Source organism: Bactrocera neohumeralis, chromosome 2 (assembly GCF_024586455.1).
Source record: "Bactrocera neohumeralis isolate Rockhampton chromosome 2, APGP_CSIRO_Bneo_wtdbg2-racon-allhic-juicebox.fasta_v2, whole genome shotgun sequence".
NCBI classification, from domain to species: domain Eukaryota; kingdom Metazoa; phylum Arthropoda; class Insecta; order Diptera; family Tephritidae; genus Bactrocera; species Bactrocera neohumeralis.
The window spans coordinates 8,307,549-8,545,628 of NC_065919.1; the positions used below are offsets into that span (position 1 = coordinate 8,307,549).

General features: G+C 35.1%; 3 protein-coding genes and 2 long non-coding RNA genes across 10 annotated transcripts; 1 reads left to right on the forward strand and 4 right to left on the reverse strand.

The window, feature by feature from the left end:
• Positions 1-17,860: 17,860 nt before the first annotated feature.
• LOC126765460 (uncharacterized) lies at positions 17,861-19,464 on the reverse strand. Of its 2 annotated transcripts, XR_007668436.1 has the most exons (3): positions 18,844-18,858; positions 18,344-18,764; positions 17,861-18,265 (listed from the first exon to the last, which is right to left on the reverse strand). It is a non-coding gene; the product is annotated as an uncharacterized LOC126765460 (long non-coding RNA). The 2 variants fall into 2 exon arrangements; XR_007668430.1 differs by having other exon boundaries at positions 18,344-19,464.
• Positions 19,465-41,030: 21,566 nt separating this feature from the next.
• Positions 41,031-149,057, reverse strand: LOC126753902 (heparan-sulfate 6-O-sulfotransferase 1). Of its 4 annotated transcripts, none has more exons than XM_050465686.1 (6): positions 148,680-149,057; positions 144,929-146,135; positions 48,702-49,097; positions 43,871-44,419; positions 43,630-43,814; positions 41,031-42,561 (listed from the first exon to the last, which is right to left on the reverse strand). In XM_050465686.1, exons 2-6 carry the CDS (start codon positions 145,112-145,114, stop codon positions 42,426-42,428), a joined length of 1,452 nt encoding a protein of 483 aa, XP_050321643.1. In that variant the 5' UTR covers positions 145,115-146,135; positions 148,680-149,057; the 3' UTR covers positions 41,031-42,425. The 4 variants fall into 4 exon arrangements, with proteins under 4 accessions (XP_050321643.1, XP_050321623.1, XP_050321634.1 ...); XM_050465666.1 differs by having other exon boundaries at positions 43,615-43,814; XM_050465677.1 differs by having other exon boundaries at positions 43,615-43,814; positions 148,609-149,057.
• A 42,519-nt stretch (positions 149,058-191,576) lies between these two features.
• On the forward strand, positions 191,577-219,947 carry LOC126755441 (uncharacterized). Of its 2 annotated transcripts, none has more exons than XM_050468055.1 (3): positions 191,577-191,712; positions 217,257-219,149; positions 219,530-219,947. In XM_050468055.1, the coding sequence occupies exons 2-3, from the start codon at positions 217,379-217,381 to the stop codon at positions 219,541-219,543; spliced, it is 1,785 nt and encodes a 594-aa protein (XP_050324012.1). In that variant the 5' UTR covers positions 191,577-191,712; positions 217,257-217,378; the 3' UTR covers positions 219,544-219,947. The 2 variants fall into 2 exon arrangements, with proteins under 2 accessions (XP_050324012.1, XP_050324100.1); XM_050468143.1 differs by having other exon boundaries at positions 191,579-191,712; positions 217,257-219,140.
• A 902-nt stretch (positions 219,948-220,849) lies between these two features.
• On the reverse strand, positions 220,850-221,615 carry LOC126758042 (uncharacterized). The gene is made up of 2 exons (XR_007666817.1): positions 221,528-221,615; positions 220,850-221,162 (listed from the first exon to the last, which is right to left on the reverse strand). It is a non-coding gene; the product is annotated as an uncharacterized LOC126758042 (long non-coding RNA).
• A 1,128-nt stretch (positions 221,616-222,743) lies between these two features.
• On the reverse strand, positions 222,744-226,880 carry LOC126754780 (uncharacterized). The gene is made up of 4 exons (XM_050466936.1): positions 225,488-226,880; positions 224,796-225,428; positions 223,073-224,731; positions 222,744-223,014 (listed from the first exon to the last, which is right to left on the reverse strand). The coding sequence occupies exons 1-4, from the start codon at positions 226,596-226,598 to the stop codon at positions 222,845-222,847; spliced, it is 3,573 nt and encodes a 1,190-aa protein (XP_050322893.1). The 5' UTR covers positions 226,599-226,880; the 3' UTR covers positions 222,744-222,844.
• Between the last annotated feature and the right edge of the window lie 11,200 nt (positions 226,881-238,080).

Sequence of the window (238,080 nt, forward strand, 5' to 3'; positions counted from 1 at the left end):
GAAAATTGGATTTTTGGCAGACATTTTAACAAAAAAAAATGAAAATTTCTTTTCATTTTTTTCAAGTAGCTGTAATCGAAAAGAAATCCTTCGTCCAAGTCTTTAAGCACTGTATCTTAAAATGTCATGAAGATTGATGGAGTAGTTCTCTAGACTACCTTGCCTCTTGTTTCGAGAAAAACGCGTTTAAAGGCAACGCACTTAGCCTAGCTAGCCTCAAACGCACAAGGGTGTATCACCGAAACTATTACTCAGAACAACTTGAAAATTAAGGACAATATTCTAGAGGTGTTGTAGAATTTAATAAGGTAATAAATTTATTTGAAACCCGTAAACCATGTTATGCTTTCAGTACAGTATGACAAAAACACCACTGTCCTTATTAAATTAAAAAGTGCACATATGTAATAATAAAAATCTTCTTCAAAGCCAATTCAACTGCGGCTTCGCTATAAGAAGTAAAATGAGACAAATTTCTTATCCACTATTAGTTATAAGATTTCGGAACGAAAAACTCTATCGGCATTAACATCATTAATTTAGCTGAAACAAAAAATTAGTAAAATAATCGTCCTTTCTTAGATTAGTTTTCATATCCGAAAATTACCTACATTTACCAACACCTTTTTGCCACACTGTATAATGCTAACAGTTTCTTCTACGATATATTAGCGATTTTTAGGAGTAAAACAAAATATTTCGGCTTACTTCATATATTTCCATTACGCAACGTTAATTGTTTACGAGTTACTTTTCTTTTGTTCAAACATTATCAGCAGCAGTTTTTTTTTCAATTTTACTGGTGATCCAACTCCAGCCATTGACTAAGTGAAGGTTTGGTAAAAAAAAAAACAAAACATTTAATCGAAAAAGTTCCGTTAGGTTCACAAATTTTCCTGGTATGTGATTATAAATTATAAACATGAAACTATTCAATTGAAATTCTCAAAGAAATTTGCTGATGCCTGATCAAATATTATACAAAATAATAGAAAATTTGTCTCATCACAGCTTCGACTGTAGTATTAGCTTTTCTGCCGAATTTCCATAACTTAATTTTTGAACAAACACCTTACTGTAAGCATACATCTACAGCTTATGCTTTCTCCTACAAATATACACACACATGCATACATAAAACTACACAAATAATATATATCAATGTATATACTAAATGCATATAAGAAATGTTAGCAAAAATTTTGTAATCACACAAAAATTAAATAGCTTTTTTTAATAATACTTATAATAAAGAGTATTTAACAGAAGAGAAAACAATAAAAATACATTTAATAAAAATCAAAGTACCTTCTAATAGAATGAGCTGTAAAAACGATACCTGCTTGCAACTAAAAATCGAAAAGAAAACAAAAAAATGCATCGCACATATACATACATACATGCATATACATATATTCATAATTATTTAAATTTTTGAACTTTTCATCATGCAAACCAAAATGCTGCTATGAAAGCTGGAATCCAATTGCAATTTAGTGGAAATTATAGTTACAGGCTAACATACTTATACATCATATGTATGAAATATTGTTTTCATTGGCTTTTAGTTCTGTTATTTCAGGCTTTCATTCATAAATATTAAAAACAAAATTTTATAAACACATTTGCAAACAAATAGCATTATCTCGATCCTTACATAAAAGTACATAAAAGCACATAAAAGAACTCCCTCAAAGCATGCTTAGAGTATTTGCAAAAGAGCGAGATGGCTTAGAAACCGTATGCAAAGCTTTGTAAAATATCAGAAAATTTTGATTTAAGCTGCTCATTCACTATAACATAACATTTTTTATTTTTTATTGCGGCCAAGTACTCCTAGATCCATAGATTAACAGACACCGAAAACACATAACACTTTCTACTTTCTCTCAAATATATTTGGAAATACACTTTTGCCCATTGAAATATAGCGAATGAACTTAACCACTTGACAAAACAAAAGTTCGATTCTTGTTTCTAGAGAATTTCTTCTTTCTTTCTTAAACGTCATACTCGACAGGCAATGGCAAACTCCAAGCATATTTCTCTCATTAAAATTCTCCACATATAATCTATCAACAGTTTGAAGACGCTTAAACGAATAAAATCAAGCCATATTCAAAATATGCTTTAAGCTTGGTCAAGCATAAGAGAATAGATAAATATGTAGCATAGAAGAGTTCTTCAGTAAAGGCGTTATTACATAGCAAACAGTGTATGAATCTCTCACCAGACCTTATGCTTCTTAAAAACTTTTACTTTTTAGTACAAAAATATATAAGTATTGGCATGTTCTCTTCCACCAAAATTAAAACAAATATCTAAAAGCAGTATTTATTTCTCAACTAAAATCAAACAACTTTATTTGGTGTAAGCCAACTGCAACAAAAAGGTTTTCTGACAAAAAACGAACGCACAAATGGAAAGTGAAATGAGTTTTGGAAATTTTGTAAGTCCACCGTGTAGACGTTTAGTAGCGTAGTAAACTTAAATATGGATATAAGAGGTAAAACAATTCACAACAACTATCACACACATGCATTATTTACGCACACACACACATGCACATTTTGCTTTTCAACATTTCTCCGTCCATTCATTGCATACTCAAAGGAGAAATTGTAAACTCGACAAAATTTTTCATAAGCACAAAACATGAGCCATCCATTGAAAGCATCCTACTTACAGACAGTGTGTGCAAAAAGTATGTCGGCATAAGCTGCATACAAATATGTGGGTATGTTTGTACGAGCATTCAAGAATTATTATATATATACAAACACATACAAACTTACTTGCATAAGCCCCAAACGAGCACACATACATACATATATTTATACTGCATAGGCAATGTGAAATATTTATCGTTGCTACGCATACAAATACATAACATACAAAGCATGTTAGCAATATTTATGGCCAATGAAAATTAAAATAAATAATTATAGATATAGCGCGCTTTAATTTACATACATACAAACATGTTGACATCCTCTGCAGCATTAAGTAATTTTTCATAAAAATATTAAAATTTATAAAATCATCAAATGATATATTTATCCAACTACATAGTACATAGGAATGTTTCACAAGTTTATACAACCGTTAACTTTTTTCTAGTTCTTCATACTCAAATACCCACGTACGTACATACATATTTGTGTGTCAGGTAATTTTTCTAATAGAATTTCGATATGAAAATTAATTAAAAACATATATCGGCAGATATAAAAAATGCATAAAAAACAGCTTATCATTTTTTTTTTTCACAAAAATACATAAGTACATACTTGTTTGTATATTGAATGGGTTCTATGTGCCTAATTTTATAAAAAAAAATTTTAATTAGCAAAATCCATTTTTCAAGCGAAAATATTTTTTTAGTTAGCTAAATTCGTTTACAGCATTTGTCAAATGAAAATACTTATCACAACTATTTTTCTTCAAAATCCACAACACCATTTAAATATTTAAGTGCAAAAAATTACATTAAATGCAAAAACAATGCAAGACAACATACAAACTACATATTTTCATTGTCAAAAAAAAAAAAAAAAACAGAAACAAAAACAAAAACAAAAAACATTTCAATTCCTTCAACCATCCTTCTTTTCATAGTAAAATAAAAATAACTAAAACTGCATTCACACTTTTTCCAAAAAAAAAAAAATACATAAATATAATTCATTACTGAAAACCAAAACGATACTTGATACTTACAACCTTAAAGACAAACAAATACACACACTAAGAGAATGGTACTAATATAATAAAATCAAGAGCAAGAAAAAAACCGAATATTTAAATAATATTAATTATAACTACACTATTATTATTAACTATATCTATCCTTTTCTCTCTCGACGCTAGAACGAATGTCGAGAAACGACAATAAAACTGTGAAAATGTATTAAAACCAAAAAAAAACTTAAAAACCGTAACACAACAAACTGAAAACTTATAAAAAATTATGATACAAAGCAAAACTTCAAAAACAAAAAAAAAACACAAAAAAAATGAATGCAAAAAATTAAAACAAATCTATGTATACAAGAAAATATATATATATATATTTAAATTTAAAACAGCTGATACAGACGAATATTATGATAATGATTATGAATACGATTATTATGCGGATGCAGTTGACGATGAAATTTTCTTGCAACAAATGCGAAAAAGTGAAAAACCAAATATTATTAAATATATAAATGCATAAAAGAGAGAAATTTAACAATAAAAAAGAAGAAATTATTATTACATATTAAATAAATGAAAAACCAAATTGTTTTCTAATAAAGAAAAAATCCATACAAAATATGTAGTTGTAATTTTTTTTATTTTTTAAAGTGTATTCAACGAGTTTATAAAGATTATTTTTTTCGACCTGTGGTTTTCACGAAAAAATGAAACGCAGCGAGTTTGTTGCTATGGGCAAGAATGTAGCTTTATAACAAAGATAAGGGTTAGTCATTATATTTCAAAACTCATTTCGGACAAGTCATCGCCGCGGCTAGTTCGAATAAATACCAGCCGAGATACCCATTTATCGACCACTTTTTGCAGCAATTGGGGCCGGATGTAAGCGCTAAGGCACCGAATACTCCCTTCCAAAGCGTCAATTATCGCGGATTCATTTGCGTAGACGACCGACTTCTGCGACGTGTTGAGTCGCATGTTCTTGGAGGCAACACTACAGGCTCGCGATGCGAGATATTGCGCGCACCAAAAGTTTCATGCAATAAATTGCTTGTTTCGTCGGCTGCATGGCATGTATCGCCGTCTTGTTGGAATCAAAAGTCGTCCACATCAACATCATACAATACAACCACGAAAAAGTCATTACTCATGGCGTACACCAAAACAATGACTTTTTGAGGATGTAGCGGTATCTCAGAAACGGCTTTTGGATTATCATGCCTCCAAATGCGACAATATTATTTATTAGCGTACCCATTCAACCAAAAGTGAGCTTCAACACGGAACAAACCGAACATGCGCTTGATAGTCTTCGATTTCAATACTAAAATCCTTCCGTAAAATTTCATCAAGTAAATGGTTACAGCTCCAATTGTGGCGCAATATGGCGGATGGACGATTGCGGGTCTTCTTCGTCTCTGCTACAAAGCAGCAATAGCGTCTTCGATGCGCATTGCCTGCCGTCGCTGAGAATGCGCATTAAACACTAGAGTAAACATGGTGGGAAACCGATTCATGGTTGTTCTAATTACCCATTCTGCTAGGGAGCTTATGTCGCTGTTTTGAAGTAAATCTATTCATTATAAAATGGCAGACCAAACTAAACATAGCGCAAGCAACAGCTGGCAAAATGGCTAACTCCAACATACAGTTGGCAATGAGTAAAACTTTCTTTTCGTTAGTCAAACCCTAATAATTCGAAAGTTTGGCCTTGGGTCTTGTTTGTAGTTAGAGCGAAAGATGTTTTCAATGGAAATTTAAGCCGTTTAAATGGGATTTGCAGATTACTTGGGATCATCGGAATCCTCGGTATATAAGCTAGTTGACCAGCAGCTGGGCCGGTGATAATAGTTGCTACAATTAAATTGTCCTTCAGTTCCATAATAAGCAGCCTCGTCCCCGTTGCACATGCTTGGAGTACTTAAATTCCTCAAAAGCATAAATGGAATTCCATTTTTTAAAGCCAATTCATGTGGTGGCAGTCCAGAAGGACTTAATGAATTTAAAAATTCCTGGTGATAATGGACTGCGTTTCCGATATTAGTTACAGTGTCTAACGATTTGTATTTTTTTATTTTTCCTAGGACTTTTTCAATAATTAAATCGTTTATTTCGTTGACACTATCACTCCTGGAATACATTATTGCCCTAGAACACAACCAATGAAATTCCTTTTCGTGCAAATTCTCGATGTCAGGGTATACTGCATCTATTAAAATTTCTAAACTATGGACTATTTGGCCTAGAGACTCATCCAAACGAATATTACAATTACTCTTTAAATTTGGAGTGGGAAAAATTCCTTCCCAAGTTTAAGCAGTTGCTGTGGAAAATCACCATCAGTGATTCCATGAAGATGAGATCTCATATTGATGTGTACATTTATATTTTCAATCGAAGTCCATAAGGGCGACGATATTAAGCATGCTTTGATGATATCTGCTCGCGTAAATCATTTAATGACAGGAAGAGCCTGTCGGAAGTCTCCAGCAAATACAAAAGTTATCCAGCCTATGTGAGCAAAGGAGTTTCTAAGGTCTTTTAATGTTCGGTTCACGGCCTCTATATTTGCTTTATAGCTCATGGTGCATTCATCCCACATAATAAATGAGGCGTCTTGCAATAGTTAACCAAGAGACCCATTTTTGCGGATAGAACATATTGATTGCTGCTCAAGAATTATGAATAACGGTTGTTTAAAAGATGATTGAGCAGTTTTCTCATTCTTTAGAAAGTTTGCAGCAATTTCTGACGAAGCAACTGCTATCGCTATTTTCCCTGATTGTCTTATTTTAGCAAGTATTAGTTTGCAAGAAAGGTTCGCGCTTTTCAGTGTGTTGCAGCGTAGCTAAATGTTAAATAACATTTTCTGTCTAAATTTAACTTTCTCTGTTATAAATAAGTAATGATCTTTTTTTTTACTTTATCGGTTAAAAATTAACATTTTCTGAATTTACAAACCATGTTCATTGAATTGCCTTCAATGTGGTTCAGGTCATTTTTCGTTACACCGAAAACACAAAAACCCAACGTATTTTTATATACATATGTATGTATGTAACCTGGTCTACGAAAAGGGAGCTAACGTGCGAAAACTAGTTTTCTGGGAAAAACTGTTAAAAATAATCGTCAGTTTCTCGTTATCTCATTAATTGTTCTCCTTTTTTTTGACACCTAAGCTCCCTTTCCGTAGACCAGGTCACATATAAGATATGCCATCAGCTACAGTTGGGTTCAGTCAAGATCCAGAGGAATCGGTAGAAGGAAGTATAAATGTGTTGAAAGGTAGGTAAAGAACTTAAAGTACAACCAATCCAACAGAGACTCTCTTTAGTAGCTAGTTTGTGCGCCAAACACAATATTAATTCCTAAGTTATTTAAAACTGAAGATAGAATCAACATCAACGAAAAGCGCTGCAGCAATTGATTCGCGGCCTTTTGACTCCCGAAAAAATCGGTTTCAATACGACAGCGAACAAGCCTTATAAATCAGCAAAAAACATTATTTTCATGGAATCGACATTGTGATATTTGAATAATATTAATTTGATACCCTAGTCACACAATTTGACACCTCTTGGTGTGGTTATATCAAGCTGGTACGTACTGGTATGTGCTGATAGACTACCTACAACTGTCCATACTGTCATACTACAATCATTTCAAAATATCGACATAAATAAGTAGCAGTTCAACAAAATATTATTACAATTAAATATTAAAGAAAAGAATTTGCTTAGTGTGTGTTGAGATAAGTAGCTATAGAAAGCGATAACTACTGTTTACATACCTACATATGTATGTTGTAGAGTATATTCGCTCATGCACTTGGAACAAATACAACCCATCCTTACATTTATTGTACATAAGTACATACATACAAACATCTAAGCAACAGTTTTCTAAAAATGCAAATATCAATGCATCAGCAAATAATACGGCAGGGGGTAGTGCAGCAAGCGCCGAGTCGACAACGATGCATTGCAGTTTATGAGCAAAACGAACGGTAATTGCAAAAGCAACCGTCTGCTATCGCCTGCACGCCTGTTCGCTCTCAGTACATGTTGTTACTCGGTGTGCCCGATGGTTAAATTTTTTCTGCGCTCAAGTACAATGCACATTCTCACCTCTCAGCGTCAATATAGACAATGTAGACTTTCACGAGACTTTTCAAAAATAACAAAAACAAACTGTGAGGAACAATAATACTCCTGTAGGTTAGTCTTTCAGATTTGTGGGAAAATGTTGAAAATCGGTTTAAAACCACGCCCACTGCCCTTATTCCCTATTGTTAGATATGCAAATTGTGCAATTTGTCGTTTCAAAAAAAAAAAAAATATTTTAATTTAGCGGCTACGTAAGTATACAAAAACACATCCACTACAACAAAAGCGACCAGCTAAATAATAAAAATACTGTTACTTTTAAGGTTAATTTTGCACTAAAAAGTTCTCGCCTATCGCACACACTTTAATCGCACATATCGCTGTGTACAATGAACATGGCCATGCACACCCCGTAAACAATATCATCCGGTCAGTTTGAATATAGGGCGAGTACTTAAAGGTTAATGGTAATGACGATAATTATGCCATGACAACGTAAAAAATTGTACAATAGATAAGGCCACGTAGAGAGGAAGCAAAAAATGTGAGTGTCATTAGACAGTGACGAGAATGTCAGGCACGCAAGCACATGTGTTGTTATTGTAACCGTCGTAAATTGCTTAAATCGACACGCTTATACCCTGAACATATAGAAAAATATACTCAATATAAGAAAGTTCAAAAGTAAATATACATAAACAAGAGATAAAAGAGATTAGTGACAAAAATCACTTTTGGAAGTGGGTGTCTGAATACCCTGGTGTAACTTATACAGTCCTTTAATATATTCGCACAGCTTATATGCATGTAGGGTATAGCGCGCTTTCTAAACGCTCTGAGTTGTGTCATTTTATCGCGTCGCAATGGCAACGTCTATTCCGCGCACAATGAACTAAAAAAAAACGCCGCGACACGTTACAGAGGGGCGGGCAATTGCGATACGAATAGAACTGGCAAAAAAATTCAACTATTCAACGAAGCTACAACCTGCACTTGTTGCTGCTAGCCTGTTCAGCTTGTTGCTCAGTGACGCCGCAAAAGCGCTTTCGAGCGCTGAAAAAGCGAATTCGAAGGCACCGAAAGACGCCTCGACAGCACAGCACCAAGCAGTGGGTTGGCGCGTTTCTCCACTGGGGCATATTCGTTGGAAAGGCGTTAGGCGCTTGCAAACTTAAAATAGAGGAGCGAATGGCTATGAAATGAATTGAAAAGCAAGCAATGAGAACTTCGAATATTTGAGTTTGAGCTGCCATTACATTCTCCTATCTGGTTCCCACTAGAAGCAAAGGGAAACAACAGGCAACCTGCAGCCGGCAGTTCTAGAGCATATTGATCCCTTTATGGTAGATGTGTGGACTGTCATTTTGTAACCAGAAAAGGTTTTTAGATAAGACAAATGTAAGAGACGAATGGTATATCATGACGGAATCATTTGATATGAAAACACGTTCTGTGTGTCAAGGTCGAACATGGATTGATTACATGTACATACGTGTTTTTAAAGGTATGGCTTGAGCTCTCTTTCGGAAACAGGTGGAGTCAGCAAATTGAAGGTCGGTTTAATATTATATACATATGCATGTAAGTATGTATATTGCTCCTGGAATAGAGATATTTTTATTTTTTATTCTTGATTAGAATACTCTAACCTAATAATATTGATTTATAGTATAGCATCAGTTTTTTCGTCTACTCGTTAATTCTTCTCTGGATTGCCCACTCGATTACCCGATTAAAGTAACTATTTGGCAGTAGAGTTTCAACTTAGGATGTTTCGCTGAAAAATTAAATTGTCTTCAATTACATACATACATACATAAGTATGTATAAAGACATAGTATGTATCTGACAAAAGATTAATGAGAGGACAAGTCTTTATTATTATTGTCTTTTAAGTATTCCGCGTTAAAGAAACCACAATTTCGGAAACGGCTTCCCGAACAAATTTGGCGAGCAAGAGTCGACAGTCGGTGGATTTTTTTGAAAAGAAAATATCTGATCAACATTACACTAGTTTATAGGATCGGTAAGTCACATCAGTGCGTGTGGTATTTACTAGACCAGAGACAGCTCGCGAGCTCCTTGGCTATTACTATGGAACCTGAACAATGTATAGCTTAAATGAAACTTTTGATTTCTTCCAAAATACATCTCAACATACGTACTTACACATATGTATATGTATTTATGTACATATGTATATAGCAACAACCATATGTACATATAGTATATACGTATGTATGTAAGTATGTGCCAAGCGAGGTGTAAAGGTGCTTGCTACACAATCGATCAATTACCGTTAAACATTACAAATGCCGACATCCAATGAAGCTAAACACCAATAAAGTTAAATAGCTAACTATTTAAGGAAATGGAACAACAACAATAGCAAAGCATACAAAAACTTCAAAGGTTAATGAGATCACAAATAAACAGAAAACCGAAAAATTGATGGAATACAAGCGGGACATTGATGAATGAAAACATATACATACATACATATGTATGTGTTTCCATACATATGAACATATGCTGGAGCTATTTGTAGAGGGTGGAGTGGGGAATGCACGTCGGCACTTAGAAGCGTACCGCGCTGCAGCGCGCTGCCAACAAAAGAAACGTGCTGTGTTTGCAAACGCTTGGCAGTCAAGCCGCGAGTCGAGCTCATTGTTAAGTGGTTTGAGTGAATTTTTTTTTTTTTTAATTTTTTATTTACTTTTTTCTTGTGTGTTTTTTTGTGCTTTATCTGAAGGCGCGTCTATACATATCTATGTTTGTTTTTGTTTACAAATATGTTTGTATGTGGTAGTAAATGAACATGAGCAGAATAGACGATCTAAGGCTGTGCGCTGCGTTGAAAAAGAGGTGCGCTATTCGAAAACGCGAAATTCACGCGAAGTAATGAAATTTCTTCCTACACCAACTGGCTGCCAGCCTGTTCCCACTCGGTACAACGCATTACCCGGTAATGCCATTACACATACCCAATGTAAGGAAGGCACTCATTACTCGTGTGGCCGCCTTCAAACCCAAAATAAGCGCACAATCATCGCGGCATTTGAAAACAAGCCATGACTATGAAAAGGTAAGTAGGTGAGGTAGGCCTTAGATTTGTATACATACATGTATGTAGTGTATATATTTATGTTTATAAGTATATATGTAAGTATTGTTTGTGAATTTTAAAGTCTTGTTAATTTGCTTTATATTTTTCTTTTTATTTACTGTAGAGTTTATATATGTACATATTTATAGATACATACTTACTTATATTTGTTTGTTATATACGTATGATTGATACAAATTTTAGAAAATATACCATAGATCGTTTACTTAAAGTTGTTTTAGAAAAATTATTTTATAAACTATTATACAGCTCATTTCATGAATGTTTCTTCAGACTTTTTATAAAAAAATTTTGTATAAAATATAGACTTGACTTAAAGTGCTAAATGGTTGCTATAATCGAAGTAGCACCTTTATCCAATACATTTACAACTACAAACATATTATGTTATTCCAAAATATCGTCTCATTTATGGTGACATAAAAATATTTTGATTTTTTTACTCGAAACACGAAGTGTTCAAACCCCACACCATTTTTTCCTATACTATGTACAGCAATATGTAAAATATGTTCCAAACTAAGTTTGTTTGTCTGAAAAGGGTATACAAATAGCGCAGAACATTCGATACAAAATCAGCGAAGAAGTAAAGCGGCTGTCAGCTGTCAGTCACAGCATCACTTAAGCCGACAGGCAGCATTATTAGAAAAATGGCTGTCAACAGATGACGAAGAAAAGTAAAAAACAACAGCAACAAGCCATTGAAATATTTTCAATAAACTTTTGAAACTGCAAAAGATGCTGATGAAGTGGAGGGCATTAGAAAATCTACGTTGTTTTCTGAGTACATACATATGCACATACAGATACAGAGATATTTGTTTACGCAGATTAGCACACTTGTTGCGGGTGGAGCGCGTTAAACATGTTTACATATACAGAAACTGAATATATATACGTATATTAGGGTGGGTTAAAAAGAAATAAGACTTTTTTTCTCTTCGTACTCCGAAAAATTGATTTGTAGATTCTCGCTTTTGTTTTTCTTTTATTTTTTGTGTTTACCTTTGATAGGCATTGATATTTGACGACGAATATCTCGTAAACGCCTAACTTTATCGAAAACTTATATGGATCATTTTTGTGGAGCAAAAAATTTCCTATGATATTAGGAGCTTCGCAATCTACAATTATGTTTTTTCATTGAGTTATACAATTAAAACAAAAAAAAACAACAAAATTGTCTTAAAATAGTCCAGTTTAACAATGAATATATTTTTAATGGATAGGTTTACAGAAACATCGTTTTAGACCTTTTTTGAAGAACATTCAATTTTCTACAAAATCCAGAAAACGAAATATGTTGAAAGAACGCGATATATGAATTTCATTATCTCATAATAAGAAAAGAATGGAAAACCGTTAGGCGTAGGACCTTTCCGTTATAATTAAGCGCTCATACTTAGTGAGCCTTTCTTGAAGGTGTCTATGAACCAATTTTTAGAATACAAAGCAAACAAATCATTCGTTTTTTTTACCCGCCCTAATATTTAAATATGTACATATGTATATATGTATGCGCTTACAAGTACCTAGGTATGTCTACTATATATTACAAACATAGAGCCGAATCTTTTTTGTTTACTTCACTTTTGTGTCCACGCCTAAAAGGAGATCTGCTGAACGCGCCCAACAACAGCAATATGGTTATGTATAGCTATGTTTGCTGTTGTTGCTTGTGTAAATTAGGGCAATTGTACCTGTGTACTGATGGCAGTCGAAAACCGCGAAAAATATTCATAGCGAGTACTTACTTAAAAATACGCTTGTTGGACGTGCTGCTACCCTAGTCCCTCTCGGTACATCTCATTATTCGGTACCGACACTACCAAAGCCAATTTGCATCGACAAAGCAACACTGCCATGGAGATACTGGGTAAGAGTGTTCGAAAGTCGCAAGTACACTCACTCAGTGCATTATTTGCACAGATATTGCCAATGCTATTGTTGTTCTTTCGCTACGCTATGCAATTGTAGTCATACTCGTTTCTCCGCTTGCATGCATGTGCGTGTGTGCACTTTCTATTTGCAGTTCTCGCCGACTTCGCACAATTGCATTATTGTCATAGAAGATATTAGTTTGTAGGTTTGTGTGTGCTTGAAATGAAAGGTGAGATGAAGAGCAACTCAAATGCTTGGATTTGTAATGTAAAATCGTTGTGTCTTCATTGGCTGCGAGCCTGTTTACTCTCATTACGTCTTTGTACTCAGCGCTAGCATTAGAAACGCTAAACACACACACACACACACGCTCACAAATAAAATGTAAAAATTGCACCGCATTTCATACCATTTCTACACACACTCAAATTATCTGTAAACGGTAAAGAGCGTCGTGGGAACCGTTTGCTTTTTGATCGATGATTACCTTTAATGAGTTGGTTAAGTGTTTGAAAATTAGATAACAGAGATATTCCCACGAGATGAGCAAATGAGAGTAAGTTTCTTTATGAGCTTTGCGACAGAGGAAGACATGGGGGTAAGAAGTTTTGTTCGAACGAAGAAACGTAAAAACTTAAATAACGCTTTTTTACTGAAAAGAATTTCGGCAGCTAAATTTGCTCATATGACTTAGATTGTACTTTGATTATACTGTATAGAGAAGTGATAATTGTTTGTCGCGAGCAAGTGTTTTTTATTGGTACAAATTATTCAAAGAGTGTCAAGAACGCGTTGACGGCGAACCACTTCCATGAACATAAACTGTTGATAAACACGTTAATAAAATAAAGAAGTTGGTGCTTGAGAATCGAATGGAATTTCGGGGGGATCAGTGAAAACCACTTTGAAAGATAATTTGGTCATAAGAAAAGTAAAAGCACAACTGGTTCCAAAATCACTCAATTTAGTGAAAAACCAGTGTCGTGTTAAGGTCTGTGAAACGATGCTTTCCTACTACCACGAATTCACGAAAAGTATTATTACTGGCGATTAGTCTTGAATCAATGCTTACGACCCGGAAATAGACGATCGATCGGCCGAATATCGTAGAAAAGTTGTGCCGAAGCCGAAAACACACGTTAAAGCAGGTCAAAAATGAAGGTTATGTCGACAATTTTCTTCGATTATCGAGTTGTGGTGCACTCCATACTCCTTCGCGACCGGCGAATCTGTCAACAAGGAATAATAATTATTTGAGTGTTGTGCGTCGGTTACACGAAGCTATTCTTAAAAAGAAGCAGTAATTATGTGTCGATAACTCGGTTTTTGTTATTGTGTAGATTCTTCGTGACTTTTCGTCAAATTTTCAACCACCTATTCGCCCGATTTAGCTTCGTTTGACTTTTAGCTATTCGGCAAACTCAAACGACAACTCAAACGGTTTGGGGAAACCCATTTTGAGTCAATTGAAGCCTTTTATCATGAATCGCTATGGGCATTGAAGGCTCCTCCGGAAATTGACTTTAACAACTGTTTCGAGGATTCGAGAAAACGTTGGCACAAGTGTATTTTAGCCAAGGGCATTACTTTAAGGGGGCACAACTTCGAAACGTTTTTGTGAAAGAATAGCAGAGAATCCTGGCAAGAGTTCTAAAATGTTTCTTCATAACGTCATGAACTCAAGTATACTCAGTAAACGGACGTAACCGAAGTAATATCTTTCTCTGTCTGTCTTATATACAATGTATATTAATATTAGAGATTTTAATTTGATAAAAAAAACTCTCATTTCTGAGATTGCCATCTCGATAATTCCACCAAGTCAACTTAGCAAAATCTGGTATGGGCAAAAACATGAATGAAACCATGGAAAGAAAAGTTTCACAAATCTACAAATAACGCTTATACAATATATTCCTTTGTAAGAATACATGGAAGAGGCAAAGACGTTACAAAATATATATGTACATATGTATGTACATAATAATACATAAGAACTTAGATATAGATACAAGTATGTATATAAAGAAAGTATAAATATATAAAAGAATGACAGCTCTCCAAGCCAAACAGCGAAATTTCGCAACACTTTATATACATACATATGTACATAGCTATAGAGAACTTCTGAAGCGCCGCTGTTATAATACAAAAACATTTTTTTTTGTTCAAATAAAACGCCAAACGCAGACTCATTAACAAATCATCCCACCGCCTTATTTCAGAGCATTTGCATACTCAGCACCACCTCATGTTCGCAAACATACAGACACCTTTATATACAGACACATATACGCGTATATAATGCCCAACTGTGCACTGTGCATTTTGAACTCGAGTTGCTGCTTTTAAAGCTGCCGTCGCTGTTTCTGGTTCACCCGTAGGCGATGCTTTTTTTTGCTTTCGTACTTTTATCACAATTACTCGTGGGGGTCGCTTGGTGTTGTGCCTATTATGCGGTATACATATAACCGAGTTTATACACAAGTATATAGAGGATATTGAGAGTAGCTGTCGCGACACGCAGAGGTGTACGATTCTAACGCGAATTTTAACAAATTTCAGCCGTGCACTTTATGAAAAATCAACCTACTCCGAGTGCTGTCAGCCTGTTGACTCTTCGTACATCTCATTACATGATGTCACTGACGGTGATGTTGGCTGGCACACAGTTTGGGATATTTGTAATTGAAATCTACTGTTGTGGTTGTTATTATTAGATGTTGTTTTAATTTTTGTCTTCTTGTCTGCGGATTGTGGTTTACGGATATATCAATCAAGCCATCTTAACAAGATATTTGAAGGCGGAGTTGAGTTTACAAACATTTAAAATAATTAATAAGAAAGTATTTTTATTACAATTATACATAAGTTTCAAGCGCTTTTCATCGTATCTTATCACAAGTCTTAACAGAACTCATAAGCTCCAGTAAGATATCTTTACTCCAAGCGAGTAGTAATAGATCATATGATGGCATTTCAAGTGATATAACAGTTAGATGAAAACCGTTTACTTTTATTCGAAATTTTACAAAGTGAATTCTGAATTCTTTCAGTTTCAATACTAACAATAGACTAACATTTTTTTCTGTTATCGAAACCTGCTTAGTCCGTTCTAGGTAATATTTCACAGACACAATCAGTAGAGTGATGAATAGCACTCTAAAAGTCATACACCATGTACATTATCAGCTAACCTAGAGAAAAAATGTCGATAGAACGGATACGGTACTCTTTACAAGGAGGTATAAGATCCTGTCCTAGAAACTCCCAAAGAGGTAGATTTAACTACGAAGGATCATACCATACTTGGAGTAATTTTGGACAGCAAGCTGACGTGGAATCTCGATGTGGAGGAGAGGGTGAAAAAGGCCAGTGGGGCTCTCTACGGATATAGATATTGCATAGGTGTTACACAGCGGTAGTCAAGCCCATTACTTTACGGTGCTTTGGTGTGGTGCACCGCTGCCAGTAAAATATCATACAAGAACCACTGCAATGGCTGCGCTTGAAACCTGCCAACTACTGGTTTTGCAGTCGATAGCTCGGCTGCAAGATTGGCGGCGCTAGGTAAATTTTCCACAAGAACCTTCGGACATAGTTCGATAGGCAGGAAGTCGGTGGATAAGATAGACACGGCTTATCCGGGATGCAGGGTTTTAAGTCATCGCCGCCGGGATTTATTGCGCGGAACTTCAAGCTACAGGAATACTGCAGTATTTTCCAGCCAGAAGTCTTTGCGGTCAAGAAAACAGCTGAGATAGATATCAGCGTTGGAAATTACATAAGAAAAGAGAATGTGCTTAGAAGCAGGGGCAGTAAATATATTGGCTGCCGGAAAGCGGTTTCATATATACTGGCTTCCTGGCCGCAAGGGCGTTCCAGGAAACGAAATAGCTAATGAAATTGCCAAAGGTGTCATTCGCTTGACTACCGAAGTTCAAGAAATACGCAAATCGTTAAAAACGATACACAAGAAAATTTTAAAAAGCGCTTACAGACGGATCAGGGTGAGGTGGAATGTATTAGCGATATGCAGGATCGTCAAGATCATGCGCAAGGGAGCAGAAGGATAACACGCAAGCTTTATACATACACGGCCTCGAAAAGACTATAGGACGGTTGTTGGTTGGTCATAGGGCACTGGCATCATATGAGACCCGTATGGACATTATTAACGTTGACGCTTATAAAAAGTGCAGGGAAGTAGACATGGCAGAGGCAAAGGAATACCTCATCCGCTTATGTCCGGTCTTATCTAGAACTCGGCTTAGTTATCTAAAAGCTTCGCAGTTCTTGGAAGTATCGGAATTAGATATCAAGTCACTTTTAAATTTCGCTTTAACGTTCCTCACGACGTAAACTTCAGTTGGAATAATTCTCCATCAGGTAATACAAAATACTTATTGGTCTATGTAAGGCGTGTAACCATGTTCGAAAGGCCTAGATATTTTAATTGCAATTTATACTTATCTTTCATGAGAGAAAGGTGTTTGTAGATTTAACAATGTTAGTCGAGCAATACAGCTAGAAAAAAATATCCACATGTACTACATGAGTCATCATTACATCCCGAAAAAATTACGGTTTGGTGCGGTTTATGAGCCGGCCGCGCTGCCGGTCAATGATAACATAATATTTTTGGCCCCAATTGGATGACCTGGACTTGGACAATATGTGGTTCCAAGAGTACGGCGCCACAAGCCACAAAGCAAATGTCACAATCGATTTTTTGAAAACCAAGTTTGGTGAACTTTTGACGCCATTAAACTATTTCCAGTGGGGCTACGTTAAGTCTGTGGCCTATGCCAACGATGATCGATGAACTTCGTACGAATATCGAACGCGTAATTGCAGCAGTATCGGCCGATTTATGCTTCAAAACAGTGCATCCCTGGTGGCCATGTAAAAGAAAGTTTCACATAATGACATCGTACTTTCACAGGAATAAAGAATTTCATTGATATCCTAAACCGTTTTTGTTTTATTTTAAAAAAAATTTGTAGCGCTCTTCTTGAAAACCCCTATACATAACTCTGAAGAAAAATGCGTTGTTTAATAAAGATTCCATTGATTTATTTTTAAAAATAAGCCTGAGTGAAAAAATAAATTGAACATCATTTTTTTTTTTTTTTTTTTTTTGAAAAATAAAAAAATATTTTATATCAACTTATAATTTTTAAATCGAAATAAGTTATAGATTTGATTCCAAGACGAAGTCTTTCGCTATTTGCTCTAAGCTTACAACTTGCTATAACCTTCCAAAATGACTAATGATTATATTCTTCCCGACTGTAGTATTGCATAACTGTATAACAAGCATTTCAAAGACACTAAAAACACATATTCGTATAATAAAATAATATTCCATTCATAAAAACGTTAAGCTCGAACTTTTTGAAACCAAATGCATATTTCACTGTTTCATTTTGCTCTGCAGTGCTCTGGTGTTCTGAAAAAAAAAAAATAAATAAATAAATATAAAATATATGTATGCCATAATAAATAAAATTTCAGTTTTGTATTTCACCTTGGCTATAAACCATCAGAAGCGTTTGTTACACATAGCACGAAAACCATATTATGCCGACGGCAAAACTGGAACCAGCATTGACTCCTCCAAAAAGCAATTCCTCAAAACGTTCACATTTTTGATAACTAAGTAAGATTTACATATATTATACTACGTTGTGGCTCAGCAAATTTGAACATGGATCCGCAAGCCCCCACTATGAATGCCCAATCAAGACCAAATGTTTCCAGAAGCATGTTCAATATTTATTTTCTCTGCAAACTGCTGACGCTGGAGTTCTTACCGCTTCGACCGTAAAAATGCGACTGGCAATGCATTGCTGCCTATGTCGACCGACGAGCGCACAAAGTCGCATCCCATTGCTATGCTTTTGAACGGGCGGCCTGGGGGTTGCTTGACTTTCGTTGTGCAACAAGCTCTGTGTGTGAAGAGCAGCAACAACAAAAACACAAGATAGGCAGATGTAAAGTGAAATGTGTTAACAGCGCAATACTAACGGGATGCACGACGGAAGAGGAAGATGGGCAAATGCACTTGTTCCCAACGCACAGTGTTCAAGTTACGTAAAAATTTTAGATAAAAAGGAAATAAGTAAAAAAATAATAAGATTATTTTTAGAGAGAATAAAAATATAAAAAAAAATTTGATATCTTTTTTTACTTTAACAAATTTTTAAAATATTTTTTAAACCAGATTTGCAGTTTGTTAATTAAAATTCAATTCCATTAAATAAATAAAAATATGTTTACAAATTTTTTTGCTATAACTAAATTAAATACATAGCCTTGAATTTGAGCTCGGCGCTATAAATTTCTTATATGCGGGCTTTAAAACTTAAATTCTAGGTCACTTGGACTCCGAAACTAAACATTTTTAGTTCCTTGGCAGCCAAATGTTGACATAATTTTATATACATATGATATTTCAATTTTTTTTTTAATAATTATTTTAATGCCCTTTGAAAAGTCACACCGTGCGCGAAAATTCAATTCCACCTATGGGCGTATTTTTATGCACCAATTTACAAATATACAGAGAAAACAATTTTAGACATACATACATATGTTTGTTTATACATACTTCTGTATATATTAGAACCAATATGGCAAATAAGTGTGTATATATGTATGTAATAGCTCTGTAGATTTTTTCGCCGAGCTGCATTTGCGCTTGGACTGCAGTGCTCAGCATACGCTGGCATACATACATACATATAGATATGTTGGCCGCATTGGGCGGAGGCAGACGTCGCTCAAGTGCATTGCAAAAATAACAACAGAAAGCAAATCGAGTGGACGGTGTAAAATCGGCCTACTGCAATCGTTGTGCGCCTGTTACCACTCCGTACATGTTGTTACTCGATGCCGACGTTGGTCCGACGAACACTTTCAGTTGTGTAACACAACAAACATCATCATCATCATCAACCAAACCATCCATGCAACCAACCGCTCAACCAACAACGTTCAGTGAACCTTGCGAATCGGAAAAACTGGTTTATGCCGGCCGTTCGACGTTAAGAAAATCGTTGCTGCGCTTGGTCTTTTGCTGGACTACAGGCGGACAGCAGGCGGCATTAGGCTTTGTGTGCAAATCTAATTTGATACGGAATATAAAGCGTGTTGTTGCACTTTTTTGCATTCCGCTTTATAGTATACTTAGTTGTATGTGCACCTGTTGTTTTTCTTGTTATTGTGCATTATAAGCAATTTGTGTTGTGTAGCTGTTTGCATTTTATTTATATTGCATTGGAGGCAGTGTGTAGACCAACTACACAAATCTGCAAGGAGAAGATTACTCCAAAAACAATGAGACTTGTTCCACTTGTATTTTTGTTTTAAGAAATTAGTTCACACACATACATATGTGTGTATGTAAAAGTATTTTAGGTTATATGCGCCTGACAATGGCAGGACTTTTTACACTGCTCATATTTACAGGCTTGGTAAAATGTTTGCGCAAATTTATGTGACCGGCTTTGTATAATTTGTGAATTCTGAAGACTATAATAACAACCAATCGCTACAAACTCGAATTTATTGACAATTTTGGTCTTTAACACCAAACATTACCCATGAAGCTTTGGTTAAAACCGTTATCACATTCCGGTACCACGAGTTTTTTGCTCTTGGTATTTAGCATTAAACTCTACACGTAAACTTTGGGTTTAACATCAGATAATTTGTCAGCTGTTCATAAAAACAAAACCTTTGACAAGAGTTAACAGTTAATCGTTTACAATGCTTGTGTTTGGTCTGGCGATTTTATTATAACAATATTAAGTTCATTTACTTGAAAATTTCTAAAGGTACTAATTTTGGAAAAAAATTGGAAAACCTACTTCATTAAGAACAAAATTATTTGAGTGACATAAGATTCTTACTCATACGTGAAGTAACTAGAAGAAAAAGAAGAAGTGAGGCATGTTTTTTAAAATGCAATTTAAAATATTTGTGAAATGAAAGGCAGCAGACGGACAAAGGTCACAAAATGTATCCAATTGAAATCAAGAAACAACTCAGCAACTTCAACAACTTTTTGTATCATAGTTTAGTGTTCCGAATACGTTCCAGAGCTCAAATATCCGTACCGACATATTTCCAGTCTATTGAGGACTACTTACTCAGTGAACTCTCGACTGAACGCCATAGCATTAAGCACCCAGTCTAACACGAGCTCATGCACAATTGCATTTATATATTCATATATACATACATACATACATATTCCTATACAATATATGTATATATATATAAATATATACATACAACTACACATAAGCTCTAAATAGCGCAATAGCATTTTCCAAAAACAAATATATTAAGTTATATGGAGACGTACAGCGGCGCCAGAGCGGTGGGCAATTGCAATTTCTGTCAGCTTTTGAAATCAATAGTAAAATCGCGCTATTCGCAAGTCTGATAGCCTATTAGCACTCAGTACATCTCATTACTCGCTGTGACTATTTGAGCACGCCATAATTATTGTAAAAAGTAGTAGGTAAACAACAAAGCGCCGAATAATGACAATTGAATCAAAGCTGAATTTTTGGGGTTACTATATAAGTACATATACTACATATACTCATTTAAATACATACAGGGTGCACCAAATTTTCTTTTTGATTTTCAATGTCAGCTATTGTTTGACCATGACATGGATATTTTCGTTCCAGCGCTTTCAAAATTAGCATCGATCTGATATTCCTGAACTCACACGTCTTTTTCTCCCAAAGAAGCTGCTCATTTGTTGAAAACGCCGATATTAGATCACTGTGGAATATAGCTGAATATAAACTGATCGATCAAAATCAAGGTCTTGGAAAACTGCTTTATTTCACAAGATATCTACACGAGTCTTGGCATAGATTACCTTCCAAGGCAACATTACAATCTTCGAACAAGATTTTCTGACAGTGTGTTTTATACACTATAGTTTAAAAAATACAAAAACCCAAATTTTCTGTGAAATTTTAATACATTCATGTTTTATAACCTAAAATGAAAGTATTTTGACAAAAATATCTCAAATGAATTTTGGTTACAAATCCAATCTCCTTTTGTTCACACAGTAATGAGTATTTATTAATTGCAACCCAATATCTCGAAAATCTTGACAACTGTAACAAAAAATCAGTAAATCTCAGCTTTTTTAATAAAATAATAAAATTTCTTAACGGAAGATATATGTATATAGTATATAATAACTTAACTAATATTAGGTCGCGATTAGTCTTGTCAAATTTGTCAAAAATATGGTGTTCTACAAACTATAACCAGAATTTGGAGAGTTACGAATCACAACGAAAACAAACAATTGGTATATATCTTCTATATTTTTATTTTAAAGATTTGGAGACTGGCTGGTTTGTTATCAACTTGCATTGCTCCGCTAAGATCTTCGGACATTGCAGCTTACTAAAATCTCTAGATTTTTCGAACTGATCCAGAATACATCAACAATAATCATTCGTTAAGAAACTCTTCCTGCTCACACTTTCACGATCTTATCTAATATCTACTTAAGAATGAATCTCATAAGGGTATATAGCAGATAGGGTATAATGAACAGATTTAAACTGAAAGCAACCAAATCCAAATCACACACACACAGCACAACAACAATAATACTTATGCCAAAAATGTCAACGGCATGCAAAAAAACAACAATAATAGACACTATATCGCTGAAAAAGAAATATTCTGTTTCTTTATGGAGAACACTGTATAAGTAGGCCGCTACTAGCGCCGCTGCAGGAGAAGGGGTAAAGAGTATGTAAATGAGTTGCCAGCGAACGGAGGTGATGGCGACATACACGAACCGCTCAGGAGTGGGCCACAGTTGTGCTGTCAGTCATGCGAACGCGCTGTCATTTCAAATTTTGCACAGTGGTTGGACATGCAACAAATCACCAACAATATTGACGGCAAAAGCCTCAATGATCTATTCAAATGCTTCAAATTTATGCGCACGAAAATAGACTTCTGTGCGATGTTCTGGCCGCTTTATCAGCGGCGAATGTCAACGAACTTTCGCAATGGCAGCGCTACAATCACACAAACACATACATAAGTTCCACGACTAAGGGGCTGCGGTGCGGGCAGTGTGAGGAGATGGTGGTGCGCAATTGAAACGCGACTGTTTGAGCAAAAATCATTCATGAAAAATCAACGTTCGCCAAAAGTCTGTCAGCCTGTTCCCGCTCGGTACATCGCTTTACTCTGTGCCGCATCAAAGCGCTGCCGCCGACGACATAAAAGTCAAACGCGATAAGCCACAAACGCTTTACGCGGCTGTGAGATCGTTGATATCACTGAATGAATTCGGCGGGAAAAGCAATTGAAAATCTACAATTCAGCCGAAATACTTATCAACGAGCGCTGAAAAAACTCAATACAATTGGAGTATTACTATGTGGTTGCCGGCAAGGTCGCCAGCAGTGTAAATATTGCATTTTTTGTTCATAAGACTGCTGGTGCACTACACAAACAACAGTTCGCTGAGCGTTTTATTTTTATTGTACATTAGCAGGTGCAGGGCAACCACACCGTAAATTGGAGAGTTCCCCCAGCAGACTGTTTCGCATTACATGTGTATGTATAGTGCCCTGGATGGTGGTTCAGGGATTAGATAAGACTTCCAGAGATTTTCAACCACATTTGATATAATAACTTAGCTTTGTGATGATTTACATACTATACACAGTTAACTAAGAATGTACTTATATTACAAGCAACACACTTCAGCTTCATAATGGACCAATGCTGTCTTTAGTAGCGATTCCTTATTATCTATGCTTTTATATTTATTTATAAGTTTGTACATACATATGTATAGGTTTTATATTTTCTAATTTCTCGTCGCAGTGCACGACCACCTAACCACTTGCAATATACTCATGCCCACGCATGCCACACCACTGCAATTACGCGATTACGCGCGTAACGAACGGTGGTGAGACGGGGGAATTGCTATTGCAATGCGAAATTCAGTATATTGTCGTGTACTTGCTGTAAAATCAACCTACAACAGCTTGCTGTTGGCCTATACCCATTCAATACAACTTGTTACTCGATGCCGACGTCAAAGGAAGCCGCATTGAATTAAATGCATCATCATAATATTGCAGGGTTGATTCGAATAATTTTTCATACAATAGCAATTACAACAATTTCGTTCAAATTGGCGCTATTTACGAGCGTTTTTTGCTATTATTTATTCGTTACCACAGGGTGATCTTAAATTTCTCCGTGATCTCCGTGATAAAGCGTTTTCTTTAATTAGCTGCAAGTATACCCTATACGTGTAATAGGTACAATATATTTTTGTTTATGGCCAAAGATTTTAGAAAAGAGTTTGGTGGATGAATCGGTCATAATGCATTAAATCATCTCCCAAGATTTGTGGATCATAAGTCGACCTTTTGGTAAACTATTTTTTGTTTGACTTTTGATGACGGTATTCGCTTACATTTTATATTTATTATTCAAGAAATTATCATTTTAAGGTTATATCGTAACTTTGTAAAATCGAGTATCGGTTAGTAAGCAGTTTTAGGTTTCCGAAATCATCCGACTAAACTTATTGACATAAACAAATCAGTTAATTAGACCATGATCTCCCGCTGAGGTGCATAGCTAAACGACTAAGTTGGAGGTGTGAGAGATTATTTTATTTTTAGCTTCAGCTCGAATTTAAGTTAAATTGAAATAGTTATAAGATACATACATACATATGTATGCTATGCATTTTAGGTAACGATATGCTTAACGATATATAATATGAATAATTTAGGGTTAAATTTCTTCTGAATGTATGTACATATGTACTATATATCTAAACATGTACAGTATATACGCTTGTTGTATTCATTTTATCCAAATTGGACATAACAAACTGTTGTCTTGGCAATGTCGGTTCTAACCCCAATAAAGACGCAAATTTATGATATTTTGACAAATTTCGTGGATACTACATACATATGTATGTACATAAGTATACTTATCTTAGTATATAAAGAGTTGACGATGTGCTCGAAGATACATATACTACATATGTATGTAATTAAATAAATACATAGCAACAAACTTTCACATATCTACATACATACATACATATGAATGTACACTCGTCTAAAGGAAAAAGACGTAGGTAAGTCGAAAAAAACGCAACTCACCTATATTCTATTTCCCTTGCAGGGTATAGAATTATATGGCAACAGAAGCAACAAGCATAAAAAGACAGTAACCGCAATGAATTCTACGCATGTGTATGTGTTAGTATTTGTGTGAAGGCAGACAAAATTGAGATTGAAAGCAACAGCCGTCAGTCGTCAGCCATCAAGCGACAATTTTTATGAACATTTCCAACAACAACACAAAAAGCAAATAGCACAGAAGCCGTATAACGGTTATGGAAAAAAATACGACTTTAGTATGTTGAAATTAGTGGTTGGGGGCAGAGAGGGCGGAGTAGCTTTGACTGTATATTCAAAGCGCACTTTTGTGTGTGTATGTATGTGTATATCACTATGTGCGGTTGTAAGCATGAATTCGTTCGTGGGGTTGGGGTAAATTATGAGTTTCGTTGGAGAGTAAAGAAAACGCAAAACGGCAGTAATTGCTGAGATCAAACAGTGGTGTGCCACAGAGCAAGCGCAGCGCAAAAATTTTTAAATTGAAATACTTTATAATAAACGAATTTTATAAATAATTATATGCCTAAAGATTTTTTCAAAATCCGACCACCTAATAAGTAGTTAAAAAAGCTACGGCTTTTTTTATTTATCGTCTCGATTTCAGAAATTGTCAAATAACGGGTTTTTATTGAAGCGAAAAATTGGCCCACAAAGATGGTCAACATTTTAGAAAATATTCGAACTAGTATTTAAAAATAATTTTGTCATATAGTATTTTTTATGTACATATGTATGTATGTATATACATATGTATATATTTTTGTTTTGCTTAAAATTACTAGTTTTCGAGTTATGTATTCATACAAATTTGTTAAAAACTATTTTGTTATTAAAAAATTTATATTTACGCTACATATGTATGTACATACTTATATCTAATTAAAAGAAATTTTTCGAAAAAATTTTGAAAATTATTGAAAATTTCAAACAATTTTGTGATTATTTATACATAAAATTCTATTTACGCCGTTTATAATTGAAATAAAGTTTTCGAAAAAATTTTGAAAGTTTTTGAACTTTTCGAAAAATTCGAAATTGTGTGCTTGATTTTTTCGTATCTTAAGTCCATTGCAGTGTAATTATTGATATAGAACGTTTAGAAGAACTTTACTCTACGAGTTCTACTTGAAGGAAGTCAAGTTAATATTAGACCAAATATAAGATCAGATATTAATCGGACCATTATTTTCTGCGACAGTTGAAATTCTTTGTTACAATAAAAACCTAAAAATTCGGTTGAGACCTTAGGTAGGTTAGGTTAGGTATGTAAATATGCTGATTACTCGAGAGATCATGAATAATCCTACTTGAACTGCTATAGATGCTTGTGCGTTGTAATGCTCAGAACTCCTAGGTAGGGATCAAAAAAAACGTCGAACATCTAGAGCGTGTTACAAATTTATTTAGGCGGCTAATATCTATTACTGCCGGTTCGCCGGGTTTGTAAAATGTATTGGAACCTCAGTCCGGCGAAAACTGCAACATCATCTTTCTCATAGCAACTTTGTCAAACTCAAATCTTTAACCTCAACGCATGAGTGCTAATGGGACAGTGTCCAGTTATTGCGTTGAGGCCTAGAAATAACACAAACCCTGAGATACCAGTCATTACCAGCCTTTAAACTTTACGAGATGAAGAAATTTCAAAAAAAAATCGGCAGCTCAGATATTTAGTGTAAAATTCGAATTTGGAAACACAACCAGTTCATTAACGATTTCAGAAATCCTATTTGTTTATTGGACCTCGGTCTACCTCGTTATTGAAACTGATATTTGTGCACTTTTGTGTTTGTATAGCTCATAAAAACCATCTAAGAAATGTATATATAATATATACAATATATTCTCAACTTTTTTTTTCTTTAAAGAAAATAAAAAAATATTCAAATGCCAATAATATACATATACCATATGTTCAAGCGTATGTGTGCCTGCCCGAAATTGCATTGCCATTTTGATAAAAATTAGCGCGCAAACTTGTTTTGGATTTGGGTCAATGACAGTCTCAAGGCAACGAAATTATTCCCGTTGGTTTTTAATTTATAATCAGCATTTGTTTTTGAGACCATATAGAGTATACAAGACTTTTCGAGCCACTGTCTATGTATGTATGTATGTATATGTATAAATATATTTGCACCGCTTTGAAAATTCAAGTCTGCTTGTTTGTAAGACTGTCTGGTTTTTTATGACTGAGACTCGACATACACACTAACGGTATATAGTTATGTATGTATTTGTTTGTTTGTTAGTATTTATGCATTTTATATGGGGGATCTCCGAGCGCTTGCCTTGCTAGTGTAATAAAAGGAGGCGGAGGGCGTGTGGCGCGTTATGGGGTGGTGCGGTTCCCGGTAAGTATGTGGGTATGTATGTGTGTGTATTTGTTTGTATTTTGTGCCAACGCGAATTTCAACCAAGTCAAGCAGTTCATGAAGAATCAACCTACAATATAAGGCTGTACGCCTGTTACCATTCAGTACATCTCGTTACTCGGTGTTGTCGTTGTCATCACCGTGCGGTGTCTCTAAGTGATATCTGCCATCACGGAAACGAAAAAGCTGCTTACTATGTGAGGGAATGTGGGTTTCTCAACTTACGTACTTTTCATACAATAATAACTGTGCATAGTAGTGCAATTACTTACATATGTACATAAATGAATATACATACATATGTATGTATACTCGTTTCTGTTGCAGGCTGGCTTTTGCAATGTTTGGTGCCGTTGTTATGTAGTTTCCATTGTTGTGGCCTTTTATTTCCTCCGTCCATAACATATTTTCACCATAGTGATATTGCAAATGATATTTTATACCTACATACATACATATACTACTTGCATATATATATGTATAAATTCATACATACATATGTATGTACTTATGTATGTATATTTGAGTGTTGAAGTTTCAATCTCAACCCCGAAGTTTCTGTTTGAGCAGCGGGATAGGAACGCAATATTGCTTTACAAATATTTTGCTCTAAAACCAGATACTTTTGAAAGCAAAAACCCTAGAACGAAGCTTCCACAACTGGTGCTCTCTTCATAAACTAACAGAAGTAAGAAATTTGCATAAAAAGTAGAGAAAATGCTACCCGAAACAGTTTTGGAAGTAGAGACAATATTCTACTCAAATAAGTACCTCTTAGTTTATACCGCAGATTCGCTTATCTGCATGTCAATTGATATGAGATTCCTCAATTAAGACAGATTGATCTATTAGTAGTAGTATTGTACGGAATCGGCATCACATTTATACATCTTAGATGATACATTTCAGAACTTCACAAGCATAAGCAGCGTTCTTTAATAGTCAAAAGATCATAAATATGACTCCAACCAAAGTAAATATATTTTTTGATAAGAAGCGCTACAAGCCCAAGGGTGCCCGCAGGGTGGACGCTTGAAACCGGACCGAGTGCATTTTCCCATTTACGCAACACGCGAATTTACGCTCGCTTGGGTTTTTAGCGTAGTATGACACAATGTGATTGGTAGCACTGGAGATATACGACTGCAACAATAGCTACTGACAAAATAAGAAAATACTTTTTCGACTACCCCATATGTGTACATACATATGTATGTATGAATTTGAGGAAGAGCTAATCAGCCACAGTTCCTAAAATGAGGAAAACTTAGATTAGTAGATTCTAAGATGGTAGTGAGGAATCAGTGTTTCTCTTTGGCTGTTTTACTGTCAAAAGATTTCGAACATTATTTTTATCTGGGTTTTCATAAAATTATCATGTGGCCCCGTTAACAGTAAATTGTTTCTAATTTCACATCGTCTTCTAAAATCTAATGGATTTTTTTAAGAAGCCAAAAAATGTGCGAAACGTTTTGAACAAAATTTAAAATTATCGGAGAGAAGAAAGTTTTTAATTATATTTTCTAAATTTTTTGTTCGGAATCCATAATATGCAAGGAACACGCAGTAGGCTACAGTAGTAATCACTTCTGCCCGACCCTTGGCACCTTTTAACTGAATAATTTAGCGCTCCGAATCCCGTGCTCACATACTGAAAACCTAGATACACGTCGATGGTATTTGTAATACATCTTGAGTGCCTACATACATATGTATATCCAATCAACTATATACATATGTATGTATGTATATCCATTCATATAGATTCACTCATGTTAATTTATAAATGTATGTATGTTTGTATGTAAGTATATGTACATATGTTTATGTTCCTACCGATTTTGTTTTTCAAATGCACTTTGACTTTCCATTGTATTTTGCAGTATTTTCTGAGTTTCCATTACCATTGTATAAGATCCAACAACAACAGAGCGAATGACTCGTATGTTAATATACATTCTTATGTTTACATATAAGAACAACTTGTGTATGTATGTATGTACATATGAGCCTTTGTGTTTCTTTTTTTATATTTTTTCGTAATGGGATCAACAGAGGCCACAGCGATAAAAAGCCTTGCAACATCAATGAAAAAGTGGCGCGCATAAAAACCACCAGCCTGCAACGGTGCAACGTATCAGATATGGGCATGTATGATATACCATACATATGTACATACATACATACATATACATATATGTATTTTGATGAACGAGACACCGCGTTGACAATGGGGAAATGTGCACGATTGCAGATAACAGAGCAAAGATTATGGGTGCGGGATAAGAGCGAGCTGCTTGGCAGCAAAAACATGCAACAAACAACATACACACATACAAACATACATATGTATGTGCATGATTGCCTATAGAAAACATGATACGACAGAGCGCTTACGTTTGCTTGCAACCACGTTGCACAATGCGGCCGTCACGTGCTGAAACCGCCTATGCCTACATGATTATATGTTGCTGGAACGAAATTGTGTGGTTTGTGGTCGTCTCGGTGTTGCAAGCAACATGCCTGCACGCCGTAGCAATTACGTGTAGACATACATATGTACATACGTATGTACAAGCTTGCGTACGTCTACAGACACACATACATAAGTACAATCGACGACACCAGTGCCATAAGTGGCTTACGGTGGTAGGCTTCGGTTGCAATTTGACTGGCTGGTTGGCTGGCGATGCATGTGTATGTGTGTGTGTGTGTATGCACACTCGTTTGTATGTTTGTTAACTGCTGTTACGTGTTTACTGTTATGCGACAATTTTCCTGTGCTGAAAACGTATGTGGCGACGTCGGACGGATGGGCAATTGCTTGTCGAGTTTAAAAACTTGCCAGCGTTGCATGAAAAATCAGCCTTCGTCATTTGCTGCTCGCCTGTTCACATTCAGTACACTCGTTACTCTGTGATGCAGACAACAACGGCTACGCGAATCACTCACCACCATTCGCGTTCACCATAGCAACAACACAGCGCAGAAACCATAACAATCCGTGTAGCCAACAAATGAATGGAGATTGCATTTATACATACATACATACATAAGTATTTAACCAGGGGTGGTTTCGGGTACAGTCGAAAATTGCGATACGGCTTGTATGTACATACGTAAGTAGTGACAACCGCAAAGCAAGTGCTAAGTGAATGAGGCTTGTAGATCCCAGTACTTATTAAATAAGAAAAAAATGTTCATCACTAATAGACGGGAAGATACTTGTTAAATAAGAACAAAATGTTCATCACTAATAGACGGGAAGATAGTTAGATCAAATTTCCAACTGAGGTTCGCTAATGAAGTTGAGATACCTTATAATGCGATATTCAAAGTGACAGGTTTTCAAATTGTACGGAATAGCAATAGAAGGAGGTGGAAAGATTTAGACATTTTCTTCTCCACAGAACAGCTTTCGCTAAACTTTAGCGTCTAGCTTCATTAGCTAATTAAGGGTCAATAAAAAGGAAAACGAATACCTTGAATTCTTACAATTTGTCTGCCTATGGACCGAATTTCCACGACAATTGGAACTCATAATCGGAGTGCGCCACGACTTTTACGAACAAAAAAGGGCACAACATAATTTATGAACTCAATAACCGAACTACAGATAAAGACTCTGCTATATATTGTATTGTGTTTTCAATAATAGTGCTAAAAAAGTGTTTTTTTTTTTTAAATAACACATAAACGGTTTGGGATATCAATGAAATTCTTTATTCCTGTGAAATCGATGCCATTATGTATGGAACTCGATGTCTTTTGCATGGCCACCAAGGGCACACTTGCAGAAGTCCATTCGCTGAACCCAGTTTTTCACTGTTTTAAAGCATATGTAAATCGGCCGATACTGCTGCAATTTCCGTTCGATATTCATACGAAGTTCATCAATCGTCGCTGGCTTATTGGCATAGGCCACAGACTTAACGTAGCCCCACTGGAAATAGTTTAACGGCGTGAAATCGCACGACCGTATTGGGCAATTGACTGGGCCATTTCGTGAGGTAACACGTTCACCAAATCTGGTTTCAATAAATCGATTGCGACATTTGCTGACTGGCTTGAGGCGTTGTTCTCTTGAAACCTCATTTTGTCCAAATACATATTCAGTTATCATTGATCGGTAGCCATTCCCATTTACAGTAATGTGTCGGTCTTGATCATAACGGAAGTAGTACGGCCCAATGACGCCGCCGGCTCTTAAACCCAACCAAAGCAAAATTTTTTCGGGATGCAATGGTGATTCATGGAGTACGTGTGGATAGCTGCCTGACCAATAACGCATATTTTGCTTATTGATGAAGCCACTCAGCCAGAAATGAGCCTCATCGCTGAAGATGATTTTTCGATGAAAATTCGGATAATTTTCAAGTTGTTGCTCAGCCAAATTTAAGAACATACGACGATTCTGGTGGTTATGCGACTTCAGTTCTTGCGCCAGTTTGATTTTGTATGGATCTTTTCGCTAAATTTGCTTAACGACATCACAGAAATGTCCAACGCTTGAGAACGACGTGTGAGAGACTGATTTGGGTCTCCCTCAATTGATACGCTAGCGGCAGCAATATTCTCGACATTACGGGCACTTCTTTGACTACTGTGCCCATGGATTCAAATTAAAAAAAAAAAATATGGCGTCGTTTGCTGCCTCTAACGAGTTTCCTTTGGAACGTTCCTATTGAAAACCCCTTACAAACTTTGAGGTTATTTCATTCGTAGTCGAAAGATTTCACATTTTACAGGTATATGGTACGAGGATTCACTGATTTTCATACTTTTCGCTCGAGAATACTGGACCGGGTATTTGGATAAGTTGCATATATTATGTTTATTTGAATTTACCGTGCATCCGTTATAGTTTGAATACCAAAGATCTTTCTTTAGACCAATGAAAATATGAATATTTGGGAATTTAACAATCACACTGTTATTTTAAACATGACCTCAGTTACTGACGCCCTTCCTTCTTACTTCTCTTTTTTCTTATTCTTCAACCACATTTATGATTTTTTTATGCTGATTTGTCGTATATTTTTTTTTCTTTCCGTGTTTCTGCGGTTTCCACTTTGCTTTTTGTGGTAAGTCTAAACAAATAGAGAATTACTTGTAATTTCAAGTGAAGTCAGTGTGCTATTACCGCAAGTAAAATGGGAAATTGAAAAAATAAATGAATTCAAACCGTAAACCGGTACACCTGTTTTGAAGTTCTGTTCGCCGGTTCCCACTCAGTACATCTCACTATTTGGTAACTACCTCGAAAAGCAACAAAACCGAATGTAATGACGGAACCGCTGAAATTCAGCGAATCTATTAAACGCTAGACGCTTGGAAAATGCTTTGAAAGCAAAAACACAAAATTCAAAAGTCATTTCACATAGAAGAAACTGTGCGAGTACACACATTATTTACATTCGACGGAGAGTTACGAGGACGACAGACTTCAAATGTGCGCTAGAAAGGTACAACTTTCTGTGTCACATGCGGGTAAAGAAGAGTAGAAGAGTTTGAGAGAGTAAAATATCTATAAGATGTTTTTTAATTATTAAACATAAGATCCACATATTCGACTTTTCTTGAAACATACCTAAGTTACTCAAAAATAAAATATTTTTTTTAAAGAACACAGTCATACGTAGTTCATTAGCTTTACCGATAATCATGTCATCGAAATGGTCCAACGTAGAAGGTAACTCCAGTCGCAAAAAAAGATGTACCAATAAAAGCTGAGAAAAATAAGTTCTATATAAACATCGATCTTTTCCTCTTTCTTAGCAGATCGCGACACATTTGTTAGGATCCCGTTCAAATGCCTCTACCTCAGATAATGATTGCTGCATACACACGAGTACAGTGTGATAAGGTAGTGACTATTAGAGGATAATACATAGTATGTATTGCTGAGACAATAAGATTAAATGTCTTATGATTTCATTTTAGACCGATATACAAGTATTTTCATATTGTTATGATTTCGAAGAATGGATGTGGCCTCAGTCGTAAATTATTCATATATTACCCTCCTTGAAGTTAAAGTTTCGGCTCGGATGCTTGAAAGTCAAGTCGGTAATCGCTTAAACTCAAGCGGTGATCTTAGTCTGTACAGCCTAAAAACGAACCTCAACCTTATTCCGGGTTTCATTTTGCAACATTTAATAATTTGAAAAATTTTACTATTCTTTTAATAGCTGCATCTTCACGAAGTTCTGAATTATAAGTAAGAATTATGTATTATACAATTTTTGTTTTTTTCCTTCAGTATTAAATGAGTTACTTATCAGTACTCCCTCGTACATAGACACTCATGTATACATACATATATACATGTGCGTTGTTTTCCCGCAAGTGCAACTGAATTGCAGTGACGGCACTTGAGCTCTTTGGGGGTGGCGGGAGAATTGCAATTACACAAATTGTACGTATGTAAGCATGCGAAACGGGTACTTGTTGTAAAATTTGCTTGCCTTCGTTGCTGTTGGCCTGTACCCACTCAGTACAACTTGTTACTTGATGCCGACATGCCACGGCACGGCGGCCAATGGAAATTGTGAATAGCGAAGAATTGTGAACAGAGTTGATTGGCATTACACTGTGGTCGACTTGCCATAGATGAGTATATGTATATGTACATATATATGTGTATATATAGAGGTATATATATGTATATAGAGGTAAAGGTAGATCCACGCAATGAATGATATACTTATTGTATGTGTATGATGTTTTCTTCTCAAAGTGGATTTCGTGTATTTTTCTTAACAAAAATTTGCCTTCAAATGCCAGAGCAACAAGTTTACATATACATACATACATACATACATAACTGAATGTGGCATAGACTCCACCATCCTATTACATATGTATGTATGTATGTTACTAAAGCGTTGAATTCTGCAACCTCATGTTGTGCCATAAAAAATGGTTTTGTTGTTGGACGTTGGAGGCGCGAAAATGCCAAGTGAAAATGCGTTAAGCTATCACACAACGCAGCCGGTTGGAAGCACGCACGAATGGTTTGGGAGTGTCCACTGGCCATAGCTGGGTCCGTAGATTCAAACATGAGATATCATGCGCGCTGTCGGTCGCTTCAGCTCAGCTTGTTTATTTGTAAAATTCTTTCCGAGGCATAAGCAACAGTTGTGGCCACTTAGATAGTGTAAGCATATACATATGTATGAATAAAGCAGGCGCTCCATATAACGCTCATGTGATCACATACATACAAACATACATACATACATATGTTCCAACATACTTCCATACGTAGTCTTCCGCTTTGTTTTTACAGCTGTGCCGCATTTTCTGCAGCGCTGTCAGTTTTTAGTTTGTGCTAGCGGGGAAACAGGAGCGACGGCGGTTGGCTGATCGCAATTGCAACGACTGCTTGGAAAAGTGTGCAATTATATTTCGAGCTGCAGCCGGCGCTGCTAGCCTGGCCCTATTCAATACATGGCGTTACTCTGTGGCGATTCGAAAGCAAGCGCGCAAGTTGTGAGGTTTTAAGTGCGGCAGCAGCTGGCGGTAGGCGAGCAGACGACCAACGAAGTCATGCCAATGCGAACTGTGTGAATCATGTGGGTAACCGTATACATATATGTATGTATGTATGTATGTATAGTGTGTGCGGAATAAGAAGTTTTTATGGAAGTTGGTTTAAATAGACGGTTTTGAGGGTCAGTGTATGGGAGAGGAAAAAATGCGATGATGAAAATGGCAGAGTATATAGTAAAGTGGTAATATTTGTTATGAGAGAAAGTAGACATTTTGAAAAAAATTCAAAAGATTCAAATCATAAGTACATTCAAAATTTCTTCGAGAGTTTAAGTAATATCACTGTACAAACATGTGAGGAGAAATGTTCATATTCATTCCGCATAGTTTGACATGATTTTATATCAAAAACATCAATCATCCGGACTCGTGTAGTAAACTGAGGTCTCCACACATCCTCTTATGTACCAGAAATAGTTTTTCAAAGATTTGGGCTTTATTTATCCCATTTTATCGTTCGCCTAACCCCAGCGGGCACGGGGTGGAATTTTCCCGCGGTAAGATATGCCTGTCTTAAGATGCAACTAAACTACAAAACGCACTATGACTGTTATTTGGCTTGCCGCGAAATTTCAAGATAATCTTGTTAGCAATATATGGTTTTAGTACTCAGCTTGAACTGATATTATAATCTTTGAATGAGACTCTTTCTAATGAAAAGACATTTGAAGATCAAGCTAAAAGTGTCACCAGTCATTAAGTTTGATAGGTGCTGGTAGTAGTAAAAGCTACAAGGTCCGATCGGAGACTTAAATCTGGCACCACGGGTAGCAGTTGTCCCTTGGAGTTCGCTACAATCTGTTCATTGGGTTTGGCTCTTTGGGGAGATCCATGGCTGCTGTGGTTTAAACCTAAGTGCAGGTGGAATTGAAAATTCAGCTCGCCGCAAATGTGTACTTAAATGGTCCACTTAGTCTTAGTCTTCTATAACGAAATCTATCTGTTTATTTAAGTCTTATATTTCATATTTCGGTCACACTAGAATAGTCCCCTTCGACACTAGTCAGTTTTGCACAACATTTCTTGAAATTTTTGTAACAAACCGGTCTCACTGTACAACAGTTCTCATATCAGTTTGTATACTAGGGGGAATAGCCTGGCTCAATGTCACCCAGTCTGCAGCAAAATCAAATACACAAGTGGGAATTGCAAAAGCTGATGTGACAATTATTAGAAGAAATAGCAGCAAAGGCAGCAACAACGAAGCGATAAGACACACTACGATCAGCTAAATTTAAGCGCTGTAAGAGCTTTTAATGTTTTTGAAATTCAGTGAGATATGATATTTGTATGTCTACTATTACTGTGTTTGCATTACATAATTCAATATTCTTCAATAGCAATGCCCTCTCTCTCTGCTCCCGCTCTCACTCTGAATGTATTTATCTGTTGTAGTAGCTGAGCACACCGTGTGTAGGGTGAAAGCCTACGAAAACTCTAATGAAGCTGCAAAATAGGCAGTGACTGTAGAAAAGTGGATTAAAGGCGCGACAAAGCAATGACGGTAAACAAATATACACACAGGCATACACATTTGAGTTTTGTTTGGCTTGTTTATACACAAATAGGTATAGGGGGACTGACGCTCGCCGTGGGGGTGCACTCGCTATGAAAACGTGCTGATTTTGCCCACTCCAAGGCATGCTACAGACAAAGCTGGAGATTGTTCTCTATTAGTCTGTTAGACTTGGCATATTTTAAATATGCCTGTGTGAATGTGTATATTATTTGCAAGCAATCAGCCGGCGTCGGACCAGACTCAATGCATGTGACTTTAGATTAGCGACTGAAACGCGAAAATAAACAAATTAACTTTCTCGCTAGCAACTGCTGAGTAGAAGCTTGCGCTCGTCGCTGTGTGCCTGTTCCCACTCGGTACGTTGTGTTACTTTTGGTGGCACCACAGTCTGCATCAAAACACATAAATGACACCACTACACCACATAACGGACGCCAGCAGTGACAGTGACAGGGTGGCTAATGAAACGAAGCAGTCAAGCAGCACATTCAGGTGTCACTCGGGGTGGTGGTAGGAGGTTTGGAATTTAGCAAACTCAGGAAATAAATTGCTAAATAAGTAAATGCAACATCATCTGGCTCTTTGATCTGTTAGAAAAGTAACAACGCAGCAGAAAAGGTTTGCAACGGCGCAAAACCAAAGCGCACACATACATGAGTACCTCTACATACTTATACTTAGGTATACCTGTATAGAGACTTTGCTAGCGAATGGCAAACGTTTATTAGAATACAACAAAAACAATGCAATCTAACGCGCTGTGCAGTTTACTCATTTATAGCACATGCATATGTAAGTATGTATGTATGTACATATATATACGCTTATATAGCACTACATGTCGGTAAGCACGTGTTTGTATGTATGCCAAACCAGCGCCATAGGCAGCTATGTCTTTGAAAGCGAGCAATAATTTCGCCTTTAAATAAACGTCATGCAAAAGTAGAATTTGAATTCGCACAAAGTTAAAAAACTGGTTAATGCATACACTCAATATGCTAATGAATTCGGACTATTGCATTCGCTTCTCATCTAATGCAAAGAAGTCATCGAAATTTAATAGCTTTGGTCTTGCTCGGAATGAATATTGTTGTGTTTACTGTTTGGTTCACAAATAAAATGTTTTTATAATTCTGAAAGAGTGTAAAACCTAATACGCACCCAACAAAATTCTTCAGAAATCTTTTGATAGCAGACTTTATTTGCCACGAATCGAACAAGAAACTGGTATAAATCACGTCGATTGGCATAATTCAAAAGAGAGTGACTAGCCTTCTTTAAAGCGACATTCACATACTCTCTTCCATTTTATAACTGTACTGGATAGCTTTGCTCTTGTTTTCACATCTATTTTTTTTACCAAGAGCGTAAAAGAATTTGAAGAACAGATAAGTATATACTATACATACATACAAGGTCTGTCGCAAAAGAAACCGGACTGTTAAAAAAAAAAAAAAAAAAAAATTAATATTTTTCAAAAGTTATATTTTTTTATTCAAAGTAGTTGCCTTGTGCTTCGATATAGCGTTTAGCACGGTCAATTAGCATTTCAAATGAGTGTTTAAGGTAATTTTTCGGAATGCTCTTGAGAATATCGGTCGTCGCCTTTTGGATAGCTGAAATGTCCTGAAACCAGTGTCCTTTTATGGGCAAATGAAGTTTTCCAAATAGGTAAAAATCACAGGGTGCCAGATCAGGTGAGTAGGGTGAGTGATTAATGGTTAATATGGAGTTTTTTGTCAAAAAATCAGTGACAAGCGTCGACCGATGACACGGCGCATTATCGTGCAACAGGCGCCAGGACACTGCCTCACGTTATTGTGGTCGAGCACGACGAATGCGTGACAAAAGACGCTTCATAACACCAAGGTAAAACACAGCATTAATCGTTTGACCAGGTAGGACGAACTCTCGGTGTACAATACCCTCGGGATCGTAAAAACAAATCAGCATTGTCTTTGTTTTTGACTTCTGAAGACGACCAACTTCTGATCGTCACAGAGGTCCTCATGACCTTCTTGGAATCGCTTAAGCCGCTCATGCACATTACTACGCGATAGGCACTGATCACTATAAACTTTTCTCATCATTTGAAATGTTTCAGTAAACGTTTTCCTAAGTTTAAAACAAAATTTAATATTTGCTCTTTGCATTTTACGACCGATGACCAAAAGCTGCTGTCACTTTTTGATCGATAACATCGATTGTAGTTATCAATTGTCTTAAAATTTTTACGAAATGTCAACAAGAGATCAAACTTTTTATTTCATATACCCACCAATAGGTGGCGCCACTAGAAACAGTTATATTTAAGAAGTTATGTTTCTTTTGCGACAGACCTTGTATGTATATACATACATACATATATGCTGGTATATTCGACTAATTCGACAAAGCTTTACATTATACATATATATTCATATGTATATACAGCCAGTAAAGAATAGAACAATGAATTTGTATAACGGAAGCACTGGAAATGTTACTCAGCATACCTCCAATCTGCAATGCAGTGGAGAGCTATGCGGCAAATAAATTCGGGCGTAGCTCAATAAATTGTCCGCGATTTATTTGCGAGAGAATGTTCCAAGTCACGGAGTTAGAACTCAAGCGACCCTTCAAGCTTCCGGAATACTTCAGTATCTTCCAGGCGGCAGTCTTTGCAGATGGAATAGCGGCCGACATAGCTAAAAATGCAGGAAATAACATAAGCCAGACAGCGATTGAGACAATAATCTCACATCGTTTTACGTCAGCGAATGTCCTTTGAAGCTGGAAAGCAGTAGATGTAGCGGGGGCGTATATACTGGGTTCCTGTAGGGAGTTCCACGAAACGAAACTGCTGATGAGATTTGCACTGAAAACGATATACAACAAAGTTTCCAAAAGGGCTGCCAGGCGGATGAGGGCGAGATGGAATGCCTCAAGTACATGCAGGATCGCCAAGAGCATGTGCAAAAGCCCCTTCGGAAAACTTGTTTGCTTGTTACTCACACGATATGTAAAGGACTGCCGAAAAGCTGTTGCCCCTCTTGATAGGACACAATCTATTGGCATCACATACGAGCTGGATGGGCATAAGTGTCCATGTGACATGAGAGAGACACTGAAACACCCACTTTGCCTGTATCGAGCACTATTTAGAACTCGTCCTAAGTATCTATGAGCTTCGGAGTTCAAATTCTCAAAGTTCGTAAAAAACGTTGACGTCCCGTATGACTAGTAGTACTTCACCTCATACTACATAAACTGAACCTAAATCTGGCTTTACTAAAGACCGGAAGGTTTATGTACATATGTCGTGGTAACCAACCTAACCTAATAGATTTCATCCTATGATGATCGAGGCGTAGACGACTAAGATCCCTCGGGCTGCCGGACCACTGCGGTAAATTTCAAACAAAGCGAAGCTAGCCCCTAATGCATCAGCAAACAACTCAAGAGTCAATCAAAGTTTCAATCTTGTTTAGCATATCGACCTGAAGTGTCTTGGAAAGCAGGACATCAGGGGAGAGTGCCAGAACCAAGCGCCACTTCTACTGGGTGCCACGTCACAAAAACATCAATGACAAAGAGATAGTGGACGAAGTTGCCAAGCGTGAAGTAAGGCTGTCAGCCGAAAACATAATCAACATTGGCAAACCCAGACATTGTCTAAACGACGATCAGGACAGGAGAAAAGCAGAACGCGAGGAAAAGATCTAACTGAGTGCACAACCACAAAAGTCTTGTGCAAAGTGGTAGATCGAAAATATGCATAGATTTTTACTGGCACTTGATAGACGGGATTTTGAGAACATGATTTTACGACGATTTACGACGTAACTTCTAGCAGTATAACGAATTCTAAATAAATTTAACGAAAGAGGTTAGTTTTCTGTTACTAATTTATTCTGTACTAATAGAATATGTACACCCAACAAGGTCATTATTATTCCCAGAACAATATCAGGGCATTAACAGATTGAATTGATCGATTGTGTAAAGTCGAAAATTTAAATATTACATACAGAGGAGTACTTTCAGGCAAACTGGTTATAAAATATTGAATTTTGTAAAGCATCTATTAGACACTATTTTAGGAAATCTTATAAATATACTTAGAAGCACAATATGACCAAGTAATTTTCCAGTTCACGACGCGCTGTAAGGACAGCATATACGGCAAGTCAACTACCAAGTCTACCTGGAGAAAGTGCACATTTACGACGGAACTTTTTTTAAGCACATGAAGTATAAATTGAACTAAACTGCTATGTAACTGTTTTTCATACTAGCGCAATACCGAAAAATAACAGTTGCTTGCGTGGAAAGGGATAAACGAACCACCTAGTTGTAGCAGCAGAAAACATTACTGTAGTAATTTCGAGCCTTTGGTTGGCTGGCCTTGGCCGAATAAAAATACGGGTACGTTCCGGTTACTTAAACTCGACTGTCGTCGGAAAGGGCGGCCTAGTAATTAAGATTGGTACATAATTGGCGTAAAATATTTACTCAATAACACATGTGATGCATAAAAGAAAAAGATACCGTTACAAATATTTTTTGTTGAACTTATTCGTTTTATTTTCGATATTAATTTATAATTATGTTTTTTTAGTGCGTTTTAATGCGTAAAATTATTTGAATTGCACTCTTTTTGGTAAATACTTGATCAATAATCAATAGTTTTTAATGCGCAATGATATCGATGATGTATAAAATTGAATGATTTCTATATAATGGCACAATATACATACATACATGTACAGTAAATGATATAAATGCATTAATTAAAGTAAAATGATTAACACATAGTGTATTTTGATATTCTTGTGAACATTTTTGTTTCTTCTTTTTTTGTTAATTTTAACTCTATTTCATGTGAGTGTTGTTTTTTTTTTGTTTGTTTTATTGCTTATGTTTGCATACAAGTATTTGCAACGTTGCAATGTGACTTATTGCTTTAAGATGCTATGCCATTATTTATTCAAATTTATGGATTTCTGTTAATTTAGGCTTGTTTACGCTGTCAGTATTTTATTGTTGTAAAAGTGTTTGGTTTGTGTTTTCACAAGCAATCATAATTAGATAAACATTATTACAATTTCAATTATAATTTGTTATTGTCTTATATAAATATTTTGACTAATAAAACAACAAAAAACATAATCAATATCAGTATACAATTTGGCCACAAATCAAATAAAATGATGAAAAATGCATGGTATGGTATTTACAAAAATAATGTAAGCTGCACAGTTTAAAAAAAAAAGAAGATTTAAGTCAGATTTTTATGGTAAATGCTTCTTCTGGGTTGGTGAATGCGTACGGAAACCGTTTATAATAACGTTTGCGTTTGATATTCTAGTTTTAAATTAGTTCCTCCCCTACTAATAGGTAAATACTTTGTATTATATAAAATAAAAGTAGGAATCCATATAGAAACTGTTTTTTTATATTAATAAAATAAACAAAAATACTCTTCGTTCGTTTGATGTTTACATACTAAGCTTATAATTAATGTCTAAACTAATTTTGGCTTAGCGTATTTTCTTAAAGTTAACAGTAAAACCATATGACTATCAATAAACATACCGAACGTTAATTTCGATTAATAATAAGAACTTGCAACTAATTGTGACACTCAATCCGAAACTAAAATGCGCAAAAAAAAAACTCTAGAAATATATTTACAATAGCAACATATAAATAGTAGAACCGATTACAAACAAATCAGCGGGTTTAAACTAGCAAATAATACCAGCTACCATAAATATATAGAGTTGTAGACTTTCCTATGAATTACCACTAATATTTACGTTTAAATGTACGCTTAAATCTAAGTAAAGTCCTTTTTGCAATTATGCAACAAATGTAGCCAGACATATACATAAGTATATAGCTTGCATAACGATTTCCTTAACACGTTGTTGTGTCTGCCAGTGTTTGGGTTCAATGATCGGTGCTTAGTGTGTCATCGATGTTGCTGTCCCAATTGAATTCGGTAACACCCTGTTTGTAGTAGATGTTGCCCAAATTGGCGAACCGCTTTTCGAAATCGTTGTCTTTTGCTTTAAGTCGCTCGAATCTGAAACGCAAGAGGGTTGTAAAATTAATATTTTTAAGTCACTTTAAATTCAATGCTTTGGCATTTTTAAATCACAAAGCTTTGGATGGAAAATCTGTTATATAAGACCATTGTAGCATATACATACATATGTAGCTGCTATGAATGTCAAGTTACTATTTTATTTTACAAGTTATTTTCACGAGATTTGGTACAAGACAGCGCAACAATCTTCAAACATATTGCTCAGATCGGACCACTTTGGCATACAGCAGCATACCAATCAATCGTGCAAAATCAAAATGAAGATACTTATTTTTATATTATTTTATGCTATAAGAAATGGCCTCGTAAAGGTTGTTATAACTTTGTTGCAGTTGAAGTTTACGTTTTTCTTGTATAACCTCACTTTTTGCTAGTTCGGCACATTAATGTGCTGTTAACCCACGACAATTTCCTTAGTGTTCTAATGTACGATAGCTAAACATTCAATTCTAATTTTTTGCCATTGACTAATTGTTGAAAAGTATACATACATATATTCCTATGTGCCATAACCTCAAAATCTTTGTCGCATCATGTTGCCAATACTTTGATTAGTTATTTTCCTTATTTTCATTCTGTTGGCAATATTTCATGCTAAATTTTACTTCAGAAATTTCTTTTTGTAAAGCATTTTTAAAATCTCAAAAGATTTGACATCTCAATTTGGGAAGACACTACCTTAAACTTCAATGAAATAAAATTCTTTGAAGTCTTAAATCTCTCCTTCCAATGAACACCCAACTATAAAGTTGGACCTTAGCTAGATACTTTCCAACTACGAGAACCGAGACACGAACTGTTTCCAGTCCGTTCCTGTCACCGCCGTAATATTGTGGTATCTATTACAAACCGGCACCCACGGGGAGGGTTCAGCAAAATTATACAAAAATATATAATTTCTCTCGATTATCACACGATTCTAACACTGTTATATAAATGGCTTCAACAACTATTTCTAAGTCGAAAAAAAATCAAGATTTCCAACGAAAGCTAGGTGAATAGTCGATTTGAAATAATGTATTAGCTTACTTCGACGAACCGTACCTTTGGAATAGTAAATTCTTTGCAAAGGCATATAGCTCGATATCCAAGCTGTTTAACTCCTCGATGCGTTTCTTCTGATCCGGTCGCAGATTGTTAACCGCCGACGCAGATATTGTTGTATTGTGTTGTTCGAATGGTATCGCAAAACGAAGATTGAATGTCTCTTCGAATATATACTGCGAAATCTGCAAAAAGAAATTTTGTTTAGAGAATACACTTGTATATGGTATTTAAGTGGTACCTTTTGATACTCGGTGAGTCCGAAGTATGCCATTGCGGCTAAATTGCGTTTGGCGCTCGCCAACATCACGCGGTCGCGCTCGTGCGCCGGCATAGCAGTCTTATTGTAACAGCCCACCAACGCCAGATCGGCCAGCATGCGGGTCTGTCGATTGGCCGCCAAATTCGATTCGCATGCGGCGAACTCATCCAAATCCACATCCAACCAATCCTTGCCCTTGTAACAGGGTGGCAATTCCGCCGCCGTGGCTTGACGACCCAGACACCAATGCCGTGAACCCTTCCACGTCGCACCGCGTCGCACATGCCGATATTCGGACATATACCGTGAGATGGGCTCACGTAGCAGCGTGATGTAGAAGTATCGACGTTTGGCCGTCTCGCCTTCGTTCTTGTCCAACTCGATATCCACACAGCTGGTCAGCTCCGTCCAGTCGGCGTGTAGGCCACACTTCCAGCCGGTCGAGTAGCGTGAGAACAGCCAATTCTCGTTGCGGTGTGGACGGAAGCAGTAGCAACGTTTGCGCTGACGCTGGCATTCGCAGGGTCGCTATAAGGCGCAATCGAAAACGAAATTAGCATCAGTATGTTGTTTATTTGAATAACTTATGTATGTATATGTATATTTCAAATAATTATAAATATGCAAATTGTTTATGCAACGTTCGTAAATGTCCAGTAATTTAAGTATTTACATGCGTATAGCATGTGTAAACAATTCAGTGGTTTTATCTCGGTTTAGCTCTTCCCAGAGTTCAATTTGCTGAATCTAAACTTTGGAATTTATTACGGATATTGTTGTCAACTTCGTACGTGCAATGTTCGTGAATTATGGAAATTATTTATAATTCACTGCATCCTGTCAACAGTTCATAACAACGAGGCGATGAATTGCATACAAATGACCGCAATGCCTGGTTGTCATGTCAAAAGACATCATTTCAACTTCAAATAAAGACACACACTTTATTTACATGTGTATGACAACCATGCATAAGCATTTAAGTAGCCTTTCTGGAAAGTCAAATCAAAGTCAAGGTTATTTTAGGACAGTTAAGCGGGGAGACCGAGAGTCTGCCGTTTATGCTGTTGAGCTATGTTAGAAGGAAGCGCTGATAAGGCTTATGAAATCCACTCAAATACTGATACAGCTCACTGATTTATAGTTGAATCTTAAGAGATTTTCAAAGTTTTTTTTACTTACACTTGGTAAAAATTAACGGGGGGTCCTCAAAAACTAACGTACTTTCAAACAACTAGCTCTTATAGCAAACAAAACAGACAAATTGGGGTTGGATTTCACTTTCTCTCTCTCACTGAACGACCGATCGTTTTGAAACTTTAAAAACTATTTGACGAGGTATCGTTGGAGAGGTTCTTTCACTTTTTGCAATAACAAATGAACCGATCTTTTCGTGCGTTTTTAGGGCTTCCCCTAATTCCTTCTGCCTACTGATTAATGCCTTCACGATGACACATCTTCTGAAACTCAATTCTTCTTACGCTTCATAAGGAATTCAAAACTCTTTTAGGCCCATCAGGACATTCAGGATCAACCTTTATTTTTGTCTCTCTGTTTTCACTAATTTTATTCAACAAAAAGTGAAAATTTTAAATTTCGAAACCCTTCTTGAAAAACGTAGAAATTCTCTTATTTGCGCTATGAGAACTATGTGTAAGATCTTGTTTTGAGATGATTGTGAATTCTATTAACTACAATTTTTAGTCTTCACATGATTTCTGGGAGAAGTTATCTAAGAATTTGCAGTAGATTACACTTAAGCTGTAACCAGTCTTAAGAAAAGTGTATTAATGTATAAACACATTTAATTCAATATTACGTAGGTTGTCTTTTATATTTCGGCGTTTGGTAGCCCTAGAGCTGCAATCTGGCAACTCACAACTTTATCGTAAAGTTATCGATTAACTCAGTGGATTTGATTCAATTTTTGACGATGAAGCTCTATCAAGAACCAGTGTTCATCGATGTTAAGGTGAATTTAATCAAGGTCACTCCATAACGAATTTCGTGAAGGTCGTCCAAAATCAGTTATTGTTGCGGAAACTGTATGAAATCGCTACAGATTATGAAGCGTGGATTTACGCGAATGCGCTTGAAGGTAAAGATCAGTCGACTGTATGGGTGTTTCAAGACGAGCCGAATCCAGCAAAAGATGTTCGCGCACAAAGCACTTACAAGCAAATAGTTGCCGATTTTTGGAACAACTGGGCATATCGCAACCATACCACTTGAACAACGCAGAACAGTAAATTCTGAATTGGTACACAATCATTTACTTGCCAGTTATTTTTCAAGAAATTAGGAAAACGAACCGCCGAAGACGGATCACTCTTCATGAGCTCTCGAACATCGATTGAAACAAATGGCATTTTTCAGCACTCAAACCGACAATTCAATGAATCTTCCACCGTATAATCCAGACGTGGGACCGAATGACTTCTTTTTATTCCGTACGTAAAATAGAAACTAATAGGTCAACGTTTTTCGACACCTGAAAAGGAGGTTGATGTATTCAAAAGGCATGTTTTGGAGATACCTCAATTAAAGTGGCAAAAAAGCTCCGGAAATTGCTTCAAACGCATACAAAAGTTCTAAAGTAAACAGGACTTAAAAAAAACAGAACAAATGGTTTTTTCGGCAAAATCAATTTATTTTATTCAAAATAGTCTCGTTCTGCTTCAATACAGCTTTTTGCACGGTCCAAAAGCATGTGGAACGAGTGTTTTAGCTCGTCGGCCGGTATGGCCGCCAGTATGTCGGTGCAAACCTTTCGAATGGCCTCTACGTCTGCATAACGCTTTCCTTTCACGGAAAAAGGCATTTTTCCGAAAAGGTAGAAGTCGCACGGTGCCATATTAGGTGAATACGGGGAGTGGTTAATGGTTAAAATGTGATTTTTGGTCAAATAATTGTCCTTCGAATGTTGGTTTCTGAGCAATTTTTGGACGTCAGTCAATTTGTGCGGAACAAACCGCGCACACACCTCTCGTAACCCCAAATGTTTGGTCAAAATGCGATAAATCGATGTTTTGGAGATCTTTAATTCCATTTTCACGAATTTCAATGATGATTTCGGCTGATTTTTGATGAATTCACGCACAGTTTCGATTGATTTTCAGGTGATCACGGATTTTGATTGGCCCACATGTTGATCGTCATTTATGTCCTCACGACCACTTTGAAAACGTTGAAACCGCTCGTGCACTTTGGTACGGGATAGGCATTCATAGCCATAAACTTGTTTCATCAAATGAAACGTTTCGGTAAAAGTTTTACTAATTTTAAAACAAAATTTAATGTTGGCTCTTTGTTCGAAGCTAATTTTCGCACCGATAACACAAACATACTGACACTTAAAACGCCAATAACTTCACTTCCAATCAATGAAATGTCATGAAATTCTCACTGGACAACGCACCAGTCACAGTCAGGTGCCACCAGGGGGTGCTAGATTCAAAAAGTCCTGTTTACTTTGGAAAGCATCTTGTAGATCTTAATATTTGTAATATTTGTTTTTGTTCTGCAACCTCGAGATACATAAGGCAACCTATGTAAGAAACAAATTTAATTTAGTTCTTGTTATTTTATTTTACTACATTTCAAGAGTACATCCTGCACGCTTCTCCCAGCTTACGACCAAGCTCTTCCCCAGCTACACAGGTGCCTTGAACCATTCTTTATACAAAAAACAGTAAACGATTTGTTAGTGCTTGCGAAATTATATCTCAGTTATGTATGCGTAAACACGTTTCGTTTATTTGTAATGGAATTGTAAACAATGTTAAGCAATTTCAAACATGTGGCATGGCTTATAAGCTGAAATTGCAATAAGAACCCAATTTTGATTGCAGCAATTCTGAAATATCCATGGCACAGACACAATGTGAATGGGTACAGAAGTATGGCGCACAACTTAACACTTATGTACATACAATACATAAGTATTCCTTCAATGTAGAGTACATGTAGCCCGGCTATATTGGCATATTGTCATAAATCCTTGATTTGATTTCACGCGAATATGGTTATAGGAATCAATAAATATATAACAATAAACTCATTACATTGATTGTTGTAGCTATACGTACATATAAACATGATAGGGTGGTTCTTAAGAGGAGATAGAAAGTTTTGACAACTCAAGGCATCAGTTGCCTTGAGATAATACAGGAGATAGTACAGAAAAGATGTACTATACATTTCTGATCAGAATTATATTAAATATATATGTAAATCCGAATGCAAGAGGTCAAAATACAAGCGAAAAACTTCAATTCAAGAAAAAATGCCTTTCGCACTGCCATATTAATTTAGTACATTAAGATTATAATTGAGAAACCAGTTGTTTCCTTTCGCACAGCCGGCTAGTCGATTAAGGATAAGCTCGATTAAGGTTCAGCTCTTCAACTTGCTTCAGTTTTTTTTATGTTTTCTATATATTTTTCTGTTTTTTCTGTGTTCTAATGATTAAAATTCATCAGTTGATTGCTATTTTATCAATGCATACAGCCGCATTTACAGTCTGGACAACAATCGGCAGTGTTAAACACAGCCAAATTTGCAGTTTGGACAAGAACCCGCACTTTGATTTTAATTCGATTAAGAATTAATGTAATCACATAGTATTTATATTTTGTACAAACAAACTTTGTGACATAACCAACTAAAGGAACTGAGTCTAAAACATAAAACTCATTTCATCGAACTTTACGTACCACCCTTATGTACAAACATGTAAGCACATCCATATCAGTATGGAGATGCCAACATGTGCGCGTAATAATGCATTGTGTCTGCTCATTTGACTTACCTTTAGATCCAAGTCACGCACCAAATGTCGTCCAAACGATGTGCCTCCGGTCTTTTGTATATGCAGGAACACCATCACATCATGCCCGTCCATATCGAATTGAAAATCATCGTTGAGCACATCCTCATAGCTGAGACCGGCATTGGTGATAATTACGTTTTGCTGTATTGATTTCGCGCTAATCGCCGATGTGGATGCCAGCGCCATGGCCGACCCGGCTCCGCCACCACCACCCGGCTGATGTGACTGATGCTGATAGTGGTGCACACCGTACGCATTGTTCGCCACACCCGACGCGGCGGCAGCGCCCACGGCACCCGGTGGTGGCATTATCGCCTCATTGTAGGCCAGTATATCCGGTTGTAGCATCATGCCGCGCTTGGACAGCGCACAGACCTGTTGATATGAAGCAATCAGAGAAAGAAAAAACATTAAAATAAGAGACAAATTAAAATATTCGATATGCTGATATTTACGCGTGTTTATGAAAATTTATGACAAATATGGCCATAAAGCATTCGAAAATTCGCAATTACGCCGAAACAAATGCGTGCGTAATGCGAAATGCGAAGCGCCTGAAATTCAATTAACTCACTCAATGAAAGCAGCGCTCGCTATAGTTCAAATTTTAGCTGCATGCTGCCGAAGGCATGTGTATGTGTGAAAAACAGGATTTTCGGATTTTCGGTGTTTTCATCGGAAAGGGATTAAGGCATTGGCTGGATTTTTCAGGCTGATCCATGCAAACGAAATCAAATGAAATCTCAAGCGCTTGAACAGCGCAAAATGTATCAACTGGCGTACAAATGTATCGCCATTGCATTTAATTAACTCCTTTCATTTTCCGCTTAACGAAACGTAAAAAGGATTTCGGCGATATGCTGGTGCAGTGTATGTGTTTGTGTATGCGTGCATCAATCTGATGATGCGAAAGAGTATGAATTTTTAATTAACAAGCTTAATGTGAATTGCCTGCGAGCGTTTATATACTTACATATGTATATAATGAAGTATATACATATGTATGTACATATGTATGTTGCTGCGTATGCAAGTATGCATATTTAGCATACTCGCCTATCTTTATGGGCGCAATTGGGTCGGCAAAAAGCCACCATTCATAAAATTTTGGCTCTTATAGCGAGATATCAGCATCAAATGCTTTCATTTATCTAATTTTTTGGAATACGAAAACTTGGCAACGCTTACACTTAATGCAGAGAAATGCATACATACATATGTACATCCAAACATACATACGCAAATGCAAAACAAAAGCACGTTGAGCTGATCATTGAAGCGTAAACTGGTAGATTATCGCATTTAACAAAGTTGAAAGCCTGCCTCCAAATCACATTAAGAATTCGTCGGAGAAGAAACACAAAAGAATGAAATAAAAAAATAGTAAGCTCAAATGCTTTATTACTCGCTTATCACATACACTACACTGGTCAACAGTGATTTTGGTGCCAAGAAGCCACAATTCCCATAACTTTAAGCAGATTACTACACATACAGGGTGCGCCATATTTTAAGCCGCTATGCTTTGTCAATATTCAACAGCTTTTTACATTTGAGATATTTATACCCAGAACAGGGTATATTAAGTTAACCACGAAGTTTGTAACACACAGAAAGAAGGATCGGAGACCCTATAAAGTATATATATAAATGATCAGTATGTCGAGCTGAGTCGATTTAGCCATGACCGCCTATCTGTCTGTATATATACGAACTAGTCCTTCAGTTTTAAGATATCCTTTTAAAATTTTGCAAACGTCATCTTCTCTTCAAGAAGCTGCTCATTTGTCGGAACGGCCGATATCAGAGCACTATAACATACAGCTTCCATATAAACTCAAGTTCTTCAAGAATCAAGTTCTTGTATGGAAAACTTTCACATTTGACAATGTATCTTCACCAAATTTGGTACAGATTATTTTCTAATGCAACAATGTAATATCAGAAGAAATTGTTTAGATCAGTTAACTATAGCATATAGCTGCCATACAAACCGAACGATCGGAATTAAGGGCATGTATGGAAAATTTTCGCATTTGACGTGGTATCTTTACGAAATTTGGCATGGATTACTACTTAAGGTAACAATATAATCTCCAAAAAAAATTGTTCAGAACGAATTACTATAGTATATAGCTTACATACAAACTGAACACATAGTTACTAAAAGAAATGCATCTGTGAAGGGTATATTAGCTTCCGTGCAGTCGAAGTTAACGTTTTTTCTTGTTTTGTCTATCAACCAATTTTCAGAATACGAAGCGAACAAAAATAACATTAGTTGTTTTGACTCACTCTAATGTATATATTTTGATATTCCTTTGAATATTTTTAGCAAACAGCCGATTTTAGCCAATATGGTTCCAAACATTCCGGGTGGTAGAACACTTGAAATTTCAAATAACCTCCCAGAGGAAATCAGAGCATTCAGATCTGGAAATAAAGATGGCTAATCAATGCCACCTCTTTTTGATATCAGGACTGATATGAGGACTAGAAAGTTTGACTCGCAGTGTGCCGTTGAAACCAGTAACCACCAAAATCTTTTTCATGAACCTACGAGCAGAAATAGTGAGCCAACATCCATCGACTGTTTCAATATAGCTAAGACAACTGAACGATTATTTAGGAATGTTGCTTTAATGTGAAACGATTCATGTTTAGAAAAGTTGAGACATTCAGAAATTATATATGTATATACTAATCTGTTTACATATATAATCTGTTTACACCGTAAAGATACATATGAAGAATTTGATTAATTAAAATTTATGTTGCGAAAGGGAACCGGAACTGATCAATAACTGTAGGCTTATTTTATATTTATTCTAATTTATAAAATTTTTTGAGCAATCAATTAATGATTCATAATTTATATTAAGCTAGCAACATTTACAATTTGATTTTAAGCTCATTTATGTGAAACCAACAAAAACATAAGTAAGAAGAAAAAAGTTTACCTCACCAAAGCTCTAAGCTTGAATAATACGTTGACAAATCTTATGACAGGTGTAAAGTTATCTTAAAAGTCACAACACGATTGGCACATATAAAATGTACAAATATGTTAGCTCTCCACGAAAAATTTTCGAGCAGACAAACGACAGGATATGCAATAAATGTGTCCGATGCAACGGAACCAGAACCGCATCTAAGCGTGCTTTGAAATGCCAACAGACATGGTACACACACTCGCACACACATCGCTCAACTAAAAGCATTATAGACATAAATATATACTCACATACGATACATAAAGTATGAAATATATGAACAGGGTGCTTGCAGGAAATACTGATAAACTTTTCACTTACAAAAATTTCAACGCCAATCAGTCAGAATGAGCAGTATGTACAAATTAAATTCTTCTTTTAAATTAAAATAATAAAAAAATATATTTTTTATAGCTTTTTGGCTATCAGCGCAAGATATAATTAAATATTAGAATATTAAAATGCGCTTATTCGCAACTTAAATAAACATTATAGCCGATTAAGACGCGGACAGAGCGCGTTATGTGCAGACCAGATGCAGATGCAGTAAATTGTTTATATTTGCCGTTAGGCGACTGTATCAGGGATCAAGTTAACTTGCATGGAGATTATTTGATAATATTGGCGATGTCTTAGCATAAAGTTATGAAGACATTAAGGGGTTACATGGGTTTCCTCGGTTAAAAAACAGCCTTTTTTCAACAATTTTTCTTCACACATAAAAAATTAAATATTTTAATAGAATTTTTATTTGTACAAATATTCACTATTAACAAAGAAATTCTGAAATTTTTGGAGAAAATATTTCAAACTCGGCCATTCCGACACCATTTCCGGTGACCCCTCCGAAAAAAATGAGCTCGCGTTGGCAGGATAACTCCTTACAGGATCATCTAAATTGAAAAAATACGTGTTTTAAATAACCTTAACATATAACTTGGACGAATGAAAAAAAACTGAAAATTGGATTTTTGGCAGACATTTTTACATAAAGGAAAAATTTCGCGACCTTTTTTTCAAATAGTTGTAATCGAATGTTTTTCCATATGGATTTATGGAAGTGCTACAAACGGAGCTAAAGCCGCTTTCCTTGTGGGTAAGCCAAAATAATATTAATATGTGTGTAGTATAGCTTGAGTGCAATATTGCAACATTGTATGTAGAACCTTAGCAATTCCTGTCACATGCTAAGAAGCAACCAGCGAAACAGCGAACACATGAGAATGTCACTTGTCAACTCTGACAGTTATTGAGTGATGCGCAATTCTACACTTCGTATGTTTCTGACTTAAACTTTTTTCGTAAACCACTCAAGATTACTCTAAGGCAAATGCTAAAAAGCACTTGGAAGTAAAAAAAGCGGGTAGGTTAGCGCGGAGGTGAATAAAGTTTGTAGTATGGATCGATAAATATGTGGCAATAAAATTGGTTATAAAAAAACATATTTTTTGAATGCGAAATGTCAGTAAAGAAATTCTTGGTATTCCATTTTTTACAGTTATTTTTGAAGTGCTCGATAGATAGACTATATGCTGTAATATAAAACGGCGTTTCTGCATAATTCTGCAGTGAATGATTTTAATGCTTGATTTTTTTCCGAAATAGTTTTTTTATAAAAAAAGGTTTCTTTGTTTTATATTTTCTTAAATAATTTATTGTCTGAATTTGGTATCCCCGCAAAACTAATACGGCTGTGTAAACTGACGTTGAGCAACACCAAAATCTCCGTCAGGATCGGGAAGGACCTCTCCGAGCCGTTCGATACCAAACGAGGTTTCAGACAAAGCGACTCCCTCCCTATCGTGCGACTTTTTCAACCTGCTGCTGGAGAAAATAATTCGAGCTGCAGCACTTAATCGAGCAGGTACAATATTTTATAAGATATTTTTTTATAAGATATTGATATCATCGGCCTCAACACCTGCGCAGTTAGTTCTGCTTTCTCCAGACTGGAGAAGGAAGCAAAGCAAGTGGGTCTGGCAGTGAACGAGGGCAAGACGAAATATCTCCTGTCATCAAACAAACAGTCGTCGCACTCGCGACTTGGCTCCCACGTCACTGTTGACAGTCATAACTTTGAAGTTGTAGATAATTTCGTCTATCTTGGAACCATTGTAAACACCACCAACAATGTCAGCCAGGAAATCCAACGCGGGATTGCCAACAGGTGCTACTTCGGACTGAGTAGGCAATTGAGAAGCAAAGTCCTCTATCGACGAACAAAAACTAAACTCTATAAGTCACTCCCGTATGGTGTAGAGGCATGGACGATCTGATGAGTCGACGTTGCGAGTTTTCGAGAAAAAGTGCTGCGAAAGAGTTATGGTCCTTTGCGCATTTGCCACGGCTAATATCGCATTCGATGGAACGATGAGCTGTACGAGATATACGACGACATTGTCATAGTTCAGCGAATTAAAAGACAGCGGCTACGCTGGCTAGGTCATGTTGTCCGGATGGATGAAAACACTCCAGCTCTGAAAGTATTCGACGCAGTACCCGCCGGGGAAGCAGAGGAGGAGGAAGACCTCCACTCCTTTAGAAGGACTAGATGATGAAGGACCTGGCTTCGCTTGGAATATCCAATTGGCGCCACGCGAAGAAACGACTGGTGCGCTGTCGCTAACTCGGGTATAATCGCGTAAGCGGTGTCTACGCCAATTAAGGAGAAGTAGAAAATAATTTATTACAAAAAAAATTTCAACGCCTTATTTTTCTAAAATATTTTTAATTTATTTTCTTTTATAATGAACATTTTTTTATAATTTTTTTTTTATTTTTTTATAATTTCTAAAATAATTTTTTTACAAAAAAAAGGTTTCAAGGCTTTATTTTTTCTAATATAATTTTTACAAAAAAAAATTTCAAGAAATTATTTTTTCTAAAATATTTTTAATTTATTTTCTTTTATAATGTTCATTTTTTTATAATTTTTTTTATTTTTTTATAATTTCTAAAATAATTTTTTACAAAAAAAAGGTTTTAAGGCTGTATTTTTTCTAAAATAATTTAATTTTTTTTATAATGATCCTTTTTTATAATTTTTTTAATGCATTTTTCTATAACCTTTTTATTTTTATTTTTAAAATTTTTTATAGTTTTTTTATAAACAAACAGCATCATAATTTGTCCACATAGCTGAGCATTAAAGGGTTAAAATGTTAACATGTTGCTAGGCGAATATCAACACACAATTGGAACCACAAAACCTAAATAGGTGGCTAACCGCAGGAAAGTGCGCCGCAATATGTTGCACAGTGTAACTTCAAACCAACGCATTAAACTATTTAAGAATTTCTCTACAGATAAAATGTGAAGAATATGCGATAAATGTACACTTCCAACGCGACTTACTGTACTTGCCATCAATTGTGATATGTCAAATAATAAAACAACATCACGAGTACATTTTCCTCGCCAGTTGACGTCTGTGCCGTTAAACCAGCTCAAAGCGTACGCAATGGGAGATTGCTTTGTCTTTCGCCACACACAAGCATCATGCCTCCCGTGGGTTGCGCACAAAACCAACAATGCTGTGCGAAAGCGCAAGTAATCAGAAAGATAATGGTTAAGTTTAGTTGAAAGAAACAAAAGGAGGCAAACGATAGCAGTAAAGTGGAGGGGGTAATTTGATAGCTATATGTCTTCAGATTGTCACTTTTTTGTTTGCTTTGGTTTGCCCGGCACAAACTACTGAGTAGTGAGCAGATAACACAAAAGATGTGAACTAAATAAAATATAATGTTTAAGTAAAGACATTGTTGCTACTTAGCATTTGTTTTTATTGCACACGAAAAGTGTAATCGTCAGTGACATGTACTTTACGTGCATACATTTGTCTTCTGATTTATGTGTGTGAACGTGTGCGTGTTGGTGTACCCAATCGAAATAAACTGTCTCGACATTTTGTGGTTTATTCTCGCTGTAAATACGAGAAAGATCAGAAATTGAAAGCCTTTTTGTGCATTTGAATGTTTAATAAATTTCAACTCGAGGTGTGTCGTGGCGGCTCATATTCACCAAAGAGTTTAATAAATATCTTCAAATTATGAATTATACACAAGCAAGAAAGGCTAAATTCGGGTGTAACCGAACGTTTCATACTACTGCAACACGAGGTTTGTAGGTTATATGGGTTCGAGAGCAAATTTTCACGCGATTTTATCCATTTTAGGCACAAAGATGCACCGTTATTAGAAAAACACGTTCCATCAGTTTTATTGAAATAACTCACACATTTACCGATATATGCGATATAAAGTCTAATGGAAGTTCAAACATCTCTCTATTAGGTATATCGCGCCATTTTCTGAGGTATCAAAAATCCAAAATAAAACCCAAACACACACTAAACTCTTTAAAACTGGAAAAAACTATATCCAGGTAGGTAGGTAGGTAGGTAGGTAGGAGTGCAGCCCTGTTATCTATCGGGCTCAATTAGCACTTAATTTGCCATTTTGATACACTATTCGTAGAACCTCCTGTATCTGCTATTACGTTTCACCTTCTCTCTCAAACCATTTTGAGGTTTCGATGAAACTACTTATGTCTGATATGCTTTTAGTGGAAATCCATTCAAGGTTTGGTGCTTGATGGATTCCAAGTGTTTTATGTCGGATCTGTGCTAGAGCTGGGCATTCGCAGAGAAAGTGGAAAATTGTTTTCTTGTTCCCTGCTACTCCGCTGCCTCGGCAGATGTCGTTGCAGGACATACCCATTTGGAGCGCATGTTCCCCATTGGCCAGTGCCCTGTTGTGGAGCTGTTACTCTGTAGATACTTTTTCTTGACCTATTTAATAAGTCGTTGGTTCTTTTCCTGTCATATATTGGCCATAATTGTTTAGTTATGACGCATTTTGTAATGTTTTTCCACCTGTTATTTGCAACTTGTTGAAATTGTCTATTGATCTCTCCTTTGATCGATCCTAGCGGGCTTGGTATTAGCTCCGCCTCGGATTCGTTGAGGAAAAGCTCCTGCCTTTGCCAACTCGTCTGCTTTTTCGTTACCGAAAATGTTCCTGTGGCCGGAAACCCAGATCAAGTCTAGTTGGAGCTTGTCTTTTATTGAGCTTAGTGCTCTCTTGCAGTTGTGAACTATGCTGGAATTTGTCATGGGTGAAGACAAGGCCAGGAGCGCTGCCTGGCTATCCATAAATATAGTTGCATAATGCATATTCCCATGGTTTTCTAATAGAACTTCGCAGGTTTTTTCTATGCCTAGTACTTCTGCTTGGAAGATGCTAGCCGAGTTCGGTAGACGTATAGAGAGAGATATGCCTAGATCAGCGGAGAATACCCTCGTGCCTACTCCGCAGTCCATTTTGGACCCGTCGGTATAGACTGAGATGGTATCCTCCTCTCCTATTGAACCTCTTCTCCATTCTCGTCTAGATGGTATCCTCACCTGGAAGTGTCTATTGAAATCTAAAAAAAAAAAAAAACTAAACTAAAAACTATATCCAAATTAGACAATAAAATCCAGTTTCTTCAATATATCCCGTTTAGCCATAACTTTGACATTTTATGACATTTCTTTAATTTAAGGTTAGAATGTACTCCCAAGCTTGCTTGCACTACAAGTTCAAACTGCGGTCAAAGTTACCAAATTAAGGATAGCAACACTGTTATATACTGTTATACAAGTTTAATACACTTGGATATACACTAGGGTGATTCAAAAAAAAAATTTTTTTTTTTTTTCAATTGGTACTCGCAAAAATAGGTTCCTAGACACCTCTAAGAAAGCCTCTCCATAAATTTTTTCTTATTATAAGATAGAAAAATGTATTGATTCCAACTACTTGAAAAAATATTTTGTTAATTAGGTTTTGTAGGAAATTGAATGACAATATGGTTTCTTATGATTTTTTTAAACCCAACCGTTTAAAAGATATTAACGGTTGAAATTTGACTATTTTTGGAAAAATTCTTTTTTTCTTATTAATTTTATAACTCAATGAAAAAAAATTATTATGAATAGATTTTTGGAGAGGCTTTCTTAGAGGTGTCTAGGAACCCATTTTTCAGGGTACCAAACGAAAAAAAAAAAAATTTTTTTGAATCACCTTAATATGCATTGATGTTTGACGATGAATATCTCGTAAACGCTTAACTTTATCGAAATATCGTAGTAGACCATTTTTATAGAGCAGTAAATTTCCTACAAAACTATGTGTATCATCATTCATAATAATTTTTTTTTCATTGAGTTATAAAATTTTCAAACGTTAATATCTTTTAAACGGTTGGGTTTACGAAAAAATCATAAGAGACCATATTTTAGAGCATTATTTTCTATCTGACAATAAGAAAAAATAGAAAACCGTTAGGCGGAGGACTTTCCCGTTACAATTAAAAACTCATATTTGGAGAATAGGAACCTACACCAATTGAGTTTGAATCACCCTAATATACACGCTTGGAATGTTGGAAATTTAATACCTATGTTAAAGTTTTCCTCGCTCGAAATTTATTCATTTTTCTCAATTTTTGTTTGTTTTTATGCCGTTATTTCGCACACTGCAACATTCGTTGAGAGAATAACGCACTCGGAATCGTAAACAAGTGCAAAACAACTCGACGAGAACGCAACATTTGGCGGCAGAACACTGCAAGCACATAAATATTAATTTAATTGCTAAAGTTATATTATTTCAGTCCAAGAGTTATGAGTACGCATCACTGCCTAAATTCAACCAATTCGGTATCTGTGTTTTTATTGTGTGTTTCCACTGTTTAGTTCTCCTTACGTTTACGTTCTACGGAACAAACACATTTATCGCACAATTTATGGCGCATAATACGATAAGAAATTAGTTTGCTTCTCTGGGTGCACACATTTTAATGGGCCAAGCAATTTGAGCAACGAGATAATTGTAGGAAAAACCGAGTAACTGTTTTTGTTAAAATTATAATGCTACGAAATATACTATATATGCGGATGTACATATGTATGTAGTCGAAACTATTAAAGCTCGAAAAGTAGTGGTAAGTTTAGAAGAGTTACGCAAAGTTTCTTTAATTTTGTTCTTCAGAAAGATTTGAATTTGTCAATAAAGTAGCACTTAATAAATTTTTAAAATTTCAATCAATTAAAATTCGTAAGCATCACAATGCTCCTTCTATGTATGTATATTTGCGTTATATACAGAGTCGACATAGGTGTCTTCTGACATGGATTAGAGGGATCTACAGATTACTTCCTACTTATCAAGAAAGTTTTTGGTAGCACAAAGTGTACTTTGCTTCAAAATAGACATCAGTCTGGATCATTTGCTGCTAAATTTATTTCCCGTTAGTATTCTCTCGAGGTCTGGAAGTAATTATGGGTCACCGGAAGCCCAATCATACAATTTCTTTCTTCTATTTTTAATATAAACAACACTAATTCCGAATGAACGCAGCATCTTTCGTCGAAACCAAAAAAAGGAAAAGCGTTATTAGATAAAAAAAAAAAGTCTAGTAATAATCTCTAAAAACTCTTGGATCAATAAATTTGTAGCTAATACAAGGAAATAAGTCATTCGTCATTGATAATGAATACTCTGACAAACATATAGGAAAGCAAGTAAAGATGAACTAAACTCGGGTATAACCGAACATTTCATACTATTACAACTTGAAAGGATTTAAGTCAGTGAAGTAGCCTAAAGTACATAAGGCTTGTCAGTTACATACAGGGTTTGTGGAGAAAGTAATAGGACTGAGTCGATTTAAAAAAATGTATTGAACCAATCGTTACGATTCTTTAAAAACTTTTAAAATAGGCGATTTCCAAGCATTGGAGGCGCCCCGGAAGGCATTCTCCGGAATAGCCTTGAGAGTCGAGGTGCATGGATGCTTGGATCGCCTCTCATCGGCCTTTTCAGGCAAGGAAACAAAAAAGCCCGGGGGGGCCAGATCTGGGCTGTAGGACGGCTGCGAAAGCTTTTGGATGCCGGCCTTTGTTAGGTAGCTGTTCACAAAAAAGGCGCTGTGAGCCGGGGCGTTGTCGTGGTGCAACTTTCAATCAGCTGCGATGTCTTGTCGGACCCGATTGACCCTTCGTTTGAGTCTCTTGAGGACTTTCACTTAAAACTTGACTTTGACGGTTTGTCCAGGAGGAACAAATCCATGGTGGACGTTGCCTTTAATGTCAAAAAAGAGAAAGAATCACTTTGGATTTATTCATTCTTCATTCTTCCTTTTTTTCGGCGAGGAGACAACGGCATGTGCCACTCGGAAGATTGTCTCTTTGTCTCGGGAAAAAAGGCCCGGTTGCACCGAAACACCACTTCTAAAGTAACCTCTGGGTAAGTCCGATTGATCATATCAAACGTCTCTGTCGCAGATTTATCGAGTTTCGCACAGAATTTACTCGCGTACTTCTGCGCTAACGCGTACGCTCCGAAGTACAGTCGCGGCGGTAGAAAATCAGTACTATTACTTTCCGGACAAACCCTGTATATGGAATCTATGACGATTTTTCACCCGTTAGGTGAACAAAACCATTATCTGTAGCAACATTTTGTAAGAGTATAAACATTTGAGTATGAATTTCACAGTAAAATTAAAAATTCCGAAACCAAAATAAAATATGTATATATTTTTAAATCTTTTGTGTTGCTGTTTGCAGCTTTCGTGCGCTTTTGTTCAAATAATTCCACTTTATTGCATTCCGTAAAACAGCGCAGTCTACAATGACTTTATTGTCATTCAAATTGAGCGGATATATTTATTACTTTGTGACGGTTGACGAACTTTTTGACAAAACATATGCCACAAGTTCGAAAACAATTGTTATGGTTACAGCAAGGTACAAGAAACCTGTAAAAAAATATATATATATAAATCAAACCCAGAGAGGACTTCCAGTTATAAACAAATTTTATTTATTTGTAGCCCTCTGCTGCAACGAAAAACTTAAAATCTGCCTACCCCATCAACAGCATCATAATCGTGAGGCTTTTGGCACTATTCACTAGTGAAGAAGACGTAACAGCTTTAAAAAAGCTTGCTCATGTGGGTGTGTATGCAAATCAAACCTTTCCGAATGGTGCAAAAGCAATCGTTCGTAATCAAGCGATTTATATGCGCATATCATAAATGATCTATGCTAGAAGTGTCGAAACAAATATGCGAACTAAAACTTAACGAAGGAGCAAAAAAACAAAAGCTTATAAAATGTACGATATATAAATGGGGCAAATATATGAATATATTGATTAGAGAATTGTTTGATAATTCAGTGATTGCCGAACACAAAAAAATAAGGCAATATACTTCTTAACGTTTTTTATAACATACTCGTATTTCCTTTCAAGTCCTCCAAATAATTACCCTTTCTTATACACAATCGCACGAAAGCTTTTTGATCATCATATACACACATCTACAGCTCATTGGTACTCACAAACGGTTTCGATTTGTCTATTAATACTCGTACTAGTAATATAGTATCGAAAAACTTTGTAACTAGAAGTCGCATAGACTATTTTGCCCATTTTTGCTCGACATTGTCTTCGTTACTTTTCTCAAAAATCCTCTTTTTCAGCATATTTACCGAAGTGTTAAATCCTCTGTTATAGTGATCCAACTAATCTATAATTTTACAGTGATGTTAGTAAAAATGCCAGTGTTCTTCTCCTTCTTTACTGGCGTACACACCGCTTAAGCGTTTATAGCTGAGGTAACAATAGCGCCTCAGTCGTTTCTTCTTTGTCGCTCTTGTGCAGCCAGTTCCTTCTCCACCTGATCTCTCCAAAGGGAGTGAAGGTCTTTCCCTTCCTCTGCTTCCACCGGCAGATACTAAATCGAAAATCTTCATCGTCTTTAGCTGGTGTTTTCTCTTCCATCCGAAAAACATGACCTAGCCAGCGCAGCCGCTGCTTTTTGATTCGCAGAACTACTTATGTCAATTTCGCCGCATATCTCGTACAGTTCATCGTTCCACCGACTGCTGTACTCACCGTTGCCTTTGCGTAAAGGACCATAAGTCTTCCGAAAAACTTTTATCTAGAACACTCCTAAGGCCGACTAAACAGATTATGTCATTGTCCATGTCTCCGCACCATATAGCGGGACGGGAATAATGAGGAACTTATAGAGTTTGCTCTTTGTTCGTCCGGAGAGGACTTCACTTTTCAGTTGCTTATTAAGTCCAAAGTAGCTCCTGTAAATAGTGATTTAGCGTTGGGTTTCAAGGCTGATTTTGTTGTTGGTGTTAATGATGGTTCCAAAATAGACAAAATTATTTACGACTTTAAAGTTTCGACTGTCAACAGTAACGTGCGAGCCAAGTCGCGAGTGCGACGACTGTTTGTTTGATGACAAGAGATATTTCGTCTTGCCCTCGTTCGCCACCATACCTATTTGTTTCGCTTCCTTATCCATTCCGGAGAAAGCAGAACTAACGGCGAGATTGCTGAAGCCAATGATATCAATATAATCGGCGTACGCCAACAGCTGTACACTCTTATAGATCTTCTCTATATAGCTCTGCAGCTCGAATTATTTTCTACAGCAATATATTGAAGAAATCACTCGGTAGGGAGTATCGAACGGCTCCGAGAGGTCTTTCCAGAACCTGACGGAGCCTTTGGTGTTGCACAACGTCCGCTAACACAGCCGTCCGCTTACACAGCCGTATTAGCTTGGGGTACAAGTTCAGCCATAGAGGCATTTCATTTTAAGCTGTTGAAGGCAGTTTTAAAATCGACGGAGAGGTCGACGGATATTTTGCAAGATTTGGCGCATAGTGAAAATCTGGTCGATAATATATTTTTCAGGTCCAAATCTACACTGAAAAGGTCCAATCAGTTTGTTGACGTTGCGCTTCAGTCTTACACAAACTACGCTCGATAAGACCTTATATGCGATATTAAGGAGGCTTAATCCACGCTAATTGGCAAAGATTGTGGGTCCCCCTTTTTTGTGGATTGGGTAGAGCACACTTAAATTCCAATCGAGGGCGTGCTTTCATCCAACCATATTTTCACAAGAAGCTGAAGCATGTAACTTATCAGTGCCTCACCGCCGTTTTTGAATAGCTCGGTCCGTAGTCCATCGGCCGCTGCCAATGTTATAACCAAAAATTCGTAAAGCTATTGCATTTGAAATCACTTTCACTTCTATAAGTATAAACAAATATTTAATAATGGAAACGATAAATTGTTCTGATTGCATATTTAGAAAACAAATAAAGTGCTTTTGGCAATTTCAAAGACCGCGCTGACGCGTATACTGAGCGCCCATTCGCCCCCCATAACTGCTTTCATCCTCCATTTATTGATGCTTTTTCAATAATATTGCACATTCAAAGCAAAATCATTTTTTGTGTTTTACTTTTTACCGAGCATCAATAAGAGAGACCAAAAATAAAATGCAACTTAGACGAATTTATTACATTTATATGTAAATGAAGTTGTTTTTGTTATGAATATATAAACTCACTTTATGAATTTATGCGTTAAGCTTGAACCGTTTGCTGGCGCATTTAAAATGTAAATGATTTTATTCATGCAAATGTGCGCCCGATGCAAACGGGTTTGAATGTGAGCAATGATTGCCCATTTGAGGTGTAAAATGTAGCAGCGGAATTGATTAGATATCAAATTGAATTTATATTATGTGCGGCTATGTGTTATGCAAAGCCACAATGCCTCAATCAAATGATGAAAAATGCACAAAGAAATGCAAATGCAATATTATGGTTTCGGTGATAAAGATAATGGATGCCTAAATAATTTAAAAACCTTATTTTATTAGATTAGTATATACGAAAAGTGGCTAAAAGGCAGCATTGTCAGAGAAAACAAAAATAAGCGTTCAATATTTCAAGTAAATAAATAATAAATGCAGGTAGCATAATAAATTTAAAAAAACACACACACACACACAGGTGAGCATAGTATATTTGTATATGTCGGTGAGAGAGTGAGAAACATTTTCATGGCAAGTTAACTGAAAATATTTGGACATACTGCATGCAGCAATATGTGGCAGACGTGTGGGTGCTCGGCTAACTTGGACTGAAGCCAGTGGAAAATAAATAGAAAATGGCAAACGTTGACCACAAAAGGCCATAAGCATATTACTTTGTTATAAATATATGTGTGTGTATGCATTTTTAGCAACACAAATAAATAATTCACAGCACATTTTGGCATTTGGGCGCTACGAAAAACCGATATGTGGGCGAAGAAGCTGCGCTAGCGGTTGAGCAGCAGGTTATGCCGGGTCATTGGACGATATATGGTCAAGAATTACGTATTTTCGAAAAGAGGATTGAGAAATATAAGCCAAAATGTTTAACCACAATTGGGCCAAGTCAAAATAAAGTGCACACACACACACTCACACAAAGACACATAGAAACTTGGCAGAAATAGCCATTTTCTAAAAATCTGTGTGTAGTAGAGATCTGCCAGCGCGCATTTTCATAAAAATCAAGCTGGTGTAAGGCTGCAGCATTAAATACATATTTATTTCTTTGAAAATATTTTAAAAGCAACCAAAGCAACCGTTGAATTCAACAAGCTCAGGCGCGCAACATAAACTTTGGCATTCAAGCGAAATGGGTGAGAGTTGGCAGACAAAGCGGTTTTGAAACGGCGTTAGGGGGCTGCGCACATTTGTGGGTGTTGAAGCGCATGAATTCCAAGGATGCCGAAAAATGCCACAACAACGACTGAGGAATTTAGCGGAAAGATCTCAGGATAACTGAAGCGCGGCGTTACGCTTACAAGAAGTTAACGGAATGCTTGTGGTATTTAAAGAGGCCATTGTGGCTTAAAAGTTGCTATTTCATTACTTTTGACTGGTTACCGAAATGTATGCGTTTGTTGTGGAAGCGTGCGGTTTCGAACCAATTTTGGTTGTTGTCAACAAACAACTGAAATGTTCGGTTGTAAATTGTTTGTATTTATTAGAGAATAGCACATAAATTACTTATAATTGTCGGTAAACAAGAAACGAAATACGCGAGAGTAGATATTTAATAGGTCCGTTGAAAAGTCCCCGGTCTGACACTTAAGTGGTGCTACTAAAATTAAATCCATATGATTTTTAGTTAGCCGTAACCTTCACAAGGCGTGTGTATAAATTTGTCGGATCATTAATTTGTGACTTATATCATTTGGAATGAAGCAGCTTTTATTAATTTGAAAAAAAAAAATGGATAAAAAGGAATTTCGCGTCTTCATAAATTTTCTTTTTCGCGGGAAAAAATACTGGTTTGGATAGATCAACATTATTTGGACTCTGCATCCGGAGTTGTTGAGTTGGAACGAGGCGAAATTGGCACCGAAGGCGGTGAACGCAGTGGACGCGGAAAAGAGATTTTTACCGACGAAAACATCAAGAAAGTCCACAAAATCATTTTGGGTGACCGTAAAGTGAAGTTGTAAGATGCTATCAACTGAACGTGTATGTCTCTCATTCACGAATGTTTAGGGATGAGAAAGCTCTGTCCATGGTGGTTGCCGCGCGATTTCACTTTCGACCAAAACCAACGACAACTTGATGACAATGGGTGAAACATGGCTCCATTATTTGACTCCCAAGTCCAATCGACCATCATCCGAGTGGACTGACCGCTCCAAAGCCTGGAAAAACGCAACAGCCGGCTGACAAGTTTATGGCGTCTGCGTTTTGAGATGCGCAAGAAATAATTTTTATTGAATATGTTAAAAAAGAAATTACATAACGGCAGCGTTTCAAGAAACTGAAAGTTCTGTTTTAGCAAAACAATGCACCGTGACACAAGTGAATTAAAACGATGCCAAAAATACATGAATAGGGCTTCGAATTGCTTCCACATCCACCGTATTCTCCAGATCTGGCACCCAACGACAATTTTCTATTTTTAGACCACAAAAGAATGGTGGCAGCAAAGAAATTTTCGTCGAATGAACAGGTGTTTTTGCACCAAAGCACAAATTGTACCACAAAAATGGTATCGAATCGTTGGAGGGTTGCTGTAATCAGTGTATTACCCTAAAAGAGAACTATATTCAATAAAAAATAATAATTTTTGCAACAACAACTTTTTTATTATAGTAGACCGGTGACTTTGCAATTACCTCTTATTTAGTATACTTCGAGTAGAGTTTAGCGGTTATTTTGCGTTTTGAAATAATTTTCATGTAAAGAAATATAAAACTGTCTTCCGTAAGGTATAAAAAATTAAGTAGGTATAAAGCCTCTTGATTTAAAATAATATAAAAGCATAAAATTTAAAATTATCAGATCATAAAGACAGACTTTATAAATAACTCGAACTCACCTGATTTTTAATAAAAAGGATTCCAAACTTTTCAACTTTTTAATCAACCTACTAATCGCTTTTAAATAAACCAGCTCGTAACCACCAAAGTTATCAATACACCCAATTATTTATTTAAACGGCGTATTAGCAAATTGAACTTTACGCTTTGCAGCCGAGCAAAAATAATTAAATTAACATAATTTATTCACCTCTGATTCTGAGCGCCGCAAAATGTTTATACTGCGACGAACAATCTCACCTCAATCGGTAATTCCACCCCCTTAACGGAAAGTGTTAGAATAGCAAACAAAGTCGGGCCCGACATTTTTAAATGCGAGGCCGTGTAATATAAAATTTAAATATTTAAAATAGAGAGAGAATTAGAAGTGCACGTAAACTGGTAGGTATTTCGTTATTATCTCGTTAGTTTTATAAACAATTTTACTTGTACGGCCTAAGCATTTTATCTCATGATGACTTAGCAATTTTATCCTCCATTTACTATTAGTACTTTTTAATATTCCAAAATGCTGAAATACAAGTATACCGTAAAGTCGAAAATTTATCTAAACATTAACTTATTTACGATATAAAATATTCAATCAACCTCCTGGCATACTATACTTTCACGTACAGAACACTTTCATAGATGTTGGATAAAATGGTGACTTTTTCTTTATTAAATTATACCTCACCCCAAGCTAAAAGCAAATCGACTTAAGTGGGCGTTTGCATGTACTCTCACATGTTTTCAAAAAATGAGATGTCAGCTTGGTGACCTAAGTGTGGCCGTACTGCTAACGAAACTGTGTGTATTGGGGAGAAAAAATATATATCTGAGCAAAAAATAAAAAAACCAATTATAATAAAAAAGCGGAAATGAAGTTAGGGAAACACTTCAATTTTCAATGTATGCGTATGTGCCACATATAATGAGTATACGTATCGCAAAAGCAAAGCAAGTCACAACGCAAAAGAGTATGACAACTGTGTTGAGGGAGAATAATTTGTACACCCAGGCACAACATCTTGCAAGAAGCATATTATAGAGTTACTTATTACTTAATGTTACTTATCTTAATGAAAATATTACGAATAAATTTAGGTAGTTATAGGTAAAGCCTGGAGGTACGCTTGCAAGTAGAAGGAAATTGCTCATGGACGCAACACAGTCAGTGCTTTTATATGGCAGCGAAAATGAATAAATTTTAAACATTGACAAAAAATATTTGCTAAGGTGCAGCGCTAAAAGTCGCCTCGGCAGACCACACATCCGAACCCGAATCCGCAGTGTTGGTGATAAGTGGGTTATTCAAAAAAAAACTACTCACAAAAGAGAAGATAACTCTGGTTATGAAAGAAAAACAGAATAGAAATAGACATGTCCACAAGACAACAGGCGAGGAAGCAAACGCTTGAACTGTGGCAAGATCGGTAACTAAAGGAACGCAAAGGAAGATGAACCGCCAAACTAAGTAAACACATATAGATGTGGCAGTTAACAGATGCTCGCTGGTCAAAGATATTCCCAAAAGTACCTACATATTTAAATGGGAAAAGCAAAAAGTCCAACAAAAGTCCAAAAGTCCAGGCAAGCAACTAGACGACGCAAACCACAACTTTTTTTAAGTGCCGTCGATGAAAACGACGAATATTATAAATCAAGCTTGGATAACTCAATACAGAAAATCTAGTGGAAAAAATGATAGCCAGCAATGAAACAAAGCAAATTGCCTCGTATATGGAATATGTACTATGCACTAAGAAAACGGACATAGACGTAGGCTCTTCGGTCCAGGAGAATTAGAGCCAATAGAAGGTGCACCAAATAGCTGTTTGAATAAAAAACCTTCTCCGGTGAGTGTATAAATTTTAATCGTCCTCAGCTAAGTTGACAAACATCTCCAGGGACAATTGACATACGGAGATCACATTTCATCAATTCGGTATGCACGCAGTTTACATGGACCAGTCTTGGTCAAATTTGATATTACATTGATTTGCAGCCAAAGTTGCTCGACATAATACAAGTATATATTATACAATGAAATTTTCATAAAATCATTACGACCGCTTGAAATTATCCATTTGTGAATTTCCAAACAGACAAACATTATGGTGACTTGACCGAACTTAGCGTTTCCTTACTCAAATTCCATTTATGCTTCCTTAGCAGCAAAATGTCGCAGCGTAAGTATACTTTATTGCCGCTTAAATAGAACTGTGTATGTATGTGGGTGTGTATGCACACACTGCTAACGAAATGCAAGTGGTCAGCGCTGACACGTTGTGATAAGAAAATAAATAAATACTATTTAGTATAGAGCAATTTGAGCGGCCCGTTTGCATGGTGTAAGAGTAATCCTAGCAGCACTCCAGCGCATAAGCTGCAATTTCAATAATAATAACAACAAACAAACATAAATGCCCTTGCAAAATTTCATACCATAGGAACAAGCATACATACTGCTACATTGCCACATTGTATCAATATTACAAATATCCTGGCGATTTTCATTTATTTCTTGAGCTTATCCCGTAATCGATAGGTGGCAGCTTGTAGATGCGAACCTTTATAACTGTATGCAGCAGTTTAAGCGGCAGATTTGCCAACCAATTCTATATTTGTTTTTTTTTTTTACGGTATTGAAAAGGTGTTCATTGTGCGATTTACATTTTTTCTTATTTTATAGAAAATTTCATTAAGAAAATGTTTGCTTTTCAATGCTACGCACATTCTCGTGAGCTTTTCTCTTCGATATCCATATTTTTATTGTATTACAAAATGAAATAAAATGAAAAATACTCAAATATATTTAACCAAATGCGCTTCAACAGAGACTGCAAGTCGCAGCACTTTGCTTTGAACTGACTTGCGCCCAATTTATGAGCATTCATTTCAATTGCTAATCATTGTCAGCTCACAATTCCAAACACGAATGCACCAATGCAATGGCCTGTGTATGGCGCTCTAATTCCCAACAATAGCAAAATAAATTATTTAATTAAGCCGAATACCAGCAGACACCCGTTGGCCACAGTGCAGCTGGACTGCCAGCCACTAGGAAGAGGGGGGCGCCAGTGAAAATGCGGAAAATCAGGGCGAAAATAAACAAAGTGATATAATTAGTTAGTGTACACAATTCGTTTGTATACATTTGTTGTGTTGGTTTGACTTTTTGGCCTATTTAAAATCAAATGGATACGCAATCAACGCAAATGTAAACTACTTTTGCTGCGGCGCTGCTTTGCTGCAATGTTTACGCGTCGATCGAAGAGGAAATAAACAGTTACAACGAATAAAATCAAATCACGATGAAGTAGCCATTAATCTAGTTGGACCACCAAGATCACCTGCCATTAAAATGCTTTATAAAAAATAATTGAAAGCATTTAAGAGAAAGTAAACTGTATAATTGACAATTGGTGATTTAGATCTTAAATACCCAAAAGTTAAGAATTACGAAATACTTTTTATGTAAGAAGCTTCATCATAAGCGATAGTAAAATCGATCGATTACAGCAAAATTTCGTCGCACAATGCACGGAACGTCACAATATTGAAGGCAAAAATGATTGTTCGCAATCAGACCTTGATGACTTGAAGCAAAAACGAGTCATCGAAAATTAAACTCAACGAATGGACCACCTAAGACGTAGCCGCGGCCGACATTTGAAAGACATAATCTTCAAAAAATAAATGCCAAAGAATGTTCTTTCGAATTATAATAAAAATTCTTCAATAAATTTGAAGTTTGTGTATTTCTTCTTTTAAAGTAGGGAACCTCGAAATGGATCATGCTATACAAGTGAAGGTTTCAATTAAGCTGAGACTAAGATTTTTTTTTAAGTTTTTTTATTTCTTTCCATTCCAGTTCATAACTTGTCTGCTACTGAGCGTTCATCTAAGAGTTAATGGGTTACGTGGGTTTTGACGGCCGAAAAAAATGCATGTTTTCCCCTTTTTTCATAAGACAAATAAATTAACATTTTAGAAAATAACTTTCGAGAATATCAAAGAACAACATTTGAATAATATTTTGGGAATTTTTCATAAAAAATTTTTGGAAATCCCGCCTTTGGCACGTGGTTTCACCGCCCAAAAACGTCTTCTTGATCAGAGTAATAGACGAAGGATTCAAACATAATTAAATTCCATCGTTTAAGTAGTAGATGAGTATTGGCCGTTATTTTTTAAATTTTCAAGACTGACAGATTTTGTATTACAATTTTCATCAAACGTTTTTTTTTTATAAGAAGTGCGCTCCTGATTTTAGTTAGCCCACAACTATTTTTTAGTTTCTTACTCTTACTGCATATAAAACTAAATAAACGGATATTGCCTGCGAAAGGTCGCAAAATTAATAGGCTTAACCCATAAATAAATGATTAGACGAACTTGAGAGTTTTCTTCAAAATCTCCAGCTTACCTCCTTTAGGCTTATAATTCTAACGGCCACTATCCGCACAAGATGTAATCTCAGGCTTGGCAGTAATTTTAATAAAGTGATAAAATGTTTGCACTTATTATTGCTGTCGTTAAGAAGTCCTATTATTTTAAGTTATTTGACAACATAAATAAAACTTCAACGTCAACATTACCAAATAATGTACATATGAGTTGTGTGGAAGGCATGCCATAACCAAATATCGTATGTGTAAAATCGCAAATTTACATATGTAAGCAGCTTCTATGTTTGCAGATTGAGATGGAATATGTGTTACATGCCCAAAGTGCTGTACAGCCGGTATGGGGGAGCATCAGTTATTTTGCCTTTTTTCAGTTGCCATCTGATTTCAAAGGATTATATTCCAAAGCTGACATGACAACCACAAATTACACCCGGATCAAGAGTAGACCCTAGATGTACTATATATGTACAACACTTACTTGTGTGCATATAAGCAAATTGCTTCACACTCACTATACGTTTATGCAACACCATTATTCTGGGTAAGAATACACAACTCAAAGCAAGGATATCGAAATATGTTTGTATGTGTGAACTTTCACAAACGGGTCATATTACAAACTCAACGGTATACTCGCATCAAGATAAACGAGTGGTCCACATAATAAAAAGAATATAAGAATAAGCATATGCCAATTTTATTTTCTGCACAGGATACTCGTGTCAGTGAGAGTTATGATAGAGAATTTATGAGCCGCTGTAGGATTGGAGAATGACACGGAAATCGTCAATATATGTATGTACTATGTATGTCGATATCCATGAGTATATGTTAAACATTTTTGCCGTTAATACTTGTAAGCGTACAGTATATACACTCGTGTCATATGTAACAGTGGTAAGTGGTCTGCATTATCCTGATGATCTTCGATATTCATAATAATTTTGCTTTCAAAGTGAAAGTGAAAATTTATCTGTTAAAGGTTATGTAGCGCACAATGCCATGGATACGAGAAAAGCATGACATGCAAACCTAAAAAAAAATACATATTAACATAAGCTGCGTACATGCAGGTCCAGTAGAAAAGTGGATACTGCGGTGAAAATGGCACTAGTTCAGAGCTAGGCATGTCTATTCCAAGCTATTTTTAACCTTAGATTTGGCACGCATTTTGAGAAAGTTTTATTACTTTTACATCATACTTTCTCAAAACATCATTTTCTATTCAAGCCCTCCCAAAGAACGCGTTTTGTAACCCTAGAAAGCCTATTAAAATTCCAAAAATACGATAAACATGCATTTCCTACAGGGAAATTTTTTATAAGTATAACTATGTGTACCCTTAAGCTTTTGGGTAATCCTTGGGTCGATTGTCTATTGAATTTTTTCGATTTTCATATTCCGTTTTTTCGTGGTTATTCGCTTGGTTTGCTTTTCTTTACTGCATCATATTATTTCTCCGCCGCTGTTGCATATTTTCCAGCTGACTACACTCTCTCAGCAATGTAACTTATTACATTGGCACTGCAGAAGGTCAATTGGCCTTTGTGCTCGCATCTTGGTCATTGTTTCGCTTGCTTTCACCAGCCTTTGTGTTTCTTGGCCAAAGAAAAGAGGGTCACGGTGTAAGTTGTGTGTTAGGGTGGGGTGTGTGAGGCTGGCAAAATTAGCGTTTATGTTGCTAAAATTAAAACGCGTGCAATCTTGTGTTGCAGCTTTTGGTACGATAAAATTGGAGGACGTGTCGTTGTTGTTGGAAATATTTGCAAATTTTTTATGTCATCCAATGTCAAGGCGAAAATTAAATTGAAATTGTCGCTGGGAGACCTGCGACTTCGACAAACACCAACAATGTGACTCGTGTGCTCAAAACTTTAAGCTCAGACCGTCGACTAAGTACTCGTATAATTGCCCAGATGTTAAATTTATCAAAATCTGTTACTCATGACATTGTGACGGAGCACTTAACCAACCCTACAGCCCAGATGTGGTCCCCCCAAAATTTTTTTGTTTCCTTGCCTGAAAAGGCCGATGAAAAGCAAGTATTTTGAGATGACAGAGGGGATTCAAGCAGCATGCACCTCGGCTCTCAAAGCTATTCCGGAGAATGCCTTCCGTGACGCCTTCAATGCTTGGAAATCGCCTTGGCAGCGCTGCATTTTGAAAGCTTTTAAAGAATTGTAGCGATGCGTTCAATAAATTTTTTTAATCGACTCTGTCCTATTACTTTCCGGACAAACCTTGTAAAATATATATAAATTGATCAGCGTGACGAGCTGAGTTGATTTAGTCATATCCGTTTGTCTCCATGTAATCGAAGCAGTCCTTCAGTTTTTGAGATACCGTTGAAACTTTGCACACATCGTTTTCTCCACAAGAACCTGCTCATCGGACCATTATAACATATAGCTGTCATACAAACTGAACAAGCGGAATCAAGTTCTTATAGGGAAAACTTTTTTAGTCAACGGGATATATTCACGAAATTTGGAAGAATTATTACCTAAAGCAATAATGCAATATCCGAGGAAATTGTTCAGATCGGATAACTACAGCATATAGCTGCCATAAATACTGATCGACTAAAACCAAATTCTTGCATGCAAAACTTTTTTAGTTGACAAGATGTCTTCACGAAATTCGACATAGATTATTGTGAAACGTGAAACTTTGGAGCAACCAAAGTTAACGTTTTTTTCTTTTAATAATTTATATTGATTCATAGTAGAGTTGAAGAATGTACTACGGTTTCAAGGTCCGTTTATGCTGTAACTTGAGTTAAATTGAGATTTTTGTTGTTCCAAGAACAAGAAAATCGGCCCACTCTACAAAATGGCGAAAACCGAAATTTGTCATTAAGCCAAAAAAAACTATTTGAAATTTTATCACTATAGTCCTTGTTCGGATAGAATTCTGATTGTGTTCGGACCCTTCGGTACGGTTTTAGAAACAACACTACCTACCTCTCAACGATTTTTTTTTTCAGATACCAAAATAGCATTTTCTACCGATTTGAACATAAAAACTAAAATTGCGACTTTATTTGAATGTTAACACCATGTTATATAAAAATTCCTCCATACTCAAGCGATACTTGACATAAAACAAGTCCCTAGAAAAATATAATTTAACTTCCTTTTAAACCTAAAACATACAAACACAACTGCCTTGAGTCCTATTATAAGTGCACAAAAGCGAAAGTCAAAAGAGTCAGCCAAAAAGGCAGCAGCAGGAATAAAACTGGGGTACAGCACAGCAGAAGTGAGGTAGAAGTCAGAAAAGATTTCATAGCTGCGTTTGTGCTTCTTCTTTTCGAACGAAGTGAACCTTAATTTTTATACATTTTATGTGTTTATGTATGAGTGTGAGTATGTGTGACTGTGGATGAGTGTAGCGCGCCTGCAGGGCGCTAATGCAAAATGTAGGCATACAAAATAGGCGCGTAGTTAATTTCCTAAGCGCCGGCGACACCTACGACACAAAGGATCATAGCCGCCTTCTGTGAAAGCTTGTGTAACACAAGCGCCAGAGTGCATAGACATACATACACATATATATAGGTATGTACACATGTACTCAGTCAAACATAGCTTAAATACAAACACAAACTCCAAATCAAAAGAACATTAAAGCCCGAGGCAAGCGAGGCAAAGGCAAGCACACGCGCGCATTTTCAGGCAAACACAAACACACACAAACAATAACACGGTTAATGCGCACACACCCACACAAACAACTGCACAAACATAAAGCAAAATATACGTGTGTTTGTGTATGTTGGCGCGCAAGAGACGCAGCTACTTAAAATTCGCCTAATTTAAGTAGAAATAAAATTTACGCCCAATTTCTGTAGCACAACCAATATTAGCATGCCTCCGGTTGACTTGCGAAACAATCGCGCGCAGATCTCTTTTCCTTGGCTTCCTACGACTACTCTCTTTAAATGTGGGCGTTATAAATTCTCATTCTCATTTGACTGTGTAAATTAGGAAGTTAGCATTGCACTTTATTGGAGGTCGCGCTGAGTTGCTTGCTTTTTCGCTTTTCACACCCAATTTAATCTTGGATTGCTTTCGCACAGAAATTACCGTAGCTTCTGTTTGTTTTTGCTTTTGACAAACGAGCCAATTTAATGAGAAGAGATAAATTGAAATGCGAAATGGTGTCACTAATAAATATGAGAGCTGAAGATAATATAATGATTGGCTTTCATTTTTAAAGCTCAGATATAAACAATATATATATATTTTCCGGAAAAACTTGAATAATATTACAAAATAAGAGCAAATTTATTTAAACTCACGAAGTCCACATTTTCAAAAATTGGATTCTCTAACACCGAGTAAAAATTAAATTAAAAAAAAATATTTTTTATATTTATAATATAATATTTTAAGATAAATTTGTATACAAATAAGTACTATTGAAATAAAGGAAAACGTGAAAATTGGCAACATAGCTAATGTTAAAATCTGAATATTCTTTAAAAAGCTTGAGCTATACAAGGTGCTTTCCAAAGTAAACAGGACTTTTTGAATCTAGCGCCCCCTGGAGGCGCCATCTATATGTCGACTGGTGCGTTGGAATTTGCTACCTTTGTCGATTGTCCAGTGAGTGAATTAAACGAACAGATATCAGATAAATACACGCCAATTATTTTTAATAATTTCGCCTGGAGCACTACTTCAAAAATATGACATTGCAGTGTTGCCAAATCAGTTGAAAAATAAAAAAATAAAAAGTACTTATTTGGAACTAGGAAGAAAACCGATCAACATTAATAGAAATAAGATTTGAAAATATATGCGTACATACATATATAAAGGGTTGCCACCTAATTCGAAAAATAAAAACTATATATTACATTTTTATTTTTAATAACTGTTTTTGAAAAAACTTATTTGAAAAGTCAAGCTAAATTAAGATCATCAATACTGGAAGTTGAGTACAGTTTCAATGTCACATGCAATTTTCCATCTTTTAAAAATTGTTTTTCAATAAAAAATTGAGTTTTCGAAAACAAGCAGGAATGAAATTCTTTGAAATTATATATAATTCTTTGGAATTATATAATTTTATACGCCACATTTGCTTGCATTAAAATCATTTAACGAATTCTAGCTCAACATGCGGTTTAGCAAACTTTGAACGAATTCAGGAATTTTATTTTAAACAAAACAGCGTACTTTGTAAAAATAAATTTTTACGATTAGTACAGTTGGCAACACTACTCATAAAAATTATTCAACTCTTTAAAACATTTGTATACCCACATTGTAATAATTCATTTATCTTAGCACTTTTGATGTGCAAACAGTACTGAACAAGTGGCAACACTTTCTTAATAGTAGTTCAAAATATAAGCTTTTTTAAACTTCTTTAGTTTCGTAACCCTATTTTCTAAGGGCATATTTGTATCAACAATTTAATAAAAAAAAAAACAGAAATTAAAAACAGGTGGCATCTCCAATAATTTAAAACTTCATTTTCGAAGCCTTTGATATTCATATTTTACTGACTTTATATTTGTATTATCAATTTTAGTAAACAAAGTTTTCAAATAGGTGGCAACATTGTTTTTCTATTTTATCATTCGAATTATTGGTGCAAGCAAGCTCCACTTCAATCTAATACATAAAACCAAAAACAACAGAATTTGTTACATGTATCCTTTCAATAATTCTCAAAGCATATGTACATACATATGTATGTGTACGCAAGTGTAAGCCTTTGATTAATTGTCGCGTGTGCTTTTATTTGAGCACACTTATGCAAGTAAATTTCCAAGGGCATCAATCTTTAAGCACACCAGCATGAACCAATCACCTTTGACAACTGAGCCAATAGCACACAATTCATTTTAGCATAAAGTGTCTTTGTGAACGCATATAAACGTATTTACATAACTACGTGTGTATGTGTATATGCATGTATGTATGTGTGAGAAAGTCCAGAGCATCAGAGCATTCTATCGGCTTAAACGGATTATTTGCGGCCCATATAATACAGCATGCAATACAGTTGCAATAAGCTCAAAATCCAAATAAAACACTTACTGGAGCACAGGGCGTATGAGCAACGTGTTTGAGCAAATAAATGATTGCAACACATTAAACAATGAAGTAAGTACATATATAAATAAACAAGCTGATAATATAAACATATAAACATGTATATTTATGTGTGTATATTCACATACATGTATATGTATATGTGTATGTATTTTAAACTCATATGTATATGCAGAGATATGTATATACACAACGGAAGCGGTCACTAGAACGGAAGTTTTAATATTTTTTAACATTTCCGAATATATTACAAAATTTTGTTGACATTTTGCAGACATCATCGGACAGACAGACAGACAGACACGCTTGAATTAACAAAAATTATTTATGTAGAAAAAAATTATAACCAAAAAATATAGTCATAACTCAACAATGAGCCGTCGCTAAAAAACCGCCACAACAAATGTAAAATAAACTCAAACTTAAGCCAAAAACAATCAAAATTGCTAGTTTTCCGAATTTGCCTTAACTACAGCTATTCGTGGGTATTGCTTAGCACTTATTGTAGTTGTATTTTAATATATAGGAATCAACTTCAGAACATAAACAAGTATATAAAAAGTTATTTATCCTACTCAAATGTCAAAATGTACGAAAAATATGACGAATTTTCAACACTCTCCCTAATACATACATACGCACTACTATCAAAGCTACTTTATCCGACAACAACTACAGGAACTTTGCACAACAACACACATTTATGAAAGTTAGAGCCAACGTGGAACTGTTTTCCAGCGTAAGTATGTACGGATGTGTGCAAAACTTTTTTCACTCGGTGTAAATATCAACAATGAGTTTGCGTTCTGCTTCCGCCGCATGAAGTGAAGTGTAAAATATGTTGCCAGCAATACCAAAACAAAAATAGTGAAAAAACGCCACATCACAAAGTGGAGTTTGAAAGTCTATTACATGTTTTCTAAACAAGCAGAATATCGCGCATAACAAGCTTCATAGCCAAGTTAAGTGCTGTAAGCCTGGTCTTGGCTTAGAAAAAATAAATAAATAAATTACGTGTGTAACAAGCAAAGTTTGACGTGAGCAACTCAATCCTGCATTTCAATGGGTTTATATTGAGTTGCTAAATTTTTGAAAAAGTTTGGAAACATAAGTTGTACGAGAGGCAATGTAGTTTCTCACATATAGCTCTACATAGCTATGGTTTAGAGTGATTGGCGTTTTACTGTTAAAGTGTCTAGTTAAGAGGAACTTGTCCATAAAATGCAAAATACTGAAATTTATAGCATAACTACAGGCGCTTAAAGTTAACTAATACTTAAGGTAAAAGCAAAAAAGCAACTCAATAACGAAGCCTGAGCGATTTGGTTAATGCTGTTTTATTATACGGAGCACTACAAGGAGCGTTAAAGAGAATAAACTAAAGGAGGTTGTCACTTGCCTCAAATTTTGCATTTCTAATCAAATTGTGTGCGGAATCGTTGCCAACGTTGGAAATGTCTAACGGTGATTCAGTTTTATCAAAACCACAAGCCGACGAGTGGTACAAAGTCTTCAAAGACGGTCGAGAGATCGTTAAAGATCTCATTCTAAAGAGCTCATTCTGGACGACCGTCGACCTCTTCAACTGATGAAAATATTTTTAAAAAAAATTTAAAAATATGGTGCTGGAAAATCGTCAGGCAAGTGTTAGAGAGATGACAAGACAGTTCAGCAGCTCTCGCAAGTCCGTTCGTACGATTTTTGTGGATATTTTGCGTATGAAACGCGTTTTAGCTCGACTTGTCCCAATAAAGCTGAATTTTTTTCAGAAAGAGTACCGTAAACATGTTTCTCTGGATATGCTTGCTCATGCGAATTCCGAGCCCGAGGGCATTATAACTGCCGATGAGACATGGGTTTATGAGTTTGACATGCAAACAAGTCAACAATCATAGAGATGGAGGGAAAAAAACGAACCGAAATCAGAAACAGCACGCCTAAGCCGCTCAAAAATAAAGGTGATGCTCACTCTTTTTTCGATATTCCAGGTTTTGATGCTTCACGAATTTATTCCGGAGAAAGAGACGGTCAATAAGGAGTTTTATTCGGCCGCATTGAGGCGTTTCCGTGAAAACATCCGTCGAAAACGACCAGAAGTGTGGAAAAACATTTAATGGATTTTACACGGTGATAATGTGACCGAATTTAAAGGCCAAAAACACTATGAATACCATCGATCAACCATCGTATTCACCAGATTTAGCTCCATATAATTTTTTCTTGTTCCCCAAACTGAAATTCCCGCTCCGTGGAACCCGTTTTCTGTCGATCGAAAAGATAAAACAAAATTCGCTGAAGCAGCTGAAGGTTGGCCCAAACACTGCTTATGAAGAGTATTTCGAGGACTGGAAAAATCGCTGGCATAAGTGCATTACTTCTGGTAGCGATTACCTTAAGGCGACAAAATAAATATTGATGAATATTTAAATATTTTGCGTTTTATTTACAATTTCCAGGCACTTTTTTGTCATACTGTATGGCAACTATATGCTATACTGTTCTCATATCGGCGACCTTGACCAGTGAGCAGCTTTTCGAGGAGAAACGAACGTGTGCAAAATTTCAGTTCGATATCTCAAAAACTGACGTTTCCTTCTGGGTGTTATGAACTTCGCGGCAAATTTAATATACCCTGTTGAAAGTACAAATATTTTGAGTAATGCGGCTTGTGAAAAGACCACAAAATATAAAGATTTAACAAGATTACTGCTAAATTTAATTTTTTGCAAGTTGCCAACTAATTTGAAAACCCAAAAAATAAAAAAAATATTTTAACAATACCAAACTAATAAGGTTTAAGAGCGCTTAAAGATGAAAAAGGGTTGCCATCTGTTTTGTGTGTTTTTTTTAAGAACAAGAATTTCTGAGGTATTCCACACGTAACTTCAAAGCTGAAATATACACATATTTTATTGCATAGAATTTTTTTATTCACTATTACTTGCCTAATCATCACTGCAAATACAATGTTATATAAACCGTATTCAACACATACCTGTAAAGAGAGAGGAAATCAGAAAACATTAAATCAACAATAAAACAGAAAGCATAGTTGAAAATAAAATAGTATGTATATATTAAAATTTATTAATATAACTTAAGGGGGTATTCTTGTCTAGGATTTTGAAAAAATCGATTTTTTTTGCATATCTTGAAAGTTTAGACATTAAAAAATATGACATTGGAAGGATTTTTCAAAATTCGTCTTATTTTCGGAGATACAGCCGATTTTGTGACGTGGCGTCCGTGTTCACTAGAATTGTCTCCTAAACTTTAAACGCGTTTTTTTCTCAAAACTGACTTTTTCGGAACGATACCCACGATTTCTCAGGTTCTACTGGACCGATTTACTTGAAATTTTTATAGAGTCTTCTTTATAGGCTTGTCTATGGTTGGAACTAGCCTCATCCCCTAATTTTTATTTTTATTATTTTTAAAAAATTCGAAATAGTCAGAAAAAGTGATCCAAAAAAACTTTTTTTTCAGGCAGTCGCCATTTTGTGAAAAAAAAAATTTCCCACTTTTCCGTAGTTGCGGCCATTGCGACATTATTATAAATTAATAATCTTTTTTTTTTGGTTTCAGATAACTGCAGGGTTGAAATCATGGGTATGGTCACGTGGAAATTTTTAGAGACCCCCACTTCGTCAGCTCATAATTTTTGAAATTTTTTACTTTTTTTAGTTTTTAATTTTTTTCTGTACTCTTCTAAAATAAACAAATAACTAATAAAAAATGGATAGTAAAAATATTAATTGCCTTTTTTTACGACACTTTAAAAATTACCTGAAATTCATGCTTCTAGACCAGAATACCCCCTTAAGCCAAAATAGATACATATGTATAGTATATTGATTTTTAAATAAGAAAGAGAAACTTTTTCTTATCACAATTTCAACCTATTTTGAAGCTTTAAGTTACAACATATCTCTAAAATTTAGTCAGAATAACACAAATCACTCACACCAAATTAAGTATTTAACAGTTATAATGCTATTTTAGCATTTGTTCGTCAACCACCTTACACAAAATCGAAAAGGAGAAATTCTTTAAGCCAAGCAACGAATTTGTATTCAGAGATCCCTTTTGAAAACTGTTGAAACTGAAATTTCAATGATAAATAAACGCAAAAGTTCACACAAAACTCAAAATAAAAAAATAGAAAATGGAAATAATGTTACTTGCAAATAACCGTCGGTTAAAGGATGTAACTGTATCCATTCAAATGTTTGTATATATATATTAGGGCGTCCGTTTTTTCCCAAGCTTACTTTTATGGGTTCTGCAAATGCCGATTCAGTTTTTGTCCTTCTAAAAAATATTTGACGTAAACACAATCTTTATTTTTAATTTAAACCATGCCTAAATCATTTTACTCTTCCCATATATTTAACACTGAATTTTTTGCAAAAAATCAACTTGGTATATAATGGACACCCTAATATGTATGTCTGTGTTTGTCACAAACCACCCTTGTTATTAATTAACATGCACAAATTCCTTTCAACACTTTCAGCTTGATAGTATTATCTATTTAAATACGCAAATTAATAACTGTAATGTTCAGCTGCGTTGAGTTGTAATATTTCGTGAGCATTAATTACAGCACAAAACGTCACATTTAATTAACGACTCAAATTAATTATATTTTTGCATAGCGCATGCCGTCTCTTGTAGAATTTATTAATCACTTACAACGTGACTAAATATACATACAACTTTATATTATATGGATGATTCAGTGCAAATAAATAAAATTTGGAGGTTAACTCCGTTTGATCCCAACGTTATAGATATGAGCTGACCGAAGTAACGGTTGGCGGATGAGTTGTCATTAGTTATGTCAGATGAATCTATGAAAGTTGAAAAATGTCTTCTTTTTTCAAATTTTTTGCATCATGTAGACCTAAAACTGTGGTAAACTGATCTTAATCTCCATTTTATGTTTTTTTCTTTCGTTTATGCAACTCTGGGTATTTTCCGTTGTATCACTTTCCCTGCACAGATTTTTTAACAATACGCCAAAATGTAGGTTACAGTTTACACAATTAATTTCTTAAATCATCAAAAAGAAATATAGAAATGGAGAACAGTTCTGGTATTAAAAAAAAATTTAATCAATTCATATGGCACCTTTTCCAAGAATTTTCTTCGAAAAATTTAGTGAAAGAACGGCAATTTACAACGACTTCTCTCATCAGAGAGGCATTAAGCGCTCGAATAAATACAACCAAAACATGTTATTCTCCATGTTCGACAAATAACGAATAGGACTGATGTTTTTACGGGATTCCATGGGTTTCCTAGGGTAAAAAACAGCCTTTTTACAACAACTTTTTCCTCATATAAAAAAAAATTAAAAATTTTATTAGAATTTTTTATTGTTACAAGCAATTCTGAAAATTTTGGAAAAAAGTATTTTAAACTCGGTCATTGCGACGCCATTTCTGGTGACCCCTTGGAAAAAATATATGCCCGAGTTGGCAGAATAACTCCTTACGGAATCATCTAAAGTGATAAAAATACGTGTTTTAGTTAAAACATTAACTTAGAACTTGGACGGCGGAGAAAAAAATTAAAAATTGAATTTTTGAAAATTTCGCGACATTTTTTTTTTTTTCGAATAGTGGTAATCAAAAAAAATCCTTCGTCCAAGCCTTTAAGAATTATGTCTTCTGTGTCAAATTTCATGAAGATCAGATGAATAGTACTCGAGAAGCTTTGTCAACCGACTTCAAAAACTTTTTTTCGTGAAAAACGCGTTCAAGGCGCAAGGCCGTATCTCAGAAACTATTACTTGGATTAACTTGAAAATTTAGGACAATATTCTAGAGATGTTGTAGAATTTAATTTAAGATAACAAAGAATTCGATTTTTTAAAACGCGTAAACTCATGTAACCCTTTAAAAACTTCCGGCCAATCAACTCCAAATAACTCGGTTTTATATCGTATATTGAGAAGTTCAGACGGATTTAAAGTATTCGGACATTCATTTCAAATTGGCTATTTTGCCTGAAACGTTAAAGTCTATATTTCAGAAATTCATAATCATGAGTGTTGGCACCGAAAAAATTAGTGAAATTGTGTTTAAAAATCATCTTGTGTGAAATTATCGGAATTAGACTATAATAGATATACAATATATCGAAAAAAGATCGACCCAACAAATTCTGGGTAATAGTTTTCTAGGAAAGCGCGTCTTAACATAAATATTTCATGTTTCATAAATTTTCATATTTATCATAAATATTTCATATTTCAGTATGAGTTTGTAAAAGAAACATCGCGTAGAGTGAAGTAACACATCTACCTTATTCTTCGATTAAAAACTCAAATGACAAGTGCGAGAAAAGCATCACGAGTCGAGTGAGGTTATAAAAATGTATCCACCGTAAGCCATATTACAAATTTGCAGTAACCAATGTGCGTTGAATTCAGTGGCAACGAAGCTATAATACCTTTGTCAAATACAAACGATTACTTACGAGCACTTCGTTTCGAACGTTCAGTTTGTACAGCTTCTTGGAAAGAGAAGAACGTGTGCGAAATTTCAAATCGATATCTAAGCTGAGTTTGTACTTTACGTATATACCGAGGGACATGGCTAAATCGACTCAGCTCGTCATGCTTGCTCAAAGTATAAAAATACAAATATTTTTGTTCTTGCTCGCAATATAAGTAGTTAAAATTTTATGAGATTAAACATGAAAAACACATTTAACTTCAAAATTAATGTTATTCTAATGTAACTTTTGACATTTCCTGTTTAAGCGATGTTTGTGAAATATTTTTCTGCGCACTAAACTTCCGATCGTCAAACTTTTATAAGGGTCACTTCCGTACATCAAAACAATTTTAGTTTTTATTTGGTTGACATTCTATTTACACACTGACGCTTTGTTACAAAAATAAAAATAAGCGACGAAAAGCGTCAACTTCCATAATTACTCACACTGAAAAGTGGCCAGAAGACTCAAAAAAGCGGTAACAAGAAAACTTGTGTGCAACAGGAAATGAAATTATATATAAATACGATATGAAGTAACAGTTTTATATACAAAAAGTACTTGCAGTGTTACCAGCGTTAAAGCATTGCACAAACCAAACACCATTTCACTCAATAAAAATGTGACGCCATTTGACGTTTACTCAACGCCGAACTGTCACTTAAGCTTTCAGCTTCGTCATCAGATACTAGCGCTGGTACTTCATAAATGTGCAGAGATGTCTTCTTTGTATGTGCATATGTATGCATGTATGTACAGTAGCGAGCGTGCTCGTATTTATTATTTACTGCAGTCCAACACGGTGTGTTCCTTTTTTGCACTTGTCAGCACCTCTTTTTCACGACTGTCAACAGCGAAAAAATGCCTGTCACGCCGAGTGGTAAATGCAAGCAATAACAATGTCCGTCCCTACAATAATAGTGCACTCTACACTTCAGCGATTCTTCCTTTGTTTACTTTTCCAAGTGACACTATTTTGCAACTTCACACTAAATTGCCTGCAGCTACTTCATAATTACGGTGACTCGCTTTGAATGCTCTTACCTATTTTATTTCTGACAAATTTTTGGTGCAAATGAGTGGAATTTTTAGTTTTTTTTTTGAAGACTTCACGAAAATAAATATTCATATACTATGTACATATGTAACTGTACTTTGTGGAACTTCCAATGCACAGGAAAAACTCAATAAACTTGAATTGTGGTTTGGCAATTTCAGTAATTTCAGAAAATAATTAAAAATTACAAAAAAAAACAAGTCATATTCATCCACTTACCGAAGTTTTAAACCAAAAAACATAAATTAGTTGCCTACATTCAGGCGCATTTTCATTAGAAATTTTGTTTATCAAAGTCGCACACCGAATAGTGGTTTAGGTTACCTTAAACATTACTGTATATATAATATTTGATTATTTTAGACTTAGAAGAAAATAATATTTACCTAAATGCACCATTTTTTTATTCAAGCTTAAGTCCAACCCAATCACAGATTAACTTTAGTAGAACATTAACTTCCTACTCATGGGCTCACTCTGCCAAAAATCTCATCATATTCATTAGCTTGGGCTGGACGAAGAGAGCGTACCTTGGCTTAAGCTTACTATGGCTAGAAAGTAAGGTTATCCGCATCAAACAATTACAGTAGAGAGCCTCGCTATAGCCTTAGTAACATAATTGTTATATTTTTATAGTCACTAGACTTTCATCTCAGAGCATAAGTACACTCGAAGTCATCTCCTCTCAGAAAGCAAACACATCTCTGAGAGTGTGGCTAGTATGCTAACTGCGTCCTCGGCACTGTTGATGTACAAGTACAGTCATTTAAATTTATTGAAACAACTTTCTAATAGGACTCAAACACTCTCTGATCATGTGATGAATTCTCTTGCCCTAGAAGAACATACAAGCTCATCTAAGTTCAAGCAAGTATGTATCAATTTTAATTGAGAAGAATAGAACTTTAGAAAAGCGGTGAAGTTTCTGCGAGATATTTCAACAATGTTGAACCCAAATTTAAAAAAAAAAAAACAACAACAAAAACCAAAGCTTTCAAACAGGCGATGAACTTTTGAGAAAATTTCTAATTTTAAATTAAACTCTCGTACTCAAATAAATCTTTGTGCGCGAAGCTCCAGTTATTTTGCGAAGCACTTGCCGCGTTAGCACTGCTGTGCGACCCAGGTATTTATTGTGAATTCAGCCGTGAGGCTTACAAGTACTTAGCTGTGCCGTAGGTAAACAAAGACTAAAAAGGTGGACGACAATCAGTCAATTAATCAGCGGAAAAACACATAAAAAGGATATTTGAGGGTAAAAATACATACAAACAAGTGGTAATATAATTAAAATGTGTGTAAATAATTTAAAATTGCAATCTCCTTTCGTCTCTGCTTTTAACGCTTTCCACGCTAAGTGCTCGGTGTTATTTTAAGAGACCCTAATTAAGCTAACGGACGCCTATTGTTAATAAAACTTTTCCAAACAATAGCAAAAACTCGTCAACATCGAGGTAAACATTTAACGAGAGCAAGCATTTAAAGAATTAAAATGATGACTACACTCGGCGAAAGCGCGCTAATTATTCCATTCACATATACATGTACACCTACACACACACAACCGGAGCAGGCTAGTAAGCACGAGAAGACACTAGAGATACTAGTAGATCACACAGCCGAGCGATACACAACGAAGCAAACAATCTATGTATGTAGGTGTGTGGGTGTGTAGTGAGCTAATGCCATTAACTGGGATTTTTCCATGTCGTTGGCGACTGAAAAATGTGTCCTTTTCAATCCGCTGAGCAAAGCAAATCCCCAACAAATCCATTGCTCAGTCCACATTTGCGTGCGTATGTGTGCGGGCATCTATGTAGCTGAGTATACAGCATTGCTTCCCCGCTCACACTTTTCTCATTCGCAAGCCACTTTAGTTGACTCTACCCGCAGGTTGCCGCTGTGGTCCTCGTTTTGTTGGGCTCGTGCGCTCATTGTCATTGCTGTTGACTTTACGACTTATGCTTTACACACTGCTATGTAATTTAATTTGTGGTCAACCATGACGAAATGTACATTCGCCATGCACGATGTGTACACACAGCGTACCATTTAACATACATATCCTCAGCAGTATTAACATACATACATATGTACACATTATAGGATTGCGAAACTTGTTCACAGAATTTTAGTATCACTTTGAAGGATAGAGGATTTATAGCGTGTCGGAGTGCAGTATATCTCAAGTAGCTTCACGCTATTTAAGTTAAGACTCAACTGAAATATAATATATATGGTAATATTAATAAAGTAATCGATGATACTCTTGTAGAACCCCCAGAGATGATCTCGTAACCGATGCCCAGAGCATTCTAAAATTATAGAAAAAAAACTTCTCCTGCCTGCTAAATTGCAGTGAAGTCATAACATCAGGAGATGGCGAACCCGATTCCCCACTCGATGACAATGGAGCAGACGCTCCAATGCCTCTCCATGAAGAAGTCCAAATAGCAATTACCCATCTGAAGAACAACAAAGTAGCGAGGGCTGATGGATTGCTGGCCGAGCTATTCAAACACGGCGGCGAAGAACTGATAAGGAGCATGCATCAGCTTCTTTGTAGAATATGGTCGGACGAAAGCGTTCCCGACGATTGGAATTTAAGTATGCTTTGCCCAATCCACCTAACGGGAGACGCCACAATCTGTGCCAACTATCGTGAGATAAGCCTCAACAACAATGTAAGTCTCGATAATCAACGCAGAATAACTATTCCCAACAAGTGGTACTTCGGACTGAATAGGCAATTGAGAAGTAAAGTCCTCCCTCTATAAACAAAAACCAAACTCTATAAGTCAGTCATTACTCCCGCCATGCTCTTTGGTGCAGAGGCATGGACGATGACAACATCTGATGAGTCGACGTTACGAGTTTTCGAGAGAAAGATTCTTGTGCTTTGGCAACGGTGAATATCGCATACGGTGGAACGAGTACGAGTTATGGGACGTCATTGACATAGTTAATCGAATTAACAGACAGCGGCTACGCTGGCTAGGTCATGTTGTCCGAATGGACGAAAACACTCCAGCTCTCAAAGTATTTGACGCAGTACCCGGCGGGGGAAGCAGAGGAAGAAGAAGGCCTCCACTACGTTGGAAGGGCCATGCTAAAAGAAGAAATGACTGGCGCGCCGTTGTTAATTCTCCTATAACCGCGTAAGCGGTTTCTACGCCAGTAAAGAAGAAGAAGAATACCCCAAATGAGCTCCCATACCAATTTCGTTAAGGCGTTTGATTTTATCCTTCATACAGTTACTCGTATTGACGTCTATGTGAGATGTAATAATTATAAACTATCAGATCTAACCTAGGGACACTGGTTTATCTTTACCAATTAATTCTCGACATGGTGTACTATTTAGTTCCTGGTCACTTAGGTTAAGTTTGGTTATACTGACCGGTTGTCAAGCTATACATAGCCCGCCTGATCTTTAGTAATGTCAGGGCGTAAACTTTTTGCGAACTTAAAGGTCGACTTGATATCTAATTTTGATACTACATCTAGTCCCTTGAACTGCGAAGTTAATAGACGTGTTATAGATAACGCTGGACAAAAGCATAAGAGGTGTACCAGTGTTACTCTCATGCACACCTCCCTGCACTGTCTGCATGCATCGTCGTTGCTAATGCATATCCGGCTCGAATGCGATGGCAGAAAGGTGTGACCTGTCATTATGCCAAAAAACATACTGCAGTTTCCACGACCGTGTGTGTAAAACGCATGCGCCTTTTCTTCGAGGATCTATCTCATGATCTTGACGATCCTGCATCTTCTTAAGGCATTATATCTCAGTCTGATCCGACCTTTCGGAAATTTCATTTTCATTATGTATCGTTTTTAAATGCTTACGTATTTTCTGTAGTGGTACGGTAGCCAGAGAGATGGCACTTTTGGCAATAGCATCAGCTATTTCTTTCTTATCTCCAAATTCCTTTGTGACTTGAAAGCCAGTATTCTAAGGACATAAGGAATGCATATATTATTTACCAAGGATTTGGTGGATTCGATATTTATGATAAAAAGTTAGAGCCGCTCTGAAACTAATTTTAACTGACAAGTAACGATTATGGTAGGAATTGTCTAGACAACTACTTATATTTAAAAATTTTTCCTCCCACGTTTAGTTTGTTCTTAACTTATATAAAAGAACAATTTTTCTATAACTTTTACTGACGTTTCTCAATTGCTATTGTTTTCATAAAATTATTGTTGATTCGCCAACTTCATGTCGCGACACATGTCAAGCGCATTTAAAGTGTTTGTCAATACATAATTGGCTTTTAGCATTTCACCGCGCACAACTTCAAGTGTCAAAGCTTGCGCGCCAAATGCCAACAGCAATTTCAACAGCCAACAGCGAACAACGAACTACTTGAGCAACAGCGCCGACAGTATCTCGATTTGCACGCCTTTGGCCCCGTCACAGCGCATCAATACACTTCACTACGCCGCACTTCAACGCACAAATACTAGAAGCCAAATGTCAAGTCTAATGCCTCTCAAAAGTAATTCAATGCATGTTGGAAATGGTACTAAGCGCTGGGGCATTGACGGCTTGTCAAATGAGCCTGACAAACGCTGCGTGCAAAAGTTTAGCGCTTTCACACGTTGTGTGGCATAAATTATGCGAGCGCATACGACACTGCCACAGTCTTATGTCGCACCAAACGGGGCCGCAGTGCGCACAATGATTGTCAGTTGTTGTTGCAGCAACGTATACCATTGCAGCAAACGGGAAGTGCTCATGGATTGTGGGCAAATAAATGCAATGTGTTAAATTGCATAAATTTATTGTGTTTGCAACAATTATTGCATTTAAATTGCAACAACACAGACACACGCCGTTAAGGCTGCTTTCATTGTACATAAATAATAGAAAATGCACCGTAAAAACACCATTGTCGCCATTAAGCAATAGCTGTTGCGCATTTGTCCACATTTAAGGAGGGCATTGCCCTGCGAACATTAAATCTAATTCTAGCGACGGACGTTGTGACAGCAAGAACTCCTTGCTATTTATTTACTTTGTTGTGGTGGCATGTAAACATATGGGTTCTTACGATGGGGGGAATATCCTATAAGCGAGTGCCAAAAGACGACTCACTTATGTAACTCAGCTATTTTGTCGGAAGTACAACGAGGAAAGTACAAAAGAAGCGACTTCACACCTGGACTGCACTGTGAGGGAAGAGACCCTAAGGAAGTAGAAGTTTGTACAATTTCCAGTACTACTTAGTAGGTTCAGTACTCTAAAATTTAGTATTCCCAGAAAATCTGCTTGCAAAACCGTTTCAGAGTTCTTGGAAGTATAAGGCTAAACTTTAAGCGCGTTTTTCTCAAAATAGTGTTTTCAAAGTCGGTGACCAATATAACTCGAAAACGGCTAAACCGATTAGTCTTTAATATATTTTTTAGTAATTAATCGAAATTTTTTTCTTACCGATAAATATTTTTTTTTATAAACCGCCGAAATTTTGGTCAAAAATCGATTTTTTTGAGTTAACGCCACAGTTCGGGTTTTTAATTTCAGAGTCACTGCAACAAGTCTTTTTTGAGATGAGCTCCCGGAGATCAGCTGTAGTTCCTTTACAAATAAATATTTTTACTAATACTAAGTCTTAAAATACAGTTAAAATATACCATTATATGTGTAGGGATTTTTGGACCAACAAATTTAACAATTCAAAAAAATTCTCATTTTCAAAAAAAATTCGGGAAACTCAATTCGTTTTTTTGTCACTCGCTAACAAACCTAACCTATAGAAGACATAAATTGTATTAACTACGTATGAGCGGATTTATGATATTTTTATACTCTCGCAACAAAGTTGCTAACGAGAGTATTATAGTTTTGTTCACATAACGGTTGTTTGTAAGTCCTAAAACTAAAAGAATCAGATATAGGGTTATATATACCAAAGTGATCAGGGTGACGAGTAGAGTTGAAATCCGAATGTCTGTCCGTCAGTCCGTCCGTCCGTGCAAGCTGTAACTTGAGTAAAAATTGAGATATCATGATGAAACTTGGTACACGTATTTCTTGGCTTCATAAGAGGATTAAGATCGAAGATGGGCAAAATCGGCCCACTGCCACGCCCACAAAATGGCGAAAAGCGAAAACCTATAAAGTGTCATAACTAAGCCATAAATAAAGATATTCAAGTGAAATTTGGCACAAAGGATCGCATTAGGGAGGGGCATATTTGGACGTAATTTTTTTGGAAAAGTGGGCGTGGCGCCGCCCCCTACTAAGCTTTTTGTACATATCTTAGAAACTACTATAGTTATGTTCATGCTATGTTCACCAACTCTGTAGAGTCGTTTCCTTCAGGCATTTCTATATACAGTTCAAAAATGGAAGAAATCGGATAATAACCACGCCCACCTCTCATACAAAGGTTATGTTGAAAATCACTAAAAGTGCGTCAACCGACTAACAAAAAACGTCAGAAACACTATATTTTACCGGAGAAACGGCAGAAGGAAGCTGCACCCAAGGTTTTTTTAAAAATAGAAAATGGGCGGGGCGTCGCCCACTTATGGACCAAAAACCATATCTCAGGAACTACTAATCTAATTAATTTTACAGCAAATTAAAAAAATATGTAAATGACGGATAATGAAATCTCGATTATCACTTTATCATGCGAGAGTATAAAATGTTCGGTGACACCCGAACTTAGCCCTTCCTTACTTGTTTAATAATTGATATAATAGTTTAAGACACATTCTGAGTTCCATCATTTCCAGCAAGCTATTTTATATATCAAATTTATATTTAATTTATAGTATACACTTTGTACAAACCGCCCCGAAGCAAACAGAAATCAATCACAAAATAGCAATTTTGATTTATTTAATTGCTAGTAGCAAACAGCTGCGTTGCAAATATGTTAAATAATTATTTTCATACAAGATAATTTCGCAATTTGCATGCATTTCAATTGCACATTGACCTACTCACCAGCAATCACTGCACTTTTGCATTCAAGACCCATCAGTAGAATGATTAAATAAAGTACTGAGTAATGCCAAATAGAATCAAGTCAATCAATCGTCTTTACATGTAATAATTTTGCAAATTAATTGACAATTTGATTTAGGTTTCGAAGAGCCAAACAAACTTGCCATAGTTGCAATCGATAAAGTGCTTATTTGAATGGCGCGGCTAAGTGGGCCAGGTGATGGACACTCCAGCTTACCTTGGAGGAAATTGCTTGATTGCTTGCTTAATCTTAGCTCTAAGCCAAAAATTGTAGAGAGAAAACTAGAACTAACTGGTTAACTTTGTAATGCAAGAGTGTAGAATTTTTCTATGGCAATTTTATGTGTTAGTAAATGTATTTTATACCAGTTGTTTGTTCGATTCGCTACTTTCCAAGTTGGTAAATAAGTCGCTTTTATAAGAAAAAGCGAAATATACCTTTTTATACCAAGAAACCAAACTTGGTATTCATTGACTTTTTATGAGACTTATCCTATAACAAATCTATACTCATTAAAATTATTATCTACAAGTGTTACCTTTTACATTTCGGGATTCGAGAACTAAAACAAATTCTAGTCAACGAAAATCGATTCATTGTTTTTCAAAATATTCTCCATTAAGATCTATATACTTTTGCATTCATTTGAACAAATTTTCAAAGTACTTTTGACACTCTGATATCTGCAAAACATGTGTTCTGTCCGTCCCTTCCGGTGTCGAAAAACGTTGAACTCTTAGTTTATTTATTATTCGTAAGGGGAAAAAAGTCATTTAGTGCTAAGTCATTACTAAACGGTGGTTAACTCATCAACTCGATATTTTGAATGCTCAACAGTTTTTCCAAAAATAAAGGCAATCACATGTTCGCGATTTAATTTCATTTTATAATCGAGATGAATATTTTAAGTTACTGTAAACAACACAAATAGCGTCGTTTCTAAGTTTATATAATACCAAATGTCAAACTTTACTGTAAAGGTGTTAGTGGCGAGATTGAAAAATCCAAATCCCAAAATATGTACTCCAATGCAATCTATAGTCTTCTGTCTGTCACAAGATTTAGTATAATAAAGCAACTACGGTTTTAGGAGCTTAAAGTGTTAGACATTTCTTAAAATTTTGGATAGAACAGCTACAAATATCTCTTTATGATTTTATAGATGGATAATTACCGAGTTACCTCTAAGAAAAGGCTTTTTTAAATGAAAATATTTTCGTATTAAGGTCATCAAAGCTTTGATAAAAATCTTCTGAATCTCTTCAAACGCCTCTGTGAATTGTTACTCAATAAGAAACCGAGTACGCTTAGCGAGTTTCACAGCATTTCCATAAATTGATCCCAAAATTATGAGATTAGGCATACGGTTCTCCGTACTCTGCGCTTAATGACCGCAGTCCAAAACAAAAAAAAAAAAACAAATTTGTAGAAACATTGCAAAACATTAGCGATTGCGATTACCAACAAATGATCAAATTTCAAAAAATAATTATATTTAATGCAGCGTAATAGGATTCGTTCAAGCTTGGCTAAATAGCCAGAACTAATATGATAAATTAAGACACATACATATATGCGCATCTAATCCGCTGAACTGTTGAAATTTATGCAGACAAAATATAAAATTCACTTTGACTAAAAAATGTGCGCATTCGCGTGAGCCTATATGAGAAACAGAAATACAATGCTGCTCATAATCCTAAAGCTTTAGACACGGCCATAAGTACCATAAATCTGGCATTTTTATGCGCGGCATTAAAAAGTGGAAAATATAAATACCCGTGTATGCACACGTGTAAAATCATACTAAACGGCTGCATATATGTATGTATGTATGTACATATATTAGCATTGTTGACTTCATGAGTACAAATAAAATTCATATGAATTTATGCATTGTGCCATATAAGTATGGATATGTGTGAGCTTTTTGTTCACTAAGCTTTGAGTGCTTTATCGTCATAATGAGAATTCACACACAAATAGAAAAACTCGTTCAATAAAGCGATTAGCAATGCGTATTTAATTGAATAAATTAAACTCGATATTTATTATCTCGCTTATATGTAAATTTGTAAAATGACGTAGAAACTGACAGTTGTTGAGATTTTCTATTTAAAATTTATTAGCATGCAATAAAATGGGCTATAAGTGGTTGAACGAATGTTTGAATGAGTTTGATTTTGTAGATATATGTATAAGCTTTCTTTGTTGTTGTTTTTGTTAGTGTTATTGCATAGATTTCATACCAACTTGGGTCTGCTGAACTTAAGTGGTCAGTAGGGGAATCTTTTTTCAAAAAATATTCTTTTTTTTTCCTTTCTGTTCCCTTATACCTTTAGAATTAATGTAGAAACCCACTTTACCATTGGAAGGTTTCGAAAAAGGCCCAAAAATAATAATGCCGCTCGACGTTCGCAGCGCACGGAGTGCACACCTCAAACTTTAAACGCGTTTTTCTCAAAACACACAAATTGGCGGACATGATTCCGGTCGAACTACTCAACCGAATTGCTTAATTTTTTTTAATGTTCACAAAACGCCTGGCTATTGTCCCTATTTCATAATTCATAATTTTTTATAATTTATTGACAATGTTATGACAAACTTTATGTAAAAAAACATGGGGAAAAATTAAAAAAAAAAACGTGAATTACTTTTTTATTTATCAACATTTTTTCATGATTCTAGTAGGGACGATAACCATTCACGTACTTTTTAAGAATAAATTTGGGTCTTTGTGTTTCAGATGATCCAAACATGAGAAATCGTGTCCGCCATTGAAAAAACGCGTCTCATTCACCCAGCCATTTCTCCGAGAGATGTCATCAAAAAATTCCGAAAAAATTTGTTTATACACTCCACGATATACAAGTACCTCATGATATGTGAAAAAAGTTCTATTGTAGAATAAAAATTTCTATGAAAACAAAAATGTAAAAAAACAGGCCAGATTACCCTACTGGCCCCTTAACTAACCAACAGCTTAGCTGGAGAGCAAAAATATTAAAATAATGTTTTTAATAAAAGAAATTTTTTTTTGTTTGAAATAATATCAAAGTTTCAGAAGATTTGCAAAGTTTAAAATATAGATCTAATATTCGACTTACAAAAACGCTTATAAAATACTAAATTTTTACAAAACAATCGCAAATTAGATACCACCAGAACACGCATGGTGTGTGTCTTCGCTAAGAAATATTGCCTATATTCAGGACTTATGTTGCGTAAGTTTATTATGGAAAATTTGTGGATCAAATTAATCGAATCTTTGTAATTAGTATTAAGACTCAGCGGATATTGCTTTAAAAAAGTTACATAATTTAACATAACTATATAACTCTAATAATGATGAGAGAGGTGCTATATATTTATCAAAACATAATATCAAAGCTTTACAGTTAAAAACTTGAAATATTTAAAATATAGAAAGATCATACACACACATTACATGTCATACATAAAACACTCAATTTTTATAAAAAATGCATTAACTTACTATAACTAATATTGGTGTGTGTCTTTGCTAAGAAATATTGCCTACATTCAGGATGATGTTGCATAAATTTTTCAAGTATATGGATCGAGAGAAGTTCTATATATTTGACAAAAATTATTTAAATTTTTTAAAATATAGTTTTTATATATAGTCGACTCGAAATCAATAAATCATAATCATAGCCCGGCATTACGACTCAGGAGATATTGTTTTAAAATAAGTACATAATTAAATACAGTTTTCCTATATCACGTGCCGAAGAATTTAGCTTGGTAAGTTCAAAATCGATCCGGCAATATTATCGTTGAAAAGGCGAAACCTTTTTATACATAATACTCAAAAATAAATATTTTAGTAGACCTAGCAAACAATTACGACGAATTACCGTCAGCTATTGCTACTAAAGATGTTTCTGAATACAAATGAGCTCTTCAGATGAAGAGAGATGAAGAGAGAATTATTAAAGTGGAGACGACGTTCAAGGGTCATATAGATTTTAAAGTAATTGGCAATATTCAAGTCAAACAATAATATTATGCAATATGCAATAGCTTTGGCTTAAAATCACTCAACAAAGTGTGTGGCATTCTTTAAAAAATCAAATTCGAATTCAAAATATTGAAAGACATTGCAAATGCCTAAACCCTTTACAAACGGCTCCAACTACAGCACAATGCGAGAGCATTAATTGCTTTGAAGAACTCTAAAACATATCGAAGACATGTTTGCTTGCGACAATAAACTATTTGAAATACAAAAGATTGCGAAAAATAAAAGAGAAAAAATTTAAGTGTTGCACTTTAGCAGAAAAATAAGAAAAGAAAGGCATCTGGGTACTCAGTACACTCGGGAAGTATATACTACTTCTACACGCTCACTAAGTACATGTAGATACACATGTGTATGTCCCTGGGTGACAGCAGTCGCCAACGCAATAAAAATCACTAAGCTATTTTGACAATAAAAATATTTTCTTCTCCCTTAATACTATATTTCTTTGTTTGCAATATAAAAACAACAACATGAACAAAAGCATTCTAAAGTCAAGACACTGTGGAGCACATACGGAAAAGGCAAAGCCACCTTTGACAAATATAACGTCTGGCCTGACGGCCTTTGTGCCGCCGCTGCAAGAAGGGCAAATCAGATGAAGTGCTTTGCGAAAGCACCGAAGACAAAGTAGCAGCAGCCGAGCAGTTGACAGTTGGCAGTTAGACAATATGTCGACGCAGCGCATGTGCGAATGTGTTGTGGGTTGATGGAACAAATGCGCTGAATACCTTCCGTTCGGTATTGTATTTGCTTCAAGTTCGACAATGCTGAGGGATGGCAAGCGAGCGGCGGCAATATCTTGTAAAATACTGCATACTTTTCAAACTTACAAAAGCTCGTGAACACGACGATGTGACATAGAGCACGAACACAAACTCAAACTTACATAGTCTGATATGAATATATATATATATATATATATATATATATGCACACATATATTTACAAGCAGACCTTGCAATATTTCAACTGCAGCAGACTTCGAGTCCCATGCTGATCACACACATAACTCAAAGACACTTTCTCGCACCGTTTAAAAGTATCACAAACGTACACTTCGTCACACATACTTTGAAATGCTCACCTTTCTTTGACAGGCTGCTCGTTCGCCACACATGAACACATGTACAAGTATATAGCACATGCGCATATTCGCACACATGGCTCTGCATTTATTTGCTGACGCACGGAAGTTGAGTGTAAACTTTTCGGCTTGTCTGCCACAATTTGTGTTGCAAGCAAGTGTGCGTGCAGCAATTCAATATGTCACACATCCGCTAAACCGTTCAACTTTGCAAGTTAGTCGAGACAACCGGGCGGTTATGAAGCTTTATTCTTTAAAATAAAATTTTAAAACTCAAAACAAAAACAACAATTTATCGACACTGCATTCGGGTGTTCATATTGCGGTTGAAACGTTTGTGTGTGTAGTCATGTGCGTGTGAGCCAGACGTTCTTACCATTGTAAGAGGGTATGTATTGAATATTATTGGAATAAAGTGTGCTTATGAATGGAGCATGCTTGATTTTATCACTTAAGGCTGCGAGTAGATTGGCTGGATATTGTTGAGCTCAAGAACAAAGATGAATGTATGTATAAAAAAAATGTTAAGAACATATATTCCAGCAGATGTTCATAATAGACAACCTAAACTAACCAAAAAAAACCTTTGTTCTAATAAAATAAATAAATACACTTTACTGCTAATAATTTATATTTTTAAGCAAGTACTTATAATAACAAAGCGTCAACTTCAATAGAAAATTATTGGAAATGTGTAAAATAGCTTGCATTCTTCTCACCCACTTCATTCTCTTCAAAATTTTAATCACAATTTCTTTAAAATACTCGAAAGTACTATTGTACATGGTGCATGTCTTCGCTATAAAATGTTACCTACATTAAGGATGATGTCATATTAACTTATAAGGGATTATATAAAAATTTTATTTACACAACTTTACTAAAATTTATGTTAGAAAACTCGACATGTTTCTTAAAAAAAAAAAATAATATTGCGCATGGTGCATGTCTTGGCTATAAAATGTTGCCTACATGTAGGATGATGCCTCACAAACTCATCCTAGATTTTGTGCAAAAAATTTATTCTATAACATATAGAATATATGTTGCGGACCAATTTTATGATAACTTTATAAAACGATTTTAGAAATTGTTTTCACTGAAATTATTTATAACCTAATATAACAAAACGGTATTTTTTAAATTAAATTATAGCATAAGTTTTATCTCAAAGATAACTGGAAAAAATTTATGAAATCATTAATATTTTGTTCTTTTTCCCACTAAATTATACAGTTATAATTTTATAAATTTTTATACCCTGAAGAGGGTATATTAAGTTTGCCACGAAGTTTGTAACAAGCGTCGGAGACCCTGAGCTGAGCTGAGTGGATTTAGCCGTGTCCGTCTGCCTGTTTGTCCTTCTGTCTGTCCGTCGGTATATTTACGAACTAGTCTCCCAGTTTTTAAGACATCGTTTTGAAATTTTGCAAACGTCATTTTCTTTTCAAGAAGCTGCTTATTTGTCGGAACTGCCAATATCGGACCACTATAACGTATAGCTGCCATACAAACTGAACGATCGGAATCTAGTGCTGGTATGGAAAACTTTTGCGTTTGACGTGGTATCTTCACGAAATTTTACATGGTTTACCGCTTAAGATATTAATATAATCTCCGAAAAAATGTTCAGATCGGTTACTAAAAGAAATGCACCTGTGAAGGGTATATTAGCTTGGGTGCAGCCGAAGTTAACGTTTTTTCTTGTTTCAAGAGAAGATGGTCCAATGATGGACACCCCGTAGGTTCAAACGCAGAATTTTGCTTCCTTTTTGTCGTTTAAAATACCCTCACAAAAATTTTAATCAAACGAAATCATGTCATATGACCTAGGCATCCAATTAAGAGACTTACTTTCTCGATATAAGGTAGAACAGTATAGTTAGAGCTATAAAGTTTCTAGGTGACTGATTTTGATGTGGAGAACCAAAACATAAGCCCGAATCATTTAGTTTTCGCCAATGAAGATAACCTAAGCTTAATTTTTAGTAAAGTTTGGACTTATAGCATTCTACATGGTAACCATTTCGAATGCAAGGAAGCCGAGAAAGTCTTTTCAATATTTTGAACACACCAAATACGGAAATTATAAACCTAAAGGTCGTCATGCCGTCTGACGGTTTCAAAAAATACACTTTTTTTTATAAATCCAAACTATAGCATTCATAGAATGTGCTGGTAAAGTAGTTTCCCGAAATTAAATGCAGTTGGAAAGTTACAAGCGTGAGAAAGTAAGGTCTTCTAGCGCCTACATACTAGAATTTTCAACCATGTTCTTCTGGAAACTACATTTTCACAGTGTTTCAAAAGCGGTTCCATTAGTTGCAAACGAGGCTAACGTCCGAACTAGGAATGTTAAAAAAAAATATTCAACACTTTTTTTTGTTTTTTGTAAAAACGTAGGCGCAAAAATCATAAAATTTTGTTTTTTTTTATGTTTAAAAGCATTCAAAACATTTAAATTTCAAGATATATAAGAGATACCAGTTTCGGCGATAGGCGTTCACCTTCAATTTAACAAGCAATTTGTTTTTTTTCCTTGTTTCTTTGATTTTAGATTAGCAAGTCTGCTGGAAGCATGGATGCCTTTTGTCTGCCTTTTTTCCTCATTTGTGCCATTGGAGCGAAATATTTCGCAATTAACAAAATATTTTTACCAAAAAAAAATCTTAAATACAGCTAAAGGCTTAATGGGTTAGGGGTGGTCAGAATTTTCAAAAAAATTTATTTGCATTTTCGTTAAGTGTAATATCTTAAAAATATTCTCTGAAAATTTCACGTTGATCCGATAATTAGTTTTTGAGTTATTCGATAAATAACGAAGAGAGCTCGGGCACTTCAAAGCGCTAGTGTGAAACTTTAAACGCGTTTTTCTCAAAACTATGTTTTTTGAACTGGTGACAACTGTAACTTGAAAACCGCTCAGTAGATTTTAATGAAATTTATACAGCTTTTAGAATACATAATAAACTCGGGCCTGATAGAAGGATTTTTTTCGAAAATTTCGATTTTTTAAGACCAATGATTTTTTCCCAAAAATTTAGACAAAAATTTCCTTAGGTCGCCATTTTTTTAATTTTTGAAAAAAAAAATATGCTTCGATCAGGCCCAGGATTATCTATTTATAAAACTTATTTTTTTGTCCGAGTGATTCTAGATGAATCAACAAAGACTTATGGTTGTCACCGCAAGTACATTTTTTTGGAACTGGGTCAACACAAACAACTTAACTTTGGAAATAAATTTTTTTTTTTTGAAATTTTCGTGACTTCAAGTCAACACATTCTATAATAATGTCATATTACTACTTTTGTAAAATAACTGAAAATTCTCATTTTTTCATGCCTCTGACTACCCCTAACCCCTTAATTACTATATATAAAACATTTGAAAACTCTCTTCTGTTTTATTTCATTATAAAAAATTCCGAAAAAACCTTCAAAATTTGTGACGCACCGGAAAAAATCCAATTATATTCCTTTCAGCGACCTGTCACCGTTTACCACTCTTCAAAAATTTCTGGACACACCCGAAGTTAAAATACAACTTCATCTAATACTTCTATACTAAGAGTTTCATTTTTATATGAATATGATTCGATGTATGAAGATTTTGTGGATAAGTTATTTGATTTTAGTAAGAAAGCGCATATCCTCCACCCATAATACGTTTTTGCTCTTCATGTTTTTCAGCTCAACAATATTAAGAGCGAAGAAATAATGCTTTTTATTAAAAGAAAATAAGGTTCCATGTTAAGAATTATGTATAAATAATGAAGTGTCATCAAAATGTTATCACTTGTCACAGATAAATAACATAAAATCACACTACTTTGTATTCACTCCGACAGCACGAGTCTACTTCACCTCACTTGTTTAACCATAAATCACAGTTTGAACCTTTTTCGATTTTTTGTCCTTGTTTTTTCCGGTGGGCGATTTATCTTTTGCTAAACGCAGTAACTGAATTTATGTATTTGCGAGTAAAGCTGAGCAACCTGCCATTCAACAAACACCAAAGAGATTTTCTATTTGCTGTAAACAATTGTATTCAAATACACGCTACTGTCATGCCATTTCAATAGACAAAAGCGCAAATAAATCACACAGCTGTTTATGCTACTGCAAAAACATCACTGAGTTCAATACTGATGACGAAGCCAAATAATTTTCATGTGTGCGTTGAAAGGTAGGCGGTTTTTTTGTATTTATCAATATATATGCTCGCATTTGTGTTTTCTGCATAGAAATTTAATAGAATTCGTGTTGCCGCACACTTTACTAAACAGAAAAGTGTGTGAACGGTGGTCAAGAGGGAAGCCGCGATGGCGTATAAGCAACCTTGTTAAGTGCAACGCAGCAATCACTACAAGTGCTAACCTATCAAATAATAATGAACGCTATTTTTTGATCGTTACACTTTACATTATAATGCAATTATTTATTAAAATGTGAAATATCGCAAATATATAAGCGTACATGGGTCACATACGGGCGCAAATGGAGCGACAGGCAAAAACTTTCAACAAAATGAATTACACTAATGGACGGCAAGGCAATAATGTAATGCTAAAGCTGCACGAAAATGCATATGTGCATGTGTGTAGATACGCTATATAGGCATGCCTGCGAGTATGAGCGTGTGTGTGTGTGTGTACCTGCCAGTATGTCAGCTCTGGCAAACTAACAAAATAGCATTAGCGCTATGTTGTACGCGCTTGCTTATTCCCGTTTTGTTGCGCGCTCTGCTGACTTAGTATGTACTAGCGCTAGTATCGACCCAAGCTACTGGTTGGCTGGCATACAGCGCACTAAGCACTTCCCATAAAGTGTTTGTTTGCCACAAATATTACCACAACTCTTTGCTGCCAACACCAGTGGCACCGTTAGCAGTAGCAGCACGCTGGTTGGAAGCATTCGAGCAGCAAGCATTATTGCAGTTTGGCCCCAGCGTTAGACTGGTGTTATGCTCAACGCAAATGTGGCCATTTGCTCGACTGCAAGCGTCGTCGTTTGTGCATAGTACATATATGCAGCAAAACCAACTATAACAACGCATAAATCATGTTTCAGTGCTCGTGTGCGTGTGCGTATATGTGAAGAAGCGACACATAATGAGCGACAGCCATTTTTACTATTCCCATTTTAACGAAAAATGTGCAATTTCTTAAATGAATGCCTTGGCGCGTATGCATGTGTGTATGTGTGCTCATGTTGCCATTTGAAATTACTGTTATTTTCGGTTTCAATTTTTTTTTTACTCTTTGTAGCGCTTCCAGCAACATGTCAAGCTCAACGCTTCCTAATTAATTATAATTCCATTTCATAAAATTTTTGCTATTTGCTTTTTGTGATATCTGAATTAAAACACACACACACATACGCATACACAATTGCAAAATTGAAACCATTTTCGGCAACCACATATGACACTGTTGCTGCAGCCTTGTGCTACCTCATTACTTCGTTTGCAGTGCTAAGGATATCGCATATGCCATCGACTAACGGTACGTGGTAGGTCTAACACGTATTGCGGTAATAATACCGACGATTTCATTTTCTGTAAGCGTTCTGTGAAAGCGTTGCCCATGATAGCTGCCATGTGGGCGAAGTGACAGCCTGTTCAATGGAATTCATAGAAGCTGTAAGAATGGCCGATTAATTTCCTGGAAGCGAGACAGTTGATCGAGAAATGTACTGCTCACATGAATTGTGCATTTTGATGCATCAAAGTGCTAAACTCGAAGCCTTATGAGGTTTGTAATTCTTTGGCGAATGTATGGAACTGTGTTTGTATGGAAAACTTTCACATTTGACGAGATGTTTTCAAGAAATTCGGCACACATTATTGCCTAACGCAATGTTGCTATCTCCGAAGAAGAGCTGTTATACAAACTGAACTAGGGCTCTTATATGGAAATATTTTTCATTTGTGGAGATATCCTCACAAAATTTGGCATGGATTATTACCCAAGGCGTCGCTACAATTTCTGCAGAAATTGTTCAGATTGGACTAATATAGCTTATAGCTGTCATACAAACTGAACAATCAAACTAGAGATCTTGTATGGAAACATTTTTCATTAGTGGGGATATCCTCACAAAATTTGGCATGGATTATTACCCAAGGCGTCGCTACAATTTCCGCAGAAATTGTTCAGATTGGACTAATATAGCTTATAGCTGTCATACAAACTGAACGATCAAACGAGAGATCTTGTATGGAAATATTTTTCATTTGTGGAGATATCCTCACAAAATTTGGCATGGATTATTACCCAAGGCGTCGCTACAATTTCTGCAGAAATTGTTCAGATTGGACTAATATAGCTTATAGCTGTCATACAAACTGAACGATCAAACGAGAGATCTTGTATGGAAATATTTTTCATTTGTGGAGATATCCTCACAAAATTTGGCATGGATTATTACCCAAGGCGTCGCTACAATTTCCGCAGAAATTGTTCAGATTGGACTAATATAGCTTATAGCTGTCATACAAACTGAACGATCAAACGAGAGATCTTGTATGGAAATATTTTTCATTTGTGGAGATATCCTCACAAAATTTGGCATGGATTATTACCCAAAGCGTCGCTACAATTTCTGTAGAAATTGTTCAGATTGGACTAATATAGCTTATAGCTGTCATACAAACTGAACGATCAAACGAGAGATCTTGTATGTAAAGATTTTTCATTTGTGGAGATATCCTCACAAAATTCGACATGGATTATTATCCAAGGCGTCGCTACAATTTCTGCAGAAATTGTTCAGATTGGACTAATATAGCTTATAGCTGTCATACAAACTGAACGATCAAACTCAAGGCCTTGTATGGAAAACTTTTTTAATTGCCACGACATCCTCACAAAAGTTGGCATAAATTATTATTCAAGGCGTCGCTACAATTTCCGCAGAAATTGTTCAGATCGGACTACTGTAGCATATAGCTGCCCTACAAACTAAACGATCAAAATCAGATTAAATATCTCCTTCTACCTTTTTATGCTATATAGATGCACCTGTGTAGGGTATTATAGTTTCGGTGCAGTCGAAGTCAACGTTTTTTCTTGTTTTATTTAATAAAAACATGCATATCGAAGTGCTGATCTGTAGCCGTTAGTTCATTCATGTAAACAAAATGGGATACAAACCTGTAAGCAAAAGAAAATAATTAATAATTATTACTTCTTCGTTACAAAATATATTTTATACATATATGTATATTCTTTGTTATAAATATCAAGCATTCTTTTATGATTTAAATTTAATTCCACACCACACTTCGTTAAACAATCTAAAAACTTAAGTTGAATTTCATGCACACAAAATGTTTCTTCAGCCGAGTTTCAGCAAAGATACGCGGTAACTTATCTCAAATTTCACTGCATACAACACAAACTTTCGCAATACGAAAATGTACATGACAAGACAGGAAAGAACTTAATTGCAAGAGAAAAATATGCAAAATATACTTTGGCAAGACAAGGCATAAAGAGAATTTATGAAACCTTGAAACTAGAGAGCAACAAAATTTAAAAGTATCATGAGTCAGCGCTTTCATGAAATTACAATGCAGATAATTACGGAAAAATTTATTGGAAATCTGAAAGAAAATCTTACATAAAAAGCTGTACTGATTGAATTACAAGAAATAGATAAATATAGCCTGACGGTGATACGTGTGGTATACGTAACATTATGGTATATAAGAGATTTGCCTTAGTTATGAGAGTTTGCATACTTGATGCGTTGGAGTACGTTTTTTATTTGTACGAGACTTTTAATTATTCAGTAGACTTTCTCAATATCCTTCATTATAAACTCCTGCTTGAAAAAGTATGTATTTTTATTGCAATAATGCTAAACAATTCAACAAGCGCTCTTTGTCTCTGAGAAATTTGGGCAAACACCTTATCGACTATATTAATTCAACTACTTTTTTACAAATTTCTTCAACCGATAACCGTAACCGATATTAACAAACTTCACAAGCCCGGGAATTGGTCATCCTTAAAAGAGAAGGCTCAATAACGCAGTCGAATAAACTTGATTAAGACATTAAGCGAATTCCCTGATTTAATGTCTGACCAAATTATGCTGCGCTACGCTCTCCATCACTAAATATTGTCAATGCAAATGCAAATACAAATATTGTATGCAATGGCTGTGTCCCAATGCGAAGAATTGCTGCATTTCCGTGACAAAAGCGCAAATGCGCTCAATCGCACACACACACACACACAAAGCTAAATACAGTTGCGTGCTATGTGCAAAAGTTCAAATATTTGTATGTGACTGTGACACACACACTTACAAAGTGACTGCAGTGCCACTGGCGCTTTCGTTGCGAGAATCATGGCAGCATTACAGCGCTGCAGCCATGAAGCACCAATATCCTTTCACGTTTGCAGCAGCATTGTTTACAGTTAACAAAATGTCGTTTCCGTCGTTTTTGTTGTTGACGTTTCCCGTTGCTACATTTAACAACTGGAACACGAAATTCAACTTTGGGAATTGCTCGGGAAAATGCTGCAATGAAACCGGAAAATGCGCCCGCACACTCACACACAGCAACACGTTAGGCTCTAAAGTTCCCCTCTCGTTGTTGAGGAATTCATGCACGTACATATGTAAGTAAGCCCTAGTAGTGTAGGGAGCAAATCCGTCAAAAGCGCAAATGTTGTTAGGTTGAGAAAATGCCGAGACGCGGTGTGAAATGAGATTAGAAAGGCACTTATTCTAGAAACTGAAACTAATTTGCGGAAAATAATGAGTACTTCCGAAGCTGCAAAGTAATTGAAAGCAGTTTTATATTACTTAACGTACGCAATTAATTACTATAAAACCGAAATATATTTAAATGTGTTGCGAATTCCTAGTTTCTGCGATAAACCAAGCCAAGTTTTTAGTTTTATTCATTTTATATAACAGTAGTTCTCTTCTATTTTCACTAAGTTCAAAGGAACACGTGTTTGCGATGAATATTAAATATTATAGTAAAGAACGATACTAGAAACAGAAATGTTAAATAAGATCAATAAACTGGAAACTAAAATCCCTTTCCTCTAGGAAAGCTCAACAATTTCCATTTCGATTCCATTTCTCTAACAACATCCGAAGAACATTTCATTCAGAGAATAACAAGAGTAAATCATTCGGCGTCAAAAAACGAACATCTACAAGGTGTTTACAAAGTAAACAGGACTTTAAAAAAGAAAAGAGATTAAATGGTTTTTTCGGCAAAATCAATTTATTACAGCTTTTTGCACGCCTTTTGAATGACCTCTACGTCTGCATAACGCTTTCCTTTCATGGGCAAATGCATTTTTCCGAAAAGGAAGAAGTCGCACGGTGCCATATCAGGTAAATACGGGGAGTGGTTAATGATTAAAATGTGATTTTTGGCCAAATAATCGTCCTTCGAATGTTGGATTCTGAGCAATTTTTAGTCGTCAGTGAATTTGTGCGGAACAAACCGTGCACACACCTTTCGTAAGTCCAAATGTTTGGTCAAAAAGCGATAAATCGATGTTTTGGAGATGTTCAATTCCATTTCCATGAATTTCAATGATGATTTCGACTGATTTTTGATGAATTCACGCACAGTTTCGATGGAATTTCCGGTGATCACGGATTTTGATTGGCCCACATGTTGATCGTCATTTATGTCCTCACGACCACTTTCAAAACGTTGAAACCACTAGTGCACTCTGCCACGGGATAGGCAGTCATCGCCATAAACTTGTTTCATTAATTGAAACCTTTCGGTAAAAGTTTTACCAATTTTAAAACAAAATTTAATATTGGCTCTTTGTTCGAAGCTCATTTTCGCACCGATAACACAAAGACTCTGACACTTAAAACGCAATAACTTCACTTCCAAGCAATTAAATGTCACGAAATTCTCACTGGACAATCGATAAACATAGTAGATTCTAACGCACCTGTCTACATATAGATGGCGCCACCAGGGGTGCTAGATTCCTGTTTACTTTGGAAAGCACCTTGTATATGCACTGAGTTCCACATAATATTCGGTATCTGAAGACTTGAAAATTATTTGTCCGGTTTCGACTAGTTTGGTCAATAGACGGCATTGTAAAAAATTATGCGGTCGAAGGGTTGATCCGCAATCGGTAGATTTCAGTTAGATATACATTCGTCCTTTGTGTTACCCATAAACTCCTAAAAAGTGCATCACGTCATAAATCGACGAAGCGTTTTCAGCTCATCACAAATTTATTAAGTCGATTTGGCAAAGAGAGTCTGGCAGAATATTTATATTGCAATAACTTCGATAGTGCTGGATTTATATACAGTGAATGATTCATATGGAATTTACATTTTTTTATATATGAGAAGTAGGCGTGGTTGTTGTCCGATTCCACGCATATTCGAAAGGTTATATAATTCGAAGCAATATCATGCACCAAGCTAGGTTGAAATTAGTCAAGTAGACTATTGAGATATAAGATTTCACCTCAAGTGAGCGGTGCCACGCCCATCGTTCATTTTTAATATTGGTTTCCATGAAGCTCTTCCGTACCACTTCGTGTGTGAAATTTATTGTCTCTGAAACATTTATATATTGACTTATAGGCCTTTAAGTAACTTTCAACATCACCGTTATGTGGAAAGTGGGCGTAGTTATCATCTTATTTAACGCATTTTCACAGCAATTGTTAGAAGTTGCTTTAGTTGTTTTTAAGATATGCTCATTAAACCTATTAGAAGGTGGGCCACACCCAATTTTTAAAAATTCTCAGCCCACAGATGCTCCTCTTTTATGCGATTCCTTGAACCAAATAACGTTTGTGTATATTATTTTTGGGCTAAGATATAGCACTTTATAGATTTTCGCTTAACGGTATTTTGTGGGCGTGACAATAGTCCACTTCAACTCATCTGCAATACTAACCTACCTTGGATTCCAAAGAAATCGTGTACCAAGTTTCATCAAGATATCCAATGTTTTAATTGTGTTATCACTTAACCGGAGGGACGGGCAGACTGCCAGACGAAAAATCAGAAATTCGCTCCGATTGCAACTTGTCTCGTCCTTCCGATCATTTATATATTTATAACTGTATTAGTTTTAGGTGTTACAAACAACCGTTAGGTTAAAACTATTATTATAGAAACATGTTGCGAGAGTATAAAAACGTTAGGCGAAGACCTCTCATATAATAAAAAAATATATATAAAGACGAAAATATCTGTAAGAACTTGCACGACCATTCGGAGGAAGAAAACATCAGAACATAAGGAGCCACATTAGCTCCTAATTATGCGGCTGAACGGCCTGAAACTGTTATTCACACAATAATCACTCAGAACTCTCTTATCACTAAAGTCATAGTAATGTTTTCTCAGAAATGCATGGTGAACTTTAGAATATATTAATGTTGCAGATATGGCTTCTAGGTGCTCGAAAAATGAAAAATTTTATCGGTGGTCAGAAATGTGCTACTCACGAATAGATGTCAACGAAAGAAGCTTATTGCGAAAACTTATGAAAGCCTAATAACTGGTAAAAATTATTTGTAAAAATTATCATCAAATCTGCTCGAAATTCACCCTTTAATCTTCTTTCACGGTTATCAAAATGGCGTCAATTGAGCCCAAAAAAGAGCAGTCTTGCCTTCTTTGAGGCATTTGCCGACTGATTTTGTACATTTATTCAAAATATCGCTCACTACGAAAATATTAATTATATTATAGTATATGTGAATATAAATATTATAAATAGAAACGTCAAGGAAATATCAATGATGCTCACAGTCCCTTTACTCTACTCCATTCGAAGTCCCTTTCAGCAACCATTCAGCACAACATCGGCTGCCAGCAGATTGCGACATATTACCAACTCATCATTGAAATGCAATAAATGCAACGCAAAGCCAAATCCCTCTTGAATGCAAATCAATTGAAATGCATATACCTAGTATCTAACAAAGGTATATACAAGTTATCAGTATGATAGTGAAGGAGCGACGGACTGACACTGCTCGACTGTACCAAGCGCGGTCATGCGTTGTGCGGCATAAATTATGGCGCGATGAATGGCTCACAACTGTTGCCACCACCCCAAAGCAAACAAAGTGCAACAATTGTACTGCCATTGGCAGCGCTGCGCTGCCAGCAGAATGGATGTGAGCCGGCGAGCGAGTGATTACACTAACACTAACTAATAATGCAAACGGGAAGTATTTGCGAATGCTGTGTCAACTAATTAGATGCGTTTAGTTATATCTGCTTACATATTGCATTGACACAGCAAATATAAGTAAATATGTACGTATGTGTAAGCATACAAACAGGGCAATATTGCACGCACGAGGCCACAAATGCAAACAACAACAGCAACAACACGCAATGGTTGCTCATTTGGCAAGCTTGCGAATCGTTCAATGGCCTCATGACCATTAGTTCTAATTTTAATAGCACCGAGTTCGCGCTCAAAGGCGCGACAAAAAGCGAGGTGCACACATATTATTGTCACCCGACAGCGAGCGTCGTGAGTGATCATTCGTCATTTATTCAGTTTTTGCAGCAAGTTGCAAATGCCGTTGCAATTTACTACATTAAGCATTTGTTACGCATTTATTAGTTGCTTGTCATTGTTGTTTTTGCATTGTTTCGCCTTTGCTGCTGCTCAATTGTCAGCCACAGCGGCGTGTGGGCATTCTAGGGGGGCATTGCGTCAAACGCTGAGTCAGTGAACTGCGCGACCAATTAGTTTACTAATTTAGCTATCAATTCACGCACACACACGCACATGCGCACACAGCACACACTTGCTTACATGTACTTGCCTTTATTACGACATTAATGTAGCTTAGCGCAGTTATTGCCGCGATGTTTCATTGCGAATTCTTAGCGCCGCAGCATCAAACTCCAACTGGCAGGCAGCTTCGACACTCGTAAATCAATTAATGCCTGCTAGATACATCACTTAGACGATTTAAGCAATAGTTATGCCGTCGAGCATAAAAACTCATTTATTTGCAGCAATAAAGTCGAGCATCTTTGTCTATGCTTTTCAAATTAACGGCATACAATTTCCAAATTCCCGACTTTTGTGATGTGTAGTGGATTTTTTATTTGTTTTTGTTGTAACATTTCTATTACTTTCTTACTTAAGCTCCACTAAATTCTTGGTTCTGGTAAAATGTTTTTTTCTTTGACGAAAATCAAAAAATTCGGCAAAAATTTTTACCCAAACCAAGCTCCGAAAAAATTGTTCGAATCGGAACTTTAAAGCATATACGTAGGTGGCCCTTCATATTTCGGGATTAGTGAACAAAAAGAAATTTTAATCAGCGAAAATTGCAATATATGTTTCTTCAAAATATTCACCATTAAGAACTATAAACTTTTGCATGCGTTTGAACCGATTGCCGAAGCCCTTTTGCCAGACTGATTGCGGTATCTCCAAAACATTCCTTTTAATTGTCTTTTCAAGTGTGGAAAAACGTTGATCTATTAGTTTTTTAAATACGTACGTGGCTAAAAAGAAGTCATTCTGTCCCACGTCACAGGACTATATGATGGATGACCCATCAAAGCGATGTTTTGAATGCTCAAAAATGCAGTTGTTGCAGTCGAAATGTGAGAGCTCGCATTGCCGAGGTATAGAGTGTTCCGTCTTCGGCGGTCGATTTTCTTGATTTCTTGAACCACAACTGACAAACATATGGGTCTTTACCACTCGGAAAGAATTTGTTCTAATGGTATGGTTGTGACATGCCCAGCTTTTCTGAAGAAACAGGCAACCCTTTGCTTGGAAGTGCTTCGTGCACAAACAACATTTGTTGGATTCGGCTCATGCAATGCAGTCTACTGATCTTAGCTTTGGGCCTCATACGCGTAAATCCACGCTTCATCACCTGTCACGATGTTCTAGAAGTGTTTCGAATCAACACTATCGTATTTTGTTAACATTTCTCTCGACCAATCGACACGAGTCTTTTTTGGACCGATTGAGAAATTGTGTAGAATCCATCGTGAACAAGTTATTTTACATTCAAATGTTCATGCATTATTGAGCGTGTGCTAGTTCCACTAACGCCTGTAGTTGCCTTTATATCACTATAAGTCGCATGACGATCTTGCAATATCAGTTTGCGCACAGCTTCAATAGTTTCCGGAACAACAAAAACTGATTCTGTACGTCCTTCACGAAATTCATCTTGGAGTGTTCTACAACCTCGCTTGATTTAATCATGCCATCGATAACCACTGGTCCTTGATGGAGCTTCATTGTCAAAAATTTAATTAAGTTCATTTGCGTTCTTGAAGAGTTAATCCACGTAGAAAGTTGTGAAAAATAATAGCGCGAAAATATTCACGATTTAATTCCATTTTTGCCGAGACGAATATTTCAAGTTACTGTAAACAACACAAATAGCGCTCGTATGTCAAAACGTTCTGAGTATGCACACCAACAAAAATGTCAAACTTTACGACAAAATGGTGAGTTTTCACTTTGTAATACTACTGTTGCCAAATCCCAAAATATAAAAGGCAACCTACGTAGCGCAAATCTTAAAAACAATTACCGTTAATTTTATATATAAAAATAAACATTTAGATGCTTAGAGGGTATTACTTTGAAGGAGATGAAATGGAATAAAATTTACCTTTCAATTTGATCATAGTATTATACTTATTTCCTAAAATTAATATAATGATTTGTCAAAAAAGTCTTGCGGTATTTTTATTGAATTTTTTTTTTTATTGAAATTGAAATTAATTTTTGATGACTCATGCCCAGCTCTTGACCGATGCTACGGCTGCTACTATGCCGGTCTCTTTCGACCAATTCAGCGATTTTATCACAATTTCCGACGACAGGCCTTCCGGAGCGTGGCGCATCTTCGACCACCTCTACACCAGAACGAAAACGTTGAAACCATCATTGTGCGGTGGAAATGGAAACTGTATCGGGTCCATAAACTGCACAAATTTTATTGGCGGCTTGAGATGCATTTTTGCCTTTATCGTAGTAGTACTGTAAATATGCCGTATTTTCTCTTTATTTTGCTCCATGTTTGCGACGCTATAACTCACGAACGCCTTAAAAGAAACGACAATCAATCAAACACGTGTTAGCGCGTGAAATGAGCTTTCCAAAAAGGTATAGCATGACCCGATGCGACGAATAAAACTAGAACTACGCGCTTTCAGCGCCAACTAGCGAAAATACCGCAAGACTTTTTTGACAACCTATTATATTAAAAATAATAGAATTTCAATCATTTTCGTCGCCTTAAGGGATCTTTATTCTACAGAATTCAAAGATAATTTATTCAGAAGCAGTCAACATCCGCATAAGAACATTTATTTAGATCACATTTTAATGAAAGTCACACAAAGGGAAGCATATTTTCTCTGGCCACAAAAAGACGTGAAATAACTAACTAAATTAAGATGAACTTAATTAACTCTCTAACCGAACAATTTGGTGCGTTTATGTACGAACTTCATTTTTATTGCTTAAATATTCTTCGTATACCTAACTACAGACACATATACATATACATATGTATGTACATTCGTCAGTGTGCGTAGTTGAGCTTACGCTGACTGGAGCTTTCAGTGGAGTATGCAAAAGTGTTGGACTACAATTTAATTAACTGCAGCAACAATAAGCGAACAACTTAGCAAGGCAAATATAAATGAGTCCATTAGAAACTTCCAGCTGATGCACGCAGTTTCGGTCACTTGTATGGATGGCTGTCGACCAGAAAATGCTGGCAAGCCACATTCGCATCAAATTCACCAGATGGGCCCACGATACGCACACGCACACATATGTACATGCTTACATATGTATATAGTTATGCATGTGCCTGTGCAAAATATGCGGCAATGAGCATGTGCTTCAATAAAGCAACAATAAATTTCCTTTACTACTGCAGTGGTAGAAGTATATACGTTTCCGGTTGCAGATGCGTATTTTGTGCGAATTTTTTTCATAATTTTTTACCTGGGTTAATGCTAGAAGTGCGTGAGATTTGATAGGTACCGTGTGAAGGGAGGGTTTTTGAGATAAATGTAGCAGTTGCTAGCTAAAAGCTGGAATAATCTTGTGCTAGAGCTTTTATTATGGTAATGAAATAATATCACAAACTAGTTAGATTAAGGAAATAGTCATATACGCTAAAGACTTGTCGATACTCCTGTCAAAATTTCCCACGCCATTCATGGTACGCGTCCTGATTTTTTATGAGCCGTTTTTTTTTTTTCATTTCAGAAGAGGAGATAATCAGTCAAATTAAGATACAAATCAATATATTTAAGAAGAAGCTGTTCGAACGTTTAAGAAAATGCTAAAAACTGAAAGTTAAAACTAATTCCATGGGCACAGCTTTTATCAATATCATCACCGATGGATTATGCAAGCTCAATATGATCAATTATGAAGCAAGTCTGTAAGTATGTTACTTTTTCAATTAAAAAAATGTGAAACAATTCTTTAGAAGTTTTCATTTACGATCTCAACTTTCAAATAGCGACACGAGTAAAATATACATCTAAATGATCAACATGAAGTGCTGAGTCGATTTAGCCAGGTCCGTTGGTCTGTCTGTATATACGCGAACTAGTCCCTCAGTTTTTGAGATATCGATCTGACATTGTGCACACATTCTTGTCTCATACACCCAAGAAGCTTCCCATTTATCGAAATCTCCGATATCGCCCCACTATAGCATATAGCTGCCATCAATGAATGAACGATCGCAATCAATTTGAATATATAATATATTATTTTCTAAGACAGCGTTACAATATTTGAAGAAAGTTTTTAGATCAGACTACTATGACATATAGCTGTTATACAAACTGAACGATCAAAATCCTGTTCTTGTACGGAAGCTCCATCATTTTTTAAGGGTATTAAGTTAATGCTTTACTTATTTGGTTTAGAAGACGCGAGTTTTGCTTCTTTATTCCATTATAGTTTTTCTTTCGTGAAAGTGCATTCATTTGCCCTATTTAGACTACAGGTATACGCTGCGGAAAACGACGAGTACAGCGACCCTACACAAGCTCATTAGCATAATGAAGCTTGTAAAGCAAAGAATGTGCTCAAACTTTCAGTTGCAGGTCACAGGAGTATGAAATACGTCACTCGTGAGACAGTAAAAAGGGTTAACAAGTACGAGGATGCGCTTACATACACACACACAGCGGTGTATATTAAAGTAATGAACACTTTGCTGGATTATTATGTAGTATATATACATATGGCGCATACAGTAATATTCCAGCTTACCGCTCACAAAAATTTTAATAAAATTTGAAGTAAACAAATTCCAATACTTATTAATATTGCAAGAATAATTTATTCGCTTTTGGACTAGCGTCAGTCATTAACATTTTTTCGGAAATTTCGCCAATAATAATTAAGCGTTGCTTCAGCTCTTCTTTTATTTTGGCTAACAACTTTTTACTTTTTAAGTAACAAACAAAAAATTTAACACACTCATTTTATATGTACATACATATCTACATACATATATGCTACATTCTTATGCAAATTAATGGCGTCAAAATATTTGCCATGCTTTGCTTACATACAATACACCAACATTTCTCGAGAATTATGGGAGAGACAAGTTTGAAAAAGAAGCAAAAGAAAAGAAAGAAAACCGGCAACAAAATGAATGCGAAGTCGTTTAGCTAACAACAATATTCTGTAATCACAAAAATCAATTTTTCACTGTCACCGAAATCGAGTTAATAAGTTATTGGGGCTTAAAAACCGGATTTCAAAGCATCATTTGTTTGTCTGAAAACGATTTATTCGCTATACTGCGCAACTCAATTCAGCTTTCGCATGTAAACTATTAAAAGAGTTCAAAAATTGTATATTTTTATATTTTAAACCAAGCTACACTTTTCAGTTTCTTGGATAAGCTTTTATAATAGACACTCAAAAATAGGCTTAGTCTGTATGGGTAGCAATTGTCAAAAAATTGAGAATTTTCTTTATCAGGTTTCAAAATAAATAATGAATTCTGAGACCCACGTTAATGCTTTGGATCCTTTAGATTGCTAGATATTTAACGTCTTCTAACATAACTATCTATGTAACTCTTAATCTTCTACTCTTAGCATGATCGCTTAACAATACGTATATTGCCAATAGATCGTACTATCATGCTCCAAATTTTGCAGTAAAAACATGCCAATTTTAATTTCTTCATGATCGATTGCCGTTATTTGCATCTATATTTCAAACAGTATAAAAAGTGGACTTCCACCCAGCTGTTCTTCCGTTAACTCGAAAGAATATTTTAAGAGTGATGATGAAGGAAAAATTCGCAACTGATGTGCCAAGAGGTCTGTGGGGTATTTGAGAAGTGCTAATTACGAATTGGAGTTGAAAAATACTCCATCACGTACAGCTATTTTTGTCATTTTAGTAATTGGTAGTGGTTTGCCCCCTACATCCCTTGACTACATGTTAGGAAATTTGTACTATCATTTTCGGTTTTAGCAACCCAAAACTAGCAAGTATCAGCTTCTATGTAACATCACAGTTGCAAAATTGCTTTAAATTAGGGTAATGATCCAAGAAGAGGAAGAGTTTGATCCTTCAACTTTACTACGAAAATTCACGCTCTACAAAGAATGTGTTTCGCGCGCCTCGCTCAACTTATGGTCGACATAATCGGCCATCTTGAAACCCAGCATTTATTATTAGATAATATTCGATCGAATAGACTACGTCCAACACGATCGCAGCAAATCGGTCTAAGGTATGGAACGGCTTGGCGCATTTCACGCCAAGATCTTAAATTGAAAGCGTACAAAATAAGCATGCAAGAACTGAGGCCTCTCGACCTTCCTAAGCGACGTCACTTCGGCCTATGGGCTGTTGAAAAGTTCCAGAAGATCGACATTTTCGAAACAAATTTTGTTCAGCGATGCAGCACTATTCTGACTCAATGGGTATATAAACAAGCAAAACTGTCACATTTGGAACGAAGAGCAACGCGAAGGGATTCAAGAGCTGGTATTTCATGCATAAAAAAACGGTTTGATGTGCTTTGTGTGCCGCTGGAACCATCGGTCCATATTTCTTCAAAAATGATGCCGGTAAGAACGTAATTTTCAATGGCGACCGTTATCTCGCCATGATAACCGAGCATTTGATGTCCGAAATTGAAGCTCATGATCTTAGCGACCTTTGGTTTCAACAAGACGACGCCACTTCCCACACGTCGCGTCAATCAATGGATTTATTGAGAGCACACTTGGATGAACAGATAATTTCACGATTTGGGCTGGTCGATTGGCCATCAAGATAGTGTGATAGAGTTAGACTTTTCCTGTGAGGATATGTAAAGTCTAAAGTCTATGCGAGCAATCCCACTTCGATTCAGGCCTTGAAGCAAAACATCACGTGTGTCAATCGCCAGTTACCAACATCGAAACAGTCATCGAAAATTGGACTCAATGGATGGACCAGCTGAGACGTAGCCGCGGCCAACATTTGAATGAGATAATCTTCAAAAAATAAATGCCGTTTCGAAAAGTGTTCTCTCGAATGAATATAAACATTCCCCATTAAATTTCAGGTTTTACTATTCAGTTTATCCGTTTGGATCTAGACTTACTTATTACATTATTATTAGTATTACTTTATTCACTTAATAAATTAAATATATTTTTAATAAATCAACTACCTGATTTCAAGAATGTAATAATCTTAACTTTCACTTGAAAATGCAAAATATTAAGAGTAAATAAATGTAAATACTTTCAAACAAAATTTAATAAATAACTTACACATTACACATTCCATAACTGATTTTTAGCACATACCTGAAAGGAGAGAAAATTAAATAGCTTTAAAACATATTTTCAATAACTGGCAATATTGATAATAAGTCATATTATATCACAAGCATACCAATATGTGAGAAATATGAATAAAGAATTTATTTTGAAGAGAAAATTCCAGTTCACAAATACAAAAAATACCGAGCACTGCGCAATATAAATACGTAAGTTAACATATGTATATACTTATATGCACTTGGAGGTATATATGTATATATAAATCAACACGTTTATTTTACTCCGCATTGGGGAGAGCCTTAATTGCATACTTGTGCAATTACAGCATCCCTCATAAAATTAATGCCGCAAATTAATTAATTGTATTGTAGCCACAGAGCAAACCCGTGCAAAAAAATATTGAAGTGAGACGATGAAATCAACGTCTCCATACTCATTTACTTGGCAGCGAGATTAATCGTATAGGCATTTAAGAGTCGAAATGGGCTGTGGGAACAAATATACTATAGGTGTAAAGATAAATGCCTTAAGACTAGCATTGAATATATGTATGTGCACCAGTGTACGCCGAGTTTATATTGCTAATGAAGGTGTGTATATGCAAAACGCATATTTTATTATATGAGCATTAAATTAAAAAGCATTAATTATTCTGAATTAAGATCTCAACGTTCTCAGCTTAGTCTGCGCGAGTTCAGTCAAAGTTTGTTATTTTACCTAGCCGAACAATTTTTTTATAAAGATGGTATGATAAATTTTTGCTCACTGGTACAGATCTCTAATATGAGCACATATTTAAATGCATTTTTAATTTTCGAGTCATTGAATTAACATGCGACAACATATAAAATGAATCTATAAGTGAACGAAGAAGAACGATCGATTCGTTGACAAAAAGAAATTTAATTTTAGGTTAAATAATTGTACATTTTTCTAAGTTAAGTAAACCAATGAAACGAAAATAATCTAAATTAAATATAAATTGAAAATTCAATCAAGTACTGGTATAATAAAAACTGGTATAAATAACGTACGCCGATTTAAATAATCCAAATGAAACAAAATGATCCAGATTAAATATATCGTCACTCAAAATTTAACCAAGTATTGGTATAATAAAAACTAAAAACTGGTATAAATCATTTAAACTGAATTAATAAAACTGTCATAGCAACTGGTATAAACTCAGTTTGAAATTATAAAACTGGTATAAAGTATATTAAATGTTTAACAAGAACTAGTATAAACCAAAACTGGTGCAAACAAGCACAGATATAATAAATATGCTAAACTGGTATAAATTTCACACACTGATTTAAGTAATGCAATAAAAAAATTATCCAAATTAAATATATCGTCACTCAAAACTCAACGAAGTACTGGTAGAATATGCACTATAAACTAGTATAATAAAAAATATAAACTGGTATAAAAAGTGGAATAAGGCATGTAAGCTGAATTAATAAAACTGTCACGCATAACTGGTATAATGAAAACTGGTATAAATCATAGTTTGAAATTTGAAAACTGGTATAAATTAGATTAAACGTATAACAAAAAATTGTATAAACAAAAACTGCTTAAATACAAAACCAGTATGAACATGGACTCACATATTCGAATACATATATGTAATATTAAAATACTAAACCTCTTCAATTAATTTGAAAACATTTAGACGATACACTCCTGTGTTATCTTAAATTTATTGCTTTTATATGGACATTTTCGACAAGAGTTAATAATTTCATACAGAATCCAATTTCATATTATTCAAAGAACACACTAGTACTGACGTGCAAGCATATTTTCCTCTAGCGCGCTTCGGCATAAGCAGACAATGCCCGTCAATTGTTATCGACCCTTGGGATGAACGGGAAGTGAACGCTGCCATTCAGTAAATAAATTAAGTGCGTACTTGCATATGTTGAATGCATTTGCAAGCAATTATTGCTCGAACGACACAACGCGTTTCAGACAATTACAATATAAAATAAATAGATGCGAGAGTGCAATAACAACAATAATAGTTGTGGCGAGCACTGACAACATTAGAATGCGTAATTATTACTGTACACAACAACTAAAGGTACGTGTTGATTCGCATACAAAATATTCTGTGAATTTGTTCTCGTTCACAACCATTTATAATTAGAGTATGTAGAATTAGCATGCTATGCGGCACTTCCTTCTCATTAAACTACATGGAGCTAAATGATTGTAAACCGCTTGCAAATTATTGTGTGTGAATATATGGGAGAATATATAATTTTTAAACCTGGAATGCTAAGCATTTTTAGCTGGGCTACATACCGATAAAGAACTCTAGTTTTGCCTTACTAAAAATTTAGTTTTTTGAAAATATAATCAATAGTACAATGGCAGTCTGAATCTATCGCAAATACCAAGCTAATTTTTGCATTAAAACTATAATACTAGGTCAATTAATTTTGCAAACACAAGTCTTCAAATAAAAGTCGCCACAGAACATAAGCTCACAATACAGTCAACACTAAATACAACAATTAATTTTTTCTCTGCGCAATGCGCTTGAACAAATACAAAAGAAACCTAATGAATTCAGCAAACTCAACGATTTCGCCTTCCGAAAATAGAAAAAAAATGACACGAAAAACTGCTGTCAATCTTAATTTAATGTTTACAAACTCGCAACTTAAAGTTTTAAACCGCACAAATGCAAATAAATGTTTTCCGGCGTCGCCTAAGAATTATTTGCGGAATGCGAAGGCAAACAAGCGAAAGCAAAACCAAAAACAAAAAAAGCATCCAATTACACGCGTAAATGGGAAGGTTAAAAGTTCCCGCACTCCATTATGCTAATGAGACTATCAACCGCCACTCGTTTCCGCTAAAGTGCGTCTGTTCTGCCAGCAGTAGCAGTAAAATGTCAATGCGAGAAAATGAGGTAAAAGCGCAAGAATGCAAAGAGAAGGAAGGAAAAATGGTTGTAACCAAATTAGAAACGCATCCTTCGCAACAGAATTCCAATCTCGTGAAACGCTAAAAGGCGGGAGAGCAGCACGAATTCATGTAGTGGCGCACAGCAGAAGTACAGACATCATACATATATCATTGCCACCCAGGGTGCCATTCAAAGCTTACCATGAACAACTTTTGTTGCGTGCTCGGAAAAGTCTCAATGATGCGTTGTTACTAACGGTACGATGCCGAGCATAAGTTTAAAGGAATTTTTTGCATTATTTTAGATAGCGTCAGAGGAAATTTCAAGTCTCATGACAACTTGTTTTATACCTCGACATTTGCATATGTATATGTATTATTTGAGGTGTTTCTTTTCTTCATAAAACCTTTTTTTATTCCTAGTGAGATGGCGAAAATCCAAATTGATAGCATGTGTACACTCATTTTAACATCGGGAAAGCCTTATGTGTTGGTTCGTACGTTTCAACATTGTCAAGTGTTTAAGAGCTCAAACCAATATGGTCCGAGTGAGCAGACACACAATTCCACGACCATAGCACCGTACGGTATTCTTAAATTCCCTTAAGTCGAAGAAATGGATAGACGCTTTAGGTTTGGTACCAAAAGTCTAGTAGCCAACATATTGAAAATGTATATTGGGTAGTCGAAAAAGTTTTTTCGTATTTTGTCAATAGATGTCGTTGCAGTCGTATATCTCCAGTGCTACCAATCACATTGTGTCATACCATATAGTTTTGGAGAGCTGAGATTTTAAGCTTCATTTAACTAAAAAAAAATTAGGGGAAGTTGAAAAAAAGTTACAGCTGTTCAAAAATGAGTGAAAATAATTAAGAAATTCGTTATATTTTGAAATTTTTATTTAATAAAGGGAAGAATGCCATGCAAGCCACCAATGAAATTTGTAAAGTTTAGGAGACAAAGCTGTATCAGTTCGTGCAGCACAACAATGGTTCGCTCGCTTCTGTTCAGGAAATTTTAAAATTTCGATTTACACTGATGGAATAATGTCTCTAGCGGAAAAATAGCAAAAAGTGGTCGACCAAAATGGTACATATTTGTTTATTTATTTATTAGTATAAATATAAAAAAATATGTTGAAGTTTGATTAGAAATACGAAAAGACTTTTTCGACTATCCAATATATTCGGCGAATCATGGCATATAACTGAGTTTTGGTCGATATTTTTTCTTATATGAACCTCATAAGGCACATTACTTGTTATTGTGAACCTAGTATTTCGGCATATGCCCTTTCTTAACCGTTTGCTAATTTCTTGTACCACTTGTACCCCAATTTTGCTATTTTAATCCTGTAGCTTAAGTTGCTAATGAAAACCTGACTAATGATATCAAAAATAATTAGGAACTATACTTCTTCGAATTTATTGATTGAATTATAATTCCATCGTTTTTCAGTGTCTAAAAGATACAAGTTTAGTTAAAACATCCAAAGTGTGAATTAAATTAATAAAATACTATTTAAATTCGAAACTTTCGTGGACTGAGTATTTACATATAAAACCCTAATTCTACACACCCTTCCACTAACTCAGAAGTAAAACATTGCCTACATTTAGGATGCTGTTGAAAAAAATGGAACCAAAAGTTGAATAAATTTCGAGAAATCTACTAATTTGAAGAAAATAAGTATTTTCCGCTGTTAAAATAATTACAGTTGGGAAAATATGCAGGCGAATACAATTTATTTTAGTAGTGAGTACTTCTAAAGAAAGCGCTATTGAGTAAACACGATGAGCGGGAGCCCTTGCTTGATCACTCTTCTTGGCACAGAACGCACAGAATATTGATATTTTTGAATTTCCTCCCACTCTACCGCCCATAACTCAAATTTGTTACGCCCATGCTAAAGGTTTACAACTTAGTGTTTATTTAAAAGAAATACTTATAACATAAATGCAAAGTTTCTATATTTATTTTTGCCTAAATAAAACTAAATAATTTATTATTATCGAACTCTGAACATAAAATGTTTGAAAATTTGAATAAAATAAAAAATAAAACTTTTTCTAGTAGAAAAAAGAAAAAAGCAGAAGATAATGAATAGGCTTCCACTTTAGCGATCAAAGCGATCACTTCAATATGCCGATTCTTATACATGCATACATACGGACACAGATTTTTGAATGTAGCCACGACGTAAACGCCTCACAATTTTATGTGAGTTTATATTCCATGCTTTATTGTGGGATTTCTTATGCTTAGCCGGTCGTTTTAACTTTTTGATCTCATTTTTCATGATTATTGCGCCGGCCTCTTTCTTGTCGGGGTAGCCTGAAATTTTTTGTGCGATCAGTGAATAGCCACAAGTATATAGGGTATGTATGTATGTAGATATGAAGGCTGCAGCAGATGTTCAAACGAGACGGTGTGTATGTATGTACGCAGCTGAAATAACATTCAGTGCTACAATGTGGTAAAGATTTGAGGCAAACGTAGACAAATGCGGAACAACTGGCTCTGGAATAATTATGCTTGATACTTACATATGCTTGATATGTACATATGTATATGTATGTAGTGTCTGTCGATTTGTGCTTCAACTTGCTGCTCTTAGCAGGTAACAGACGTTTAAGGTTTCTATTGAAGGCACGCGCCTGAAACCTGTCTCAAATTAATTTGTTCTCTCTACTTTCATATGTGTACCTATATTAGGGTGGTGCTTAAAAATCCAATTGCCCTGTTTTTGCCACAACAAATATACCACAATGCATGGTTAAAAGTATATAATATACATTTTAGAAGAATACAATTAAGACAAGTTGGAAAGCAGTCAAAGTTCAACTTGAGAATTCAACAGATTCAAAAAAACTTAAAACTTTATATTTTCAACAAATCTAATAATAAAACTATTTTAGTCAACGAGTTTGCAGAGCATGTTCTGAACTTTGACAAATGTACATTTGTCACTACTTACATATATCACATTCAAACAGTAAAATAGGTCATAGCTTAAATAATTATCTCAATAATAATTAAGACCAAAATTTCGTTTTGCATTTTAACAGTTTTTTTCTTCTCTGCATGTATTTGTACTTAGACATTAAATATTGTATTCGCACGCTTAAGAACCGCCCTAATATGCATGCAAATTACATAATACCTAAGATCATTATCTATATCAGTACATTTGACTACTTTAAACAAATAAAAATATGTCTACATATATATTTGGGAATAAAAGGATCAGTATTACTTCAAAAATATAGAGTTCAAGTAACGAAACTCAGCAAATGAAAATTTATCATGAATCTCACTTATAAACACATCATCATGGTTTAAAATAATTCGACTCGCTTTCATGCGTTTTGACTGCCCAAGAAAACAACGGACAATATGCGCCTTCCACTCACCACCTGCTATTAAGAATGTTTGTCACGCTCGAATTTCCCATCAACGTGCTTGCCTAACAAATTTTCGGGGAATACATACCCATGGCCATAGACCATTCATTAGGTAACCTTCATACTCTATGCACACAATGATCCTACACACTCAACTTCATAAAACTAGCATTGTCTACAGGTAATTTTATGGCATAAATTCCATTGTTCTGACTTGATTGCTCAATTTCATTTTATTATCATGACATTAAAATATATGAACCCATGCACAAATAGTATGTTTGGTTAGCTGTATTATTTGATTCCTAATAATTATCTGATTCGATTTGATTTTCTTGACACGTACGACCAAAGGAAAAGAAAGAAAGAAAGTTCTTGTTGTGCCGGAAATAAGTTTTTCTTTAAAAATTAGCTATTAAAATTATGTCGTAATACGGTACTGGTTTTATTGATTTTCTCTGGAATTTTAAGATGACCGCAAAATATTAAGTAGGTTTTCCATGCATTGTTTGGATTAAAAATGCTTGTCTTTTTAACTTGAATAGGCCATACGTGAATTTAAAACAAAGAAAAAGTTAACTACGGTTGTACCGAAGCTATAATAGCCATCACAGATACAAAGGATTCCATACAAGAATTTGATACCGATGGTTCAATTTGTATGGGTGGTATATGCTATAGTGGTCCGATCTCAAAAATTTCTTCGGAGATTGCATTGTCGCTTTAGTTAATAATGCCTGCCAAATTTCGTGAATATCTCTTCAAATGAAAAAGTTTTCCATGCAATCACTTGATTTCGATTGATCACTTTGAACAACTAAATGCTATAGTGATCCGATATCGGCGGTTCTGACAAATGAGAAAGACGTGTGCAAAATTTCAGACACACAGACGGACAAATGGACAGACAGACGGATATGGCTAAATCGACTTATCGACTCAGCTCGTCACGCTAATTATTTGGAAATATATCCTATAAGACTTTAAAAGCATTCCGGAAAATATTCCCAAAGTCATCGAACTAGGCATATTTTGAAATAGAAGTGCCATCTTTCAAAAAAAGGAAGCTCGGAACATAAAGCTTCTGTCTGACAATCGCAAGATATTTCAGTTATGGGCTAATCACATCAGAAAAACTCTTAATTTAAGTCCCAGCCAGAGCAAATGTGTGTAAACATGTGTGTGTGAAACGGTCTTTAGTCTACTTTAGTAGTGTAGTATATGATTTGTTGGGTTTAGGTATATTAGGAGGTATATCTTAAACTCCAAACCACTCTATGTTCACTTTGCTCTAGCATCATCGCTTCTAGGATGTATTGGAAAAATACAAAGTATATTCCAGAATTATTATTTTTTTATTACATCCTTTTATTTTTAATCTAATGTCTCTATTCGGCTACATAAAAGATCAATAAGTCACTCAACTGTGCCGTAAGATTACTTCAAGTTTCATGGATGTTCAGTAAATTTCTCAGAAGACCAGTTTCTTTTGCTCTTGCTCACATGCTAGCCTCTTTAATTACAAATCAAATAGAAAATATCTTCTTTCAATAATATGTGCGTTAAATTTAAACTATGATTTAGTCCAAAAATCTAACTGTTAGCACAACGAGTATTTAAACTCACAAACGCAACTTCACACCGTGTCGCCTATAAAACCACCCAACGCCGACAGGTTGCCCAAATTAACTATTTCTCATAAAGCGTTCACAAAAGTGATTACCACAATTCGTTGCTACCGCAAATGTTGCGCCGAGTACATCGCCGGAAAGCTCCACGGGTCATTACAGGCACCACAACTAACAATGCAGTTAGTGTTTTAACACGACAAGTGCAGAAATTTTGCCACTAGGGAACAACGCTGCATGTTAGTTGGTCAACTGCCGCTAGTACTCGCTAGCCATATATCAAATAAAATTGCACACACGCTATGTACGCACAATCTCACCTAAATAAATATATATAAGGTTGTATTAGCGAGGGGAAAGGATATGCTCGTTTGTATAGTGGCGCGTTAAGGTATAGATTACCAAGTATGACTATTATTGAACGACACCGTTTTGATCGCAATTATAAACTACAACAATGCATTTTCATATGATATAGAAAAATAATACATTTAGAACGTTCCATAAATTTATAAACTTTGATTACTGACAAGCCTAGGTATAAATTTTCCACTTGGAACACGTAGCGAAATAAAAAGTGCTTCCTGTAGTGAATCGAACAAGCAACTGGTATAAATTTCATATACTGGCATAATCAATTAGCGAGAGAAAGGCAAAGGTTATGCATTTTTACAGTATATGCTTTCGAGTTGAAATAAGTTCTATATTGCTTGCACGTATCAATTTTTTGAGTGAGCAGAACAAATATAACGAGTAGAAAAGTGGTGAATAGATGACGACTATCGCTAATATCAGCAGACTTTCTGTGGAAAAGTGGTGAATAGATGACGACCACTGTTTATATTAGCAGCATCACCTTGGTTTTGCATACAAATTTGTTACCCCGTTAAATTTCAACTTAAATCAAAACACGATTTGTGCTGGATTTACAAAATTCCACGATTTCATGCTCAAATTAAGAGAGTGTAAAAAATATGAAAAAATGTACCAGCAAACACTTGAGTGAGACGTTAGTTGGAATAAAGTTTCGTAATTTTCGTTTAATACATATGTATATGGTACATGCAGTTAGAAACCCAGCCCCACATCATGAACAAGTGCACGCACACATAAACATACAAATCAACACTTACTAGGTACATATATTCATCGCTAACCAACACTGCCTAGTTGGGCCAACAACTAATTTGCATGCGTCGTCGATTTCGCAAATATCAGCTCAAGCAGCATATGAATTGTGTTAGTTCATGCATATGCACGACCACCAACACTTAGCCGCATATCTAGTTAAATATGTACATATGGATGTACAGTGTTGAGCAAAATGAAAGCAATTTGGAATAGTAAGACAAAGTTTGATATGGAGTTAGGTATTTTTAATAGAGCTGGAGCACATTCTGACAGCAAAAGTGGTATTTTGGAACCAGAAGAGAGATTGGCTGGAGCCAGTTTTAAAAATTATGCTAAAGGACTAAAAAACAGAATTATCATATAAGCCTTTCTTTGCGTGAATACACGATATATTGTAAAAAATTTAAAAATTGGATAATACAGACAAAACAATGCTATCAACTAAAAACCGCAGGTCACAAGAATTTTTATAATGATTTAAGGGCATTATTATTATCTAACGTTATAACATATTTCTTTTTTTTGCTCCATCTTTTCAAACCTTTTTTTTTACACTCATAAAGCAATATTTACTTTCATATTAGTATTTACTTTTTATGTTTCAAATAAAAGTGGCCACAATGTACGAACTTATAAGTAAACTTAAGCCTTAAAAAGTATACAGATGATTTACTGATAGTAAAAAAACTCGACTAAACATATTTTTTTCAAAAAAATAAATATTTTCAAATAAGGTTGCAACTCGACTACGCATATTTCTTCAAAAACTATATATTTTTAAATAAGGTGGCAACTCGACAAGGCATATTTTTTCAAAACATTTATATTTTAAAATAAGGTGGCAACTCGACTAAGCATATTTTTCAAAAAATTTATATTTTCAACTAAGATGGCAACTCGACTAAGCAAATTTTTCAAAAACTATATACTTTTAAATAAGGTGGCAACTCGACTAAGCATATTTTTCAAAAAATTTATATTTTTAAAAAGGTGGCAACTCGACTAAGCATATTTTTTTTTCAAAAAATTTATATTTTCAAATAAGATGGCAACTCGACCAAGCACATTTTTTCAGAAAAATGTATATTTTCAAAAAAGATGGCAACTTCATGAAATAATATTCTACTAATAATGCTTGTTAAAGTGTCCTCCTTAATTCGTTCGCCATGGTCGTCATCAAAAGGGTTATCTCTCATCCGAAGCTGGTCGCTATTTTTTATTGGGTGCGTTACACACGACTCCTCCTGTCAACATCCGTAGCCCACATATTAAAAATTTCGCAATTAAATTAAGGTTGCAACCTTGCCTCTTTATTAAAAATATTTTAACATACAAATAAACTTAAAAAAAGTAAAAAAAAGAATATAAATTTTTCTTTCATTTTCATCAACAGTACAATCCACACAGTTTTTGCTCATATTCGGCACAACACTGTTCATTAATACCAGTATTATAGCCATAACTGCCGGCGCTTGTGTAGCAGCATACACGCGCATACATCCATCAGCATATTGCGTTGCATATTTGCAGGCGTTTATACGAAAATTTATGCAATTCTGAGTGCACATTTTTTTCTACGTGACGCATGCGAACTAGATTTTTAACTGCGCTCATTTTTTTTATTTTTTTTTATTCTTTCAACGTTTTTTCTAATACCAAGGACGCATTTTAAATGAGAGAAAAGGCGGCATAGAATATGTTTCTCTACGTTGTCATGGAATTTCTACTGCACTGAGCATGTTTATATTGTTTTGTGAAACTTTTCTAAAAAAAAATGCTCAAATAAATAAAAATAACCAACAGTGGCGGCGACGACATTCATGCTATAAATTACGCAACCGTTAATGAAATATTAAGCTTCCAAGTAACAGCTGCATGACACGCAAACTTGAAAATACATAATGAAAAATTTCGAAAGTAACAAATGTTTGTTTGTATGCTTGTACAAGCTTTCTTGCAGCACAATGGCACTATAAACATAACCGGCTCATGAAAAGGAGCTTTGGTGAGGAGCTTAAATTGTCATGCCAAATTTATGAAAAAAATTACAAAAAGGATGAAATGAAAGACAATTGAAATTGGAACGCGGACGCTGCTGGCAAACTGCTGCTACTTTTTCGCTTTTTTGTTATGAATTAATTTTTGCCTCCCTCACAAATGAAGTGGAAAATTTTAGCACAAGACTCAAGGCCACTGCACAAATTAAAATCACATTTATGACCCTCAAAATGAGATGTCACGAAGCGCGGCACCAACTAAACCTTATTTGCATACAGCAGGGTTCACAAAACAAATTTACAAGTATATATACATTTTTGGGGCATGTTTTTACCCAAACAGACTGCGCTACGCTCAAGCTTATTAATATACGTATTTTCACATTTTATACTTTTTTTAATAATTTTTTTTTTTTAATTTATTGCAGAATATAATAATAAAAACCGCCTTGTTTTTTAAAGCACAAAAATCAGTAATTACAGCTTTATAATTACTTTTCATAAGACTATTACGTTTAACAAATAGGTTGAACGTGGCGTATAAGCAACCAATTGCAGCCGCACTTCGGCACGCATTGCAGGCGAATTTGTATTGCTTATATGCGCTTGAATAATTGACCAGCTTGTCTGGCTTTTGTTGCCCGGCGTCTGCGGTTTCACACCGCCACACCTTACTAACTGTCTGCTTTGGAGATTAAAGGGCGGCAATCGCACTGAATGTGGTTTAACGCACTTTCCCATTGGAGCTTTGTTGCTAAGCGCTGTCAATTCCAAGCAAATATATAGATGTGTTTGTACAAATGCATTTTATGGCATTAAACAATTTTTGAAGTTTGTTTTTCTTACGAACTTCACCTCGACGATGTGCGGATCATGGTCTCAAAAGTTAACGCAGCACCATTTATTTTCATTTTTTTCTGTACTTACAGCTATATTTAAAGCATTTCTTCGAAAAGAAATCGAATAATCTGGAGTTGACGCCAATAAATTTTTGGTTAAGAATTGTTGTGCATTTTTTATAGCCAAATTCGATGTAAAAATCTGTTTATTCTGATTTTGATCGGTCAATTTGTAGGGCAGCTATATGCTATAGTGTTCCGATCTGAACAATATTTTCAAAAATCGTAGCAATGCCTTCGACAATAATCTCTGCAAAATTTCATGAATATATCTTGACAAGGACTTTAGTTTGATCAGTCAGTGGCAGCTATGCTATAGTAGCCCAATCAGAACCCTTTCTTCGGAAATTATAGCGATGCTCTGGATAATACCTGCCTAATTTTTTTAAGGATACCTCTTTATATGAAAAAAAGGTGGTTGAGTTAATATACTTACAACATTCTTTTGAATGCTATTGCTAAAGAGCAAAATGTATAACTAAATCGTAAGATGCTTTCAAATTCAGAACATGCTTACCACATTCAAAAAGTTGTCGTTTCAAATGGTCAAATGAAGAAGTGCATAGAATTTTTAGTGCTCTAAAACTAAAATCTAACTTGTTTCGCGGTTTTATCTAGTTATGAGCGAAAATATGACTATCTCGAGATTTGTGTAAGGTTTATACGAGGGCTGTCTGATAAACAACCTCCCTAACCATGATGCACGCGACTTTTTCAATTTTTTTTTTTATTTTTCTACATAGTCTCCTTGTAACTCCACACACTTCTCCCAGCGATGCTCCCATCTCTGCAACCCTTCCAAATAGAGCGCTGGAAATGTTCATGCGCGCACGTTTGTGGTCTAGCGTAAGCAAACGCGGCACCCAACGCGCGGACAGCTTTCTCATGCCCAAATCTTGGTTTAATATGTGACAAACACGTTCTTTTGACATCTTCATAATCTCAGCTATTTCCCTAACTTTAATCCGGCGGTCGTCTAGTACCAATTAATGAACTTTAGCGATGTTATCGTTAGTGGTTACAGTTTTTGGACGCCCTGGACGTTCATCATCTTCCAAGCTCCTGCGACCACGTTTAAATTCAGCTGCCCAAAATTTTACATACACAGAGTCCAACTTATCTTTGATTTGTGAAGGCGTATTGCCTTTCAAAAATATAAATTTAATTACAGCTCGATATTCAATTTTTTCCATTTTGGGGAAATCACCGAAATAGACTCACAAATACGACTATCAACAGATAATTGCGTAAGATAAATTTCTGAAATTTTGGCGAGTAGCTATTATACTATGCACAATTTGAAGTAGAAACTTTTTTTTCCAGATGTGCCGCTAGCTTCACGTTGAGGTCGGTTATTTATCAGACAGCCCTCGTATGTAGTAAAGAAAGTAATGCCTGCCTATCTAGTTGTCTATTTTTTAATGTTATCGAGGAAATATTTGCCTGAAAATCTTCTCAACAGCAATGAAAAAGCAACGGTTTATCGTCTCACTCTCTGACTCTTTCTTTCACTCTCTATCTATCTATCTATCTCTCTCTTTCTCGCTCACTCACTCTCTTTATGCGCTCAACCAACTTAATGTTAAATGGGCGTGCTTTGTAACAAGCTTTCGGAATTTTTGAAACATTTACCATAATTTACCATATTTGTGAGGGACTCCTTTTTGAAATTCGATAAGAATAAAAACTTGGTATGTGCATGTATATATATTTTTATGAATTTTTTATTTTGTCAGCCATTTATATCAGGGCATGTAAATTACAAAAATGCAATGCAAGGCAAACCATATAAATTTCAAAAATTAAGCTTCATCGTATTAAAATTTTGTAAAAACTTTTATATGTTTTGTATTATTGCTATAGATTTTCAATTTTGTTTTAATTTTTAAAAATTTTGTGAAGCAATTCATTAATTTAATTTTCTAGCACAGAAATAGCTGTAATTATTTGAAAACATTTGCTTGTATATTTTCATTGTTTTCCACTGACAACACTGCAAAATTTCAAAAATGTAAATAGAAATAGATCAACAAAAGACTCCGCTTTGTATGCAATGAAAGTATTTGTTTTCTAAATAAATTGAAATAATATTCAACAGGCTGCATAGCACTTTTAAGGTTTGCGGCTTGCAAGGCAGAAAAATATTTAATTTGCGAAATTAAAGCAAAAATGCAGATAATTTGAATTTACAGCAGCGCAAGAGTGTGGAAACAAAACGAAGAACTTTTGATTAGAGCAAATGAATTTAATCATTTGAATTTATGTGGCGTATAATTCATATAATTTTTCTTTTTAAACAACAAAGCAATTATTTACAATGCACCATATATGTATGTATACTACTAATACCGTTATTATTGCACATATGCAAAATGCAAATTGATAACAAAACGTCGGAAACGCAAAACACTTTTACAACTCGTTGCTCGTCTGTAAACGAGCCAAATTACAAATCGACGGCAATGATTTCCAATGAAAATAGTTCTCCCTATTATGCATTTGGAATTATTTACCTAAATTAGCAAACCATTTATTGGCATTATTTCATGGAAATGGAAAGCAAATCAGTGAATTCGTGTGGAAATGATTTTGACTGCGCACAAAAAACGCTCGACATCCACAGGCGTTACGAACGAGCGCGCCATTGCAAGCCATAAATATTCGTACGCCGGCTAATGAAAGCCGAAATGGTTTCATATTTTTAATGGCCAATTAAAATTCTTTATCACATTACAGTTCGGGTGCTGGCGGAACTGACCGCCATGTTGATAGCACTGGCAAATGGGTGATTGCACAATACAGCAACAACAATAATGTGCTGCTAACGGAATTTACGAAAGGATTCTCATTTGGTTGCTCGTAATACGAGCAGATAGTAGACTGTCAAAACTGACCGCATAAAATATTAAATTTTAGAACAACTTGAATAATTAGAGACGAAAATGAAATTTTTATTTGAATTTTGTATGGTTACAAACATACACTATTAGCAAAGAAATTCTGAAATTTTCGGAAAAAAATTATTTAAACTCGGCCATTGCAACACGATTTCCGGTGACCACTCGGAAAAAGGATCATCTAAAGTGAAAATATACGTGTTTTAGTTAAAATCTTAACTTAGAACTTGGACGAAGGAATAAATAACTAAAAATTGTATTTTTGGCAGACATTTTTACAAAAAAAATTAAAATTTCGGGATTTTTTTTTTTTATCGAAAAGAAATTCTTCGGCCAAATCTTTAAGAATTGTATCTCAAGAACTGTGTAAATTTCATGAATATCGGTTGAATACTTCTCGAGAAACCTTGCCAAACGACTTCAAAAACACAATTTCGAGAAGAACGCGGCGGCGGCGCACTTAGCTTAGCTAGCCCCGAGCGCACAAGTTCTCAAAGCTGTAACTCCGAAAGAGTTACTCGGATAAACTTTTAGGACAATACATATTCTATGGGAACACATCTGGGCTGTAGAGCGGCTGCGGAAGCGTGTGGATGCCGACCTTGGTCGCGTACAGCTGTTCACAAGAAAGGCGACCGATGCCTTTGATGGCAATAAAGACAATGGTCATCGTTTTCACTTTGGATTTGCTCATTCATCCGATCTTCATCAGCGACCACTTCCCGGCCCTTCAAAAAAGCCTGGTGCCACCGAAACACACCAGTTCTTGCTAACGCAACATTGTCCTGGTGTGCAGGATATAATTCCTTTCCGTGGCCTAAAATGAAAATTTATGCGAAATCCGTGAAGAGTAAAAGTGTAGTTATCGCACAAAAAATTTTTAAATGGTGGAAGTTTGAAAAAAAGTTTCGTATTTTCCCTCTTTTTTTTGTGGTTCGGAATTTTTTAAAAATAAAAGAAAAGAAATTCTTTCGAAAGCTCTTCGTAGTGTGTGTAAAATTTCATGTGAATCGGTTGAGTAGAACTTGAGATATCATGCACGCCGTTTTTAGAAAAGTAGTTATGAGAAAAACGAGTTTAAAGTTTGAGAACTAGTCGCGCGCAGTCGGAGTCGGAGTCACAAAATGAGCTGTAACTCGGAAAATAATTTGAATTTCGAAAAATCCTCTTAGTGACAATTTCTTGAAGGGTTATACTATAAAAATATGCAAAAAAAATAGATTTTTTCGAATTTCTAAACCAGAATACCGCCTTAATCGCGTACCTCTGCACCAACGAACGATTTTCGGCTTGCACCACTCACAAAAACACGTCACTCGAAAATGTTTGTCCAGGTGCTCGGAAACAACTGACCAGCCGTTTGCTCGTTAGCTGGGAACGCCCTCTACCGAATCCAGTCGGTGCACGCACGCTCTGAAGTACAGTCGCGGCGGAAGAAAATCAGTCCTATTACTTTCCGGACAAACTTTGTATATTATATTTTTAAAACAAAGGAACTGCGGGCAAGGTTAGGTTTTAGTCTTACTAAAATAAAGGCATTCAGTGAATTGTTATGCATAGAAAAGTCATTATAATAGGATTAGGTTGTCCACCGGTAAACCAAGTCTGATCCAAGTGCACTTCTGACACAAGGAAACATTCTAAGTAAATTGATACCAACTCAGACTCTTGTCATCAAACGAAATCAAAAAAATTTAATAGACAGATTATACAATCAAGTGACGCGCGTGACTTTCTTTTCCCCGCTTGGTTTTCCTTTATTTTTATACCCTGAACAGGGTATATTAAGTTTGTCACGAAGTTTGTAACACCCAGAAGGAATCGTCGGAGACCCTATAAAGTATATATATAAATGATCAGTATGTCGAGCTGAGTCGATTAGCCATGTATATATACGAACTAGTCTCTCAGCTTTTTAAGATATCGTTTTGAAATTTTGCAAACGTCATTTTCTCCTCAAGAAGCTGCTCATTTGTCGGAACGGCCGATATCGGACCACTATAACATATAGCTGACATACAAACTGAAAACATAGTTACTAACAGAAATGCACCTGTGAAGGGTATTTATTTCGGTCCGAAGTTAACGTTTTTTCTTGTTTTATTATTATTTCCCTTTGTTTATTTACTAGCCACCTTCCAATTTTTCGCAATTTTCCAAACGGTTAGTTTTTCGAAAACACACACACGTGCGACATACGACCACGCAGTGCATAATGTCCCACCATGCCGCGTGGGAGTGAGGCGCAAGCAATTGCGGTCGCATCCTTAACTGTTGCCAAAATCCACACAAAAACGCTGCCAAGCGAGCCAGTTGGAAGTTGAAATTTTTCTAAAATGTTGTTTTCTTACTACTGCGGTGTGACGTTGATGACGGCGAGCACTAATACAAATGCATGTATGTACATATATAACTAAGCATATGTATGTATACGTGTAAATAGCTGGGTAAATAACGGCTGACACACAGCAAATCGATGTAAAGTTTACATTTAGTGGGGTAGGGGATTGTACATGCAAAAAATTTCGGTTGCGATATTTTCATATGCATATATGCATTTGCAACATGGCTGCAAGTGGTGAGTATGTGCATATGTATGTATCTATATATATAAATGTGTGTGTGTGTGTGGCGAAATGTTAGGCATTAAAACGGAATCATGCGCCAAGCAAATGTGCGGGTGGAATGCAATTTTTGTTGGCATGTCTGCTCTTTGTTTTGCAGTCCGCCTGAGTTGCCACATTATTATTCAAAAAATAAAAACAGCAAAAAAGGAAGGAAGAAAAATAAACGCTCAGATAAATTATTTAGCAATATTGCTGGTATTTACATGGTACATTAGGTTGGGTACAAAGGAGGGAAACTGGGGATATTTAAAGCAGACTTCTCCAAACTCAGTCCTGTACTAATATCACCAAAGTCCTACATTACACTATACATATGTTAGACCTAACTGAAGATGCTTAAGACCTGTCGCATTGCGGTCGAACTTTTGATTGCTCTATGACAACTATAAATTGTCATTGTCATTGTAATTGAAATTAACGTATTTTTCGCCTTCAATCGTTACATTAATTAAAGCTATCAGATGCTCCCAAAGAACGTCGCTTAAGCCAGAAACAATTGACGTCTAATAAAAAGAACGAATGTATAGTACTTTTATGCGATTGACTGGATATCACCTCAAAATGACAATTTGAATGCAACACAGTAAAAAGTTTAAGCGCAAGAGATTTTTTCAAAAATCTTCTAAAACCATTTTTTTCTAATGTGGACTCCATCATGCTGTGTAAATATAAAAAGAAAAACCCAGTGGTTTTCAATACAGATTATTTTTCATTAGCGTTAATCTTCCCTCCACAGCTTTCAACTGTTCAACGACGTATTTAGCTTTTTGTTATTGTTGAATCCTTTGTAGTTACAATTTTCATTAAGGGGGTAAGGTTTTAAAATTTTTTTTTTGCATTTTTTTTCTAAACGATTAATATGTCGAGAATATTGTGTACAAATTTTCAGTCAATTATAGTCAGACTAACGGAGTTACAGCGTTTTAAACGACCTGACTTTTAAACTTCAAATCGATTTTTCCGAAACCGTTATTTTTGAAGTTCGTGAACATTAGAACTCAAAATCTATTGAACCGATCCCTTTTGAAAATTTGAACATTACTTCTTCACATAAATCAACAGGTAATCAGATGGATTTTTTTTCATTTTTTTCTATTTTTGAGCTAAAATCGCGCTTTTTACTTCCAGGTGCTGCAAAAACTAAAAAAAACCAACTCTTACCTGATTACCTCGAGAAATACATCACCTTTAAAACGCATATCAATTTTTTTGTTTCAGATGATCCGGTAACGAGTTATAATGTTCACCGCTAAACCACTTTTTTTCAAGGCGCTTCTGGAGATTCACCGTCACAGGCTTATTTATTAATATTTTTCATTGAAAATTTTTGTTAATATAATTCAAAAGTTGTACAATAATATGTCATTAAATTTAATAAAATTATATTACTCATGTCGCCGCAAAAAAAAACACAAATATATCCTTTTTTTGCCTTTAGAACCTTACCCCAAACCCCCATTCCCCCTTAATAAGAATAATTTCAACAAAAATTCGATTTTTTTATACTCTCGCAACAATGTTGCTAAGGAGAGTATTATAGTTTTGTTCACATAACGGTTGTTTGTAAGTCCTAAAACTAAAAGAGTCAGATATAGGGTTATATATACCAAAGTGATCAGGGTGACGAGTAGAGTCGAAATCCGGATGTCTGTCTGTCCGTCCGTCCGTCCGTCTGTCCGTCCGTCCGTGCAAGCTGTAACTTGAGTAAAAATTGAGATATCTTGATGAAACTTGGTACACGTATTTCTTGGCTCCATAAGAAGGTTAAGTTCGAAGATGGGCAAAATCGGCCAACTGCCACGCCCACAAAATGGCGGAAACCGAAAACCTATAAAGTGTCATAACTAAGCCATAAACAAAGATATTAAAGCGAAATTTGAAACAAAGGATCGCATTAGGGAGGGGCATGTTTGGACGCAATTTTTTTTTGGAAAAGTGGGCGTGGCCCCGCCCCCTACTAAGTTTTTTGTACATATCTCGGAAACTACTATAGCTATGTCAACTAAACTCTACACAGTCGTTTTCTTCAGGCATTTCCATATACAGTTCAAAAATGGAAGAAATCGGATAATAACCACGCCCACCTCCCATACAAAGGTTATGTTGAAAATCACTAAAAGTGCGTTAACCGACTAACAAAAAACGTCAGAAACACTAAATTTTACGGAAGAAATTGCAGCAGGAAGCTGCATCCAGGCTTTTTTTAAAAATTGAAAATGGGCGTGGCCTCGCCCACTTATGGACCAAAAACCATATCTCAGGAACTACTAGACCGATTTCAATGAAATTCGGTATATAATATTTTCTTAACACCCTGATGACATGTACGAAATATAGGTGAAATCGGTTCACAACCACGCCTTCTTCCAATATAACGCTATTTTGAATTCCATCTGATGCCTTCTCTGTATAATATATACATACATTAGGAACCAATGATGATAGCGGAATAAAACTTTACAAAAATACGGTATTTGAAAAACATGTAAATGACGTATAATGAAATCTCGATTATCACTTTATCATGCGAGAGTATAAAATGTTCGGTGACACCCGAACTTAGCCCTTCCTTACTTGTTTATAATGACGATTGGACATTTGGGACTTCGTTTGCCATTTTCACTGTTATTTTCTGATTGCCGACAATACTTGTGAAGTAACAATGTCTCGTTTCGAATAATTATTTTTCACTTTTGGCTAGTTTATTTTGTTTTTTACAGTTATATGCTATATGCAAACATATGTACGTAATTATGAAAGGAAAACATTTGAAAACATTTTGCAATGCGAGTTCAATGCCATTACCATTCTCGCCATTCATACAGTTATTTTCCTGTTCACCATAAATGGCACTCTTTGGCAATTAACACACAAATTAACATGTTGGCCAACTGCTCATTGCCAAATGCATATACATACATACATATGTATATGAGTGTATGAGTATGTGTGTTTTCACAAAATGCTTACAGTTATTGAACATTTTCATTTTACATTGGCACTCGCATTTCTATCTACATAAACATTTTTTTGTTTTGCTTTAGACCAATGCTTCGGGTAGGCCACTCGAGTCGAGTTGTCGGATTTTCCAGCTGAATTCGTGTGATTTAAGAATTTTTGTCACGCATTGGTTTCCTGCCGTTTGCTGTATTAGCATTTTATCAATGCACGCACGTGCTGACAGCCGCACACACATGTGCATATACAAATACATACGTACTATGTGTGTATATATGTAAGTAATATGCGTGGCTGTAAGTGGACTCATGTGATAATGTTCACCTAACACATGTATGGCATTACGAGTTTTCGCAAATTTACATATTTACACGCACACATATATATTTGTCTTTTTTTATATGTATGTATGTATGTGTGTATGTACGTATGTAGGCGCATAGGTAGAATAATTTGTATTTGCAGTGGCATTGCTCTCTCCGGCGCACGATAAGATCTGTCGCATTGCCGTGTGTGAAAGGTAATTCGAGGGAATGGATGTGTTCTATTGTTAAATTCTGTGATGTGTTTTGTTTCACGCCACTTTCGGCAGTTGGCAACGACAAGCACACACACACACACAGGCAAATGTAGAGGCAAAACAGAGCAGAGAGACAGCCTAGTGTTGGCAGGATTAGCCAGGTTATCGACACACTTTCATTTTTTTCTTGTTCCTCCCTCGCTCTTTTTGCTGTTGCACACGTCGTGTTGTTATTGTTGCTGTTTTTTCTTTCATTATTTGTAGAATTTAGTCTTCGTGTTTATTTACATGGCCATTAAATAACATCTCTTTGCTGTTCTGTTGATTGCGCGAGGGATTTGGTTTGCAGCTCACGCGTGCAGCGGCAATTGTTTGACGGCACAGCGGCAAGACTTTGTCCAGGAATTGTGTTGTGTGTTTGGAAAGCGTAATGTTGTTAAGTGCAGTTGTAAGTATGTACATATGTACTATGTAATGCTCGTGTGGGGAAGGACAATTAGAAATTCTCTGGTTTCGCCACATAAAATTTCTGCAGGAAATGTGTGGCAATAAAAATTTTAATCAAATTTATTATTTTTACGTTGCAGGTAAGCATGCTGATAATATTTCTTTAGCATACTGGAAATATTGCTTGAGAATAATAACAAAAAAGTATATTTTCTTTGAAATGTTGCTTTCTTCAGAACAATTAAAATGATTTTAAAAGCGTTTTAAGTGTGAAATTTAAAGAAATGCCTCAATCAACATGACTTCTTTCCAAAAACTATTCTGTTAAAGTCTGAAATACATTTTATTTATTGCAGTGAAGCTTCTGCGATTACATGAGGCTTGCGATTCTCTTTTCTGTCGCCCATTACCTTCACACGAGCAACTTGTGTTGCGCAAAGTTTTTTTCTCATTCTCTTTCACTTTATCTGATATATCACCCTTTTTACTATCGTCTGAATCAATAAGTATAGCTTCCTCCATACATTTCACAATATCTTTAATTAATTCGATTTTTTCTTCATACTCCATTTTCGAAAATATATATATATATTTGCAAATTACTTAACAAAAGATGAAATTAAATTTTTTAAATATATTCAAAATATTAACTTCAAAAAATATATCCGCAAATGCAACTATGTACTAAAATGCCGAAAAATCAGATGCTACTAAGAACACAAAATGCTGAACATTACTCTTCGCCCCCTCGCCTATAAACCAAATTGCCGCAACAAAAGGTCTGCTCAAAAATATCAGATGGTAATTACAGAAGCCATGTAGAAATAGTTGGTACGCCACGCGCTTCGTCAATAGAGTTTCATTATGACACGAATTTTCCCTCTATTTTCTCTAAATACCACACATTCCTCATTCAAAGTGCTACATCTCAAATAACAATTATTCGACAGCTACGAACTTTCGGCCACGTGTCTTTTGAAGGTTCTTTTCAAGGTTAGACGACGGTATTTGATGCCAACTTATTCATAAAAACAATTTGTATGGACAAATTGAAATTCAAGTGTTTCAAATACAATGCATGTTAAGCCTTGCCCATAATTATGCTATAAAAATCTACTCCAAACAAGGCTTCTTCATCACCATATGTACACATATGTATGTATGTTCTATGAATCCTTTCCAGCTTAGCGATTTGCCAACACATGTTGAACACGCTGTCTTATAAGAGATTCGTCATGATGTTTGAAATGTTTGTTTTGGGTTTCCTCAAGGCAATGCTACTCTGTAAAGGGTTTCAATAAAATCCTTAATATTTGCATACATATGTAAAACATGGTGAGCATATGTTCTCACATAGCTGTCGAATAAGCAGCTTGATTTATTTTGTAGATGGATTTGCAAACAAAAGTCGAAGAAAGGATTCCAGCGCTTTAAATCCTTATTTCAATGCGAAGAACAATCGTAACCTGAACTTGCAGGCGAGTGATGAACGAATACGCGCTAAACTGATTAAAATAATCAACTTAAATTTTTATGGCACTTTGCTTACTTGCTTAATTTGATTGTTTCTCAAACTTCTGACAGCTAATTTAAATCTATTACATTAATTAAGTGAAGCAGCTCGACAACCAGGTAAGTATGTCTGAGCACATTTACATTTTAATGACTATCTTCTGTGTTGTGAGTACTCATTGAGTGGGTAGCGAATTAAAAACCGGATTGAAAACAAAATTGATAATTTATTACCAACGAATAAGCGGTCAGAAACGAGTTTAAAAATACAAAATTTATAACTGAAAACGTAATAAAAAATAAAGTAAAATATAGTAATTAAACAAGAAATACAATTCATTTTATTTAACTATAAAAAAATACAATAAATTTTATTTAATTATAAAAAATATAATGAAATTTATTTAATTATAGAAAATACTATGAATTTTATTTAATTATAAAAAATAAAATTAATTTTAATTAATTATATTTTAATAAAAAGATAGTGACTTTGTAAATTTTATTATACAAATGTGGCTTTTTTAAGATGTGATTTAATTTTTATTTACCAAAAAATTACAAACCGGTTTAAGAACAAAGCTTATAGCTTACCACGGCAGTATAAGCCTTCAAAAACTCACCATTGTTAAAAGAGAAATAAACAATTTATACAAAAAAAAACAAAAAAGAAAAATAAAAAAAAAATGTTTTTTAATACACAATAATTTAAGTATTTTTAAGCAAATAGCAAAAGATCTTTTTTTATATTATTGAATAATAATTTTATAATTTTTTAGGTTAAAAAATAATTTTATTATTTTTTATAGGTTCATACAAATTTTATTTTATTTTTTATTACACTTTTGTCATATTAATTTATTATAATTTATTGATTTTTAATTTTTTGTAAGTAAATATGTTAATTAATATTTTTTAACAATTACTTTATAACTATAAATTCATTAAAATAATGAAAAATAAATAATTTAAGTATTAATTAATAAACTTAACTTAATTAACTAATCTTACTACTTACATTAATTATTTTTCATTACTTAATTAATAATTATGTTACTAAACATTTTTGAACAATTCATTAATAATTAAAATTAATTAAAAATAATTAATTTAAGTAATAATTAATAAACTTTATTTAAATAACTCATCTTACTGCTTAAATTAATCATTTTTCATTAATTGATTGAATTTATGGTATAATTATAAATAAATCGTTAAAAAATGTAAAGTAACATAATTATTAGTAAAATTCCATTAGTTTATTGCTTAATTGACTTATTAATTATTTTTTTATTAATTTATAATTATAATTAAATCATAAACGAATTTTAAATTTAACAATAACAAAAAAAAATAGTTAATATATTTACTTTTAATAATTTTTTAATGATTTAAGTTGCTTAGATTTTCAATAGTTTTATATCAAAAAATTTAAGGTAGTAGTCTGGTAACTTATGCCTATTTTCATGATTTTTTTGGAGGGTGGTTTTTTATAAGAAAATAAAAATGAATTATCTTGAAAATTTAGAGTGTTTTTATTTACATATGGAAAATATAAAAAAAATTTATTTGGAAAAATTTAATACTTTATTACTATTGTTATTGTCACTCGAAGTTGGAACCTCGAAAAAAAAGCACTTGGGTGGCCCGGGTGATTTTGGCTCTTGATGTTAGCCGACATCAAATATTCTTAATTATTCTTAATCTATAGTCACGTCATTCTGGTCGAAACTACTGAAGTTAAATTTTAAGGGTAAAAAACAAAATGGCGGACTTTGAAAAAATAAGTCCTTTTATTTTAGCAAAGAAAGGATTGTAAAATAAAAAGTTAGGGGTGAAAAAATTCTCGTTAGTACCGACGAGAACTGTTAAAACAATGTTAAAATTTGAAAGCAATCGGTTGAGAAGAAAAAAAGTTAGGACCCGGGCCGATCAGAAAAACAATGTTTTGAAAAAAAACGAGAAAGAGGATTCCGAGGCGCTCTAGGAAACTCGTTATAACTCCCGCAATACTTCGAATTTCTGTCTGAAATTTTCACAGTATATTCTCAAGACATTGTACTTTCAAATTCAGCAAAAAAAATCTTCGATTTTTTGAACCCAAGTTACCAGACTACTACCTTAAACTCGACTTCGCTCTATTTATCGCTAAAAAAACTAGAAAATAATAATACCTCTATTTATTTTCAATTTTTTACAACTGTCAACAGATAGGAAATACGAATATATGTACATATGTATGTATGTATGTATGAAGTTTAGCTATTATTGAATTTATGCTCAGCTAAATCTGTATTGCAGTTGACGAACATAAATAAAATACTTGATACATACATACATATGTACAATAGACACACATACATATGTATGTATACCTGCAAGGTTACTCGTGATGACCAGCACATCAACAATAGCATTTAAAACGAACATAAAATATACAAAAATAAATGAATTAAAAATAGACGATACAAATATGATTTTATGTTTTCGCCTCGCTTCCGCTCCCGCTCCCGCTCTCACAGTCTCTCGTCTTCTACATGCTGTTCAAATCGAAAAACACCGACTCGCTTTACACAGACCACACCAAGTGCAGTGCGAACGGTGTGGCGCGACTAGCCGCGATGACATAATTCGACCAGCGTTTTCACGACAGCGACGACAGCAGCTTGAGGGCGTTCACGTTGCAGGGAAAAGATGAAATGGAACAGCGCGCGCGTCAATTGTCACCGAACAACTCAATTAAAATTTATAAAGCGGTACAAGCGCACACACACATACACATGTATGCATACAAGTAGGTATATTCAACGGTCATATATGGGAGGATGATGACGGTGCGCTTTGCGGCACACACACAAACATACAGCATGTTTTGCGCGCGCCGACTATAATTCAAATTGGATTATGTTATTTAATTGTAACATTTCATTTGCCATAAATCAAATCGCAAATTAGCCAGAAGAATCAGCAGCGACGTCCGCATATGTATGTACATGGCTACCTAAACACAAACGTATACACGCACGTGTTGGCATGCGCGCCTACGAACGCACTAGGAAAAAACAGAAAATATTCAATTAACGGCAGCAAATCTGTGTGCACATTCATTCGCACATACATACATAAAAACATATGTATATACGCGGTTCAAAATAGATGTCCGTTTGTCTTTTTATGCAAATCGGTACGACGCGCTGCGCTGCGTGACGCACATTTTAATTTGACGACTTCACATATTCCTGCTCACTCGCTACATTGCAACTTGTCCACTGACTTGGCAATTAATTTTATGATCTACGCGGCAATCAAATTTACAAATTTAGCAAAACCATTAGCAATTGCCCGCACCAAAGCCAAAGGCAGTAAGCGCGCGAAGACTGGGAGCCGAACGCGGCATGAAAAGCCATGCGAAAAGCTTACAGAGCGTAGCATTGTTTCTGCGTAGAGACCTTGAAAAGGCAACGAAGAATTTCAAATAGAAATTCCACTGATCTTTGAGGGGAATTTTTTATTTGTTGACTACTGTGCGCTGATTGAAAACTGCAGAACGCCAAAGAGTCTGAGCAATTTGGCTAAAAATGTCTATTGGCGGCGCAGAGGACGGAAAAAGAAAATACAATTATAAAATTAGCTACAACAAAAGTACTTAGAATTGCACATATGAATGTAGCAGGCGGGCACAGAGTATTGTGCGCGAGGAACGTTGCACGATACAGAAAGCGTTTTCAAATTTTTTTGAGATTTTTTGTTTGTTATACGAGGGGTGCTAATGCGAATTGTGAATACAAATTAGATTGTCAAGTGCGCAAAGTAATGAAGAATAGCTGTGAGTGATATTTACTGGCACATGAGATACAAATGTATATTTGTAGATAAGAAAAAATTCAAAGAATGCCGAGAAAAGTTGATTTAATAATATACGTATCTCGCTCTCTCGTAAACTTGATAATACTCGTACGAGTTAATGGGATTAACACAAAGGCTTCCTTCTGTGCAAGGCTGCTTTGTTATATAAATATGATCAATATCGGTCTACAAACCGGCTGGTGGTAGTTTCATAAAAAGTTTTTTTATGTGGAAATACACTTAGAGAAATAATAGTGATCACAATGATTCTTTAGTGGTTTTAAATAATTTTCCGGAGGGGATATAAACCCCTGAAGTGTCAACATCACGAAGTTTTAATTTGAATTCGGTTTGGCTGGAGATTTTCAAAGCTCTCCGAGGTTGAAATTGTTTAGAAGCATACATTCTTCATAACTTACCCTACTGGTATTTAAGGGGTTACATGGGCATACGCTTCAAACAATGGTTTTTTTCTTATTTAATTCTATAACATCTTTAATTCTCAAGTTGATGCGAGTAATAGTTTTGGACACCCATGTACTTATATGGTCACTCAAAAATTTAAACGCGTTTTTCTCGAAACTCTGTTTTCGAAGTCGTTTGGCAAGATTTCTCGCGAACTACTCAAAGGATTTTATTGAAATTACACACACATTTTCGAGATATAATTTATAAGTTCTTGAAGGAAGAGTTTTTTTTCTTGTTGTAATACAATTATTTTAAAAAAAACCAAAACGTCGAAAATTTTTCACCAAAATAAGCATTTTTTTCTAAAAACGTCTGTCAAGAATGCAAGTTACACTTTTTTGTTTTTCCTTCATGCAATACCTAGTTTATGGTCTAAATTAAAACAATGTGTTTTTTATACTTTTAATAAACATGTAAGAAGTTCTGCTCTCAAAGCGAAGCAACTTATTTACGAGGAACTGCCGGAAAAGACGTTGTAATGGCCGAGATTGGGAAATTTTCCTTTGAAAATTCCACAAAATCTTTGTAAAATATGAAGCTTTGGCAGTATAAAATTTTGAAAAAAATATTTTCAATTTTATACATCTAAAAAGAACATTTTAAATGGCTCATTTTTTTTGGAGGAAACTCATGTAATCCTTTAATCCACTTAGGCTGGCGATATTTTGAGATATTCCACAAAGAAAAGATGATATTGAGAATGGTATTACCGGATCTGAAGCATTTAGGAAAAGTTTGATGAAGTGGTTATCCACATCTTGTCTAGGGATAGGGTGTGTTATCGGCGATGTCAGCTGAAGGGGTATACAGCTATATATATAATTTAGACTTGGGAATAATTAAGTATGTTGGCAGAATAGGATGTTTATGGTAATCAGGGACTCATTGCATAGGAGACAGCTAAGTCGGAAAAGGTAGAACCTAAAGAGATATAAAAAAAAAAAAATACTACGAAAGGATTTATTACGAGTATGGCGAATACCGTTGGTAATTTTATGACTGCCACGAGCTATTTCAAGACCAAAGGTTTGAGGAATATGCTGTATGAGATATACGATGTTCTAGCCAATATTCAGCTCAGAATTTTCTTAATATTACAAGAATTAACTCGTTTTCGCCAAAAGATATAGAATAAGTATCAATAAGCCTACTCTAAAAATAATTGTATTATTATTACTAATTTTTTTGAACATTTTATATCTTTTATTGAATTTTTCACATCTAAATTTTCTTTAAGACATTTTATTTGTATTTTGTGTTTTAGTTGCGTTCAAAATGCTTAATATGTTTTACAAACGTATTTTCTGTTTAATATAAAATCGTATGTTTAAAAACCAAAAAAAATCGAAAAACAAAAAAATGAATTCTATAAAAAAGATAAACGAGCAGCTGATAAATTTTGAAACTTTTAAACACTAAAGCTTTTATTATAAATAAAACTTAATTCTCAGAAGAATTTTAAAAATTTAGAAGTCATACATAGCACATGTGGACAGAGTGTAAACAAAGTGCACAAAAAGTAAATTATTTCGATATAATTTTTTATAAAAAAAGAAAATAAATATATTTATGAAGCAGTTTTATTATGCAAGCGACTCGCAAAAGCAGCACACGTAAATCACTTCAAGTCAACACTTCCACACACATCCACACAATAAAAGCAGTCGTAAAATGCACTTTACGGTAAAAAAAGACTTGGCCCTGCACAATTATCACTTACCTGATCTTGGCAGAAGTAACCGAATCCAATAATACCAGCAATTGCCAAAAAGAGGCAAAATAGGATAATTGTTCGTATTTTGGAGCGTGGTTCCATTTTCTTAATCTCGTAAACACCGCTAGGCAGAAGTAAAGCAAAATCACTATCAACTTGTACGGAGACGTTCTTTTGCATATCCACTGGCATGTTCCGACATAGGCAACACGAACTACACGTACGATTTTTATTACCACACCAACGGAATATGCCGACTGCCAGCTGCTGTCTGCATCACCATCAACGCCTCACTTCACTCTTTCATCGCACGAACGAAGCAGCGACGAACGAACGAACCAACAACACTTTAGTTTCAACAATGCGGTTGTAACGTTCTAGTGGCTGACTGATTTAAAGTGAATGCTTTGGCTATGGCTGCTGCTTTAACAAATCCCCTTAAGAAAAACTGTAAATGCGAATGCGAATGACGGCGCTTAAGTCGAGACGAACGGTACAGTAAATTCTAATAAAAAAGAGGTTAAATGGGTATAATGGAAAACTGAATTGTGCTTATAGCGGCAATAACAGTGGGGCGGATTTGGATGTTTTCCTTTCGTCGAATGAATGGAAACAATGCGGGCGTGCAGGTTGGTTTTGCGTTGTTTGTTGGGGTAAAGGGATTAAGTCCTCAGCACGCTTTCCGAAATACGTTGCTAACGAAGCATTCACGCTGTCACGTCGCCACTTGTATCGCGAAAATTCCACTCTTTCAAATGCGATTTAAGCTTATTCCAGCCGCACAACCACTGACGCTGGCGAGGCCGCCGTCGTCGGCGCCGCCGTCGTTGTAATCGATGTTGGCACCGTTGATGGCGATGTTAAATTCTGTATGCGAAATGCTCAGCATGATAAACGCTCTGGGCGCTTACCTATGCGTCGATATTTGCGTGGATATGCGAAATTTGCTGAATGGCTGTGATTGTGGATGTTTGTGTGTTTATTGATGTTTTGGTATTTTCAGCCATCAACCGGGCACAGTTCAAGCGTTGCTAATTTGTGCCATCGGACGTGTTGCACCTATTTGTTCGTTTGCTTTTACTATTCACGGCAATTTCTCGGTTCACCTCAACAATGCATCACAACTACAATGCCGTGCAGAACGAAAAAAAATATTTCGGAAAAACCATTTAATCGCGACTGATAGCGGTGTTTCACTGCAAGAGAACAAATTCTGCAAAAAGACACAAAAAAGTTTGGTGAAAGTTAGTTACTGAACACTTGCTTTTAAAAATGAAGATAAGTAAGAGAATATTTATGTAAATTCAAATTATTTAGCAATATTCAGCGGGGATGTCCCTTGCATTGAGCTATTATTGTGCTTGTTAAATATTTTATAGATTTTAGAATAAATTAGTTGACTGTCGAACCTTCTTAATTTGTTGTTGACCTGGATTAATATCAGCTCAATAACTGTTAAGTGAGGTTAAAAGGATAAGTCGACGTTGCGAGTTTTCGAGAGAAAGGTTCTGCGAAAGATTTATGGTCCTTTGCGCATTGGCCACGGCGAATATCGCATTCGATGGAACGATGTGCTGTATGACATATAAGACGACATTGACATAGTTCAGCGGCTACGCTGGCTAGATCATGTTGTCCGAATGGACGAAAACATTCCAGCTCTGAAAGTATTCGACGCAGTACCCGCCGGGAGAAGCAGAGGAAGAGAAAGACCTCGACTCCGTTGAAAGGACCAGGTGGAGAAGGACCTGGCTTCACTTGGAATATCCAATTGACGCCACCTAGCGAAAAGAAGAAACGACTGGCGCGCTGTTGTTATCTTGGCTATAATCGCGTAAGCGGCGCCAGTACAGAAGAAGAAGGTTAAAAGGACGATACTGTTACAAGCGCCAACAGGGATCTCACTTGGACAACTCAAAACACCAGCCTCCTTTATTACCTAAATATTTTTTATATTCTTAACAAAGACCCTCAAAAATCGACAAAGCGCTTTGTGCCTGTCTGAAATTTGTTGAGGTGACTCACATAATTTTCGGCCATCTCTCCGCTTCACCGAAAGTATGACTTTCAAAAGCTGGACAATGGAGGAGAAAGTTTCTACCTCGGCATCTTCCATACAACTTTGACGATTTGCATTCGCTAATATTTTTAGCTTTACCTCATGTACATATGTCTATTAGACAATGTTCAATAAGAATTCCTACGACTGCGGCAATACGAACCTTGAAAAATGCCAAATATTTCTGTCAATCTCCTGTATTCTATCTCGTAGTTGAACAGAAGCTGGTCGTGAAATAACGCCTATTGTGGCTGTGATTTAAAACTGCGTTCACACAGGGTCTCTTTTGTCGCCCAAAACTAATTTTTTTATAAGCGAGTGGACGAAGAAAAGACCTTTCTGCTTGTGCGTGGGTGGCACGCATAAAATGAAAATTTGTGTACAAATATGAATAATTTAATAGATATATTTTAATAAGTGTGAAGGATAAAAATGAGCTAATCAAAAATACGTTCATGCACCACATCCATGAAGCGTAAAAAAATGTGATAATGTGGTATGACCCGACTGTCGTGAGAAGAGAATCTAAGCTAATTTAACAAAGCCAGCCGACTTAACGGTAGCCATGAACACCACTACTCGAAACTCCAATAGATTGAAAGTCATTTTACATTTAAGGAACTTAATTTTAACAGAAATCTTTGATAGTACTTTTAAGCAAATTAACAGTTAATTGGCTTGCGGGATACTCATTTAGCTATGGTCATGTAAATGTCAAAAGAATACATTTAAATTTTCTTAGATGGGCGAGTGAATTAAATGTGTCGGACCCTTTTAAAAAGGAATTCACTCTAGACAATTTAAAGAGGTTTATCAAAGAATAATTAAAAGGAAGCCTTGACTATTTGTGGCATGAGAAGACTTCCAATCATAGAAAAAAATATATGAAGAATTATCTTAGAATGTTTATGTCTACCAAATTTGTGAAGATACCGCGACAAATAGGAGCTTGATTAGATCATTCAGTTTGTATGGCAGATATGTTTTAGAGTGGTCCGTTATGGCGATTCCGATAAATGAGCACTTTATTGGAGAGAGATAGATGTGTGCAAAATTTCAGTGCGTTTTCCCAAAAATATACATACATATATGTATGTATGTGCATAATTATATATTTTTAATTTACCCACCAATATATTTTCTACACATACTATTTTCCATTTAAATTGTATTTTTATTTTTTATACTATTATACACAAATAAAATGCAAATAAACATTCTACATCATTAGCATTTTATAAATTATACAACATTTTGTTAAATACTACATACATATATACATACATAAGTATGTCTACTTTGCCGGCAAGTAATAATGGCACCCATATAGTTTTCTAACAGATGCCCAATAAGCAGACATGGAGGAAAATACAATGGAATGGGACAGACAGGAGTCATATTGAAGTAAAAAGTTTTTATTTGCATGTTCTCTATTGAATATCCGCCATTCCAAGCAGATCAGCTAAGCCCACACATCACACCTATTCTTGAAATATAAAACAGAAAACACAATGTTGTATCGAAGTCACAGCATCCCGACCGATAACCTATGCATTTTCATCCTCCACTTTTTCCCATTATTTACCAATACATATGCAACTTTGTTGCCTACACTTTTTGTACGTACCAGCTGATTCGAGTGGAGCGCATAATAATCGTACTTTGTATTTGTTTTGCTAAATATATCATATTATTTACCTAATCATTAAACAAAATAGCGCCGCAGTCACTATCTATGTACACATTTCTGTTTTCATTTTTATTTACATTTCTCGTTATTGCACAATACACTTTTAAGCTTTTTATCAGCTACTTTTCGACTTCCACTTTACTAGAAAATTTGTAAACATACGATTTAGCGATTACTTGTAACATTTTATTTAGCACTGATTGATTTTAAAGCACTAGCTCTTCTTTGTTTTAGTAACCTAAAATCATTTATATTAGCACTATTTTTCATTTCAGCAGCAAGCCGTTTTTAATTATTTATATATTTCAATGATTTATACACAACGCGTAAATTATCCGCTAAAGAAATATTTTGTAGTTTATTCCACACCATGTTTTCAGCAACTGTCAAATGCGAATAGCCTCGTCTGAAGTAAACGTCAACTTGCTGTGTTGCTTTGTGCCTATTCGTCCGATCCAACGAGTACGAATTCACCAGCTATGTTGGTGAAACTGCGCATGCAGTGTTGCCACATTTTGAATTGTTTGTGTTTATGAAATACGGATATAACATTCAACTTTACTATGGCGCAAAGGCGAACGCACATATGTGCATACACATAAATACTGCGATAAATAAGGAAGAGGGTAAAAATGCTATTGGAAAATATGTGCCATTCCTAATTAGAAATCTGTCAAATTATATTTTTTAAATACAAATAAATAGCTTGAAAAAATAAATTAAAATTAATTTCCAGTTATTTTTATAAAAGAAAAAACAAAACATCTCAATTTTGTGAAAATATCTAGTCAAATATAACGCGATTCCTTACAAGAGCTTAACTTTGATCATTCAGTTTGTATTGCAGCTATATGCTATAGAGATCCGATGTCGGCGCTTCAGATTGACATGTCTAAATAGAGTCACCTCATCACACTAATCATTTAGTATACATTATATGTACTTATGTTTGTACATACTGTACAATATACTATAAAGGGTCTCCGCTGTTTACTTCTGGGTTTTACAAACAGGGTATATTATCCTGTTCAGGTTATAAAACTTAAATAGTGATAAAATAATCAATAAAAATAATAAATAGCAAATATACAATAACTAATAATAATCAACTAAGGAGTTGCCGCCACGAATTTCCGTACTAATGTCAAACAATAAAAGAACAACGTACTAAGTAAGCGAATCTGTGGTATAATGAGTCAAATGTAAAATCATATTAAGTTCAAATTTGAAATTTAGTTTACAAAACTTTTTCGCATTTTATTATTGTAAGCAACAACTAACGTTAAGCTCATTAAAATCACGAAATTTCTGAACTAATAACTTTTGGCAAGCACCTGAGGTATTGAAATGCCCTAAATTCCGCCGAATGCAAAACAATGCAAACTTTCCATTTGCTTTTGTATTCACGGATTATAAGCATACGACAAAAAAGTCATAAATCCGAATTGAAATCAAAATTGTTTTACGCACTCAACTGCAACCTGATTGCACTGGCTTGGAAAATTCATTTTCATAATTTCCTTTATCCGCTACAATTCGCAACATTCCTTCTGCCGCACACACACACACACATTTACTACTGTCTCTTAGGAGTATGGGTAAATTTTAATGACGAAATATTTTTCATTTTCATCTGGTCATAAAAGAAAACCTCTGATTATTCGAAAACCGCTGAGAATGAGAGGAGTTTAATAATTAAATACATACATATATACATATGTACATATTTTCAATGCGCTTTTTACAACACATTCGAATGAAATCGTTTAAATGCGCTTGCTTTTTTTCGTTTCCATTTTTTTTATACAAATGGACGTGTTATTGTAATGAGAAATAAGAAATTTGTTTGGTGATCTCAAAGTTTTCCATTATTTTAGTGAATAAAATAACTATAAATAAAATGGGAAGACATTGAAAGTAGTAACCGTTAACTTTGCTTCTAAATATTCTGAGATTTGTGATGCCAAATCGTTAAAATGAATTTTGGCCGTTCGATAGGCATACACACTAAAAATATTGAGTCAATTTACCAATATTACTTTACAAAAGTCGAAATCGGCGTCATGCTTTGGTTAGTCCAACTTAGCCTGGTTTACAAATGCTGGAGCAGTTTCGAAATGCATAAATGACTGCGGCCAACAACTGTAATTGAAGAAATAAGGACTTTCGACGAACAGAAACAAAACTGTGCTAAATTTAGAAAATTGAAATAATTTGAGATGCAATTTAGTCTCTTTGAGAAAAATTGTATTTTTATCGTAGCTATTGATAAACTCAACAAATATACAACTATAGTACTTTTAACCAATATTACTGTGCAATTCATATAAGTATAATACTATTTTTTTTTTTGCAAAGTAGCTGAATAAACTACAAATAAACGAAAGTAATTCACTTTCGGTTGTCCTCGTAGAGAGAATGTTGAAGAGAAATGTTCGAGTTAATCAAAAGTTATCTGAATACACAAAAGCATTGTCGAATCAGAGCATTGAATGGTTATTTGGTATTAAGATAAAGCTTTGGTCTGCATTTTTCCTAATCAAAACATAAGCGTATGTGCAGGCACATATGTACATATGTATGTATTTAGATATGTTAGTAAACTCTTGTATATTTGTATTTAGCATCAATAGAGTGAAACTGGTTCTGGAACATTATGCCGGCCGAGCTATTCGAATACGAAGGCAGAGAAGTGATATGAAGCATCTATCATTAAAGCTCACCGTCAACAAACTCATTAAATCTTATCAGTGTACCAGTGTGGAAAAGACCCTTAAAAAAAGAATCGACACACACCACCTCTTTGTCGATTTCAAAGCTGCTTTTGGCAGCACAAAAAGAAGCTGCTAGTACCAAAAGCTCCGTCAGGATCGAAAAGGACCTCTCCGAGCCGTTCGATACCAAACGAGGTTTCAGACAAGGCGACTCCCTATCGTGCGACCTCTTCACTCTACTGTTGGAGAAAATTATTCGAGCTTCAGAGCATAAACGAGCAGGTAAAATTCTCTATAAGAGTGTACAGCTGTTGATGTACGACGATGATATTGATATCATTAGCCTCAACAACCTCGCCGTTAGTTCTGCTTTCTCCAGACTGGATAAGTAAGCGAAGCAAATGGGTCTGGTAGTGAACGAAGGCAGGACGAAATATTTCCTGTCATCAAACAAACAGCCGTCGCACTCGTGACTTGCCTCCCACGTCACTGTTGACAGTCATAACTTCGAAGTCGTAGATAATTTCGTCTAAATAGGAACCTGTATTAACACCATAACTCCTGCGAACGGGTGCTACTTCGGACTAGGCGTAGCACAATTGAAAAGTAAAGTCCTCTCTCGTTGAACAAAGACCAAACTCTAGAAGTCACTCATTATTCCCGTCCTGATATATAGTGCAGAGACATGGACGATGACAACATCTGGTGAGTCGACGTTGCGAGTTTTCGAGAGAAAGGTTCTGCGAAAGATGTATGGTTCTTTGCGCATTGGCAACGCCGAATATCGCATTCGATGGATTCGATTTATTGGATTAAAATTGATACAGGTCTAGTCTTTTTCGTAGCTGTTAAATTTCAATGCGGAAGACCTGATTGTAAAGTAGTTTTCTTTTGACTAGTTCGTTCTCAGTCAAGCACACAAGGCGGCAAACGATTACCGTTCCGTCTAGCTTAATGTCCTTGCTTGGATGGCATTGCTGTTTTACATGCTAATGTTATCTAAAAACGCTACACACGTATCCACTTACGTATGGCGCCTGTCTTACAAAATTATAAAACCCAAATGTTGTGTGTTCCATTTAACGTAAAATCTTACCAGCACGATAACAAAGTTCGAATCAAATAACTTAAACTTACATCAAAACATCAAATTCTTTTTTGTTTTCAGTGCGAATGCGTAATTCTGTATATTTTACCGTTATATGCACTGTTTTACAAGTTGCAAACTGTTGCAAAAAAAAAATGATTTCACACAAAATTCTTAACGAGGGCCAACTCAGCAGTCATGATTCGAACACATCGATTTTCCGTTTGTGTCAGGTAAACCCTCAGGAACACATACTAGCATACGAGCGTCTAACATGTTTTCCGTGATTTATGGTCTTGCCGAAATCCTCTTGTTTGCATAAATTATTCAAATTCAATCGTTTAATGGGTGCAATCTCTCACTTGGTTCCATATGTAAGCTTACGTCCTTACATATACATACATATATAGTTTCCGTTGCATATACATATGTATATATGTCTGTATGTATGAAGGTGAGTGGGGAAGCCGAATCAGATCTTGTATAAATTTAGTTGGCAAAATAGAGTGCCCAAAAATTGAACTTAATACGTGTAGCAGGTGGCTAATGTATGGATTTGGAATTATTTCGGGAAAAGGATATGCAGAGCACTACCTGCAATTCGATTAGACATGCACACATTTAAATAGTTATATAGAAGACACCCGCCTATGCGTATCAGCACTTTGCAATTTTGCTTCTGATAATATGTGCTGTTCGTATATTGGAGTGATGCATCACTTTGTCAGTTCCAAAAAGGGTTTAAATATTTTTGCTTTTGACATGTGTTACGAGCCACTTTTTTATCTGGAAAAATAACCTGAAGAATTAGGGGGGTATTCTCATGTAATCACTTCGAAAAATAGATTTTTTTTTTATATTTTGACAGTAAAACCTATTGAAAACATGCAGTGAAAAATTCCGACCGAAATTCATAGTATTTGATAAGTTACAACTCATAGTCGCCGACGTGTCGTAAGCAACTGTCTACCAGGCGCCATGACTTTAAACGCATTTTTCTCGAATCATCATTTTCTGAAACTATCATGGTCCAAAAAAAAAAGTATTCAACCAAGTATTCAATTTTAAACGAAAAAAAACAAGATTTTCGTGACTTTTTTTGAAGTTCGACATTTTTGTTTTTGTTGAAATTGATTATATTTGGTAGGGACGATAGCCGCAGAACTACTGAAAAATATTCCATTAAATTTTTTTATTTCAGACAACATGAACAGCCGCTATCACCATGACCAGTGAACTACTTTTTTTTGTTGGGGACTACTTTGATTTAAAAAAAATATATATTAAAAATATAAAAAACAAAAAAAAAATTTTTTTTGTACATTTCAAAATGCAAATAAAAATATATTAAAAAATTAAAATGATTGAATTTTGTTGTCGCAAAAAAAAATTTCCTAAAAAGTGGTAAAATGTATGCATTCACATGAGAGTACCCCCTTAAGAAAGAAGTTCAACTTGATTCTTGTAAATTTATCACGTTGGCTGGTTTCCGTTTCTGACTGACTTTACTAAATAATACAGGATAATAATAACAATTATATTTAAATTCTTATGGCAACGGTACTTTTTTTTATAAATGTTTATTCAATTACAAAAATTTATAGTTTAGTGTTAAATTCTACTTTTTAGTGTTCCTTCTTTACTGCGCTCAAAAAATAATGTAACACAAACTTTTAAGTTTATGACATAAGGTATTTACAGCAATATAAAAAAATATCCTTTTACAACATTGCGCTAAAAATACGCATATAAGGGCGGTGCGATAAGTATTTAGGCAACACAAAATGATTTGCTAGTCTCAGTTAGTTCGATAAAGCGATGCTCCAACTTCTTTAATTCATATAAAAAACAAGTTTATAGAGGTCAGCAAGTTTAGAAATAGACACAGGGTTTGTCCGGCAAGTAATAGCGCCGTGACTGTACTTCGGAGCGTGCGCGCACCGACTGGATTCGGTAAAGGGCGTTCCTAGCTAACGAACGAGCGGCTGATCAGTTGTTTCTGAGCACCTAGGGAGTCAGGACAAACATTTTCGCGCAACGTGTTTCTGTGAGTGGTGCAAGCCGAAAAGGCAGCGTTCGTTAGAGCAGAGGTACGCGATTAAATTCTGTGTGAAACTCGGTAAATCGGCGACACAGACTTTTGATATGAACAAGCAGGCTTACCCAGATGTTGCTTTAGCAAGAAGTGGTGTGTTTCCGTGGCAACAGGCCTTTTTGGAGGGCCGGGAAGAGGTCGCTGATGATCTTCGCCCAAAAAAGAGAAGAATCAGTAAATCCAAAGTGAAAACGATGCTCATTGTCTTTTTTGACATCAAAGGCATCATCCACCATGAATTTGTTCCTCCTAGACAAACCGTCAACGCCATGTTTTACGTGGAAGTCCTCAAGAGACTCAAACGAAGGGTCAATCGGGTCCGACAAAATATTGCAGCCGATTGGAAGTTGCACCACGACAACGCCCTGGCTCACACCGCCTTTCTTGTGAACAGCTACCTAACCAAGGTCGGCATCACAATGCTTCCGCAGCCGCCCTATAGCCCAGATGTGGTCCCCATGGGACTTTTTTTGTTTCCTTGCCTGAAAAGACCGATTAAAGGCAAGCATTTTGCGGCGACAGAGGATGAAGTCCACGGTTTTGACTATCACTAACGCTCACGTAATTACACCGAACGCTCTTCGGCTTGCACTTAGCAAAAGGCGAGGACTGCTGTGAAGTGGTTTCAAGGTTGCGCTAGCGTTTAGAGTAAGCAAGCATGCCGACATCTCTCTCATGCTCAATATTGCATGCAGTAGATGAATCATTATGTTTTCTGAGATACATATAGCTTTAGCTATCCTCCGCACCTTCAGCTGGCCAATACGAGATCGTAGACTTTTGCCACGTCATCCTGCGTAGTAGCTGTTTTCGATTTTAGCCACGCACTTATCGAACCCCTCTCGTATGCTCCACCATTACAGGTGAGTATAGTTTCCGCTTTCTTGTGACTTGCACTTGCACACAGCCCTACTAGCAAAGCTCAGAAAACGTTTCAAGATGCAACGGAGCAAATATCTGTACTTACACTTAGATATGAAATGCATATGTATATACTTAGTATATGCACATATACATATGTATGTAATATCACATGATGCTATTACGGTACACTGACACGTAGGAAGTTATTTACTCACATATTTGCAGGTTGTTTCCCCAATAACCTCATATTAAGGGATTTTATAAGTTTTGCAGCATATTACTATAATAATAACCTTAAGCGGAATAATGCTTTAGTATGACTTTTATTACACATTTCTTTCATTACTCAATTTGCTTCAAAGAGTTTAATGTTTATATTCAAATTCAAAGAGACACTTTAGTATAGAGGCTTATCATTTTGGTTTGCTGCTTTTCATGTTGACTTAAAACAAGCCGATTTACTCAATCTTTAACATATTATAGGATAATATCTCAGTCTACATACACACAAAAACTCGAGATGAAACATCGCGGATCTCAAAGCTTCAAGTATCAATTAATTTGGTTAATTTTATCATACAATCGCAGAACTTAGCCTCAATACCTTACCTAACCTGATTTATTTGCCTGATTCCCTTTATTTTTTCACGTTCTCCCTCAAGCGTTCAGAATTTGTGCCACTTTATCCAATACTTACCGCAAAAAGAGTTGAAGTGGTGAGCAAGTTTAGTATTGCTCAACTTTTTTTTCAATTTGCAAAGTACTCCACATTAATTAAAGTCAACTTTTTTAGAACATTATAGGCATAAAGTACATACAAACATGCCGTTATTTACGCACATGCATGCATACGCACTTTTCAACCTGCCTAATGCAAGAACACACGCATTTATGTACACTCACATACATACATATGTTGCACACACACACACTTAGCCGTTACACGTGACGATGTGTTGGCAGATTTTATAGCAAACAACTTCAGTTTATAGCTCATTTTGTAAATAATCGTAAAAATAAAGCGTTTCTGCAGTGGCTGGGCCACATATTTTGAATTTATTGAAATTTATGCATTTCAGCTAGAGCACACATATACAGGGTGCGTCATCTTTTATGTCCGGCAAGTCGGGCAAGTAAACTTGTGCATTTACACTTGCTTAGACATGGTTGGCAAACCTAAAGCCAGTACAATTCTATCTGTGTGTCGATTTATGTCCATAGAGTGGCCTGGAAGATTTATATCGAAAAATCTAATATTCGCTGGAAAAATATTTATTTTTCGTAAAACAGCCACTATTGCACAAATGAATATATTTGGGTTTTACATTAGGTGAGCCGCTGTTAGAAATTCAAATTTTATATTCTGCACGACGGGTCCTCTTCAAAATTGCAGGCCTTGTGTCAAATAGAATAAAATGTTAAAATTAAAATTATTATTATAGATAAATACTTAGTTCAAATATGCTAACCACAGATTGCTGAATGAACAGCATTCCTATGAGTCCAAGTAATAAAAGCACAGTTGTTACAATAGTATATACCATGTTGTTGATAGTTTGAATGAGACTATTCGCCAAGTAAAATAGGTCTTGAAGCCTGTGCGCATATTTATATAAAATCAAAAATAATTTCCCTAATAATTTTTTTTTGCCACAAGTTATTTCTAAGTGGCGTGACAAACCGAAACTAATGTTGCAATAAGTGTATGTAAGGGAAATTTGATGCGGCCATATCGCAGCTTAGTTACTTTTCACGCAGTATTAAGTGATATTTTTTTTACAATAAAATATAAAAAAAACAAGTAAGAAAGCGCTAAGTTCGTTTGTCACCGAACATTTTATACTTTCGCATGATAAAGTGATAATCGAGATTTAATTATCTGTCATTTACATATTTTTCAAATACGTATTTTGTAAAAAATTTATTCCGCTATCATCATTGGTTCCTAATGTATATATTATACAAAGAAGGTACCAGATGGAATTCAAAATAGCGTTATATTGGAAGAAGGCGTGGTTGTTAACCGATTTCACCCATATTTCGTACATGTCATCAGGCTGTTAAGAAAATATTATATACCGAATTTCATTGAAATCGGTGGAGTAGTTCCTGAGATATGGTTTTTGGTCCATAAGTGGGCGACGCCACGCCCATTTTCAATTTTTGAAAAAAGCCTGGATGCAGCTTCCTTCTGCCATTTCTTCCGTAAAATTTAGTGTTTCTGACGTTTTTTGTTGGTCGGTTAACGCACTTTTAGTGATTTTCAAAATCACCTTTGTATGGGAGTTGGGCGTGGTTATTATCCGATTTCTTCCATTTTTGAACTGTATATGGAAATGCCTGAAGGAAACGACTCTATAGAGTTTGGTTGACATAGCTATAGTAGTTTCCGAGATATGTACAAAAAACTTAGTAGGGGGCGGGGCCACGCCCACTTTTCCAAAAAAATTACGTCCAACTATGCCCCTCCCTAATGCAATCCTTTGTGCCAAATTTCACTTTAATATCTTTATTTATGGATTAGTTATGACACTTTATAGGTTTTCGGTTTTCGCCATTTTGTGGGCGTGGCAGTGAGCCGATTTTGCCCATCTTCGAACTTAACCTTCTTATGAAGCCAAGAAATACGTGTATCATCATGATATCTCATGATATCTCAATTTTTACTCAAGCTATAACTTGCACGGACGGACGGACAGACAGACATCCGATTTCAACTCTACTCGTCACCCTGATCACTTTGGTATATATAACCCTATATCTGACTCTTTTAGTTTTAGGACTTACAAACAACCGTTATGTGAACAAAACTATAATACTCTCCTTAGCAACTTTGTTGCGAGAGTATAAAAAATTACATAAAAATGCAGTTCTTCCAGTCGTTGTTCGCGAGCTCGATTTATCATTGCGAAGAGTGATCCGTCTTCGGCGGTTGGTTTGCCTGATTTCCTGAAGGACAACTGGCAAACAAATGCTTGTATACCACTCAAAATTTACTGTTCTGCGTTGCTCCAACGGTATGATGCGACATGTCCAGCTTTTTCAAAAAATAAGCAACCATTTGCTTGGTAGTGCAACGTACACTAACTACTTTTATTGAATTCGGCTCTTCTTGAAGCACCCATACAGTCGATTGCTCTTTACTTTCATGCTCAAACGCGTAAATCCACGATTCATCACCTTTAACGATATCATGGACGGTTTCTAAGCACCGCTATCGTATTTTGTTAACATTTCTCCTATTACTGCGAATAATCTTAAATAGGGCAAACTGTTATCAAAGGTCATATATACAGAATGACCAAAAATTTACGAAAGATTTAAATTTGCCTCGATTTCAATTAATCTTTATAGTTGACAAAGTTTTTTAACTAACACTCTTCCGTCCATATATTGTGTGAAATTTTCGAAATTTTCGGCCGCCTAGTTTTCATTATTTTTGAAATATTGTTTAATAATGAAGACACAACAAAGTGGATTCACAACTTCGATCAACTGAGCAAATTCGCTGGAAACAAAATTAGCGCCTCAACAAGTTTGTCGATGCATGAGTGTCACTTAATCTATACCTATATTATGGCATCACAAAGGACCGGTGTTTCAAATCTCCAAGTGCTAACACCCGAAAATATTAACTCGACTTTGATTCGACGATGTTGAATGTTCATGCTATATCCTGCCTTACTTGTTTTGTGTTGATTTTGAAACTTCAAAATTCAAGTACAATGTACAAAGTGTAGAAATAGGTAGCATATATCTAGGCTTTTAAAAGTGATAATTGTATTTTCTACTCCGTCCAGCCCTCTTTGCTCAATTTTAAGTGAATAATTTGATGTGTGCATGACACCTTTAGTAATTACACAATTAATTAATCGCAAATGTCAATTACCTAATTAGGGAAAAACATGTTTTTTCCTGTGGACAAATATTGTTCCGTACACACATATTTATAAGTAAATTTTTGCTTTTAATTAAGCACTTGATCCGAAGCAACGTGTCAAAATAAATCGTCATTGCAATATTAACAAAATTGTTAAAATAAGTTTGGCAAAAAGAAAAATTTTGCAGTGGGTTCGAATGACGGTAAAAGCCAGCCGGCGGAAGACCTGTGACGACGAATACCGATCAAATCATGGAAAACATCGAATTAGACCGGCATGTGGCATCTCGTGACATCGCCCAGACGATGGGAGTTAGTCACCAAACCATTTTAAATCATCTGCTGAAACGGAACGAACTCGACCCATTTTTGAAGCGGATGGTGACTGGCGACGAAAAATGGATCACATACGACAAAATCAAGCGAAAACGATCGTTGGTGAATCGTCCCAAACAGTGGCCAAGCCGGGATTGACGGCCAAGAAGGTTTTGCTGTGTGTTTGGTGGAATTGGAATGGAATCATTCACTATGAGCTGCGCCCATATGGCCAGACGCTTAATTCTACCATCTACTGCGAACAACTGGATCGCTTAAAGCAGGCGATCGACCAGAAGAATTGGCCAACAGAAAGAGTGCAGTGTTCCACCAGGACAACGCCAGACTACACACTTCATTGATGACTCGTCAGAAGCTAGGGGGCTTCTACGAGGGTGTTATTATGAAGTTGCCGTTTCGATGGAAACAGATTATCGAACGAAACGGCGCATATTTGAACTAAATCCGATCGCTGTAACACTTTTTATAAAGCATTGAATAAAAAACAAAAAAGCGGAAGAGAGAATCTGATATTTCCTCTCTTACGTATACACAAATGTGTCTGTAGATATTTCACTTAATGAGACTATATATGGTATTAACAGATCTTAATCTTAGCTCAAGATATGTAAATATCTACTAAAAAATTAACAAAAAGTCAATAACGAAAAGAAATAAAAAATATAATAAACCAATCAAGACCAAATATCATCAGGAAGTTTGGTAATCTAAAATCAATGAGGTTAAAACAATAGGTAGAGAAAAATGTGAACAAATATTATTTTTTTTAATTAACTAACATCATAAGTATTTTGGCATTAATAGTTTCATTTTTAAATCATAATAACCAGTACTTTTATTTTAGTAAAAAGTTGGTTTTGGCACAAAATATTTTGCTTAAAAATTCTTTATGTGAGCAGCTGTTCCCAATTTATATCTTGCACGACGGGTCCCAATCTCGCCCTCGGCAGTTTCCAGCCTACCAGTCAAAAAGAATAAAATATTATAAAAACATAATACAAGTACTTCAACAATATCATTTTACCATAGATTGCTGAATTAACAGCATTCCTATGAGTCCAAGTAATAAAAGCAAAGGTGTTGCAATAGTAAGCGTCATATTGTTGTTAGATTGAATGAAACTATTTGCCAAGTAGTATTGATTTTAAAACCTGTGCATATATTTATATGAGGTCAATAGCAATTTTATTGTTTATTTTTATTGGTGCAACGAATTTCTGAATGTCGTGGCAAACCGAAACTAATATTGCATTAAATATATCTGCGTAAGGGGGCCTTCGAGGAATTTAATGCAAATAATATAGCTTTTTTTGTAATTCTGTGAGCAAAAATAGTAAGACCTTTTAATATATTTTTCTAGGTTGGCTTGAATTTCAGTGCCATCTGTGTCAAATGTCACATTATAATAATCATTAGTGTTTAGTATACGCTCGTCTTTCTGAAGTACGTGAAGTGCATTCGATGATTTTTACGTTGGGTGAAATTATTCAACAAAGAAGTTCCATTAAATTTTGTTTGCGGAATCAAATTTCTGGTGCCGAAACGTAATGTTGGAAAAGGACTTTGGTAATAATTGTTTATTGCAAGCAAGTGTTTTTCGTTGGTACAAATGATTCAAATAGGGTGGAGAATGCGATCACGACGAAACACGTTCCGGGCATCAACTTATGATGAACACGTCAATAAAATAAACGAATTGGTGCTAGAGAATCGTAAAGGATCGTTTTTTGTAAATATCTTGTATTTTCTGTTGACAATTTAAAAAATTAAAAATAAAAAAATCAGTTCTCTTAAGTGCGAAAAAACATAATAATGTACAGTTTATATATACCTAATAGGTATATAATGGACAATTATCTCTAATAGGTTTATAAACATAAACACTAATGGTGAAGCAACCAAAATGGTTCATCGTCGGCGAAGTCAGATAACCAAAGCATTAAATTTTACGCTAAAGATCATACGGCACTTTCATATCTCAGCAATTATTCGACGAATTATACAAAAAATTTTGTGCCGAAGATTATCTCGTTATCATTTTATCACTGTTTGGGAAGCAGACAATTACAATGCTTACTTTATTACTATTTTTTTATCATACCCCTAACATACCCATTTCCGACTCTCTGCTTTAACCTTGGCCTCATATTACCAAAATATTGAATTTCATTATGGTACATTGATTGAGTTTGTATCATAAATACCGGTACTAGCTCGAGATATCTCAAGAATATTCCCAACTTAAACCTTCCTTGCTTGTTTACTACAAAATTTGCCAACATCTCAAAGTATTTACTCGACTTTGTGCCAAACGTGTTGACTGCTTCAAAGTCTAAAGTGTCTTAGTCCTTCCTTACTTGTTTGGTATTTATTTGGAAATTTCAACTGATAAAAAGTTGTTAGCTTTATTCAAGACTTTCAGACAAATTATAATACAAAAAACTAATAACAAAACTTTACATCAAAAGGCAGATCTGAACTAGTTTTCTTTCAATAGATGTCTAAAAAAATTTGACGTAAATGAATATACTTTTGATGTTGTAAAATTCTTGTTAAATTGTGGTTTCACTGCAATACAACATGAAATAAAAAACAATCCAATTGAAAAATCCCCACTCTGACACATAGATGGCGCTACTATAATTGGATCCACATGAGTTTTAGTTAACCCTAATCTTGACGAGGCACGAATATAAATTTGACGCCTGTCAGATCATTAGCTTGTGAATTATTTCCTTTTGTGCGAAGTAACTTTTGTTATTGTGAAAAAATGCATAAGAGCAATTCCGCGTGTTGATAAAATATTGCTTTTTGAAAGGAAAAAATGAAGAGGTGATTGCCGAAACCAAGACCGAATTTTGAAACAAAGGGCAAATCGTACTACAAAAATTATATCGAAAAGTTGCATAGCCGCTATGATCAGTGAAGCACTCTTGAGAGGAACAAAAAACGAAACAATTTTTGTCAAAAAATGTATTTTTCTATGGTAAACCGAGGACTTTTCAATTGACCTATTATGTAAACGTATTCGAAACCTTACACACATACAAGTTGGCTGGAGACAAAGTGTAGAAATGCATAGCATATATTTAGGCGATTTAATGTGATAACTGCATTGACTACTCTCGACGGTGTTTTTTGCTCAATTTTAATTGAATTATGTGATGTGTGCATGACACCTTTAATAATTGTGTAATTAATTAACACATGTTCGGGGAATTTAAATCGCAAACTTCAGTGGTCTAGTTAAAATGACATGTCAAGTTGAGCGAACAACTTTTTTGCAGCAGTGAAATATTATTGCGGAGATAAATATTTATGAGCATATACATATGTATGTATTTTTCAAAAGTGAATTGTATATTAAAGTACTTCATTGAAAAAAATGTATTATTCAAGTACATTTAGCAATTGTGACAGTCATGTATCTATGGTGATTGGTGGTAGTTATTAAGCTGTAAAGTTTTCAGATATATATATTTATTTACATAGAGTTATTGACATATCAAGAGAGATGAAAAGTTGAAAAAAACGAGAAGTTTCATTATTATTAATAAATCTAAGGTTTAAAAAACATTACCTGAATACCCTATATCTACCCTATACATAGTTATATATTATACTTGTATATATATATTTGCGCTTTTAGTTTAATCTTTTAACTTTTAATAACTTATTTGAAAGATATTAAAAAACGAAAATTTAGCTTTCACTGGTGAAAGATGTATTTTAGTTAATCTTTTACACCAATCCATATTAATTTATTTCCAAGCTTTTAATTCAAATATTACTGAAATGTATCCCTACATGTAGGTTCACAAGGGAAATCACAGCTCGTACGCTTATTGAAATAAAATAAAATAATATTAAAAACATATATCTAATTACTTGATGCGCAACCTCACAACAGATTGCTCAATTACCAGCATTTCTATGAATCTAAGTTTTCCAAATGCTTTTTGTTTGTTTTGCTAACAAGAAAAACCGCAATGTTAATGAAATACCCAGAAAATGAAATTTTTTGGTAAGTAAGTAAATTTTAGCATACACATCTTTTCGAAAAAAAATAAAATGGACAAAACCGGCCTAACCTCAAAAAGTACAATGAGTTGGCACAGGCTTCTCTCCGTTTAACACTGTGCAAATAAAATAAAAAAAATCGTGCATCTGAGCCCAACCAGTTAAATTTCAAATAGTCTAAAATTGTCAAATCTCTCAAACAAAGTCCGAGCTAATTATTGTTGCGTAATTTGGAAAATTACAATGTGGGTCACAATGTCACAGTACCATTTGGCATCAAGTGACATTTTCATGTCATTAACAGCCTCAGTTCGACACAGCTGTGTGCTGAACATAAATATATGCAGTTATATATAATATACAATTGTATATGCATACATACATATATACATTTACATATATTAAGATCTTTGGAGCAACCTTTTGTTTGGTTTACTCCAAAACCACCGCTGTGCAATTAAATTAGTTGTAAACACATTTGGTCATTACCTACAAATTCTGGTACACCCAGCAGTGAAATGAATAGTCGACTTTCTTTTCCTTATACTTGTATGGAATGAGTATTTCCAGGCCAGAGTATTTCTAGAGCAGAGATTATCCAATAGACATGCGGTGAGAGTAAACATGTTAACCAACACCAATAGTCAAAGAAACTGAAAGAGGACAGGAAAGATATATCTCCACACTTTCTCCTCATTTGTCCGGGCTTCTGTAGACTGTGGTTAAAACAACTTGGTTTTCAAGCTTTCACCGGGTTTCTCTAGACTGTGGTTAAAACATCATGATTGTCAAGCTTTTAATCAAACGGGCGAATTAACTGTAATCAAATTTGCTTGCTTCAACAGATTTGTGAGAGGCTCAAAGCGCTTCATCGATACATGAGGTTCACTTACTCCTTATCTAGTGGTTATCGTAATCACAAAGGACCGGTTTTTCCGCTCTTCAAGTTCAAATGGCATCTTCGGTCAAAATCTGACCTAATTGATATTTTTTTGTTTATGAAGTTCTAGAGTTCAAAATTGGGTTTCGATATGAAATATGCCGAACTCATACTATTTTTATATAGAACAGGAAATACTATTAAAATATAGACCATTATTGGAAATGGATATATGTATATAAAATATGTAATATATTTTTCTTGATACTATACTGTATTAAGTTAGCTGTTAAATCAGTAGAATTAATAAATTGTTCCATAATATGTGTAGTCTATACAGATTTCCTGTCCATAAATTAAAGTTCTTAGCTTGTATTTTTCGGAGCAGCCTCTCTTCTTAGCGGCTGCCAAGGATTAAACCCTAAAATCTAAAAAAAAATTAAATGTTAATTCTTTAAAACGTTTCCTAGAACAAAAGCGTAACTAGCACACGCTCTTTCAATTTTATTTTGATAACTCACATATTGGCCCATATATGCGGTATAAAGTCACCCGGAAGTTCCAAAATATTTGTATTAAGTATGTATACGGAAAGGAAAAGGGTAGTATTTACCCAACTCAACTCATTTGTTACACACAGAGATACTATTATCAGGAATGGAATTTAAAATTTTTTTAAATGGGAAGTAAGCATGGATGTAGTCCGATTTCACTTAATTTCACATTCTAACATAGAAATATCAGTAGAATGTCACGTACAAGATTTGGTTGAAATTTTTCGGGCGGGTCTTGACATATGTGATTTCACCTAGAAGTGGGCTCAGCCACGCTCATTGCCTCATTTTTACCCCTCTCATACCATCACGGGTGTAAATTTAATTAATTTAATTTTTTTTTTTAATTTTCACGTTTTACCCTTTCAAAGGCCTCTGCACTGGTCTTAATATTCCTAATAAATGTGAGTATGATGTTGCACTTTTCTGGTAAAAAATTGTTTCACAAAACTAGTGCATGAAATTAATATAAGGTTGTCAAAAAAGTCTTGCGGTATTTTCGCTTGTTGGCGCTGAAAGCGCGTAGTTTTAGTTTTATTCGTCGCATCGAGTCATGCTATACCTTTTTGGAAAGCTCATTTCACGCGCTAACACCTGTTTGATTGATTGTCGTTTCTTTTAATATTTTCGCCAATAATTGTGCGATTTTAAAAAATATATTAAAAATGTAAAAAACGAAAAAATAATAATTTTTTTGTACATTTCAAAATACAAAGTTTATGGACCCGATACAGTTTCCATTTCCACCGCACAATGATGGTTTCAACGTTTTCGTTCTGGTGTAGAGGTGGTCGAAGATGCGCCACGCTCCGGAAGGCCTGTCGTCGGAAATTGTGATAAAATCGCTGAATTGGTCGAAAGAGACCGGCATAGTAGCAGCCGTAGCATCGGTCAAGAGCTGGGCATGAGTCATCAAAAATTCATTTCAATTTCAATAAAAAAAAATTAATAAAAATACCGCAAGACTTTTTTGACAACCCATTATATACTTTATAGAGTTTCCGACGCTTTCTTCTGGGTGTTACAAACATCGTGACAAACTTAATATACCCTGTTCAGGGTATAATTAATTATACTTTATATATTCATATGTATGTAAATATTAAGAAATATTAAGATATGTGCATGATGGTAACTCATTGAGATTTAACAGGTACTGAGCCTCAATGTAGTAATTAAAATAATAAAACTTCTGTTTATCTAGATTTATCTATCTAAAAAACCACGCAGTTTGCCAATGTTTTTAGCATAAATGAGTATGTATATGGATATAAGTACATATTGCTTAGAATTCGACCTTTTCTAAGTAAGTGTATTTAACACTCACCAATGAGCACTTATCACTTCACAGTCGCCTGACTTTTAGGAAATTTGCCGTACGGTCTTTTCAAATGGCTAGAAATGCTTGAAAACTGATAGCATTCACACCATTTTTGGGCGCAATAAGCCAAAACCGAAACCGAATAATAAATTTTATGAGACAGACGTGATTTGGCTACTTGCCTGCTGCTGCGCCAACAACAGATAAAAGTAAAAACATACATAAAACACAATTAGATTACTCCATGCCGCATTTGTTCCAGTTCAATGCGAATTTAATGTGCATAAAGAATAACGGTAAATTCCGAATGCATTGAACAGATGAATGTAAACTTGTGGAGCTTATATTAATATCGAGCAAAACTATTATATTATTATTATTATATTAAATAAACCAACAACATCGGCCTCTGTTGGAGATTTTTGACAAAACGTGTCATGATAAAGAAATAAAAAAATGGGTCGCTTAAGTAATTAAGAGTTTGAGAACCCTCGAAAATATAATTTGTTAGAGAAAATGAAAAATACTAACTTAATTTAAGAAACCAATGCCCGTACTAAAAAACTATTTTCTCAATTAAATCAAGAATCCATATTAAGTATTTCTCAGATAAGCTCAGCATAAATGTGATGCTGTCATACAAGAAGTATGCAATTGCAAGCACTTCTACTCCACGGCTGGCGTATAATTTTGGACTGCCTGGATACATATGTACATACACACGGGTATGTTAATAATGCCAGACGACATAAAATTGAATACGTAAGTAATGCAAGTCATTAAAATGGCGTCAACATTCCGTCTGCAATCATATATTTTTTTCCAAACCATAGACCTAAATGCATGCATATGTATGTATATACATATATATAGTACATGTGTATAAGAACATCTCATTTTTAGCAACCACAGTGCCCAGCCTCGCGACACCACTTGTGGACTGTGGAGAAGTCGCACATCTGCGTGCAAGTTTTAATGAGTCTTGAACGTGACATTGTCTGTTCCGGTGGGTGACGTCTCTAATGAAATTAAACGTGCTACAGCAATAAAACCCCACACACAAACACGCGTGAAAACTTTCTGCACCAAAAAAATGTCGGAACCAAAAGAATTCAAGTGCATGTACTCTTCATCACTTCGACTGGTGCGCAAAAGCCAGCCAGAAAATTGCTGAATTGAGTTGAGTTGAGTTAAATGGTTGAGACGATAAACGAATTTGCGAAGTGTCAGAAAGTCGTTGTATCGAAAAGTTTGCGTGTACATATATATATAATTATATATGTATATACATATATACATATATAGGTGTATACATGCATATGTATGTATGATTAATAGCATTCAGATGTTTATGCAAATATAATCAAGCGCTGTTGAAAAGTTATGGACAATAACTTAGAGTACATGTGTGTCTACTGCGCTGCCTCAATTGAGATGCTATGTATGTGGCGAGGTCAGCATACCATACCTTTAGTATATACATACTTATACATATAAGCACGAGTATATACATATATGTATATTTATATAACATTATAATCGGAATATTTGACTTCCTTTAAATTGCTTCAAGACTTTTAAAATGTAGAATCGAACACACAGTTGGTATAAATCGCTTATATTGGTATAATCAAAAAGAGAGTGCATAAAGTTATGTCATAGCACTTTAATGAGGTGATCACATACTTTATTACAAGTGGATGCTGGAACAACACACAAAACTGGTATAAATGGCACACACAACTGGTATAAATGGCACACACCACTGGTATAAATGGCATTTAGTGTCAAAATCAAATGGAGAGTGAATAACAAGCGGTCATTCCAATTTGATGACGTCTCAACAACTCTTTCTTCCACTATATTGAGCTAGACAACTTTTGTTTTCAGAGCTCAAAATAGCAAATAAAACAATCGAGAACCGAAGTGGTTTATACCGCATTCCTGGTATAATAAAATATTGTTGGAATGGCAGGCGATTACACGTTTAATGACGGCTCAACATTCTATATTACGCTTTACTTAACTGTACAACTTTATTGTTGTTTTCAAAATACAAAACGAATCGAACAAACAACCGGCTTTAATGACAGATACTAGTATAATAAAAATAAAAGTTTTACTACTTTAATGAGGTAACCAAATACTCCCTAACGTATCTTTGTTGTTGCTTTCCAAAGTCATTTCTTTGACAAGAGAGTAGAGCCTTAAATTGCGATGCAAGAAGTGTGATGCCTTGTTGTACATTTATGTAATACCTCTTTCCATGATTCAATAACTTTCTATATGCATAAGTTAAACAGGATGTCGAAATGGGTTTATTATTCAATTAGAACTTAGAAACAAATCTATTACACTTATGCAATTGTTTGCACTCTATCACGACGGCCCAATCGCCGCTCATTTAATTAGCAGCTGTCAATGGCAAAACTTTTAATCGATTACGATTACTTAAGTAACTTCATTGCATTATTGAATGATACACCATTATATTGTATAATTACGCTGAACAGAAAGGAAAACATTGTGAGTTCTTTAATGCGAATGAGAAAAGGTGAGTCATTATGATGTTTGCTAATGATTCACAAAATTTCATCGATTTATCTCTAGTAGTTTATGAGAAAATAATTTTACAATTTTATCATGCTCTAAATTTCAACCATCAATAACTTTAACAAAAAAAAAAGAGTTTTGACGAAATATTTATATCACGGGGTATGCGTCTGGTCCCCTTCCTAATGAACTGCTAATTTTCAAAATCGGAGATTTTTCGAAATTTTCATGGACCACTTGACGTGGTTTTAACCTGCTGCCAACGCTGACGCATCCTTTTTCCGAGGGGTCACCGGAAATGGCGTCGCAGTGGATTAAAATATTTATTTACAGAAATTTCAGAAATTCCTTGTTAAAAGTGTATGTTTGTAACAACAAAAAATTATAATAAGATATTTCATTTTTTATATAAAAAAAATATTGTTAAAAAAACTGTTTTTTACCCGAGGAAACCCATGTAACCCCATAAATTATTCCATAATTTTATATTCACTTCCTTTTCTTAGAATAGAAAAAGTACGACTTTAGTCAAACGTAAAGGTAGAATGCTTTGATTGAGTTATTTAAAAACGCTTTATAGAAACATTGCACCATTTAACGGAAATTTCCACTTAACCAACTTCATTGCATCGGGTTGATGGCGTTGGCATTCATGCCATCGAAGTACAATTCCTAGAAATATTTTTGAAAAGTTTTTGAAGCTAACATAGCAACAAAAAAAAACAAATTAGACTTCAAATTTTTGCTTTTTAAAGACTTTTTTTTGCCTTTCGGAATGCAACAACGGTTCTTGTGTTAAATTATTGAAAAACAATTTACTTTACGCATTCAGTACAAGATTAAAAGCATTTCAATGCAGCTTATCACATTTCATACTTATTGTCTGACACTTTGGTATGAAACAGAAATTTCACTTCCATACTTGAACATTGCGAACAGGCGCAAAGAGCATATGACAATGAAAGTCAAGATTCAAATATTTGCTTCGCCAGCTCCTTGGTAAATAAGGAAGTTCTTCGCAGCGCTTGTTTTGTAGTATAGAAATACAGTTTCAAAATGTATTTATTTTTAACAGTAACTGTACAGATATTGTAAATATTTAGACGGATTTTCAATATCGTAGGCGGCATTTCAATATTTACCCTTGCAACACACTTGTGCGAAATCTAGACTTGCTCAAATTTTGTCAAGTATTGCATTTACTTTGTCGGTATACAACAATGTTTTAACTTTTTATCCTTTAGCTGGCTTCGCGTGCAATCTTCTTGATCACTGTGTGCATACACCTCAGTGTCTGTAGTGTTGCATTGTGGCATATCAACTTTTGCTGCATTCACTGCCGAGTTGAGTTGTGTGCTCGTAACCACTTTAAACTTACGAAATTGTGTTTTTCTTCGAGCGGCTGCAGCTCGACTGTCTTGTTTGCACAATAATGAAATCTGAGGTATTGCAACGACAAAGATAAACAATCGTAACAAGAAAGCATTCAGTTTTTAGATATGCTGCAATTTAAAGGAGAGCGCCCACGTTAAAAACTGGTGTATTAAATTTGAGTGTTGGAATTTTTGTAATGCTAATGAAATGATGCTAAAAAATAGCCAATGCAATGAACGGTTTTAAATGTTACTAAATTTTACATTGTCTATTAAAAATAATAATTAAGTGCGTAAAATATATCATATCAATATCAATCAATTGGCAAAATGTATATAGATGACGAAATAATGTTTAGTGGAATTAATTAATAGTAACACTTTGATAGCTGGAGTGTTTTCTCAGGCTGATGCCTAACAGCCATATCAATTGAAATGTCAAATATCTCGTACAATCGTTCCAAAAAATTAATTAAAGATAATTAATTTTCGCAGAACTTTTATCTCAAAACTCGCAACGTCACTCATTATTGTTGACATCGTCCTAAAGTTATGCATTAAGGACGGGTATTATAGCGACTTATAGAAATGCTATTTAACTGCTTTTTTTAAAGTCCAATAAAAAACAAACTGTTAAAAACATTTTTGCGTTGGATTTTTATCTGACATTGTTGGTGATATTTTACTGAATACTAAAAAAAAATAATCTACAACTTTTGTGATAATTTCATTAAGTGCGTGAGTGGCGTGGAGGGACGACTGTTTGAAAATGACAGGAGATATTTCGCCCTTGCCCTGACACGATTCCAGACACATTTGTTTTGTGAGTCTGGATAAAAAAAAAAAAAATTTGAGGCCGATGATACAAATGCATCGCTATACGCCTGCAACTAGGATACAAAAAAAATTTCAGTACCTTCTCGACTGTTTGAAGTTCTGCAGCTCGAACTATTTTTTTGAAGCAGGTTAAAAAAGTCACGATAGGGAATTTGTTGAAACCTCGTTTAGTATCGAAAATCGGAGAGGTTTTTTAATCTTCTGTTGCTCAACGTCAGTTTAGAGAATATAATTAAATGCGTAAAATATATCATATCAATATCAATCAATTGGCAAAATGTATATAGATGACGAAATAATGTTTTTTGGAATTAATTAATAGTAACACTTTGATACTTCAGCTCAGGCTGATGCCTAACAGAATATCAATTAATAACAAGTAAGGAAGGGCTAAGTTCGGGTGTCACCGAACATTTTATACTCTCGCATGATAAAGTGATAATCGAGATTTCATTATCAGTCATTTACATATTTTTCAAATACCGTATTTGTGTAAAGTTTTATTCCGCTATCATCATTGGTTCCTAATGTATTATATATTATACAGAGAAGGCATCAGATGGAATTCAAAATAGCGTTATATTGGAAAAAGGCGTGGTTGTGAACCGATTTCACCTATATTTCGTACATGTCATCAGGCTGTTAAGAAAATATTATATACCGAATTTCATTGAAATCGGTCTAGTAGTTCCTGAGATATGGTTTTTGGTCCATAAGTGGGCGAGGCCACGCCCATTTTAAATTTAAAAAAAAGCCTGGGTGCAGCTTCTTTCTGCAAGTACTTCCGTAAAATTTAGTGTTTCTGACGTTTTTTGTTAGTCCGTTAACGCACTTTTAGTGATTTTCAACATAACCTTTGTATGGGAGGTGGGCGTGGTTATTATCCGTTTTCTTCCATTTTTGAACTGTATATGGAAATGCCTGAAGAAAACGACTCTGTCAGTTTGGTTGACATAGCTATAGTAGTTTTAAGAGACGTACAAAAAACTTAGTAGGGGGCGGTGCCACGCCAACTTTTCCAAAAAAAAAAATATACTCCCTAATGCGATCCTTTGTGCCAAATTTCACTTTAATATCTTTATTTATGGCTTAGTTATCACACGTTATAGTTTTCGGTTTCCGCCATTTTGTGGACGTGGCAGTTGGCCGATTTTGCCCATCTTCGAACTTAACTTTCTTATGGAGCCAAAATACGTGTACCAAGTTTCATCATGATATCTTTTTACTCAAGTTACAGCTTGCACTGGACGGACGGAAACGGACGGATAAATATGTATATCCGGAAAAGACTCAAACTCGTCACACTGATCACTTTGGTATATATAACCCCATATCTGACTCTTTTTTTTAGGACTTACAAACAACCGTTATGTGAACAAAACTATAATACTCTTTAGCAACATTGTTGCTAGTATAAAAAAATAAGAAACAAACAAATTATTTATTATTAATTATTTCATAAGACAGAATATGAGCCTTTATATTCCTTTTATACGAAATCCGTAAAAAACCCAAGTCTCTCTTCTTAGGTACATGAGTACAGACTATAGTTACGTATACGCCACGTCAAACTTAAAATTGGCATGCGACCAGGTAATTGTGCAATCAGTTCAAATTAATCTTAGGAGGCCATCGAGTGTGAAAAAAATTAAAAAACGATAGTTTTTTTTATTACAAAAATTTATTAAAATCACTAGCACCATCGGACATCTAGAAAAACTCAAAAATTATTTAGTAATTTGTTCTTCAAAAATTTCACTGTGTAATCTTGAAATATGTATAAATATATCCTTAAAAGTTCAAAATAATCGATACAGTAGTTTTTTTGTTTGAATTTCGAAAAATCGACGTTTTTTAGGCTGTCACACTAGGTGTGTCTCTTTAAAAACGACTGACTACATAGCTGCTTAAGAAAATAACACTTGTTTATATCTTTTGTTGTTGTTTTTGTAATATCAGAAAGCATACACAAAGCATTAAGGAAAACGTTGCTTTTAAACATCACCGAACATTATCAAAAAGTTTCGAACAAATAAACAGAGATGACACTTCTACTTCGGACATAAAAATATACAGAGATGACACTTCTTCCTCGGACATATTTGCCTATGTATATCCAGGTCTGTGCCGCTTTTATGAACCTCACTGTCATGGATGCTATATTTCTATATATCTCACTTGTCATCAGTCGTACAACGGTTCTATTATTGAAATAGTTTTACAAAATTAATACAGTAGTGCAATGGTTAAAATTGCAGTGCATTTTTTACTTGACTGTTTTCATAATTTTCATTGCAAACACACAGAAATAAAATCATTCAGTAACAAAAGTATTATATCTGTATTAAAATTTATATGTGAAGCCAGTTCTTTTCCCAGCGGACAAATATGCTCTATGAATGATTTTTATTTTTATAAGGTGATGGAAACAACTTATCACAGCAAAACTCACCAAGGCACAAAACACTTCCAACACATAGTCTCACACTTGAGAATAAAAGCGCACATGCATGCATACATGCACAAACACAAGCAAGACAAATGTTGAACATGTGTGCGCAGTTATTTCCTGAGCTAGCATTCCTACATAATGACGGTTGTGTGATAGAATTCCCATATGGAGCAAAAATTCATTGATGCTCATGTATCATTTCGCACTCACATACATACCCACGACAAGCATACACGCACGCACATATGCTTTGAGTACGATTGCACCTCGCATTGAAGACTCCATACAATGGGACATGCTTGAAGCAAGCTTAAACCCCTACATTTCTCTGCAGCGACCCTAATGAGTCGAAGTACTGGTAGTTGTTGAACAAAATGCCATAACGATTGTTAGTTGATGTCTGGTAAATCCGATAAAATAGAGGTCGCACATAAAACACAATTAGATGGCTTCATGTCCTGCCAGCTGTCTGCTGTGCATTGTTATTGCAGACCCTATGCGATTGTGCTCGCAGATAATAGAAGTGCAAAGGTATATGGTACAGACACTGTGATACATGTGAATACAGAGGAGCCAACTATTAATGGGAGTAATATTTCTAGTTCATAGGAGCGCAGAAAACATTCTTCACTAAGTTTCTCCAGTTCTATTTTAAAATAAAAGAACAACGTTCTTAAAGTTGTTACATGGAAATTGGAAGAGAACTTGCTAATGCTAATAATAGTCGTTCTCGTTTCGTGACTTCCTTGCTTGTTATTGTTAAGTTCTGCTCGCTTGTCAAAAAAGTCGTAATAAGTTATGAATTTGAAGCGAAGATATGAGAGTATGTAGGTATTCACATTTAAGTAAGTGTTATAAGCGCTTAATATTTTATTTCTTTTTTCTTCTTTTATATTTAAAGTCCTCTTACATCTCATTCATCGCCACCAACATAAATCATTGGCTTGAAAATAAAGGCATTTTATAAAATTGAACTTCACTACAAGTTACTTTTCTTAAGCAATATCGTAAATCTTTAAAGCCTAAATAAATTGAAAGTGAAATTTCTAACCCTTTTAATGTGGTCGCAAGCACACAAGTAGGAGACAAGTCAACAAAGGCAAATCCACTTCGGTGACAGCGTAGATAAGTGTGTCTATTTGCGAACTCTGTGCCTTCTTTGTTGAAATTTCTTTTAAAGTGAATGTGTGTAGATGCATATAAAAATGAATAGAAAGAAAATAATGGAAGCTTAGCTTTTTAATTTCGTAAACATTTCAAATAATAAATATAACACTTTAATAAATTAATCAAAATTTCCATTCATGTTTTCATAGTTGTCTTTATTTTTTTATCTTTTTAACCTTACCTTGCAATTTAGTATTGTCATTTCCGACTGCTTTCAAACACTACATCACAAACAATTTGACATAAATTCTAATGTGAAATTATTTAGTTGCCATTTAAGCAGCTTTCAGCACTTTTGTCAAGCCACATTTTGTCACAACTGCCCGCTCATTGCTTAGACATACGCATTGCGCTTGATTCCCCATTCAGTATTTGTTTTTTTTTATTGTTTTTTTATTTAATGGTTTCATACATTTTCCCGTACGAGCATTTGTGATGTATTATAGGCGGCCTATGTGTTATGCTTCATCTTTAGATCGTCTCCTTTATCTACTTGCCGGTTTTCACAGTGAAAAATGTTGCTTACTTAAGGATATGTGTTTTTCTTTGATTAAGTTGTTATTTCAACTGTTAAATCCTTTACGGCTTTGAACAAATCTCTCTCCCACATTCTCTCTTTCACTATATGTGTAGTTACACTGCTTCCGGTGCACTCAAATTGATAAACAAGCAACGGAGGGGATAATAGAATGCGCCTCAGGAGTTGTCAAAGCAAATTGATAAATTACATTTGATTTGGGTTTCGATATTTCGGATTTGTATACTCTCCGAGTCGTTATTGATGTGCTTTGATCAAATAAATGAAAAGCATGTAAGTTGTATACTTCAATATGTGTATTGTAATGTACTAGTATTGTATGTAGTTGATGAATGTCTTTTTAATACCTTTGATTAGTTTAAAGGTCTTGAAACTATTTACTCGGAACAGCGCTACTTTGATTGTTGAGTCCAATTAGTCACCCAAAATTTGAAAGAAAAGTTATAGTTGATCCTGAATTTTTCTGGGTTGTACACGTTTTACACAGAACATTGTCCCACAACTACCCCATAATTTAACCATAGAAATATACAAATTTATTTTCGCGAGTTTTGGAATTTCATTCAATTTAAAACTCTTTTCCATTATAAAATGTTGCTCTGTAATTTGCTAAAGTTTACTAAAGTCAAATGTCAAACAAATATGCCCACTTTGACAGCTGTTTTGACAGCTATCACTCTGAGAGATAAGATTCTTAACCTCTAATGAAAAGCACCCTTTATAACGTGTACTTTTTTGCTTGCCACAAATTACAAGTTTGTGGGCACACATCAACTTTCGGCAACGTTTGTAACTTTTCTTTGCCTTGTTCTCTGTATTTACCCGACTTCTTATCCATTACAATCGTGATGCAGACAGGAAAGACGTCACGTTAACTTTACAACTGTTTGCACGTGCCAACATGAAAACTTCATGTTAAGTCTAACGAAACACGTACACACAAGAGTTTGGCGGAAGTTAACACATTCTGTGGAATAAGAGGACGCCTGAAATTATTCTCATCCAAAATAAAGAATATACATATATAATTGTTCGCCTCATTAAATTAAGGAGTTTAAGTGACAATGACTAGTCGAAATGTTAAGTGAAAATTTAAGTCAACTAATCAATATTTCGATACGAATTACAACGCCACTTTCAACCGCTAGTAAATGTATTCGTCGAAAGGCTAGTAAACACTTAATTACCTCTCTTAAAAACTGTAAAAATTACTGAATCACTGAAAACTATTTTCACTATTTAATTTAATAGATTTTTCGCTTTTAATAAAAAAAATTAGTAAATCCATAAATGCATGAGAATCACTTCAGCTACCCAAATTCCAAAGCCGCTTCCAGAGGTGCCATTAAATGCATTTTTTGACACATTGTATACAATAAATTTACTCACTTGGCAATGAGAAGCCACAACTGGCAAAATAGCAACAGCTGACGTCCTTCAAAAGCAGCATTAGTGCCCTTTCGCTGTCGCAGATTGTCAAAACATCAGAAATACTCGACAAATGCTTAAGTCAACACAAGTACAAACAACTACAAAGAGGAATAGCACAGCGCTGTCGTCTTGAACTTATGGCCATGTCGTCATTATAATCATCATCATAAGTTTTATCGCATACGTTAGAGTGACAAATCTAAACTGCAAAAACAACAGAAACAAGACTGTTAAGTGTTGGTGTCATTTGTGGTTTCATATTTACAACAGATTTCCTTATGTGTACTCTGTGTAAGTTAACAATGTGCAAATTTTAAATTCTGAGCAGCAGTGATGATGAGAAGTTTCTAGTTGGAGTTTATAGTCTAAACTTGAACAATAGTCTATCAATATATTTGAGAGAGAGAGAGTTCTCAAACTTGTGGTCCATTTTCTCCTTGATCTTGTATACGTATGAGCTTTTTAAAGGAGCTTTTCATGGCAGAAATGGCGGGCGTTTTCCATTCTCCGGATAGCGGCAGTCTCAACATTAATACCAACGATCGTTCAGCGGTGACTTAAAACTTATAAAGTCCTCCAATTGTTAAAAAGTACTAATCCACGTATTATATTTTCATAGAAGATCTTCCTTATCAATAAATTTAAAAGCAAAAATGCAGCTTAATTAGGAATATTAAGCACATAAGCCAGGCAAAACTGTTCTTGTCTACAAGCAGGCGCGCAGACCAGTTTGGACCTACGGGATATAACTTTGGGGCTGCTCAATCCCTAGCATTGTCGTACAAATGCAGCGATTCCAAAACGTGGTTTCAGTATGCACAGTCAATGCGCCTTGATATGTTCACAGTCACGATCTTGAATGCGTTCTCGAAATTGACACAATTGCTGCATCAATCAACAAATATGCAAAGTCTCATATAGAAAGACTTTCTGACCATGTGAACACTGAAGTCAGAGCTCTTGTCGCACAGAGTCAATGGAAAAGAAAGACTTAAACGCAAAAAACCGTAATGCCTTATGCAAGGAGTGTTCCAAAGTAAACAGGACTTAAAAAAACAGAACAAATGGTTTTTTCGCAAAATAGTCTCCTTCTGCTTCAATACAGCTTTTTGCGCGGTCCAAAAGCATGTCAGACTAGTGTTTTAGCTCGTTGGCCGGTATAACCGCCAGTATGCCGGTGCAAGCCTTTTGAATGGCCTCTACGTCTGCATAACGCTTTCCTTTCATAGGCAAATGCATTTTTCCGAAAAAAAAGAAGTCGCACGGTGCCATATCAGGTGAATACGTGGAGTGGTTAATGATTAAAATGTGATTTTTGGTCAAATAATCGGTCACAAGGTGTCCTTCGAATGTTGGATTCTGAGCAATTTTTGGTCTGTGAATTTGTGCGGAACAAACCGTGCACACACCAATCTCTGAAGACATTTAATCACTGTCTATCCGACTAGATATTTGTATAGAATACTAAACGTATGTTAGTTCCTGTATGTATATATGGCTATATTTTGCATTTTTCACACACGATCCTTCTCCATTAGAATTCACAGTGAAATAGTTCTCGGAACCAAATTACTCACGCATCAAGCAGCTCCTTCGCAAGAAACAATGACTATGATTAAGCATCATAGCGACAATTAAGCTGCACTGTGGCTTAAATTGCGCAATATAACACCAAAGCTGTGCTATTATGGCTATATGCCTGAAGGGAACTATAAAACCAAATACCGTTCCAAATGATTCTGTGCTGTGCATAAAATAACAACAACCAATAACACCAATATTCATTAGAAACACATCTCCTTCGTAGCTATTTTCGCATATGCGCGAATAATACTGCCAATTCGACAGAGTATACATACATATGTACATACGAGTGCAGAGGAGCACACACTTGCGCATAAACTTCCATTCAATGAATTACTTATTAATGCGCATAAATGCTGCAGACAATTCCTGGCAACAACTACAAATGCACATGTACAGCCATGTACATACATATGTGTATGCATGTAGTGGTACAATGGAAAATATGTCTGCTTTTATGTTAACTGCGCATGTATGTGTGCCTGTGTGCGGCATGTTGGAACAGTTGAGTTTTATAGCTGCATTCGGTCGTAATTACACGCTCTTGTGGGGGTTCAAACTCAAATTTAGGTTTTAGTGCATTAGAAAATGTTTGGGGAATGTGCAATACAAATTAATGATTTTTAGTGGCCAAATTAATAGCGAAACAAATAAGTGCAATGGAATTGCGCACTAATTGTAATGTGGCACATTTAATTACGTTACCAATTTACATACATATGTACATACGTGCATACCTATGAATCCGTTTGCACATAAAATAGTTTTAGTCAGCTTTGCTCTAGAGTTGAGCTCAATAAAAGTTAATGCTAAATTAATTAATGCATTTTTGGTGAAAAAATTTGTAGATTCATTTAACATCGCCAAATTCTGTTTCTAGTATTTGTCATAAATGCAACACTGCTGTCGATTTGATTATGTCCGTCTGTCCGTATGCCCGTCCTTCCGTTTATATGTCCATTCGTCTGTATATGCCCAAACTGTTCTCTCAGTTTTTGAGGCATTGGTATGAAATTTTACTAACGCACTTTTCTCACATTTAAAAAATTCTCTCACAATAACAAAAAATTTTGAATAACTCCTTTAAAACATTAAATTGAACTCAATATTAAAAAAAATGCTGAAAATATTATTGCTTTCGCCATTTTTTCGACATAGCACAAAGTGGATACTCATTTTTCAAAGGCAGTAAGCTCATAACAAGCTTTCTTATTGACAAATTGGCAGAGTGAACGTTATTAATAGTAACAAATCACAATTTGCAAGAAATTGCAGTTTATAACAGTCATAAAGTAAAACACAACCTTAATGGTGATGTTGCAAGTCAGCAACAGCAGAAAGCGCTGGAATAGCTTATGGGAGTGCATACTCATATGCAAACATACAGATAGACTATAGTATAGTGTTACAGGAAATGCACACAAAAGCTATATAAAAAGGGAATAAAACGCATGCAAGAGTACAATAGTAAATGAACACTTTTGACAGTGCATGGAAATTATATCGAGGTGAAAGCATATTTATGGTTGAGGAATCGAAGAGTATACATTCATTTACAGGTGCCTGACTACAAAAACTGCTTTTACTTGAACTTGATACTTTGCCACAGTGTAGAAATATTATTTCAAGCATGCTATCGTGCAGAAGACCCTCTCATACGACCAATTAGATCAGCTTTCCTGGTTAGTCAGAGATAAGCACTTGCATAAGGACTTTTTATGTTGAGGCAAGCGAAACCACTGGTTTTCGGAAAAGGAAAAAGAACAACTGGGACTGTCGTATCGCAGTGGAGAGAAAACAGGCTGCCTACCTCGCAACTTTACAATCGACTAGAAGACGTGCGGGATGTGATAGATACCGAGAGTGGAAAAGGAAAGCGAGACGCATTTGCAGATAAAAAAGGAGAGACGCCGAAATACGTAAGTACGAAGGCCTTGACAAGCTGAGCGACAGGTGATGCTCGAAAATTGTACGAAAAGATTTAGCTATTAAAAGAAGATTTCTGGGCCGAAGCATACGCTTGTAGAACCCCCAGATATGATCTAGTGACTGATGCCCAGAGCATACTAAAATTATGAAGGGAACACTTCTGCAGCCTGCTGAATAGCAGTGAAACATAACACCAGGAGATGGTGAACCCGATTCGATGACGATGCATCGGGTGTTCCATTGTCCGACCATAAAGGAGTTCGATTAGCAATAACCGTTCCGTAGAACTACAATGCGGCGGGGGCCGATGGATTGCCGGCCAAGCTTTTCAAATATGGCGGCAAAGAACTGATAAGGGCCATGCATCAGCTTCTTTGTAGAATATGGTCGAACAAAAGCATGTTCGACAATTGAGATCGACAGACAACACCTCTTCGTCGTCATTAACGTACAAGTACCCATTCTGACGCCGCCTTAAGGTCTTTGTTGACCGGCGAACCATCTTTTTCATTGTCAAAATTGAAAGATGAATCATTTGTATTGTCATATTGTATTTGTAATCGTAGACAGCTGTCAAATGCAAAATATCTGTCAAACTTCACACACATCTCAAAAGAGAAGCAAAGTCTGCAGATTTGGTTTTACTAGCATAGTTTAAAAGACAAGAAGTGGCAAAAAATTGTTCATATGCAATTATGGAACTAATCGCGGTAAATTCGTATGAAAATTATTTTTCATTTTCTCGAACTTACCTTTTAACAAAATTCATTAATCATCAACACTAAAAATGCTCGTAAACGCAAGCATAACTTTTACAATTCCGTAAAGCAAATAGTGAAAAACTAAGGGAATATGTATGTGGCAACTACAATATGTCGGAAATGTTGGCGGAAATATGCAATTCGTCCTACTTTGTCTAACTACTTTCAATGACTACTAACGACCGGCAAATGGTGTGTGGAGAACGGTGAAATGGGCGAAGCGATGCAGAGAACACGCCGGAAATTTATTGCATTCGAGGTTCATTGCACAGAAGTGATGCTGCCGACTGTCGGTGGTAGGTTATAGATTGTAGGGAAATTCAGTATTTTACAGCTTTTAACGGTAAAAATATAAATCTGGCGCTAATTAAGACAAACCAAAATGCGAATATGAATGCAAATTTTATAGAAACTCAAAAAATAAACACTTAAATTTTAAACGAATTTTCACTTACACTAAAAGAAACAAAAACTGGCAAACTTTGCGAAATCCATTTGTGGCTGTACAAACGAAATGTATAACAAAAGACTCCGCCAACCACCCAGACATGCACCAACAAAGACAAATTAATCCGAAGAGAATTCGCTCATTGGTATGCAAATTTTTTGCCAAAAAGGTAAATGACTGTGCAAACGAAGGCACTGAGGACAAAGAAGGCTGCGCAATTCGAGCTTCAAATATGCCAACTACAAAAAAAAAATGATAGAAGCGAAAAAATTTAAAAAATATGCGATACTTAAAACTACCCCAACCCACGTAAAGGTCACGAAAAATAGCCAAAGCATCCATAATCTGTAAAAAGAAAGCAACAGAACAAATAAGAAGAGTGCAAAATACACGAAATATAGAAATATTGCACAAAACTTTCGCCACACTGTTGAAAATGGAAATTGAGCAGCGCAGAATAAGGCTATATCAGGATACTGAATTGCCTTAAGCATGTAACTTGAATGCTCACCTTTTATAGGGAGCAGATAGCCAAAGGCGAAGTGCCATTTGATTATCCTCTTGCGACGAGCCATTTGCAGAGTTCTAGAAAAGTAATTTAAAATTAAATTTTCAAGTATACAAATATTTATAATATTTTTTTCTGCTTTTATTACATTCCGTTTTAACCTTACGCTCATAACTGATGGTCTTTGCATAACACTGATAGCCTTTTAGTGCTATTTATAGAGGAAAATTGCAATATGAGAAAAAAGTACAATTAATTGTATTTCATCAGCACTACAAAGACATATGGCATCTCAACAGTAGGAACTTGAAATAGAACAGGAAATTGAAGATTTTTTCAGCACCCACCTCTTTTATAAAATCTACAATAATGGGATTCAAATAAATTGTACGCTTAACCTAGCAAGTGGCGTGATGCCAATTGATAACTCATTCTGATTTTCTGAAGGTCATTAAAAATCAGAATAAAGGGCAGAAACCAGATGGTAGGTGTGGACTTAGAACCCGAACCAAAATCTAACATTCCAGAAATAGTTCTTTATTTTTTAAATTCCAAACATAGTTCTGGATCGAAAACGGACCTTATATATAGCACATTGCCACTGGAAACGAAGGCGAATTAAAAAAAAGTATGGTTTCCATTTATTGGACAACATCAGGATGCTTACTTCATATATAAACTCCCAGTTCAGACACAACTTTGCCTCAGGCAGTAGTGTCGGTACAAATGTGACAAATATAATCTATCAGATTTTTGTAAATTTGAGAATGAAGAGTTTGCATATAATGAGATGACGCAGTCTCAATACTAAAAACAAGTTGTATTATTTTCCAGCACTATCAGTTCTCTCTGAAATAAAATCGTCAAATTTTATACGCACAAATCCTCTAAGCACAAAGCTGCAGATCTAAACTCGCTAGTGGTGAGAGCACTCCATGGCACTCAAAAGGGATTAACAAAAATTAAATTAGATTTCAGCTCAACCCCGAAAGGATAATAATGCACTTTACACCCATCCAACTATATACCTATGTATGTACACACATATCCATAGGGTTAAGCTTTATGTAAATTGTGCTCCTGATTATTTGTTGTAGTGCGGTTTTACCACTTTCCGGTATGAATTACAGAGCAGCAACAACACCAAAAACATTCGTACATATGACATGACAAGCTGACAACGGCAAGTGATGGCCTCATTAGCATAATGGGGACGCTTTAACCAAATCAGCTACGTGTTTATGAAAGAAAATCACGCGCAACAACAAATGAAATGTTTCAATTGTAAAAGAAGCATCAAAAAAAATTGGCGAAAGTTTAAAGTTATATTGGTTGGAAATGAGGTTAGAGAAATGTAGAAAATTATTGCAATATTTATAGTATTAGTCTTGCGATAATACTTTTTAACAAAAATATATAAATTTATTTTCAAAAATGCAGTATTCTTCATTTCCTTACCGTAAATATTTTATTTCTATTTTAAAGGCTTTTCAATTTTCTATTCAGAATTCAAGTTTTTACATATGGATATGCTTCTTTTCGATCCATTCAAGTACCTTTCCGACTATGCAAATACCATAATTTGCAAGTTGACAACATTGTTGTAAATGACTCGAGGATCCGATGATCCCAATCACCTAGGGAATTCCAGCGAAGCGCTTGTATGGTCCTAATATACATATGAATGCATACCATCTGTCAGTTAAATGGTTCTTTACCTAAAGAAGAAGTCTTGGTTTAGTTAACCAAAACTTAGCTGACAGACGGCTGTTAACCATACATTTGAAAAACGACCCTAAATATTTTTTATATAACTGCTGCCGTAAAGTATAGTAGTACATATAACTGCTGCCGTAAAGTATAGTACATATGTATATTATATGTTGTCAGATGGCAATTCCGATTTCTTTGACGCCGCGATTTGAAGGTACCGTTGGAAATAGAAACTCCTCATGATTAAAAAATATAGGTTATAGGTACCGCAAACGCTTAGTTTACGAGATATCCGACCTTAAAGTTCAAAAATTCCCAAAACTCGAACATTTCAAGAAGCTATTTCTCCACATTAAACACACTTTACTCACATTTTTCACTTCAAATTAATTAAATTAAATTATAAACTTTTAAATAAATCTACATTTTACACTTTTAGCAGAAATCTTTATTTTTTACCTAAGAAATCTTTATTTTATATTAAAAGTGAAATGTGAACTTATTTTAATGCTTAGAGTGTATATTTAAATATACAGAGTGAAAAACGTGAAATAATTTAGTGAAACATAGAGAAATACCATGTGTTATTAGTGCAAATTTTTGAACTTTTAATCGTGAATATTTTAAAAAATATAAGTTATTTTTGAATATTCCTCCTCTGGAGAAGCTCCCCTATCCGCACATACCCCTTTTATACGGAAATTCGGGTTTTTTACGCCTCCGCCAAAGTAATCGGAATCGTGCCGTTGCTGTCAACTGGCTGTCAGATGATTGCCGTCAGACGTCCCTCTAATAGTTACTGTCATATTGATGTAAAATGGCTGTTGAGTACAATAGTTTTGTTCACCTAACGTTTGTATGCATCACCTAAAACTAAACGAAATATATATAGGGTTATATATATATATACAAATGATCAGGTTGACGAAAGTTGAAATCCGGGTGATTGTCTGTCTGTCCATCTGTCGGTCCGTCCGTCCGAGCAAGATGTAACTTAAATAAATATATCTTGATGAAAATTGGTAGACGTGTTCCTTGGCAAAAAAGTGAAGACAAGTTCGAAGATGGGCGTAATCGGCGCACTGCCTCGCCCACAAAAAAATTAAACGAAAATAAAAAAATGGCATAATTAAGCACTAAAATAGAATAGATTTTGAAAAAGTGGGCGTATCCCGCCCAAAATACATACAGCTAAAATAGCAAAATTCCCCTAGGGCTATTCTTATAAGAACTTTTACCAATACTGTAAAAATGGCTGAAATCGGATGATAACTCCGCTTACTCCCCATATAACGGTACTGTTAAAAACTACTAAAAGCGCTGGTAAATCAATAACTATATATATATATAAATATATATATGAGAGGGCTTTTAGGAGGCAGCGTGAAAATTGAACGATGGGTGTGGCTGCACCCACTTTTAAGTGAAATCATATATCTCAGGACCTGCTCGACCGATTTCAACCAAATTTGATAACCAAATGTTAGAAGAATAACATTTTTATTTCACAATGAGTGCCATATAATACTATTTTAAATTTGGTTTGTTCTTTCAGAGAAAATTAAATTAAACTTTGCCACAAAAACTGTTCAACCCAGTAGGTACCCCAGCACCTATAGTTGATTTTTACTTTTGAAATTCAGGGATAATATTTCAAATCAAATGGGTTGAATCGTGTCAAAACTTCCCTTAGCTACCATAAACCTAACACAACGATTTTCGAACTTCCAGGTGACTTCATACCGCATGTAACGGTCAACATGTCAGTTATCTCTATGAAAATGAGAAAGCGTGTTTTACCGATAACAGTTTGTTTTTGTGCCTAAAATGGATAAACTTAGGTGACAACTTGACCCAGCCGCCTTATAATAGACATATAACATCCGGGTACCCTAATGAATCTCAAGGAACATTTTATTAGTATGTAATATTGATGAAATGCGGTCGATGTTACCCCCAACTCTTAAATACTCTTATGTATAATGATATTCGTTTTTCTGAAGTTTGAAAATTAAATGTAGCATTATTCTCCAGCGTGGGTGTAAAGCAGAGACTGCTAGAGAACTTCTGGCAGAGGATCACAAATCGTAGTATGTGTGTATATTAACAAAGCCTTAATACCGAGTAATTGCAATGGACTTCTCAGCTTAAAAGCTTTAATTTTTAAGTCAGGTCGATTTTAAGTATCATTTAAAAAATATATTTACAAAGATGTACTTATGTAATAATATCCTCTCTCGCTTTAAAACATTCTTAAGAGAATCGTAACATACCGGCTCATACAAGCTTCATCTTTGCAATCACAGCCCTTTTTCGCTAAACTATAAATTGTTTATGCAAAACTTAAGTTACAAACTGCAAAAATGCATCTTCAAAGATAAATATCGCAACCAAGCAGTCAAGCTGCCGAGCAGTGCGCTGGAAAGTCACTGAGCATGAACATAAAAGCGAAAATCAAACAAAGGAAATTGTGATGCATAGAAAAGCTGAGCTCAGCTAGGCAGCGAGCAGTAAATGAACTTATTCTGTGTCAGTGCAATGAAAACTATGCAATGGAATTAAAACGCGCCAAAGCGTAAAATGGCATTAGAAAGTCACTTATTTGGTCGGTGGGCAATGAACGAAAAAAACAGCGATTATTCACCAAAGCGATTGCAAGCAAAATTATTGCGGCATTATTACACTAACACATACGAGATCATGCAGATACATATGTATACATATATGTTATAACACTTTTTTATGTGTGTGAGAGCATGAGTATTTATCTATACCGACAAGGCAAAAGCACACATAGATTTGTGACACAGTTTATTTACTTTTCGATATGGAAGCTTTGCCCTCGTATTACTGCTGAACCCTTTACAATTAATTCGATAAAAACATAAATATTATATACATTGTTATAAAATTAATAAGAAATAAAGAATTTTTCCAAAAATAGTCAAATTTCAACCGTTAATATCTTTTAAACGGTTGGGTTTACGAAAAAATCATAAGAGACCATATTTTAGAGCATTCAATTTCCTACAAAACCTAATTAACAAGATATTTTTTCAAGTAGTTGGAAGCGAGATATAAATTTTTCTATCTGATAATAAGAAAAAATAGAAAACCTTTAGGCGGAGGACCTTCCCGTTACAATTAAAAACTCATATTTGGAGAGGCTTTCTTAGAGGTGTCTAGGAACCTATTTTTGCGAGTACCAATTGAAAAAAAAAAAAATTTTTTTTTTGAATCACCCTAATATACATATATAACGTATAGCCATCAAATTTGATTTTTGGCAGCTGACTTGGCCTAATATAATTAAAGATAAGTGAGAATTTGTGTGCAATCGTCTACCTAACTTTTCTCTCTTGTTAAGGGGATGAGAATTAGTCGTTTTGGTAAAAGCCTCAATTTCGCATGTTCTCTCGAAGAATCCTTTCTCAAAAACAGATACGACTATTTTTTGTAAAACCGCCTTTCAGGAAATATAAAGAGAAGTTAATGTTATTGAAGGCATAATAGATGATTTGCATAAAGTCTCCTTAAAAGTCTTAGCACTTAGTAAAATCAATGTGTGGCATCTCTCGTATAATTCTAGACGAAATCGGACCAAAACTTTTCGTGGTCCCAGATACGATACTACCCCCAACTCCCATATACTACATACATATGTATGTACAATGATTTCGTTTTTCTAACAAACCTTCTATCGGATATATCGGGCAGTGTATGTGTTGAAGGTATTTCCCTGGCTTTGCTTCTTGCTAGTTGCAAGAGTATAAAATGCTCGGTTACACCCGAATTTAGCCCTTCCTTACTTGATTTATTATAAAATTTTGCTGATACTAAATTTCATGACATTGATTCTCGCAAGTTGAGAGACTAGAGATACAATGATAAAGCAAATATCATGTATACATATTATTTACTATGACAACTTTTTATTAAATTTAAACTATTTTAGTTAAATTTTTCCACAAATGAATTTGTAATGTTCCAAGTCCAACCATAGACTGCGTCTCTAAAGTATACGTACATATTCAATAAAAAAGGAGAAAATAAAGTTATGGTCTGCTGATGCTATGCTGACTGTCCGCAATGAATTGGAAAAATATCGTACACCTTGAGAAATGTGGAGAATGCTGCAAGTAACGTCGCTCTGTCGTCTAGCCACCTACAATCAGACAAGCGATCGGATGGATACAAATGTACGTGAATGCACTTAATATTTGTGAGGGTTGACGGCGTATAAAGAAAACCGACTCGACGAACTGAATTTTATGGCTCTCAAGAGTAACCACGCTACGAAGCAAGACGAACGAGCTGTGGCCACAAGCAAAACTATTCAATGGAAAAAGATGTACAATGCATAAATACAAGTATGTTTGGTTGTGATGTGTGCCTTTACTTGCGAAATTCTGACATTTTTAATATAAACAACGGCAGACTACAGCACAAGTGAAGCGGCAGATATGTTAATACCGTGAAGAGCTGGAATCTCCTGGAAATGCATTTTTCTCGACACAATTATAATATGCCAAAGGCTCCACGCTTGCATATAACTGTAAATGTTTTTCCTCGTATTTACCGATGCGGCGATAAACTTAATACAGTCATAATTTTTATATAAACAAATGCAAGTGTATGTGTGCATATGAATGCATTTTATGGAATAAATCAATAAATAGCAAATATGTATTGAAGCAATTAAAGTATTTATGTTTTCGTAAATAAATATATGTATGTATATTTATACAAGTATATACATACGTACATTTATATAACAATTAGATAAATGGCCTTTTCAATTTCAATTATATTCATAGAAGCTGCGGTGCTCATAACTAACTAGCAAGTTTATCCTACAATCAAACATTCTAGAACCATATTGCCAAAAATCATTTCAAAATTGTGGCTAAGAAATCAGAACGCGCATATTATCGTAATGAATGCTGGCATTGTTAAAAAAAAAAATAATTAAAAAATTTATTGAATAAATCTGCATTGCTTAACAGTTGAATTCATTTTGGTAAGAACCAACACCAAAATAAAAACTGCAATAAAATGTTTAGGTATTGCAATTTTGCTGCATTCACACATTTGTTTTTACGTAAAAACGTACATGGTCACATATACATGCATACATATATGAATATATCTAGGCATGCACTCAAATTTACACACTTACACACAAATTTGTTAGTAAATATTTTCCTACAAAACATATTATAAAAAACTTACTTTGAATGAACTGAAATTTTTAATTGCATTTCGAAAAAAAATTCCAAAAAAAAATTTGATACTAAACTATGTAATTAGGTTAATTAGCCAGTTAGCTTCAAATGGCGAAATGCAAATCTTAAGGTTCTACTAATGACTTAGTCGTTTCGGGTGGAACCGAACATTTGATACTCTTGGAACTTGTCAGGACCAAAGCCAGGGAATTACCTCAAAGTCCAAAGCGTCAACCAGAGAATCAGAATCCAATTAATTTTATATATATTTAACTCATACACTTACCGCCATATTTGACATAAGTTTTGTTAGAGTAACGAAAATAATTATATATACAAGGTGCGTTCCAAAGTAAACAGGACATTTTGAATGTAGCGCCCCCTGGTGGCGCCATCTATATGTCGACTGGTGCGTTAGAATCTGCTATCTTTATCGATTGTCCAGTGAGAATTTTATGACATTTCATTGATTTGAAGTGAATTTATTGCGTTTAAAGTGTCGGTATGTTTGTGTTATCGGTGCGAAAATGAGCTTCGAACAAAGAGCCAACATTAAATTTTGTTCTAAAACTGGTAAAAACTTTACCGAAACGTTTTAATTGATGAAGCAAATTTATGGCGATGATTGCCTATCCCGTAGCAGAGTGCAAGAGTGGTTTCAACGTTTTGAAAGTGGTCGTGAGGACATAAATGACGATCAACATGTGGGCCAATCAAAATCCGTGATCACCAGAAATTCCATCGAAAATGTACGTGAATTCATCAAAAATCAGCCGAAATCATCATTGACATTCATGGAAATGGAATTGAACATCTCCAAAATATCGATTTATCGCATTTTGACCGAACATTTGGGCTTACGAAAGGTGTGTACACGGTTTGTTCCGCACAAATTGACTGACGACCAAAAATTGCTCAGAATCCAACATTCGAAGGACGATTATTTGGCCAAAAATCACATTTTAATCATTAACCACTCCCCGTATTTACCTGATATGGCACCGTGCGACTTCTTCCTTTTCGGAAGAATGCATTTGCCCATGAAAGGAAAGCGTTATGCAGGCTTGCACTGGCGGCCATATATATGGATTCAACCCATTTTTGACACACAGACATACTACTATCAGAAAAGGATTTTCTTTGAATTTCAATTGTTATCTCACAAATTAACCGATATTTTCGGTTAAAAGTCAACTACATGTACTGAACCCATAAGTACCTAGGGACTTAAGCAGTTTTGGTTCGATTTACGCAATTTTTAGTCATAAGGTGGAACATGTCACATGCACTATTCGTACAAAGTTTTGTCCGGATAAATTAATCTTTGATTTGTGTGCTGGAAAGTGCTCGAATTTTCGGGTGACTTTATACCGCATAAATCGGCAAATATGTTAGTCATCATAATAAAATTGAAAGAGGGTATTTTTCTTATAACTGTGCATAATTTGTGCTTAGAATAAATAAAATCATGTGAACACTTTCCCTAGACCCCATATAACTAACAAACCTTATGTACCTGAAGGTACTTCCCTGACTTTAATTCTTACAAGTTGCAAGTTGTTCGATTATAGCCAAACTTAGCTCTCGCTTACTTGTTGTTTTATGCCGTTACATTAATTGCTTCTTCATTCGTATTCTGATAAGTGAAAGAATCAAAAGGTATTTAAAGTTTTGTTATATACTTCTAGACTGGATTTGGTTGAAATCGGTGGAGCAGATCCTGAGATATGTGATTTTACCTAAAAGAGGACGGTGCTACATCCATTGTCCATTTTACCACGGCTCTTATAAAGCAGCCTAGAACCGTCTAGGTGGTAAAATTTAATGTCTTTTGGGTTTTTAGATTTTGAGAGATATGTACATTAAACCTATTAGAGGGCAGGTCCACGCCCACTTTTTCAGAACTTTTAGCCAACGTACCTCTTGCTACTGCGAATTCTCTGTGCAAATTTCGTTGCGCATTGGCGACGACGAGTACCGCAGTCGATGGAACGAGATATTGGACGACATTGACGAAGTTTAGCGAATGAAGAGACAGCGGCTGCGCTGACTAGATCATATTGTCCGGATGGAAGAGAACACTCCAGCTCTGAGAGTATTCGACGCAGTACCCGCCGGTGGAAGCAGAGGAAAAGGAAAGCCTCTCCTCCATTAGATAGATCAGATCCTTCTCCATCTGACTGTATTTGGTTTCTCGCAATGGCGCCAAATAGCGAAAAGAAGAAACGACTGGCGCGTTAACTCGTCTATAACCGCGTAAGCGATGCCTTCGCTAGGAAAGAAGATGAAAATGTATATTTATATATCACATATGTATGTACTATTATTTTCTTTTTTAATCATAAAATCATTTCAAAAATAATTTTTTGGCTTCACATTGCAATTATGTATATTTGGTTTAGTTCATATTCTCTTTTATTTAAATATTTATTTTATTCTATCTTGCGCAGTTATTTTTATATAGTCTTACTATGCTTTGTTTCCGCTTCATCCCTTTCGAACGGTTAGTGGCCACTCTGCTTATTGCAAACTCACCAACGAAAGTGAAACACAGAGAATTCGTTTTGTTTACTAGTTGGAAACTCGGTGAAAAGAAAAAACGAAAGATTTGACACTTTACTTTGACAGTACTCCACCAACAAACAAATCATTAATTTTCCGGTATACATATTTTTTAAGTCAGTCCAGTTAAAGTTGGTGAAGGTTTTGTAATTTTAAATGTGACGTAGTGATTTAACAAATAAATGCAGGATTTAATTCACTTCATTAAGGTGAGTTCTCCTTTAAACATATATATGTGTGTATATATGTATGCATGTATTCTTTTTCGTCAGTATTAATGCGCTGGACACAATTTCCAATAATGTCCTGCCAAGCATAAAATTATATCAATTATGAGCGTAAAATTATTGAAGAATTGCGCTGTCAATATACATACATATATTGAAATATTAAGATAATGTAGCTATTTTACCAGTTTTTGGGGTGATTGTAGCATTTATCAATTATGAAGTTGCGTAGAATTTTTTTTTTTTGCCAATTTCTACGCAGCATAATTTTGGTAGAAAAAAAGGTATGTATACCTTCGTATAAAAAATGTTCTAACTGATATACAATTAATTAAAAAATGTTATTGGATATGCTGCCCCATAAATACAAAATCGGTCAATTGTGCTATTATCAAATTGTAAACAATTTTCAAAACATATGTTTCCGTGAAAGGCATTAACACTATCTGTACGATGCATATATGTACATATGTATGTATGTATGTATGTAGGAAATTGTACAAGCATACACACACAACAGTTCTTTGGATGATAGCTGTAGCTGTTTAACTGTATGCATATACATATGTATATGCATATAGTATAACCGATTTGCCTGTAAGAAAGTTGTATATGTTTTGAATAAATTTGCTATAAAGGCTATCACCTGCTTAGAGCTACACTTCACTCATAAGTACATATTTACATACGTAGATGTATGATTTATACGTTTACCACATGTAACTGTTTATGTATGTATGTATAATAAGAAAATTGCATTGTGAGTCGGGTAAGTAACAAAACAAAAAAATGTGTTGTAAAGTGATATGAACGGAAGTATAACTTGATTCTAAAGAACTGCAAAATCACAATTAAAGGCGCTTAACCGGATTTAAATCGACACCTTTACTGCCCGCGACCGAAGGCGAATTGTCAAAGCATAATCATATTTCATGCAACTCAGCGGAAATCCCTCTTGCAGCTGGTTGCCACCAAACGATATTGTAATACAATGGGTGTGTAGCGCATTCGATTATAAATACATATTTATAGTGTTACACTAGTAATTATGTAATAAAACAATTTTTGTCATAACATCAAAATTTGCATTCAATATTATTTATATTAAATTTTTCCAAAAAAACACAATTTAAAATATCAAAATAAATCGCATCAAAATTAATTAATTCTTTGCAAATGCAAATATTTTATATGGCTGAAACGCTTAATTTATGCAAACAAACACTCATCAGATTAGACATGAAAATTTGTCGGTAAATTATTTGAAAATATTATCCACATACATTCATAATTACCAACCATGTTCCAGCTTAGCGAGAGATAGTAACTTTATTATCGCAAATCCCTTTGCATCTGTCGCATCAATATTCATAACATCCATTCAAGTAATTTTGACCGAATCACCAACGCATACTCATACATCGGCGCTGTGAGAGCAATGCTATCAACTACGACGACCTTTGCTTGAATGGGCTTTGCGAATTTCCCTAAAGGTACAAAATGTCTGTTACTAGACTTGTTTGGTCATAATTCATGTGCTTCAGCGCACCTAGCACAGGTATGAGTACATACATATACATATGTGCTATACATACATATATACGTTTGTTAACATCGACGAAACGGTTTCTTCGACAAAATGCTTAGCTGCTTCATTTACTGCTAATGATATATTTTACAACTTTTTAAAGCTTTAAATAGTCCGAATTTACTAATTAATTTAAAACCGTTATGCTAATTTTATACGCGTTTAAATTGCGATTGTTACTGCTTTCATATGAGTTCTAAGACAGTCTTAATGAGTTGTCCCAAAATCCATGTGCATGTATGTTAGCCTTTAATATTTTGGAGTTTGGAAGGGGTGTGGAAATATTTGGGGGCCTCAAAATAAAATAATTTGAAATATGGTACAATTCCAGTTTTCATAATTCAATCATCGAAACCAATTGAATCACAACCAAACTTTAATATTTAGAACCGCACAAGCACTGCTCTTAAATTCTGTAGCAAAATTCTGAATTAAAAATAATTATAAATTACGGAATTCTCTAGCGAATTCTTTTTAAATACGTATATTTTCCGATTTTTGCCAGTGTTTGTGTATATACATATGTATTTATGTCCATAATCGAAAAAAATGTGGGAGTAACAACAGATATATTTATGTCTTATTTCGATGCATAAATTATAGGCGTGAATTTGAATATTCCTTAAGGAAAGCTAATCGCACATTGCAAAACAAATATGCAGACACATAAATTCTTGCACGGTGTGACTTTGCTACATACATACATGGAATTTTATGTTTCTCATCTGAATATAAATTTTCGACGGTTTTTAAGCATAAATCGGCCGATACTGCTGCCATTCACGTTCGATACTCGTACAAAGTTCATCAATCGTCGCTGGCTTGTTGGCATAGACCAAAGACTTTACATAGTTCCACATGAAACGGTGTCAAATCACACGACCGAGGCGGCCTATTGACTGAACCATTTCGTGAGAATACACGTTGGCCAAACTTGGTTTTCAATAAATGGATTGTGACATTCGCTGTGTGGCTTGTGGCGCCGTCCTATTGAAACCACATATTGCTCAAGTCAATACCATCCAATTCGGGCCAAAAATATTCGGTTAACATTGAGCGGTAGCGATTCCCATTCACAGTAACGTGTCGGTCTTGATCCTCACGGAAGAAGTACGGCCCAATGACGCAGCCGGCTCTTAAACCGCACCAAACCAAAATTTTTTCGGGATGCAATGGTGATTCATGGAGTACGTGTGGATAGCTGCCTGACCAATAACGCATATTTTGCTTATTGATGAAGCCACTCAGCCAGAAATGAGCCTCATCGCTGAAGATGTTTTTTCGATGAAAATCCGGATCATTTTTAAGTTGTTGCTCAGCCAAATTTACGAACATACGACGATTCTGATGGTCAAGCGGCTTCTTGCGCCAGTTTAATTTTGTACGGATATAAGCCAAGATCTTTTCGCGAATTCTTCCTCAATTGATGCGATAGCGTCAGCAATATTCTCGATACTACGGGCACTTCTTTGTCTCACTAACACGGGAACATTTTGTACTGTGCTATGGATTCAAATTCTTCCAATAGACGCGCAATTGTTGATCTGACAGGACAATTATGACGACCATAAATTGGACGGAGCGCACTTAAAGTTGAGGCCACTGACTCCGAATTTTGGTACTAAATTTTAATAATTTCGACTCGTTGTTAGATCGCATATCTTTCCATGATGAAATGGCAAACCTTACTGAAGAAGATAATAACTCGATAAATAGTCGGTTTATGTATGTATGTGGAAAAAAGGAAGCAAACTTACCATTTATGGAGATAATCAAATCCAGAAATAAACCACGATGATGTGCAATGAATAATTTTTTAATTAGATGTCGCATATGCGAAGCTGAGCATGGAGGTCAATTACTGTTTATAATTTATAAAAATAAATAATTACATAAAATAAAATTTGCAAAACAATAAAAAAAAAGTTATTACGGTTCTTGTTCTTCGATTCATGCATTGAGTGTACCAGCTGCATGAATCTACATACACATGTGCTAAATTGCTACTTAACGCATCTAATTTAAAGCATTATGGGTTTGCCCTCAATTGCCTTCATTGAATTAACGAGATTTTTCAGCGGCATCCCTGCAGCGAAAATAAATAGTGATGAAACTACTTTCTATTTAGTTTGAAGCAGAATCTGTTTTTCCAACGTTCCCAGGACAGTCGGGTCTACCTAACTGGAACAGGCCCGAATTTTTACCCGGTCAAAGACTGCCAACCTGATAGCATGTTTCTTTCATGTAGATAACTATTAAGATAGATTGAAATTCTAATTTGCAACTAGTCCTTTCGGAGTTGTTCATTGCAGTTCGGGATTTGTGAGAGTTAACTAGTTTCGGTTTGATATTTCACTACCAAAATCTTTAAATATAACATGATTAATAGATATTTAGACTTGGTAATCCGTAAAAATTAAGTAACTACATTGATACTGTAATTATAATCACAATAATCATTTAAAAGACACTGATTTAAATGAAGTTACAGGAATCAGACCCAACAAATGTAGTTATTCATTGAATAAACTTCTTTTTCTTTAAAAACTTAATTCGTGCGAAGGCAACCTACCATTTTATAACGGTATTTCATTTATTTTATACAACGTTTTTAGTATCCATTAGCAGATACTTACATTACAAATACAAAATGTCATCGAAACAACAAAAGCATCCACCTCTTAGTCAACTAAATGAATTTGTGGCAGCAATAAAGCGAACAGCACCGAGATTCTCGCAGGTATAATTGGATATAAACCAATGAAATTGCGCCCATTACACGCCGTGTACGTTGATGGAACATGCTTGTGGTGGCTTCGGCTGTGGCGCAGCAAAATAATGTCATTTGCATTTTCCAATTAATCAATCAGAGCTGAACTGCTGATGGCTCCAAAGCTAACAAACTCAATTACTCAGCGTGTAACATCTACATCCAACGGCAACAAATGATGCACCTAACTGCACATAGCAACACTTACATTTGACATACTGTATTAATTTGATCCCCTCTTTATTTTTCCTTTTTGTTTTTTGTTCCTGAATATGTTTGCCAACAAACTGTTGGTAACCATCAAAGCTGCATATCTGATGAGCACTGATTGCCAGCATGTGGATATGTGCAAAAGTGAAGTCCTTAATCGCATCGGAATATATTAATTTTCAAACCACATTGCCTTGTTGTAGCAATCAGCGCATTGTTGTAGAAATAACGCAAAATAGTGCATATACGAGCTCTGGATGTGTGCAAAGTTGCAATTGCCTGGATCGGTTGCTAGGTTACCCAAAGATATTTGCGCTGTTTAACACCAGCATGCGTCTGTAGTTTTTTTTGTATTCCTACAAACTCAATTTCCACAAAGAATCCTTTTTTTGAAACTCCGCGTTTCACTTTTCTTCACTCAAACTCTTATGCTTTACATAAAAATTTATCCACTATTTTAATTATTTTTTTTTTTTTAACTAAATGTATACAATACTTTCTTTATTCAAAGCTTTTCCAGCGCTGGAGAAACACTCTAATTAATGAAAAAGAAGAATTCTAAGAAAAAATCTTCCTTTTATGTGGTCACAATGTTGTTGATCTGCCTTTTTGTCTCCCGCGCACACAGTCATAAATACTGAAGGAAATATGGTAGCCTCGTCTAATTTGTGGTAGTTGCTGCCACAAAGGACTTAGTTCGTTTTGCGGCTGGCAGATATACTATAAAACTTTTATTTTATCGGCATTTATTGCGACCTTATTGGCTCAGTCAAATAGCTTTCATCAACAACAACAAACTGTGAGTTTACCAAACTTCTACGAATAAGTGTGCTAAGCAGAAGTAAAGGAATAATAGAAAGCAAAGTATAGCTAACCAGAACAATTTGAATTTTAAGTTTGAGAGTATTTTCTAGTCATGTTATGTCTGCTTTGTATTGATTTACTGTAAATTTCACGTTTTTTTATTCGAAGAATTTAAAATACTTATAATTATCATAATATCCCTTAACTGTCTTAAAATAATATAAAATAAAAGAGACGTTTTATAAACTATATACGGTTCGGGAGTTTTGAAGCCTCTTCTTTTCCATTTACACCAAGTTAGTCCTTGTTTACTTAAAAACTTAAGGTTGTCGAAAAAGTCTTTTCGTATTTCAAATCAAACTTCAATTTATTTTTTTATATGTATTTATAATAATCCTCTTCTTATATACATATGTATGTATGTATAAAAATGAATCACAAAATGTGTTGCTAAGCGCTTAAGTCAACAACGGCTGGACCACTTTGGCCAATTCTTTTTTTTTAAGTGTTCGTTGTGGTTCAAAGACGGTTTTTACGGCGAAAAAAATTCGAATAATTGCCGGAAAACCCCTAAAAACAGCCCATTTGTTTTTCCCATACAAACGAATGAATGTTTGTTTGTTGGTAACGCTAAAAGAACGGCTGCACCAATCTTGATGAAATTTTCAGAGGTTGTTCGTTGTGGATCGGGGAAGGTTTAGAAATGAAAAAACCGTATGCTTTTCTTGAGGAAAAGTCGGAAAATTTAAAAATTCCAAAAAGTAACTCTTTTTTACAAAATTTTTTTTTTCAATTTTATTGTTTTGTTTTTCAATTATTTGAATCGTTCAAGTTTGTCATTTGTTTCTTTATTTCGGCTATTCGAAAAGAAATTATTGAAAATTATTCAGTGAAAATGTTGTGTGAGTATCACATAAAGTGATCAATTACAGATTGAAATTTGTTGCGATCGGTCGGCGTTCTTTTTGGCATCAACATCCATTGGCAGCCCAAGGCACATGACCGAGTACTCCCATGATGCAATGACATACGTGTGGAATTATGGATCGCGGTCAATCAGCAAGCGATCGTCACGATGTCACAGCACGACCTTTCAAACAACACTTACGATGTTTGATGGACTTTATCTTGAAGCAACGTATATGTGGTGCTGTTAGATGCTAGATGTACTCTATTGAGTGGCAAAAGAGAGGTTTGCCGCGCGCACACATTCTTCTTTGGATGGTGGATGGTAGTTACACCAGATCAAATTGTTGAAATCATTTCTGCGGAAATTCCTGATCCAGAGAAAGACCCAGTATTATACGAAGTGGTAAAAACCAATATGATTCATGGACCTTGCGAACACCATAATTCCACTTCGGTTTGTATGTCTGACAATAACTGCACGAAACAGTATCCACGTGCTTTTCTTTCGGAAACACACACTGGAAATGACAGATATCCACTCTATCGGCGTCGCTCACCAGACGACAATGGCAGAACATTCAGCAATCAATTTAGAGGAGTGAATATCGAAGTTGACAACACATGGATCGTACTATATTCCCCACTATTGTTTAATTCACATTCAAAACTCATGTCAATGTTGCATATTGCAGTTTGGTGAAATCGATCAAATACGTTTGCAAATATGTCACCAAAGAAAGCAACATGTCGGTTATTGGCCTTAAACGAGATGAGATCAGCAAGTATCAAATAGGTTGATATGTGAACTGCAATAAAGCGCTTTATAGGATATTTACATTTGCAATTCATAAACGTTTTCCGACTGTTGTGCGTCTCGCAGTTAATTTGTAGAATGGCCAAAGAGTGTATTTCAAACCCGGAAATACATTAAAGCCTGTGGAAACGCCGCCAGAAACAAAATTAACATTGACGAGTTTTTTTCTCAACTTGCGTCTGTGATCCGTTTGCGAGAACATTGCTCTATTCGGAAATACCTGGATGATGCTATTGATTAATGTACGCGATTCAACTTCATTTGAGTAATTGTGTAGTGTGAATGGTACGGTGTGTGCAACTTTTTGAGAAGCAGGCCAACAATTACAATTGCTTGAACGTGATAATCACTGAAATCAAACGATGAACGATGCGATAGCTATTATGTATACTTCGAATGCAAATGAAGATCGCACACTTTTCGCGGTAATCATTTCGACATATCAGCCTTCTAATCTGCCTTAATTATGGGATACGAACAAAAATTACATTGCCGAAGACATTTTACAATTCACGAAAGATGAACTCATCACGAATGTTCGGACATTGGACAAATTATCGTAACTATGATTCCTTAAGTGCACGCGCAATGTTAGCTGCCAAAAATACCGATGTTGTTGACTTAAACTGAAAGATTCAAAGTCAAATTCTGGGAGACTTGCGCTCATACAAATCGATCGATTGTCTTGACAATGAAGACGTCGCCGTGAATTATCGAGTGGAATTTCTAAATTCTTTGGAGAGACTTGGTATGCCACCGCATCATTTCCGTCTCAAAGTAGGATCTGTCGTTATTATGTGTCGCAATCTTCATACGCCGAAACTGTGTAATGGAACCCGACTGATTGTAACGCAGCTATAGAATACAAGGAGGCAGAATGCTCGCTTCTACGAATTCCTTTGAGTTCTAACGATTTGCCATTTCAGTTCAAGTGAAAATTGCATTTGAGATGACAATCAACAGGACACAAGTATAGTCGCATAGTGTGTGGCATACATTTGGAAATGCCATGTTTTTCACACGGCCGGATATACGTGGCGTGCGCACGAGTTGGAAAACCATCTTTTCTGTACACAGGGAGAGAAGCCAAAAAATGTTGTAAATCAAGCTGCGTTACATAGAAAAAAAATGAAATGATAATTTCTTTTCTTTTCATTTCAAAACACATAATTTCACGCTGGACAACGGCTGCGGGGCCAGCTATAAATTAATAAACAAATATGTGCCATTTTGATCGACCACTTTTTGCTATTTTTCCGCTAAAGTCATTATTCCATCAGTGAAAAACTGTCCTCAGTGTAAATCGAAATTTCGCAATTTCCAGAACAGAAGCGAGCGAACCATTGTTGTGCTACACGAACGGATACAGCATTGTCTCCGTAAACTTCACAAATTTCATTGGTGGCTTGCGTGGCATTCTTCCCTTTTTTATACAAAAATTTCAAAATTTAGCGAATTTCTTCATTATTTTCACTCGTTTTTGAACAGCTGTAACTTTTTTTCAATTTCCCCGAATTTAATTTTTTTGATTAAATGAAGCTTAAAATCTCACCTTTCCAACAGTATATGGTACAATGCAATGTGATTGGTTGCACTGGAGACTGCAACGACGTCTACAAAATACGAAAAGACTTTTTCGACTAACCAGTATTAAGTTTTCACATTATCGTTTACCTATAATTCTTATCGAATGGTATTCGCAAGGAAACAAACTCACCAGATGAAATTGTTTTGTATTGCACATGTCAAATGTCATTTTGACAGATCAGGTGTTTCAAATAAGCGATGAAATCAATTAAACTAGTTAATACAGTCTATTCTTATACTTTTTTTAATATAGCATCTTAACATTTTTCATTAATTATTTCTACTTTGCTTTTTATTATACCTTTTCCTTTAATTAAATCTGTTTATGACCCATCTGCAGTTTAACAAAGTAAGCTCAACTATTGTGTCGTTCGCAAAAGTTTCGAATAATCCCAACATGTACGTATGTACGAGTGTAGGACACCAGTGCTCTTTTATCTTCCGCACAGCGTCAGCATTGAATATGTTGCATTTGAATGAACAGCAGTGCAGTCATAAAACCAAAATTGTAAAAAAGAAGTAATTTTCCCTTCGCCATAATGACTGCTATGATGTCTTCTTATCAAAGTCATCATGACCTCAAGCTCTGTTCACACCACAAATTCCATTACACGCGTGAAAACATCTTCGCGCTCGTAAAATTGTCGCTGCCACCGGGAGGCGGGTTTGAAATTTTCGCTTCGTGTATGTGTGATTGCGGTGACAGCACTGTGTGTGAGTGTGTGTATAAGGAAATGGGTCAAGCATGTAAGCAGCTCAACAACACCATCAGCCAAAGATGCAGCAATCAGTGACAGCAATATGGCCAATTCTTCGGTAATGGACTTCGCTGTCTAAACTGATGACAACTTACCATTTTCATGGTTGTTTGCGAATTGGTTATTGTTGTTGTTGTTCTTTGTTTTGCTTTTGGTTTTGGTTTTTCTACTTGTCCTCTTGCCACATTTTTGACTTAGCAGTAGAAATTATTGCTGTAGCAGTCGTTAAGTTTTACGAGTGCGGCCATTGTTCACCGACCGAAGTCGTGGAGTCAATGATTTTATACTGCCCAAGTGAAATTTAAATTTTATTAAAGAGAAGTTTGAAGACATACATATACGCAGTATAACCGAAAATTTTGGTTTTATGCAGATTAATGTTGAAATTATCGAAAATGACTTCGGAATTACAACCCTGATAGGTAATACCGTTATTTGCTTCGGTCTTATAAGATTTATTATAAGAAGAGATATTTAATATTGTTTTATTACAAATCGTCCCCTCAATATAACAATAGCGTATGTGCTCATACGCCATTATTTTTTTATTGCATATTTAGAATCTCCATCATTGATTCTATGTCTGGTCAAAATTTCGTCAAATTCTACTTCCACAAAGTGGGTCAAAATGTCATTGGAAAAAATGGTGTATAATTTCATGTTCAAAAATTTCCTTCAATAAGTGTATAAGCTCATATGCGCTATTTTGCTTGAAATTGCTACTGCAAAGTTGTTAAAAGAATAATAGTGTATGCGCATTATACTCCATTTTAGCCTGTAGAAATAAATACAATTTATCAAAACTTTAACTCATAAAATAGCTTATAATAATATACACTATTGTTTGAGAAATAGTTTTATTCCAACCATTTCTATACTCCACATAAGCTGTTTTATTTTCAATGCAAATTCGAAAGTTTTATCAGAAATTTACAAGAGTAGTAGCCTATGCGATTTTTACGTTGTTTTGACTACATGAATGCCAAGGAAATATTGTAGTCATTTGAAATTTCAGCTTGCAAATTCATTTCGCAGTGAAAGTTTGTTCATTAAAAATATGGATTTTAAACATCTGAGTGAGTATCGTCTTTTATATAATGTAAGTGAAGTAAGTAAGGTAAATATCAACAGGCTGTGACACGAAACCACCAGTCGTTGTGGAAATTGCTCCAAAGACTGATGAGTTTGATTTCGTTGTGGGATTGTCGGAAATAGAGATAACTCAAAAAGAGGTGTTCAACTTTTCGTTTACTGGCAAATACAATAAAGATACTGTTTTATAATGTTACAAATTGATATTTTTGAGATCAAATATTTTAATAAAAATACCGTAAAATTATTGAATAAAACAGCGTATACCATACAAAATAAAATAGTGTATCAGATACATTATACGAATTCCTTAAAAAATAAAATGGCCTATATGGAGGACTTGCGCTTTGAATAACATAATTATGGTCTTAAAGGATGCGTAGAATAAAAAAACTTGGTAAATTTAAAGACAAGAAACGGTATAATGTACTCATCGAAAAATCCACTATGAAGAATTTTTATTTACCGCGATATTGAGGTTTTAATAGACATCTGATTTGACAAAAACTTTAAACTCGATTTTCTCAAAACCCAAAAAAAATTATACGCTATTGTTATATTGAGGGGACGAAATATTCTATAGGGCTGCCTTTTTATTATAAATAAGTCATTTAATGTTTATAGTAAATTGAAAACTTGGAGTTGCCACCAAATTTAAAGAAAGTATATTAATCTAAATATAAAAACTGTACTCTGAAGTATTCTGAAAAAATATATATATATTCAGTAAGTTTTGTCATTTCATTATGTCATGTTTCATTTCGGTTCAATGCATGCAAATTGTGCAATATCATAACGAAAATTGACGGTCTCCGGTGGCTACGGATTTTTAATCATCGAAATATCTTCTCAGATGAAATCAATTTCTGCCTTAATGGTTCGTCAACAAAAAAAAATTCGGTATTGGGGTGAGTCCTTGTATGGTTCAGGGAACGCAATTGTATCCCCAAAAATTGATCGTTTGTGCGGATTATGAAATGGCGGCATGATCGACCTCATTTTGAAAGAAAGGTCATGCCGTTACCCTCAATTTAAACTGACGCTGTGCGCCGCCTCATGTTTCGTGCCTAAACATTGAGCTCACTACACCGAAATGCTGCTCTGGGTTATCGAAAGTTACCGTAAACGGGTGGAAATATACAAACTGAGCCGCGTTGGCAATTTGTCGGACATTTTGTTCAAATCATAAATGGCATAACATTATCTGCATAACAAAAACACAGAACGTTCTCATGTCTTTGAATTATAATTTTGAATTCGTGATTATACTATATATCTAACTGTAACCAAATCACTTGTTAATGGCTCCACTATAAGTGTCAACAATTTTACTGCAATCAAAAGAAATTAAATTTTTTAGTCTGTTATTCTCTTAGTTATTCTCCTAATTAAAAAATTAGGTATCACACATCAGCTACATACTACTATATATGTAATATATATGGTATATAGTACTATATACACATCTTCAGCATATTTTTTTTTTTTTAATTTTATTTATACATTACAACTAGTTCAAATAAGGAAGAACTAACAAGCAACTTGAACTGTTGCAATTTTTAATATTTCTGCGCTAACCGAGTTCACACCTAGATCACGCTCTATATCAGCACATCTACATTCAGCATCTGACGCTACAATTTGTTTTGAACCTTGACCGCAACGCTGGAAGTAATGTTACAGCAAACATATTTTTAAATATTTTATTTTCAGTTTGGGATATGAAAAACAGCGCAGAAGTAACGGACTAGACACAGACACATACTCGTTTTAGCTAAATCCATATCATAATAATGAATGGCAACATACACACGTTGGTGGTGTAAAACTCCTGATTGTTGCTAAAGCTTTTGAAACATGTTTCAACGACATGTAGCGAGCTCCGTGCGTTAACGCCAGCGAAACTCTCAGCTGTTGCTGTTCTCTATTGAAATTTGACAGCATGGCACTTGCTACACCGGAAGCTGTGCTATCATTTAGCAAATGCTCCGAAATATAAAACGTCTACAGTGGACTGCAAATATATAGAAACATATTTTGTTGAACTATTAAAAAATTCTTATTTAGCTAAATGCTTATTTAGAAAAAGTGTCTGTGTTCTTGCTTGAAAATGTGTATATGTATTTATCAAATCGAATAGATAATCTTTTAATCTAGGACTTACTTGTATTTTACCTAAAATAGCGTATTTGAGATTTAACCATTGTTGAGGGGTTATACTTATATACAGTTAGAAGGCCGAAAAAACGAGTTTTCCAGAATTTTTGTAAAATTTTTACTCATATTATAGTATCTTTTGACTGTATATTAAGACTTAGTATTGGTAAAAATATTTATTTGGAAAGGAACTACAGCTGATCTCCGGGAGCTCTTCGCAAAAAAGACGTTTTTCGGTAACCGCTATATCTCTGTACCGGATACTCTGAAATTAAGAGACCAAACAGATTTCGTTTAAGCAAAGTTAAATATAGTAATTAATCGAAGGAATAAAGAAAATAATTTTTTTTGACAAAATGGCGATTTCTAAAAGAAAAATCGATTTTTGACCAAACTTTCGGCTTTAACTTGTTTATAAAATAAAATTTAATTACTAAAAAATATATTTAAGAAGCTCGTATTAAAATTTGAGACTAATCGGTTGAGATGTTTTCGAGTAATGTTGGTCACCGATTTTGAAAACGCCATTTTAAGAAAAACGCGTTTAAAGTTTGGCCTTGCACTTCCGAGCACTCTGAAACGCCTTTGCAAATTTGCGTGTAACTTCGAAAATATTCACCGGAACGATATGAAATTTTTTTTTGTGTAATCTTAAATATGTGTGCATTAAGAAAAAATAAATAAAAAAAATCGATTTTTTGAAAATTTCAACTGAATATAAGGGATACTAAATTTCAATATTGTCATACATCTGTAGTATAAAAAATATACGAGACGTCAATAGTTTTTCTTCCAAAAAACTCAATTAGCGTTTTAGGTTATAATGAATGCACCAAAAAATATTGGAATTATTTAACATAAACTGACTTTTTCGGTTTTATTAAACTCACTGACGTTGGCTAAAATAAAAGTGTGCGGTATTTAGTGTTTAGGCTCTAACTCTCTAGGTTGTGGGTTCAAAACGCACTGATGAAAATTTAATAATTTAACACACTTCTCAAAAAGTTCGGCTTTAACTCGTTAATACTTACATAATAGATATATGTATATAATTAAGTATGCTTTTTAATGTTTCTGAATAATAATAAATACAGAAAGTAAATGGTGCAGTACAGACAGAAAGACAAACGATTCTGTTAGATGCGCCACTTGTTGTAAATAAAAGCAATTTAAATATGAAAAGCAAAGGAAACAGCAGATGCAGAATGCATTCAAAAATGAAGCTAAATTTGACTCGAATGTTGAAAACTGTATAAATAAATACACTACTGCAATAATCAACAGACTGAAATAATTATGCTTAAATACACATGCAACAGCGGCAGAAAAAGACACAAGTGCATGAAATTTCCGACTTGTCCAATCAACAAACACACAAATACACAAGCACACGAATAAATCATCAAGCCTTGGCATGCAGCTGAGTAAATGGCAACGAATGCACCTATTTATATTTATACAATACACTTTTGCATGCACACATACAATTGTGGCTGGTGTGTTGCACGATGAAACTGGAGTGTTGAATTTGAGTCGATTTAACATAAAGAGCTTGTAAAGTGTCCGAGTAGCGCCGGCAGTAAAGACAAGAACATTTGTGCATATGCACATTTGCATGCACTATGCTTAAATATATGTATATGTATATATATACAAATGTACATATATGTATATATAAAATAATATTCATCTATCTGCAGTGTGCTTGGTGCTTAGCTTTATAAAAGCGTTGAAAAGTGCAATTGTGGGCTATGCGCTTGTGCGAGCAAATTTCGTTTGACAAGCTGAAAAACGACGGCACTCAGACGCAGAGAGTTTAAACAGCCTGCAACGACAGGCAAAATGTGCAAAATGTGAAAAGTGCACAGACAATACATGAATGACAGACCAATAGGAGCTGTAAGATGTAGCTGGCAGACAGACAACAGATCTGGTCGCAGCAGATGGCAATGTGTGCAGGTTATTCCTGTCATTAACAACTTTTCACACTATCATACCAGTTGGCAATTTCATTTGTAGCATTGCATTTAATTTGCGAGGGCGGTTCTAAAAATACGCGGCTTAAGGCGCACACCTAGTGTTACAGTGTCAAAAAACGTGATTGTAGGGAATTTAAAAACAAAACAAATGTAGCAATTCTTTTAGAATTTTAGAGGAATATATATATGTATACTATACACTTTTTAAGAATACACAGTATTTTTTTTTTCATATTAGATGCGATCTCCGACGCCGCTGAAAACGCATGTCCTCGACTATTGAAACCCAGCTCACCTTACTCCAAATGTATTTTGAAACAAAAAGTATTTAAAGTAGGGCTCTTAAAATTATTCGAATAATGTGAATAATGAAGTTTAAAGATAAGCTGATGAAGCTGATTGAACTGAGCGGCCAAATTTAAAAGTCTGTAACTCCAAAACTATTTGTGAAATCCATTTAAAATTTTAGTGTATTATTTCTAAAGACATAACATTTTGCGAACAACTTACTATTGTTAAAATTTTCCGTAATTATGAATTTTGGATTAAATAATAATTCAACGGTTTGTTTATGAAGCCTCTCCAAAGGTAGGATATTAGTTGATTTTAATGCAGGAATGAAATCTCTTAGTTGATAATTTTTTTATCTATGTATTTCACATTGAATCGTCCCAAATTAAAATAATCCTCAGTCTCAATTGTCTCACAAAGCTGTATGGTTTAAGGGGTCAGTAGTGTAATCTGGCCTGTTTTTTGAAAAAAATTTTTTTTCATAGAAATTTTTATTCTACAACAGAACTTTTTTCACATATCATGAGGTATATCGTGGAATGTTTAAAAGTTAATATATTAATAAATAAATTTTTTCGGAATTTTTTGATGACATCTGTCGGAGAAAAGGCTGGGTGAATGAGATGCGTTTTTTCACTGGCGGACACGATTTCTCATGTTTGGATCATCTAAAACACAAAAACCCAATTTATTCTTAAAAAGTACGTGAATGGTTATCGTCCTACTAGAATCATGAAAAAATGTTGATAAATATTTTTTTTTAATTTTTCTCTACTAGTATCATTGATGTTGATAAATAAAAAAGTAATTAACGTTTTTTTTTAATTTTTCTCCATGTTTTTTTACATAAATTTTGTCATAACTTTGTCAATAAATTAAAAAAAATATAGGGACGATAGCCAGGCGTTTTGTGAACATTTAAAAAAAATTAAGCAAATCGGTTGAGTAGTTCGACCGGAATCATGTCCGCCAGTTAAAAAAAGTATGTTTTGAGAAAAGTTAAAGTTTAAAGTTTGAGTTATGCACTCCGAGCGCTCCGAACGTCGAGCGGTATTATTATTTTTGGGCCTTTTTCGAAACCTTCCAATGGTAAATTGGGTTTCTACATTAATTCGAAGGGTATAAGGGAACAGAAAATGCAAAAAAATTTGCAAAAAGATTACCCTACTGACCCCTTAAGTCAATCTATTATTCATTCTTTTAAGAGTCTTTAAAACTAGCGGCATTTCCAATAACTAAGTAAAACTCCTTATCGTATAACCAAATAGTGACGCGGATCAAAAATTAATTGTTCTTGATATATAAAAATGCTTTCATCAATACTTAAAGAAATTTTGGTGAAATATAATTAATGAATATGGAGAAATGTGCAATACTTGCCTTGCGGCCACATCATCATCCATCTTTTGACGTTTTTAGTTATCAACATTTACGCGCGTTTGCCTCATCACCAACACCAAGTGGCCTGATTAAGTGCTCTCAGCGTGATCCTTGACTACCGCCACGTGGAATAACTGAATGCTGCTAGCTGAAAGCTATGTATTATCTACACAGCTTCTTATCTACGCACATAGCTGCAATATATGTATAGTATATCGCAATAGCAAATGACCCAGTGGCATAAACGCCAAACGTGACTCCAAAGCATATGAAATGTTATTGCCTCGCTTACCCCGTGCGCTTGTACAATGTGGCAATGCGGCGAGGCATTGCGTCTTAAATTAATTTGCACAAGCTTTTGACTTGCGCGATCAAAGCTACAACTAACTATTCTTGGCTAATATATTTGAGCCTGTTGATTAATTGTAGCGGTGTTGGGGAATATCTTTCTAATTAATTAGGGCAAGTTTGTATATAATTCTTAAATAAATGAATTATTCTAGCAAATAAAGGTATATATACTACATGTACACACACATGTACCACAAAGTTCGGATGAAAGGCTTTGCCTACGACACGTGCTACTTTTATTTTTTATGAGGAAAATGCCAATTAATTTGATTGAGGAACAGAGTGCATTCCCATAAATTTAAAAAAAAAGTGCAGCTCGTATTATTTTCTCCAGCAATTGATTGCTGAAGTTACACGATTAGGGATGTCTCCTTGCCTGAAACCTCGCTTCATATCAAACGAAGCCGTATTAGCTTAGCGGGGATACCAATTTCCAACATAGCAGCATAACGGCAGTTTCCTTTTTTCCAAGATTTGGCGCATGGTGAAAATTTTGATCGTTGGTAAATTTTCTATGTCTGAAGCCACGCCGACAAGATGCAATCAGTTTGTAACGGCCAATCTTTCACAAACCACGCTCGATAAGTCCGTATATGTGATATTAAGGAGCTTATCCCACGGTAATTAGTGCAGATTGTGGGATCTCCTCTTTTGTGGATTGGATAGAGCACACTCCCGATCGGCAGGCATGCTTTCATCCGACCATATCGTGCGAAGAAAGCTGATACATGCACCTTGTCAGTTCTTCGCCGCCGTATTTGGCTGGGTCGGTAATCCATCGATCCCTGCTGCTTTGTTGTTCTTCAAGCGGGTAATTGCTATTTGAACCTCATCATAGTCGGGCAATGGAACATCTGTTTCATCGTCATTGATTTGGGAATAAGCTTCACCATCTCCAGATGTTACGCTTTCACTGCCGTTCATGTTCAGTTTTGTAGGTTAAATAAGTGTTCTCTCCATAACTTCTGTATGCTATGAACATCGGCCACCAGATCACCACTTCAAGAGTGTGGTCCGGTCTTGAAACCTTGAAACCGTTATTTGCCGCATCTTTTCGTACAATTTTCGAGCGTTATCCAAGACTGTGGTTTATTTTTATTGACAGTGGTTTCTACGTGGCGGGTCCCAAACCCAGCACACAACCCCACTAGGCGAGTAGCATAAAGTTTTACATAGATTTATAAAGCAAGCCGCTTGTTTCAAGACCAACGCACGCTCGCAGCCGAACCTCTGGTGAACAGACAGTGGACAGACAAATAGATTTTAGCGAACCCTTTAACCCAAGATGTCGGAGTGGCTCCGCTGAAGCTTCCTCTCTTTTAGCCGTGAGTAGAAATTGGGTATAGTCCTACGACTGTGACTGCTTACTCAGAAGCATGAATATAACCCATTAAACCCCTGCAAAAAAAACTCTCAATATTTTTATTTAAAACAAATTTTATTGAAAAACCCGAATTGTTGCAAGGATTAACCTAATTCGGTTAGCGTATCGTCAGTGGTCTCCATATTTAAATATTCTCAACTATAAAAGTGCGTTTAATGAATTTCTTATTCATATTGTCTTTTATGATTTTATATGTATATTATATTGTTCCTTCTACAAATATGAGATAGGATTATTCAACGAAATAATATTTTATTAACCGAAATACCCAAGTGTGAACATTGCATTGTTTTATTATAGACGAAACTAAATAAATGGCGGTAATTCTACAAAATTCTTGAAATTGATTTAGTTATTTGCCTTTTGTATGTGTATTTACATACCAAAGATACGTATACAACATGGAACACCACACACACATAGATGTATTTGTATTGATTTGCCTAGATACTAAAAACTTGAAACTTTTTCAGCTTTCTATTTTCCTTCCTCAATAAACAGTAGCCAAAATATGCACATTCAATGCAACCAAATACTATGTATTTACCTTATGACTGTATGTACTAAGTAAATGAACACACATTTGTTGGCACACGTAAATTGAGAAGCGAAATATGCATTCGGCACGCACGTGAATTAAATGCAACACGCATGGAAATGCCACATCGGCTGTTACGACTACGCTTTCAAGTTGTTTGCAGTAATCGCGTTACAAAAGTTGAGAAAGCGGAATCAAGGTATTGTAAAGAGCACGTACAACGCAAACACACAGGCGCACAAATGAAGACTGGCGAAATCGAACGGAATTGAAAGGAAATTCCAACAAAATTTAAGCAAAAATTCGCCAAAAATATTAGAGTTTCTAAAAATCTTGAATCTCTGGGCAAATCGAACCAACAACTATATGCATATATACAATTTTTAATGTACTTAAAATGCGATTATAAATCGTATCTGTATGTAACATTGAATACAAACTAATCTCGGCTTTTCAAAACACTTTTTCATAAAACCAAGACCAAGTTGTTGTGTATGTAAATGCTTTTCTTTCGTTTTGTTCTTTGTTATACACAAATACTCCTTCATTTCATATGCATTGCATCGCATTGCATATACTTAGCCCCTGGAAATTCTATCAATTCGATGGCCACTTGTGAACGCAATGCAATTGCCATTGTGATGAATCTCAACCGCAAAGGCAGCTGAGCCAATGTAACGCCACGCAGTGCCATTGACTTTGTCCCCAGCTGGTTTTATAATATAACCTTGCAACTAGACACGCTGTATAGTGTGCAAGTAGACACTCTCATACATATGTACATATGTATGGATATATGTCCATCTGCTACCACAGTTGAAAGGTTAACAGTTCTTGATTTTGGAACAGTGTGACCATATGAAATCTTTTTTTCAATCCTATTTTCTATCATATATCAGCCGATATCAGCTGTTTCGACAAATGAGCAACTTCTTGGGGAGAAAAGGATGTAAGCAAAATTGCAGATCGATATCTCAAAAACTGAGGAACTAGTTCAGGTATATACGAGTACAAACAGACGGACAAGGCTGAATCGACTAAATTCTGTCACGCTGATCATTTATATATACATACATATATGTATATATACATATATAATATATATTACAGAGTGTTACAAACTTCGTGGAACACTAAATACATACATATGCCCTGTTCAGAGTATAAAAATCATTATGTACAAGTATATAATTTAACTTGTTCCATCCCATGACTTCCCAAAACAATTGTTGAAAAATCCCAAACCTTGACATTGTTCATATTTCCTTTCTTGCGTCAAAAATTTGTAATTTGATTAAATCAGCAAATATAGAATTCGCTGAAGCAAACGCTCTCCAACACATTGCTGTTGACATAATTTTGACCAACTTTTCTGTTTGCCGCTCCCGCACTCTGTTGCAGTCCCAACAGATTGTGACTGCTGTGTCTGACTGCATGATTTATGACTTTTGAAGTCTTTGGGTACTACGCGTTTTCGGCTACTGACTACTCACCGAAATATTTGCGCTTTTTCATTTTGTTGAAGAGATTTAAAATTTTTTTTTGCGTTCAAAGTTTTCAAATGCTTTCTCATATAAAGTGCTTGAGTGGCAAGAGAGGAAATAGAATTTAAAATGTGTCACTCTCTCGACTGTTTTTGGCGGCAAATTATAGCGAGGCATTGTAGCGCGAAATTAGTCAATTTTCCTTAGTAGCAACTTCCTTTCGTCGAAAAGTTCAATGCTACTAGTAGACATGTACAAAGTATAATAATATGCTGAGTGGTGAGGTAGAAACGCACGTAAATTATGGCTGGCCGAAGGTTGCGTGTCAGTGAGTAACACTCACCATATTATGAGCGGATATTTCAGTCTATTTAATAAGACCATTATGCACATTCAACTAATACAAATTTATGTGTGTGAACTTTCGTAGGCATAAGCTTATTTTCTTTGTCCTACTTTATATCTGAGTCTAATAAAGAGGCGTTGAGTAGAATTTTGGGGCTGCGTTGAGCGAGGTGTGCCTAATGAAAATTACCAAGCGTAGGATAGACATTCGACTCCTTTTCATTTTAAAAGGCGTAGTTTAAAAAAGTAGCCCCAAGCTAAAGAAGAAACTGCCCTTAGTGAATACCATACAGCATTGATTTAGTTACGGGAGGGTATTTTAATATGGCTGTCTTTGCGGTAATTTGTAACGCCTGCGGGAACGAACAGAGTGTAAATTTAGGCACATTTCGCATAAAAAATAAAAATTTTGAAAATTTTTGTCGTCCTATTAAAATGCCAATTCCTTGGAATGCCTAAATTTTCTGAAGGTATATATATATACTAAATAATTAGCTAGTTCTGAAGTTGATTTTCATAATCTTTTGAGTCTAAAGGCCGAGTAACTGATTGAGGAGTCGGTACTGTGCTCTAGATATCAAGTAAATTGGAATTATTCCACATTTAATCCTTCCAACACAGAGAACAATTTTTCTCATTCTCTGCTATCTCGAACTGGTATAATATTCTATTTAAACGCACTTGTTATCTTCCAGTGTAGGTTCTATATTTTAATACCCCAAACCAAATTAAACGAAAGTGCACGGTTTTCCAATAGGAGTGGTATGATTAAAAAAAAACATACTAATTTTTAAGGAAATTTTATTATATCTTTTATTTAATGTGAAGTACAATCGATACAATTAAGTTCTGCATATAATATCATTCCAATGGCTTCCACGACTTCTTTTGCAGTAACGAATTCGATAAACCCAATTTTCGAGTACTTTTTCCACAAATCATGTCGCATGTCATGAATAGCACATTCAGTATTGACTTCAAAAGCTTGGTTTATTGCTAAAGGCCGGTGACTTCAAATAACCCCACAAGAACTAGTTTGATAATCACAATTTCTTTAAATATTCGGTTGTTGCACGTGCTGTGTGGCACGTGGCCCCGTCTTGTTGGAACGAGATGTTGGCACGATCAACTTAATCCAATTGAGTGCATAAAAATTTGGTTATCAACGAACTATACCATATTCCATTGACAGTAACGGTGTCACCAGCTTCATTTCGAAAGAAATACGGACCGATGACTCCACCAGACTAAAAACTATATCAAACTGTCGATTTAGGTGACAGTTTTGTTTATTTATCGCACCACTCAGATGAAAGTGAACAATCGTCTTAGTTTTCAAGTTGGTCCAAGGCAAAATCAGCAAATTCACTACGTTTACGGTGGTTCAGTGGCTTCAGTTCTTGATTGAGAACAATTTTATACGAGCCCAAATCCTTTCTCAAAATCCGGCAGTCCCAATTCTTGAGATCGTCTTGGAATATACAATTTGCGGTCTTCAACAACGCTTGCCTGAACAACAGCAATATTTTCATTACTTCGAGTGGTTTTTCGTCTTCTTGGCACTTGAACATTATATGTGACCTGGTCTGTGGAAAATGTTCGCTCGAAATTTTCAACAACTCGACTAATAGCGAGCACAGGTGGACGATTATTACGACCATAAAGTGGAGAAAGTGCACGAAAAGTTGTATTTGAAGAACGACTATTTTGATAGTAAAATTTAAAAATTTTTAATCGTTGTTCTTGCATGTATCTTTCCATTATGGAATTATAAACGCTACAGAATAAAATCAAGAAAATTCAGATTATAACCTAATAAACTGGCCGAAACGGCACTTAGAAATCATATCAACCTTGTGTAGAACCTTTTCATTGAACATAGAGAAAATAGTACTCACTCAAGTTTGCCTAACGCTCATAAAACGCTTATAAAATATTGTACGACTTTTGTTATACTATTTCCATTATCAACTTGCTTTTATTAAATATTGAAAATATGTCAAATACCTCAGCATTAACAAATGCTTCATCAAGTATCGAAGTATTGAGCTTTCACTGTTCCTAAATCTGCCACTTTCCTGTACCAAAACTTTACCAACAACAAATTTGTAAATTTTAAGTGCCGAATACTTTAAATTGTTCTTAGTATCCACTCTTCCTCAACCAATGAATAGCTACTTAGTTTCCGCGCACATCGACGGTCTAAATACAGCAATACAGCAAACAACCCCCCACCATTGATCAGGCGCTGGACCAGGGGAATGTGCAACGGTGTGCGCTGTCCTGGCATGGCGCTCACTACGTGTTGTGAGCCATTTTAATGGGATTTAATAATAAATATAAACATCCAGTGAAAGTAGCTTTTGGAAAATAAACGAGCAATAATTGAGGACTCGTATTTTCTTCAAACTTAATTAAACCGATATATTTAAGAAGCCAACAAGTAGAAGATTTTATAAAATTGACTAATAAAAAATTATGCGAAGAGTCGCCGTATACGGCACCCAAGTGCTCTTTGATTTTACTGCACGATTTCCCTTGCAATAAACAGGAGTTGAACTTAACTACCTTGCAGTGAGACTAAATACTTAACAGATCGCTCTCGCATATACATAGTACAGATACATATGCATACAGCATATACATATACATATGTATATATGCAGTATAAAAACATCATAACAACTTTTTTCTACCCTTAACAAGGTATATTAAGTTTGCCACAAATTTGTAACATCCAGAAGGAAACGCCGGATACCTCATAAAGTTTAGTATCATATATACTGAAAATGATCAGCATGACGAGCTGAGTCGATTTAGCCATGTCTCTCTGTCCGCATATGTAGTCTCTTAGTTTTCGATATAATTTAAGATCTGAAAGTGCTCTTCATTTGAGGGAACCGCCGATATCGCAAATATCTTTCATACCAACTGAAAGATCAAAATAAAGTTCTTGTGTACAATTTTAAAAAATTATATACACATTCATATGTATATAAAATTTGATAATGACAACCTTTATTATTATGCACGGCTAAATAACGAGTAAAAATTCCAAAGGTTTACCATATCAACTCTGTACACGCCTGCAGGTATGCAATGCTAAATACCATTTGTCATGAATTTATTGTGTCATGTATACCAGCGGTATGAAAATACGCACACACATTCATAAATGTTAACTGCACACTTCACTATCAGAGGCAAGGCGCCAACGCCGTGCCTTGCATGCCGTACACGTGAAATACCACAATTTATGCCTCAGTTGGTGAAAGTGTAAAATACGGCCGTTGCATGTAAATCGTTTGATGGAAGAGCACGCAACGAAAACGACGACGACGACGACGACGACGGCAACGAAACGCCAGCGCAGCAATGACAGAAGCGACATCCTTCTAGGTGCCTTCCGTAAATTTTCTCTTTCGAATGCATTTTTATGCACATATTTGAGCGCAAACACACGCATGCACTCGCTTGCTACACGTCATTGTTTGTGGCATACAACACGGCGATAATTGCAACCAGCTCGGTCGCAAACATTGTACCACGTGGCGTATGCAAATGCCGTTGACGTTGATGGCAACACCAACTGGTTGCGGCACAATTTTCCTTGCTTTCGGCTGTGTTCTGAAGAGGAATGAGTGCCGGTAACACGTCCCGCCAACGCTCACCTTGCTTTCGCCTGGGTATATGCATACCATATACTTTTTATCTGCAATTATGCTCAGGAATATACGAGTTGCAGTCGCATTTGCACGTCGTTTCGGCGACTTTCCACTCAGTCAACTGCTTAGTTAGCCAACTACTTGTGAGTTGAATTTTGTTTTCATTTTCGTTGCTGGTATTGTTACAAGTTTGCCATAACGGTTCAGCGAAAATGTCACAAAGTGTCATTCATTATGTCATGCACGCGCTCTCACCTGTGCAAACCATGTGTATATTTCTATGTACATATGTATGTTATGTCAGCGCATTTTGCTCATAGCTATGTGTCAACCACGCTCCCCAATGTTCAGTGTGTGGGGATGTGTGCTCTACATTGCGTTATAACTATAGCGATAGCACTCGCTTGTATGTTTGTATGCAACTATACTGCACCGTTGTCGTTGATACTTGTGTTGGTGGAAAATTTTGTGGCCGCTGAACACCACTGACACCACAACTTTTATCAGCCACATAATGTCTGCCTTAATGCACCATTTTCCAAGTGTTTGAAAGTGTAAAAATTTTGGGGCTCTTATGCATTAGTTACTGTAAACATGAAGATAACTGTAAATAACAATTGCAAGTGCCAAGGTTCGAGGCGGTGTAACTTAAATAGTACCATTCGAAGAAACTAAAATTATACGTAGCTTGCGTTGCATATTTCGCGATTTGGCAACCCCAGTGTTGAAATCTGGTAACTCACAATTTTAACGTAAAGTAAAAGTAAGATAAGGATGCTTTGAAACATGTCTATGACAACGTGACAGGTGATGAATCATGGATTTTTACGTATGAGCCTGAAAGTAAGCAGCAGTGAACTGTGTGAGTGTGGCTGGTGTTTCCAAGTTAGCCAAATATCCAAAAGTTGTTCGCACACCCATTTGTTTGCCAATTGTCTTTAAGAAATCAGGAAAACCAACTACCGAAAACTGAGTACTCTTCACCACGATAACACGAGCTCTCACACATACATATATTGAAACAACTATTTTTTTTTTTTTTGAGAACTTATAACATCGTTTTGATGAGTTCACCACCGTATAGTCGTCACCGAATGGCTTCTATTTATTCCAGTACGAAAAAAATAAATTAAGAGCTATTTTGGGTTGTTCTGCTTTCAAAGGCCAGAGTTGGGTTATTGTTTAGATGTTTCGGTCACGACAAGGTTTATATAACGATTTTATGAAATATATCAGTTGCCTAAGGAGAGAGATGCGTCATTGATTGCTACTCTTTAATCCTTGTGTCTTTTATTTAAATGGAAATAATATATCTTGTCGTCAAAAACGCGTTTGTTAACCGCTGACGCCTATAAATACTAACTAATCCAAATAGAAGTATAATAATAACTGTAAGAAACATTTATTCCTTTCTTTGCAGAACTGTTTCCCAAGCATTATATAAAACATTGTGACACCTAACCTCAAACCATGATATGTACATTTAAAGCTTAATAACCTAGAAACTCATACCTTATTTGCGCTTTGATACACAACAACAATATGGAGGAAGAAATAAACGACGAGAGAGGCACAAGCGACGCGGATCTCCCCATTGCCATCCAGAGAAATGTTACGAATCGACAACTGAATAGAAAAGCTTTCCTCATCTATCCAACTCTGCCAAAGGGGAAAAATATTGACCGTGAAATTAAATACATTCAAAAGAAGTTCTCTGCTATAAGAATTGATTTGAAATGCCATAAAATGGGCCTTTCCAAATCTAAAAAGAGGCGTCTACGCAGAAAACGTCAAGAACGGGCCAGACTTAATAAGGGTACACCCGATATGAATAAAGTTGCAGCGAACCCTGTCTTAGTAGGAAGTACAGAAAGCAAAAATAATGGCATTAAGAATGAGCTTGATGTAAAAATTAATATTTTAGCTCACAGGGAAGTAAATAAAAATGTAAGCATTTTATATCCTAATAATTCAAAGCAGGGTTCAGACACAGTTTCAAAAAGTCCTAATAAGTTAGCTAGTGAAATCATTGCAGAAACCCATAAATCGAATGAAAATAAAAGTATTTTTTCTCCTAATGAATCGGAGCATGAAAAAGATAGTCGATTATCTTCACGAAAGCGAAAGAAAAATGAGCACCCATCGAAATGTGCAAACCTATTTCCTACTCCTAGTTTTAAAACCGCAAAAGAAAATGAAATGTCTGCACAAAGTACAACAGAAGCTGTGTGTTCGTCCAAAATTAATGAATCATTTGCACATAGAAACTTGAATAATGAATTATCAACACTAAAGTTAGCTGAAAGCAAACTTTTTACGAAAAATGCTAACATATTTGCTTCTAGTAGCTCTAAATCTACAAATCATAATGAATCTATAGAAAAGCTTAAGAAAACTAAAGACCTCGAAGCCTCGAAAAGTAAAAGTGAAACATCTTCCAAAAAATATAAACTTGTTAAGTTAGCCACAAAAGCCGATATAGACCCCAAGTATTTGTTCCAACCTATCAAGGTTGCTAAATTATCTGCAGAACACAGTATGGACACTAAGATTGCGTCTCAAAGTAAAAGCAAATTAGCTTCTAATAACTCTAAAACTACAATAGAGAATGAATCTATAGAAAAGCGAAAGAAAACTAAACACGCCTCAAAAATTAAAAGTAAAACATCCCCTAAAAGATATAAACCAGCTAAGGTAGCCCCAATAGACGTTACAGAGCCCAAAAATTTGTTCCAACCTATCAAAGTTGCTAAATTATCTGCAGAACACAATATGGACACTAAGGTGACGGATCAAAGTAAAAGCAAATTAGCTTCTAATAACTCCAAAACTCCAAAAATAGATAATGGATTATCTGCACAAAAGCCGCAGAGAACTAAGCGCTTTTCGAAACGTAGAAGAAAAATATCTGCTAAAAATAGTGGAGTCCAGACTGATTTAGTTATTGATAAAATTAAAAGTCATGAACTTTTCTATTATTCAATCGAACTAACAGGCAATTTGAACTTACTACGAACAAATGATATTTTTTTCATGTTGAATATTCAAAATTCATTGCCAACAAAAGATTGGATTTTCATAAAACGAAAAGAAATAATCAAAGGAAAAAGTGAGATTTCATTTGTCTTCGATCGAGCTACCTTAACATCTCTAGAAAAAATGCAGTTTAAAGCTTCAGTGCTCAGATCAACAGTTACTTTCGTAGAATATGTATTTAAGAAAGCTTTTTTACCCAACTTGTATCAACCATTCGATTGGTTAGGCGAATGGAGCGATTTCAAGACAGTACTGAATAAAAACGAAGGTAAACAAGGTAGATTTTTTTAGTAATTTTTATTGGTTTTATTTCCTCTGCTCAGTTTTCACTCCATTGTTTACTTCATCTTTCATGTGCTGTTATGTTATGTCATATGTCAAATAGAGGAGGCTTAATTTTGGTAAAACTTTTTTTATCGGAAATACATTCGGTATTTAAATTTAACTGTCGATATTGTAAGGAAAAAAGTTGTATAATTTTTAGTTTTCATTGAGCCGACATACATACATACATATGTATATTTTCATATTTAGTTGCATTAATTATAAGCATATGTACCATATATTTATGTATGTATGTATGTGTGATTTTTAATATAACTGTATAATATATCGAATACATATGAATACATATATTTGATTGCATTACACTTATAGACATAGATTATTAAACTAGTCAGCTACAACTACTAAAGTTCCCACGACAATCGGGTCTACATAACCGGAACGTAGCCGGATTTTTATCTGGTTAAGAACTGTCAACTCGGCAGAATTCTGCCGCTGCAACAACAACAACTAAAGCGAATTTAATGCACCGAAGCAAAAAACTTGGAAAATAATCTACCTCATGCTGCCGATGTACAATCAGCGAAACAACTAACCTCAGTGCATCTTCAGAGAAAGAGTAAACTCTACAAAAAATTTTGTGTGGACATCAGTTTATTCGCAGAAAGAAATAAGCTATTAACTCTAAGAATTGAAAAAATTAATGTTACATTTGCAATTATATATTATTATTCATTATACTCACCCTATGCAAACCAGTAAAGTTATTTTATTTGAATGTTAACATAGACTGGCGAAATTTTTTCAAATTACTGCGTATATAAGTATAAAAAGTAAATGGATTAGCCTCCCAGCGCTATTTTTTCGGAAAGATAGAATTGTAAAGGTGGTAATTAAAGTTTTAGGTAGCTTTTCAGTCAGCGGTGCGGTTAATGAAGACCATTTATAGCTCAACTTACTGGTCAATGCAGAATGATAGATATTTGATTGGCGGAAAGTTGTTGCACCCTTGTAAGATTAGATGAGGTTATGTGTGGTATATTTTATAGATATTTACATCTTTGAATTTTTTATAAGGGATGGGATCTTTTGATGTTTTGGGAATTAAGATCCCGAAATTCTGTTATGGCTTCTATAATTTTTTTACACAAATAATTAATTTTTCTGCTTCAAATTATCAGTAATCCAGAATAAAAAAAAAATAAAAATAAGTATCTAAGAATTAGTACAAATTTGGATTTTTAACATAATGACAGCTTCCGAAAAAAATCGATTTTTGAGTAGCATAAAAATTATTGTCTGAACTCGTATTACTTTGATAATTACGCGACAAATACATATATCTAAGAGTGTAGAGTGAATATTTCGAGCCGATCAGTCCAATCGTTTCGTAGAAAGTTTCCTCACAAACCATAAAAACAACGTTTCAAGTAAAATAAAAAATTTTAATTTCGATCTTACGCTCGGAGGCATCTTTAGAAATTCCATAATATCACCAAAAATATATGACGAATGACAAATGAATTTTCGAAGAATACTCTCACAAGTGGATAGGACCCCGTAACATAAAGTAAGAGGAACCTCTTATACAAATAGTTGTAAAATTACTTCAAAACGATATCCGTAATCAATTTCTAGGAGCATTCAATTTTCATAGATACGGAAGAATATGTCCATGGAAAACCAAACAAAGAAGCTTTATGAACTTTATTGTTTAATGAAATGTGCATAAATTACAAGATATTTAGTATAATTGGCGAATACATATACATACATAAGTACCCTAAGCCACAAAGTGTAGCTGTAGTCGCCTCCGTATGCGAATTAGTGACGCAATTTTGGTGAAATTTTTAGAGTTGACTGCAAACTGGAATCACTTTCAGATTCAACCACTAGCGCTATACAATGGAGACCGCTAATTACGAACAAACATCTATCTGATAACTACAGATGTGCACTCGGGCGGCACGGGTCTTGTCCAAGGATCGCATTCCTCTGCCGACACCTAAGATTTATAGAATGTAGAAATGTTCAAAATTATAAAAAGTCAAATAGATGGTTTTGTTTCAAAAATTTAAATTCTAAATATGACGTACAATCGATCCGCGCTTATCTTCGGCTTTTAGTCGTATGCCGAATTTATATTATGATACGAGACAAATATTCCTATCGAATATTTCATTGAGCTACGAATATTTCTTCCAGTTGAATTTTGTCCAGAATGTAAGTATTTTCTGTTTGATTATTATTTTGGGCTTTAAAAATATAGATTTTAAAAAAATTAATACTTATACAAAATAATTTTCATCGAATGCGCACCATAATAGTAAGCTTTTCAAACAATTCACATTTTGACTCAAAAGATCGTACCTGCATTTGGTGAATTAATAAAAGTCCTAGCACAAAATACGAAAATGATTTACTAAAATACCACATTTTATTGGTGAGATGTAAAATGTTACTGGCTTCACTATTGCTGGTGTTACTTATTCTACTAATTATATATTCTGAAGCAACAATTAAGGAACAGCAACGTTTGGGCGAAACCGAACAATAGATACTCTCACAAACTCGATCGGAAATCAGTATCTGCTTTTGGTATATGTTCTTTAAAATCAAGCGGACAGATCAAAATCAATCTATTCCGTATACATCACTGGCGGAAGATATACTTATACTAATATGTACTTAAATTAATCAAGAGTATGGAAATTGTAGGTGATACTGGCTACATAAACCTTGTTTGGGAGTAAATAAACACAAGTCGGCATTAAACTAATTTTACTAAAGATCTAATCAATGTGGTTTTCCATGCTATTCTAAAACTACGAGAGTGTGGTAACAGCGATTAGATGCATGAAAGATGTCGGTATGAAATCTGGAAGGTAGGCGATTATCTTAATACAGCAGGCAGAGCTCAGTAAAGCATTCGGCGCTGAAGCAGAAGAAACTTGTTCTATACTTTCTTGTTTAGACAGACCAAGTGCTACTACAATAGTTCTCTGAGAGGACGAGTATATTTGTTAACTACACTCGTAATATTAACCTGCTGTACGGGGTTAACTAAATTAACACTTAACTAAACAACACTAACACTAAATCCGAAGAGCATAATAAAATAGTTTAGGAAAATACGACAGATGGCAGCTTTGACCCATTTCGACCCGCTTTTTTTCAAATATTCTATACTTCAAACATTTTAAAAGTGATCAGCGGCAAGTTGAGAATCTTGGTGAGATGGAAAACAAACCTATCTTAAGCAAAACCGTTATACGCTGGGTATAAAATCCATTAAAATTACATGTTATTTAGAACTGCTGAAACAAATCGTAATGAAATGGATTTTTACAATTATTAATCAGACTTTTTTTTTATTAATAGCAAATCGGTGTCGAATATACCGTAAATCAAAATTATGATGCCTATATTGTGAGTGCTAACGATAAAATTCCACCCTTCAATTATACGTACATATACATATATAATATTAAACACATGAAAGCAACAAAATGTATGGAATCAAAATATATTATAATTATTTCATTTAATATTAACTAACCTAAACAAAGAAAAGGAAATACATATGTAAGTTCATATATGTATATTGTCGATATAATTTCAAAAATTTTAAACAGTTGCAAATTGAATTAAATTCTACGAATCGAATTCGCCTTGTCGAACACGAAGTTACTTCGCAGTTACGGCATTTTTCATTGTTTGTTTTGTATTCTCCAAAGCATTTAGTTTTGCTAGTTGCTTCATGACATCCAACTCCTTGATGAAAGTGGCCAAAACATCCTTCGTACTCTTATAGTCGGCGTCTTTTAAATCGATTAAATCATCCTGACTTTCCAGTTCTGTAAATAAAGTTTAAGTTAACACAAGCAATTAAGAAGCATGATATTATATACGAACCATCTATTTCGTTTTCAATATCGTCCAAACGTTTCAATACCAAATTCTGTTGTATTTTAATATGCTCCATTAATCGGTGCTGACACTCTACTGGATCGATAGGTGCTTCCGGTTGTGGTATATTGGGAATGGGATGTGCTGGTGTGGGTGTAGTGGGCTCCGATTTAATTTTCTTAATGGGCGACACTTTTGCACCCAACACTTTACTGCCAATTTCGGCATCCTCGATTTTAATATCTTGATCAGATTTTATATCGGATTTGATACTTTGCTGCGCTATGTCTTCCTCCCACTTTTTAGCCCACAAATACAATTTCGGATGACAACGATTATTGACAATGTTCATTTTTACGCGCAACGAATGCATAAAGCGATTTAACTCTACCAGATTTCCAGTGAGAACATGTGATTTCTTCAAGAATTCGAAACGTTTTGACAGATTTGGATTGGCAATGTGGTAATTGGCCACTGGTAATTTTCCATCATATAACCAATCCTGATCGTGCTTGAAACGCATTGATTCGCGACCACGTTGTGGATTTCGACAAATATAGCATACATATTTCTCAGGCACATCCACCTCTTTATCAATGCCATTGCATATGCCATGCTGCCAGCATAAGCACAGTTCGCACTGTATCATCAAACCGTCTTCCTCGCCATATGAGCATAAACAATTTATTATTTCCTCTTGACGCATGCTAACAATCTTTATTATTTCGCCGTTTTCCTTTATGTACTGCGGATTATTTGCACTGGTTGCACCAGCTATGCCATCAATTTCATTAGAAGCCGCCAATAGCGGTGGAAACGATGACGATCCCGAGTCAGCGGTTACCGGTGAATCGAGGCTGCTCATTGATGTGACTGGCGCGCCAGAGGATTTGCGTTTCTTGCCAACCTCTACAACTTTGGCGTCCGGAGTGGCGTTGAATGAGTGGCGAGTCTCCTCGAAATCGGACACACCGAAACTATTATCACCGGTGACAACCGGTAGCAGCGATGTACCTGCTGTGGTTTGTGCCGCTGTCAAGTATCGCTTAGTGGTGCGCTGACGGTTACTTTTGCGTGATCCCAGGGTACGCTTGTTCGGTGACATGCGCGCACGTTTAGTTGGTATGCCTGGAATGTCGGACAAACTATCATCCATTGCAATGGAAGTGCCCACAGCAGCCTCTACCGCTGTACTATTATGACTATCTTGTGCCGAGCTATTAAGCAAGGTGTCATTGAGACCGACAGATATTTGTGAAGTCTCTGCATCAGCGTCTGTTTCCATCTTGTTCTCGACTTCACATTTTAAATCTGTCGTAGTCACCGTAGACTGAGGAATACCGCCAGTGGTTGTGGCATGTGCACCAGCACTACGTCTATGTGCGCGCGTTTGTAGTAAATCTTGTTGATGTAGCTTAGCAAAGAATTGCTGATTTGGAATTTGATTGCGCGGAGCAGGTTCATGTTGGTCTGGTTTGGTATGTGTACGTTTTTCGGCCAGATCAAGCATCTTTGGACACGAACCGAGAAGCTTATTCAAATCCGGATGATAGTGCTTAACATGGATTTGCAAGTGATCCTCCTTGCGGAAGTTCTTTAAACACCCCTCTTGTGGACAACGGAAAAGGTTATTGATTATTTGCACCTTTAGTCCCCCTATGTAAGCTACAAATAAATACAAACATATATTATATTTAGCAGTAAAAAATAAGGCAAATAATTATATCACCATAACCATCTTCTGCTGGCAAATTAGCATCCACTGAGCGTCCCGAAACGGTGTCAGCATTATCTGTTATATCCATTGTGACGTCTTTCAAAGGAGAGTCTCTTGCCAAAGTTGGTGTCATCAATTCTGCAGGCGGTTCGGCTGAGGCCACGGGTGTTTCAATATATTGTGAAGTACTGACAGCAAGTGCTGTTGTAGCTGCTTTCACACTTGCTGCATCCATGGCGGCAATTGTCGTTTCTAGCGCTTTTGGTTTTGGCGGTGGCTGTGGCGTATAGTCAGGCGTATACACATAGGCGTTTATATCCTTTGCACGGCGTCGATGAATGCTAAAATCATATATATCGGGGTTGTACACCTGACCTTGCTCCTCAAGGAAAATTTTCAAATCAGCTTTTGAGCGGAAACGTTTTCCACCTGGCGTAACTAATATGACATCCCATTTGCCTAAGACATTTGAACGCTGATACATATGTTTCACCCAACCTGGTGGCAGACGCCAATCTTCAACGATTACTGTTGGCTTTCGGTGCTCACCGACAATAAGATAACCTTCTTTCCCAATTGGTTGATCGTTTACCCAATGGCATGTCCATTCTCCATCCTTTGGAATGTCCGGTAAATTTAATGTAGCTAAAATAAAACCAATAATTTAGTACATTTTTGTGTATAAAGGATATCGTTTGGCTTACATAAATCCAATTTTGCCAGATCAAGTAAAGGCCAATCTTTTCGAGAACCAGATGAAGCTCGTTTCTTTCCACTAGTTGAACTTGACGTCACTGGTAATGGCGATTCGGTATTTGGAGTTTTTAGTGCTGATGTGTCTGACAAATTGGTTGAAGGTGTCTGTGGAGTGCTTGGTATAGTCGGAGATGATGATATTGGTGCTTGTAACTCTGGATCCAATGGTAATATTTTATTAATATGTACTGCACGTACATTTTTTACATATCCATCATCAAAGAGTACTTCATACATATCATTTCCGAGTATTTTCTTAATTGTGCCAGGGAATTTTCTTGGCCCCGACCAACGTGCCATACACTTTTCTTCCAATTCAAAAACTGGTACTGGTTTTGTTGAAACTTTTTGTCGCAAACGCGTTGAATTCATGGGAATCCACTCTTCTGTACCGACAACTGCCGATTTTACTTTACCAGAACGTTCGAATTTTATTAGCACTTCTCTGTCATCATTGTCAACTTCAACCACACGTGCTGCATGCCATACACCATCAAAATCTTGTGCTTCTAATCGTGCACCGGGATTGAATGACGTGACAGGCTCAAATTTAATAGCAGCCGGCGATACAGCAACTGGCGTAGTTACTGGCGATGCACTTTCAACATCATCCTTTACGGCATTGGCATTAGCTTTTGCTGCACTACGTTCGGCAGTTTCAGCCATTATTTGTGCAACCTTGGCTTCTACTGTTGCTTTCGTAGCATCCTCCGTTGATTGACTTGTAAGACTTGATGTATTCATGCTATTATTTTTTAGGTCTTCTAAATCAGATTCAACTTGTGTTGGATCGACTTTTCCCCACGGAAATACTGTGGGAAATACGCGTTGTTTAAGTAGATACTTTCCACTACGTTGTGGTTGGAAATCGATACGACGAAAGTGTCTCGAGCACACAAGCACGCTTTTGGTTATTTGTCGTTCTGAGCTAAGCCGGGTATTACGCAGCCAAATAGCACGTATGTTTGCATCCAAGGGAAACGAGTGGTAAGTGACACCATGATGTTCCGGTAAACGAGAGGTAGAGTTGCAGCCAGTTACACAACAGCGACGCCCCATTTTTCAGTACTTTTATTTTTTAAAGATGCACCACTTTCGATATAAAGTATATACATATATCAAAAATTATTTCTTGTCCAGTTAGGTCGTCGTCACATCCGTCACACGAGAATTGTTATTATTTTACTCTCTATTTCATCATATTTCAAACACCCACTAATTGAATCGATTAAAAATATCTCTTAAATTTGTTAATATAAGCTGTTTCACTGTTTAAACTATTTGTTTCGTTTGTAATCAAATTGGTAAAACTTGTGAAAATGCCTCTTAAAAGTCAATTGCAATGGTGAACTGCTTTATCGACATACATGTGCCAAACAGTTCAGCTTTGTGTGATGACAATCGCAAGGCTTGCCAAGCTCTTGTTAATTTGTCGTAATGAACTAAAAATATTTATACATTGTTAACGCAATAATAGTTTTTCACAATATCAGTATTTTAGCATAAAATATATAGCCAATTTACATTAATACGTACACATATATAAATAACCCTGTTATTAAAAAAAATAGTTAACTAAAAGTAATAAAACAGCTGTTTTTTTACTATGTTTCTACGTTATCTTTACGCTACGTAAGGTCTTGCTAAAATAAATAAAATTATATTTTTACTGTTCACAGTTAAATGCTTTGTATACGTATAGTAATATAACTTTATTTAAAATTAAACTTTTTATTATTCTGTATAAATCAATTTGACATTCACGCGTTGGCGCTTGAATCGATTAAAAGGAGGCGTGATTTGGAGACCATCCAAATCATGAGGAATCATATGACAGTTGAATTGCTACATTTAGTTGCAATTTTATGGATTTTATGCATGAATAAATATTTTTACTCAATAACATTGAAATTGTGACATCAAGTTCAGCAATGAACTTCATATTACTACGTTAAGTACACTTGGCAAGTAGTCGAATGTACACTCATTTGAAAGAATCTCAGTGGAACTAAAAAAAAACAATTGTTATATATTGTATTTATTAAAATAAAACGCAGCAAAAATATTTTTATGCTAATAATATATATAATAATATATATAATAATAATAACAACCACACTCCAAGATAACCCCAAAATAAAATTGATAGAAAAAATTTAAAACTCTAAATTTTCACATACAGAGTTTCCATAATCAATCCAAACCCGTGATATGCTCATATATTAATTCGATTAAAACTTTTGTATAAAAAAACTATGACATCATCACTGACGCCAACACAAAGCCAAAGCAAAAGGAAGGAAGGAACACGCATTTATTTTTACGACCATTTTCATGATCAACCGGAAATGAAGCACTTTCAATTGCTGTGTTATGAATATATGTATCTACCTGCAATATGTACATAAATTTAAACCTCTGGAGCTTTTGAGAAAGCCGCCGAATTCTTAATTATATGCCACACACAAAAGCTGGTAAGCAGACACTCAAACAAATGCACACCTTAGCAGTACGTATAATACCCATGAATTGAAACATTAATTGAATTCTAAAAAGTCCTATAGAGTCAAAACTAAATTTATATATGGATTTTATTTGGAAGTGTGTGCGTACCAGCCCACGAAATGGTACGTTCATTTCGCGTAGATGAAACTTTATGTCATTCTAACCACAGTGTTATATGTATGTATTTTGGACTTATTAGATAATAATTATATATATGGTATAATATGTACATAAAGCCGAGAGTCCAGCAACAATATAAATAGCTATATCTGTCATGATCGCAAGTGTGAAAGCGCTGTTTGAATTGTTAGCGCTAGTGTGTCCACTCAACTTTATTTAAAAAATATTAATATAAAATATAAAACTAAAATATATTTTAACTTAGAATACACAATTCACAGTAAACCACAGTCAACTTCAAGTTTTTGCAAACCGTCGCACTATTTACCAAAGCCGAAATCATTCGAATGCTTTCGATCCAATTTTCCATGAGCCTTACATATAAATCGGCGCAAATATTCTCTTAAGCTTGTAACGATAATAAAATTGGTTTTCATTTAAGTAACGTAGCCGTAATTAAATATGTTTACGAAACATAAATGACATAAGTACGAAGGAACAACAGGATACCTCATTAAGGCGATATAAGAGCATGATTGCGTCTTTTTAATTATAGCAACCTATTACATTTATACCAGTTGCTTATTCTATACGTCACTCATTAGTATTTACCAAAACCCAATTATATAAGCACGTATAAAAATATAGAAAAATCCATGCCTCTGTCGGGGCAACTTCTACATTTTTGGCTTTGGAGGCCAAGGTTTCCGACTGTCACCATGTTATATCATGTGAACGTAACCTCTATAATCAATAAAAGTTATAGTGACTATTAACACGTACCTATGTACATAAAAATATAACCCGTAGCTACTTTATTTCTTTATTTCGGCAGTTGATAGTTGCTGATATGTTGCCAATGATTTGCTAGTTGCATGCTAATCAGATGTATACACATATGTACATATACGTATGCATTGGTATACTCTTGTACCTTTTTCAAATATGTATAAGTAAATATGTTTGTTGGCAAATTATTATTGAATAATATATAAAAATATAGCCCCTCGCAAATATGGAATCTATGAGTAGCTCATATAGGAATTTATTTCAGATTGATACAGACATACAGTCATACAGTCATGCATTGAATTTTTGTAGCAAATGTAGAAGACAGTGGGTTGTAGGTGGTGCTTTTTTATATGTTCGAACTGTTGTTTCAGGTTTTTTAGGGAAATAATTTAGGTTTTACCTAAGGGTGGTATTATGGTTTCTAAGCAAATTCTCTAACTTCGCTAAAATTTTCTTGAACGCATCTTCAAATAAAATTCAACGTCTAGACTTCAATATTCACTTTAAATTTTATTTTATAGTTGCACTGTTCTGATGCCTTAACAATATATTATATTATGCTTGACTTATCTATACGTTTTATAAACACATATACTTGAACTTCTGCCAAATTAAGTTTTAAGTGCAATTGTGTTAAATACATATATATTTTTTCAAATTAAATTGCACTGGCAAGTAACTAAACAAAGTTCAAACAATTATTCACTCAACTTCAACTACAACTAAAGTTAAACATACATACGTACACATTTTGCTCCGTACACTAAGCGGTCATTCTTTGGTCGCCAGTTCACAGACTGCGATTTCAGTCAACAACCTCCAGGGTAATCTCACCCAAAGCATAAAAGTGAGTGCATAATCGCTAAGCTTGCAATATTTGCAGTACTTATGTTTGCATAAGCGATTGTATGCATGCATGTATGTACGCAAACAAGCATTTGCTCGTACAAATTTCCTCTGAAATCCGTATGATCAGCGTCATTTTGCGTACAAAATTTATAGTTTGGAGCATTTAAACATTTTTGGTTGTCAAATTAAACTTCACCTTTATCTGAACCCGCGATAAATAAATACATGTGGGTATTTAAAATTGTGTTTCCATAAGTATGTATACTACGAATATAAGTATATGTATGTGTGTATGCATATGTAGTGTAAGTATTATAATTGCGGATTGTTTTTCGGGTTAATTTATGTATTAGACGTATTTATTTAAAAAGCGCTAGTTATAATTGAAAAAATACCAAAAAAATTTATACAAATTAACATAAAAAATATAAATTAATTTTTTTGGAAGTTTAAATGCTAATATTATTTTATTCTCTTTCTGTAAAGAATAATTTCAATAATTTTTTCTCATAATTTCGCAATTCAGCGTCTCGAAAAAGCATAATTAAATTTTCTACTAATAAAATAAAAAATGAAAGAAAAAATATTTTAAAGCTAATATAACAAAAATTTTATATTCCTAATAAGCGCAGAACAACAGCTTTTATATAGACTGGACGTAAAAGAGTTAATAAAGACACTATTTAAATTTTTTTAATTTTTTAGAAAATTTAATCCTCTTATTACCTTCAATCCAATAATTTTAGACATGAAAATTAATATAGTTAAACATTTAAATTTCTCTAAAAAGGCAGACATTTACTTATAATATCGAAAAAACTCGATCATGAAGTTCTTATTGGAACTTTTCTGGGCATAATATTTTGTGAATTTAATTTTGCGGTATTGAAAGGTCTATCCGAGATCAACAAAAAAAAGCATTTATACAGGTATATTTAGCGAAAATGTTTTTGTACTCTCTGGTTAAAACACATACCCTCACTCAAGTACATTGTATTCAAAAGTTTTTTTCGTATGCTTTTTGAATAAACAATTGGCCTTATTTATTAAAAAATTATGAGTGCCCACTTACAACTGTTAAGATTGGTTTCGAGTGAAGTTGTTAATGCTAATCGAAGAATGTAGTGCTCTCGCTAAAAAACAAACGCATAATTTTAACAAACTTTGTTTGCACGCGTTTTTTGAAGTGTGAAGCTTTACTTATTTTTATTTCAGGCTCGTCAAGTAATGTTTATTACAAGCAATTGAAAATTTTGGTATTTTGACAACTATAAATATTACAAAACATTATTATTATTTTTATTTCTGTTTCATGCTGACCCATTTCGCAGAGTGATTTGAGATGTAGTAAGCCAGGCTTATGTCAGCGATGAAGAAAATAACAAAATAAAGTAATTATTATAATTGCTAATTTTTTTTATTTATATATTGTTATGCAATTTATACAATAGCTCATGTGACATAATTCTCTTTCAAAATTTTATTTTAATTGTTTAAAAGTTTCACCGAAATGACAAATTAATATTTCTCCAGCTAAAATACTCAACCACATACATATATGTGTATATACATATAGATATAGTATATCTTATAATTTTTTTTATATATTTATTATAAAATTTGCACAGCTAATTTACAAAAATAATATTTTAAACGATTTTAATCGCAGCAACAACGTTTTTGCATTTTTTTTTGCAATTATGGTTATCAAAACCATAAGCACCTCGCCACTTTCTCCAAAATAAATATTTGCATTATTTGCCCGCTTGATATACACAACACACTCGTAGGTAAATAATTTTAAGTACATGCAACCTATTTACCTATACAAGCCACATAGCATATACGAATGCGGGCAAATATTCGCATTTCCGAATGAAATCCAACTTGTCATTGCCGCAATTCGTAAGCGCTTAACAAACAGTACTGCAAATAGCACCAGCCAAATTTTTTAAGCCTGATAATGAACACATAATTGATGTAGTAATGCGGATATTACATACAAAGATATTTGGATATTCGCAGTAAATGAGGGACTGTAATTCGTCTGAAGTACGCTCGAATCTATATATGAACCTACAGTAAAATTGTGCTTCGTAGGGGCGAAAACGAGTTCACTAATATAATTTTTGAATTTTTTTTTCGAAAATATAAACTTTATACTTTAATATTTTATAAAATATTTGTTAAATAAAATAATGTTAAATAATAAATAGTACATTATAATCTGCATCTCTATACATTTTAAAAATTTATTCAAGTTACTTGGAAAATAGACGTGGTTGTAACTTGATTTTCACACAAAGTTTGTCGTGATAAATCAATAAATTTCACAATCTTCAAAAGCCTAGGAGTTTGACCATTCATAATACCTATCCAAAGTTCCAAGGACCACAATATCTCCAAAATATCGCCGTCAAGCTATCATTGCATGGGGAGAGGCGAATGAAGTGATATGAAAATAAATTATACTATTACAAAGAATAATTTAACTTGGATATTTTTAATTTTTTCGAAAATGATGGTGCTAATGAAGAACTCATTCATAAAATCAGCGCTAAGCCACCATAGTTTTCCATATAGAAAATACTCTAAATTTGATCCTACGATTGATCTTCGCGATTGGCTGTCGCAGACTCTGTTGTACAATTTCAACATAAAATAAAAAAAGTATACATATGTATGTACAATATTTAACGGGACTCTCTGTGAATGTCATTACAAGCATTTAACGTTAAATGTTTATTGTGCATAAAATAAATGTGGCATACGACAGTTAAATTCATTGACAATAATGTGCAAGTAGTTTAAATAAATATACTAAATAATCCTGTTTCAGCGAAGTAATCATGCATACACATGTTAAAACATGCGCACTTCACCTAAAGTCTAAAGGTTTTTATTCTCTGTTGCACAGGCATGCATATACGCACGTTCGTGCACAAAATTTTAAAAACTAACAACAACAACAACAACAAAAACAACTGCGAAGACTTCACGTCACCAGCATTAAATATGACGATCTCAAAGGTGCATTCATTTGCACAGCTTAACGCATACAATGTTACATATGTACATACTGATATACGCACATGTCAGTCCATAAACTATACATACGCACATTAGTATCCATATGCATGCATGCGTTAATATGCACACAAGTAAGCACATGTAATACATTTTCATTTTTTCATGACACATTCAGATTCACTTTCCACACAGACTCCACCACGTACAGTTACATAAAAACGGGATTTTTACAAACTTGTCATGTCTGTAACCGCCAAGGTCAATAAGCATGCGACTCTGCCATCGGTCATTATAAAACAATTTCACCAAAAATTTTACAAAATCAACAAATCAACCGAACAGCACACTTATTCATCTGTGTCAGCATCGAAACCCACATAGCTACATAACAGCATTTGCGCATACAACCACTCATCAGTAAGCGAAGGTGCGATAAGTCTCTTAAGAAAATTCCAGTGATGTGTAGCCACTATGGGCGTTGCGCATGAATGGGCGTTAAAGAAATTTACTTTGCTGTACATACATACATACTTACCATTGTACGCGTGTGAATGAATGCAAGACAAAATATGTACATATGTACATATTTGTTCGTAATTTTGTGAAATTAAAATTACAACAAGTTTTTTCGAGCATCGGCTGGCTGTCTCTGGAGTTATGAAAAAGTTTCTCGTATAAATCGCTGAGTAGTGCGCAGGCGCTTGCAAGCTGCAGGGAACCACTTTGCTTAGGAGTGCTTATGAACATATTTTTTTTAATATATGAAGGGGAAGGTTCAGAACAAGAGCTGCCAAAAATTGTGTACTCTTTAAGGAAGTCGAAAAAATATTTTAGTATTACATACAAGTATGTATGAGAGCTGCGGTTTTTCAAGCAGTGATTTTATTTACTTTGGGCATTCAACTCCAAGATAATTTGAACTTAATTTCTGTGCATTATAGCATGTAAGCTTACCGGTATAATGAAAATCACTATTTGTATTAGATAAATTGGAAATGTTAGAAGTACAGAACCTTGGTCATAGGTCCGCTGATTCTGACATTTGCTATTTGGGGTCTTGAAAATTATACTACGATGTTATACATATATCAATAAAATAACCATTATAGCTAAAAATGCGAGTTTGCTGACACCCAAAACTAACAGTAATCGAAATATAAAAAAAGAACTGCTTCAATGCTTTTAATCTTTCGGTCATGTAATCAAATCGACAACTACAAGCTAAGCTTATCAAATGTACAAATCAACAAAAATTTCGATTTTCCTTATTACATGCCATACCTACAGTGTACGTATGTACATATATCTGTATATAAGTATTTATTTACCAACGCAGCGCACAATTTGCCGCATCATTCCGCCTGTCGTTCAATGCCATGCCATTGATGTGAACTTCAAAAGCGCCTTTAATAAGCGAAGAAGAAAAACAAATGCATAATAAACGCTGTGAATTCATTCCCACTACTCCGGCAGGCATTCTGCGCTCGCTTGCTTACTGCATTGCAACACAAGTTCGTGTCTTAAGTCTTTTGTGCAGTTGTGAAATTTCGCTATTTTTCTTCCATCGCAACGCGCTTTAAATTCACCTGCTAAAACAGTGTGAATGAACATTGGTACGGTCCCGGGAAGACGCGAAAAGCAAACTGTAGACAAGTAGCAGAAGCTAAGATTTCTTTTTCAGATATACATATATGTATGTATGTGGGTAATTGTTGTTGCTTGATCGCACAATGCGCAACAAAATACTACAAATGTATGTATGTACTATTGTTTATGGGCGTGCGTAAATATTTTTATGCAGATTTTATCTTGTTTGAGTTCAACAGCAATTCATCGGTTTCATCGGTATTTACTACTTTTCATAAGTTTGTGGTCAACAATAAATCACTGAAATTCATTAAACTTTTCAATTTTCGGATTTTTGCATGTTTGTAATGCAATTATCAAATGCACAAATTCGTTGTGCTCGCACATAAATATTTTGTTCACTCAGATATACTCGATTATATTATTTAGCGCTTTTTAAGACCGTCCAATTTCAAATGTTTACAACTTGATTAAATGTGGTGTTGCACCCTAGGCAGCTCTTTTTAGAGGTATATAAGGAAGTTTTCTAAACGTGTAGTTTTCAATGAGGAAATACTTTTACGGAGTTGATCTTTTTATAGCCATAATGAAAGACTTGGATATATTAATAAACGAAATTGTTGATAATCCACAAGCAATTATTGAGACGCCGTTACTTCCTCAAAAAGTCACTGTTTGGTGTTCTCTACGGACAGATTTCATTCAAATTTCTTCAAAAACGAACGCAACTATAATGTTAGAGGAGAACGCTACAGAGCCATGATTAATGATTTTTTATGCTGATGTGAGCGAACTTTGGTGCCAACAAGTTGGCGGTACATGCCATAGAGCCAACGATAAATACTATTTATTGAAGGAAATGTTTGGTGAGCACACTATCTGTAATTGTTTTAGGAAGAGAATATTTTGCGGGAATTTATTTGAGTCGCCTCTTTGAAATAATTTTTATATTATAATGGAGGGTTTGATAATAATAAAGCTAAATTCTTGATAACATTAAATTATATGCGTTTTATGTCTTCCTGAAAACCACGTTTCTATAAAAACACACTTTGTGTATTAAGTAATTAAAAAATGATAATTTACGAAACAATTTCATCGTAAACACCAAGGTTTAAGACACTACCAAGCAACTGTACTTAAAAAAGTGCATACTTACTAATTTCGGAATGTGTGTAGTACATAAATGCCGGTAGGCATTACGTCACTTTGATAGAGTAGGACCAAAATGGAGATTCCTTTAATTTTTTCCGGCAACCGGTTCAGCAACTCGCTGACTGACAAACTGTTTCATGTACATGATATCATATAATTGAATCGACATGTGAATAAATGGCAGGTGAAATACATAATTTATTTTCTCATTTCGCTTTACACGGAGAAAAATTAATATAGCAACAAATTTTTTCCTTAACAAGGTGGAATAATTTTTACAAAACTTGTGGAACTGAAAAAGTTTGTTTTTTAGACCATTTTAAGTGCTGAGGAGAGACAAAGTGGAATTTCTTAAAGCATATTTCTTTTTTTGTTAGATATTGAAACTGAGCACTTCCTGTTCCAAGAAAAAATTATCTATTAATTTAAAAATATTTAAAATATATGTAAATGTATTTGGATGAAATATGACTTTAACTAAGCTTGTAAGTGCATATACAAACATTTTGCTTGAAAATATATAAGGCTTGCTGCCATCCGAACTTAGATTTGTTTTTCGCATTTCACTTTTATTTATATAATTACTGTAATAAGTTTCAGTATAAAAATATACAAACTGTTTTTTTTCCAACACTTTTCTTGTCACCTAAAACCTCTTTTGGAAGTAAAAGGATTTTTTGCAATGTTTGCAAAATTGGCAAAGATTGCTATTAATGGAAGTTAATGAATAGCAAATAGCCAAAGCTAAACACTAAGCACTTACCTTATACATATATATACCATTACCCAAAATATGATATGACGTGCACAAAGTGCATATATACATATCTATGTCACATTACTCTTGATGCATACGAACAGATGCACTAACCAAAAACGTTCGAAACCTGTGCGAAACATCTGAAAAGTTGCGTAACTTATGCTGGCGTGTGATAACAGTTGTATGTAGTGCTCAAGCAACTCAAGTTAACTGTAAATATTGACAAGCAAAATAAGCAAAAGCGTATGAGAGAAAATCTCGTAGTAACAGCGTGACACACAATCAATTAGGTATTCCACACTCAGATGACACTTCAAATACTTGGACTTATATATGTATACATATATGAATGTATATATTTATGTACATACATATTTACTTAAGTGATTTTGCTTAAATTTGTACTAAAGCTGTATGTATGTATGCGTGTAGTTTGTTTAAAAATATGTACCTCTGCGCATAGAGGGCACCTACTTTTAAGCATAACAACAAACACAACACTTTTTCCGGTACTCGTAACCAGTACAAACTGTTGTAGGAATACTAAATGAAGCGCTATGGTTGAATATCTATTGAAAATGAAAAAAATTGTGTATTTGTTGTATAAAAACATATTTAAGCAAGCTATCGTTTTTTTTTTTTTAAGAAATTATTATGTTTTTAATTTAGACCAAATTTGAAACTTTGTGTTTAGTAATTGAGGAAGATCGGTGTGGATATGATTTAATATCAGCATAAAAGTAAATTTTTAAAAATATTAGTTAATTTTCTGAAAAGGATTTTTTTATGAAATTTAAAACCAAATGTTTGGATACTTAATATTTAATAATTTTTTTTTTATAGAAAAGAATTTTTCATTATTATTCATTTACACATACGGACGACATGACCTAGCCAGCGTAGCCGCTGTATCTCCCAAAGGACCATAAATCTTCCGCAGCAACTTTCTCTCGAAAACCTGTAAGATCGACTCATCAGATGTTGTGATCGTCCATGCCTCTGCGCCATATAGCAGGACGGGAATAATGAGTGACTTATAGAGTTTGGTTTTTGTTCGTCGAGAGAGGACTTAACTTCTCAATTGCCTACTCAGTCCAAAGTAGTACCTGTTAGCAGAGTTATTCTGCGTTGGATTTCGAGGCTGACATTGTTGTTGGTGTTAATACTGGTTCCAAGATAAACGAAATTATCTACGACTTCGAAGTTATGACTGTCAACAGTTGGCGAGAGCGGATGTTCGCACGATAGGGAGTCGCCTTGTCTGAAACCACGTTTGGTATCGAACGGCTCGGAGAGTTCCTTCCATGATCCTGATGGAGCTTTTGGTATTGCTCAACGTCAGTTTATACAGCCGTATTAGTTTTGCAGGAATATCAAATTCAGACATAGCGGCATAGCTCTTTTTCGTGCTGACAGACGGCATTGACATAGTTCAGTGAATTAAGAAACATAGGCTACACTGGCTAAATTATATCGTCTGAATGGATGAAAACACTTCAGCTCTGAGTAGAGAGTAAGACCTCCACTCCGTTGGAAAGACCAAGAGAAGAAGGACCTGGCTACACTTGGTCTCCAATGGCGCGCTGTTATTTTCTTTAGAAAATCTTTTTAAAAAGCTACTGTCAATATCAAATCAATCATTAAAGAATAAGCGAGTTAAATTTCGAAAAAAGTAGTTTTGGGAACACCGAGTTTAAACTTTTTCATGAGCGCCACTGCCGTAACTTTTGAATAAAATTATTT

Bases quoted from the DNA above. Each gene is read 5' to 3' on its own strand.
- LOC126753902 (XM_050465666.1), bottom strand. From the start codon at position 145,114: ATGCCAGTGGATATGCAAAAGAACGTCTCCGTACAAGTTGATAGTGAT. The intron at 49,098-144,928 runs GTAAGTGATAAT...TCATATCAACAG, and splicing joins GTTACTTCTGCCAAGATCAG to GTCTGTGCGCTGTCCAAGCG. The intron at 42,562-43,614 runs GTAAGCTAATAC...CTTGCGTTTCAG, and splicing joins CAAAGGTACGGTTCGTCGAA to ATTCGAGCGACTTAAAGCAA.
- LOC126755441 (XM_050468055.1), top strand. From the start codon at position 217,379: ATGGAGGAAGAAATAAACGACGAGAGAGGCACAAGCGACGCGGATCTC.
- LOC126754780 (XM_050466936.1), bottom strand. From the start codon at position 226,598: ATGGGGCGTCGCTGTTGTGTAACTGGCTGCAACTCTACCTCTCGTTTA. The intron at 225,429-225,487 runs GTAAGCCAAACG...GTTTTATTTTAG, and splicing joins TCTGGCAAAATTGGATTTAT to CTACATTAAATTTACCGGAC. The intron at 223,015-223,072 runs GTTCGTATATAA...CTTTATTTACAG, and splicing joins TATTGAAAACGAAATAGATG to AACTGGAAAGTCAGGATGAT.